Source organism: Vicugna pacos, chromosome 11 (assembly GCF_048564905.1).
Source record: "Vicugna pacos chromosome 11, VicPac4, whole genome shotgun sequence".
In the NCBI taxonomy this organism is placed as follows: Eukaryota; Metazoa; Chordata; class Mammalia; order Artiodactyla; family Camelidae; genus Vicugna; species Vicugna pacos.
In genome coordinates, this window is record NC_132997.1 from 22,922,909 (window position 1) to 23,173,065 (window position 250,157).

The 250,157-nt window shown below is 41.4% G+C and overlaps 1 protein-coding gene and 2 pseudogenes across 2 annotated transcripts; 1 reads left to right on the forward strand and 2 right to left on the reverse strand.

Moving 5' to 3' along the window:
* Positions 1-68,987: 68,987 nt before the first annotated feature.
* Positions 68,988-70,960, reverse strand: LOC140699896 (cyclin-dependent kinase 16 pseudogene; annotated as a pseudogene).
* A 5,719-nt stretch (positions 70,961-76,679) lies between these two features.
* On the reverse strand, positions 76,680-158,759 carry LOC102526939 (cyclic AMP-dependent transcription factor ATF-5 pseudogene; annotated as a pseudogene).
* A 193-nt stretch (positions 158,760-158,952) lies between these two features.
* On the forward strand, positions 158,953-238,218 carry LOC140699200 (formin-2-like). 2 transcript variants are annotated; one of them, XM_072970930.1, is made up of 5 exons: positions 158,953-158,987; positions 168,170-168,361; positions 170,275-170,395; positions 207,771-207,937; positions 238,086-238,218. In XM_072970930.1, exons 2-5 carry the CDS (start codon positions 168,299-168,301, stop codon positions 238,164-238,166), a joined length of 432 nt encoding a protein of 143 aa, XP_072827031.1. In that variant the 5' UTR covers positions 158,953-158,987; positions 168,170-168,298; the 3' UTR covers positions 238,167-238,218. The 2 variants fall into 2 exon arrangements, with proteins under 2 accessions (XP_072827031.1, XP_072827032.1); XM_072970931.1 differs by lacking the exons at positions 158,953-158,987; positions 168,170-168,361; positions 170,275-170,395 and adding an exon at positions 189,771-190,030.
* Positions 238,219-250,157: the final 11,939 nt, after the last annotated feature.

Genomic DNA, 250,157 nt, shown 5'->3' on the forward strand with positions numbered 1-250,157 from the left:
AGCAAGAAAATAAGCTACACAATTAACCAGAGCACCTGATGTCAACAAGAACAGATCTGCCAACACTTTAGCTGTTAGAAGTATCAGAGACAGCTTAGAGAGCAAGTGTCTACTATTCTTAAAGGAAAAGAGCGAGCAGGATTGATAGCAGGAAACCATAAAAATGGCAGTGTAAATTTTTCTTTAAAGAAATAATAGAACATCTAAAAAAGGAAAATCAAACAACCAAAAATTAAAAACTTAATAGAAAATTTTAATAGCAGATTAGACATGCAATAAGAGAGAATTAGATATTGGTAGCCCCATATTTGGAGAAGAGGTGCCCAATAGCCCACAAGTAGCAAGGGCCCCAAAATGGTAAGTTTATTTCTTTGGATTTGAACATCCCACTAACTTTTCAATATGTGGCCAACTTTGTGATTGTGTTTACACGGCTAAGGGAGAGAGGAAAACTTACCGTCTTTTCCTGCCCACCTTAAACTGATGATTTTTGATTCAGTTTTGGTGCTTCATTCTGCCTCCTGATGACAAACTCCCCATCAGGCCACCAGGACGTTGATCCTTCTGTCCTATCTAGGAGTTTCGGTCTTGTGGTCAAATTCACTTGATCTGCCACAATGGCATTCAAGTTCTTAACTTCAGTTTCAGTTTTTTTCTAGATAATGAAATGAAAAAATAACAGCCTGCTACTCATCAAAGACCCTTGTGTTTAATAACCAAACATAAATCGAGTTGGGATTTGAGGGGGAAAAACAATGAAAGAGTATTAATAAAAATATTTCTTCATGTAAGGATATTTTAAAGTCTACACATGAGAGTGTTGGTGGCACGGGTAGTCCCGCTGCTCAGAGAGGGCCATGTAATCCTGTTCTCCCTCAGCCCTGGACACTGCCCTTAGCCTGATGCTCCCGAGGTCACCGGCCTCTTTTGTACCTAAATTCACTGGGACTGAACTCTGCCCAGATACCTTCAGAGGGATCACAAAGCCTTGACCAATTCAATGTGATTGAGGTTTTTTGTCTTCCAATAATAAATGATAGTCTAAATGACACCCCGCCCTAATTTTGTGTTACGGTTTTCCTAAACTGTAATTCTCTGTATATTTTAAGCCCTGCAAAACTATCGATAGCATTGTGCTTACCACCTACTCTTTTTCTTGTTCTTTATTCCTTTTTGGATTTCTGGGGTAACTTTCCTCCTGTCCAAAGGATTCCCTTTAGCATGTATCTTAGTGTGGGTCTCCTGGTGATGAATTTCTCTGTTTTTTTTTTTTTTTTTTAGATTTTATTAGCTTTATTATTTCATTTTCTTTTTTTTTTGTTTGTTTGTTTTTTTTTACATTTTTATTGATTCATAATCATTTTACAGTGTTGTGTCAAATTCCAGTGTTCAGTACAATTTTTCATTCATACATGGACATATACACCCTCATTGTCACATTTTTTTCTCTGTGATTTATCATAACATTTTGTGTATATTTCCCTGTGCTATACAGTGTAATCTTGTTTATCTGTTCTACAATTTTGAAATCCCAGTCTATCCCTTCCCACCCTCTACCCCGCCACCCCCGGTAACCACAAGTCTGTATTCTCTGTCCATGAGTCCATTTCTGTGCTGTATTTATGCTTTGTTTTTGTTTGTTTTTTTGTTTTTGTTTTTTAGATTCCACATATGAGCGATCTCATATGGTATTTTTCTTTCTCTTTCTGGCTTACTTCACTTAGAATGACATTCTCTAGGAGCATCCATGTTGCTGCAAATGGCATTATGTTGTCGGTTTTTATGGCTGAGTAGTATTCCATTGTATAAATATACCACATCTTCTTTATCCAGTCACCTGTTGATGGACATTTAGGTTGTTTCCATGTTTTGGCTATTGTAAATAGTGCTGCTATGAACATTGGGGTGCAGGTGTCATCCTGAAGTAGATTTCCTTCTGGGTACAAGCCCAGGAGTGGGATTCCTGGGTCATATGGTAAGTCTATTCCTAGTCTTTTGAGGAATCTCCACACTGTTTTCCATAGTGGCTGCACCAAACTGCATTCCCACCAGCAGTGTAGGAGGGTTCCCCTTTCTCCACAGCCTCTCCAGCATTTGTCATTTTTGGATTTTTGAATGACGGCCATTCTGACTGGTGTGAGGTGATACCTCATTGTAGTTTTGATTTGCATTTCTCTGATAATTAGTGATATTGAACATTTTTTCATGTGTTTTTTGATCATTTGTATGTCTTCCTTGGTGAATTGCTTGTTTAGGTCTTCTGCCCATTTTTGGATTGGGTTGTTTATTTTTTTCTTATTGAGTCGTATGTGCTGCTTATATATTTTGGAGATCAAGCCTTTGTCAGTTTCACTTGCAAAAATTTTCTCCCATTCTGTAGGTTTTCTTCTTGTTTTATCTCTGGTTTCCTTTGCTCTGCAGAAGCTTGTAAGTTTCATTAGGTCCCATTTGTTTATTCTTGCTTTTATTTCTTCTAGGAGAAAATTTTTGAAATGTATGTCAGATAATGTTTTGCCTATGTTTTCCTCTAGGAGGTTTATTGTATCTTGTCTTATGTTTAAGTCTTTAATCCATTTTGAGTTGATTTTTGTATATGGTGTAAGGGTGTGTTCTAGCTTCATTGTTTTACATGCTGCTGTCCAGTTTTCCCAACACCATTTGCTGAAGAGACTGTCTTTATTCCATTGTATATTCTTGCCTCCTTTGTCGAAGATGAGTTGACCAAAAGTTTGTGGGTTCATTTCTGGGCTCTCTATTCTGTTCCATTGGTCTATATGTCTGTTTTGGTACCAATACCATGCTGTCTTGATGACTGTAGCTCTATAGTATTGTCTGAAGTCTGGGAGAGTTATTCCTCCAGCCTCATTCTTTCTCTTCAGTAATGCTTTAGCAATTCTAGGTCTTTGATGGTTCCATATAAATTTTATTATGATTTGTTCTAGTTCTGTGAAATATGTCCTGGGTAATTGGATAGGGATTGCATTAAATCTGTAGATTGCCTTGGGCAGTGTGACCATTTTAACAATATTGATTCTTCCAATTCAAGAGCATGGAATATCTTTCCATTTTTTAAAGTCTTCTTTAATTTCCTTCATCAATGATTTATAGTTTTCTGTGTATAATTCTTTCACCTCCTTGGTTAGATTTATTCCCAGATATTTTATTACTTTGGGTGCTATTTTAAAGGGGATTGTTTCTTTACTTTCTTTTTCTGTTGATTTATCGTTAGTGTAAAGAAAGGCAACTGATTTTTGAACATTAATTTTGTAACCTGCTACCTTGCTGAATTCTTCGATCAGCTCTAGTAGCTTTTTTGTGGACCTTTTAGGGTTTTCTATATATAGTAACATGTCATCAGCATATAATGACACTTTTACCTCTTCTTTTCCAATTTGGATCCCTTTTATTTCTTTCTCTTGCCTGATTGCTGTGGCTAGGACTTCCAGGACTATATTGAATAGGAGTGGTGATAGTGGGCATCCTTGTCTTGTCCCAGATTTTAGTGGGAAGCTTTCGAGTTTTTCACCGTTGAGAACTATGGTGGCTATAGGTTTGTCATATATAGCTTTTATTATGTTGAGATATGTTCCCTCTATACCCACTTTGGCGAGAGTTTTTATCATAAATGGGTGTTGAATTTTATCAAATGCTTTTTCTGCATCGATTGAGATGATCATGTGGTTTTTGTCCTTTCTCTTGTTGATGTGATGTATTACATTGATTGATTTGCGTATGTTGAACCAGCCTTGTGTCCCTGGGATGAACCCCACTTGGTCATGATGTATAATCTTTTTAATGTGTTGTTGGATTCTATTTGCTAAAATTTTGGTGAGGATTTTGGCGTCTATGTTCATCAGTGATATTGGCCTATAATTCTCTTTTTTTGTAGTGTCTTTGCCTGGTTTTGGTATCAGGGTGATGGTGGCTTCATAGAAAGAGTTTGGGAGTATTCCCTCCTTTTCAATCGTCTGGAAGAGTTTGAGAAGGACTGGTATGAGTTCTTCTTTGTATGTTGGTAGAATTCCCCGGTGAAGCCGTCCGGTCCTGGACTTTTATTTGTAGGGAGGTTTTTAATTGCTATTTCTATTTCCTTTCTAGTGATCGGGTTGTTCAAGTGTTCAGTTTCTTCTTGATTCAGTTTTGGTGGACAGTATGTTTCCAGAAACTTGTCCATCTCCTCTAGGTTATCCAGTTTGGTTCCATATAGTTTTTCATAATATTCTTGTATGATATTCTGTATTTCTATTTTGTTTGTTGTAATTTCTCCATTTTCCTTTCTTATTTTGCTAATTTGTGCTCTCTCTTTTTTCTTTTTTGTGAGTTTGGCCAGAGGTTTGTCAATTTTATTTACTTTTTCAAAAAACCAACTTTTGGTTTGGTTGATTTTTTCTATGGTCTTGTTAATCTCTATTGTATTTAATTCCTCTCTGATCTTTATTATTTCCTTCCTTCTGCTGCTTTTTGGGGCTTTTTGTTCTTCTTTTTCTAATTGATTTAGGTGGTGGGTTAACTTGTTTATTTGAGATTGTTCTTCTTTTTTGAGAAAGGCCTGTATCGCTATAAACTTCCCTCTTAGCACTGCCTTTGCTGTGTCCCATAGGTTTTGAGTGGTTGTGCTTTCATTATCATTTGTCTCAAGGTATTTTTTAATTTCAGCTTTGATTTCCTCATTGATCCATTGTTTTTTCAATAACATATTGTTTAACCTCCATGCTTTTCTTTTTTTCTCCTTTGTTTCTCTGTTGTTGATTTCCAGTTTCATGGCATTGTGGTCAGTAAAGATGCTTGAGATAATTTCTATCTTCTTAAATTTGTTGAGGTTTCTTTTGTGTCCAAGTACATGATCAATCCTGGAAAATGTTCCATGTGCACTTGAAAAGAATGTATATTCTATTTTTGGGGGGTGTAAAGCTCTGAAAATATCCACCAAATCTAGTTTTTCTATTGTAGTATTTGATTTCTCTGTTGCCTTGTTTATTTTCTGTCTGGAAGATCTGTCTAGTGATGTTAATGCAGTGTTAAAATTTCCAACTATGATTGTATTCCCATCAATATCCCCCTTTATCTCTGTTAGTAATTCTTGTATGTACTTAGGTGCTCCTATATTGGGTGCATATATATTAACGAGTGTAATATCTTCATCTTGTATCACTCCTTTAATCATTATAAAATGTCCTTCTTTATCTTTCTTTATGGCCTTTGTTTTAAAGTCTATTTTGTCTGAAATCAGTACTGCAACACCTGCTTTTTTGGCTTTTCCATTTGCATGGAATATCCTTTTCCATCCTTTCACTCTCAATCTATATGTGTCCTTCTCCCTAAAGTGGGTCTCTTGTATGCAGCATATTGAAGGTTCTTGCTTTATTATCCACTCTGCCACTCTATGTCTTTTGACTGGAGCATTTAGTCCATTAACATTTACAGTAATTAATGATAGATGTGTGTTTATTGCTATTTTGAACTTATCTTTGCAGTTGAATTGGTATATCCTCTTTGTTCCTTTCTTCTTCCTTTTGTGGTTTGGTAATTTTCCTTTGTATTATCATGGATTTTATTTAATTTTTGTGACTCCCTTGTAAATTTTTGACTTGTGGTTACCCTTTTTTGTAAATCTATTAACCTATACCCGTTTTTAATAAACTGATAATAACATGATCTCAAACCCATCCTACTGTTAAAAAAATTTTTAAAAAGAAAGAAAAAAATTCTATATTTCCCTGCCTCCCTCTCCCACTCTCAGTGATTTGTATGTCTTCTTTTATAATTTCGTGTTTTCTTTATTTGTAATTCATGAGTTATCACCTTTCCAGTTGTACGTTTCTCATTTCTGTAGCATCCTGCTGCTTTTCTATTTAGAATAGCCCTTTCAATATTTCTTTTAGCATGGGTTTAGTGTTGCTAAACTCCTGCAGCTTTTTTTTGTCTGTGAAACTCTTTATTTCTCCTTCTATCCTAAAGGATAGCCTTGCTGGATAAAGTATCCTAGGCTGCATCTGTTTTTCATTCAGGGCTTTGAATATATCTTGCCACTCCCTTCTGGCCTGTAGTGTTTGTGTAGAGAAATCAGCTGAGAGCCTTATGGGGGTTCCCTTGTAGTTCACTCTTTGCTTTTCTCTTGCTGCCTTTAGAATCATTTCTTTATCCTTGACTCTGGCCATCTTGATTATGATATGTCTTGGTGTGGGTCTATTTGGGTTCTTCCTGTTTGGGACCCTCTGAGCTTCCTGTACTTGGATATCTGATTCCTTCTTTAAGTTTGGGAAGTTTTCAGTCATGATTTCTTCAAAAACCTTTTCAATCCCCTTTGATCCTTCTTCCCCTTCTGGGACCCCTATTATGCGAAGATTGGGACGCTTTATATTATCCCATAGGTCCCTTATGCTATTATCATTATTTTTTATTTGCTTATCTTGTAGTTCTTCTGAATGGGTGCTTTCTGTTGCCCTGTCTTCTAGATCACTAATTCGTTCCTCTGCATTAACTAGTCGGCTTTGCACAGCTGTTAGATCATTCCTCATCTCTGTCATTGAGTTTTCCCATTTTGCTTGGCTCTTCTTTATAGCTTCAATTTCATTTTTGACATATTTTATTTCTCTAAGCATTATCTCTTTTAATTCCTTCAGCAATTTGATCACTCCTTTTTTGAAATCTTGATCTAGTAGGCTATCGATGTCTATTTCATTGAGCTTTCTTTCAGGGGATTCCTCTTGTTCTTTTAATTGGGAAAGGTTTCTCTGCTTCTTCATCTTGCTCATACCTCTCTGGCACTGTGGTTTATGAAGTATCAGTTGTCTATTTTGGATCTTAAGGATTTTATCTATCTAATGCCTATTTAGGAATAGAACTTAGGAAAAAAAAGAAAAAAAAGAGAAAAAAATAAGAGAGAAAGATTTTTAAAAGAAGGGAGAAAGAGGGTTTGAAAACAATGTATAATGAATAATAGAAGAACGGGTTGTAGCAGAGTATTAATCGCGTGGAGAAGTCCTTTTAAAACCTTAAAAAAAAAAAGGGGGTGGGGAGATGAATATATGTGTTTGAAGCCTGTGTCTAATCAATAACAGGACATCAAAACCCAAGAGAAATAGAAATGAATTAAGAAGTAAAAATTAAAAGAGTAATTGAAAATAGAACAGGTAAAAACCGATTAAAACAAAACAAAACAGAAACAAAAACAGAAAACAAAAAAACAAAACAAAGCAAAACAAAAACCAAAAAAAAAAAAAAAAAGGGGGTTGTCGGTGTTCTCCTAAAGTCTGTGTGCTTTTAATGTGAAGTCCTTCTGTCTTCGTCCTGTTTTGGAAGCTCAGCTTGTTTTCATAGGCCCTCCGTTGGCGCCCTCTTCTGTGCTGCTCCCAGCACCTGTCGGCAAGCAGATCGCGCCTCCTCCTAAGACGGGGTCAGATGCAGCTCTCCTCTGCTGCGGGCGGGCGGGTCACTGCCCCTCTGGATGCCGCAGACAGATGTTGCAGACTGGCCAGGCAGGAGGGCGGGTCGTGCCCCTTCCCAGCACCTCGGTCAGGGGCTGTGTTCCTGCCCGACAGGCGGGGGGCCGCTCTCCCCCTGCCTGCGCCGCCGGTAGCTCCGCTGTTCTGTGCGGCTGCGCGCTCTGCGCCGGCGCTCCGCCCTGGCCGGCGCTCCACCCTGGTCGCGCTTCGCGTGTGGGCTCGGGGAAGACCCAGGGGCAGCCTCGTCCCTGCTCCGAGCCAAGACCCAGCTGCTTGTTTGTCTTTGTGGAGCAAGTTCTCTGGGGTACCAGAATGGAAGGGTCCTATCTGCCCAGGGCTGTAGGCCCGTCTCAGTCTGGCCCTTGAGGCTGCTAAGCCCTTCGGTGCGGACGCAGGTTTCGTCTCTGCCCCCGCCTGAGTGTTAAGCGCCGGAGAATATGGCGGCTCTGCCTGGGCCCCGCCCCTCTTCCCCTGAAAAGTTTCCGCGTGTTTTCAGAGATGGGGGTATGCACCCTTCCCCCGAGAGCACATCAACCTTGCTGTTTTATGGAGGGCCCAGGTTGTTCTGTCCTGTACACCCACAGCCCCAGCGCCCAGCCCCTTGCAGTCCCCCGGAGTTTCCTCCGTGCAGCAGCCCCCGTCCTCCGCCCAGATTATGCAGCCTGGCCCTGCCCGCTGCTGCCGGCCCGTGTCTCAGGTTGGGTGTCGGGGGGACGCTCTGTGCCCGTTTAACTTAGTTCTGTCAGACAAGGGCTGCTCTGTACAGATCCGAGCCTCGGAGGCTCCCCCTCGTCCCGCTGGCCTCTCAGTTGGAGAGGGGAGACCCAGCGAGCAAGCGCCAGTCCTCCTTTGCCGCTCCCTCCCCGCGGGACCCGTCCCGCGCTGCTTTGCCTTTTGTTCTTTCTGTTTTCCTTTTCTCCTACCAGATTTTTGGCGTCTTTATCTTTTGAAGAGGGCGATGATCTGTTGGAGTTCCGCAGGTGCTCTGGTTGGCTGAGTGGGTCTGTAGATGTGGGTCTTGGTGTATTTGTGGGAGAGGGTGGCTTACAAGCGTCCTTCTACTCCGCCATCTTGCCCGGAAGTCCTCTGTTTTAGTTTGTCTAGAAAACTGTTTATTTCACCTTCACATTTGAAAAATGTTGTCACTAGATAATCAATTTCAGGTTGATATTTTTGTTTTTTTCTCTTGCATTTTGGAGACATCATCACATTGTCTTCTGGTTCTTAGTTCTCTTTTGAGAAAACAGCTATCAGTCTGATTGATGCTCCTTTAAAGGTGTCAGTTTTCTCCGGATGCTCTTAAGATTTTGGCTTGCAGAAATGTACAACCATGAGCCTAATTGTGGCTTCTTTTGTACTTATCCAGCTTGGAGTTTGTAGTACTTCTTTGATATCTTTCATCAGTTTGGTGGTGGGTGGAGCTCAGCTATTGTTTTTTCAAACACTGTTTCTGCACTATTATCTCCCTCCATTTGTTCTCTAATTCCAACTGTGTATATGTTGGATCTTTTCTCCATGTGCATGTATCTCTTATGTGACTTTCCTGCATTCTTCAACTTTCTGCTCTCTGTCCTTCAATTTGAATATTTTAACTGACTTAATCAGTTAACAAATCCTCCTTTTTGTTATGTCCAATAGGTGAATAAACCTTCTATTTAGACCCTAATTTCAGTTGTTACATTCTTCAGTTGTAGAAATTCCACTTGATGCTTTTATAGACTTTACTTCTCTGGTGAAATTCCCTTCTTGACATCGATTTTTCTTGAATGTATTAATCAGGATTGTTAAAAATCCACGTCTCTTAATCCTAGCATCTAGCTTAACTGTGGATCTGTTTCTATTGTCAGTGTTTGTTTAGAATGCTGTTTCCTGGCATGTCTTATACTATTTTACTGAATGTGTAATGTTATTTATGAAAATTGTAGATGTTCAGGATTATGTTATCTTTCTTCCAAGGAAATATATCCCATCGTCTGACAAACAGGCACAGTAAACAAGAGACTGGGCTGATTCCAGCAACTTGTAATCTCTGAAAGGCTTTAATACCTCTGGCAGATCAACTGAGCGCCTAGGGTACTTACTAGTGAACCTGAGGACAGTCATCGGTTAGGTCCATTAAACTATAACCTGCTTAAGAAACAGTAAACTGTAACCTGCCTTCAATAATCAAGCTCACTTTGTCTTTACAGAGGCTCACATATCCTTCAAGCATCATGCAGCCTAAACAATGTTTGCCCAAGGTGTTTTTCAGAAACTTGAAGTCAGCCGTTTTCAAGTTTGAGCCCCAGCTAGTTAAGATTAATTGGGACCAGTGACCCACCAACTGGGTTATGCAGCAAGTGTCCAATCCATGATCTGTTGGCATAAGAGGGTCAAAAACTTCACCCTCAGAACATGCTAACACCACCATTTCCTGAACACACATCCCATGAAGAAGCATGTACCTTAGGTGCCCCTGCACAGAACAAGGATGACATCACCTTTTTCTTACCTCCAGTCACCTTTCCCCACCATGCCTCAGACCATCCTTCCTCTTTATCCCATAAATATCCCAAGCCCTCACCTTTGGGGAGGCAGATTTGAGATTGGTTCTCCCATCTCATCTTCTCACTTGGCTGCCTCATGAATAAACCTTTTTTAAAATATATATTTTGTTGCAGTTCAGTCAGTTTATAATGTGTCAGGTTCTGGTGTACAACATAATGCTTCAGTCATACATGAATATACATATATTCATGTTCATATTGTTTTTCACCATAAGTTACTGCAAGATACTGAATATAGCTCCCTGTGCTATGCAGTATAAACATGTTGTTTATCATTTATATATATATGTGTATGTGTATATATATATATATATATATATATATATATATATATATATATAAAATTAGTATCTGCAAATCTCAAACTCCCAATTTATGCCTTCCTCCCTTCCCACCCCCTTCCCCAAGTCATAACCGTAAGTTTGTTTTCTGTCTGTGGGTCTGTTTCTGTTTTGTAAATAAATTCATTTGCCTTTTTTTTTTTAGATTCTACATATAAGTGATATCATATGTTATCTTCTCTTTCTGGCTTACTTCACTTAGAATGACATTCTCCAGGGACATCCATGTTGCTTCTCTGCAGCAAACATCAGCATCTCAGCATTTTGCTTGCTGCCCATGAGGGAAATGAGCTTGGTTCTGAAGTCCTTCTGAGCAGACCCTGAGCTCCATTTTTTACCATGTCACCCATCTGAGACTGCCCTAAACTCCTTTTTTTTTTTTCTTTCAACCTGCCTTCTGCTTGACTTTTTAGCTTGTTGCCTGTACACCTTAAGAATTTATAAAGTGCCTTCAGGTGAAACCAAGAGTATCCTCTACACTTCTCATCTCAGAGGTCTTAGCCTCAGGTCCTGTCTTCCCAGGCAGTCCTGAACTCCAATTTTTGAGTCCCTAAATGTGTGAGATACTGAAAGCTGTGATGGATTCGTGCCTCTTAGAATCCACTTTCTGCCCAATGCCCAGCCTTTCCTCCTATGCCAAAATTTGGCAGGTACCCTGAATGTGGCACAGAGAATATTCAATTTACATGAGTTTCTCTTCTCCTGTGATCTTAACCATTCAAGTCCTGCGTATCTTGGCTGCTCTTTAATAGCTTAGCAAAATGTGTGTTTTGTGTTTTATGTGGATTCTCTAGGGGTTTCAGCAGGAGGCTTGATCTGCTGTGAGAGACTCCGTTATTGCCAGAAGTAGGATAAGCTTTCTACAGCAGAAACACGCACTTGTCTCTCTGCTTTCATCACTTGTCAGGCACAAGGAAATTAGACTCTAGATATCCTCTTGGATACATTAGAGTCTTCTTCCAATACCAGTTAGATGTCTTATAGTTTAATTACTTCAGGGCTAAGTCAACCTAGTTTGTATGTATGAATATGTCCAAACCTTCAAGTAAAAGAATGTGTCTGTCACATGCTGCCTGAAGTGTGGTCTTCTGGTCCAATGTCTGGGAAGACATATTTCCCTAATTTGAGTTTTTAGGCTTCTGGTTAATCTCTACTAATTTCTGAATGTCTCTAATTCAGTGAAATTCTTCTGTTGTTTAGAGATGGAGTTTCCTTATTTCTCTTGCAAACATTTATTCAGCCCCAATAATTTCCTGGTCTTTTGCTTTCTGAGCCTACACTTTTGTTACAAAATGCTTCAAAATAAGGAAAATAGGAGACATTCCTATGTAGATCTCTTCCTATGAACATTGCTATTCTTCTCTTTTGTGGTTCTTTTAAAAAAAATCTTTTAACTGTATTTAGACTCCATCCATTGAGGCCCATTTATTACAAACCCATTAGACATTATTAAATCAATTAAAATATATCATTTAGTAGACACTGCATTGAGCCTAATTTAAAATGCATATGTTGGGACGATAATGGATCACTGTGTTGTCAGATATGGTGGTTCTTCATCTGTTGCTGATAAAGATGAAACTGTGTTTTGAAAAGTAAAAGCCATCTGCAGCTGCTTGGAAAGTCAATTGACAATTTGTTAATTAGTATTTTTTACAGTAGTTGTATAACAATATCAAACTACAATAAGGAATGAGCAGTTAACATTTAAAAAAGCTGGTAACAATAAGTTTTATCATTTGGCATCAAGTGAAAAGCACAAATTCTTTCACAATCTAAAATGGGATTCACTGAAATCTGCTTAAATCAGAAATAAACTAGAAAAAGGAATGAGAGTTCCCAGAGAGGTGGGGTTAAGGGGTGGCCTTGGGTCTTAGAATGTCACAGATGAGAAAACCACTAGTTGAGTAGCCAGTTAAGCAAAACGGGAGGGTAAGAAGTAGGTGAAATTTCCTTTTCTAGTGGCTTTTTAACATATGCCAAATTATCACTGGAATTTTAGCAGTTAGGTAATACCAAATGAGTTGATGATCAAATTAAGATGTCACATTCAACTCAGGTCCTGAACTGTTACCATCAATCTCTGTGCATGAAGCAGTCAGGGAGCGAGGGGGAAAGAGAGGAGCTGATTTTATCAGGAACATTTTGACATATTAAAATTTGACGTCATAAAAAACATTTGAGTGTTTTGACCTCTTGCTTGCTTTCTTCCCTCCCCATGACTCCTAAGAAATAAGAAGCCAAAACTGAAAGGTACTAAGATATTTTCATAAAAAATAGGTGGTCCTGTCACCAAATTTCCAGTTGATCTTAAATGATGGTATCAATAAACAAATGAGCCACAATTTCACCATCATACATGGTGAAGCACATTTGCACCTCTGTATTCATCCTCTATAACTGGCATATGAGATCGCTCATATGTGGAATCTAAAAAAACCCAACAAAATAAAACATAAATGCTACATGTTCTTTGATGAAGAAAAAAATAAATTATTCCATGCTTTTGTCTTTTAAGAATGTTAATGCACTAACACAGGAGGTCCACTGTGTCCTAAACTTTCATAAGAAACTTTTCCTTTCTTAAAAATGCTGGCAAGCTGGCTTTGCCTTGCAATTATGATACCCTGAAGCAGCAAAGGCAAAACATATTGCCAGTAAACAGCTAATGATTTCCATGATTGTAAGTATGCAAACAGCTATGCATTTATGAAACTAGAAATCCATTCTCTCATGTCTCTGCAGGCTTGGTATGATTCTCCTACCCAGCCATAATTCGCACTCCAAGCAGTAGGATGGATAACTAGTGATCTGAGAGATGGCCTGTCAGTATTGGATGAAATCTGCAATTCCACTGATCTTAATGGCTATGGACAAATTAGGAATATGGATACAGAACATTTTAACAGGAAAAAAAATGCATCAACTTTTTCATTCTCCAGTTCACTCCAGCCAAGTGACACCAATGGACCATCTCTGACCAGGGGTTCAAAGCTAGTTTTTTAAAGCACTCTCATTTACTAAAAAGCAATGAATGAGAGACTGTAAAGACCAGTTACTCAGAGAATGTTCACTCCACTGAAGCCAATAATTGTAGCTTGAAAATGGTGGCTTTACATTTTAATGATTAATCTCACTTTCAGCAGATGTGTTCCAAATCTGCCCAGCTACCTGTTGGCTTCAGTTAAATGAAATATTTCTTTTGCTATACATGCAAGATGTTAGTAAAAGAAAAATTGGCTCTATAAAGTATTTCTTTTATGAATATGATTAGTTAAGACTCATAAATTTTCCTAAAGATTTAAGATGGGAAGTTTTTTTGTTTGTTTATTTTGTTGTGTTTTTTAACACCCAGCCTAAAGTGTGATATGACAGCAGGGCACCATGTTATTTTGTTCACTGGATCTCCACTTGGTCTTCTTTTTTTAAAAATTGAACTACAGTCAGTTACAATGTGTCAATCTCTGGTGTACAGCACAATGTCCTAGTCATGCATATACATACATATATTTGTTTTCATATTTTTTTCACTAAAGGTTATTACAAGATATTGAACAAATTTCCCTGTGCTATACAGAAGAAAAAGGTTTTTTTAAATCTATTTTTATATAAAGTGGCTAACATTTGTGAATCTCAAACTCCCAAATTTATCCTTTCCCACCCCTTTCCCTGGTAACCATAAGATTGTTTACTATGTCTGCAAGTCTGTTTCTGTTTCATAGATGTCTTTTATTCTTTTTCTTTTTTTAAGATTCCACATATGAATGATATCAAATGTATTTTTCTATCTCTTTCAGGTTTACCTCACTTAGAATGATGATCTCTTGGTGCATCCATGTTATGTTGCTGTAAATGGAATTATTTTATTTTTTTATGGCTGAGTAGTATTCCATTGTATAAATATACCAAAACTTCCTTATCCAGTCATCTGTCAATAGACATTTAGATTGTTTCCAGGTCTTGGCTATTGTATGTAGTGCTGCTATGAACACTGGGGTTCATGTATCTTTTTGAATTAGAGTTCCCTCTCATTATACATCCAGGAGTTGGATTGCTGGATCATATGGTTCCATTTGGTCTTAATATGATTCCAGTTACCTTTTCTATCAAAGCATGGAAAGGTTTAAATTTTTTTATTATTATTAAACATTTCCCTTCCTTACCAGTAAGTTTATTTGAGATCTAGATAGGTTTGAACTTACCTACCCTTGTTCTCACACAGGAGATCAGTTACTTAAAAAAAAATCTTTTTTTCATGGTGAATTAGCAACCATTTCATATTAAATCAAACTGGGTTCCAGGCACTCTAATGTATATCCAGCTGCATTAGGAATAATGTGATTCACCTGTTCAGTAACCATGTAAGTTAGGCATTATTATCCCTATATATACGTTAGGAAACTGAGGTTCATGGAGGTTGAGAGGAGTTCAAAGTGACACAGTGGAAATCAGCTAATGACGGATCGAGCCTCCTTCTATGATCCCCGTGCTGGTGCTCTTTCTACAGCAGAACATTTTACTCATTGCGTGAAGACAATCAGAAAGAAAGCTGATAGTGTTAAGATGACGCCCTTACCCCTAAGGTTTAATTCAGTTCCGAGCTATGCTGCCTTTGATTTGGATTGGTCCTCTTTTTTCTTAAAAATCAAAACTAATGCCAAACTCTCCATTACAATTAAAACATCCAGGAAAGGCTGGCTTAGTCTCCTGTTGCACCTACATGCCTATCTCTCCTTACCAGATCTTACCTGTGAATCGCTAAGCCAATTACTTTAATATTTATTGAGAGAATTTTTAAATCTTTATTGTTCCATCAGTTCAATAGCACTTGATACATAATAAGCACATAAATAATCTAGACTGGATGAATGAAGCGTTGATAAATTAGCTTTCACAGTATTGTGTAAATTTAAACCACAAGCAAAAAATGTGTGTGTTCTGTCTTTTCTACATTTGCATCAGAGTGGAGGGCTGCTGGGGAAAATGACCTAAAGCACTCTTTCTTTTCCTGGGCACCACACTCTATGAAATGTTCCTGTAAGTACTCTCCCTTTTAGTTCAGGAAATTCTCTCTGGTCTACTTACTCTCAACCATCTAGCCCTGATGCGATTTCCAGGGTTTCTGCTTCATCCTGATCCTGTGTTCTCCTTCTCCACCTGTCTCCTCACTATTGACAGCTAGTTGGATGGTTAAGTGTTGCTGTAGTTTCCACTGACAAGAGATGGAAATGGTTACCATGTTCTCTGGGTTTATACCATTATATACTTGATTGATCAACATCAGCATTTGTTTAGTTATTGGTTCTAAAAATGCTCCTCTTGTCCCTCCTTTTTCCTACCTACTTGTGATGGTTAATCTTACATGTTAACTTGACTGGGCCATGGGATATCCAGGTATCTGATGAAATGTTATTTCTGATTGTGTCTATGAGGGTGCTTCTGGGAGACATTAGCATTTGAGTTGGTGGATTGAGTAAAGCAGATGGCCCTCCCAGTGTGGGTGGCCATCATGCAACCTGTCAAGGGCCTGAACAGAACAAAAGGCAGAGGAAGGCTGGATGTGCCCTCCCTCTGCCTGACTCCTTGAGTTGAGACATTGATTTTCTCCTGCTCTCAGTGCTCCAAGTTCTCGGGACTTCAGACTATGCCACCAGCTTTCCTGGGTCTCCCACTTGCAGACATATGGGACCTCTCAGCCTCCATAATTGAGCCAGTTTCTCCCAATAAATCTCTTTCTAGAAGATATATATATATAATCTCAGAAACAGAACCAATGGGATTGTATATATAATCTGTTTCTCTGGAGAACCTCCATTAGAAGTAGAATACCTATTTTTATTTCCTCTATTGGATTCATCTAAACATATCTTCCCATCAGTACTTTTTTCTTAGTTTATACCCTTCATTTGTTGAGGAGAACATCTTCAAGTAACTTTTAAGAAGGGTGCATGGGAGGCAGATTTTCAATATAGTGGTATATTTGAGTATGTTTATTATTGGGTTGACCATTTGAATGAGCATTTCATTCTAAATTGAAAATAATTCCCCTCATATGTCAAAAACATTGATCCACTTCCTTTTAGCATCACCGTTATTGTTGAAAATTTTGATGTCGATCTGGGTCTTATCTATTTCCATGTGACCTCCCTCCTACTGCTCCAGTCCTGCTCCCACTGCTGGAAACTTCATGATCTCACATCCAGAATTGCACAGAAGAATATCATTCTGTGTACAACCTAAGTGTGTATAATGACTCACTAATCCTTTTTGGCATACAATAGGCTCTTTTCTATGGGAAATTTGTGAGTCTGTGGTGTCTCAAGTGTCACTATCTGAGTGACACTTTGCCTGACCACCCAACTGAAGTTGCAGACCTGCCCCAGTATTCGGTCTGTCTTCCTTCCCTGTCTTGATTTTGTCCAGAGCATATACCAGTCTCAAAAACACTGAATAATTACTTTACCTTTTTTCCCCCTCTTCCATCACTAGAATGTAAACTCCAAGAGTGCACAGATTTTGCCTTTTTTTATTCAATACTACATGCCAAGAACTCTGCCCAGCATTGATTGGGTATTTAATAAGCACTTGTTAAATAAATTGTTTCATATTTAAGAAAGAAGCAATAAAAGCTGCATCTGCGTGTGAAGGGCTTGTCAACTGGCTTCTTCAGTTTAGATTGGGTGTATGGGCTGCTGCCCATGAGGAGAGCCACCCATCACACTGGGAACTCTCAGGGGGGAGGTTAGAGAAGATGTTACACTGGGGAGCAAATACCCAAGTTCTTTCCAGAGGGTTCGTTCTGAAAACCAATTGAGATACCAATTTTTATTTAGAGTTATGAATAAATATCTTTAAAAATATGTGGGAGGAGGCTGCACAGCGAGAGAGAATAGAAATCAGAAGTAACACCACTTAAATATATGGTAGGATTATTGGTGATAATTTTTTCTTTGTATTTTTCAATACCTTTCAGATTTTTCTATATGTTATAGAACTTACAGAAATTAAAAAAAATACGTCGACAAGATGCCCTAGTAAGGTTTACCCCGTGATTGCTGTGTCATGTGAACTGCTTGTGTGTGTATCTATTCAGTAATTCCTCTTCATTCCAAGATTCATTCCAAGCCCATCCCTGTACCTTCCTCATTCCAAGCTGATTCTTCTCTTCAGCTCTCTTCATGTCCCTGTACCTCTTTAACCATTGGAAATACCATTTTAATTTAGACATAGGTTTATTTAAAACTCTTATATTTGATAGAGTTTTTAGCATTTCTGCTACTTAGGCAACAAAGCCTGATTTCTATCACTAACATTTTTTTCTTTTTTAGCAAAGTGAAATCTTAAACTCTTTTATTAAACTTGTAAAAATAAAAGCCAAACTTAAATATGTTCCTTTCTCTTAAAGAAAAAAAAATGGGGAGTGGGGATAAGTATAAATGACTGCATGTATGACTGTGTTTCTTGGAGAAAGGAGAACAAATTTGGAAACAGAGAGAAGCATGCATGTTTCAAAATGAAAGAAAAAACATCCTGAAATACCAATAAAATCCACTTTTAATTTCCAAAGTTTGATCAGTTTCTTTTTTTTTAAACCTTTTACTTCTCTACCTTATTTATTTTCCAACTCCCCCATTAGTATATAAGTACTATGAGGGCAGAGGTTTTTGACTGTTTTTTTAACTACTGTAACCCCAGTGCCCAGAACCGCATAGTAGATGTTCAATAAATACTTCTCAAATGTATAAAATGATAGTTTTTAAAAATTATTTTGATTGCTGGGTATGGAATAAACTGGAAGGTAACCAGAGTGGAGTGTAAAGGAGCCTAATGCAACAATCTGGGCAAGAGGTAACAGGGTTTAGACTAGAGTGATGGCAGGAGGAGGACAGTTTGGGGGATGTGTTTTGGAGGGAGAGCTGACAGGTTAGACAAATGAAGTTATTCTTACAGATTGGGAGAAGGAAGATCATCACTGTTTCTGGCTGAGGAATGGGTGTTGCCATTTACTGAGACAGAGAAGACTGGAGCAAACAGGTGGTGCACTGAAGAAGAAAGGGGAGGTTATGGAAACTGGTAGTTCTCTGTTTTCCTTGCTTTCTCTGTAGTGCTTAACATTCAGATAATACCTGTTCAGCTATGGAAATCTTAACATAGTGACAAGTCAATTCACCTATGACCAGAGCACCCAGAACACTTGGATACTGTTGGAGAGTCACTCAAGGAAACAGAAACTTCATCACAGGGTTTAAAAAATAAAAAAGATTAGTGAACTGATAATGAAAACAAATTCCAAAACACCAAATTCGGCCAGAGGCTCTACTAGCATGGTGGTTACAGTGAGACGTCAGCGTTAAGTATACACTTTGTGTCTTCAGCAGGGAAACGTGAGTTAAAATCAGGGTGTTGGGAACCAGGCAGGTATGAACTGAATCACACGCCACCACCTCTTAGCTGTGTGGTCTTTGGTTAAGTTACCTAAACCTCTGTGGGTTCCTCAGCTGTTCAAAAGGAAGCAGTCTATCTTAACTGAGGCAATTATTTTAACTCAGAGTTGTGAATGTCAAAGAGAACGTGTAAAGTGAAGGGCTAAGCATCCTCCCTGCCACACAACCCAGTAAGTGGTGGCACAACCCACGACGCCTGTGGGTAAGCGCACTCGGACGTCAGAGGCAGCTCCCACTGGGAGAGCCACGCGCTCACGCTCCAGGTGTCCACCCTGGGAAGGCTGGAGGAACCCGAACTCACCGCAAAGCCATTCCCGCCTTTCTCAGATCCAGGGCAAGGCTCTGGCCTACGGGGATACAAAACCACGGAACCCTGAGGACACCAACTACTGAAGAAGTACCAGGCCCACGGCTTGGAGGGCAGTCCCCTCGCCCTGGCCAACTTCCCCACACCTCACCCAGACTGACAGAACCAGTCTGTTCCCGGGAAGCGCAGCCCTGCCTCCCGAGCCGGCGCCCAGCTGCATCCTGAGTCCGTCGTTGTGCAAATGAAGCTCCCGGGCAGACCGGGACCCTCCAGGCGACGGCGTCGCCGAGGGGACCCGCGGGAGTGCAGGGCCTTCGATGTGGGGACCCTGGCCTGCAGGCCTCGGGGCGCTGGGCGCTTCTGGAAGCGGGGACCCCGGGCGAGGGGGCTGGAGGATGGACGCTGTCCTGGTCGAGGGGTGGGATTACCCGGCTGCCACTGTCGCCTGGATGGTCCCTGCGGCGTCCCGGGCGGAGTCGGTGCAGGATTCCCCCAGCCGCTGCCTCGGAAACCGGCGGAGCCCGGCGCGAAGGGTCGTCGGCCCCGCGTGGGGACGGGGAGCCGCGGCGACCCCGCCGCGGGGACGGCGAGGACCGGAAGCCGCGGTGCCCTGAGGGCGAGCGGGGCCGGCGGGCCCGTGTCCGCGACGAGGAGGAGCCGGAGGACGGCGGAGAGCTGCGGCGACCGGGCTGAGGGCGAGCCGGGGCTGCGGCCGGTGCGCGGGCCGCCCCGCCGCTCTCCTCAGGCCGGTGCGCGGAGCCGGAGGGGCGGGCGCCGCGGCGGCACACGGCTCCGGGGGCCGCGGCCCCGGGGGCAGCCCGGACACCCGGGGGCACCCTGGGCGCGGCCCCCGGCGCGCCGCCGCCCCCGCAGCCGGAGCGGCCGCCTCCCTCGGCCCCGCGCCGCCTCTGGGGCCGGCGGAGCGCGCCCCCGCGGCTGGCGGTCGGAGGGCGCGGGCACGCGCCTGACACCTCCCCCCTCCCTCCGGGGCTCCCCGCGCCTCCTCTCAGGCCAGGGCCTAAAGAGCCGGAAGCGGGGGGGAGCGCGGAAGGCGGCGCGAGGCCCGGCCGGGGGCGCCAGAGTTGGATCAGTTTCTTGTAGAGCAGACTGACTGACTTACACATACTGCACCTCAAATACACATAGACTCATACATATATGGTACCTCTTATAAAAAACAAAAAAGGATTAAAAATGCAAGTAATGATCCCAACTGAAATCCCCTGCCCTAAATTCTAGAGACACGTTCTCTAGGATGAATTCTATACTTTTACTGAAAAACTATATAGTGAACATTTACAAATCATTACATTTCTTTAAAATCAGACTTTTTTTCAGAATCATCAATGTACCATAATCTACCACTCCAATTTTTCTTTTAATTTTTTTCCAGTTTTTGATATTATAAATAGAAAGTAAAGAACATCTCTGTGCAAAAAGCATTGTTCACATCTCTTTTTCATTTCTAATGACGGCTTTCCAGAAGAATCCCCGGCCAATTGACCAGAGGATTTTAGTCTCCTGAAACTTACCACCAAATACCTCCCCAGGAAGCTAGTGACCAGACACTCACCCCCCCCCCCCAGTTATCTGGCAGTAGCCACCACCTGACCCTCTCTCACCCTGAGTTGGCAATTAAATAGGGTTAAAGTGATGCTGAGATTTGTGAGATTATCAGAAACGTGAACTTTCCTCCATCTTTATTGACCATTGGTAATTCCTCAGTAAGTGACTTATGCCTTTTTATCCATTTTTTTTTCTATAGAAGTGTTAGTATTTTTCTTACAAATTTATTAAAACTCTAGGAAAAATGTTACCTCTTTGCCTATCATCAGTGGAAAACATTTTCCAAACTTTTTCATTTTAATGTTTCCCATGATATTCTTTTTAATTTTAGAAATGAGTTTTGATATAGTGTTTAAAACTTTGTCATCGATTCTATCAATCTTGTCCTTTGCTCAAAGTTTCCTTCTAAACTGAAAAAGATGATATATATATGTGTGTATTTATAACTGAATCACTTTTCTTTACACTTGAAACATTGTACATCAACTATACTTCAATTAAAAAATAAAGAATTAAAAGACCCTTCTCCTGAGAGTCATTTTTGTTTGTTTCTAATATTTGCGTTGTTCTATTTGCTATATACATTGTTTTATACAGACATCACTGGAATTGCTTAGTGTGGGTGACATAGGGGATAAGCTAAGGACCTAGCCTCATGTTTTCGTATTCCATTTATTGTGTGATCCATTCCTTCCTTTGTTTTGTAACATTGCCTTTACAGTATCTCAAGCCATTGTACATTTGAGGGTGCTTTCTTTTTTGAGGGCTAGTCTCTTTTATTGATCCATACCTGTGCAAATGCCACTCTTTACAGTTGCTTTGTAATCTATCTTCTAATGAGTAGTAAAATGGTAAAATGAGTTCACCCTCACCTGTCCTCATTAGCTTTCCTATCCAAATTTTCTTTTGCTATTTTTATATATTTATTCTTTGAGCAAAACTCCCAAAGAAAAATCCCATTGAGAGTGGCCTCCCAGAGGAGGGCCTAGGAGTTGAATAGATTTTCCACCAGTCAGTCCCCTATTCCCAGAATGGGGCTTCCTCCCCACCTTCCACAGCCCCAGTGCCTCTTAACTCCCCTCTTCTTAGAGGTCTGCCAGGAAAATGAGTACATTACTCAGCGGCATTTCCTCCACTAGGACTTAGGGCACCACACCATTGTCTCCTTTATCCTCCATCAACCAACAGTTTGCTGGCTTCTTTTGCTCACATTTTTATTTTTTTTCACTTTAGTGGGATTCCTATAGTGAGATAAGATAACTTTGTACATTGAATCTACCATTTTAAACTGGAAATTGGATTTGTTTGCTTTGGGTGGGGTATAAAGCATTCTCACTTACCCTGTCTCATATATGCCTTTAAAAAATTTAAAAATTTTTTAAAGATGGCTCCTATGATTGGAATTTCACAGCTAAGCAAATGGGATTTCATGAAGGAAATTAACTTACCTACGATCACACAGCTGGTAAGTGGGGACCACAGGATTTGAAGGCAAGCCTTTAAGGAACGTTAGTAAAAATAAGAAGAATTCAAGGAAGGCTAACACCTATCTAGCTCTAACATGTGGAAGGCAGGATAATGGCCCTCAAAGATGCCCGTATTCTAATCCCTGGAACTTGTGAATGTGTTATGACGCCTGGTAAAAAAGAATTAAGACTGCAGATAGAATTATTTGCTAACCAGATAATCAGCAAGGGGGATTATTGTGGGCCATTTGGGTGGGCCTAACTCTGCTAAGCTACAAAATGCCAGCTGTCCCTAAGCTCCAATTGCTTACTACTCAACAACAGTCCATGTACAAAATAGAACTATGCCCAGACTGGCAGAGAAGCCCTGGACAATACTGCAGATTCAAGAATTGTCAGGACTATTCTAATGCCTTTCAGCCAAAAATGCTTCAATTCATTATAATTTCTGAGTATGTACTTATAGAATCAAAGCTTTTAATTTGTTTAGTTCTGTGTGCCTGTGTGTGTTCACAGCAATCCAGGCTGTTTATCTACAGTCTGAAAAAACAATATTGAATTCTAATGCCTCAGTGATCTGCCAGTATGATTTGTAAAGCCAGGCCATGTCCCTCCTGGCAAAAAAGGCCCTGATAGCCACTCACTGAAAACTGTTTACCACGGAGGGAAAATTCTGACATGATCCTCCCACCGCCAGCCTCTTTCTCCTGATGTTGACATTCCCTTCACTGTCCTCCAGTCACAGAGGCCTTGGTTAAGCACTTACTATGTGCTCTATGCCAAGCACTTTAGATGCATTATCTTATTTAATATTCATAATAGTGCTAGGAAACAGATATTATTGTCGTTTTATAGATAAATAAATTCAGATTCAGAAATTATGAACCTTGATTGAGGTGATATAAACACTGAGTGTTGGCGCCACCTGTTTAACTCTCTATGTACTGATTCAACCCCAAAATACACATCTTCCCTGAATTCAGACCATATGTCCAACTGCCTTATTGATCTCTCCACTTGAATGTCAAATAGGTATCTTAAATTTAACACACTTAATAATCCAAATCAGAAATTTTGTGTTGGTAAGGATGTGGAGAAAAGGAAATCCTTATATACTCTTGGTAGGAATGTAAATTGGTGCAGCCACTGTAGAAAACAGTATAGAGGTTCCTGAAAAAAATTAAAAATAGAACTATCAGGATCCAGCAATTCCAGAAGAAACAAAAGCACTAATTTGAAAAGATACATGCACCTCAATTTCATAGTAGCACTATTGACAATAGCCAAGACATGGAAGCTACTCAGATGCCTATCAACAGACAAACGGATAAAGAAGAAGTGGTACATATACATAACAGAATATTACTCAGCCATAAAAAGGAATGAAATTTTACCATTTGTAGCAATGTGGATGGACCTAGAGAATATTATTCTTCAATAATGAAATAAGTCAGAGAAAGACAAATATGATATGATACCATTTATATATAGAATATAAAAATTAATGCAAATGAATGTATATATAAAACCAAAACAGACTCACCGACATAGGGGGAAAAAAAAACATATGGTTACCAAAGGGGCAGAAGAGGGACAAATTAAGAGTATGGAATTAATGGATACAAACAACTATACATAAAATAGACCAACTACAAAGTTTTGCTGTGTAGCACAAAGAATGTTACCCCATATTTTGTAGTAACCTATAATGGACTATAATCTTCAAAAATCAACTAAATCACTTATCTGTGCATCTGAAACTAATGCAATATTGTAAATCAATCATACTTCAATATTTTACAAAAAGACATGGACCAAAAAATAAAAAGAAAAAAGAATTTTTTGTTTCCCCTTTTTATCCCCATCTTCCCAACATCAGTCAATGGCACCACCCAGATGCCAAAAACAAAAGCTTGGGTGTCATCTTTCATTTCTCTCCTTTCCTCAATACCAACATTCAGTTTCTCAGCACCTCCTGCCTGGCTTTTGTCCAAAACATAACCTCAATCCGCCCACTTCTCTCATCTCCATTGCTACTAGCCTAATCTGAGCCATCTTCAGCTCCCACCTGAGATAAGAGCTTCCCGATCAGACTCCCTGTATCTTCACACCTGTCCATCCCATGGTATCTGTCACCATCTCTAGGAAAAGTCACCACTCCCTCCTTAAACCCGCCCCAGGACTTCTTCCCGTTACACTTAGAGCCAAACTCCACCACAGCCTTCAAAATTATACTTGGTCTGGCATCCCTGCCAGTGTTCTACCCTCATTGTTGTTGTCCTTGTTGTTATTGTTGCTGCTGTTGCTAGGGAAGGGGAACCCAACAACAGAGGGCTGTGTCACTCACACTCCTTAACACATGGTGCCAAATCATCTTTGTCACACACAATCCACAGTTGTTTGTTAGTTGGTTGGCTTATTTCCTTTTGCCCAAATCCCCCTTTGCAATTCCTCTCCTTAAGGGAAGCAACTATTCTAATATGTTTTTTTCTGTGTTATTATAAATTGTATATTGCTGTTTTGTATACATATATTTTTAATTTATGTAAATGATACTGTGTAATAAGTCACATTCTGCTTCATACGTTTTTCACTCAGTGTCACGTTTGGAAGATCCATTTATGTTGCATGTTGCCTCTAGTCTGTGTCTTTTAACTGCTGTGTAGTAGTCTCTGGTGCATCTGTCACCTTTTGAAACATCATCCCCTGAGGAGTGGACCCCCAGGCTAGCCTGGCTTCTGCTCCCCACCACCACAAACAATAAACATCCCATTACTGGGAACTTATCTGAGAATTGCTTTGCAATAGATATCAGAGTGGAGTTGCTGGTAAACTGCACTGCCTAATTGCTATCCAGAAGGCTCTCACTCTATGTTGCCCCCAGCAATGCGTAACAGGGCCATAAATCCCCTGCCCTACGTCCCTGCCAGCCTAGGTATAATCTTGTTTTCTGAATTTCATCCCTCAAATAGAGGAAAGTTTATGATAGCTAATGACTTTGAGCATCTTTTATGTGTCATAGAACTTTAGGTTTCCTCTTCTGTAATTTGCCTGTACATAGCCTTCACCAATTTTTTTTCCACTAGGATTATATGTTTTTCTTGCTAATTTTGCAAGAGCTCCCTGTAAATTCTGCGTATAGTCTCTTGATCAATGTTAGACAATGAAAATATTTTCTCCCAAACTATCATCTGTCTGTTAACTTTATCAGTGTTATTTCCTGTTGATCAATTCTTTACTTTGATAAAATTGGAGTTATCTTTTCTGTTTTTCTTTATGCTTTGTGCTTCTGAAGTTTTTAGGAACTCCTTTCTTACAGCCAAGATGCAAGTAATCAGGGCTTTTTGTTTTTCCCTTCCAACACTTGCAGCTCTTTTTTCCTCTCTCTTATTCCTTGGAAAAGACCTCCAGCTTATGTTACACAATAGCAATGATAGTGAGTATCCTTTTCGTGTTCCCAATTTTAAAGACACTATGTCTTCAGTTTTTCCAGAAGTATAGTGTTTGTTGTGGGTTTTCAGTTAAAGTGAGTCCCTTCAGTCCTTGTTTCCTGATGGGCTTACCATAAATATGTATTGACTTCTTTATGTTTTATCAAGTGATTTTTCTTCAATTGAGATTCATAATATTTGCATAAGTAATTATAAATATTTTAACATTTTTATAGTATTCTGATGTGATGAATTAGGTTGATTAACTTTTCTCATGTTAAACCATCCCTTCATTCCAAGATAAAATGGATAATTAATCTTTCAAATACAGTTTGCATCTATCATCACAAGTGAAATAGACCTATCATTTTCTTTTGAGTATTTAACATTTTTTATTGAGTTACAGTCATTTTGCAATGTTGTGTCAAATTCCAGTGTAAAGCACAATTTTTTAGTTATATATGAACATACATATATTCATTGTCACATTTTTTTTCGCTGTGAGCTGCAAGATCTTGTATATATTTCCCTGTGCTATACAGTATAATCTTGTTTATCTATTCTGCATATGCCTGTCAGTATCTACAAGTTTTGAAATTCCATTCTGTCCTTCCTACCCCCCACCCCACTGGCAACCACAAGTTTGTATTCTATGTCTATGAGTCTGTTTCTGTTTTGTATTTATGTTCTTTTTTGTTTTTTTTTTTTAGATTCCACATATGAGCGATCTCATATGGTATTTTTCTTTCTCTTTCTGGCTTACTTCACTTAGAATGACATTCTCCAGGAACATCCATGTTGCTGCAAATGGCGTTATGGGGTCAGTTTTTATGGCTGAAGAGTATTCCGTTGTATAAATATACCACTTCTTCTTTATCCAGTCATCTGTTGATGGACATTTAGGCTGTTTCCATGTCTTGGATACTGTAAATAGTGCTGCTATGAACATTGAGGTGCAGGTATCTTTTTGAAGTAGGGTTCCTTCTGGATATACACCCAGAAGCGAGATTCCTGAGTCATGATAAGTCTATTCCTAGTCTTTTGAGGAATCTCCATACTGTTTTCCACAGTGGCTGCACCAAACTGCAGTCCCACCAGCAGTGTAGGAGGGTTCCCTTTTCTCCAAAGCCTCCCCAGCATTTGTCATTTGTGGACATTTGAATGATGGCCATTCTGGCTGGTGTGAGGTGATACCTCATCATAGTTTTGATTTGTCTTTTGAGTATTTTTTGTGTCATCCTTATCTGCCTGTGAGGTCATTGCACTGGCCTCACAGAATAATCTGGGCAACGCATTTCCTGTGTTCTATAAGTACTTTTATAAGACAGAAATTGACTACTCCTTGAAATGTTAGTAACACTAATGTGTAAAACAGTCTGTACTTGAAATTTGAGGGGATGATTTGTCTTTTAGACATCATTTCAGCTAGTAATTACTGATATTTAAGTATTAAGTATTATTGGAATTTAACTGGAATATTTAAGTTCTCCATTTCTTCTCTGCCAACTTTGACATCCTGTAATTTCTTGGCATCTGTCTATTATATATAGGTTTTCTAATGTTATTATGTAATACTCTTTATTTTTTAAAATCTTTGTTGAGGCTGACATTTTTGCTTTTTAGTTTTGATTCTTATTTATATTCTCTCTCTTTTACCTTGTATTAAGTAAACATTTTACTGAAGTAAAACATATGCGCAGAAAATTATATATCAAAAGTGTGTAGCTCTATGAATTTTTGTGGGGTACATACCTAGGAATAGAAATGGTGGATCAAGCATATATATGTACAAAAAACACTTGTACAAAAATTATTAATAGCGACATAATTTGTAACCACCAAGAGTGAAAGTAACCTAAATGTTAATCAATGATAGGATAGATAAAGACACTTTGGTATGTTTACACAATGGAATACTATGCAGCAATAAAAATGTACACTCCTCCTACTCACACAAACATGGAAAAATACAAAAACATAAGGTTCGACCAAACAAACCAAAAACAAACGGGTACATATTATACGACTTCAGTTATGTAGCATTAAAATAGACAAAACTAAATTATGGTTATGGGAATCATAATGGTTAACTTTGTGGGGTCAGGGACTTGGAGTGGGGTCAGAGACTTGGAGGGGCTTCAGGGAGGACTCTGGGGTGCTGATAGTGTTCTGTATCTTTTTTTTTCTTTTTTTCCCACCTACATCTTCCATTACTTCTAAGCACCTGGGAGGACTAACAGAGATGACTACCGTAGTCAGGAGTATCCAAAACATGCATGTCAATTTAAAGACACTGTCAAAAGGCAAATGCCCTCCGCTGCGGGACCTGGTTATGCGCAGCAGCACCCTACACGCAAGTCGTGCCCGTGACCGCAGCAGCCGCTCGCAGCCACTCCAGCCTGCAGGATGAGCGGAGAGCGGGCCTGGCCGCCTTGGCCCTGTGCCCTGCAGTCCAAGCCTCCTCCCCAGGCACGTGTCTCCCTATCAGCCCCGCCCCCTGCCCGGCCTCCCGCCCGAGTGACTGATAACCTGCCCCCATCCAGGACCCCCTTAGCCTCGGCCAGGAGCCCTAGGGGCTGCTCCTCGCTCGCAGCCCCTTCTCCACTGATCCCGTCAGCGGCGGTGGCGGCCGCCGCAACGAGGGGACCACAGGCGCCGAGGCGCTTCGCGCCGGGGGCCCCGCCGCCCCGTGCATCCGCCCGCGCTCCAGCGAAGGCAGCGGCGGTGGCGGGTCCTCCGCCTCCTCCCCCGCCGGAACCCCCCACGCGTACATCCCCCAACAACGGCCGCCGGGCAGGGCCGAGGGGGGCCCGCCTCGCCCACCGCCTCCGGCACCGCGGGGCACACTCGGGCCCCACGTTCCGGCCCCGGCAGCCGCCCCTCTGCCTCCCAGCTGAGGCGGCAGCCCCGACCCCGACCCCGGAATCCAGGCCCCTGATCTGGCCTGGCCTCGGGCGGTGGCCTCCTTCCGGCCCACCCAAGCCGGGCCGCACAAGACCTGCCGCCTCCTTCACCCTCTGCCGGTGACGAGGGACCGCAGCCTCTGCCTGAGAACTACTGATCTACACCTTGATCTGGGTAGTATTCACAGACGTGTTCACTTTGTAAAATTCCGCGAACTATGTGCACTTATGATTTATGCACTTTTCTATGTCTAAAAGTGCTGAACGGGATACAGATGAATATAATGTGATGAATAAAAAGCACAATATTTATGAAGTTATACCATAAGCTTTCTTACATCTAATAAAATAGGAGTTACATACAGCAAACTTTTTAGAACCTATTTAAAATGTAATTAGAGTGGGAGACATCAGTACGCTTCTTTTAGACTCAGAGAACTAGGTACTCAAAAATAAAGACAAGGAGAGATTGAATAATATACCAACAAATTCAAACTAATAAATCTTTAGAATAATTTTGGAAACCGCCAGTGGAAAAGACACAGTCTTCATATACCAAAAAGTAATTACAGAAATCAGTAACAGACATATCCAAAAAGTAAACAGTATAAATTAAGGTTATTAATAACCCAATAAAATTAAGAATAAATAATAAAATGTTGACCAAAAGTAGAAAACGTTAAGTACTTGGAAAGTAAGAAATATATTTCTAAATAGACATTAGGTCAAGAAGATTTCAAACTAAAATGATAAACTCTATAGAAAACAATGAAAAAGGAGGACATTGCACACATGAACTTATGGGCCAAAGATGTACTCTGAGCTAAAAAATAATCGTAATGGTCATAATGCTTTAATTTTAGTAAGAAAGGTAAAAGACAGAGGGAGGGTACAGCTCAAGTGGTAGAGTGCATACCTGGTTCAATCCCCAGTAACTCCATCAAAAAGTAATTAAGTAAATAAACCTAATTACCTCCACTCCCACCCCTAAAAAAAGAGATGAAAGATGAAGAAATCTGCTATCTATCTAGGAAATTTTAGAAAGATTAGTAAACTTTTTTTTTTTTTTTTGCAATTTAGGAAGACAGAATTTATGGAGATAAAAATTGAACCTGATGAAATGAGAAAAAAAATTCAGTACAATAATTAGTGAATCCAAATGCTTGTATTTAAAAACAATAAAATACATAACCTAGTGCAAACTTGATTAAGAAAATAGAAGAAAAACTAAAAATATGAATACTTAGGAATGAGAAAAGAGACAAATTACAATATAAGAGACTTTTTTTAATTGTAAGACAGAATTATATGAAGCTCCGTGGCAACAAATTTGCAAATCTAGAGGAAATGGATCATTTCTCAGTAAAATATAAATGACCAAAATTAACCCAGGAAGGAGATATGAAAAATTTTGAATAAACCAATTACCACAGAAGACATTGGAAAATTCAAAAAGACCTTTGACTAAAAATGTTACCTACTGGTTTTATAGCTGAGATCTATCTAATCTTTAAAGAGCAGATAGTTCCTATGTCATTTAAATGATTCTAAGCCAGAGAGAAAAATCCAGAAGCTCCTGATTCATTTGACAAAGCTCACTCAGCTTTACTGCACAAAGTTTTACACCAGAACTTTGTAAAGAAGAAATAGATAACTGTAATTTCTTTTCCAAAAAGCAAGTAGAATCTAGCAGTGTAACTAAAGAATAAAACAACATGGATAATTAGGGTTTATTCAAAGAGTGCAAAGGCTGCTGTGCATTAGGAAATCTATCAAAGTAATCTGTTAGAGCAACAAGGGGAAAATCTGATCATACCAAAGATGCTTAAAAAGACACAATGAATTCAGTAATCATTCCTATAATGATCCAGGTAGGGGGTGTAACTTCCAGAATGCCTGAGTGAGCAGTTCAGAAAATACTATCCCCAGAAAACGGTGATAAAACTTCACAAAATTGTCAAGAAAAACTATTATTTCAAACTCTACAAATTAACCAAAACACACAACAAATTAAAGAGTATGATTTACTCCTGGTCACAACATTCCATGTTGTGAAACCTCTTTTGTCTGATATTAATGCAGAATTCTTTACATCGGTGTTTTTTATCTTCTATCCTATTTGCAACTTTATATGCAAAGCGGATTGCTTGTAGAAACCTCTTGTGTCATTTACATGTAATGTTATGAGTAATATTAGATTTAAATACACTCTTTTGCTATTTGTTTTCTATCTGTCCCATCTATCCTTTGCTCCATTTTTCTCCCTTTTCTACTTAAAAATTTGTTAGTATTCCACTTTATCCACTGTTAGCTTAGTAGATACAGCCCCTTTTTCTTTTGTAGCAGTTGTTCTACAATTTATAAGATACATATTTTAGCAGTGTCTACCTTCAAATAATTTTATAACACTTCCTATATATTTTGAGAACCTTATAACAGGGTACTTCTCCCCTCAAAAACATGCATTATTGTCATATATTTTAGTTCTACATATGTTGTAAACCTCACAACATGTGCTTACTTTCTCTAAACAAATATCTTTTAAAGAGATTTTAAAAGTGATGAAAATGTATCTTACGTTTAATCACAGATTACCATTTTCAGTGATCTTTATTCTTTGGTGTAGATCCAAATTTCTTCTAGTTTCACATTCTGTCTGAAGAATTTCTTTGTACATTTGAACATTATTTGTAGCACAGGCCTGTTGGCAATAAATTTTCTCAGTTTTTATTCACCTTTAAAAAGTCTGTACTTAACTTTCATTTTTGAAGATGTTTGTAGTTTATTGAATTCGAGATTGGCACTGTTTTCTTTCAGTGCTTTAAAGATACCACCTCATTGTCCTCTGGCTCTGACCAGAAGTCTGCTGTCTGCATATTTTCATTTTCCTCTCTATTATTGTGTCCCCCCTCATTCCCACCTGCATTTATGATTTTCTTCTTGTAGCTAGCGCTTTTCAACAATTTGATCATGATGCGTCTTGGTGTGATTTTCTTTGTTCTTTGCTTGTGGTTCATTGGGCTTCTTACATTTGCAAGTTGGGAGTATTCATCAAATTTAGACTTTTTTTAGCCATTATTTCTTCAAATATTTTTTCTCTCTCCTCTCCCATTCCAGGGTTCCAGTTACACATATTTTAACTGCTTGATATGATCTCACAACACTAATGTTCCATTCAGTTTGTCCTCAGGTTTTTCCCCTTCTGCATTTTATTGGATGTTATGTCTTTGCCCTGTGGTGTCTCAGCTACTGTTAATCCCATTCAGTGTAATTTATACTTCAGGTATTGCACTGAGAAAAATAAAGTAGGGAAGGGAGATAGAATCCAGGTGAATATTTTAACTATGGTCATCAGGGAAAATCTTATTATTATGGTGAGATTCAAGCAATGTCCTGAAGGAGGTGAGGTCAAGAGAGTCAAGTCTTCAGCATCCTCCAAATCTTTTTCTATTATACCTTTAGCACTTTTTTCTATTTAACCTGTTCTTTTCCCTAATGCAGTAAGGGTAGTTTTCCTTTGTCTCCTGTATGCTCCTTTTTGTCTCAGAGTCTGCTTAATTATGTTCTTTCACATTTATCTCCCTCTTGCCTTCTTTCCCTTGTTATTGAGTCCTTGTGGCTTCTGGTTCTATAATGGTTTTATTTTACCCTTCTCATCCTTTCCAAAGCTTTTACTTCTCACTCATCATCTCCTTCCTTCATATATTTGAATACTTTCCTCTCCTTTAACTTCTTATTTCTAGAGACCACATTTTCTTTAACTTAGTTGATAATTAAGGGGAAACATATTCCATGGCATGTCTTCATCTGGTGAATATCCATCACCTGATTTTTGCATGTCATGTACTTTGCTTTTCTTTGTGGCTTTTTTTCTGATTATTACTCAATTTTGAATGGTACCAATTCCTTCTGGATCAATTAATTAGGGAAGGTTATGCAGGGAAGGTTCGTGAACTGAGTAGAGACAGAAGGCAGCTTGGACTTAGGACTTTCTCACTCTTTCATACCATATACATTTACACATTGCACGTTCTCAAAGTCTAATGTTCTAGAACCACTTTTGGGGTAAGCAGAAAGTTTGCTTGTCTCCTGTATGAAATGGTTTTTCGGTATGGTAATTTAGTGTTTATTGTTCCTGATTATTTTCTTTATCTAGTATCAGCAGCAGCTGAGCTCATTGTCACTTAGGCTCATTCACTCATTTATCCCATTAAACTGATAGCCTCTTGTAGAAATGATAGGTCCACACAGACTTTCATTTAGCCTTGCATCTCCTGCCTCTCTATGGTGCTAGGCCAGGTTTGGGATACTCCCAAAAGCCCACCTCCATCCTGCCAGACCTACTGGTACAAGAGAGTAAATATGGTCTGGCCTTCAACGTGGCCAGCTTCTTAGAAGTCCATGTGCTCCTCAAGACCTGCCAAGGCGTGTGCCCATCCTTGCCAAGTCCCTGTGTTTGGTCCACATATTACCACAGTTGACAGGTGTCCCTCATAGACTGTTGCTCCCTGGCATTGCTCCTCCTTTATCTCATGTACTTCTCTGTGGGTTGCTGTTGTTGTTTTGGAATTGCTGGTTCTTTCCCTTTCTTTTTTTTTTAAACATATTTAAAATTGCATTTTAGTCATTTTACATTGTGTCAAATTCCAGTGTAGAGCACAATTTTTCAGTTATACATGAACATACATATATTCATTGTCACATTTTTTTTTCGCTGTGAGCTACCACAAGATCTTGTATATATTTCCCTGTGCTGTACCGTATAATCTTGTTTATCTATTCTGCATATGCTGGTCAGTATCTACAAATTTTGAATTCCCAATCTGTCCCTTCCCACCATCTCGCCCTTGGCAAACACAAGTTTGTATTCTATGTCTATTAAGTCTGTTTCTGTTTTGTATTCATGTTCATTTTTTTTTTACATTCCACATATGAGTGATCTCATATGTTATTTTTCTTTCTCTTTCTGGCTTACTTCACTTAGAATGACATTCTCCAGGGACATCCATGTTGCTGCAAATGGCATTATGTTGTCATTTTTATGGCTGAATAGTATTCCATTGTATAAATATACCATTTTTTTTTTTATCCAGTCATCTGTTGATGGACATTTAGTCTGTTTCCATGTCTTGGCTATTGTAAATAGCGCTGCTATGAGCATTGGGGTGCAGGTGTCTTTTTGAAGTAGGGTTCCTTCTGGATATATGCCCAGCAGCAGAATGACTGGGTTACATGGTAAGTCTATTCCTAGTCTTTTGAGGAATCTCCATACTGTTTTCCACAATGGCTGCACCACTGTGAAGAGCAGAGTGTAACAGAAAAGCCTTGATCCCAGTCTTTAATTGGTGGTCTCCAAATTTCAACTCAATAAATATTTACTGAACACCACAAGGAATAAGGTGCTGTGTTTAATGCCAGGCAGGGTAAGAAGATGGAGGTAGAAAACCATGGCAAATGTCTGAAAACACAAGCAATCCCATTCTTTTGGACACAAGCATAAGGAAACAAATCCGCATCTGTCCTTGTAGTGGGAATAGGAGCGTTGTTTCAGCAGAAAAGTCTCTGCAACTTTTCTTTAAGTGCAACAGTCCTATTCATGTGCAGGGCACCCTCAAGACTGCCCTAATATTACAGTGCTTGGGATTATTAATAAATGATGCTGAACCATCCAAATAATTGTAACTAATATTCTGTGTGTTCTTTGGTCGGTGCTTTCATTCAGAACTATGTGGGTCACTTAACAAAATAGAATTTTATGACAAAAAATGATCACATTAGAAGAAACAGTTCTCTGAAGTGGCTCCTTGCCTAGCTAATAATGTGACTGTGCCCTGCAGACTTAAAGTAATCTTTCTGTGGTAATTAAGCCAAAAAAGGCTTGGTGTCTCTTCAGGATACCAGGTGAAAAGTAAGTGGGACCAGGGGCTTTGGGGACCCTGATGACGCTGCAGGGGAGAAGTGGATTTGAATACAACTAAGCAGGAAAGGGGGGAGGTGGCCACTTTTATTCTCCTTAAATCTGGTGATATTGAAACCAAAAGTTAAACTGCAAGATGTCATGAGGTTAAATTGTTTCTCTCGTCTTCCCCAAACCATAATAAAAACCCTTCACCTCAAAGAGTGAGTAAATGATTCCCACAGCATTTGCTCATTCATTGCCCCCTCCAACTGCCTGTCCATCCCTTTCCTCTGACTCCTCTGTATTTCCCCAGGAAGCATATTTTGCTCAATCTCTGGGTTCTGGGGAGAAGCCAATGAAACTCTGACCTGCTATTTGTAAAACAGATCTTACAAGGTGAACAGTAGGCATTTTTGTTCTTTCTGAATCTTGTGGGATGTCCTACAGATGGATTAGCTATGGGAGCCCTTGAATTGGAGAGGAACCTGGGGTGAAAAGCCTTAAGCGCTGCTGGTCTAACATCAGATATTGGCCTTCAAAAATATAAGTAAACTTGGCAAAGTTGTGATAGATGGTTCTGGACTGGAAAAAGCTACATGTAAGCAGATTTCTAGAGACTATATTTGATTACATTAGCAATAATAGTTAGATGGATCTTATGGGGAGAGATGGAAGGAAGAGAATTACAGAGCTAAAGCCTCTTCCAGGAATTATGGTTCTCTGAAATGTGGTCCCCTGGCCAGCAGCATCAGTATCACCTGGAAACTTGTTAGAAATGCAAATTGTCAGTCCTCACTTCAGACCTGGTGAATCAGAAATTTTGCAGGAAGGACCCAATAATCTGTTTTAACAAGCTATCCAGGTGATTCTGTTGTATCTGTATTCTGTAAAATTTGAGAACCAATGCACCAGGGGAAGAAAACAAACTCAAGTTGCAGATATGTAGTTTTCAAACTTCTTTATCTAGCATCCAAATCATCTGGAGAGCTTATTAAAACAGATTACCAGGTCCTACTCTAACTAGAGTTCCTGATTCAGTAGGGCTATTTGGGGTGGAAGATACTTTGCCTGCTAACATGTTCCTAGGTGATGCTGATGCTGGTGGACCAGGAACCACACTTTGAGAACCACTGGTCTACATAAAAGATTTGAGTAAAGGCAAGACTTCAGGTTAGAAAAGGATTTTCTGGAGTGAATATTTGAGGGTGGGTTGGGAATGGGAGAAGAGGTACAACTACATTCACGTGTCAATGATTTACACTGAGAATGGCTCTGTCTGCTTTGTGCTCTGGGGAGGCAGCAAAGCCTACCTAGTGAGTCAGGGATTGTATTTTGCTCATCAAGTTTCTTGCTGCCCATGCTTGAGAGTGGCAGGAAAGTAGTAGAAAGAGCCAGCAGTCCAGAAAGCACCAGGGAGACATTCTTCCAAGGGGCCTGCATGAACCAAGGCCCAGGCACCAACCATGGTGGTCACACATCAGTAGACACCTCTGGGGAGAGATGAGTTCATCAGGCAGATTCCCCTCCTCGGACCCTGACAAGTTAGCACCTCAGAAGCCTCCAGAACTGAACCAGAACTGAGGGAAAGTGCTGACATGTCCAAATGGACTTAGATTGTTCTCACCACCATATAGGAAGATTGCCAGGGTCATCCCTGAAAGGGTGAGGGATCCAGGAGTCTACAACAGAGACATGGCATTTGAAAGGGTCCATGCTGTTAGTGTCTTTCATAGGCTCTTTGAGAGACTGTTAAAGACAGAAAATTTGAAATTTAATTTCAATGATGCTTCATCAACATGGGTAAGGGGCAGCGCCTGTGACAAGCCCTCAAGCTTGGGCCTGAAATGACCGCCGCAGTTGCCTGACACAAGGGACTGACCTGGTGGAGGCATAAAACAGAACTTAAGTTGGGTTCTGAGGCATAAAATGACTAATTATGAAGAAACAGTTGATAAAACTCAAACTGAGGGACATTCTACCAAACAGCTGGCTTCTACATTCAAATGTGTACTGCACACTAGATTATGGAATTGTGACAACAGTTTCCTAAATTTGAACAAAAATGAATCTGAATTTCTCTATGGATGTAGCAGGTCCAAACCACAATCCACAGACCAGTATAGTGAAGTTAATAATTCATCACAAAGAACTTACATATCAAGAATAGAAATTGTTTCTTTTTCATTTTTAAAAATTATTTTAGAACTTTCAAGAGTCCATGGTTGAGCTCCTTCTCTGGGTGGTTGGCAGGCTGTTCTCAGAGTGGGCAGTGCTGGATCTGTCCAGGGCAGGTGTGGAATATCACACGGTCTTGATCTCAACTTTTCCCAGGGTGATAAGAGGCATAGAGTTTACTGCTGACATCTGAGACAGGAAGAGCAGCTTCATGAAATACCTTTCAAAGTAACTGCTCTTTGATTTCTCTTCTTGTGTGATCTTTCTTGCTTCTGAGACTCTACAGTGCTTGCAACCTGAACCAAGCACCCGAACACTTGATTTTATCCAGCCTGGTGTTTTCCCCAGTTGTTTCGTGTATGTATCATTCATCTCCCAACCCAGATGTAACCTCTTCAAGGCAGGAACTGTGTCTTCCATTACATTTTTATCCTGAATACCATTGCCCTGTACCGGACTCCTGTAAGCACAGAAGAAATATTGGTCAGTTTATCCACAGAAAGAATGAATGTATAAATTAACAGCAGTGCACATTTCTCCTATTATGCTAATTGAATAAATAAAGAATAAAAAAAACAGCTCCCCCTAGGAACATGTCTGTTGGATTTGAGAGAACTTGAGTAACAAATTATTTACTAAAAAATGTAAGAATTCTCCATCTATATATAAGTTGTAATTTGCATAATTAATGGTTGCCTGTATATTTCTTTCATCTCCTAGTTAGACAATTACAGCTTGCCTCATTCTTAGATCCAGTGATGATGCATCTATAAGCTTACCCACTGCTTATCTCAAGTGGGCTGTTGGACTAAGCCAGGCTAGACTGTGAAATAAGCAAAATCTAGCTCTGCCGCCCCTCCTTCCTCTGGCTGTGCACACCCTCCTAAAGTATCCCCTGTCCCCACTCTCCATCTTCTTCCTAACTAGTAGTCAACCAATTAATTAGCTGTAAAGAGCTAACGTATTACCCCTGTATAGGACTATTTGTCTTTTAGAAAAAAGTCATTAAGAGCTAGCTTTTAGAATCTAAGAAGAATTATTTCTAATTGTACACTTTCATATATTGAAAAGCCAGTGGGAGAGAGATTTAGGGATCAGGTTCCTTAAATCTCCCCTTCTAGGAAGAACCCCATTTTACCTGTGCATGAAGAAGCACCCATTTCTTTTTCTTTTTTTTTTCTTTGGTTCTCCATTGTAAAATTTCCTTTTTTTTTTAATTGAAGTATAATCAGTTACAATGTGTCAATTTTTGTTGTACAGCACAGTGTCCCAGTCATGCATATACATACATATATTTGTTTTCGTATTATTTTTCATTAAATTTTATTACATGATATTGAATATGGTTCCCTGTGCTATGCAGAAGTTTGTTCTTTATTTTTACATATAGTGGTTAATATCTGCAATTCTCAAACTCCCAAATATATCTCCTCCCACCTTCTTTACCCCAGTAAGCCATAAGATTGTTCACTATGTCTGCGACTCTGTTTTGTAGATGAGTTCATTAGTGTCTTCTTTTCTTTCTTTCTTTTTTTTTCAGATTCCACATATGAGTGATATCATATGGCATTTTTCTTTCTCTTTCTGGCTTACTTCACTTAAAATGATGATCTCCAGGTCCATGCATGTTGCTGCAAATGGCATTATTTTGTTTTATTTTACTTACTTACTTTCTAATGGAGGCACTGGGGATTGAACACAGGACCTCGTGCATGTTAAGCACACACTATCACTGAGCTTTACCCTCCCCTGAGGCTTGCTTTTTTTAGTGGCGGGTCCTGCTCTTCCTGGGCCCTTCTGTAAAGATACCTGTTTTACTGGGATGATTCCCCGGTACAGCAACCTGGACGGGGGAAGCGATGCTAGAGGGTCGGCAGTAAACAGGAGGCAGGCTCCGAGCCCCCTGCTGCCCAGGCCTGTGTCCGTGAGACAGTCGTGCTCTGCCGGCACCTGCTGGGCCGGCACTGTGTGCCCTTTGCTCTACTAGGTGTGGATGCTGCCAGGACCCCCTGCTGACTTACCCAGAGGAGCTGGGTGGGCAGGAGAGGGGGCCACAGCTAGAAGGCTTCCTGCACTCGCCTGAGGCTGTCTGTACCCATGTGAGCAAGGTCACCCCCAGGAATAACCTTGGACAGGGCTGCAAGTTAGACTTGCCTGGGAGGGACAACCCAGCAGTGCACTGCCCCTGAGGACCACCGCCCACCATGGGCCTCACCTCCATGCCAGGGATGGTCTGCCTGCCACTTCCCTGGGAGCTCCAGCTGGCGTCATTGGTGGTTGATTCGGAAATGGATGCCAGGCTTGCCTGCCCTGGGGGTATGTTTGAATCAGGCAGGAGGCAGTGGCCACCTGCCAGATTTTTGGCTTGATTCACCCATCACCCCCAGTCCTAATCCCAGAGGCCATGTCAGAAAGGGGCATGGGCACTGCTGGGCGCCCTAGACCCACACTGTGCCCCAGTCAGCCTGAGGGAAAGATCAAAGCTGGGCTTCAGTGGGTGCTTCTGTGCTGTCTCCTTTTGGAAGGAATCTTGGCAGAGATTGTGTGTTGCCTCCTCAGGCACCAGGATATAATTCACCCCTTGATATAACTGTCTCACCGTTTGCCTTTATTTTCATGGGAAAGATCAAGGGTGTCTGTGGCTCAGGAGTTGTCAGGTCAGAACATCAGGCCCAAGTGGGATGGGCTCCTTGGCACCACCTAGTGTCAGGCACAGCTGTCGGTGAGGAGAATGCTCACAAAAGGGGATTCGCCCACCTCCTACTTAAATTCTTGGGTCCTGGCACAATGGGAGTAGAGAGAGCACTTTTCTTTCTTCCTAAAGATAATAGTCAAGTGGCAGTGACTGAGCTGGCATGAGTGAAATAATGCTACATGGTAGTGAGCACAAAGAGCTCGTGCGGAACACACTGGATCACCCTGAGAGTTCAGAGCAGAGGCCATGGGTGTGAAGGGATGACCAAGACATGGACAGATGGAGGAGGAAATGCAGAGTGAGGGGGTGAGTGCAAGTGGGGCGATCAGTTTACAGCAGTGGCTGAAGGGGAAACCAAGATAAGACTGGAAAGGAAGATAAGAGCCTCCAATGCTGGAAGATATAGTTTGAAGCTCACCTTAAAGTTCTGGGGATACTTGAAAACTTTCAGCAGGGAAGTGACAGGTTGAAAAGGGCGGGTTGGAATATTGATATGGTCAGATCCCACCTGTGACAACCATGCAGGGCCAGCAGTGCTCTAAGGAATGCAGGACAAACCAGGAGCGGAGACACATGTGAAACAGGCAGACCAGGGAGCTGTTGAGCGCCTTTCCAAGGCTGGATGACTTCAACCTAAAACCCACCTCTCTGATTGTGGCAGCCAGCTCTCCTCCCTGGGGCCTGAAGGTTTCAACATCAGAGTTCTGCAGCCACACAGCCAGCCCAGCTTGGGGGTGAACTTCTTCAGATGCTGGAGTTATTAGGCTGAGAATGGAACCAGGAGGCTGACTCCTGGATTTCTGGCTTGCCCTGGGGTGCTTTTGACCCTCCATCCCCAGAGGCAGCCTTCCAGGCCACAAGAGAGGTACCCACAGCTTCCAGCCATCTCTAGTCTGGCAGGAGCTGCCCCAGGCTCTTGGCTTTACCCTTCCTCCCACAGGGCTTAGCTGGGTGCTGAGTTTGTGGAAAATGTGCTTCCTGAAGCTGGGGCTTCCCCGTGGAGCTTGACAGTAACGGGCATCCCTGGCCTCAGCCTGAGGGGTGACTGTGAGGGGGCGGCCACGTGTCTCAGGAACTCATGGCAGCTGCTCCCTCCTCAGGTGGGCAGTGAGGGGGCAGCTGTGTGGCCCCTTCCACTCCTTCAAGCATCACTCAGAGGAAGATGATTCCTCTCCAGTGGAAGGCAGGATAAAGAAGGGACTGCAGAGGGGGTCATGCACGCCTCAGTACCCTCTGGGCGCTGAAGTCCTGGCCTAGCTCTGGGCATGGGGCTGCCACAGTCAGGGCGGCAGAAGGCAAAACGGAGGGCAGCATGTGGCCCCTGCCAAGGGGGATCCCAATCCCCTCACCGTTGGTCTCTGGCATATCTGCACAGGGAGCGGGTAGTGGCCCAGAGGGGAGTGTGGGGTGGGTGTGTGTGTGTGTGTGTGTGGTTTGAGCCTACATGGAGCCTCACGCTGCAACACTGCATTTCTGCTGGCAGAGTTTCCTGCTCCAGATGACTTCCTGCCCCAGATTCACCGTGGAGACTGCTTGGAATTTGGTCCCACACTTTCCAAATTCAGGACAAGATCTGGCAAAGGTTCCCTCCCTTTACCTCCCACCCTCTCACTTTGCAGGGAGGAAGCCACCTGAGCAGCCAGCCCTCCTCCCCTTCTCTCTAGGGAGACCCAGGCTGGGATCTGCATGACTGTCAGATTTGAATTAAAGCAGTTTCCCCTCTGTACCTGGGAGAGGGGGATGGGGGGCAGCTGCTGCCCAGGAGGATAGGGTTGGGAAGGGGCAACCCAGAGGACTGGTGGCTGGCAGGGAAGGGTTTGGCCTGAAAATTAAGGTCTTAAAAATGGCTGGTAATTCAGGCACTTGGCTCATTCTTCCCATGGCTTGGCTGCAGGCCTCAGTTTCCCCAACTTAGAAAGTTAGAATCTTGCAGTTCATGACTCTCTGACTGATGAGGGCTCCTGAGTTGGCTGTTGGAGGAAGGGTAGGAGGGAGCAGGAGATGGGCAGACTGCCTCCTCCCTCCCAGTTAATAGCCACTTGCTCCTCAGGCCTCCAGCTCCAGCCCCTCCCCCAGAGGCTCAGGTGCAGGTTTGCAAGTCCACCAGCTCCCTTATCTCCTCTAGGGAATTTTGGTCCTGCTGGGATTTTTCCAGCCAGGTCACCTTAGAGGCCACCAGCCAATCTGGTCACCAGGCTGCCTCCCTTTTAGCAGCTGTCAGGGCTCCCTTTCAGGGTCAGGGGTGGTGGTATCCCAGGGACCAAAAGATGGTGGGGGTGGGGACAGGGAAGCCTCTGGGCTGCTCCCCTGACCCCCCTACCCCCGGCTCACTTCCTCAGATCCTGAAGCCCCCCCCCCCAGCTTTAGGGTACCCGAGTGAGGAAGAGATTTGGGCCGAGGTGGGATTGAGATCCGGCCCAGGACACAAGGCTATCCGCAGTTGTTGGAAAGGGTTTCCCTGTGCTGAGATTCACTTCCCGCTCCTGTCTCACCAGGTTTCTGAGAGGCTGAGTGACTTGCCTCAAGGGACACAGCTGGGAGCGCGGGGACGCCAACGCCCAGGTCACCGCTGTTCCCACCGCCAGCACGTGCGGCTGCGCTTTCTTCCGTGCTCCCATCTGGTCGCTGTCGCCCCCCCCACCCCCCGCCCGGTTTCGTTTTGGCGGCAGGAGGGCAAACCGGCTGCTGGACCGAGGGCGGGGCCTCCCCAGGCGGGGGTCCCCGCTCCTAGGCTGGGGGCGCGCAGGACAGCAGAGCGGGGCCTGTTCCTGGTCGGCACTGGGGGCCCCCCCGCCCCTCCCCGACTCCGGCTCGGGGTGTCCCGGGGCCGCGCCCAGCCGCCCGCCCGCCTGCCCGGGAGCGGGGTGGCCGAGGCGGCGTAGAGGGGCCGTCCCGGGGCCACGCGGGGCCGGCGGGGCGTCTTCGCCGTGGAGCCGCTCGGCGGCCGGGGTGAGTCGCCCGCCCCGGCGCCGACTCCCGCGCCCCGGCCCGGGTCTGCGCTCCCCGCCCTCACCCCGCAACAGCCCGCCCGAGGCCCCAGACCTCCCGGCGCCCCCCTCACCACCTCCCTTCGGAAGGGCCGGGGGATCGCGCCTTGCACGTTGGGCACTCTTGGCGTTAAACCGGCCATCGCCGCTATCCCCCTTCCTCTGGATCCACGTCCCTCTAATCCCTAGTGTGGATTCTCCCCGCCCCCCGGCCCCTGCCCCAGCCTGCAGTCCCGAAAAGTTCCCTGGCGGCGGCGGCGGACCCCTTGCCAAAGGAGCCGCGCAGGTCTGGGCTTCCTGGCCCACTTTCTTGCCCAGACGGGCCTGGTCTGGCACCCAGCCCTCCTCCCGCTGGCCGGCTGGGAGACGAAGGCAGCCCTCCATCCTCTTCAGGTTCAGTTTCTGCATGTTTACAATCAGGGCATCCAGATCTTAGCAGAGCCCGGCCAGGGGGCTTGTACTATTTTATTCTTTTTTTATCGCAGTTTAGGAACACCCCCCCCTTTTCCCCTCCATTTCACGTAAATATAATCATGCTTTGGAGAATGGATGTGGGATAATGAAACTTACAAATCACAGGTTTATAAGTCAGAAAGTCATTAATTCACTTGTTTATGCTTTCTTGTTAGAATAGCCATGTATTCCACTTAAGACATAGATGTCAAACACCTGGTAGGAGCGCCAACAAGTTCTCCTAACATGCTCATCGCAGATGTTGCCAATCGAGCATGGCACCCCTTTCCTTCTCCACACCAGGCTCCAGGCAGCCATCGCCATCGCCCGGTGCTGGCATGCAAGATCAAACCCTCCTGCCACTGCTGTTCTTCCTAATAACAAAATACCTAGGAAGCAACAATTTGTCAGAATATTATTTGAAGTCAGAGCAAATGACCCGTTACCAAAAAATACAAGGAGGAAATAAAATAACGCAAGTGAAAATAAATTAGAAGGAAGGACTTATAAAAAGAAGTGGGAAGTCAAGGGGAGAGGATGGACAGGGTTCCATGTAGTTAATGTCAGAACTTAATTACATCAACCGCATTCAGAAGTTTAAATAAAAGAAAAAAGAAAGAAAGAAAGGAGGAGGGAAGGGAGGAAGGAATGGGAGACGTTTTTGGAGGGAGTGTCACATGAGGGAGGGATGAATGATGTTAGACAGTGTCCTTATTTCTGTGACAGATGCAGCAATGAAATTCATAAGGCTGCCCCTCAGTAAATGCCGAGGGCGTAAGCCTTAGGCATAATTCAACGAAGGCAGTTTTATAGTGGGTCAAGATAATGTGTTCTAATTTGATACCAAAAAAAGAACCTAGATGACTGAGACACGTGAGTGGGTAATTCCAAAGGGAATTGAGTGGTTTTGCAGAATATTTCCTACATTTGGGATATTACTGCCAACCCATTACACAGTACGTACAACTCTGCCAACTCACTACAGAGTATAACTTTCTAATGACTATAATACCCCAAACTAGTATCATCCTTGGGTAAGCCCTGATAAAACATTACCCTTCCTCTCTCCCTTTTAAGTCACTTTTAGAGTGCACCAGAAACTTCTGTCACTGCCTCCCCTCACAGCATTGCTATGTCCTACAATAAGGCATTTCTGAACTGGTTATATTTTAGAAGAACTGCTTCTTGCAAACATGTGAAACATATTAAACTGACAATGTCTTTCTTCGCCGTGGTGTGAAACATGCTGGTGCTGTGTCCTCCGACATGGCAGCGGTAGTTCCAGTTGCTTCCCAATCAAGAACGGTTTCTGACATAACTCAATAGATGGTGCTCCATGAATATGCCTTGAATAAATAAATATCAAAGACCTTCTTATGTTTTTTTTAAATTTATTTTTATTGAGTTATAGAGAGTTTACAATGCTGTGTCAATTTCTGGCATACAGCACAATTTTTCAGTCATACATGATTATATATGTATATATTATTTTCATATTCTATTTCCCTGTGAACTACTACAAGATCTTGAATTAATTTCCCTGTGCTATACAGTATTACCTTGTTTATCTATTCTATATATACCTGTCAGTATCTACAAATCTTGAACTCATAGTCTGTCCCGTCCCACCCTTCTCCCTCCTGGCAAATGCAAGTTTGTATTCTATGCCTGTGAGTCTGTTTCTGTTTTACATTTAAGTTCATTTATCTTCTTTTGTTTTTTGTGTTTTTTTAGATGCCACAAACGAGTGATTATCATATGGCATTTTTCTTTCCCTTTCTGGCTTACGTCACTTAGAATGACATTCTCCAGGGACACCCATGTTGCTGTAAATGGCATTGTGTTTTCATTTTTATGGCTGAGTAGTATTTCATTGTATAAGCATACCACTGCTTCTTTATACAGTCATCTGTCAATGGACATTTAGGCTGTTTCCATGTCTTGGCTATTGTAAATGCTGCTGCTGTGAACATGGGGGTGCAGGTGTCATTTTGAATTAGGGTTCCCTCTGGATATATGCCCAGGAGCGGGATTCCTGGGTTACATGGTAAGTCTACTCATAGTCTTTTGAGGAATCGCCATACTGTTTTCCACAGTGGCTGCACCAAACTGCATTCCCACCAGCAGGGTAGGAGGGCTCCCCTTTCTCAACAGCCTCCCCAGCATGTCATTTGTGAACTTTTGAATGATGGCCATTCTGACTGGTGTGAGGATACCTCATTGTAGTTTTGATTTGCATTTCTCTGATAAATAGCATTGAGCATTTTTTCATATGCCTACTAGTCATTTGTATGTCTTCATTGGAGAATTGCTTGTTTAGGTCTTCTGCCCATTTTTGGATTTTTTTTTTCATATTAACTTATGTGAGCTTTTTATATATTCTGGAGATCAAGCCTTTGTCAAGTTTCATCTTTTGCAAAACGTTTCTCCCTTTCTGTAGATTGTTTTTGTTTTGCTTGTGGTTTCCTTTGCTGTGTAAAATCTTTTAAGTTCAATTAGGTCTCATTTTTTATTTTTGGTTTTATTTCTATTTCTTGAATAGACTGCCCTAGGAGATCATTGCTGACATGTATGTGAGATAATGTTTTGCCTATGTTTTCTTCTAGGAGGTTTATTGTTTCTTATGTTTATGTCTTTAATCCATTTTGAGTTTATTTTAGTGTATGGTATGAAGAAGTGATCTAGCTTCACTGATTTATATTCTGCTGTCCAGTTTTCCCAACACCATTTTTTGAAGAGACTGTCTTTATTCCATTGTGTATGTTTTTGCCTCCTTTGTCAAATACTAATTGACCAAAAGTTTGTGGGTTCATTTCTGGGCTCTCTGTCCTGTTCCATTGATCCATATGTCTGTTTTTGTACCAGTCCCATGCTGTTTTGATGACTGTAGTTCTGTAGTATAGTCTGAAGTCTGGAAGGGTTATTCCTCCAGCCTCATTCTTTTTCTTCAGTAATGCTTTGGCAATTCTAGGTCTTTTGTGATTCCATATAAATTTCATTATGATTTGTTCTAGTTCTGTGAAATATGCCCTGGGTAATTTGACAGAGATTGCATTAAATCTGTAGATTGCCTTGGGCAGTATGACCATTTTATCAATATTGATTCTTCCAATCCAGGAGCAGGGGATATCTTTCCATTTTTGAAGTCTTCCTTAACTTCCTTAATCAATGTTTTGTAGTTCTCTGTGTATAAGTCTTTCGCCTTCTTGGTTAGATTTATTCTTAGGTATTTTATTACTTTGGGTGCTATTTTAAAAGGGATTGTTTCTTTACTTTCTTTTCCCATTGATTCATCATTAACATAAAGAAATGCAACTGATTTTTGTACATTAGTCTTGTATCCTGCTGCCTTGCTGAATTCTTTTGTTAATTCTAGTAGTTTTTGTGTGGAATTTTTAGGGTTTTCTATATATAGTATCATGCCATCTGCATATAGACACTATTTTAATTCTTCTTTTCCAATTTGGATCCCCTTTATTTCTTTTTCTTCCCTGAATGCTGTGGCTAGGACCTCCAAGAGTATGTTGAATAGAAGTGGTGAGAGTGGACAACCTTGTCTTATCCCAGATTTTAGTGGGAAGGTTTTCAGTTTTTCACCATTGAGTACTGTGCTGGCTGTACTTTGTCATAAATAGCTTTTATTATGTTTAGATACGTTCCCTCTATACCCACGTTGGTGAGAGTTTTTACCATGAATCGGTGTTGAATTTTATCAAATGCTTTTTCTGCATCTATTGAGATGATCACATGGTTTTTGTCCTTTCTCTTGTTGATGTGGTGTATTACATTGATTGATTTGTGTATGTTGAGCCATCCTTGTGCTCCTAGGTTGAACCCAACTTAAATGGATAAAGCACATTTACAAAAAACCTACAATTAAAACCATTTCTTATGATCAAAGACTGAAAGCTTTCTCCCTAAGACTGGGAGCAAGGCAAGGATGTTTACTCTCATAATGCTTATTCTTTATAGTACTGGAAATTATCGATGCTGCAAAAGGCAAGGAAAAGTCACACCAGTTCTAATGGAAGAAGTAAAATAAAATTATTGCTATTACAGGTGACATGAGTATCTATGTAGATGGAGATAATCCAAAAAAAATCTACAAAAAACTTCTAGAACTGATAAGTGAGTTCAGTAACATTGCAATAATAACATTTGAAAATCAACTGCACTTGTAAATAATAAAAACAAATATTCATAACACATAGTTTAAAAATGAAACACCAGTTGTAATTACTGAACCAAATGAAGTACTTAGGTGTAAATCTAATAAAATACTTATAGAATTTGTATGCTAAAAACTATAAAGTGCTGATAAAAGAGACCAAGTGGTTCTAAAGAAATGAAAGTCACTGTTTTTATGATTTGGAAGACTCAACATAGTAAAGATGCCTGTTTTCCTTAACCTAATCATAGATTCAAAGCAATTCTTATGGAAATCTCAGCAAGCTTTCTCATTTTGTTTTGTTTTGTTTATATGTATATTACTAATAGGATTTACTTTTTTAGAGCAGTTTCAATTTCACACCAGAATTGAGCAGAAAATACAGAGAGTTCCCCCATAGCCCTCCCCACCCACATGTGTATACTCCCCTACCCTCAAGATCCCTTATCAGTGTGGCATATTCAGTGCAATCAATGAACCAACATGTGCACATTATTATCAACCAAAGTCCACAGTTTACATTAGGGCTCAGTCTTGATGGGGTACGTTTTATGGATTTTGACAGATGCATAATGACATGTAGCCACCACTGTAGTATCACACAGAATAATTCCATTGCCCTAGAAATCCCTTGTGCTCCATCTGTTCATCCCTCCCTCCCTCTCCCCAAACCCCTGGAAACCACCATCTTTTTACTGTTTCTGTATCTGTGCCTTTTCCAGAATGTCATTTGGTTGGAATCGTACAGTTGGTAGTCTTTTCAGACTGGCTTCTTTCATTTAGTAATATGTCTTTTAAGTTTCTTCCATGTCTTCCATGGCTTGATAGCTCATTTCTTTTTTTTTTTTCCCCTGCACATATATTTCTTTAATTTACATGTATGTACTGTTCATTGTTTCTAAGAATGTGTAAAGCATTAGCTTTTTTATCTTCCATAGTTATCAGAGGAATAAAGCCAATGAGAAAATAAGAATTAATTCAGAAAGATACATACACCCTACCATTAACAGCAGCATTATTTATAGTTGCCAAGATGAGGAAGCATCTTAAGTGCACACCAATATTTGAACAGATAATGAAGATGCAGCATATATATATGTAATGGAATACAGCTCACCCATAAGGAAGAAGGATATTTTGCCATTTGTGGCCCTTCATTCCCCCTTTTTTTTTTTTTTGGTTCAAAAACCAGAATTTTATGACTGGCATAAACATTTCCATTACATCACAAACAATAAAATACCTAGAAATAAACTTAACCAAGGGGGTTACCTATACTCCAAAAACTGAAATGACACAAGGAAATGTAAAGATTTCTTGTGCTCTTGGATTGGAAGAATCAACACTATCTAAATGGCCACACTGCCCAAAGCAACCCACAGATTCAACACAACCCCCATCAAAATACTCGTGACATTCCTCACAGAACTAGAACAAATAATTCCAAAATTTTTATGGAACCGCAAAGTCCCTGAATAGACAAAGCAATCTTTTGTAGGTCGGTTTTTTTTTTCTCTTTCTTTTTGTTCTCTTTTCTTATGGTTTAATGACTAGAGAAGGTCCTTTAACATTTTTTTGTAAAGTTGGTTTGGTGATGCTGAAATGTTTTAGCTTTTACTTATCTGTGAAGCTTGTGATTTCTCCATCAATGTACATTTAAACTTTAAAAAATTAAAAAAAGGAGAGAGAAAGAATGGATTTCAGATAATAATGTGTCACTATTGGTCACCAGTTGTGACAAATGGGCCATAGTAATATAAGATCTTAATATTAGGGGAAACTGGTTGAAGGGGATAGGGGACCTCTTTGCATTGTCTTTGCAACTTTTTCATAAATGTAAAATGATTCTAAAATAAAAATTTTATTTAAATAAAAATAAAGAAATAAAATGTACTGAAAATCATTGTATTGTCCCTTGTAGTAAGTGAACTTCATGGTATATAAATCATACCTCAATAAGCTGTTTAAAAAGTTAATAAAGTCAGAATGGGATCAGGGCTGGGCTCAGGCAGGGTCAAAGCCAGGGTCAGGGAAGGGTCAGGGCCCAGGCTCAGGGGCCAGACTCAGGGCTGGGTCAGGCCAGGGTAAGGCCAGTGTCAGGTGGGGGTCAGCAGCCTTGGAAATGGGCACGGAAGCGTGGATCCCCAAAGGCTGAGGCCAGCCTGGGGCCCTCCTCTGGCTGCTGCTGCTGCCACCCACGGCCACCCTGGAGCTGTGGGGGCCCACCCCCAGGGGGCCGGGGCACAGCCCTGCCCTCCCAAGTGGAGGTCCTAGAGCCAGGGCTGTCTTCATTAGCCCTCTCCCACTTTTAGAAATGGAGGGTCCTGAGTCAGAGATGGGGAGTGACTTTCCTCTGGCCACACAGAAACACAGATTTCTGCCTGTGAGCGTATTTCCTTGAGATACTGGGATGACATGGAGGAGGCATGAGCCCTTAGCAGCCATGACTTTGAGCAAGTAATACTGGCAACCTATGAGGCCTGTAGTTCATTGACCTGCAGAGCAGGCCCTGAGGTGTGCTGAGTGAGGGATGCGATGGTTGTGATGGTCCAGCCCTTGGCAGGCTCCCTCAGGGATGTCTGTCACCCTGGAGATGCTGCTGTCACCTGCTGTGGCTGCCCTTGGTCCCCCTGCCCCGCCCACCGGGCCACTGAGCCCTCATCCCCACAGGGCTTGCTCAGTTGTGCTCTGCTGTCCAGTTCTCAGTGGCACCGTGGCATTGTGGTCTGGCCTCTGGATGCTTGGCCTTGGTTTCCCATCTATGAAGCAGACAGGGCCTCCCCGGTAGTGGCACCTGGGGCACTACCAGTGTCTCTGTCATAGGAGACAGGGGCATCCCCACAGTGTGCGGGAAGCCCAAGGTGACAGGGAGGATGCACGGCGGCCGGGTCACGGTGGCGGGCCCGAGGCCGTGGCAAGCCCGCCCGCTGGGCCCGGGCTCGCGTGTCTGGGGGGCCACCCCCATCGGCTCCTGCTGGCTGGTTGCTGCCGCCCACTGCCTCCTCAAGTGCATCCTCCTGCGATGCCAGCAGAGGTACTGGCAGGGGAGGGGTGTGTGGGGGAAGGGGAGGAAGAGGGTGATGGGCACCCCATAGCAGTCCTCTGGGGCAGTCTGTGGCCTTCACATGCACGTCATCCCTGCCTTTGCCCTGTGTGCCCTCCACCTGGACTATCCTCGCCGCTCACTTGTCTGATCCTCCTCATGCTGTGCCCTCAGCCCTCGTTCCTGTCTCCCCACACAGATGTGCCCGAGGAGAGTGGCAGTGTCGGTCCTGGCTGCCATGTGGTGTGGACCAACCTCAGACCACAGCTTCTTCTCAGTGTCCCCACATTCCTGGCTGTCAGCCTCTAGGCGGTGGACTGGAACTGCGTGTATGGCCAGCAGCTGGGCCACTCTTCTTACTTGTGCAAAGTGACTTCCCAGGAGGAGCTGTGGTCACTGGTGTGAGTGGGGGGACCCCCGCTACCAGGCTGCATAGGCGGGAGATGGGGCTCCCTGGAGAGTGACAGGAGTCTAACTCACTGCCCCTCCTGGGCCTGGCTCCGTGCTCAGCTTCTGAATGGATGAGGAGCGGTCTCCAGGGAGCAGGGGCATCATAGCCTAGGGCCAGGTGCTGGAGCTTTGACAACCCAGAGTCCTGTCATGCCTAGTCTGTGCCACGCTCCATACACACCTCTCTGTGGCATCGGGGGCAGCAAGACCCCACCTCACCCTGTCCCCACCCTGTCAGAAGGGAAAGCCCCACATGGGTGAGAAGGGCAGACCGCATGGTGGGTGGGGAGGTCAGGAGAAGGCCTGCGTGCCAGTGGAGAGGGTGGGGCTTGCTGGAGGGGGGCACGGGGGAGGGTGTCCGGGTGGAGGAGCCACACATGCAAGCTCAGGGAGGTGGGAAGTTTCACCACCTGTGTTCAGGGAACAAGGCAAGGTTCCATTTCCTGTCCTCATTTGCTCATTTAACAAATCTTTTGTGAGTGCTTATAACTAGTGAACAAGCAGCCCTTGGGCAAGATGTTTAAAGAAAGGAGGGGTCGGGAAAAGTGTGGGGCCAGAAGGTGGAATGTAGGGAGCCCTGGGAAGGGTGAAGTCAGAGCTGAGAGTGAACCAGAACTCCTCCTGCATACAAGCACAAGGCCTTCATTTGATGACCCCCCCTACCCCCCATCCAGCCCTAAGATTAAATGCTCCTCCAATTCTAGGATGTGATGGAGAAGCCATAAGCTGAGGTTGTAAGTACAGTATCAATTAGCCTCAAGAAAGTAGGGCCCCTGACCATTAAAAATGGGGAGGCAAAAGCTGCCTGGCGTCATGTGGGTTAGAGGGGTCCAGAGGGATGTGGGCAGTTAGATGAGGATTCAGGGAAAGAGAACTTGCTCACACTGAGACATGACAGTGACAATGTGCCTTTCCTCCTCCAGAAAATCTCACATCCTGGAGAACTACCAGATTTTGTTAGGAAACCCCCAGCTGTACCAGCACACCAGGTGCACCCAGAAGATATCTGTGAGCCGTATTATCATATACCCAGACTCTGATAAGTGTCATCCCTCTGGGAATGACATAGCCATGTTGCAGCTGCTCTTTCCTGTGAACTTCACCTCCTACGTCATACATAGTACTGGAAGTCCTAGCCACAGCAATCAGACAAGAAAAGGAAAACACATAGAAATTGAAAGGGAAGAAGTAAAAGTGTCCTTATTTTCAAATGACATCACAATATATAGAAAAAATCCTAAAGTATCTATCAAAATATTAGAACTAATAAAGAAATTCAGTGAAGTTTTCAGGATACAAGATTAACATACAGAAATCTGTTCCTTTCCTATACAGTAATAATGAGCTCTCAGGAAGAGAAATTAAGGAAAATGCCTGATTACAGTTGCATCAAAAATAATAAAATACATAAGAATAAACTAGAAACGTGAAAGACCTATGCTCTCAAAACTATAAAATATTGATGAAGGAATTTGAAAATGATAACAGAGAAATGGAAAGATATCCTATGTTCTTGGAATGGAAGAATTAGTATTGTTAAAATATCCATTCTACCCAAAGCAGTCTACAGTTTGAATATAATCTCTATTAAAACACCCATGATATTTTTCATATAACTAGAACCAATAATTCTAAAATGTATACAGAACCATAAAAGGTCACAAATTGCCAAAGCACTTTTGAAAAACAGAAAGTGCAAAGCTGGGGCTATCATTCTCCCTGTCTTCAGACTACAATACAAAGCTACAGTAATCAAAAGAACATGGTACTGGCACAAAAACAGACACAAATCAATGAAACAGAAATAAATCCAGGCAGTGATGATCAATTAATTTACAACGAAGGAAGCAAGAATGTACAATGGAGAAAAGATAGTTTCTTCAATAAGTAGTGCTGGGCAAACGGGAAAGGGGCATATAAAGGAATGAGATTAGACCACTGCCCCCACACCATGTACAATAAATAAACTCAAAATGGATTAAAGACCTAAATATAAGAACTGAAATAATAAAATTCCTAAAAGAGAACATATGCAGCACATACTCTGAAATAAACTTAGAGCAATCATTTTTTGGATCTGTCTCCTAAGGCAAAATAAATAAAAGCAAAATAAGCAAATGGGATCTAATCAAACTTAAAAGTTTTTGCAGAGTAAAGAAAAATGTTAACAAAACAAAAGACAACCTATTGAATGAGAGAAAATATTTGCAAACAATTTGACTGATAAGGGGTTAATATCTAACATATATAAACAGCTCATAAAACCCAATAAAAAAAAACCCCACTTAAAAAAACGAGCAGAAGATCTGAATATACTTTTTCCAAAGAAGAAATGCAGATAGCCAACAGGCACATGAAAAGATTCTCAGCATCACAGAGCATCTGTCAGAATGGCTATTATCAAAAACAAAAAATGAATGCTGGTGAAGATGTGAAGAAAAGGGAACATGTACACTCTTAGAAGGAATGTAAACTGGTGCAGCAACTGTGGAAAACAGCATGGAGATTCCTCAAAAAACTGAAAGTAGAAGTAATACACGGTCCAGCAATTCCACTCCTGGGTATGTGTCCAAAGAAAACAAAACAGCTAATTCCAGAAGATATATGCACCTCCATGTTTACAGCAGCATTACTTAAGGGAGCCAAGACACAGAAGCTCTCCAAACACCCCTCTACTCGTGACTGTGCGGAGAAGCCATAACAGCAATGCGGTTCTGCCATTTGCAGCAACATGGATGGACCTAGGGAGTGTTGCGCTTAGTGAGATAAGTCAGACAGAGAAACACAGATGCCCTATGTTATCACTTATGTGTGGAATCTAAATACCAAATGAATACATATAACAAAACAGAAATGGACTCAGATACATGGAGAATACACTAGTGGTCACCAGTGGGGTGAAGGAAGGCGGGTGAGGCAAGGTTGGAATATGAGATAAAGAGATACCGATTACTATGTGTAAAAAACGTAAATAACAAGGTTATATTGATCACCACATGGAAATATATCCATTATTTTGTAATAATTTTTAATGGATATAATATGTAAAACATTGTGTCACTATGCTGTATGCTTTAATATAATATTGCAAATCAACTATATTTCAATTAAAAAATAAAACAAAGTTCACCTTAAAAGGCAGGAAAACACAGGTTCTCTAGTAGTTTCCTAGGGTTGCTGTAGTAAAGTACCATCAACTAGGTGACTTTCAACAACAGAAATTTATTTTTTCACATTTCTGGAGGCTAGAAATCTGAAATTAGGACGTGCACATGGCTGTGTTCTTGCTCTGGGGGCTCTGGGGGAGAGTTTGTTGCATCCTTTCTCTTAGGTTCTGTTGTAGCTGACAGTCCTTGGTCTTTTAGGCTTGTAGATATATCACTCCAAACTTTGCACCCATCTTGACATGGACTTCTCCCTGTGTGTCTGTGTCTCTTTTCTTTTCATAAGAACACCAGCCATAGTGGATTAAAATTCTGTTTTGCTTCAGTGTGACTTCATCTTAACTAAACCTGCAATGATCCTACTTCCAAATAAGGTCACATTCTGAGATTCTGAGGACATGAAATTTGGCAGGATATTAAGAACAAGTTGTATCTCTCAACCTGTTCCTTGACTCAAAATCATTGAGAAAAGCAGGTACCACACATTTAGTGGCTTAAAATAATACAATTCTATTGATCAGAAGTCAGCATGGGCTCAACAGGGTTTACTGCTTAGGGTCTCACAAGACCAAATTCAAGCTGTCATCCAGTCCGAGCTATTATTTGGAGGGTCTGGGAAAGAATCTGCTTTTAAGTCATTTATGTTGTTAGCAAATACTGCAGAGTATTGGAAAGGAAATCCTCTCCTGGAATTAAAAAGGAAGATTAAACTTAATTTCACTTGGGGTATTGTCAAAAGCAGAGATTGAGTAAGAACACGTATACAGGTAATTTGCTGGAAAAAATCCCAGATAGTGGAAAGGAGGCCTCTGGGAGATCTGCTATGGAATGAATCTTTGTGTCCCCCCAAAATTCATACTCTAAAGCCAAATATCCAATGTGATACTATTTGCAGTTAGGTCCCCTGGGAGATGATTATGTCATAGGGCAGAACTCTCATGAGTGGGACCAGGGCCCTCTTTAAAGAGACCCATGTTATCTCTCTGGTCCTTTCCACCATGTGAGGGCACAAGGGAAGATGATTATCTATGAAGCAGGAAGTGGGTCCTCACCAAACACAAAGTCTTTGAGTGCCTTGATTTTGGTCTTCCCAGCCTCCAGAGCTGTGAGAAATAAATGTTTGTCATTTAAGCCGCCCAGCCTATGGCTGTTTGTTATCCCGGCCGAATCAGACTTAAGACAAAATGATGGAAGGAGTAAAGACTGAGGGCAACAAAAACTTGATCCCACGGGAACCTTCAGAGGAACTTATAGAGTGTCTCTTCCAGTTGTCTGTGTGAGAGTCGTCAGGAGAGATGTTCACCCATTGGCTCTGACAGGTATGCTGCCCAGGGGAGTAAACCTCCCCACTACCGCTTCCAGATCGTGACGCCGCTTCTGTGCTTGACTGTGGGCTGCGGTCTCTGATATCAGTCTTTCTTTGCAATCTATTTTGCATCTATCTTTGTTTCTAGCAATCTATCAATGTTTCTAGAAACATACAGTTTTATTAATCTATAAAATATTTAACCTTGGCTTTGTTATATTTTCTAATTTTATTTTTAAAATTATGAATTCATGTCTTTAGGACAGTTTTAGGTCCACACAGGGAAAATGAGGAGAATGTACAGATACTGCCCATATACCCCCACAGATGCATAATATATTCTGTTATCAGTGTTCCCCACCAGGGTGGTACAGTTGTTACTGTTGATGAACCTGCACTGAAACATTAAAATCACTCAAAGTTCATAGTTCACATTACCATTTACACTTGGTGCTGTATATTCTATGGCTTTGCACAAATGAATAGTGAAATATGTCATACAGAGTATTTTCAATGCCCTAAAAATCCTCTGTTCTCCACCTAGTCATCCCTCCCCTCTGCCGAGCCCTGGAGCCCACTGGTATTTTTACTGTCTCCATAGTTTTGCCTTTTCCAAAATGTCACATAGTTGGAATTGTGGGGTAAGTAGCCTTTTTAGGTTGGCTTTTTTCACTTAGTAATATGCATTTAAGGTCCTTGCATGGCTTGGCATCCCCATTTGTTTAGTGTTGAATAATATTCCACTGTCTGGATATACCATAGTTTATTTTTTTTCACCTATGAGAATACATCTTGGTTGCTTCCAAGTTTTGGCAGTTATGAATAAAGCTGCTTTAAATGTCTGCATGTAAGTTTTTGTGTAGATATAAGTTTTCAAATTCTTTGGGTAAATACAATTTCTGGATTGGATAAGAGTGTTTAGTTTTATAAGAAATTGTCAGACTATCTTCCAAAGTGGCTACAGCATTTTACATTCCCACCAGAAATGGATGAGATTTCCTGTTATTCTACATCATCTTTGTTAGTATTTAATATTGTCAGTGTTACAGATTTTGGCCATTTTAATAGCTGTGTAGTGTCTCTAACTGATGTTTTAATTTGCATTTTCATGATGACTTATGATGTGGAGCATCTTTTCATGTGTTTATTTGTCATCTGTTCATTTTCTTTAGTGAGTTATCTGTTCAGGTCTTTGGCCCATTTTAAAAATTGGGTTGTTTGTTTTTGTATTTTAGGATTTTAAGAGTTCTTTGTATATTTTGGATAACAGTCCTTTATCAGATGTGTCTTTTCAAATATTTTCTCCCAATCTGTGGCTTGTATCCTCATTTTCTTGACCTTGTCTATTGCAAAACAGAAGTCACTCAGCAATAGAAATTTAATACAAGTAGTTATACAACTGAAACAAATATGCTTGTTGTTGAAATGAGGGATTTCTTCCCAATTCCTGAAGCTTCTTTCTATGCAGTCTCCTGTAGTTGTAACACATTTCTTTCTTTCAACCTCATTCACTGCTCTCCCACAGAGGTGTGGGCTGGGGATGACCTATGTTATTGGTGAGTTTTGAAGGAAAAGCTGAGCAGGTATGTCCCAGTTCCTCTCTTTCCGATTCCTCTTAGAAGCAATCTGCCCCACAGTTCTTCTCTATTTCTCCAGTGGAAGGTCCCCCTCCCATGGGGTCATTTTTGCCCCCAAATTCAAAGCAGTGCATTATAGGGCCCATTTTTCTGCACCCTCATCAGTACTGGATACTAGTGCACATCAGGGACTTTGCCATTGTATAGGCAACATCTGGATCTTGCTCTTTTAAATGATTTAGAATGAATTGGATTTTTCATGTGTATTTTTGATTGAAATTCTACTTTTGTCCTTATCTAGTCCTATCCTTTGACCATATTTCTTTCAGTGCTTATATTTTACTTGTTGACGTGGATGATCTATTTGACATATTAGTAATATTATTTTTTCTCTCATATACTCCCAATAGTTTTTGATATACGGAAGTTTAACATTTTACATAGTTAAATCTATTATCTCACTATTTCTTCCTCTCCTTCACTTCCTTCTTCTTCTTCTTTTTTGTATTGAAGTTATTTACCATTAAAAGATGAGCTGGCATCATACTTTTCTGGGATTTTATTGCACATATTTAACTTTTTAATTCAAGTAGAATTTATTTTATAATTTATTGTGAGCTGAGTAGGTATTTTTGTAAACACTTTAAATAACAACACTTGTTTGTAAAGCTATATTTACTACATGTTAATTTATTAAATATTTAGAGTTTATTTCAAACCTGTTTTTTCTGTTCTGTTAAATTATAATACTTTTATTTGAAAATGTTAGCCAGATGATAAATCCCAGTATATCAGCTTTTAAAATCATAGCCTTTATTTCAAAGGTAAAGGGAACAAACATGTGCTAGGCTCCTCTGTGGTTTCAAGCCACTTCACATGAGACAGACTTCAGAGGCAAAGCCAGCAAACACAGTGACACAAACGCAAAAAGTGATAGAAAGTTGTCCTCAGTTGTCCTACTCCATACCCACTGCGTCTCTCTGCCTCTCTGAATGGACACAGGGTCTCATAAAATTAACTCCAGCTCAGTTCAGTTTATCTCATCTCATCTCACTAACTTCATAGCATTTTGTCTGTCTTTCAGTTTTGCAAAGGGCCATGTCATCCTAATAGCCAGAGAAGTGGTGGAGAGAGATGGGAGATGAAGTAATACGAATAAATGTTATATGAGAGTTGAGGAAGAAGGCCCTATAAACTCAAAAGATCCCCAGTTAATCAACAGCGTGTACTCTAAGTCCGCAGACCAGCCTCTTGCCAAAGCCTGCTCACTAACCTGGAGCATCATTAGCACAAAGGCATATAGTTCCCCGAGCAGACTGTCCTCTGGGGCCTCCACTTCCCCTGGCACACCCTCACTCAGCCTGTAGATTTTCCTCTTAGTTATCATAATTCCCTTGGAACCCATCTATCTCTGACCTACTATGAGAAGTTAACAAAGGCTCCTAGAATAATCTATGGCCAGAAGTGTTTCCTGAAAACTTGTTCCTGATCCTTCAAGCTCCCTAGAAGCACTCACTGAGAGACCTGCTTCCATGAGATAAAAAGCCCGTAGAGACAGGTGGGTAATGGCCAAAGCCCAGGATCCCTGAGGATGTTTCCAGGGCTCGGTCTCCATCTCCAAGTTCCAGAACCTTCTTTTTGCTTTTACCACAGACTTTCTGGGAGTAATTAATACACAGGAGAAATATCAGAAAATTACTGAGCCAGAGTTCCAGGAGGTAGCCCTCCAGGGTGACTCCATTCTGGGCTGAGGAAGCACAGGCCCCTCCCCTTGACTATCACATCTGTCTCTGCTGTTTCCCTTGCTCCTCCTGCTGAGTGCTGGGCTGTGACAAACACCAAGTGCAGAGGATGACGTGTGAGGAATCAGAGTAGTCAATCTGAAGTCCTCTTTTGGAAATCTTAGTGTTTCCACATTGCCATGTGTTTTAATATTGATAACTAATTGGCAAAATGAATTTCTTATATATTAGCTTTCATCCCCACAATGGCCTCAGGAAATACACATCATGATCAACAATTTACTACTGTGGACGCTGTGCCTGGGACACAAATCTCTGCACATAGATTCCTATGTACTGGGCCTTACGTTCTGTAGGAAGCATCTCCGAGGTGTGATTGCTCAATCAAAGGCTATGCCTGCTTTAAATGTCACTGGGTACTGTGCCAAGGTCTACTCTACTCTTACTTAGTGCAGACAACAATAAAACAGAGAGAGGACAACATGCGTGTGATGTCTTCCCTTCAGTGAGTGATCTCAGCAACACCCCTCCTCACCTCCCAGATGCAAGAGCATTCTAAAGGTTCTGACAGTATTTTTATATAGAGTCATCCTCAGTAGATCATAGACTCCATGGCTCTGGCCTTGAGAGCCACTAGAGTCACAGAAGGAAATACTGCTGGACAATGACAGGCCCACCTGTTTGGCTGCATCCCTTACCACTTTGCCTTTACCTCTTTCCTGTAGGAGATTCACATCCCAATTCTAGATTTGCACTCAGCTGTGGCAGATCTTTCCCATACATGTTTCCCACCTCAAGCATGTGTATCTCTTTCCTTCTCTACCCAAAGTCTTTCTCTGGTATTCTAGGAACTTGCTCATCCCAGTGGAAAAGTCTGTGAATGATTTAACACACCACCACCCCACCATGCCCCATGTCCAGGGAGCAACCCTCAATCAAGGAGGAATTGGAGTCAATCGATAAATATTTTATATCCAAGATCTCTGCCTAACCCAAAGAATTTAAGAATTTCTCCTTGGTTTTCCTCTAAAAGATTTATAGCTTTGCATTTACATTTCGATCGATAATCCATTTTGACTGACTTGAATTAGGTTTAAGGTTTTTTTTTTCTTTTTCATATAGGTACCCAGTTGCCTCAGTTCCATTTGTTGAAAGTTTATCCTTTCTGCATTGAACTGTCTTTGCAGCTTTTCACAAAATCAATAGACCATATTTGAATGAGTCCATCTCTGGACTCACTATTCTGTTCCATTGATGTATGTCTATATCTTTACCAATACCATGATGTCTTTATTGCTCTGGTTTTTTAGTAATTCTTGTAATCATGTAGTATGTCCAATTTTATTTTCCTTTTTCAAAATTGTTTAAACTGTTCTAACCTTTTGCATTATAATGTTTTGCATTGTAGAATCAGTCTATATCTAGTATAAATCTTGCTGAGGTTTTTATTCAAATTGAATTAAATTTTAAGAATTGACACCTTTACAGTATTGATTCTTCCAATCCATGGACACAGTATTTATTTAGGTCTTCTTTTCTTTCATCATCAATTTGTGATTTTCAACAAACAAACCCTGCACATTTTATGTTGTATTTATTCCTGGGTATTTGATAATTTAAAATAATGTAAATAGCATTTAAAAAAATCTGCTTCCAAATACATGTTGCTAGTATGTAGAAATATGAGTGATTTTTGTGTGTTGAACTTGTACCCTGTGGCTTGTTGAACTTATCAGTTCTAGGAAGCTTTCAGTAGTGTAGGTTCCTTGGGTTTTGTATGAATACATCATGTCATCTGCTTATAGGCATAGTTTCATTTCTCCCTTTACAATCTGTGTGCCTTTCATTTATCTTTGTAATGTTATTAATACTGGTGGCTGCTTATAGTATGATATTGAATAGGATTGGTGAGAGAAGACATCCTTGATTTGTTGAACACAATGAAAATATACTCAGCCTTTCACCATTAAATATGTCAAGTGAAAGTATTTTAAAATACTCTTTTTTCAGGTTGAGGAAGATTACTAAGAAATGTTCATCATGAATGGATGTCGAGTTCTATCATACCCTTGTTCTGCAGCAATTGGTGTTACGATGTGGCTTTTCTTTTGTCTGCTAATATTGTGCATTATGTTTACTGGTTTTCAAAATTGAACTGTCTGTGAATTTCTTAGATAAACCCTGGTTTAATAGTCTTAATATAGTCTTGGATTTAACTTGCTAATATTTTATTGAAGTTTTTGTATTTATATTCATGAAAGATACACATCTGTAGTTGTTTTAACACCTTTATTGTGGCATGATTCCTGTAGAGGAAACTACACATATTTCAGATGTACAATTTGATGAATTTTGGTAGAGGCAAACATCAATGAAACCACTACCACAGTCAAGATAGCTAACATTTCCATCACTCCCCAAGAGGGGCAAATTTTGAATTCCCAATATATCCCTTCCCGAGAGCTTTATCCTCTGATAACCATAAATTTGTTCTCTATGTCAGTGAGTCTGTTTCTGTTTTGTAGATGAGTTCATTTGGGTCTTTTAATATTCCACATATAAGTGATATCATATGGCATTTTTCTTTCTGTTTCTGGCATACTTCACTTAGAGTGATGTTCTCCAGGTCCAGCCATGCTGCTACACATGGCGTTATTTTATTCTTTATTATGGCTGAGTAGTATTCCATTGTGTGTATGTATGTATGTATGTATGTATGTATGTATGTATGTATGTATGTATATATGTATAAATACATGCCACATCTTCTTTATCCAGTCATCTGTCAATGGGTATTTGGGTTGGCTACTGTAAATAGTGCTGCTGTGAACACTGGGGGTGCTTGCATCTTTTCAACATATGTTTTTCTCCAGATATATGTCTGTGAGTGGGATTGCTTCATCATATGGCAAGTCTATTTTTAGTTTTTGGATTACCCCCAATACTGTCCTCCATAATGGCTGCACCAATTTACATTCCCACCAACAGTATAAGAGGGCTCCTTTTTTCTCCACATCCTCTCCAGCATTTATCACTGGTGGAATTTTTAAAGGTGGTCATTCTGACTGATGTGAGGTGATATCTCATCGTAGTTTTGATTTGCATTTCTCTAACAATTAGTGATATTGAACATCTTTTCATGGGACTGTTGGCCATCTGGATGTCTTCTTTGGAGAAATGATTACTTAGGTCCTCTGTCCATTTTTTGATGGGATTGCTTTTTTTTTATATGAAGCTGTATGTGTTGGTTGTATGTTTTGGAAATTAGTCCCTTGTCAGTCACATAATTTGCAATTTATTTTCTTCCATTCTGTAGGTTGTCTTTTCATTTTATTTATGGTATCCTTAGCTGTACAAAAGATTTTAAGTCTAATTAGATCTCATTTATTTATTTTTTGCTTTTATTTCCATTACTCTAGGAGCTGGTCATAAAAAATATTGCTGTGATTTATGTCAAAGAGTATTCTGCCTATGTTTTCCTCTAGAAATGTTATAGTATATGGTGTTACATTCAGGTCTGTAATCCATTTTCAGTTTACTTTTGTACATGGTGAAGAGAATGTTCTAATTTCAGTCTTTTACAGGTAGCTGCCCAGTTTTCCCAGTACCACTTTTGAAGAGACTGTCTTTTCTCCATTGTATATTGTTGCCTCCTTTGTCATAGATTAATTGACCGTCGGTGCAAGGGTTTGTTTCTGGACTTTATATTCTGTTCCATTGACCTAGGTGTCTGTTTTTGTGCCAGTAACATACTGTTTTGATTTCTGTAGCTTTGTATTATAGCCTGAAGCCAAGGAGGGTGATTCTTCCAGCTCCATTCTTCTCTTTTAAGACTGTTTTGGCTATTTGAGGATTTTTGTGTTTCCATACAATTTATAACAATTTTTCTTCTTCAACTTTGTGAAAAATGTCATTCGTAATTTGATAGAGATTGCATTGAATCTGTATATTGCTTTGGGTATTATGGCCATTTTAACAATATTGATTTTTCCAATCCAAGAACATGCTATATCTTTCCATCACTTATGTGTCTTCAAATTCTTTCCTCAGTGTCTTATAGTTTTAAGAATACAAGTGCTTTGTCTACTTGGTTTGGTTTAGTCCTAGGTATTTTATATGTTTTGATGGAATGGTAAATGGTATTATTTCCTTAATTTCTTTTTTCCCATTTTTCAGTATTATTAGGTAGAATTGCTACAATTTGACTGCACATATACAATGTATTGCATGTAAATACATATACCCAACGTACTGTACATTGTTTTAAAATTTACATATATGTATTTTTCATTGTTTCTAAGAAGTTTTAGAGCTTTAGCTATTTAAACTTACATTGTTATCAAAGGAAGAAAGCCAACAACAAAATAAAAATTAATTGAAAAAGATAAATACACCTGCTATCGACAGCAACATTATTTTTATAATTGCCAGTTATAAGTACCAAGGTATGGAAGCGTTATTAATGCACATCAATAGATGAATGGATAAGGAAGATGCAGCATGTATATGTAATGGAATACAACTCACCCATAAGAAAGAAGGGTATTTCGCCATTTGCAGCCCTTCATTCACTTTTTTTCCACTTCAAAAACCAGAATTTTATAACTGGCATAAACATTTCCATTGCATCAAAAGTACCTAGAAATAAACTTAACCAAGGAGGTTGCCTATACTTTGAAAATTATAAAACATTGACAAAGGAAATTGAAGATGATACAAAGAAATGGAAAGATATCTTATGCTCCTGGATTGGAAGAATCAACATTATCAAGATGGCTGTACCACCCCAAACAATCTACAGATTCAATGCAACCCCTGTCAAAGTACTCACAATATTTTTCACAGAACTTGAGCAACAATTCCAAAATGTATATGAAACTATAAGAGACTCTAAACTGCCAAAGTAATCTTTTGAAGGTCTTTTTTCCCACTCTTTCTTCTTTTTGTTCTTTTCTTATAGTTTGATTTACTAGAGAAGTTTCTTTAACATTTGTGGTAAAGCTGGTTTGGTGGTTTGGTGGTTTGGTGGTTTGGTGGTGCTGAATTCTTTTAGCTTTTGCTTATCTGTGAAGCTTTTGAATTTGCCATCAAATCTGAATGAGAGCCTTGCTGGGCAGAGTATTCTTGGTTGTAGGTTTTTCTCTTTCATCACTTTACCTATATCTTGCCACTCTCTCCTGGCCTGTAGAGTTTCGGCCAAAAAATCAGCTGATGGCCTTATGGGAGTTTCCTTGTATGTTATTTGTTGCTTTTCTCTGGTTAATTTTAATAATTTCTCCTTATCCTTAATTTTTGTCAGCTTGCTGACTATGTGCCTTGGTGTGTTCCTCTTTGGGTTTAGTATCTCTTCAAAAAATATCTCAGGTTCTTTCTCTCTCTCTTCTCTTTCTGGTACCCCAATAATGAGAATATTAGTAAGCTTCATATTGTTCCAGAGTTCTCTTAAATAATTTCTTTTTCTGCTATTTGGTTATTAGTGGATAGAAATGCCACTGATTTCTGTATATTAATTTTGTATCCTGCAACATTACCAGATTCATTGATAAGCTCTAGTAGTTTTCTGGTTGCTTCTTTAGGGTTGTCCATGTATAGTACCATGTCATCCAAAAACAATGACACTTTTACTTCTTCTTTACTGATTTGGGTCCCCTTTTTCTGCTCTGATTGCTATGGATAGGGCTTCCAAAACTATATTGAATATAATGGTGAGAGTGGCATCCTTGTCCTGGTTCTGATGTTACAGGAAATGCTTTCAGCTTTTCATCATTAAGTATGATGTTAGCTGTGTGTTTGTCATACATGGCCTTTATTATGTTGAGGTATGTTTCATCTGCATCCCATTTCTGGATAGTTTTTTTTATCATAAATGGATTTGACTTTTATCAAAAGCTTTTCCTGCATCTATTAAGATGATCATATAGCTGTTACTCTTCAGTTTGTTAATGTGGTGTATCACATTGAAAAATCTTTGCATCCCAGGGATAAATCTCACTTGATCATGGCGTATGATCCTTTTAGTGCATTGTTGGAGTCCATTTGCTAGTTTTTTGTTGAGGATTTTTGCATCAATACTCGTCAGTTATATTGGCCTGTGATTTTCTTGTTTTTTGATATCTGTCTTGTTTTGGTATCAGGGTGAGTGTGGCCTCATAGAATGACTTTGGAATTGTTCCTTCGTCTTCAGTTGTTTGAAATGGTTTCAGAAAAATAGATGTTAACTCTTCAGTAAATGTATGGTAGAATTCACCTTGTGAAGCCAACTAGTCCTGGACCTTTGCTTGTGGATACTTTAAAATTACTGACTTAATTCAGTACTGGTAATTGGTCTACTTATATTTTCTATTTCTTTCTGATTCAGCCTTGGCAAATGGTACCTTTCTAAGAAATTGTCCATTTCTCCTAGGTTGTCCTTTTTGTTGGCATATAGTTGATCATAGCAGCCTCTTATGAGCCCTTGTATTTCTGTGATATTGATTGTGATTTCTCCTTTTTTATTTTATTAAATTGGGCCCTCTCCCTTTTTTCTTGATGAGTCTAACTAAAGGTTTATCAATTTTATTCATCTTTTCAAAGAATCCACTTTTAGTTTCACTGATTTTTTTTCTGTTTGTTTTTTGTCTTTATTTCATTCATTTCTGCTCTGAATTTTATGATTTCTTTTCTTCTACTAACTTTGGGTTTTCTTTGCTCCTTTTCTCTAGCTGCTTTACATTTAAGTTTAGGTTGTTTATTTGAGATTTTTCTTGTTTCCTGAGATAGACTTGAATTGCTATAATCTTGCCTCTTAGAGCTGCCTTTGCTGCATCTCAAAACTTGTGGACTGTTGAGTTTTCATTTTCATTGATCTCAAAGTGTTTTCCAATTTTCTCTTTGATTTCTTCAGTGAGTCATTGATTGTGTAGTGGCATTTTGTTTAGCCTCCACGTATTTGCAGTTTTTGCAGTCTTTTTTTTTCTTTTCTTGTAGTTGATTTCTGACCTTATAGCCTGTGGTAAGAAAAGATGCTTGGTATGATTTCAAGTTTCTTAAATTTACTGAGGCTGCTTTGTGATCCAATATGTGATTGATTCTGGAGTTTACTTCATGTGCATTTAAGAAGAATGTGTATTCTGTTGCTTTCAGTTAGAATGCTCTTAGATACTAATTAAGTCCATCTGGTCTAATGTGTCATTTGGGGTCTGTATTTCCTTATTGGCTTTCTGTCTGGATGTCCATTGATGTAAGTAGGTGTTAAGGTTCCTCACAATTATTGTGTTATTGTTGATTTCTACTATTATGTTTGTTAAAAATTCCCTTATATATTGAGGTGCTCATTTGTTGGGTGCATATATATTTATGGTTGTTATATCTTCTTGGATTGGTATCTTGAGTATTATGTAGAATCCTATTGTGACTCTCATAACAGTCTTTATTTTAAGGTTAATACTGTTAGATAGAAGTATTGCTACTCCAGCTTTTTTTTGGTTTCTGTTTGTATGGAGTTTTTTTCCCCATCCCCATCCCCAACTTTCAGGTTGCATGTGCCTCTAGGTCTGAAGTGGGTCTCTTGCAGACAGCATACATATGGGTCTTCTTTTTGTATCCAGTCAGTCTGTATCTTTGGTCAGAGCAGTTAATCCCTTTATATTTAATGTAATTATCAATACATATATTCTTATTACCATTTTGTTAATTGTGTTGGGTTAATCTCACAGATTCACTCATATCAAAGTTTCTTAGGTCTTTTTCCCTTCAGGGAGGTTTTGCATAACTTTGAATATAATTAGATTATTTAGTCACATTCTATATTCTATTCTGGGGCATGCTGATCTCCTAGCTATTTTTAACTTTTATACATCAATATTTATTTTTTATGCTGTGAAGTTCTGTGAGTTTTGACACACATATAACATGTACCTGTTTTTAAAATATATAGATGGTTTCACCAAGCTAAAAAATCCTCTAAGCTTCACCTAGGAAACTGATCCTTTCCTCTTGTCCCCTGAACTCCTTGCAACCACTGATCTGTTTATAATATATATAGTTTTGCTTTATTCAGAATGCTATATAACTAGAATAGTACAATGTGTAGCCTTTTCTGATAGGTTTCTTTAACTTAGTGATATTCATTTAAGATTTATTTGTATATTTTTGTGTCTTGATGGCTCATTCTCTTATTCAGTAATATTCCATTGTACGGATGTACCACTGTTTGCTTACCCATTCATGTACTCAAGGACATCCTGGTTGCTTTTAGTTTTTGGTAGTATTGAGTAAAGCAGTTGTAAACATTTATGTGTTGAATTTTATATGGATTTAGCTTCAAAATAATTAAATACCTATGAGTGTAGTTGCTGCATTTTATGGTAATACTATGAACTTTGCAAAATACTGCTAAATTGTCTTCCAAAGTGGCTCTACCATTTTCCATTCCCAGCAGCATTGCATGAGAGTTCCTGTTACTCTGCATGCTCACCAGCAACTGGTACTGTCAGTTTATGGTTTAGCCTTTTAGAAAGCTATGTAGAGATAACCCATTGCTCTGTTAATTTTCATTCTCCTAATAACAAATGGTGTTGAACATCTTTTTACATGCTTATTTACTGTCTGAAAATCTTCAGTAGTGGTCTCTTCAGATCTCTTGTTCATATTTAATCAGATTATGTTCTTATTGTTGACTGTTAAAAGTTCTTTGTATATTTTGAATACAACATATATAATGTATATTCTGCTATTGTTCAGTAAAGCATTCTGAAATTGTAAATTTTACCTTTTTAGTTAATGGTGATGTTCAATTCTTCCACATACCTGCTGACTTTCTTTTTCCTAGTTGAATCCAGTACTAATAGAGGGGAATTGAAGTCTCTAATTATATATGCAGGTTTGTTTATTTCTCCTTAACTCTGCCCTCTTTGTTCTGTGCATTTTGAAACTCTTTTGTTAGGTATATGTACATTTAGGAATCTATATTTTCTTGGTAAATTGATAAGTTTATTATGTAATGTTCTTATTCTTGGTAATTTTCATTCCTTTGAAGAATACTTCTTTGTATTAATATATTCACTTCAGTATTATTTTGATTAGTGTTTGTACGCTATATCATTTATCATTTTTTTACTTATAACCACTGATATTATATTTGACATTGGTTTCTTATAAACCACATATAGTTTGACTATGTTTTATTTATTTGTTGGATGTTTGTTTTATTCTGACAACTTCAGTATGTTTTATTGTGTTATAAATACATAAAGTTTATCCTCTTAATCATTTTAAGTGTACAGTACAAAAGTGTTAACCAAATGCACATTGTTACGTAACAGATCTCTAGAACTTTTTCATCCTACAAAATTCAAATTCTATATCCATTAGGAAGGTAACTTTCATCTGCTGACAACCACCATTCTACTTCCTTTTTCTAAGAGTTTGGCTGTTCTAGATAACTCTTATAAGTAGAATCTTACCATATTTATTGTGAGAGTCTGTCTTTTAAATGATGAGTTTAGGTCATTTAAAATTAATGTAGTTATTGATATGTTTGGATTTAGATCTACCATTCTATTATGTGTTTTTCCTTTGTTTCCCCAAATCCTGCCTTCATTTGAGTTATCTGAATACTTTTATTATTTCAACTTTATTGACTAAGTGTGTTTTTTAGTATGTCTTTGTATAAATAGGTTTTGATGGTTTCTTTGAAAATTACTGTTTACAGATTTTTTTAACAGTCACATTGAAATGAATACTTTTCTCCTTAAGTGGAATTTTGTCTTACAACCATATGAATCTCTTTAACCCCTTTATATTGTGGTTGTATTATATATTACATCTGTACACATTAAAAAACCTACAGATAGTGCTATTATTATTTTTTCTGCTTTCAACCATCAAATGTATTTTAAAGAATTTAAGAGATTAGTCTATATATGTACCATGACAATTAACCATTTCTCTTGCTTACTATCCCTAAGATACTATTATCTTCTGATATCATTTCCCTTCTATCTGAAGAACTTCCCTTTAGCAATTCCTTTACAGCAAGTCTGCTGGCAACAAATTCTCTCAGTTTTCCTTCATCTGAGAACACTTTAATTTCACCTTGTTGCCTGAGGTCTTTTTTACTAAACATAGATTTTCAAGCTCTGTTTTTTCAGCAATTGAAAAATATCATGCACTTCCTTCTGTAGTTTCTGGTTAGTCATTCGAAGTGTTCTCCTACAGGTAATGTGCCATTTTTTCTGATTGATTTCAATATTTTTCTTTGACTTTAGTTTCAACAATTTGACTATGATTTGTCTAAGCATGGAATTTCTTTGAGTTATCCTGTTTAGGGTTTGTTCAGCTTCCTGAATCTATAGGTTTATGTGGTTTGCCACACGAATGAATTTTAGAGATGTTATATGTTGAAATATATTTTTTCAGTACTGAACTTGTTCTGCTGTCCTTCTGGGACTCTGGTGGCAAGAATGTTATGCCTTTTGCTATTTTCTCACCGGTTCCTCTGGCTCTGTTAACTTGTCTTAAATATCTTTTTCCAGGTTAAATAATTTCTATTGATCTATTTTTCAGTTCCACTGACAATTTCATCTGTTATGCACTTTGTGCTTTTGAGCTCATTTAGTGAGTTTTATACTTCAGTTATTTTATTTTTCAGTTCAAATATTTCCTTTTGATTTTTTTTTAAGGAGTGATGAGACCTTTGTTAGCACCCAGCAGACAGGCCAATGGGTGGGCTGAAAGGCCAATGGTCAGGTGTTCGCACAGGCAGCAGGGGACAAGTGGGAAGGTGAGCATGCGTCAGGTAGGTAGGCAGGCAGCAAGCAGGAAGGATGCAGCTGGGGGCTGCCCTGTGAGGGGTGTGGCATCCCTCCAGCTGCTGCCTGCTGGGGCCTCAGTCTGTGGCTTAGAACTCGGTGTCCACCACCTGGAAAGATGGCCTGCCTTAGGCATTGATGAAGACTGAAGCCTGGCCTCCTTTTGTAGCTGGATCTCCTCTCGTGCAAACATGGAAGTAGTTTCAGGAGGTTTGTGGATGCGCTTCCACAGACTGAGGAAGAACAGAAGTTTCATGGCATCCTCTGCGGAGAACCAATTGCGAACTTCAAGCTGCAGCAGCTTGGTGAGGAGGTCAGCCCCGCCGCTGTCAAGTCTACAGCAAGGACAAGGGGACTGGGGATAGCAGTAAGTCTTGAACTCTTCACTGAACAGGATGCCTGGCCACGTCCCCTCAGTTGGGTTCCCAAGACGCGGAAGATGAAGTGCAGCTGTTCCTCCACCGTGGAGCCCGGGAAGAGGGGCCGGCCCGTGGCCATCTCATAGAAGTTGCAGCCCACACCCCACATGCCAATCTGAGAGGGGTAGTCCGTGGACCCAAGCAGGATGTTGGGGGCCGGTACACAGCGTTACAACCTAATTGGAGTAGGTCCTCATTGGAACTGACTCCGACTGGGCCAGGCCGAAGACGGCCAGCTTGAGCTCTCCTCTCTCGTTGATGAGCAGGTTCTGGGGCTTGACGTCTCGGTGTAGCACCTACTGCCGGTGGCAGCAGACCAGGCCGCGGAGCAGCTGGAACAGGAAGAGTTTCGCATTGTGCATGTTGATGACGTTCCCACAGCCATCCGGGTGCTGCGTCAGGTCCTTGTCCAGGTACTCAAAGACAAGGGTGAGCGACTTCTCTGAGGATAATGTCGTGTGGTGGGATGATGCTGGCATGTTTGAGGTCCTTGAGCAGGGACGCTTCCCAGATGGCGGTGCAGGGCGCCCCCTCTTCGTGTTCAGTCTGATCTCCCTGGGCGCCACAAGGTTGTCTGTGAGCTTGCTTTTGCCTTTGCAGACGGTGGCATATGTACCCTCTCCCAGCTTGTCCAACTTGACGTAGGTCTCCAGTTTCCCAAAGTCGATCTCAGGCAGGCTGACATGGCGGGGGAGGCAGCCGAGGGGCTTGTCAAAGACGGGGATATTGGGGTCAACTTCTCAAGGGAGCCATCGGACAGCCGGATGGGGGCTGGTAGTGATGGGCGCTTGTTGACGTCCTCCGTGGAGATCTTGCAGGGGGGTGCGGGTGTGAGGGGGTGAAGGGGGTGAGGGGTGGGGGGGTTGCACATGCGCACCCTTCCTGGTGCCTGCCCCTCACGCGAGGGCGCGGCGGAAGCCTGCCCCCTCTCCCCGGCCGACCCCACCTTCCAGTCCCCGTGTACAACCTCTGGTGCGGAGCTGGGCGGGCCGCGTCCAGAGCGGGGCTCCCCAGGGGCAGCACGTGTGGGGGCCCCTCCACGGTCACCGCCGCCGCTCTCACCCAGGCCTGTCTGTTCAGGGGCACCACTGGTCCTGTCTACACCTCGGCCCCCTCGGAGTGTCACTGACAGCCGCCTTTTGATCTTCTTCAGCGGATCCGCGGCGCCCGGCGGGGGCGCGCGAGCCACCTCAGCGCCGCGGGGCCGACAGGGCGGGCTGAGGCCGCGCGACCTCCTTCCCCTCCTGTTCGCCGCAGGCGCCCGTCCCAGGGGTCTTAGGCGTGGCTGCCGGGCCGGGCCGCCGCCCGCTGAGGAGGAGGAGGCGGCGGTGGCGGCGGCGTCCCGCTCAGCCGGCCCTGAGCTCGGCCGCACGAGTCCGGGAGCTCGCTGGCGGCGCGCGCTTCAGGGCCGACCGCTGGCGGAGACGCGGCGGACCCCCTTCGGATCCTTCTTTATACCTCATTTCTCAGTCCTCCAACCTATCTATTAATTTGAGGAGTGCTTGCAATTTCTCGTTAGAATATTTTAAATAACTTTCTATTTTAAAATCTTTTTCAGGTAATTCTATTAACTTTGTCATGTCAATGTTGATGTTTGTTGATCGTCTTTTCCCGTAAGAATTGAGAGTCTCCTGTTTCCTCATATGCTGAGGAATTTTGGACTGCTATATTCATGCTTTCATACACTGAGGTTTTTTTTTTTAATCCTTTGAATATGTTGGTATATTTGTTTTGGCAAGAAATTTACCTGGTTAAATTCAGGCCACAGGTTTCAGCCCGTCTTCTTTGGCTCTGGGTTGAATGTCAATTCAATTTCAACGCTTTTGCAGAACTATTCAGATCTCTCCCACAAGTGCACGTCCAGCGGCCGGCTGGGTCTGACCAGAAGTCTTTCTGATAATCAGGTTTTACAAGTCTTTATTATACTGATTAGTATCAGGTCCAGACATGCACACAAAGTTTGGGATTAAATTTTCTAAGATTATTTAAAAATTTACTGAGATTTCTTTCATGAGGACTCCCCTCATTGTAACCTCCCCAGTACACTTCATGTCCCTGGAGTACTTCTTCCAGGTTCTGTATTCAGAAACACAGGGCCGTAGTTATTCTGTGCTGCTTACTTTTGTGACCAAGAGGTGACAGGACCAGAGGATAAAAAACAGGGTAACTTTACCAGAGATTTGCTGGTACTTTAAATTCTGGTCTTCTTTCCAGTTGTCCTGCTGTTACTCAGTTTGCAGAGTCCTCTAACAGCTGCTCTGTGCATTCTGTCTCAGAGCTGCACTCAGTGGTACAGACAGGGTGGAACATGTTTTCTCCAGCTTACCTGGAACTGACTCCCACAATTATTTATTTACTTTTTATTTCTGCATATTACCTGCACCCAATCTTGGCCTTCTAGTTTCTGAATACTTCTGGTCTTGACTCATTTTCCTTCTTCCCCATTCAATGCCTAATACTCAGTCACTGTGTTATTAAATGACATTAATTCCTTTTATTTTGTAACTGCTTTGCCTAGCCTCACTCCAAGTTCAAAGGGCAGACTCACTGACATTTGGGGGAAATGCCTGGTAACTACTGTCCTGCGTTGGTTAATTAGAACATCAACAAGATTACAAAGCAATATTTTATGATTTCCCATTGGCATGTTTCACAGAAAACATTTTCAAGTTGAAGTAAATAATGGAAAGAAGTACTCGCTAACAAATTAATTACCTGTTAGTTTATCACTAGAGTGACTGGCAAGCTAGAAAATAAATTTATTACTTTTTATCTTAAGCTTAAGTAGACAGAGAATTTCTGTGTGCAGCTCCTTACATGTGGTGTTCAAGGATGACAAGTTCCCTATGAAGAAGCCCTGGGAAATTCTCTGAAAATGTTCCATCACAGTTTCCACTAGCTAGTTCTGCTCGTGGCCCTCAGAGCCAGCTACACACAAAGTAGGGAAATGTGAATAAACTTCCTCTTTCCTCTCTCTTCTGCCTCTTCAGACTTTCTATCTCCACTTCCTACAAACGTCTCAATTCTAACAAGCCCTTCTCTTGAGCCTACTTCCTGCTAGATTTATTTAATTATATTCCACTTCATTTCTGGATGTAAAACAGCCTATTATTTCCTCAGCTTCTTTTCCCTCACTGCTAATCTTCTTGAAAGACTGACATACTCTTCCCAGAAGAGAACTGGAATGATGTCAAAGGAATGAAATATTACGTTGGTTCTCGAAGTGTGGTCCCTTTACCAGTAGCAATACAGCACCTAGTAACTTGTTATAAAGGCAAATTCTTGAGTCCCACCTATAGAATCAGAAACTCTTCAGGTGCAGTCCCACAATCTGTGTTTTAACAAGCCCCCTAGGTGATACTGATGTATGCAAAATTTGGGAACCATTGTAAATAGGGAGTTAATAATGGCCTGGTACTGGTAGAATGAAGGGGAAGGGTGTGGTCCGCATGTGGGTTGCTTGTCAAATTGTGAGGACTTATTGAATTGGTTATTCCATGCTTGAAATAAGTCTTGTCACTAGCACCCTGAGTGGCTGTGCGAAGTGCAGGAAGGGAAAGCAAAGTATAAATGGTGGGTGCGAAGGGCTGACAGCACCCAAAGTGTCTTTCATCTCTGCCTTCTCCATCTGGTGGCCTGCAGAGTGTTCTCCCCAGCTACTGTGAACACTTTGGCAATTATTCCAAGGGGCATTTTTGTAATAAAAACCCACTCATTGTTCCTCCAGGGTTTTTCTCCTTCAGTGGCCCTGGTAGCACTAGGCAAACACATTTTTAATGACCAGAATTCACAGATATGGTATTATCCTCCTCTCCATGTATGATGTCAGTAATCCACTGAGACATCCTGGCTGGCTTTTTACAGTCCTTAACATCACATAAATTTTGATTCAGCCAAATAGGTTTCCTTAACATAATACAGTTATTTCAGTATTATAAGATAATCATAAATCTGAATCATTATGTCTTGTGATGGACACAGAACTATATGTTGCACCATAATTTATAATTGAACAAAGTTGGTTCTTCTTAACAAAGCATTCTTTGATATCACTGAATCATCAAGAGAAATAAGGAAATGGTGATTGGCTAAACAAAACTTCTATTGTAAGAAAAAATCTTTCTTCAGAGAAATATTGAGCAAATGAAATATATGTTCATGACAGTACTGAAATTGATCCCAGTGATCCTACATTGGCGTTTCCATCTAAACATCATGAAAATACAGGATAAAAAAGTGTAAATATATATACACACACACACACACACATACATATAAATAAATACACTACAATTCACTATCAATAGAAACACCAACCCCTGGAAAACACTCAATATTTTCTGGAAGTTTCCTCACTGTTATCAAACAAGAGATAAATTTATTTGAACATTAGTGTCAGGGAGAAATTTCTGTAGTTAGCTTGTAAGTATCTATGCACTGTGCACTCTTCTTCCCATTAGAGTAGCAGGAAGAGTTTTACAATGGGTAATTTTTTTCACAAATATATGCTCACAACTCAAAAGTTGATTATAATTGACCCTCGAATAATGCAGGAGTTAGGGGCACTAATCATCCTTGCAGCCAAAAGTCTGTGTGTAACTCAGAGTTGGCCCTCCATATACTCGGTTCCTCCACATATGTGGTCCCCCTTTGGTAGACTCAAGCAACCTCAGGTCATTTGGTAATGTACTATTTAATACTGAAAAAAAATCCCTGAATAAGTGGACTCATGCAGTTAAAATCCACAGTGTTCAAGGACTGACTGAATAATGCTTTGTTTTAGAAGATTGTCTTTATAAATAACAAACTTTGATTTCAGTTTTTGTAAGTACTTTATATTTTGAGAAAAATTATGTATTTGCTCATAATTTATATTAACATTTTCAGCTTGTTTTATCCTTTATTTTTTCCATTTCTCTTTTTTGGGGGCTGTGATTTACCTTTACTGAAAAGACACAGTTGGTAAGTTTAAAGTTTGATGGGTTTGACAAATGTATACACCTATGTAACCACCACCTTAATTAAGACACACAGCATTTCTACAACAAAAACCATTCGCTTCTCTCTTTTCCCAGTTACTGCCTTGCACCCAGAGAGAAAAACCGCTGTTCTGGTTTTCATTATCATATATTAATCTTGTCTTTCAAATTTTATATAACTGGAATTATATAATACGTACTCTTTGTGTCTGGCTTGTTTAACTCTGCACTTTTTGAGATTCCTCTATGTTATTGTATGTGTCAGTAGTTGATTTCATTTTATTACTAAGTAGCAATTAATTTCCACGACTAATGATTTTACCCACCTTTTCATACATATTTTGACAGTCATTTATTTTCAATGTTGAAGTATTGATAGAAATATATCCCCCATCTCTGTATTGGGCTGAGTGGTTTCTTACTGAATTATCAGTGTTCTTTATATTTTTCGGATATAAGTTCTATATCAGATATGTGTTTTGGAAATATTCTCACGAAATCTCTGGCTTATCTTTATTTTCTTAAGAAGTTTTTGCAACAGGCTTAAAATAACAAAGATTTACTACTTCTCTATTCTGTGGTTTTGAAATCTTGGTGATTTTCCTCCTGGTCTTGCCTAGGGTCACTTCTGTGGCTTAAATGGAAATGAAACACCCAAAAGAACCTACTTGTGAACCTAGAAGTTGATGCCATCACCGTGTGTGCCCCAAGGAGGCCTCTCCTCTTCTAGAAATCTAGTGTGAATTTCTGCAAAACTTGGAGGCCTCAAGATCCTAAGAGAGTGAAAGCAGAAGGTGTGATGCTTCTGAAGTCCCAGTATCAGAAGAAATGTAATATTAGTTGTGTTGCATTCCATATTTACTCCTTTTATGATTCCTTCTTCACTCCTGTATTTCAAGTTTCCTTCTGGTGTCACTTCCCTTCTGCCTGAAGAACTGCTTTTGGGAATTTTTATGAGCAGCTCTACTGGCAACAAAATTTCTTAGTTTTCATTCATCTGAGAATGTCTTGACTTCATCTTTATTCTGGAAGGACAGCTTTGCTAAATGCAGAAGTCTGGAGTAATATATTTTTTTTCTTTCATTGCTTTAAAAGTGTGCCACTTCCTTCTGGGTTCCGTGGTTTCAATTGAGATAGCTACTGTTCTTCCTTGTAACTAGTTCACCTTTTCTCTTTTACTACTTTTGAGAGTTTCCCTTTATCTGTAGTTCTCAGAAGTTTATTTCTGGTGTGTCTTGATATGTATTTCTGTTTGGGGTTCACACAGCTCCTTGTACCTATAAATTTATGTCTATTATTTCTTTGAAAACTATTTCAGTCCCACATTTTTCTCTTTTCCTTTTGGGACTCTGCTGATACAAATGTTAAATTTTTTGTTATTTTTCTACAGGTGATTCCCTGTGATTCTATTAACTTCTTTCAGTCTATTTTCTCTCTGTTGTTCAGTTTGGGTTATTTTCACTGTTCTGTCCTGTCTTCAAGTTCCATTATTATTTGCCCTGTGATAGTAATTCTGAATATTGATCATTGGCCTCTCTGGTGGCTTTTTTATTTTGGTTAATGTAATTTTTAGTTCTATAATTTCTATTTGATTTTTATATCCTCCATTTCTTTGCTTAGATTTTCTATCATAGATTAAAAAATCAGTATTTATATTAATTGATTCAGGAAAGATCATCAGGAGATGCTAAAATTAATGGATAAATGCTTGAGGAAACAGGGTTTATACATAGTGTCAAAGTTTTGCCCCAGAAAACAATGACTAATTACTTATTAATTGATAAAGTACTTACACATATCAGTTAATAAATAAAAATACTTATTAACTAACTTTAAAGTGGAGTAACCTCACTGACATCATCTTAGCCAAGTGACAAAAGTTAACATCATCAGTCAGAGACACATGAATATCATGGGTCTTTGTTATGTTGCACTGAAAAGACCACAGGTTGACTTCTTTAATATTCTGGCCCAAAATGCATACGCTTAATCTGATCATACAAAAATATAAAACAAATCTAAATCAAAGGAAATTATATGAGATGAATGACCAGAACTCTAAAAATGTTAAGATCATAAAAGATAATCAAATATTAGGGAAATCATTCCAAATTAAAGGTAACTAAAAATATATGACAAATAGATCAATGTATGATCCTGAATTGGATCCTGGAATGGAGACAGAAGGGTGAAAAAGAAGTCCATTTTTATCTATTTGTTTTGTTTCTTTGTTTTGTTTTTGCTATAAAGAACATGGTTGGGAAATCAGAAAACCTGAATGAGTCTGTGGATTAGATGGTGGTACTGTATGAATACTAATAATGTCCTGATGTTAATGGCTGTGCTGTAATAGGGGAGTGTGTTAGTCTCCTAGTACAGTCATAATTTACTGTCAAAATATTACAGATTGAGTTCCTTAAACAATAGATTTTTTTCCAGAGGAAATGCTTCATTTTATTTCCACTCACAATTCCCCAAAAATGATCAGTCCCTACCCCTCCCTCACCTTGATGTGGCCCTCTCCCCAACAACTTCACACAACACTGATTTTCTCCCAGAGCTAAAATGAACACCCAGTCACCAATTAGGCTGTTCTCCACCCCGCCCACCTCCCCATCTGCCTGTATATCCACCTGCTCTGCGAACTTGGCCACCTTTTGGTTCCATCCCCCAAATGTAGTTCCTCAAGGTCACCTGGCTTGTTTGCCTTACATTCTATGGGCACCATTCTTAGAACTTTTCTTGGCTTAGTCCCCAGATGGTTCCCCTGTCCTCCTATGCATCTTCATTCTGCAGAGCTTCCTGGCCTCATTTCCCTATTTGGGAGACTAAGTTTCCAAGATCTCCCCTGCTCCCCAAGTTCCCTGTGGGGCTCTGTTCCTCAGCTGTTACATATGGATGTACATGTTGACTGAGGCCAAACATGCCTTGATTCTGGGGAGAGAAGAAGGGGGCCAATTCAGAATGGACAGGAGAGGAGACAAGGATCAAAGGGGACAGAGAAAGGGGGGGGTGGGAGGAGGGATGGAGGGGTTTGACGGGAAGCTGGATGGAGGGGGATGACAGCGGGATGGACCCTCCCACCTCAACCCCAGAAAGACAAGGGAGCCAGAGCGGAAGACAAGCTCCCCCTACCGCACAAAGCCCCTGCCTGGCTAGCTGTTCCGAGTCCCCTTGCTTCAAGCCTTGTACACTTAGATGAGCAGCCCCTTGACATACTGGATTTCCCTCTCCGCCTACTCAGCCGTCTCCCTCAGCTCCTGGTTCCGCGCCTCCAGCCCCTGGCACCCGCCCTCCAGGGCCTCGCCCTCTGGGCGCTTTCTCTGCAGGTACTTCAGAGTCGCTGACGTGTTCTGGTCCCTCTCCTTTTGCTCATGGTCCCCGTGGGCGGTGGCAGGATTGGGGTAGGGGGCTGGGCGAGAGGGTGGAGGTGGATAAGGGGGTTGCTGGGATGGGGGCCGGGTTGCCAACCCAGAGTCCCCTGGCCCAGCCTCCCTGCAACAGTAGATGGCTAGCAAGTCAAGGGTATCCAGGGCAGGGGCCTGGGGGAGGTCAAAGGTGAGAAGGGGAGGGGCGGTGGCAGCAGCGTTTTCGGACTTGGGGATGATGGTGGGAGGAGGGAGCATCAAGGAAGGAGTCTTCCATCTGCTCAAGTTCCTTTATAGGAGGGAGACCATAGCTTCCAGATCTGGAAAGATGAGGGGAGGGCACCTGAGGGCAAGGGGGCTCCAAAGGGGGAAGGGTTGTGAAGTCGACCAGCTCGGTCATCCAATCAGGGAAGCCATCATCTACCAGGGGATCTCCCCAACCCGGAAGCCCGCCCACCAGGGCTCCCCCAAGGACCTCATAGGGGCCCAGGGGGGCAGGGGCCGGGGGGGGTTCCCATAGTCCATGAGCCAGCCCAGCCCGCTAGCTGGGACCAGGGTCCTGTCCAGGTCCAGCCTCAGGGTCGCCAGGAGTGACATGGCTGTGGTGCGGGTGCTGGGCACGGATGGCAATGAAGGAGGCTGCGCCAACAGCTGGGAGGAGATTCTGGAAGTTGCTCAGCTGGGCGAAAACAGGCACCAAGGCAAAAGTGGAGGACTCCATGGCTGCAGAAAGGAGAGGCAGCGGCGGTCTCAGGTGAAGAAAGAAGGCAGGATCCGCGAGCACAGGCACGCAAGCGTGGAGACTGGCCTGGGGCGCAGAGGGGCCGCAGCCGCAGAGCCATGGCCGGGGCTGTGCAGGCGGAGGTGGTGTCGTGGTAGCAGGAGGAGAGACCTTCATCTGAGGATGGGGAACGAGGCAGCCCCAGGGACTGGGAACAGATATAAACAACAGAAATTTAATTACTCACTGTTCTAGGGGCCAGAAATCCAAGATTAAGTTGCCAGCAAGGCTGATTTCTCATTAGACTTCTCTTCCTATTTTGTATCCATCTTATTGTGCCCCCAACAAGCCCTTTCCTCAGTGAGCATGGACGCTCCTGCTCTCTCTTCCTCCTCTTATAAGGTGTCAGTCCTTTTGGATTACGGTCCCACATTTATGACCTCCTTTAATCTTAATCGCCTTCTTAATGGCTGTGTTATCAAATGCAGTCACGCTGAGGGTTAGGGATTCAACATATGGACTTGGGGGAAACACAGTTGAACCCATTACAAAGCGTCCTTGGTTTTAGGAAATAAATACACACTAAAATATTTATAAGTAAGAAGACAGCATGTTTGCTATATAACTTAGGGAAAAACTGGAGAGAATATAAAAATAAAAAGTGATAATATCTTAACAATTGGGGAACTGAGATGAACTGTATATACTTCTTTGTACAATACTTTCAACTTTACTGAAAGGTTTCAATTATTTCAACATAAAAAGGTAATGGAAAATGACACATAGATTTCTCTCCATCCATTGCTTCTACCAAAAGTGATCCAATGCATTCAGATTCTCAAGCTTTTAGCTTTATTTTCATATACAAGCCATGAACTTATAGAAGACAAGCCAGTCTTACCAGTTTACCCCAGGTTGCTGAGCAGAGAGTATAAAGCCAAGAGGATGGACTTAGTCATTGAACTCCTCCCAGAGTTACTTTTCTATCACAAATCAAATGGCTTCCTGAAGCTGGATCCAACTAAAATGATATGTTTTTCCATTGGGCTATTTATCTGTTCTTGCACAAACTGCCTAATTGTTTAACTTTGTAAGTATTGACTCTTGTATATTCTCTAATTCTATTGTCTCTATTCTCTTTACGGTAATTTGTCAAGATTGTCTTGGCCATTCTTGGTACTTAAACTTCTGTACGAATTTTAGAGTCAGCTTATTAATTTCCATTAAAAAATACCTGCTGGGATTTTTATTGCAACTGCATTGAAACTGTAGATCAATTTAAGAAGAACTGACATTTTTACAATACGGAATCTTTTTAATATGTGATTATAGGATGCTCTGCCACGTTAACTGAGATAGTCTTTTATTTCAATAATGTGCTGTAGTGTTCTCTGTAGAGGCTTCACGTGTCTTTTACAGATTTATCCCAAGCTATTTGTTGTATTCTGATGAGACTATGACTACTATTATTTAAAATTGTTATTTTGTAATTTTTTTGTTGCTACATATAGAAATACAATTGGTTTCTGTATGTTATGTATCAGACAACTTTAGTAAATTCACTCTTGGATTTTCTTTATAAACAATATCATCTGTGGGGTTGAGAGTTTTATTTATTTCTGGTTTTATATATTTTTTCTTTACTTGATTTATTACAGTGAGTAAGACCTTCATTATAAATTATAGAAGTGGTACTTGTCTCAGTCCTAATCTCAGGGGGAAGAATTCAGTATCTCATCATCAGATATGATGATTCCTTGAGATTGTTTTGTTGTTGCTGTTACTATAGTTCAGATTAAGGAAATTCACTTTTGTCCATATTTTAATAAGTATTTCTTAAAAAAATTTTTTTGAGTTATAGTCAGTTTACACTGTTGTGTCGATTTCCAGTGCAGAGCACAATTTTCAGTTATACATGAACATACATATATTCACTGTCACATTCTTTTTCACTGTGAGCTACCACAAGATCTTGTATATATTTCCCTGTGCTATACAGTATAATGTGGTATCTATTCTACATATGCCTGTCAGTATCTACAAATTTCAAACTACCAGTCTCTCCCTTCCCACCCCCCACCCACCGGTAACCACAAGTTTGTATTCTATGTCTATGAGTCTGTTTCTGCTTTGTATTTTATGTTCATTTGTCTTTTTCTTTCTTTTTTCTTCATCTTTTTTTTTTAGATTCCACATACAAGCGATCTCATATGGTATTTTTCTTACTTTTTCTGGCTTACTTTACTTAGAATGACATTCTCTAGGGACATCCATGTTGCTGCAAATGGCGTTATGTTGTTGTTTTTATGGCTGAATTATATTCCATTGTAGAAATATACCACATCTTCTTTATCCAGTCATCTGCTGATAGGTATTTAGTCTGTTTCCATGTCTCGGCTATTGTAAATAGTGCTGCTGTGAACTTTGGGGTACAGATGTCTTTTTGAAGTAGGGTTCCTTCTGGATATATGCCCAGGAGTGGGATTCCTGGGCCATATGGTAAGTCTATTCCTAGTCTTTTGAGGAATCTCCATACTGTTTTCCACAGTGGCTGCATTCCCACCAGCAGCGTAGGAAGTTAGGGTTAGGGCTTTTTTATTAATGAAAAGGTGCTAAATTTTATGAGATTCTTCCCCCACATTTGCTATAATTATGTAGTTTTCTGCTCTTCTTTCTTAATATGGTAAATTATATTGATTGACTTTGAATCTTAAATCCACCTTTTTACTCCTTGGACAAAGCTAACTGTATTAATATTTAAAATATGCCTTATTTGATATGCCAATATTTTGTTTGAGGCTTTATGTTTCTATATTTATCAGGTGCATTATTCCATAGTTTTCCTTTTTCTGGTAATATTCTTGTCAAGTCTATTATTAAGACTACGATAAGACTTTTTTAAGGTTAGCATGTGATCAACTTTGGTAGATGTTCCATGTGCACTAGAGGATAAAACTACTCTATGACTTTTGGATGCAGTGTTCTATGTGTAAATGTTTAAATGTATGGTTTAAATATTCTATAGCATTACTGATATTTTTGTTCTGTCAATTACTGAGAGAGTTTTTTAAATCTCCATTTATGATTTTAGATTTAATTTTAACTTTGAGAGCTGTCACTCAGTATATTTTTAGGCAAATTTAGAATTTTATATCTTCCTGTTAAATAAATCAATAAATGTATTCACTAAGGTTGCAGGATACAAAATCAATATATGGAAATCTGCTGCATTGCATTACTATAGGCTAATGACAAACTCAGATTGAGCAAAATTAAGAAAACAATCCCATTTACAATTTTATCAAAAAGAATAAAATACCTAGACTAAAATTAGCCAAGGAGGTAAAAGACACTTTAAACTTAAAACAATAAGACACTGATGAAAGAAACTGAAGAAGACACAAGTAAATGAAAATATATTTTGTGTCCATGGATTAGAAAATTATATTATTAAAATGTCCATAGTACTGAAAGCAACCTACATATTTGATGCAAACTTGATCAAAATCCCAATGGCAGTTTTCACAGAAATAGAACAAACAATTCTAAACTTGGTGTGGAGCTATGAAAGACCTCAAATAACCAAAGCAGTCTTGACAAAGAAGAACAAAGCTGAAGGATCATGAGACTTGATTTCAAATATACTATAAAGCTCTACTAATCAAAACAGTATGGAAAAGCAGCCTACGGAATGAGAGAAAATAATTGCAAATCATGTATCTGATAAGGCGTTATATCCAAAATATATGAAGACCTCCTACAACTCAGTAACAACAACAAGCCCCCCAAATAATCGAATTTAAAGTGGGCAGAGGATCTGAACAGATATTTTGCCGAAGAATATGTACAATTAAACAACATGTACGTGAAAATATCCTCAACACCACTAATCATCAGGGAAATGCAAATCATAACCACAGTGAGATGCCACTCACACCCGTCAGAGTGGCTTTTATCAAAAAGACAGGAACTGGTATTGGCAACGATGTGGAAAAAAGGGAACACTATGCGCTGTTGGTGGGGATGTACATTGATAAAACTACTATAAAAAACAGAATGGGGGTTCCTTAAAAATTAAAACTAAAATCACCATATGACCCAGCAATCCTACTTCTGGGTATATTTTCCAAAGAATTAAAATCAGGATCTGGATGAGGTATCTGCAGCCCATGCTCACAGCAGCAGAATTCAAAACAGCCCAGATGTGGAAACCTCCTAAATGCCCATCCACAGAGGAAGGAATAAAGAATGGGAGATATGTAGGTATGTGTAAATATACATGTAAATATGTGTATGTGTGCATATATATATATATACATAATGTGTATCTAATTGTGTATGTATGTGTATGTATGTATGTGTAACATATAAAGTGTATATGTGTATGTATATATATATATATATTTGTTATATTATATATATATAATTATGTGTGTGTGTGTATATATATATATATATATAAATACAATTAAGCCATGAAAAAGAATGAAATCTTGCCATTTGCAACAACATGAATGGACCTTAAGGAAATTATCCTAAGAAAAATTATTCAGATAGAGAAAAAAAATCATATGATCACACTTAAATGTATAATCTAAAATTTTAAAAAGAAGAAAAAACAAGCTTATAAATACAGAGTGGCGGTTGCCAAAAGCAGAGGGTAGGGGTGTGAGTGAAATGGCTTAAGGGAGTCAAAAGGTACAAACTTTCAAAACCTCCTACACTGTTGATGGGAATGCAGTTTGGTGCAACCACCGTGGAAAACAGTATGGAGATTCCTCAAAAGACTCAAAATAGACTTACCATACGACCCAGCAAGGCAAGGCAATTTAAGACAAGACAAGACAAAAGACAAAACATCAACTGTAATGGCAAAGATCAGTTCTGAGAAGTTGGACTTGCTTCCTTTGTTTGAGATTTCAATGCAAAATAATAAATCATTTCTGCCTGGTTGGAACAACTTACTTCAAAGTAAGAATTTTGTTACAAAGTTCTGCTTCTCCTAAAGGAAGTAGGAGGGCTGACAAATGAAATGGAGGTAGAAGCTGCCACTCGCACCTTCACCAAACACCCCCTCCCCATGGTAAGTGTAACAAAAGCAGCAAAGTTGAATATTAAATAGTAAAGAAGAGCAGGGGCAGGGGTGGTTGATACACACAGCCTCACTCGGGGAAAGTGCCTGGTTCAACACCAGCCAAGATGCAGCAGCATGCTCTTCTTGGTCCAAATGTCTTACGTCCATCCTTGCCATACAGTGCAGCTGTCACTCACACTACAGCTCATGAATCTTGACCTAACAGCTCTGACAACCGGTCCTCAAATGCTGATCCTGCTGATGGAGAACCTTCCTGTCTTCTGGTTACAATCCTACTCCACAGAGTTCCTGCTGAACTGCTGACAATAACATGATGACAGCATTCCCAAGGTCCAGGCTCCCACTGGACTCCCAGAGTAGTCTCCATTCCTGAAGCATCTTCAGCCACTGTCTATGTGCACTCATCCTGCAGGTCTCCAAAGATTCAGTTTTCCCCTAACCACTGAGGTCTCCTGGAGTACCTCCAAAATAAACCCACGACAAGACAGCACATCTGGGCCTAGGAAAGCACCTCCAACATATCCTCCAGAATAATGGTTCCTCCTGGGCTGAGAGCTCACTGAGGAAGTACACTTGGGACATCTGGCCCCACTGACAGGATTTCCAACTTTGTAATTTTTTGAGCCTTTACTACACTTAACTTCATGTTAATATACAAAGTAAAGCAAAGCAAAACACAGCACCCTTCATTAATTCAAATGTATTTTGCTTTGTGGGTGTGATAACATGAACCCTCACGTCTCTGACACTTATTGACATACCAGACTGTGAAACCAACGTTTAGTGGCACACACTGTGGGAAATGCCGGTCTGACAGCAAGACGGTGGTCAAGAGGTCGAAGACCTAGGTCTGGCTCTATGTCTGTGTGTGTGACTTAGGGCAACTTTTATATGCTGCAAATCTCTTGTCTATAAAGTGGGGAAAATAACACTTGTCCTAACTGCCTCATAGAGGAATTGTAATGGATACAACTGCTTCAAAAAGCATAGAGTTCACATGTGAGATTCTATGATGGTGCCCAGGGTAGAAGGGCACGCTACCTGAGAGCTGCAGGCTGCCCAAGCTTCCTAGCGAAGACCACAGCTGTCCCCGGTACCTTGGGAAGCCCAGGTGCTCTGTGAACCATGAAACATGCCCTCTTCTTCTCTGAAGGACAAAGGAGATGCAGGCTCTCCAAGCCAGGCTGGGCTACTCAGGACGAAGCAGGGCCTGCACGGGCCCCTCTCCCGACATCTCACAGCAACAGCCCACATCAGTATCTTCAAAAATACACACGGCAGAGTTTCCAAGGGAGAAGGGGCCCACTCAAATTTCATTTCCAGACCTCTTCCACCTCCTAAATGCTTCTGTGAGAGGAAGGCAGGCAAGCAATGTACAGGAGGAGGGAGAGAAGGGGAGGAGAAGGTAGGAGAGTGTGGTAGGTTGATTTGCTCAGAAAACAGCAGAATGAAGAAAATGACTATGATTCCTGAGACGCTGGTCAGGAAAACACTCCAGCCCTGGCCGTGACAGCACACACTTTGTCAACTGTGCTGGAAACAGAGACTGGAGGACAGGAACCTGCACTCGGGCTCTCCACATCAGCACATTGTGCAGCAGAACTAGTGCAGAACCAGACTGGGCAAAAATAGCATCGAGGACTGGACAGTTTATTTATATACCACATGTGACAATGAATGTCAATTATGACGGCCCTGAAACCTCTGGTTCATGCTATTTGTAGCTAAAATAGTGACCTTTATTACCAGTTATGTGAGATCTTTATGGTCAATTATTTCTTTTACAAGACAGTCTCAATGAATATAATGATGTCTCTTGATGGTGAAGGCACTGGGGGTTTTTATTTTTATTTTCTAGCTATATGTGTCTTGTTTGCTGCTGCTAAAAGAAACAGCGTGTACAACTTTTAAAATCAGAATGAAGCTGCTTCCTTGGCGGGGGGAGACCTATACTTACTCCTTTTTCATGCATTCATTCAAAACATTGATTTCCTCCCAAGTGTGTGTATAACACACACACACACACACAGACACACATATAAATACTTACATAATCAAATAAGATGAAGTCACAAACTATATCCTAAGATTTTTGTTTTTCCAGGAAACAATAGTTCTTTTTCTTAAGCAGGAAATGGAAAAAAACAATCATTTGATGGTAGTTTTACACAAAAGCAGTAGAACATAGTGGCTGAGGAACATGAGCCTGTTGTCAGACAAACCTGGATTCTAACCCACTGCTGGCACCTAGTGAACATGTGACCTTGGCTGCATCACAAACTCTCCATGCTTTAATCACCTCCTCTGCAAAATGAGGATAATCATCACTTCCAAGGTGTTTTATAAGGATTAAAATGAGATAAACACACAAAGCACCTATAAATATAAAATGTGAAGCCCACATCTAGCCTCTGACTCCAGGTAAGTCAAATGCCATATGACCTCATGTCCCCACCCAGCGCCAATTTGAAAAGAACCCAGTGGTGGTATGTTTTTTAGGCAAAACACATCCAGGGCACTGGGTCTTAATGTTTATCCAACCATTATTAGCAGTAGCAACAAGAGATGCTGTCACTTGAAGGTGAAACTCATCCAGGGCACAACCAAGCAAAGTAAGTTCATCCAGAAGCTCAAGGACCAGAGCAGGACTCAGCCGTCACCTACACACACACGCACGCACACACACACACACACACACACATAGGGTGCTTTAGTTAGGCAAGACAGGGGCCTTGCTGGGTTATTGCCTGGGCACCAACAGTTTGAAGTCCATCAGGAGAGGGTGTTGGGAAAAATAAGAAAAAGATACAAAATATAATCAAATGCTTGGGCACTTCCCTGGAGAAAGCAGAAAGGGAGCTGGGCTTTCCCAGGGTGTAGTAAGTGGCTGGAGTGGACTGAGCACCACTGAAAACCTTAGCCGGGTTTTGTGACCCCCCCTTCCTTTATCTTGGGTAAACCCAGAAGACATAATGTTTGAAGGCAAAAAGGTGAACAAATATAGAGTGCAACAGCCTTCACACTTGTTGCTGAAACACATTCCTTCACCTTTCAAAACAATCAAGAGAACTTGCGGAGGGCTGTCCTCGTATAATAGGACAAATTGTGTTTAAATTGGGAAGCCAGCTGCTCCTTGATCAGTCATCCTTTTATCATCAACAGAACTTTAATTAGCCCCCCTCTGCTTCCTATTTTATGCCACAGATCGTAACTTTCACTTGTCTGGAACCAAACTGCAATAACTACACCCATAGTAAATAAAACAATGAACTTTTCAGACAACATGCAACTAATTCTCATTAAGTTGACTCTGGGCTATTCAAAATAGTGCCTAATTCACATCAACTATTTTCCCATAAATGACAATGTTCTATAGTAAAATTTCAACAGAAACTGTCTCCCACCCACATCTTCTTGCATGTTTTCCAGTAAGAAGGTTTTCAAGCTGTCTGGCTTCCATTTCCTGATTTTACTCATAAGTATGGGACCATGTCAGGTCACATGGTAACAATGGACAAATTTCAAAAACATGTTGACTTAAAAGAAAAGTTGCTGAATTATACCCATTGACAGCATTTATATAAATGTAAAGGGGATGTGACTATGTAGGATTTATGGGCCCACACAGTAAGCCAAGCAGGGGGCAGGCTCCTCTAAGAAAAGGGGCCCCCAACACCCCACCGCTGGATCAGTGACTCTGGGGAGGCAGGAAGGTTTCCAGCAAGATGGGGGATATTTGTTAAAACCATGTGGAGGCACGTGCTCACTAATTATATTCGCCTCTGTGATTTTCTAGATGTTGGGGCTATTTCATCAAGTTGTTAAGAGAAAACCAAATGGAGGGTGACAGCAGCCAACAGGGAAGGAGAGTAGGCACCCTATGCTTTCTGACCCCACCCAGGCACATGCCCACCTGAGAGCTGGGATAGCAGGGCACATGCCACCCCCAAACTCATCCTTTGAGAAAGGCTGATAACCATACATGTTCCTCAAGGGCAGGGGCCCTGCTCCCTCATCTTGAATCTCCCTATGCTAAGGACCTGAAATGTGAATATTATTTGAGTCGATCAACATCTGTCAGAAGAGGATTTCTTGTGCTGCTATTTTCTAGCCCAATAACCAAGCACGTTGGGTCAAGTTCCCTTTCCTGAAGGAATCTGAAAAGATGAGTGGGTTACCGCTCCAGACTAATGACCAGCCTGTTGAAAACTAAAGCCCTAAAGCCCCTGGCACAGAGGTTGGGATCCAGAAGGTAAGGAGTGGGGCCCAGACTCCCTGTATTAGGTCATAACAGTGAGAGTCACCAGGCTTGGAAACACCGGGACTAGCTCCACACCCAACATTTCTTTCTGTTCTCAGATTCTAAGAAAATCACTCACCTGTGTTATTACATACAGATTCTGGTTCAATAAGAGGGCAAAGTCCCAGAATATTCTTAACAAGTACCTCATCTGACAGGCAAGTTTGAGAAACTCTGTGTTAGGGTGCTTTGGGGTCATTAACACCAAATAATAAAAGGCTACTTATTGGTATGATTTTATTTAATAAGTAGCTAAGAAAGGATGTTTATAAATATAAGGTTATGGATAAGAGCCAGTTTGTTCTAAGATCAAACTTTAAATCACCACTGTTTTTCAGAAAGAAAAGCAGAAGCATCATTAGTGAATGAGGACGTGTCAACCTCATCTTTCAATTTCCTGGAAATTTCCACCCCTGCTTTCCTATTTAATATGTAGTATTTCTTTGGACACACACACAACCAACTTCACAATGCAGGCTTTACAAGATCACTGCCCCAGATACCAAAAAGCCAGCCAGGGACTCAGTGGGGGGAGCCCTGCTGCAGCCTGACTGCACCCACTTCCATGGCTCCTGCTTTGGCAGAGAAAGGGTAATCATGTCTTGTCAAACACTGATGTCACCTCAAATTCCTTTACATTTCTGACAAGCCTTCTGACACAGGGTGGAGATGGACTTCACATTTGCTTGAGGAAATTAACAGTGCAAGGTACTTTCATGGGATCCAAGGCTCTGCACACAGCGGAGCTGACAGGAGGTCAAGTGAGCCTGACTCAGGTTAACGCAGAAGGAAAGGAGCATGAAATCCCATCCGGCAATTCCCATGGGCTGAAGGCAAAATCTGTATGACAGAGGTGCCTAGGTAAGTGCGAAACTATCCTGGCTGGTCTGTCACATCAAGGTTCACACCACATCAAACATCTTTTGGAGGTGTTTAGTGCACACGTTTAATAAGTTCCATGTTTGAGATGAGGCCAATCCAAAAAGGGGCTCCTTTCAGGGTGTGCCCAAGTGATCTGTGAACCCTCCTCCCCATCCCACAGCCAAGGGCCAGTCCTCCACATATGTTGCATCTGCTTTTCCCCTAAACCCAAGGCTGCTGTGATGTGAAGTTCTTTAAAGAATAAAAGTGGGAAAGCCCTCAGGCTAAAAACTCGATTACAATCCATAAAGTAGTGAAATCAATCAATGAGGCCAGCTTTTTTTTTTTATTAATGAAATAGGAAACTTGTCTATTTTGTAAAACTGTCGCACCTTGTGTGTGCACATGTACACGGAGTCATACTGGAAAATGGGTTTCTTACTAAGTATCAGGCTGGGGGAAAAATGAGAAAGCCACAAAAACAGAAAGAAAAGTAGTACTTCCCAGAGGACACGCTTCCCTCTCTAGGAAAGTCCTAGTGATGAATCCTGAGACAACGGAGCACGGCTCCACCCCCAGGGTCTCCGGAGATCTCCCAGCCTGTCGGGGAGCCCCCACTCTGCAGGCAACAGAGGGGCCTTCTTCCCTGCTCCTCGCAAGGCGGAATGACTCACCGTCCAGACAGGGAAGACTACGGGCTGGGAAAGCGTGGTGTAGTAGCGTGTTTTTTGACCAAGTAACTTCTGGGCGAGTTACTTTCTTATCAAGAGAACAAACATGGTATGCCAAGCCTTCGCAGAAAATCACAGTATGATTTTAAAGAAATATTACTCAAGTCTCCATCTTTCCTTCGTGTGGGTGCAGAGTCAGCACAAGGAAACTCTGGCTCAGGCAAGTGAGAAAAAATGAATTTAAATTATGTTTACAAGTCAAGGAAAGGAGAAAAGAAGACATGCTGAACAAATCCTCTACTGGAAACATTGCTAAAGTGTTTTGGAACTGAAGATTATGCCACCACTTAAGATATTTTTGTTTACTCTTTTGCCCAGCAGATTACAAAACTGCATCTAGGATTTTGAAAGAGCAGATTGCCTCAAGAGCAAATGACAATATTTGTACCAGGAGTGTTGGCAGCCAGCGGCACAGCTGGGTTTCTGCACAGCAATCTTCAAATTGGGGCTCCAAGAATAACCTCACCTACTGCACCAATGCTAAAGTGCTGAATCCAAAGTCAGAAGAGCTCATTAGTCCATATTTTTTCACCACCTCCTTCCCAAATGCACGTGTACCTGCCTGACCTCCTCTGCCTGCAGAAGGCTCAGAATGAAGAAGAAAAAGAGAGTGAGAGCAGGCCAGAGTGACAAGGTCCCCAGGCATCAACAGGAGTGAATGGTCCATTATCCACAGGATGCAGGAACACAAAAAAGATGGAAAACTCCAGATGAGCCAGTTACTTACATGAATGGTTTTAATCTGCCCCTGCAAATACAAATTGAAAAATATTTATCCAAATTTCATCTCCTCTCCAAGGCTGGGTACCTTCATAAAATAACATTTTTATTAAAAGAAAGACTCGAGAATGGAGGGAGGAACTTGTACTAACCATAATAATTACTAGAATGGTCCCAAAGGCAGTCCTTCTGCACCTATAGCACAACTCACTAGACAAAAACCAAATCTCTTTTAAGTGCTTAAAGAAAACAGCCACCTTTAAATAAAGGAGCCAGCACTTCCTTGTCTGTACTCACTGACTGCCAATGACGATGCGCTGGTCTTCCCCGTGCCTCTGCAATTTCTACCAAATGGTCTGGAAAGGCAAATTAAACAGAAGTCTTTGCTTAAGGAGACATTAATTATGAAACCCATCCAACTAAAGTGCTGTAGCTGGCATTCATGGCATCCTTTCCCTGTCTTTGAAAATAGCCAGGGCTTTGGCAGTGGAAATGGGTCTCTTTTTTTTTTTAATTTTTTACTGAATTATAATAATTTTACAACGTTGTGTCAAATTCCAGTGTAGAGCACAATTTTTCAGTTATACATGAACATACATATATTCATTACCACATTTTTCTTTTGCTGTGAGCTACCACAAAATCTTGTGTATATTTCCCTGTGCTGTACAGTGAAATCTTGTTTATCTATGCTGCATACGCCTGTCAGTATCTACAGATTTTGAACTCCCAGTCTCTGTCTTTTCTACGTAGGCTGACCTCCAAGCAAATCATAGGGTCTTCCACGCCAAAGAGAACAACAAATGGACAAACTTTTTTAGATTAGGACATTGCTTTTCAAACTACATAATGCAGAGTACAGAATACTGTATCATGTTCCATATCTCCACATCTCCCACAGTGCAGAAGGTCCAGAGTCTCACAAACTAAATTCAATTAATAAAAGGCCAGGGGTTCAGGTAAACAGAAGCCTACATTTACATAAATGTTAATTTAATCCTAGAGAAACCAAAAGTGGAGGATTAAGGGAGAGCTAAAACTCCCACCCTTCCTCTCCAAACCATCAGTGTGCTCCTAAGACAGGCTCTGCTTATGACTCCCTGAACTATACTTCTCAGGAAGGTCAGGTGTGCCTGGAGAAAGGACCTCTACCTTCATTACCACGCCTTGACTCAGCTGAATCTGGGTAAGCCAAGTGACGTCAGGAGTAAAACAAAGCTCTCTGCCTTCCTTTTCATTTTTCACTGAGTTAGCTAAAATCCCAGTGAAAAATGAGCATGTTAAACCCTCCACAATCCTCACTAGCAGAAGCAAACAATGGTCACAGAATCCCAAAATCCAGGGGGTAAAATACTTTTAAGCTTTGGAATACATTTTCATCCTTATATTTGACTGAATGTACAAGATTTGGGGGGAAATTTACTCCAAGCCAGAAAGTCACACCAAGACCCTACTCAAAAACAGCTCGGATGCTCCCTGGTGGTCTAGTGGTTAGGATTTGGTGCTCTCAAAAACAGCTGGGAGGCAGTACGATTATTCCCATTAGTCATCAAATCTCCTCAACCCCCACTGGTAGAAGGCACCAGCCTAATAAGAGCAGCCTTCAGCCAAACCCTCTCTGGAGAACTCAGAATGAGCAAAGGAGCCTTCCTCAGTAAAACCCAGGGCAGGTCCCTCATAGTCAACGAGACAGTGGTTTGGAAATCCTGCTGATGCAAACAGCCCATGAGTCAGTCAGGGGAGATCATCAAGAAATGACTGCAAGAGTATCTGGCACTAAAAGGAGCCTCAGACACTCCCATCCATTCTCATACAGTTCCAGACAAATCTCATTAACTCTACACAAGAGACTGGCATGAAATTTACATTTTCTTCCCAGTCAAGGCCTTTCTCACCAACAATGACGTGGAATTTTTTTTAAAAAGTTACATAAGCACGGTTAGTATTATTTTTAGAAACAACTATCATTTCCATTTTAATTTACTTAAAATTCAAAACTTTCTGATAATAGAAAGTATTTCACTATCACTTAAACCAGAAGTTGCTGTAAAAGAAAATACTGTATTTCAGAGTCAAACTCAAGGGTCTGTGTTGTAAAATATTTGGTCTTTGTTACTCTCTCAGCGTTCAATTTGTAAAAAGAAACATGTTCCAGTCTGGTTAATTAACAAGTAACATAAGTCACATAATAACACTGTTGCCTCCTAAATAAATCAGAATGATTAACAGAATCCTTTGAGTTTATTCTGTTTCAGAACACATTTCAACCCCACCAAGGTGACTCTAACTTGAAGTTGAGAAAGAAGAAACCTGCTTCTGTGTGTCAGCAACAGAAGTTTGCAGGGCAGCCACTGTTCCCAGGCAAGGGGCCCGGCTGTATAAAGCAATGTGTATTGTAAGATTTAAAACAAACACAAAACTCAAGAATAGTTGAAGTGGAGTGGTGGTGTAAAAAGAGGTATCCTAACATTAGCAACTGTGTTTGGTTTTAATCATGTGGTTAACTCTTTAACACAATATAAACAATTTTTAATGGCGTTTAACATCCTAATAAATACAACAGGTGATGGAGAAAATTCAAGGAACAAGTTTATCATCATGTTATTTAAGAGCAAATGCCTGGAAAGAATCTAAATGTTCAACAATATGGGAGATAAAATATTAATAAAGGTATATTTATTCAATTATGCAGCAAATAAAAATTATAGGCTCAAAAAGTCTGTTAGAGCACTAAAAATTAATATGTGTAAAAATGTTCAAATAAATAACTCTTAAAAGTAAAATATATTTTTAAAATAGCATACAGAGAGTTTGGTGAGGGAGAAGCATTGCTTCTCTACAATCTGAGCTCTTTTCTAGTTTTAGTAACTGAGAGTACTGAGTACATGCCAACTTTGTATCCTGCCTTTTAATGGTGACTCACCTTCCCCCTCAAGCCCACTCTACCTGAATCTATTCCCTACTTTACCTTAACTAAGCACGGCAATAATCCTGTCATATGTGGCTAACACAAGGAATTCTGCAACTTTTGAGGCAAATCCTGCAGTCTTCAGTTTTGTGGGCAGGAGAAAAACCAATGCTTATATAGTTTAGATGTTGGAAATATATGAAAGTTGGGAATATATAAATATTTTTTTAAATGACAAGACCACTTATCTTCTACTGGCCTATTAATCTTTAGGACAAGATTTAAAGAAGCCAGAAGAAAGTAGAACTAAAATCAACCAAAAGCAACATAGTCCTCTTAATGTGGGGAGTTGCACTGAGCATAAGGGTAGCCACAGCCATGATCCCAGGGTAAGAGACATTGCTCCAGAGAATGGCAGCTGCCTAGGAATCTTCCTTCTGAGTCTTGATCTCTTGCAGTGGTTAATCAGACATCCTGAGATACTCTGGAATAACTGAATGCTCACTGAAAATGGCTTTTGAAAATCCCTTGAATCTTTATCCCTGAAACCTACAAAGAGTAAGAATTCAGATTCCTACTAGCCTCAATGTACTTACATTAAAAACAAACAAACAAACAAACAAGGGAAGAGGATTAGGCAAAATGCAATAAAAATTGTTACCGAGAAAAAAAATCTAAATACTGATGGACCAGTTTGGGAGTATCAGGCAAGGAACAGAATTACGCTGAGCAATACCTCAGAAGAGTCTGCTAATTATAAACCAAGAGGTTAAATGATTTGTCCAAAGCCACATGGCAACGGTGACTAAAAACTTCCTGAAAGTAATTTTCCTTTTATAATGGAATGAAGGAACCCATCAGTATATTTTCTAGGTCAAGGTGCTTGTTGTGTACAGTTTCACAGAGCCTTCACATTTTTTCTTTAATTTTATTCATGTCTTTTTCATTCAGCAGCTTAGCTGAAGAAGCATCTTGCTCCAGTTCTAAATGTCAGATCATTAGATCTAGGCTAGCTCTATCATGATCCATGTTCAAAAGGCACCTACTCAGTAAGTACATGAAGGCAGCTGCACAAAGGGACATATTCTTCAATGGACAAAAAAAAAGTCAGCAATTATTGGTAATTTCAGGAGATATGATCATTTTGAAATTTGTTCATATTTTAGAAACCTTGAAAATGTTTTACTCAGTAAAACCTCCCTCTTTAAATATTCTAGGGAAATGTGAATTTGATAAACGCATAAATAGAGGACCGTTGCTTAAAATTTTCCTTTCTTCAGAACTTCCCTACATAAATGCTTTAGCTTTGGGGCATTTATGTGGAATTACATGTTTTGGGGGCCATTCTGTGCTAAATGAGTTTACAAAATATTTTTTCAGCTATATATAATCCTATGTTAAAATACCCTTCACTCTGTGTTCTTTATGATAGAGTAACATCAAATTTCAGTTTTAAATCAATAACTAAATAAAATAGTAAAAATGTAAAATCTACATCAGAAACAGCTATTTTTTATGTAAAATAAACACAGCTGAGTTTGTGTCAATATATAAAACTAGGACAGCTCAAATCAGCATATTCAGACTCATTTCTTTACAATAAACCTATCAGGTCTGGCTGAAGCAAGTAATTTTTAGAAAACCATTAATATAATGTCCTCTCAAAATCTTTCAGATCAGGTAGAGTTAGGACCCTCTGCTTATAATAAAATCTACACGTATTGAAGGTGATGTAGGTAAGCATTAATATAACAAAAAGGTCTGTGTTGCGATATTCTAACATATGGGATATTCTGTACTCAACACTTCAATGCAGAGAAACAGAATTAACTATCAAAAGATTTAAGCTTTGAATCCTCAACATTCGACTAGGTAACTAAATTTACAGAGCAAAATATTTTGGGAAATTAAAATGCAGTAGGCCTTGGGAGATTTCCTTGAACAAAAATATAATAAAGCCACATCAAAATACCAATACTGACCATGATTAGTAATGATTTTTTTCTCATTTCAAAAATGTTAAACCCAACTTTTATATGTATGCTTTACTTTTAAGAGAATGTGTCAAAATCATAATGAAAATGAGGAATTGATTTTTTTCATAATGGGCTATATCCTATATTCAACATCCAGACAGATGTTAAAAAAATTTTTTAGTATCTTTTTATTTTTTTTCTATGTTATTAATACCAAAAGCTAGTAAAACATTTTTTCCAGTATTTTTTCATTAGAGAAAATCAATACTTACAGAGTTAAATTTCCAGTATGGAATGTTAGCTATGATAACTAAATAGTATTTTAATAGTATAAACTGACCAGTTAAGGGAAAAAAGGTCATGAGAACAAAACCTTACAAAATTTATTAAGAAAAAACTTCTGGAATTAAGCTCTAAATATTTAGCAAATAAGACTAACTCAACCCATAATTAGGAAACACTTCTAGATGAATGATTTTTTTTTAAATATCCAAATAAAGAAGGATTTTAAAATAATGCTTCTCAATCCCAGGAACTCCAATACCTGATGATGCTGTGACTCATCCAAGGTTTTAAAGAACACAGCTAGCATTCCATGTGCTCTTGAATACATTAGAAAACTGGGCATGGCACATTTAGTAGACAAGCTCATAACACTAGAAGAAAAGAGACTAGGTTAGGGGACTGAAAATACCTAGTGCATTAGTTTTTTGTTTGCATAGTACCAAAACAAGCAAAAGGACACGCGGTGGGGTGGGAGTGGGTGGTATCAAAGCATTGCCCATACAGATCACAATAAAAGAAAAAAAATGGGAAAACCAAAGTATTAAAAATTTATTGATGCATAGTATGTGATTAGGCACATTATATTTAAAAAAAATAAACAAAACATGATCACCTTCAGTGTATTCCTTACATTATTACTACCATTAAATTAAAAGCAAAAATAATCTTAGCTACCTTTCATAATGCTTCTGATTCATAAAGATTATAAATAATATCTAATTGGACATATTCCAAATGTCTAGATAATTCAATCAAATCAAGATATTAAATCTATTATATTATGTAAAAGATGATTCAAATCAAATCAAATACTACAATTAAATTTATCATTTGTACATGTAAAATTTGGAGTAAGAAAGAGCTGAAAAGATTCTTTACGTAACACTTCTTTTAAGCATCTGGAAGCTGAATCCTATTCCATCCTTTTAAAAGGCTGTATCATCCAACTTCCCTTCATCCATGTAGAATCAGGTCCCTTAAAAAAAATCAATCACATTTTAACTTATCACTGGCTATAACTTACACTTATGACAACAAAATCACAAATGTTTGGCTCTGCCCAGTTAGAATTTTTTACTGAGAAAGAGCATGCATACAATTACCAAATACAAAAATAAGATCTTACCTAAGGCAACATGTGTTTAGAGGCTGAGGGCTCTTTAAGACACTTAACAAGTACTCAATGTCATCAGTGAACTCTTGATTTTTACTTAATTCACCACATCACTGAAGTGCTTCACATCCTGAACAACAGTATATAACTGCCAAGAAAACATAAGTCCACTTCTTTTGTAATTTAGATCTATGGGCTTCCTGGGCTCTATTTAAAAGTGCACAGTGTATTAGATGGCAACCAAAAGAAATGTTGTAAAACATTGGTAGTAGTAGGTAAGTTCATGGTTCAAAACTGAGGACCAGGGTTCTAATATGTGTTCAAGACATTAAAAGGCTCGATAACACACAAAATTCTATCCATATGCAGTAAAGCTGTACATGGCTGCTTACTTCCTTGTCTCCTTTTCCGCATTTCAGTGCAGCAACCATATCTTGGTAGGGCTGAGTAGGTACTGTCACAATGTTTATCACTTTGGATGGTGGTGCAGGAGCCTTAAAAATTCCATTATCTTTTTGATTTGGTTCCTTCGAAGATTGCCTCATCTATTAACAAAGGTATTAAATTAGTTGTTCTAAATAAATGTATAAAAATAGCAATATCTCATCTAATTGGCAAATTTAGCTTAAGAATAATAACCCCCACTCCCCCTGCCAAAGGTAGGAGGAGGTCGCTGAAAGGTCATTAGGGATACTTTAAAAATTCCATGTACTACAAGGTAAGCCTCATGCATGTTTCATTCACAAAAGAACCACTCAGGAATTCCTTCTGGTCTTTTTAAACTTATACTTCATACAACTTGTTCTTTGTCCCCAGGACCACTAGGAGGAATAAACAACCACAATTACACACATAAATAGCACTTAGAAGCAGCTCAGGATGGACAGGGAAACTACAACAGATGGACAAAAGAATTTTTAAATAGAGGCAGGAAAACAGCCTTCATATGCACAGTGATGGTCCTATACTAGTAACAGGAGTTTAATATATCAACTTAAGAAGACAAGGAACTGTACATTGTATTTTAGAATGATTTCTACCCCTATTTTTTTGTTAAAAAGAACTCATTCTTTGACAGCTCCAGATGGCAGAGGTGTTACCATTAATGAGAAGTATTAATGTATGATCTTATCAGTCATTCTGAAGAAAATAATTTGATAAGAATCTTTTAAAATGTGTTTTGAATTGAAAGGTATTACTGGAATGCAGGGGAAAGTTCTACTTTGAAAAGTAAAATAATCACTCAAGGCCACTTTAAGTTCAATGTAATTTATAATATAGCTCTTAACGTCAACATGAAATACACAATACTGCATTTCCATAAAGTGTGGGTCAGGAGTAAATAAAGTCATTTAATATTTTTAAGGTTTTCATTTATAACATAGTAATACTAGAATTTCTGTTACTCTGTCCACAATCTTTACTTTTCTAATGAATCGAACTAAAGCCACTAAATTTTTGAGAGGAAGTCAAAAATAAACTGTTAGAAAAGCCAGAGGCTCTCAAATTATGTGTGAAGAGAGCAACTGATTAATTTATAATTCATTACACAAACATGAAAGTGTAAAGTACAGCTCACTACTGTGATACTCTGAGGTTTTATTCCCGGTGGCCCAGGTAGTTCTGAGTCTGGATGGTTCCAATGTCTGGCATTATATACAGCATTTGCAGGAGACTGGAGAAATGAGAAGATCAACTGTTTACACCTTACTTTGCTTCCATATGAAATTACCTCATTTTAAAAACTAAAAATCATTAAGAATAGTTGAAATACAGAAATATGTATCCTAGACAGAGCACAGACAGTACCTGGCCCTGCACCAGACATGGAGTCACTGGGCTTTTCTCCCACAAAATCAACATGAGCACTTGGGTAAAGGGTCCCAGGTCCCAGCCTGTCTCCTAATGGCTTTATGTTCTCAGAATGTAGAAATGGTACAAACAAAACAGGGGGAAGGGGGAGGAGAGAACTGATACATGATAAAGTTTTAACTTTTCAGAAGTCACAGCTACATCTATATTATATTTATCTTAGGATACTGTAGCTTTTTTTTTTTTGAGGTATACTTGGCACACAACATTAGGTTAGTTTCAAATGTGCACCATAATGATTCCATACTTGTACATACTGTGAAATAATCACCACAACAAGTCAGTTGAAGAGTCCAAGCTGGTACTGTTGCCACATAACAGGCCAATAATAGAGAGAGGAGTTGTTGGGACAAGGAATAGTGACTTTATCCAGAAAGCCAGCAGATGGAGATAATAGCAGACTGGTGTCCCAAAAAATCTTCTTACCGAAGTTTGAATTCAGGTTTCTTTTATACTGAAAGGGGAGGGGTTGTGGTTGGTTGGGGCAAACCTCCTGGTGCCTGAATCCTTTGCTCGTTGCTGTAGATCTGATCACAATATTCCTATACATCTCCACAAGACAAATGTTATTCTCTCTTTTGCAGTTTTTTTTCTTTACATGAGAGGGAAGTTGTTCTTTAAAGGTCAGAGCCTTCAGAATAGACTCTCCTGTATATTTCAGGCTAGAGGCAACATTCTTTCAGTGATTACTTTGTAGCAAAAGCAATAGAACACAAAGGTTAAAACCAAAGGAACAGATCAATATTGAGTCAGGTTTGTTCTTTCCTATTTCAAATCTAGATGACACCTATCACCATACTTACATAAACAATGTTTTTCTCTGATGAGAATTCTGAAGGTCAACTCTCAGCAAGTTTCAAATATGCAATCTATTATTATTAAGCATGGTCACCATGCTGCTTCTTACATTTCCATGCATCATATATATTAAAACTGGAAGTTAGCACTCCTCTTCACCTTCATCCATTTCACCACACCCATCTCCTGCCTCTGGAACCACCAATCTGTCCTCTGTATCTATAAGCTTGGATCTTTTCTTAAATTCCTCATATAAGTGAGATCCCCTAGTATTTGCCTTTCTATAAGTTTTTTTTTTGTTTAGCATAATGCTCTCGAGGTCCTTCCTGTTGTCACATGGCAAGACTTCATCCTTTTATTTAGCTGAATAATATTCCATTGCACACCTATATCACCATTTCTTTATCCACTTATCTGTCATTGTACACTTGGACAGTTTCTCTATCTTAGCTGTTGTAAATAATGCTGCAGTGAGCATAGGGGTGCATCTATCTTTTCAAGTTAGTGCTTTCCTTATATGCAGACTGGGATATTGCATGGTACACCAGCAATTGACACACTGTAACTGACTGTCATTCAGTTTAAAAAAATGTTAATGTTTTCCTTTTCTTTGGATAAACCCCAGAAGTGGATAGCTGCTTTGTATGGTAGTACTGTTTTTAATTTTTTGAGAAAACTTCATTCTGTATTCCATAGTGACTGCATCAATTTACATTCCCATCAATAGTGCACAAGGCTTTCTTAATCTCAACATCCTCTCCAATATTTGTTTATTTTTTATATATCTAATAGCCATTGTATTTGGTGTGAGGTTATGTCTCATTGCGGTTTTCATTAGCATTTCCCTGATGATTAGTGATATGGAGCTTCTTTTCACGTACCTATTGGCTACAGATATATCTTAATAATTTTTTTTATAACACAGGGAACTAGATTCAAGATCTTGTAGTAGCTCATGGTGAAAAAGAATATGAAAATGAATATATATATATATATATATATATATATATATATATATATATATACACACAAGTATGACTGATAAATTCTGTACACCAGAAATTGACACAACATTGTAAACTGACTATAACTTAATAAAAAATTATTTAGCCACTCTGCCCATTTTTCATCATAGCACTTGTTTATTTTTTGTTTCCTATTGACTTGTATGATTTCCCATATATTTTGGATATTATCTGCATGTCAGTTATGATTTTCAAGCATTTTCTCCCATTTGGAGTGAGCTTTATTTATTTATTTATTTATTTGATGATTTCCTTGACTGTGCATAAGATTTTGAGTTTTATGTAGTCCCATTTGTTTATTTTTGCTTTTGTTTCCTTTGCTCTGAAGGCAGATCCAAAAAAAAATTACCAATGCTGAGGTCAAGAAGCTGACTGCCTTTGTCTTTCCCTAGGAGCTTTATACTTTCAGATATTATATTAAAAGCTTTAATCCATTTTCAGTAATTTTTGTGGATGGTGTAAGATGGTGGCCCTGTTTCCATTTTTTTTTTTTTTTGCTTGTGGCTGTCTTGTTTTCCCATCAGCATTTACTGAAGAGATTGCCCTTTCCCTATTGTATATTCTTAGCCATTATTTTGTAAATTGACTTGGGTAACTGATAATACATGCATAGGTTTATTCCTGAGCTCTGTATTCAGTTCCATTCATCTGTGGGTTTGTGTTTATGCCAATGCCATACTGTTTTGATCACTATAGCTTTGTAATATAGCTTGACATGAGGGAATGTGATGCCTCCAGCTTTGTTCTTCTTTCTGAAGATTGCTTTGGCTATTGGGTGTCCTTTGTGGTTCCATACAAGTTTTAGGATGGTTTGTTCTATTTTTGTGAAGAATGCCATTGGATTTTATTAAAGATGGCATTAATTCTATAGGTTGCTTTGGGTATATGGGCATTTTTAAAATATTAACTCTTCCAATCCATGTAGATGGAGTATCTTCCCATTTATTCCAATTATTTTCAATTTCTCTCATTGATGACTTACAAGTATTATGGATATTGTTCATCTGAACTCAAGTGTGGATCAGTTGAGATGAAACAAATGACTACTTGGATATTTTAATTCAATGATTCCCTGTGTCCTTGAGAACCAGCTTTCCCAGTGAGGAAGAAAGGAGATAAAGCTGTAAGAAAAGAGATTCAGTAAAAATCTTAGAGTTCACCAATTGAATTGATTGTACGTCCATCAACTACTGAGTATTTTACCACATAGATAATACCTGACTTTTCCCACTGAAAATATCTACAATGATCAAGCAAAAAGCAGGGGGGATTCCAATGTTCAGTAGTAAATACTCAGTATCACTTCCCACTTTAAAAGAAACCAACATTTCTAGAGAAATGATTGATTCTAATCATGGACAGGAAATATACAAGATAAGCTGGAAACATCTTAGCAAACCAGATATCAAGGAAGCATTCTGACATCTAGGGTCACATTAAAAGGACTTAAGAGTGAACCTGAAGAGGCCCCACCTGGTTGAAGATGAGTCAGTTTGAACATCAACAGACATAATAACTCAATGTATTAAACTCCATCAAATGTACTTTAATCCTTGATTTCATCATGTTTTAAAAATTATTTCATCTCTTTGGAGAATCACAGGAATCATCATTATCTTGATGATGGATAAATAAGTGAAAATAAAGAACCACCTGACCTGCCTTTCCTCTATGAACTGTTTCAACGGGTGACCCAACAGTAGATGAAGGGAAATGTCTTTATAAAATTAAAGATGCTGACAAATGAAAAATAACTGGTGTAATCATTTTTCAGTTCCAAATGGATTAATGAATGTAAGCATAGAATATCATCCCTGCTCACACCTCAAAAAAGGCAAACAACCAGACATTATGTGGCCCTTGATGAAGATGAAAGAGCACATCATTACCTAGAGTCTCATCAAATATCTTTATTCTGAGTCTGATCAAGCCTTGAATACAGCTGAAAATCTGCAGGAAATGGAGAGAAGAGAGGGATGTGTTGACCTGTGTCATGAGTACACAGCTTGCAAAATCCATCCTAGACAAAAAAACTACAGAAGGAAGGGATTAGGATTTTCCATGGATACAGTTTAAGAAAGAGAAAGGAATGGAGAAGGCACATACAGACTAAAAGTGATTTAAAGACATCAACACAATGAGCAAGCCTCATCTATATGGTCTAGAGAGGCACATTTGGGTGGTAAGAGTAAAGAAACTCAAGGAGATTAATGACTGTAAAAATCAGGACAGTGAGTACTTTTGGAAATAGGGAGCTAGTTGAGATTGGGAAGGGGCAGAGGCACGGTATTTGGGGTTGGCTGTAAAAGGAAAATTTCTTGTCCTGGATGGAGGTTAAAAGAGTGTTCTTTTTTTGTGGCATACTTGATTTAATATATTACACTGGTTTCATGTGTACAAGATATTGTTACAAAATTTCACAGATTATACTCCATTTAATGTTATTTAAAATATGGGCCATATTCCCTGTAGTATATAATGTATCTCTGTAGTTTGCATATTTGTTAATTTATCTATCTGAAAATATTAATACTGAGTCAAAGCTGCCAGTTACAGAAATATGTCCTTCATATAAAATGCCATATTTTCTTAAGATGAACACTGTCAGGTTCCTATTAGACCATGTGTTGCAGAACAGAAATGATATGAATTCCTGGGCTAGAACCTAGGCATTGACCACATATTGTCTATCATCTTATCTGAATGCCTTTAGGCATGAAATGCATAATTTGGGGGAACTTGATTTTCTTATTTATCAAAATGAGGATATCTATCTCAGCTTATTTCAAAAAATGAGAATTTGATGAGATAACTAACATCAATGCCAGACAAAGGGTAGACAGTAAATGCTTAGGAAAAATTTTTTAGACACAATATATAGAAAAAAACTAAAAGCAACACAGAAAAATCACTAGAGCTGATAAAAGAATATGGCTAGGTTGCAGGATACAGGAGTAACATACAGATACCAGTAACATTTCTTTACACTAACAATGAATTATTGGAAAAAGAATGTAAACAAACAATGCCTTTTAAAATCACATCCCAAAACATAAAATACAAATAAATTTGACCAAGGAGGTGAAAGACTTACATGCAGAGAACTAAAAAACATTGATTAAGGAAATTAAAGATGACTTAAGAAATGGGAAAAACATCTCATGTTCTTGGATTGTAAGAAGCATTATTGTGAAAATGCCCAAAGCACCCAAAGCAATCTACAGATTTAATGCAATCCCTATCAAATTACCCGTGACATTTTTCACAGAACTAGAACCAGTCATCCTAAAACTTACATGGAATCACAAAAGACCCAGAATCACCAAAGCAATACTGAAGAAACAAAACAAAGCTCAACAAATAACTCTCCCTGACTTTAGACAATACTACAGAGCTATAGTAATCAAAAGAGCTGAGTATTGGGAGAAAACACAAATGGATCAATAAACAAAATAGAGAGCCAGAAATAAACCCACAGAACTTTGGTCAATGAATCATTGGCAAAAGAGGCAAGAATACACAATGGAGGGAAGCAATCTCTTCAGCAAGTGGTGCTGGGAAAACTGAGTAGCAGAATGTAAATCAATGAAGTTAGAACACTTCCTTACACCATACACAAAAATAAACTTAAAATGGCCTAAAGACTTCAATGTAAGACAAGACACACTAAACATCTTAGAAGAAAACATAGGCAAAACATTATCTGATGTACAGAATCTCAGTAATGTTCTGCTAGGGCAGTCTACCCAATCAATAGAAATAAACACAAAAATAAACAAATGGGACCTAATTAAACTTATAAGCTTTTGCACAGCAAAGGAAACAATAAACAAAACTAAGAGACAATCTATAGAATGGGAGAAAATATTTGCAAGAGATGAGACTGACAAGGGCTTAATTTCCAGAATATATAAACAGCTCAAAAAACTTAATAATCAAAAACCAATAACCCAAACCCCAAATGGACAGAATTCTTAAACAAGCAGTTCTCCAATGAAGACGTACAAATGGCCAATAGGCACATGAAAAAATGACAATGTTGCTAATTACCAGAGAAATGCAAATCAAAACTACAGTGAGGTATCACCACACAGCAGTCAGAATGATCATCATCCAAAAGTACACAAATGATAAATGCTGGAGAGGGTGTGTAGGAAATGGAACCTTCAAACCCTGCTGGTGTAGATGTAGTTAGGTGCAGCCATTGTGGAGAACAGTATGGAGATTCCTCAAAAACTAAAAATAGACTTACCGTACGATCCAGTAATCCCACTCCTGTGCCTATATATCTGGAGGGAATTATAATTTGCAAAGATATGTACCTCAATATTCATAACAGCACTATATACAATAGCCAAGACATGGAAGCAATGTAAATGTCCATGGACACATGATTGGATAAAGAAGTTGTGGTATTTATACAATGGAATACTACTCAACCATAAAAAATAATGAAATAACGTCATTTACAGCAACATGGATAGACCTGGACATTGTCATTCTAAGTGAAGTAAGCCACAAAGAAAGAGAAAAATACTGTAGGATATCATTTATATGTGGAATGTAAAAAAAAAGACAAATGAACTTATTTACAAAATAGAAACTGACTGACAGACATAGAAAACAACAAGGTTACCAGGGAGAGAATGGGATAGGCAGGGATAAATTAGGAGATTGAGATTTACAGATACTAACTAATATATATAAAATAGATAAATAACAAGTTCATACTGTGTAGCACAGAAAACTATATTCAATATCTTGGGAGTAACTTATGGTTGAAAAGAATATGAAAATGAATATATGTATGTCCATGCATGACTGAAGTACTATGCTGTACACCAGAAACTGACACAACTTTGTAAACTGACTATATTTCAATTATATATATATATCACACACACACATACATACATACATACACACATACAAAAAATACACAAATAGGACCTAATTAAACTTAGAAGCTTTTGCACAGCAAAGGAAACCATAAATAAAACAGAAAACAACCTATGGAATGGGAGAATATATCTGCAAATAATACAACTGACAAAGGTTTAGTTCAAGAACATATAAGCCACTCATACAACTTAATAATAATAAAAAAAAAACTCACTCCAAAAATGGGCAGAAGACCTAAAGAAGCAATTCTTCAGTGAAGACATACAAATGAACAATAGGCACATAAAAATGCTCAGTAACACTAATTATCAGAGAAATACAAATCAAGACTACAATGAGGTATCACCTCACACCAGCCAGAGTGGCCATCATTCAAAAGTCCACAAACCATTAATTCTGGAGGGGGTGGGGAGAAAAGGGAAACCTCCTACAGTGTTGGTGGGAATAGAGTTTGGGGCAGCCATTATGGAAAATAGTATGGAGATTCCTCAGAAAACTAAAAATAGACTTACCATATGGAGGGAATTCTAATTCAAAAAGATGCATGCACCCCAATTCATAACAGCACTACTTACAATAGCCAAGACATGGGAGCAACCTAAATGTCCATCCACAGATGATTGGATTAAGAAACTGTGGTATATTTATGCAATGCAATATGACTCAGCCATAGAAAGAATGCAATGCCATTTGCAGCAACACGGATGGACCTGAACACTGTCACTGTAAGTAAACTGGAAAGAGAAAGAAAAATACCATAGGATATCATGCATATGTGGAATCTAAAAAAAGAAAAAGGAAGACACCAGTGAACACAGCTGTGAAACAAAAGCAGACTCACAGATGTAGTAAACAATCCAATGGTTACCAGGTGGAAACTGGGTGGGAAGGGGTAAATGGGGAGTTGGAGATATGCAAATGTTAACTACTACATATAGAAATAGATTTAAGAAAAAATCTTCCGTATGGCACAGGGAACTATACTCAATATCTTGTAGTTAAGTTTTATTGAAATGAATATGGAAACAAATAAATATATATATAACTGAAACATTATGCTTTATAACAAAAATGGATACATTGTAACTAACTATATTTGAATGAAATACATAAATAAATGAATGAAATGCCATGTTATATACAGTGGAAGAAAGCAGATTGACTGAGGACAGGAGGAGGGAGGTATGGATTACAAATGGGCACAGAGAAACTTTGTAAGGAGATGGTCTGTATTTTTCTCTTAATCAGCGTGATGCTTTTATAGGTATATACGTATGTCAAAACTCATGGAAATGTACAGTTTAAGTTTGTGCTGTGTTTTGTATCTCATCTGTCTATCCATTAAGCTGTGAATAAAGAATCACAGACTGAATGATTTGAAGCAGTATTTCCCCAACCTTTGCTGGTGTTAAGCAGCCCCTGGTGCCGTAGAAAGTCCGTATTCCTGGTCCTACTGCTGAGGCCTCTGGAAAGCACCAGGTGAACTGTGCTTTCCACAGGGTCCCAGGAACTCTCATGCTCAGAGAAGTCAGGAAACACCGGTGGAAACTAAGTGGTAGCAGAGAAGGAGCCTTCCTTGAGCTTGACCAAACTATCATCAGGTGAAGCCAAATGAAGCTTTACCAGCAACAGCCAGGGAGAAACAGATCTTTGATTTCCTAGTGTTCCCCACAAGTACATGATCATTAACTACCATGTAACCAAGATTTGTCACCAGTCTCTCCTTGAAGGAAATTTCAAAGCCCCCAGCATCTTATATCATTGGAGTAACTGGGAGAAAGCTAAGCCAATGGGGGAAGTGGCTCCCCCTGAGAACCAGGTTATTGCAATGATCCAATCAGGACCCCGCCTCCTATAAAAGAGCATAAAGAGCTGTGCTTAACTTCTCATCTTGAAGGGTATTTGCTGGTTTCTGTTGTGAAAAAAAGGTGACTTTAATGCCAGGTAAGGCATACAAGAATTTTTTAATATTTATATAAATGTAGCAGTGTGATTGGAAGTCATTAAATATTTTTTTCTTAAAACTAGGTAAATTCAGGTATTTCTTTTGACATTCATTTGAGTATTGCAGTTCCTCAAATGTGCTATGCCCTGTGTCCATTTTTCTTTACATTTTAAATTAATTTGTGGTATTCTTTATATGACATTGAGTTTAACTCCTTGTTTTATCGATGCTGAAAATGTATTCTTCTCTGTATCACTCAGTATAACTTTGTTTCTTATGTCTGTTTGCCTTTATGGCAGCTGTGCTTCCATTTTCTAAGAAAAAATATAAACAGTTTTCTTTACTTAACAAGACAAATTACACAAAGCATACATTCAACATAGGAATTGAAGTCAAATTTATAAACTTTGGAAATGGAGGAGAAATTTAATACACAAAACTTAAAATTACCAATTGGAAACAAACCAATTTGCTTGATGGGTACAAATAGATGTTGGTTTCTGAAAAAGGAATATATTGTTTTTCTAACTGAAAATAGATGAACCCTGTAAAGGCAATTTTTAGAAGTTAGTTTATTATGACTAAGACAAGGAATACTGCAGCCAAAAAAAAAAAAATCTAAAAAAGACAATGAACAATTTCATAGCTATAATTGGCCATGTTAGGCTATGAGAATAATTTTCTGGAAAACAAAAGTTACCAAAATTAAATCTAGAAAACACAAAAGCTCTGTTAACATTTCCCTTTCTTGAAAGCACTGTAAAAGTTGTCACACATTCACCTCAGGGTGGCCTGAGGAGCTGATGCCTTTGAGTTGTTTGGAAGCTTGGCAACCATTTTACAAAGGTAGCTTCTCCCCACCCCAGCATCCACCAGCTTCCCCAGGATGAAACTGGGGCTTGTTTAAGTTTAAAACATACAAGCAGAAATTCCTATAGACACAGAGCTCATTTAATTTATATTTAGTAGTTTGTGTCCCTTAATACTTCACCCCTTCTTGTCCCACCCCCTTCCCTCTCACCACTAGTAACTAGTTGGTTCACTGTATCTGTGAGGCCATTTTGGTTTTACTATATATGTTCATTTGTTTTATATATCAGATTCCACATATAAGTGATAACATCCAGTATTTATCTTCTCTGTCTGATCTATTTCTCTAAGCACAATATCATCTAGGTCATTCCATATCATTTCAAGTGGAAAAATGTCACGCTTTTTTATGACTGAGTAGTACTCAATCATTCATATACACACACACACACACACACACACATGCACACACACAAATAAAATACATTATATATATGGTTTATTTATTCATCTATTGCTGGACACTTAGGTTGCTTCCATTTTGGGGCTATTGTAAATAATGCTGTTATAAATATTGGGTTGCAACTATCTTTCTGAATTGGTGCTTTTCTAGTCTTCAAATATATATCCAGGTGTGGAATTTCTGGATCAAATGATTGTTACATATTTTGTTTTGAGGAACCTCCATATTGTTTTGCATACGGGCTACAACAATTTACATTCCCATCAATGCTGTACCAGGGCTCCCTTTACTCCACATCCTCATGAACATGTGTTCGTTGTGATCTTTTTAATGATGGCCATTCTAGCCAGTGTGAAGTGATACCTCTTTGGGGTTTTGATGTGCATTTCTCAGATGATTAACAAAGTTGGGCATCTTTCCATGTGCCTGTGGGCCATCTGTATGGCATCTTTGAAAAAAATGTCTATTCAGACCTTGTGCCCATTTTTTAATGAGACTGATATGTTTGTTTGGAATTGAGTTCTGTGAGTTCTTTACACATTTTGGATATTACCTCCAATCAGATGTGAACTGCAGTTATGTTCTCCCATTTGATACCCTACCTTTTCTATTTGTGCATGGTTTCCTTTGCTGTGTAGAAGCATTCCAGTTTGATGTAGTCTCAGTTGTTAATTTTTACTTTAATTTCTCCTGCTTTTTGGACTCAGAGTCAACCATTAAAAACCAAATCTGATGTTAAGGAGCTCACTACCTAGTCTTTCTTGTTGTTATATGGTTTCAGGCCTTCTGTTCAAGGCTTTAACCCATTCTGACTTCTGTTCTGTGGATGATGTAAGAGAGCAGTCCAGTGGGAGTCTTGTGCCTGTAGCCGTCCAGCTTTCCCCACGCTATTTGTTGTAGAGACTGTCCTTTCAACTACTGTGCGTTTTAGGCTTCTTTATTGTAAATCTCTTGAACATACATGTGTGGGTTTACTTCTGGGCTCTGTATTCTGTTCCATTGATCTGTGCATCTGTTTCTATGCCAATATCATAACAGTTGAGTCACTACACTTTTGGTTCACTTTCTCCTTCTCTAAATTCCACCTGGAAAGCCAGCACTGGGGCAGGTCTCCTGAGCGCTTCAGGGGCCTTTTCCCATGGAGTCAACAGCAGGCTCTAGAGCCCTCTGGGCTCACCTACAAGCCAGCTGCAGGATGAGTCATGGGACTCGGGGCCTGAGGGCCTAGAGCCCCAGCTTCCTGCCACCTCCCAGGCAAGTACTGGGGCCCATGAGGCCCGATCTCCTGGGGCTATGAAAAGGACCCTGGGGGAGGAACTGAGGGCCCAGGGCTGAGCAACCTCCAGCATTTGAGGGAAACCTGAAGGAGGGGACATCCAGGTAAAGAGCTCAATTGGTTCGGAGACTATAGCTTTTGAAGGCTGGGCAGGGGGTGGTCCTTGGAAGAACAAACAGAGGCCAGTGTGGTTGACTTGAGGGGCCAGGTGGGCTGCTGCCAGGAGGCGGGGCTTCAGGTCTGGCTGAGGATCAGGGCTTTTCTCCAAAGTGTCCCTGAGAGACTTCCTCTGTGTTAGCAGAGTGAGAGGAAGGGATATGCTTTTTAAATACCCCTCCCTTGGATCAGAGGGTGTGACAAAGGGAAGTAAAGAGCATGAATCTGGGACAGTGTCAGTGGTGGTCTGAACAGGGAGAGGGAGGGACATACAGAGGGGTGATGCATGCAGTTGGTGTTGGGACCCAGGGAGGGGGGAGGAGCTGACTGCATGTGGGGTAAGGAAGACCGAGGGGGCAGACGCAGCCCTGGGTTCTGGTTTGAGCAGGTGGGGAGATGGAGCTCCTGCATGGATGGGGGAAGAGTGGGAAGAGAGTTCCAGAAGGCAGCTTGGGGCCACTTAAACCTTGGACACATGAGATTCAATCAGTTCTGAGGCACTTTATTTACTTCATGGAAGTGTATTTGATTTACAGTATTGTAGAACAGCATAATGCTTCAGTTACACACATATATGTGCTTTTTCACATTCTTTTCCACTATAGGTTATTACAAGTTACTGGATATAGTTCCCTGTGCTCTGCAGTAGGTCCTTGTTGTTGATCAGTTTTGTATGTACTACTGTTAATCTGTAATCCCACACTCCCGATTTCTCCCTCCCCACCACCACTCCCCCCACCTCAGTAACCACAGAGTGTTTTCTATGTCTGTGAGTCTGTTTCTGTTTCATAAATAAGGGCATTTGTATCACTTTTTTATATATTCCATATATAAGTTATATATTTGCCTTTCACTGTCTGACTTACTTCCCTTAGTATGATAGCATCTACCTCTATTCCATTTAGTTGGAAATAACATTCTTCCATTCCCTGTTACGGCTGAGTAGCGTTCCATGGTGTACATATACCACATCTTCCTCATCCATGCATCTGTCGGTAGACATTTACTTTGTTTCCACATCTTGGCTGTTGTAGAGCTGCTATGAACATTGAGGTCTATGTCTGGGAAACCTAGAGATTATCATACTATGTGAAGTAAGTCAGACAAAGACAAATATTATATGATATAATTAGTATGAGTAATCTAAAAAAATGACAAAAGTGATACCATTTTATAATAAAGTCACTGGGAGAAACTGCTTCCCAGGGGGTTTCAAGCAAGCGGCGGTACACGGCTGATGAAAAATACTCTGCACCTGATGACCTGGACTCTGTTTATATTGGGTTTGGACCTGGATAAAAGCTGACAGCCAGCCTAAGTCTTGGGGAGAGTCATTTAAGGACAGGAACATAAAGGAAGCAGCAAATGACACTGACAAGCCTGTCTGGCGATGGCAGCCATCATCTGCCTGTCTGTCTCTGAGCCACTGTGCATCCAGCCAGAGAAGCCCAGGCTGCCGGGCTGTGTGCCCCGTGAAGGGGACAGTCTCCCTGACCCCAGCACTGTGGTACTGAGTGTGGGCAGTGGAGCCTGTCTTTGAGTCTGTGATTCCATCTCCAGCCCCTGATACTTGGATGGCCTTGACCTCTGAGCCAAGGGACGCAACACCTCTTATGGGGTTTGCTTTGGAAATTAAAAACTCAGACCTCAGGATGCTCTTGCCCACCCCTCCCATGTGCAGGCAGTTTTATCATGGCCACATAGAGAGTGAGCACTGGCTTAAAAGGCTGCACACACACACACACACATGAACACTGACATTAAATATGGGCTATGAGGTGGAACAAGAGAAAAACATGCACAGGGGAGTTAGTAAAAGGAAGAAAAAGGGTGTTGGAGGCATCACCCACATGAGACACCACTCCCCCATTCTTCAGGCCTTAGTCCACACACGCCTGAGGATGTCCCTGGAAGTACCTGCTAGAATCACCCCCACTGTGCAGGGGGGCAGACAGACAGGCCTGGACAGACACCATGACTTATCCAGGATGGAGAACAGGTAAGAATGAAGAGCTGAGTCTGGAAGACAGGTATCTCCTCACAGCTGTACAGAGAGCCGCCCCGAGAACCATGGAGAGGGCAGGGCTGCTGTAACTGTGGAAGACGTGGGTTTGTGTGGAGAATGGGGTGAGCAGGCAGCAGCCCAGAGGGCTGTGTGTGGAAGTGTTGTCTGAGGAGGGGGGTCAAGGAAGTGGACCCCAGGAAGTGAAGTCACCTCTGTGACAAGAGACCCCCAACAGAAATGGAACCTGGTTACCAGGCACCCACATTCTAGTGATGGCCTCAGAGCCACCTCACTTGGCTGCAGACAGTTGACAGAGAAAGCTGTTCTCTGTGTTCTGATTTCCTGGGGTTTCTGTTTTAGGAAAGCCTAGAGTGAGAGGTTTTTCAGATGCTGTAGACATTGGTTCAGTCCTCAACCCAGATGCCTTTGTTTTTTAACCAGGTCACCTAAGGTAACACAATGTGGCCTGGAGCAGGCCAGTCCTGGCCTGGCCACCTCTGGGAGCCCTCCCTGGGCAGGCCCACTTGCCCTCGTATCCATGTCAGGGAAGTGGGACTTGAGGGGAGGTGACCCCTCTGGGCTGAAACTGGTTGTTAAAACCACTTGGAAACCTGGTGCTCCTGTCATGGCCACACCCAAGAACAGGGCTGGTGGGGGTGACAGACGACTCCTGAGTGGCCTCTTATCTGTGCCAATGGGAGTCCAAGGGCCTCAGTTCTCAGCTTTTTTGTCCTCGATAGAGGTCTGTGCAGAGAGTGGTGTGTGTCTGTCTGGAGTGGAGATGCCCTGTGGGTCTGAAAACCAGCCGAGAGAGCCAGACAGGGCTCTGAGGTTTCTGCCTGGCTGCTGGGCACTGTGTTTTCAGGATTCCACAGAGGAGATGGGACAGGACCTGGTGCATGGTGTCCCCTGCTCCATCTCCATGCAGGAGGGGCAGGTGCCCGAGGACACCAACAAAGCCCAGGACGGGGTCAGGGTGAGTGTGAGGGAGCAGAGCTGCCCTGCTCCTCCCCTGGGCTCCCTCTTAGATACCTTTCAGCAAAGAAATCTGATTCCCAGTCTCTCGCACCTGCCCTCCAGCCCAGGCCCTGCCTTGGCCAGATGTGATGTCAATGTCCAAACATTAGTAGCAATCTCAGGAAGACACTGTAATAGAATTTCAGTTCATGTTAAGTCAACGTTGTTGCTACATTTTTCTACAGAATTTCCTGTTTTTACTTCATCCTCTCATGCCATGTTGGGCTGACAATCCTGATCCCTCCCACCCTAGGATCTGCCTCTGTGTTCTCGTCTCTACAATGGGATGTTTTCATAGGGGTCACAGGGATGATATAGTTCATGCAGGGAGGTGCTGTCACTCCTGTGCTGACATAATGTGAGAAACTGATGAATTTAACCATCACCCAATGGCACTTGGCCTGTTGATGCTGAGAACCTTTATTCTGCTGAGGGCTCTCCTCTCCCACCTCTTGGTATAAGTTCCTGAGGCTTGGGAATTCAGTCTGAGCTGCAACCCTACCCCCTCTGAAGGTCCATGGAGCTGCCCTGACTCATGTCTCTCATCTTCTCCACATGAGAAGGAAGATACATCATCCAGGAGCAGGAATTTGCCCTGTACGGCATGGAGCAGCCACAGAGACAGGCTGGAAAAGCTTGTGGCAAACCTGGTGCCTGCTGTCCTGGGCGGTGACCTCTTCTACCTGCACACGTTCCTGGGCACCTATAGAGCTTTGGCCACAACCCAGGAGGTTCTGGACCTTCTGTTCCAAAGGTGAGCATTGGGAAAATTGGGTGAGCAATGACCATGGGACATTGGTGACTCAAGCACCTACTAGCAGTGAAATGGGGTAACGTCACTCTACCAATCTGAGCCTGTTTGCCCCTATGTACACTGGGGTCAAGAGAGGATCAGGCCCTAGGAGAGTAGGAATAGAGGGGCTCCTTAATTGAATGTGCTTTTGGGGGACCGGGCCCCTGGACAGGTCAGCTGGAGGGGCTGTGGTTGTGCTCATTGGTCATTTTCTGCTCCCCATGAGGACGCCTCTGCCTCCTGTGTCACTGGGTCTTTGGCTTAGGGTTGAAATGCTTTCCCATTTCAAAGATGACTTATGATTCCATTGCTGTCCCTGTCCTAGGGGAGTGAGAGCAGGGATCCCTGGGAGGAAGAAGTGGGTTCCCAGACCCACTCAGGTGTGTGTGATGTGGCTAGTTGGGGGTCATTAATTCCTCAAATAAATAGCAAGGTCCACTAGGGACAGGAATTTTTCTAGGAACAACCATCATTTAATGGATCAAGTACATAAGAGCCCTGCCTCCAGGGCTTCCGTTCTCCCAGGAGTCACATGTCACACTAGACATCACATTTGGGTATTGTTCTCAGTACAGTCCTTGTGGTGTCTTTCTGGCCTCATCTAGATATGGATGTGTTCTACCTTATAGTGATGAGGACGGTGGACCCCTGCACCAGCTGAAACAGTGAGTTTATCTGAATGAAGAAGGATGGTCTCCCTTCCCGAAAACAATGTGGAGCTTTGGACTGTGTGGATCGGCAGGGCAGGCAGAACCTTGGATCCCACACATTCTCTGATTCTGACTTGAGAGCAGAAGTCTTAGGGCTTCTCCTAGCAAAGAGGAAAGGAGACCCAGAGAGCTGTGGATGGGGCTGTAGTGCTGTGAGGGGCATCTGAGAGGTCAGAGGTCAGAGTCAGCCCCTAAGTGAACCCACAGCCATCCCCTCTCCATCCCAGCCCTGCCCCCACCCTCATCCTGGGACCCAGAACACAAGGGGTGGAGAGCATCCTGCCAACCATCTGGTGGAGCCTCAATGGTGAGGACTCAGCTGGTGTTCAGGGGACCCAGTGAGCCTCAGGGGACAGCTGAGCCCACCCTGTGGGAGGTGAGTGGCAGGGGCAGGAGGGGACCCAGGCAGGGTCCCTGGAAGATTAGGCAGCAGGCAGGTGCAGGAGCTAAAGTCTGGGGTGTGAGGAGGCCCATGGGAAGCCTGGGTGGCAGACACAGCCTGTCTGTTCCCTCCTGGGTCAGACACTCATGGAGCAGCTCCCGTGTTCCCGAGATGGCAGTGCCCAGAGCAGACAGCCTGCCTGTCCTCACAGAGGTGCCATCCAGTGGGTAGGGGGTGGGAGATGGACAGAGCAGTGTGATAGGCATCCTTGAAGAGGTAGAGAGATAGTCATACCACTGACCAAAGGCTGTTCCTTCAGAAGGATTGTAGAAGCCCCTCCTCTGTGTCCAAGCCCACCTCTGCCCAGACTACCAAGTAAGCTGGGACATGGGGCAGAACTGGCCTCTGGATGGGCAGGAGCTGAAGGCAAAGAGGCCCAGGTCCCCAGAGGTCTGCCCTGGGAGTGCAGCCTGGAAGTGAAGGCCAAGCCTCTGACTCTGGTGCCCTCATGACTACCCCCAGGGCCATGTCCTCCGTCCTGGGCACCTGGCTGCTTCAGTACCCAGAGGATTTCCACCAGCCTCCAGAATTTCCCTGCCTGAAAATGATACTAGCTTACCTAGAGCTCAGCATGCCTGGCTCAGATCTGGAGCACCAGGCCCACCTTCTCCTGGCACAGCTGAAGCTCCCAGAGACAGAGGGTGATGGTGAGGAGGATGCAGGGTGAGTGATGTGGTGAGTGGAGAGGGGAAGGCTTTGGACCACATAGGGCAGAGCCTCCCCAGGCTGGAACTGGCCCAGGAGTGATGTGGAGGCTCAGAGCACTTTTCCCCTGGATTTCAGTCTGGGAAGTCTTCCTGGGAGTGGGACCCTGGTCTGAGACTTCACTGATTGGCAGTGAGAACTTTCCTGACTTTTGGGATACAAGTGAGAACGCAGTCCTATTGATGAGAGTTTCCCTTCTTGGAGCTACAGCACCAGCTCAGAGCAAGCTCTGGAAACACCTGGAGCCCTAAAGCCTGCTGCACCTCTCCTGCCCAGGACAGCTCCAGAACCAGAGCAAGCTCAAGCCACAGCCCTTGCTCAAGTTCAAGGGCCAGATGAAGGGATATACCAACTCCAAAACCAGAGCCAGAGCCTGCTCCCGCCCCAGCTCTCATTTAAGTTCAAAGCCAGGAAAAGCACCCGCACAGGCTCCAATTCTAGAGGAGGTTCAGGCAACAGCTGTCCTCCATCTCAGAGCCTGAAACATCAGGAACAGCTGCTCTAGCACTTCCTCTACCACCTCAGCCAGCCGCCTGCCCTGCCTCACATCAAGAGCCTCAGCCAACCTCAGCCAGAGCTCCCCCACTGGCCCTGGGGTGCCACTGTGCTTTGGCCCAGCTGTGACCCCACTGTGCTTTGGCCCAGCTGTGACCCCACAGGGTTATCCAGTTCTAGATCAGAGACCACAACACACCCAGTTCTCCTAGTTACTCAGGTGCTAGAGCCAGGTCCTCCCCGGATACACCTAGAGCTGCTACCCGATCAGCAAAGAGCACCAGCACGTGCAGTGCCTTCAGGGCCGCGGACTGAGCTGCCCCGGGTGCCAGCAGCAGCACTGGAGACGTCCTTCCCCTTCCCTGTAATTCCTTCTTTTTTAAAAAATAAATTTGTTCTTATCTTATATACACTAAATTATTCTCTGGTATAAAGTTACCTTAAACTTTAAAACTTTTAATATTTTAAATTCTACTTGTACATGGCATTAAGCATATTCAAAATTTTATATAACCCCGTTTAATATCTATTCCAGAACATTCTTATCAAAGAAAGTGCTGTAAGTATCAGTCTCTCCTGATTTCCCTCACCTTCAGTGTTGTGACAACCAATGTTCCTGATGTGTCTATGAATTTACAATCCCTGATTATTCTTATTGGTGATAACATATTGTTGTGGCCTGTTGTGTCTGACTGAGCAATATATGAGGAACCTGATTATCATCATTTTTTGCTTTAAATACAAATTTTAAATATTAAAAATAAGGCTGGTCACCAAATGAAAGACAAGGCCTTGGATGGGTTCCCCCCAGTGGAATTTCCTAGCTGCAGCACCAGCTCCCACTTGAGCTCATATGAGCAGAAAGAGTTGTAACAAAACATATCAGGTGTTCAAGGAAACTGCAGGAAGGTCAGAGTTTCAGGCAAGGTGACTGGGAGCTGAGCACAGGCCCTCCCACCCCTCAGGCTTCTCTAGCAGTGAATCTGCCCCATCCCTGGTCCAGCCCCTTCAAGGCTGCCATTCAGATTCTGCAGGGGAAGGAACTCTGCCTTTTGTCCCAAACCACAAATGGAATGGAAGGTGGGCCAACATGTCCATCAAAGTAAGTTCAGGGGATCCCATGGTCTGAGTGAGAAGACGGTCAGCGACCTCCCTCCTCTCCGCCCAGAGACAGAGCCCCCCAAGCAGAGAACATAGGTCCTCACAAAAAGGAAATTCCAAGCTCTCCCTGGAGGAGGAAAGACAGAAGCCCCTGTAAACTGGGAGCAGATGAAGTAGAGATCCAAGGGCCCAGGGGAAGGCCTGCTTGGGCTGAGGCTCTACACTGAGGCTTAGGAGCACAGGCTCTGTGTTGGTTTGTAGGAAGTGACAATGAATCATCACATCAGAGTCTCTTTGCAAAACCAAATCTGCCTCCAGAAAACTCCTTCAGTACAGATCCCCAAACATCCCTTTTCCACTTGGAGGCTGTGGACATTTGAGATGTTGTGTACCTCATAAATAGGGAGAAGGATAGGGGATGGGGTATCCACAGAGTCAGGTCAGGGCAGCTCAGGTTGTCTGACTTCGCAGGAGGGGACCACTATAATTGGATGCCAATATTTCCGTAATAGAGCAGAAAACCGAGAACACCAGGGGCAATTGGGAGTTTTTTTCCATCCTCATGGAAAAGAACTACGAGTGTAGAGCGTTCATACTGTCAATAGCACACCACTGTAGCCAGCCATTATCTGTCTTTCTGCCCCTTTCAGCATTTTTAGCTGGTGTCCATCCTCATGGCTGTCTCTTGGTCTGAAATGCCTGCTGGAGCACGGGACTTGATCCGCAACATGCCTTCACCTCTGAGGCAGGAAGGAGGAAAGAGGAAGGGCCAAACGACCAACTCAGCTGCATCTACTCTATCTAAACAGCCTCCCCAAAATCCACACAGTCCACACGATCCTTTTGCTCACTTCTAATCTGCCTGACATTCATCTGGCCACTTTCAGTGACAAGAGACCTTAGGAAGTCAGTCACAGAATTGGGGAAATTCTGTCCTCATTTAGACCATTTTTCTCTTCTTAAGTAAAAAATGAAAGCCATGTGGTGATGACCTGGGCTGTTTGCCTACACTAAACAGCAAGAAGAAGGGGAGGAGATGGAGTGATTTTCAGATGAGTTGGGTTTTGTTTACCCACCATACAGGCCCTCTGCTTGGTGTCTCTTCATTCCCAGGGGAATTAGAGATGCAGTTTCTAACCAGGATTTTCTAGAGGCTAAGGTGCTTTCATTTCCCAGGCAGGCGGCTGGAACCACAGTGGGGCTTTCATCTGCCTGTTTCCTGGAAGCAGCTCAGAGAAGATCCTCTTCTGTTCCCTGATGAGGTGGGCAGAGATGAAGGATGGGAACTTTGGGGGAAGCAGTATGTCCAAATCGCTGGATCAAAATTGAGATCTGTCCAAAAAAATCTGTATCATCAAAAGTGGACCTATTTGACACCGACACTTTCAGCCTAGGGATATGTGGGCCATCAGGGTGATTATTAGTAAAAGTACTTCACACCCAATAAAACTCCACATGGTCAAATGTATTATTCACTGATAATTTATGGAAGGAAAATATACTACTGAGCAATTGTGATATCTGCTGTTTGACTCAGGTCAGTAGCCAGGGTCCAAATAATGATCACTAAGGAAATCTTACAAAGACAGACTCTATAGTCACTAAATTATGTTTTGATCAAGAAATCTTGTCACTTATTTCCTTTACATTTGATCCCAGGTGAAATACTTTCAGTAAATGAAAAATAAACATGGTTACCCCTGGAGGAGTCCTGAGGCTGGGAGCCGCCCCCAGCGGCCCCCCCCCAGGAGCCAGTGCGCAGGCGTGAGCAGAGGCAGGTGTGAGGGCTGCGGGGAAGGGGATCAGCCGCTGAACAGTGTGGGTTCCTGGGAGGCCCTGGGTCCTGAGAAGGGAAGATGAAGACTGAGTGGGTCACCAACTATGTGACCCTCCCTGCGAGGGAGAAGCTCTGAGACTTGTAAGTGCAGCTCTGCCTGTTGCTTCTCCCCACCTGCCTGCGCACCAGCAAGGGGCCTGACTCTCCAGCTACCAGGCTGTGATCCTACCCGGATTCTCAGTTCCGGGGCCGCTACCAGTCACAGCCCCTCCATCATCGGCAGGGTAAGGACCCCGGGCTGGGGCCACAAAGTCAGGCATTGAGTGGAGGGCGCCACGCGCGCTCACAGCCCTCCCTCCAGGGCGCCCCTGGGGCATCCTGGGCGGCGGGACTGTCCTGCAGCGCGCCTGCGGTGGACGTGCGGCGGGACCTGGCCCTGGTCTGCGACTGCCTGGGCCTGTATTCAGAGAGAACTTCTCAAAAGACTTAAGGAGTAGGATCAGCTCCAGAAGTCTCCAGGTTACCTTTGAGCATTTTCCCTCCTTATTGACTCAAGTGATAATTAACTGACTCTCAGAGCGCCCCCTGGAGGACAATTGGTGGTGACATACTAACATCTAACCATAATTAGAAAGACATTGCCAGCTTTTGATATTTTTGCATCTGGAGGGCCTCTTGAACTGTGTGTGTGTGTGTGTGTGTGTGTGTGTGTGTGTGCGCGCGCGCGCGCGTGCTTCCTGTTGGTGGTACTCTTTTCCAGCAACAGGCCGTTTTTTGGTGAAGCAGGGTTGCTCTAAGTTAAATCAACGTTTAAAAATTCATTTTGAGCAGTTATCATAGACACTCAAATATTTGAAAATTTTATTAAAATGCTCTGTGGCTTTTTGTTTTGAGGGGTCCTGTGGTAAATTATGCATGAGGAAGGGAAGCTTACGGAAGCAGGAGAAATGCTTATTTCATGACATTCTGCTGTGCACTGTTGCAATTTTGAATAACTAATTACAGGTGAATCTCAGATTGGCTCCAGAAAATGCGTATTTTCTTTTGAGAATACTTTGCTATTTGTCCTCTGGATTTGTATGTACTATTTTGTTGGTATAAATATGCCCAGTTAGCAGACTTCAAATGATAATAGCAGGTTGTTAAAACTAGGGATCTCTGTAATTTACAATGCTTTGTAAGACAGAGATTGGATGTCTTTCTCTATTAAAATTTTTTCTTGAGGTACCAAACTTTCCAAACAAAACACTCAGAAATGACTTTAAAAAAGAAAAAAATGCACTGTCCTTTGTCTCTGGTAGTGAGGAAGCCAGCACATCATCTCACTGTTGAAGACAATGACCTGCGATTGAAAGATGGGGATGGAGTACAGAAGAGTCTCCTGACCTAGAAGTGGCTGTGGCCTGTATCCACCAAGAGGTCACTCCCAGTCAATGAGTCTTTCCCAGGCAGCATGGGATTTTAATTACTGTCATCTGGGTTTAGTGAAGTTTCAACAGAGGCACTTGCCAGTGATTGTGTTTTAGAAAGAGCCCTGCCTGTGGGAACCTAAGAGAGGCAGAGACATGTTTATCAGGCATTGACCACAGCAAAGGTGAGGCAAGAACAAAACAGAGCAAGTGAGAGAAAGAGGAGAGAGAGAAGAACAGAGAGACACTGTGACAAACACAGAGACTGACAGGGAGCAAAAGAGAGACTTACAAAGACAGGTGTAAGGAGAGACTCATTGATCAAGACAAAAAGACCAGCAAGGGAACTGCCAGGGTCGACAGTGAGAGGAAGGTGGAGAGAGAGTGTTAGCCAGCTCAATCTGGCCTTGGGAAGGCTAGCATTGTCTCCCCAGTCCTGGGTACAGGGTAGATGCCTGAAGGAGAAATGATTCCTTTCTTTGACTGCAGATGGTGTGTTTTCAAGAATTCTGTGTCCTTACTGAGAGAGAGAAGTATTATTCTTCAGATAGTCTAGAACCACCACCAGGGGACAGCTGGAGACTACCCCAAACTGGAGCATGGTACCAGCACAGGTCTTTCTAACCTCACCTGCTTCTTTGTCTTTCTAGGTGCTTTGGTGAGTTCTCCTGATATCAAGATGTCATTGCTTTAAATAATATCCTGAGTTGTACTGGAACTGTTTTTGTTGGGACTTGGAGTCCTAAGAGGGTACTTGTATATTTCCTATGCAGGGACCTGGGGGAAATTTGGAAGTGGGTAGGCTGTCCTTTTTCAGTATTAGGCTTAAACTGGAAAGATTATGTACATTTGGTCTGAACAAACTGTTTGCTAGTGACATGAGTGATTGAGACTGCTCATCTCTGAAGAAAAGGGACATTTGCTTTTTCCAGCCACAAGGCGTTCTCAGCCAACTGAGAACCTAGTGGAATGTCTGAGGGTTCATCCACTTAACGGTTAGTGGTTCTGCAGAGGATTTTGCTATAGCAATTATGTCAATTCTGCCAGACATAATGTAGATCACTTCGTCCTCCAAATACCCCCAGCAGTTCCTGCCAGAGGGAGACAGATGAGAGAGTCCAACAGGCCCGAGTGAAACCTTGGGGAGCGAGACTCAGAAGCAGCACACTTTGGATCCATCACTTGACCCTCAGAAGGTTGTTCAGATCATAGCTGATTTAGGATACCAAGTTAATGACAGGAAACTGTAGCTCAAAAGCTGAACAGCTCCTGGAGAGGCAGCCACTTGCTGGATCTCTGGCTGACTGCTTGTGTGATTGGAATGAAGCCAATGCTGGCAAAAACTCAACTCTGAAATGCCAGGATGAGTTCTTTTGACATCCCAAAACTGTTGAGAAAGCTGACGTGGTAAGACATCTTTTCAAAATGCTGACCCTGAGAGAAGAAAAGTATTCCTAAGGAGAAAAATTGAAGTTATAGCTCTTATTATGTCCTTGAAATTTATACACAGCCCCCATCACCTGAGATAATGGACTTGGCTTAATTAGCAGAACTTGGAAAGGGAAAGCAAAAACAAAAAACAAAAAACAAAAGAAAGAGGCTTTTTAATTTTTTTCTTTTTATTGAGTTATAGTCAATTTACAATGTTGTGTCAATTTCTGGTGTACAGCATAATTTTTCAGTTATAAATTAATATACACATATCCATTTTCATATTCTTTTCCACCAAGAGCTACTAGAAGATCTTGAATATATTTCCCTGTGCTACACAGTATAAGGTTGTTTATCTATTTTATATATACCTCTTAGTATCTGCACACCTCAAACTCCCAGTCTATCCGTCCCACACCCCTCCCCCATGGCAACCATAAGTTTGTATCTATGTCTGTGAGTCTTTTTCTGTTTTATATTTATTTGTCTTTTTTCTTTTTTTGGATTCTATTTATGAGTGATATCATATGGTATTTTTCTTTCTCTGTCTGGCTTACTTCACTTAGAATGACATTCTCCAGAGACATCCATGTTGCCACAAATGGCATTATGTCATCATTTTTTATAACTGAATAGTATTCCATTATTCAAATATACAATGGTTTCTTTATCCAGTTATCTGTAGATGGACATTTAGGTTGTTTCCATGTCTTGGCTATTGTAAATAGTGCTTCTATGGACATTTGGTTGCAGATGTCTCTTTGAACTAGGATTCCTTCTGAATATATGCTGAGGAGTGGGATTGCTGGGTCATATGGTAACTCTATTTTTAATCTTTTCAGGAATCCCCATACTTTTTTCCCACAGTGGCTGCACCAAACTGCATTCCCAACAGTGTAGGAGGGTTCCCTTTTCTCCAGCATTTATCATTTGTGGACTATTTAAAGATGGCCATTCTGACCGGTGTGAGGTGATACCTCATGGTAGTTTTGATTTGCATTTCTCTGATAATTATTGATATTGAGCATTTTTTTCATGTGCCTATTGATCATTCATATGCCTTCATTGGAGAATTGCTTGTTTGGTTCTTCTGTCCATTTTTGAATTGGGTTGTTTGGTTTTTTTCTTATTAAATCATATGAGCTTTTTATATATTCTGGAGATCAAGCCCTTTTCATTTTCATGTTTTGCAAATATTTTCTCCCATTCTGGTTATCATTTTGTTTTGTTTATGGTTTCCTTTGCTGTGCAAAAGTTTGTAAGTTTAATTAGGTCCCATTTGTTTATTTTTGCTTTTATTTCTTTTGCTTGGGTAGAGTGCCCTAGGAGAACATTGCTGAGATAAATGTGAGATAATGTTTTGCCTAAGTTTTCTTCTAGGAAGTTTATTGTGTCTTGTCTTATGTTTAAGTCTTTAATCTCTTTTGAGTTTATTTTTGTGAATGGTGTGAGGGAGTATTCTAACTTCATTGATTTACATGACACTGTCCAGTTTTCCCAACACCTTTTGCTGAAGAGACTGTCTTAATTCCACTAAATGTTCTTGCCTCCTTTGTCAAACATTATTTGACCAAAAGTCTGTGGGTTCATTTCTGGGCTCTCTATTCTGTTCCATTGATCCATATGTTTGTTTCTCAGGAGTGCTAAAAGGACTCTTCTCCCCTGAACAGGAATTAGACTTGTGAGAAGAGGGGCAAATCATGTGAGATTTCACACCACCTGATTAGGATGAGGGGTGACCACCTATGGGAGCCTGCGCTACTGCTGGCCTGAGAAGGGAAGCCACACAGACAGTAAAGAACAGCTTTTATTCTCAGGAATGTCATAGGAATTTTTCTCCCCTGAACCAGGGACTTAGTCTTGTGAGAAAAGGTGCAAATCTTGCAAGATTTGACTCCAACTAAAGAGGATTCAGGGTGATCACCTGAGAGAAACTGGGCTACAGCTGGCCTGAGAAGTGAAGGCATACAGACAGAAAAGAAAAGCTTTAACATTCAGGAGAGCCAAAGGGATTTCTCTTGTTTGAATAGGGTACTCAGGCTCTCAAGAAAAGGGGCAACTCTCCTGAGACAGCTGGGGCTTCTGTGAGAGGATGTGTGCTCACTGAGATGAGTCAGACTGGATTCATGATCATGTAAGAAGAAAATGCATCCTTACAAAGATAGGTGTTGTCTCCAGAGCTATGAGTAACACCATCTGGGGATGGAGCCCTTTCATCCCTTCAAAAAAAGAACTGACCTGATTTCCAATAAGGGAAATGATTTTACACCAGAGGAGAGGCCTGAATTTGGCAAGTAAAGGGGAAAATCTCACGAGACATGGTTCAACCTTAAGAAGTTTCAGGACGACCACCTGAGAGAGGCTGGGCTACAGCTCGCACAAGAAGGGAAGATATACAGACAGTAAAGAAAAGCTTTTATTCTCCAGAGGGCCGAGCGATTACTGCCCCCTGAACAGGGGACTAGGTCTAGCAAGGAAAGGGGCAAACCTCGTGAAATTGCTGAGGCTTCTGTGAGGAGATATGTACTTACTGAGCCAAGGGAAGCTGGATTCATGCTCCTCTGAGTGCAAAACTCATCCTTATAGAGGATAGGACTTGGTCTTGGGAGTGAAAAAGGGCACCATCTGAAGATGGAGTCCGTTCTTCCCTTCAAATAAAGGACAGGCCTCATTTCCAATAAGGGACATGGCTTTCCCATATAGGAGCAGCAAGAATCCATGTGAAAAGTGGCAACTATCATGAGACTTGGCCCCACCTAAAGAGGATTCTTGTGATCACCTGAGAGAGGCTGGGGTACTCCTCGCCTGAGTAGGTAAGGAATACAGACAGTAAAGAAAAGCTTTCATTCTAAGAGTGCCAAAGGGAGTTACCTCCCATGGTCTGGAGACTTAGTCTCATGAGAAAACTGGGGCCTCTCAAGATTTGGCTCCACATGATCAGGATTATTGGGGATCACGTGTCACAGACTGGGCTACTGCTCACCTGAGAGGGCCAGCCACACAGAATGTAAAGAAATGCTATTATTCTCAAAAGGGCAGAAGGGATTCCTCTCCCCTGATCAGGGGACACATTCTCAGAAGAAAACGGGGCAAATCTCAGGAGGTTTAGCTCCACCTGAAGAGGATTCGGGGTCATAACCTAAGAGGCTGGGCTACTGCTCTGCTGAGACCTTCCACCGCCACTGCCACCATTGAACCCTATGTACTGCTCTCCACAAAATAGGCACATCAGTGTCACCCAGGACTCTGTGACTTTTCTTCTGTCTGCCAGATTCTGTCAACCTGCCAGGCCTTGAGAGAATGCAGTACACCACCCCTGCCCTATTTCTTAAAATGTAGAAAGCTCTTGGTTTCCTCTACATAAAACCTCTTTTTTAATGCCTTGATTTACAAAATGCCATAAAATGTGGAGAAGACAATGACGATCGCTTTTGACACCACCTCCATGTTCTCCCCTGCCCTCCTGCAGCTAAAAGCTGCCACGTGGCCCTCTCTGCACAACTACATTGGCTGAAGCTCTGATCCTGGATGATAAAAAGGTAAAGACCCCAGGAGAAAGACTTTTCCCTTCCGACTTCCCCGTTATTCCTTCAGACCTGGAATGTGGATGGCAGATCCAGAAGAGGCTGCCATGTGACCTTGCAAAGCCAAGCAGAGACTGACAGACTCACCCCAGATGGCAGTGCTGCCAGATGACAGCAGTCAGCATTTTCAGCCCTGGACACATGACACATGAGACAGTTCAACCCTCTACTGGTTCAGCTCCTGTAGTAAACTTTTCAGTTATTAGTAACACAAATGCTAACTGTTAACCACCAACATGAAATGACTGTTTATCTTATGATGTTTCTCTTCCTGTCATTTTCTCTATTCAGTTGTAATTTTGACATACAAGCAGACAACAGGATCATACATGAAATTATTTTTTTCATGTTTTTACTATCTTTCTCCCCATAGAGGGATAAGACTCATGAAAAGAAAGATAGGGTATATCTCATTTATGATTTTACTTCCTGTATCCAGAACAATGCCTGACAAATCTCAGTGTTCAATAAATGTTAGTTAAATTAATGAATTAATTAGTAAATAAATGAACATTTTAATGTGAGCACTTTCCTGGCTGTGAATTTATTTTCTGAAATCTTTTTTTTTTCCTCTGATGGCACTTCTCTCCTATACACATGTAATTATATATCTAACCAGTCACTTGCTAGTGGACTTTTTACGCTACTATAAAAGTACTTATATGTGCATTTTGGGTCTTATGCAATTATTTTTATGATAAAATGATTAGAAAGGTATGCATAATTTAAATATTTTAATACATATTTCCAAAATGATCTTTGAAAGCAGTTTTTTAGAACCAATACTTCCAAGAGAAAATCATGACTGTTTCTTTCTCTGCATCTCCACCAACATTAGGCATTATTAATTTCTAAAGTTTTTCATTTTGGTAAGTGAACAATTATGTCTCAAAGTTGTTTTAATGTGAGTTTCCTGATCACTGGAGTCACAGAGTGTTCTTTTGCCAGTCTGTGGTTATTTGGCAGGGTTTTTCAGGTCCTAAGCTTCTAAAGGGGGGGGGGGGGACCTGCATCTGCCATCGTCTATTGGACATATGTGACCACAGATGGTTAAAGTGGGGTTGGCCAGTGTTCAGGGCCCTCCAGGAATTATAGGGGAGGAAGCCAAGAGCTAGACCCCTGAAGTCCTTGAGATTCCAGGACTAGAACCACTGAGCTGGGACTCCTCTTTACTGGAAGCTGGACCATGTCCCTGGTCCCTTGCTAAGGGCCATGGTGGGACAGATACTTCTTCTGGTGTGAGGTTCAGGCCATGATGGCAGGAATTTGGGTAGCCCCAGATGGGGCTAAGACTGCTGTTGGGGGCTGAAATGGGCCAGAAAAAGTGAGCTACCTTGAAGTCTGTTAAGAACTTCTGAGAAGCCCAAGCAGGGTTAGAAGATGATGAAGGAGAAAGGGAGGGCCATTCCAGGACACAGAGGAAAAGGCACTGAGCCTCTTCAAGAATGAGGTGCACTCATGTCCAGATCAGCCCTGTCTTCAGGACCACACAGCCAGCCACAGCCTGGAGCCATCCTCATGGCCACACTCTACATCAGTTGGTCACATGTCCAGAAATACAACCCCCTACTCCCCATTTCCCCATTCCCTTAACACACTCCCCATACCCCAACCAAATGACATCACCTCCCAGTCCAGCCCACTCCCTAAAGAAGGCCATGGTGGAAGTTGTTAAAACATCTCCTACCCCCACCCTACAACCCTAAGCCAAGCCCTGCAATGCAGCACAGTTGTTCCCATTTTACAGATGAAGAGATTGTGCACCATGTCAAGACCATCTTCTAGTGCCTCCAGGCTGCACAAAGGGCAGAGAAAGAGCTACACGAGTCCCACAGGGTTGGGAGCCTCCTGAAGGAGGATGCCAGGAGCTGTACTGGCAGAGACAACAGCCACCCATGCCCAGCATGCCAGGCCAGAGGAGATCCTGCCAGGTACACAGACCCAGACTTCTCAGGCTGGACCTACTGCTCTGAGCAGTGACAGCATGGTGCAATGCTGACCTATGCTGGCAGCTTGGGATCAGGCCCTGTTATGATGGCCATGAGAACCCCAGGAGACAGGACCTGGCTGGGAGATACAGGCACCTTAACCTGGGTGGGGATTGCTGTGGGAAGCTGGGCAGTAGTTAGATCAGAAGCTGGGTAGATCCTGATCTCAGTGAAAATGACAATACTGGCCATAATTTTCTATGAACTAGGCACACCTCTTATGCTTTATGTACATTATTAATGCGTTTACTCTTAATTCTTAATAGGGGAAACATGCTAATTATTCTCATTTGACAGAGGAGAAAACTGAGGTAATAGAAGGTTATGTAAGTTGCCCACCTAGGAAGTGACCAAGTAGGATTTGAACTCAGGCAGTCTGACTCTACAACACTTTGAGCTATCTGCTTGTCAAAAACAGGAATAGAAGAGTCTGCTTTTATGTGTCCCGACATGGTGTCACTTTCTGTGATTTCTAGAGCCTACCTCACCCACCGGCCACTGCTGCAGAAGAGCAGACATCCTATAGCCCTGATTATATACCATTCTCTGCCTGGGTCACTTGGAAGGACCAAAACCCTGGATATCATATGGGCCTGGGACTACTTTGAGCCTTCCATGGAAGTTAACAAGGCGAGGATCTTGGCAGAGCCCAGACTTTAAGGGAATGGCCTAGGTCTTCCTTGTCCAAGGCCACCCAAGATCCAGAGGAAAGCCAGGTGGGCCTTTGTGTAGAACACCTGTATGTGCAGTGCACATCCTCTCTGCTGCAGACAGCTCTGCTCCTCCTCTACTCTTGCCCTGGTTACTCCAAAAGTTTCAAGCTCAGTCCTTTCCAAACCATAGGTCAAATGATAACATCCTGCTTAAAGTCTTTACTGCAACTCAACAACACAAAAAATAAGTGAATTAAAAATGGATGAAAAATATGATCCAGCAATCCCACTCCTGGGCATATATCCAGAGAAAACTCTAACACAAAAAGACACATGCACACCAATGTTCACAGTAGCACTATTTACAATAACCAAGACATGAAAGCAACTCAAATTCCCATCAAAAGATGAATGGATAAAGGTGTGGTACGTATATACAATGGATACTACTCAGCCATAGAACGAGAATGAAATGTTGACATTTGCAGCAACACGGATGGATCCAGAGGTAATCATACTAAGTGTAGTAAGTCAAGCAGAGAAAGATAAATATATGATTTCACTTACATGTGGGATCTTTAAAATTAAAACAAGGAAGAAAGAGACTCATAGACATGGAAAACCAACGTAGAGTTACCAAAGGGGAAGGGGAAGAGGGATAATTTAGGAGTTTTGGATTCACAGATAAAGACAACTATATATAAAATAAACAACAAGTTTCTACTGTAGAGCACAGGAAACTGCATTCAATATTTTGAAACAACCTATAATGAAAAAGAATATATATTTATATGTATGTATAATTGAATCACTATGCTGTACACCAGAACACAACATTGTAAATCAACTAACCTTCAACTAAAACAAATGGGTGAAGGATTTTAAAAGATATTTCTTCAAAAAAGATACTTAAATAGCCAAAAAGCATATAAATAGAAGCTCAGCATCTTTAGTTATTAGGGGATGCAAATTAAAACCATCATGTGACATACCACCTCACAACTATTAGGATCTAAAAAAATTTTTTTAAACAAATGTTGGCAAATATGTGAAAAAATTGGAAACTTTACGTACTGTTGGTAGGAATATACAATGGTGCAGTTGCTATGGAAAACAGCTTATCAATTCCTCAAGAAACTAAAAATAGTATCACCACACATGAAAAAAAAATTGTGTAACTACCTATGGTGGTGAATGTTAACTAGACTTATTATTGTGATCATCTCACAATGTATACAGATATTGAATCATGATGATGTACACCTGAAACTAATACAATGCTATTTGTGAATTCTATCACAATAAAAATAACTAGTAATATACAGACTAAAAATTACATATGATCTAGCAATTCCACCTCTGGGTATATACCCAATATAACTGAAAGCAGGATCTCAAAGAAATATTAGTACACCCATGTTCACAACATTCACAATAGCCAAAAGGCAGAAGCTACCCAAACGTCCATCAAAAAGATGAATAGACAAACAAAATGTGGTATATATGTACAATCTGACCTCATAATGGAAGGAAATTCTGACCTGCTACAACATGGATGAATCTTAAGGACGTAAGTCTTGGAGGATTAATAGGTCAAAAAAAAAAAACACTCTACGATTCCATGCATATGCGGTTCCTACAGTAGTCAGATTCATAGGGATGGAAAGTAGAATGGAGGCTGTAAAGAGCCAGGGTTGGGAGGGAAGGGAAAATGGGGTGTGGTGGTTTAATGCGTACAGAGATTCAGTTAAGGAAGTTTATAAAAGTTCTGGGTCAATGTATAATTCTGTAATGTCTATTTTACTCAAAATTTATTCAAAAATTAATTTTGTTTAACTTTGTTACATTTAATCATAAAATGCTGTTTAATGTATGTAAATATGAAACATCTAACAGAATCATCTAAATAGTATTTCAGTATCTAATATGATTAGGTAACACAGATATTTTGAATTAAAACTCATGCTGATGGCCTCCTGGAATACCAGTTAGAATATAGATAAAAGGACTGCACCTACCTTGCTTTATCTCTTCATGTGAACACACTATGTATTATTAGATTAAGTAATTGTACAACTAAGGTTGAAAGTGACAGCAACATTATTCACCAAACCAATGTGTATTTTATCACTAATTAATCAAACTATGAAAATTATACATGCCAGATAAATATCAACTATACCAGTTTTGTACCTTTCAGGGCACAGGTCGCATTCCAGATGTTTTCAATGAGTAGTTGGATCCCCTCCGTATTCATATGCAACACAGCAAGTTCTTAGTCTAGTCCATCGTTATATATTCCCTGGGAATCCCCTGAGAGATTGACAAAAATGATAAATTAGCTGTTGACCCAAGATCTGTTCTTTTTGTTTTATGTAATTTCATAAGAAATTTGAAAGACAAAATTCTGCCATATAACTTGTAATAGAAAATATCCAAATGCACAAAATGGTGCAGAGGGTGTGTAACTAAAGTGGAAGAATTGATAAACAATAAAAAAAATCATGCTGAGTAACTTATATCATTTACCACAAATAAGTCAAATAGAAACTTGCTTTTACAGCTCTGGAGATGGATGGTTGAACATCTGTGTGACTATACTTAAGGGCCGTTGAGTCGTTCACTTAAAAAATGGTTAAAATGACAAATTTTATGTTATGTGTATTTTATCACAATTAAAAATTTAATTAAAATTAATTAAATTAAATCAATCCTATACTGGCTCCTCTGACTGCCAAACAAAGGTCAGACTGCTCAAGCTGCAGTGAACACCTTCAGGACTGGCACCCAGTAACACCTCCTCCCCTGGGAACTACGCTAACACTCAGGGCTGCAGCAGTAAAGGAGGTCTTGCAAGAGCCTGCCCCAGGCTACACACGATTGGTTTAGAGATGTCCACTCATCCAAACTAAGCCAATCAGCACCCTTCCGAAAGGCTTCCCCTCTCCCATCCAAACAATTCAGTACCACTAAAGAGCCATGCTCTTTCCCACCTTTCAGCCCTGGCTCATGCTCTTCTCCTACAAATGGCTTCTCTCCTGAGTTGTCCAGTGAAAATTTACTCAACCTCTAAGATAAATTCAAGCCCAACCAACCAAAAAGTCTTTGTGACCCACACCCCGGACAGCTCATAGAACCCACCATCCTGTACTGCCTTTGGCTATAACACTCCCCTCTGCACATGTCTGTTAACAAGTCTACCGAAACTCAACTTGCTGGAAGAGTCTCACAAACAGAGGCTTAACTTTGTGTTCATACTCTCCAGGTTAGTATCTGGCACCAAGTGGACACTCCGAGTTTACAGAATAAACACATAAATTTCAAGTAAATATCACCAAACCTCTTTCACAGAACCAACATCTGAGGCTCAAAGATGTGGAAATCCCAGTTTAAATTTCTACAAATTCTATGCATCTCTGTGCCTCATCCTATCCCCCAGGCCTCTGCAACTGCAAAAACCCATCACTAAGCACTTGGAAGTTCTGGTCAATCACATAGTCAATGAAAAGCCCACATATTGATATAATGTAGAGCAACAATAGAAAACTAAGACAGAGAAAATTCTTTAAAGAAGACGGAGAAGATAACAGACTCCTTAGACTGACAGTTGACTTCAGTGTGATGCATGCGTGTGTACACACACACACACACACACACAGGGCAGGAAATAGTGGTATGAAACTCTGATGTACTAAAGAACATTCCTGACCCAGAATTCCAGACTGGGGTAAAATATCTTTTGAGAAAGACGGTGAAATATTGATTTTCAGGCAATCAAAACTCAAAGAATTTATTGAGAAGCAGGTTTGCACTAAAGGAAATGCTAAAGGAGGTATTTCATGCAAAAGGAAAGTGATCCCAGGAGGAAGGACTGAGACACAAGAAGGAATGGAAAGGAAAGGGCATTTAATAGGTTGGTAGATATAAATGAGCACTGTCCACACCAGTGATGGCTGTGAAGTAAAGTAAAAGTAAAAGAATGAAAATACAAGGCAGCTTATGTGTTGTCCAGGAACATAGTAAAAATATCGGTTAATTGTAGAATTGGTAAATTAAGAATGCATATTGTAATTTAGGTGAAAACAACCGACAGACACAAAGAGGGGCAGTGAAGAAAATTCAGGGAGGAAAATGTAGAGATAGATATAAACAAACCCAAGGAAGCAAGAAAGGAAAGGAAAGAAAAAGAAAGACAAAAGAGGATGATGATAGAAAGAAAAAAATAAGATGTTATTTATTACATGGACACATTAATAACTATATCAAATGTAAAATAATTAAATGCTTTAGTTAAATGGAAAGTAGTAGTAAATTGGACTTTTAAAACATTCAACTGTTTCTTTACAAAGGTCACATCTAAAACATAAAGATACAGAAAGACTGTAAATAAAAGGAATAAAAGTAATATGCTGTGTGAACACTAACCCAAAAAGAGCTAGTGTGGGTATGTTAATATCAGACAAAATATATTTTAAAGTAAAAAACTATTACTAGAGATTAAGAGGGTTATTACAAGATAATACAAAGTTCAACTTACCAAGGAGATGTAACAATTTAAGGTTGATATGTACTTAAGAAAGTAATCTCAAAATATATAAAACTCAAAACTACAGCTATGTAAAGACCAAAATATCAATGGAAGGATTTAACACAAGTCTCTCAGGAATAGATAGAAAAAGCAGTCAAAAGCAGTTAAAGTCAGTGAAGAAATAGACAATTTGATCAATATAGCTATTAACACATTTGACCTAATGACACACCTACAACTTGCACCCAATGAGTACAGAATACACATTCTTTTCAGGCCTATTTGAAACATTTACAAAAAGACCATGCTTAATTGAAATAGTAGTAAACATGATTTACAACAATGCAAATCAATAATGGCAAGACATGATGAAAAGATAATGAGAAAATCCCTATATATTTGAAAATGGAGAAATACATTCTTAAACAACCCAGTGGACAAAAAGGAAATACCAAATGGAACTTAGTAACTCTTTAGAACATAATAATAACAAAAATTCCATAAATAAAATTGGTGCAGCCACTATGAAGAACAGTATGGAGCTTCTTTTAAAAACTAAAAATAGTGTTACCATATGATTGAGGAATCCCTCTCCTGGGCACATATCTAGAGAAAACTCTCAAAAAGACACATATAGCAGCATTATTTGCAACAGCCAACACATGGAAGCAACCTAAATGTCCATTGACAGATGAATGTATAAAGAAGATGTGGTAAATATGTGTGGAATACTGTATGAATTAATGCCATTTGAAGCTACACGGATGGGCCTAGAGATGATTATCCTACATGAAGTAAGCCAGACAGAGAAAAAGTAATATCATGTGATATCACTTACATGTGGAATCTAAAAAAGTGACACAAGTGAATGTATTTATAAAACAGAAATAGACCCACAGACATAGAAAACAAAATTAAAGTCACCAAAGAGGAAAGCGGCGTGAGGAGGGATGAATCTGGTATTTGGGATTAACAGATACACACTACTATATATAAAATAGATAAATAATAGGAACCTACTGTATGGCACGAGGAACTACATTCAATAACTTGTAATAACCTATAATGAAAAATAATCTAAAATATATGTTTATATATGTATAACGGTGTCACTTTGCTACATACCTGAACCATTAGAAATCAACTATCTGTCAATAAAGAAAATTTCAGTGTTACATGTCAAAGTTTGTGCTTCAAAGTAGACTAATAGTCTTGAAGTAAGAAATGCAGCAAACTAATGAGAAAGCATCCATTTTAGACATTAGAAAAAGAAAAGTAAAATAACACAAAAACATAGAATAAAGAAAATAATATGAGTGGAAATTAATAACATATGAAATAATGTAATACATACAATGGAGAGATCAAAAGAAAAGAAAAAACAAGATTCTTTGAAATGACTAATAAAGTTGTAAATCCCTGGGTGGCAAGACTGATCAAAAAACTGAGAAAGAGAGAAAGAAAACAAAAAAACCCCCAAGATTTTAAAAAAGAGAAATTAATTAAGAATCCTATAGATACGGGAAATAATGAGAAAATACTATGAACAGTATTTAAAAATTCAGATGACATGGATATATTTCTCTCAAAATTACAATTACCAAAATTTGTATGAAAAGAAATGTAGAATCTAAATAGTCCTATAATCATTAAAGAAATACACATCTTCCAGGTCCAATGACTTCACTGATGAAGTTTACCAAACATTTAAGGAAGAAATAATATCAACAGTACAGGAACTCCTGCAGAGTAGAAAAAGAGGAAGCAAACCCCAGCTTGGTCACAAAGCCAGCGTAGCCTTAATACTAAAACTTCACAAAGAGAGAGAAATAAAAATTACAAGCCAATAGTCTTCAAGGAAGTAAACGCCAAAACTGTAAACGTAACAGCGGCCAACCAAATCCAATAGTATGTAAAGAGAATAATACACTATGAGCAAACCAGTCTATTCTAGGCACAAAAGCAGTTTAACACTGGAAAATCAATCAGTGATATTCATCACAATGTAATGGGTTGAAAGAGGAAAAGAAATAGCATTTACACTGGTGTCAACAACTATGAACAATGTATGGACTGTATGGATTGAAAGTGTGCAGGAAGAAAATCTTAAATTAGCCTTTATTGGCAAGTATCAAAGTACACCGAAGTAGATGGAAAGATATGTGATGAATAAACACTGGAAAAGTAAGTATAGTATAGATATCAATCCCAGTCAAAATCCAAACAGAGATTTTGGTAGAAGATGTCAAAAGATTCTAAAATTTGTAGGGAGTGTAGTGCCGAGATTGCCAAGACACTCTTAAAGAATGAGATGGGAAAACCTAATCTACTAGATAATAACACCTATTATAATGCAATAGACATTCAGACAGCATGCTACTGATCTAAGGATAGAAAGACAGAATGGAACAGAACAGAGAGATCAAAAAGGACACTGACATACACCAACATTTGTTATCTGACAGAAATGCCACAGCAGGACAGTAGGGAAACAACATTCTTCTTAATAAATAGTACTTAAATATTCACACAGGAAAAAGACTACTCTTCACACCACACACCAAAATAAATTCCAGGCAGATTAAAGACCTAAATAGGAAAGAAGCTAGAAAGCTTTCAGAATTAAAAAAAACAAAACAAAACCAGAGTTTTTTATATGTATAATTTTTATTCCAGTCATCACTATTAAGAGTAGGAAGCTCAATTCAGTTTAAATTTTAATATTGGAATCTACATTTTTCTACACAATTATCTTGGCAAAGGAAGTAGTCAAATGACACGTCAAAAGAAAGAAAACTCTTGCTTATTGACACCTGAACACTGCTAAATGTTGGGATTTTTTGTTTGGTTGGTTTTTGCCACTTTATTTTTAAAAATTGGTTTTTCCTGAAGGCTATTTGAAGTGACTATTCTAGCCTGTAGGAGAATCTCAGGCCCAGAGCCCCACAAGGCCTCTAGTTACAGGCTGCACTAAACTTCCTGGTGCAGTTTTTTATTTCCCCTTCAAGGACTTCAGACTTAAATAGTCTCAGCATTCCTTTAATCCTATAGAATTGTCTTTCCCAAGTTTTTCAAGTTACTATTATTGCAATTACTTTAGTGCCTTGTATGTGGCCTTCAGAAAAAGACAAGGTCAAAGTAATGAATACTGTGTGCAAATTAATCAAATTTTGTCAAAGAAGATTCTCAAACTTTAAAGGCACCTTTGTTTTTAATCCAGAGATTTTTGTGGGTTTAAATGTAAAAGTAAAATAAATGCAGCAGCTGCCTTAGGTCAGACCAGGAAGAAAAGCCTCCAAAGTAGAAGTTTGAAGAAGTTTGCATCACTGATTGAGCAGATAACCAAGCAGCAACATTATGTAAATAACACTTCAAGCTGTGACTAATATTTCTTAGGACGAAGACAAGTTAACATCAGTGATACTGGAAGGTACTGAACGTACACCAAATGGCAATAATGAAATGGCTTCCCAGGTTCCAGACAAACTACTTTATAACTCAGCTATCTGAAAAACATCAGCCCAGGCTTTATCAAAGGACAGCCATCACTTTAAGTTGCTGTCTAGTTTGAGCCATGGCTATTCATGACACAAAGCTCTCATTTCACCAGAACCACTCCTGGATTTCCTTTTGCAGACCTCTGCATACCAGCAGGCCCGCCTCTCTTCATTCACTGCTCACAAACTGGGGGCGGGGTGGGGGAGGCCACAGATGTCTGGAAGATACAAAGGAGGAGGCAATGCTCCCTCCCAGAAGGAACAGGAAACAAAGGAAACCACTACACCGGACAACCAAATCTTTCAAGCTTTGCGGATTCAGAAGCGGGCTGTGAGCACTTGACTTTGAAAGTCTCAGTTCCCAGTCTCCCCAGACAAAACACGGACCGAAGTTGCAACACCGGAATCTCATTTGGGCAATTTCACAGCGAAGGGGGAGGAATCACCCTGCTGAAAAATGCTCTAAAATCAAGTTTAGCCGCCACTAAACTATCTGAATAATCCCTATGAATAGCATTCTCAAAGTAGTCAGAGCCCAGGTGTCACTTGATAAGGAACACTAAGCCATTCGCCCTCGCCCTTATTTTCACTAGGATCTAACACCCACCGTCAGAAATCCAAAAGAACTCTCACAGGACTTTGCACGCCGCTTTCACTCACCTGCAAGGTGCAAAAAAATACAGGGGCAAGATATGGATTTTATATGTGCAAACCTCTCTGGCACATCGCACTGTCTGTACTAATAGTTTGGATCCCTTAAGATTTAAAGTTGCTTGGATTTAGACAAGCGCCAGCGCCTAACTCATAGGCATGACATTAAAAAAGACAGTAACAATTCTCCTAAAAATTCATCCTTAAGAAGGAAGGAGGGGAGCTGGAGGAAAAGTCCACTGGCCCCATCCCCAAGGCAGACAGGACCTAGGGTGTCGTCCCGTCCCAAGCCCAGCGCCCGTTTCCCAATGGCCCGCGGAGGCTGGGAAGGCAGAGTCCCGCATTCCCACCCGGCCCACACCCTGGCCTGGGCGCATCCCGAGGCACAGGGTCCCTCCTCCCTCAGACTCGGCCGCGCCGGAGCCCCGGATGGAAACCACAGGGCCCGGAACCCCAACATCCTGCCGGCCAGCCTGCTCCCCGACGCGCCCTCACAGTGCTCCCTCCCCAAAAGTGGAGCCCCAGGGCCCCCAAGGAGCGGAGCCGCCGGAACCCGGGCCTGGCCACCGCCCTCCGTTCCCCGGGCACGGCCAGCCCCCGCTGCCTCCTCGGAGCCCCCAGCCCGCATCCCGAGGTCCCCACCCCAGGCCTCCGGGCTGCACCAGGCAGGCTACCCGCCGCCAGGGCCAGGCGCCCGCGATGAAGTTTGGGTCCGAAGAGGGAGCGGGAGGAGCTCCGAAAGGGTAAGGAAAGGAGCGCCCCACTACGTCGGGGGATAGAGCTCCTCCCGCCGCGGGAGTCCGACCGCCCTTGGCCTGCACAGGCGGCTCGGCGGGGGCCGCAGCTGCCCCTTGGACCCTCCTAGGTCTCTGCTTCCCCTCGCTCTCCGCTCCCCGGGCGGGGCTAACGCGGCTGCCACGGACCCAGAAGCTTAAAAAACTAGAAAGTTTTTAAGAGAATATTTTCATGACCTTGAGGGAGAGAAAACCTTCTTCAACAAGACTCAAAAAGCACTAGTCACTAAGGGGGAAAAGACATAAAGGAAGCAAGAGAAAGCCACGATGGGAGATGTCATTCCAAACCATGGAACTGAGATTAGATAAACACAGATTATATAAATTCTGTAAATCAATAAGGATAAAGTGGACAAGCGCAGGAGATGAAAAATGACTACAAATTGCTTGCTAGTCCTCTCACTGGAGGGTGGACTCTAATTTCCCTTCCCTTAAATCTCGGTTGGCCTCACAGACTTGATGAATAGACAAGGCTGGAACATGCACGATTAGATCAGAAGAAGCCTTGCAGCTCCCCCGCCCCACACACAAAGATCTCTGGCAGTGTTCCCTGCGGGGGCACTGGTTGCTATGTAAGAAGTCTGACCACCCTGAGACCATCATGCTGTAGGCAGCCATGCTCCAGCTAGTTCAGATCCCAAACCTGAAGCATCCCAGCTGAGGCCAAGTCCTGCTCCAACTGAAGACTCATGAGCAAAGGACATCTTTGTTGCTGTTTAAGCCACTAAGTTTTGGGGTGGACTTTATGCAACGATAATGAATTGCAATAACAACCCATTAAAAAAAAAGTGAACAGGAGATTTGAACGGTGGGTTCCAGGGGCATAGGGAGAGATTGGTAAAAGAGTACAAGCCTTCAGTTATAAGGTGAATAAGGTCCCAGAATCTAATGAATAACATGGTGACTACAGTTGATAACACAGTAGAAGCAGATCTCAATTTATTTTAATTTCCTGTATTGTTATTTGAAGATACTGTGTTGTTTTACAAATTAAACGTTTGTGACAACCATGTCAAACAAGTCTGTGGGCACCATTTTTTCCAACAGCATTTGCTCCCTTCACGTCTGTTTCACATTTGTGTGATTCTCACAATATTTCAAACTCTTACAACATTATTGTAATTGTCATGGTGATCTGTGATCAGTGAACTTTGATGTTACTATGGTAATTGTTTTGGCATTTTTAGCAATAAAGTATTTTTTAATTAGGGTAAGTATATTGATTCTTTAAGACATAATGTTATTCTAGTTTGAGCAGGTGGGGAGACGGCGCTGTTGCATGGACAGGGGAATGGGTGGGAAAAGAGTTCCAGAAGGCAGCTTAGGGCCAATGGAACTTTGGACACTTATGAGATTAGATCAAATCTGATACACTTTCCTCATGAAATCACTGGGAGAAACTGATTACCAGGGAATTTCCACTGAGACTGAGGGTCTTCTTACTCCAGCGGATAAAAATCCTGTTGTTCCTGGGGAAGGTGACTGTTTATACTGGGGTTGGAACTTGGGGAGAGGCATGTGAGTACAGGAACACAGAGGCAGCACCAAATGAGACTCAAATCTCTTTGGTGACAGCAACCCTTCAACTGCCCGTCTGTCCCTGGACCACTGTGTGTCCAGCCAGAGATGACCCTGCCAGGCTGTGTGCCCATGAAGAGGACAGTCTCCCTGCCCCCAGCACTGTGGTGCTGAGTGTGGACAGTGGAACCAGACTGTGTGAGTCTGTGATCCCAGCTCCAGCCCCTGCTGCCTGAATGGCCTGGGGTCTTGGTGCTCTGACCTGCTGGCCAAGGCTTGAACGCCTTTCACCAGGTTTGCTTTGGAAATTAGAAACCCTCAGACCTCAGGAAGCTCTTGCTCAACCCTCCCATGTGAGGGCAGTTTCCTGCTGGCCACACAGAGAGTGAGCTATGGCTTACACGTGTGCACAAGCACACACACACAAACACACACACACAGACACACATGCACAGTGACATTAAATAAGGACTATGGGGTGGGATCAGGAGAGGAACAGATGTGCAGGTGGTAATAAGACAAAAAATCATGGGGTCAGAGGCATCACCTACAAGTGACACCACTCCCACACTTCTCAGGTCTTATCCCACATGCGCCTGAGGACGTCCCTATAAATATGAGCTAGAATCAGCCCCACTGTGCAGGTGGGGAGACCATCCTGGAGAAACAGCAGGATAAATACAAGATGGACAACAGGTAAGAATGAGGAGTTGAGTCTGGAAGCCAGGTCGTCTCCTCACAGCTGCACACAGAGCCTCCCCGGGAGCCGTGGAGAGGGCACGGCTGCTGTAACTGTGGAAGAGGTGGGTCTGTGTGGAGAAGGGGGTGAGCAGGAAGCAGCCCAGAGGGCTGTGTGTGGATGTGTTGTCTGAGGAGAGGGTTCAAGGAAGTGGACCCCAGGAAGTGATGTCACTTCCTTGACAACAGACCCCAACAGAAATGGAACCTGGTTACCAGGCACCCACATTCTAGTTATGGCCCCTGAGCCAACTCACTTCGCTGGAGACAGTTCATAGAGAAACATGTTCTCTTTCTGTTTCACAAACTCCCAGGGCTTCTCCTCCAGGAAACCCTAGAGTGAGAGGTTTCTGAGAGGCCGTAGGCATTGTTTGAACCCTCAACCCCAACACTACAGGTCTATTATGAGGAGGACACCTAAGGTAACACAGGGTGGCCTGGAGGAGGCTGGCCTCCTCTGGGAGCCCTCCCTGGGCAGACCCACATCCCCTCAACTTCATGTGGGGAAAGGAGGACTTGAGGGGAGATGTCCCGTCTGGGGAGGAATGGGTCATTGAACATGTAGTAACCTGGTGGTCCCATCATGGCCACATCTGAGGACAAGGCTGGCAGAGGGGAAAGAGGAATCCTGAGGGGCCTCTAATCTGTGCCAGTGGGAATCCAAGCCCCTCAGGTTGTCAGCTTTTTTGTCCCTGATGGAAGTCTGTGCAGAGAGTGGTGTGTGCGTGTCGAGACTGGAGCTGTCTTATGGGTCTGAGAACCAGTCAGGACAACCAGACAGGGCTCTGAGGTTTCTGCCTGGCTGCTGGGCACTGTGTTTGCAGGACTCCACACAGGAGATGGGACAGGACCTGGTCCATGAAGGCCCCCACTCCATCTCCTTGCAGGAAGGGCAGGTGCCCCACAACACCAACAGAGCCCAGAACAGGCTCAGGGTGAGTGCCAGCGAGGAGACTCCACACCCAGGAAGCCCCGGGTCCCAGAGCTGCCCTGCTCCTCCCCTGGGCTCCCTCTTAGAGACCTGCTGGCAAAGGAATCTGATTCCCCATCTCTCCTACCCGCCCTCACAGCCCAGGCCCTGCCTTGGCCAGATGCAAAGTCAATGCCCACATAGAAGTCAGAATCTCAAAAAGAAACTTGGACAGAATTTCAGTTCATGTTAAGTCAAGGGTGTTTCTGCATTTTTCTACAGACTGCCCTGTTTCTCCTCCATCCCCACATGTCCTGACGATCCTGAATCCTCCCACACCGGGATGAGCCTCTGTCCTCTCATCTCTAGAATGGGATATGTGACAGCAGTCTCAGGGGTGAGGTAGTTCATCAGGGAGGTGCTGTCACCGCTGTGCTGACACAATGATCTGAGACACTAATGTATCTAATCATCACCCTCCGCCCTTGTACTGGTGATGCCAAGAACCCTGAATCTGCTCAGGGCTCCCCTCTTCCACCTCTGGCACAAGATCTTGAGGCTTGAGCATTTGGTCTCAGCTCCAGCCCAACCCCCTTGGGGTCCTCGGTGCTGCCTCTGACTCATCTCTCTCCTTCTTCCACCCCAGAGGGGAGATGGACCAATTAGGGACCAGGAATGAGACCTACAGGGTGTAGAGCCTCCACAAACACAGGCTGGAGAAGCTGGTGATGAACCTGGTGCCTGCCATCCTGGGCAGCAACCCCTCCTACCTGCACACATTCCTGGGCAACTATAGAGCTTTCACCACTCCCAGCAGGTGCTGGGCCTTCTGTTCCAAAGGTGAGCACTCTGTCCTCATGGGACATTGGTGACTTAGCAACTTACTAGCAGTCACATGTGGGATTGTCACTCCACCTCTCTGAGCCTCAGTTTGCCCATCTGCACACTGGGGTCAAGGGAGGATTAGGCCCTAGGAGGGTAGGAACAGAGGGGGCCCTTCATGGAAAGTGCTTTCTGGGGACCTGGCCCCTGGAAAGGTCAGCTGGAGGGGATGTGGTTGTGCTAAATGGTCACTGTCCTCCTGCCCATGATGAAGCCTCTACTTCCTGTGTCACTGGGACTTTGGCCTTGGGTGGAACTGTTTTCCCATTTGAAAGGGGACTTATGATTCCATTAGCGGTCCTTGTCCTAGGAGAGTGAGAGCAGGGACCCCTGGGAGGGAGAAGTGGGGTCCCAGGCCCACTCAGATCTGTGTGCTGGGGCTTGCTGGGCTCATTCATTCCTAAAATAGGAAGGTCCTCTAGGGACAGGTGCTTTCCTAGGAACAACCATCATTTAATGCACCCAGCAGACAACAGCCCTGCCCTCCAGGGCTCCCATTTTCCCAGGAGTCACAGTCACACAAGATGTCACATCCAGGTAGTGTTCTTAGTACAATCCATGTGACTCCATCCTGGTCTCCTCTGCAGGCCTTCCATGCAGGCCCATTTGAATTCAGTGACCTGGGTGTATGCTACCAAACATCATCCAGTACTAGGAGGCAGGGGTGGCCCCACACCTGGTATCTGCCCCAGGAGCAGCTCCCTGCTGGGGAAAGTACCTCACAGGCCTTTACTGTCCCCAGCACCACCTCTTCTGATGCCTCCATCTCTGCTCCCTTGGTGGGCTTCAGAGCCCAAGCCTTTTTCACAGCATGGCCTGTGCCTCCCTCACCCATCAGTTTCATGGAGTTTGAGGTGAAGGAGGAGATGAAGGTTCAGGAGGTGCAGTGGATAAATGGGGTGAAGGCCTGCCTCCTCCAGCCCCACCAAAGTTGGAACCTCGGGGGCCCCAGCCCCAAAAGTTGGCCCTCAGCCAGGTACCCACGTGCACAATGGAGCTGAATGCAAAGGTAACAGGGGCTTAGGGACAGCCACTGTCCCCACATCAGTCCTGTTCCCTCAAGGGGGTCATTGGTCTTTCAACCTCAACAGCCATCAAGGGGTCTCAGCTGTCCTTTGTCACCCTGGGGTATTAATTTGGTCAGTTACAAAACACTGACCTCCCTGTCTAAGGACACCACATAAAGTCTGCCTTAGAAGCAGGCTGGATGGGGAGACACTTGGAAAATTGGAGGTTCCACACTTTCTCACATGTGACTCTCTTAGAAGCTCCCCTTATCTCTCTCTCCTCATTCCCCATCACTGTGGGTGAAAATGCAGGCAGTTTTGAATCCAGCCACACCCATGTCCATGTCCAAACACTGTCTGAACCAACATGTGTGCTGCATGGTCAGAAGCTGGATGCAGGAGCCCCTCACCTTTATTTCTCCTCCTGCTTTCTGCCAGTGTGTGTGCCCAGGAAGCTACACAGATCCCAGTGTCCCTGGGAGAACATGGCACCTAAGGAGATTCCCCCTGAGGCTGTGAAACAGTATGTGGACACCATGGAGGAGCTGGTGGGGCCTGCCTCCTCAGCCACTGAGGAGCTAGATGCAGAATTCCAAGAGGACAGAAATGAACTGAAGCAGGAAGAGAATGGGACTTACAGGGACCCGGATCTCCTGAGCTACACTGACAAGCTGTGCTCCCAGGAAGCCTGCGTCACCAAGGTGGGCTGGGCCTGGAGCCTGGGGGCTGCAAGATTCCAGGGACTGGCACTCTCAGCACCAGGACTGGGGTTCTGCCCGGGCCTTTGTGACTTAAGTTCTGATCCTTGTCCCTGAGTTCTCTCTCTTTCTCTGTGCGTGCGTGTGTGTGTGTACGTATGTAGCTGACTGCCTCAGTGGTTTAAAACAAGCTACCTTGTGGAGCACAATGGGGTGGGTCTCTTTTTCACTTTCCCTTCAGGTATTCATGGCTCACAATTTACTCAAGCCCAAGGATACTCACAGCCTCTTCCTTCCTTCTTAGGGAGAGGCAGTCATACACCCTCGATTCCTGGCAGACTTGCTTTCCCCAGGGCTACAGCTGGACCTCTTGGCCCTAGCTGAGGAGTTGGAACAAGAGGAAGGACTCAACCTTAAAGAGGTGAGCCAGAGGAGGCAGGGACACTCAGGGAGACAAGGGAGGGATGGACCCCAGGTAGAAGAGGGAAGGCATAAGACACCCAGGTAACCCAGGGAGGCAAGGACCCAGGACAGCCAGGGGATGGATGGGACCACAGAACAGGAGGCCCTCATGGCTCTGTTCATTCCCCCGTGCCTGGAAGGCCAGGCCTTGTGGAGGGCCTGCTAGGGACTGGGTGAGATGCAGGACCATCGGAAGGAGAGGATGGGGGCCCAGAGGGACAGGAAGGACACACAGCTGGGAATCAGGCCCAGGAGGACAGCAGGAGTGCTCTAGTGTCTGTACTTTGACTGCAGTCCTGGTGACACCCCCTCTCTTGCTCCCCAATGCCATCGTTCCCCTGCCCAGTCCTCCTTCTCCCCTCACCCATGTATGCAAGGCCAGTCACTGTCCACATCTCTTCTACCAGCTGGTGCAGAAACAATTCCTGGACCTGAAAGAGGAGTTGGGTGTGCAGGCACCCACCAGTCACAGGGCACCCACCAGTCACAGTGCACCCCATTTGGACTCAAGTCCTTGTGAGTCTGATGCTGGCCAAGATGCCCAGACGCGTGACCAAGGCCCCCAGCTAGGAGTCAGTGATAAAGACAGCCCAACAGATGTTGATTTTGAGGAACTTCTAAGGCACTACTAAGCAGACAGTAGCCTGTTCAGGACCAAACACTTTATTCTCTATCCAGGACATCAGGGTTTGCCTTCCTTCCGGGCTGGACAGCCCCTCTCCTCCCCAGGGTCAAAAGTGCACTGCACGGAGCCTGGGACCCAGTGATGCCTCAGTTCTCAGAGAGACGACTCCTATTAGGGAGGCCCCAAGGCCAGGGGATGGGTCCAGTGAGGACAAGGGGCAGCTCCCCAGCCTGGCCTTCCTCTTGGCCTCTCAGTCCAGCCTGTGGCCCTGGGGGATGTCCCAGAGCTCTGCCCCAGGGCCCTTGAGATTTGTCTGCCCTGGAGGTCAGGGGGCTCCCCAGGCCCCCTCCCCTCAGAGAGTTGGCCTCAGCCCAGCTTCTCCACCAGCTGCCAAGTCGAGGAAGCGGCTGCTAAGTGGAGGCCCAGTGTCTGCTGGGAAGCTGTCCTTGCCAGGCCTGACCTTGGGGTGTCTGGGAGGCCAGCCTTGACTCTGGGGCTGGTTTGCCCCTCACAGGTGAAAAAAAGAAGGTGTTACCTGTTTGTCTCAGGGAGGAAGAGGAGGAGGAAGAGGCACTGCACCCAGTAGGAAACAGCGGGCCAGCCCTCCACTGCCAGCCCCCAGGGGGACCCAGGGGAACTTAGGGGCTCCTCCTCATTCAGTGCTGACCCCAGGGCCAGGGTGGAGTGGGGTGGGGGACTTAGAGGCTGGGGGAGGTGGGTCTGGGTGGCTGTGGGTGGGAGCAGCACCTTGGGGTGATGTATGTAAAATGTGAAAAATGATAGTTTTGTTTGGAAATGATCTCAGACCACTGTAGTCTTATTCATGTCTGCGCTGCTCTACAGATAGGGGTCCTGAGAAGGAGGCTGAGGAGGTCCCAGGAGCTACGGATCCACAGGGGGCTGACTAGACCTTCCTCCGCATTGACACGGGGTCCTCACACTGCTCCTGGGAGCCTGTGGCTCTCTTTCCCCAGGGACCCCTGGCATCGTCCTTTTCCCTCGAGCCTGATTGGCCACGGGCCTGTGGGGCATCCCATCATCATCTGCATCCGTGAGCAAACTAGGGATGGACAGCTACTTTCATTCCTTTCAGCCCTCTGGACACGAACCAGCTCTCTAGAATGGAGCCTGGAGGCAGCCCTTGTCCTTGGAGAGTTTCAGTCTGCTTCTCTGAGATGGCCAGATGATAGGCCAGGGTGTCCTGTCTGGGTGTCCTGACAAGAGGGGAAGACTTGGCCTGAGAGACAGGGCTTTTTGCCTCTCTGCACCAATGTAGAGGGAGCCTCTTCTAGCCTCTTGGGATTACTGCAATGTGGGGAGTGGTGGAGGCAGCTCCCTCTTAATCCCAAGGACACAAGTGGAATGGGCTGAGAGGAAGTTCACAGGGTGCCTGTTAAAGGTGTGTAAAAGGGGAATGACAGTCAGCATCGCTGTGGGACTTGTGGGATTTCTGTACGGGAGCATCTTGTCCAGATGAGGGAGGACGACTCATCTTGCTGTGGCCTTAGGGGCTACTGAATTTGTTAAGGTGCCCCACAATTACGATTTGTTCCCTTCCCATCCACGGCTGAACCCGTGTGTGGACTAGTGTTGACATAGATTTGTATTTGCATATGAAACAGTTCCTCCTGTAATGGAACGCCCCTACACTGTTGGTGGGAATGTAGTTTGGTGCAGCCATTATGGAAAATAGAGTGGAGAGTCCTAAAAAGACTTACCCTATGATCCAGCAATTCCATTCTTGTGCATATATCCAGAGAAAACTCTAATTGGAAAAGTTACATGCACCCCAACATTCATAGCAGCACTATTTACAATAGCCAAGACATGGAAACAACCTAAATGTCTATCGACAGATGACTGGATAAGTAAGTTGTGGTACATTTACACAATGGAATATGTTCAAGCTATAAACAAGTATAAAATAATGCCATTTGCAACAACATGGATAGACTTGGAGATGGACACTCTAAGTGAAGTTCACCAGAAAGTGAAATATAAATACCATATGATATCACTTAAATGTGGAATCTAAAGGAAAAGACACAAATGGACTTATTTACAAAACAGAAACAGACTCACAGACAGAGCAAACAAACATATGGTTATCAGAGGGGAAGGGAGTGGGAAGGGATAAATTGGGAGTTTGAGATTTGCAGATACTAACTACTATCTATAAAATAGATAAACAACAGGTTTATACTGTATAGCACAGGAAACTATATTCAACATCTTGCAGTAACCTTTAATGAAATAGAATATGAAAGCAAATATATGTATGTTCACTTATGACTAAAGCATTACACTGTACACCAGAAACTGACACAACACTATAAACTGGCTACACTTCAAAAAAAAAAATTACACACACACACACACACAGAAAAGAAACATGAAATGGGTAAATTCCTTGAAAACCACAAACATTTATAAAGAATAATATGAATGCCACAAAATCTGTTCCAGCAAGTAGAAGCAAAGTGATTATGTTCCAATTTATTTTACGAGGCCAGCCAACGTAACACCAAAACCCGACAATGACAGCTTAAAAAAGAAAATTTCAGACAGATGTCCCCAGGAATATGGATACACACCTTCACAAATTCTAAACAAAATAGAAGTGTGTTCATTTTCTCTGGCTGTTATGACAAATTATTATAAAGTATTACAAATTACAAACTGTATCATTAAATTACAAATTACTATTTAGTAGCTAAAATATCTCAAATTTATTACAGTAATGTTTTGCAGGTCAATATTCTGATATCAGTCAAGGTGTCAGCAGGGCTGCTTCCTTTTAAGGCCTTACAGGAGAATCTGTTTCCCTTTCCCTTTCTGGCTTCCAGAGAATGCCTGCCTTCCTTGCAGTTGGTCCCTTATTTCATCTTCAAAGTGCATCACATTAGTCTCTGCCTTCTATCATCTCATGGTCTCTCTGACTCAGTTCCTGTGTCCTTCCTTTTATATTAAGCAAACCCAGAAAATTTATAATAACCGTATCTCAAGATTTTTAACTTAGTTACTTCTGCAAAATCCCTTCTGCCATACAAGTTAACATTCACACATTGTCATAGAAGTGATTAGACATGGACCCCTTCAGGGAACCATAATTTAGCCTACAGCAAGAAATCCACAAGAATACCTGCCATAAGAATCCACATGAATAGATGATCACCAAGTGGAATTTATTCAAGGAATGCAAGCCTGGTTCAATAGTCAAAAACCAACAGTGTAATCTACCCTATGAAGAATCTAAAGAAGAGAACCCATGCAGTCACATCAATTAATACAGAAAAAGTATTAAACAAAATTGAACACCCATTTATATAAAAAATGCTCAGAAACTAGGAGTAGAAGGTCACTACCTCAACCTAACAAAGAACATCTGCAAAACACCCACATCCCACATCATAATGGTGAAAGAATGAACTCTTTTCCCGAGTTCAAAAACAATGTTAGGATGTCTGCTCTCTTCTGTCAGTTTGCAACTTAGCACTACAGGTTCTAGGTAGCGCAGTGCAGCAAGAAAGGAAATAAAGCACACCGACTAGAAAAGAAGAAATATAATCATCATTATTTACAGATGACATTATTGTCTATGGAGAAAACTCCAAAGAATCTATAAGAAAACTCATAATAAATTATAATAAACGGCTTTAGCAAGATCCCAGGATAGAAGATCCATACATAAACATGAATACACAGCATTAATCATACTTCCATATACTAGCAGTGACCTGAGCAATTGAAAGCCAAATATTAAAACATATACAATAGGTTTCAGTTCAAGGTGGTGCCATGGAAACATACTGAACTCACCTCTTCCCACAACACACCAAATCTGCAGCTACATGTGGAACAATTTCCTCTGGAAAAGCCTAACAAATGGTGGATCAACCCCTTCACATCAGGCAAACAAGAGGGGAGCCACATCAAAGCAGGAGGGAAAGGCTGAGGCACGGTTTCACCAGAAACCCCACCCCTGGTGTGCACAGGCACACTCAGGAGGGAACTCAGAACATGGAACTTCTCCCTGAGGTGTGAACAGTTTGTACCCCCACAGTGGGAACTCAAACTTTGAACACTGACAACTGACAGATACCCCCAAAGCAACGAACTTAGAAGACCCTCAGGGTACATGCCTGTGAGACCCACTGGGCTGTGGTAAATTCAGGAACCACTCTTAAAGGGCCTGTGCTCTTGGTCCCAGGGCCAAGTGCAGAAGCAGCCATTTGCAAAGCACCCAGACCTCAAGTGAAAGAGAATCATTTCCTAATTTTGAAGCACTGGTCTGAGGGGCAGGGGCTGCTGGGCTCCTCCCCAGGGACTGAGGTTGATGGGTACCATCCTCCTGCTCTCCCTCTGCCTTAATAAAACCAGCAGGTCCCATCTATTTTTTCTTCCCTTCCCTTATGGTGTCAACTTTATGCTCCAGCCAGCAGATGCCATCTTCCCCGCTCTCCCTCTGTCTTGCTATATTTCATTCTTCTTTTTTTCTTCTGCTCCCCTTTATTCAGGAGGTGTCATCTTTGTACTCTCTCACTGCCTCACTCCAGCCATCTTCGCACTGTCCCTCTGAGGGGCTCGAGAGTGCCAGTATCTCCAAGCAGGGAATGTCTACACACTGGTGACCCAGCTTTCATGGCTTCCACTCAGGGGTTGCTCCTAGATCAACTGGCTCTGGCGGCCAGGACTGACCACATGTCTCACTCCCATAGGACTGTAACAGTTGGAGAGACACTTCTTGGCAGGCTACTACTTTCAAGGCACTGCACATTAGACTGAGACACACCCCCAGCCTTTATGTGAAAAAAGGCCTACTTTCTAGCCTTAGCGTTTTGGACTTGGAGGCAGGCTTCAGGTTTGGCACACATCAGGAGACTACTGAGGTGCTCTCAGGGAAGGTAGGCTGGGGGTGCCATCACTACACTCTCAGTCTGCCTTGTTACATACAGCTCACTGACATTTCCCAGAAAGGAGCTTTTACACTTATCTGAAGCCCTGTTGTTTGTGACTGTTCTTGAGGGGACACCTCCAGACTTCCTAGCTCTGGGAGCCAGCAGGGCCTGAATGAAGTCAAATTAGCAATAAAAAACCTCCTTACAAATAAAGTCCAGACCAGATGGCTTCACTGGGGAATTCTACCAAACATACAAAGAAGAACTCAGTCATTCTCAAACTCTTCCAGAAGACTGAAAAACAGAGAGTACTTTTTCTATGAGTTTCTACAAACTCATTCTATGAAGCCACCATCACCCTGATATCAAAACCAGGCAAAGAAACTATCAAAAAAGAAAATCACAGACCAATATCAATGAACATAGATGCAAAAACCCTCAACAAAATATTAGCAAACAGAATCTAACAGCCCATAAAAAAGATCATACACCATGAGCAAGTTGGACTCATTTCAGGAACTCAAGGATGGCTCAACATAAGCAAATCCATCAATATAATACACCACATCAACAAGAGACAGGACAAAAACCACATGATCATCTCAATAGGTACAGGAAAAGCATTTGATAAAATTCAACACACATTTATGATAAAAACTCTTACCAAAGTGGGTATACAGGGAACAGATATGAATATAATAAAAACTATTTATGACAAACCCACAGTCAGCTTAGTACACAATGGTAAAAAACTAAAAACTTTCCCACTAAAATCTGTGACCATCAAAGTTGTCCACTCTCACCATTCCTATTCAACATAGTCTTGGAATTCCTAGCCACAGTAATCAAGCAAGAAAAAAGAAATAAAAGGGATCCAAATTGGAAAAGAAGAGGTAAAATTGTCACTATATGCAGATGACATGATATTATATATAGAAAAACCTATAAGTTCCACACAAAACTACCAGAACTAATCAAAGAATTTAGCAAGGTAGCAGGATACAACATTAATGTACAAAAATCAGTTGCACTTATTTACACTAAGAATGAATCAACAGGAAAAGAAAGTAAAGAAACAGTGCCTTTTTAAACAGCACCCAAAGTAATAAAATACCTAGGAAGAAATCTAACCAAGGAGGCGAAAGACTTATACGTGGAGAACTAGAAAACATTGATTAAGGAAATTAAAGAATACTTTAAAAAAATAGAAAGATATCCCATGTTCCTGGATTGGAAGAATCAAAATTGTTAAAGTGGTCATACTGCCTGAGGCAACATACAGATTTAATGCAACCTCAATCAAATTACCCAGGGCATATTTTACAGAACTAGAACAAATCATAATAAAATGTATATGGAATCACAAAAGACCCAGAATTGCCACAGCAGTACTGAAGAAAAAGAATGAGGCTGGAGAATAACCCTCCCTGACTTCAGACAATAATACAGAGCTACAGTCATCAAAACAGCATGGCATTGGTACCAAAACAGACCTACCGACCAATGGAACAGAATGGAGAGCCCAGAAATGAACCCACAAACTTTTGGTGAATTAATCTTTGACAAAGGAGGCAAGAACATACAATGGAATAAAGCCAGTCTCTTCAGCAAATGCTGTTGGGAAAACTGAACAGCAGCATGTAAATCAGTGAAGTGGGAATACTCCCTCACACCATATACAAAAGTAAACTCAAAATCGATTAAAGATTTAAACATAAGACAAGACATAATAAATCTCCTAGAAGAAAACAAGGCAAAACATTATCTCACATATATCTCGGCAATGTTCTCCTAGGGCAGTCTACTCAAGAAATAGAAATAAAAGCAAAAACAAACTAATGGGACCTAATTAAACTTACAAGCTTTTGCACAGTAAAGGAAAATATAAGCAAAACCAAACAACAACCTATGGAATGGGCTCACTCTAAGCCAGGCATCCACTGTCCATGAGCTGCCTGGGGAATAGGTGTTCTATTCACTGCAGTAGCTGAACAACTAGTATGTGTCCTAGTGCATACCGACACCACTTGCTGAATTACAAACTGGGAAGCCCAGGTGGAGTTAGTGGCTCTGTCCAGAATTATCTCGTATCAGTGTTTTCACCAAGTGACACAGTAATCTATTCCCTTATCAGTCTGTCTTCTACATCACCTGCAGCATTCCTTAGGGTGGGTGGGAACATGGACCAGGGCCAGGCAGAGAAGATTCTCTAAGTGATAAATCTCACCAGGAGAGCATGTTGCCCTAGACCACACAACCGTGTGACCCAAGTCTAACACTCTCACTTGTGCGGACTCTGCTTCACACTCCAGGATGATGTCCAAGAGACTGAGGGGAGGGAGGACACTGGTCTCACCAGGCCTGCTCAATTCCAGGGAGTAACAACTAGAGCACTAACCCGAGGCCAAGGGCTCAGTGCTCACCTATGTGTTTTATTCTATCCTCCCAACCCTGAGGTGGGTATTGCTACCCCCACTCTACAGGAGAAAAAAACAATCTCAGGTCACATACAGGTGCCCAGAGCCCATGCTCTTTCCCCCTCTACTCTACAGACTCCCAGCCAGAGATCAGGACATGGGCCTCTGAATCTGGAAGTCAGTCAGTGGGTGGTGGGTTCTTGGGTGTTTACTGTTAGGCTGTATAACTCACATGTAAGATATGTATCAAATATTAAATATGTTGTAAAGAATGCCACCCAGTTTGGCTGCCACCCTCATACTGCCAGAGACAGGAAAGCAGAAGCACCCAAAAAGCAGCCCAAAGCCGCTCTCCTGCCTAAATGACATTGCCCTCCCCTCTTCTCCTCCCCACCAGCCCCCATCAGCAGGCCTCAGCCCAGCACAAGAAGAGCCAGGGAAGCAACACCAAGAGCTACCCTGGTAAGTGTCAGAGGTCAGTGGGAGACACCACAATACCATCCCCACGTCACTGTGCCACCTTAGAGAGGCTAAGCCTTATCAGATGACTCCACCTGGGCCTCACTGCACAGACCAGTGGTGGAAACTAGCCCAAGCTGGATCAGATTCTCTCCCCCAGGAGTCAGAGTGCTCTGAAGACACATAACTCTGGGAAGTGAGGGTCAGCTCTCTTCTGCAAGTGCATGGGGATGTGGTGAAAGTGAAAAGAGAAGAAACAAAAAAACAGCTGTGCAGAGATGCAGGGTGCAAGAAGATTCTGTAAATGTATAGAGGGTGGGGAATTGCTGCCTTGATCTAGTTTTTAGTTCCTATCTTCCTACCATCTTTTAGTTCCTATGATCTAGTTTTACATCCATACCTGAAGCTTTAACTGCTCCTTCTGTCTATGCAACACCATGAGAAATATTCCTGGATCTTAATCACAAACTCCCCAATTTCTACAACCTATTTGCCACAAGTAGTGCCTGAAACACTTTAGCACCCTCCCCTATCTTTCACCCAGCTAGCTCTAAGTCATTCTCCAGGTCCCAGCTTAGACAGCACTTCCTCCAGGAAACCAGCCCAGACTAGTCCTCAAAGCTTTGCTCCATTTTTAAGGGTATAAAGGGTAGCACTCTGCACCTCATCATTCAATAAATGTGATTACTTTCCTGTTAGACTGTAAACACTCAAAAGGAAAAAACCACTTCAATCCTACTGCTTAGCACACAGGTCAGGCACACGCTCAGTAACATTACTAAATGAATGAAAATCAAGCAACTGGTGGAGGTACGTAGGAAGAGCGAGAAGGATCAACACTGATAAACACACTTCTGATAAAAATGAAGCTGCTTTGACCCTACCTTCCTCACCCCTTCCAAGTTTCTGCTTCCTCCCTCTTCCAACCCCACAACAGGCACAAGTTTGCCATGACAATCATCATGTTATACTTTGGTGCCAGTACATTCAGGAACCCAGGCTGGAAAAAGCATGTTTCCAGGTAACTTGTGACAAGAGAGGAAAGTCTACAGTACTTTAGGAAAAAAAAGAATAATGACAGGTTTTGAGGTCCAGACAAATCCCAGTTCTACTATGCAGTTATTGTCTATGAACCCTGGACAAGTCACCTGATGCCTGGTTTCCTCATCTGTGCAGTGAAAAAAAAAATAATACCTCAAAGGTGAGGATGAAAATGACTCTGAAACCATAGCACCAAAGGCAAGCTTGCAACTAATGTTACCTCGTCATGGTGAAGTCCACGCAGACCTCACCTCTACACCCCAGCCCCAGCTCCTACCAGCCACAGATGGGTTCAGAGCCCAGAGCCTGCCCTAAGACCGAGCATCTGAGAGACCCTGGAGACCATCTATCCTGTTGGCTTTCTAATGTATGGGAGCCTCAAGAAGTGAAAGAGAAAAGACAAGCAAAAAGGAAGAAACAGTATCTCAGGGTCAGGCAGGTGGGTGGGCAGAGCAGGCTGGATGTGTGGGGGTAGCTTGAGATGTTTTTTGGGGAATCATGTGATTTTTACTTAACAGCTACATAACTGTGAACAAGGTGAGGAATAAACTATACATAGTTCCTGGAAACCTCAACTAGGATGCTTTTCATTAAAGCACTTTTATTAATAATTGAGAACTGAAAACATACAAATTAAATTCATCAGAATAGCATATACATTATCGCTAACCACCAGGAGCACATTATTAGGGATGTTACTAATATCAAAATGAATTTTCTTTGCATTTTACTTGCACTCAAAACTGTTCAGAAACTCTGGGTTTTCTGTTGCTCATGTAAGATGGTCTCCTCCCATCTTTGAGCTCCAAAAACCATACAAGAGAATTCTTTATTAAAAGTCCTATTAACAGCTAAACCAGCACAACTAGGAATATGGTCAGGAGCCTCTGTAGATGGTTTATACCATTGCTGGTCCTGTCTTTCAAACAGGTGGTACCAATACCCAGCACAGTCCCAGGGAGGGATGGAGGGAGGGCTAGAGCTGAAAGTAATAAGGACAAGTTGATGGAGGAGATGAATCTCAGAGGAAGGCAGGACCTGACTAGGACCCAGCCCTTCTTCATGATGGGCTGGAGGGAAACAGCACTGGCATCTAAACAGGATGCTCCTCTGGTGTAGGGACTGAATGTGCTGCTTGCAAACTGCATGCAGGTCATTTGGCATGTCCGCCTCCACCACAAACACACCAGAGGCCAATAACACCTCCAATCAATGCAACAACAAAAAGTGAAACAAAGCCCACATACATTTCAATGCCCCTGGAGACTGGATAAAAATCACACACGCTGAGTAGTAGCCCTAAATAGGTAGAAAGAAGAGACAAGTACAGCGGGTAGAAAGTCAAAGAGAGACAAAGAGGGAAACACAAAATCTGATGAGGAACCAGCAGAAAAAGGGCATCCTTCAGGGACCTTCCCCTACCATATCAAGTCCCAACTGCTTAGGAAACAAAGCCCCTCAGAACTCAGTCCCAGCCATCCCAGCTGCCTCTACTCCAGCTTTCTCCCCAAGGGACCCACCCACAGCCTCACTTCTCAGACAGCTCCTGCTTTTCCTGGCCGGCTGTGACCTGTTCAGACTTCTGTGCCTCAGCGTGCGCACTCTCCTCTACCCGGAGTGCACGTCTCATGGCCAACTCCCAGTCAGACACCAACACCCAGCGCGAAGCTTTGTGAAGCCAGACACAGACAGCCGCACGTGACTCAGGCCTTTGTCACCCACAGCACTCTACAGGGGCATTTTGTGTTCCCGCCCAACTGCATCCCATTGTCTGGAACAAGAGCTACTGAAGGGCAGGCACCATGTGAGTCCTCGCAGAGAACTGGTGCTCAAGGAATTCAAGTGAATGACCTTGCATGAAAGGTTTTCAAAAGGCTAAAAAGCAAACCATGCAAAAAGCAGACAATAGATATTTTCTGCTATTGAAAGCATGCATTTTCTCAACTCTACTCTTTGGCTGAGTATCACTTAGGAAGCAGACACAGATGCTCTACCACTTCCTAGTTGGGCATCTGTGGGCAAATTAAGCAACCTCGCTGTGTCTCAGACTCCCGCTTACCGAAAGGAACCACCCCTGCAGTGTGGTTAAGAGGCCTAATGAATATATGTTTAAAAAAACAGAAAACATTGACTAAATGGTAGTTCATACTTGCCTGCTGTAATCACAGAAACATTAACAGGACCAGATACTGCACCATCAGGAATATGAACATGACAAAATTTTTGTTAAAAGTATGTTTTTTTGAGGAGAGCTGAAAGTCAACAAATCCAACAGCTTGTCTTCCAGCTGCACCCTGCTCTCTACAGTCCTCAGGACCGATCCCTAGTGACCACTATGTCCCCGGCTCCTCCGACAATGCAGACTCCCAGGTCTCTGGTCTCTGACCACACCTCCTCCTCCTCTTCTGTAGCTTGCCCACTAAGGACACCTAAAGTCAGGCATTCCTTCGGCTCAGCTCACACATTTTTTCTCATCTTATCCCCTCTCAAGCTTTCAATTATCATCTCTATGGAGATGGCCCCACGACCTCTCAGTCACATTCAGAAAATGTTTCAAGCTGAATTTATCCAACACAGATGGTTATCTTAATTAGATGATGAAACATACAGCTTCAACTTCTCTCTTTCATATCAATTTTTTCCTTTTCCCCTGAGTCTTATACATCTCACCAGTCCTAAGCTTCCTCTTCCCTTGCCCACCTCTTAAAACTACTTGCTTGCTAAGGCTTCTTTGGTTTTTCTGTTCTGTCTCACCGGTTCCTAACTTCTCTGGGATAATGAACCCTTTGAAAATATACTGAATGATATGGATTGTTTACTAAAAAGAGAAACACAGAATGTAGGTAAGCAATTTCACCTAACCAATGACCTCAAATAACAATCTGTGTTCCTGTACACCAGACTGCCACTTACACAAACTTCCATCTCCAGATTCTACGTCCCTCTTATTTTCAGGATGCCTTGTGGATACAACCTAAAGGGCCTACTTGCATCATAAACTTAAGAAGTCCAAACCAAAACTATTTCTCCTTAACAAACCTCCTCTGCCTACAGTATTCCTCCCCTAATAACGGCACCACCATGTCCCCAAGCTAGAAGCCTTGCAAATAATAACCTTCCCCATACCACATCACCAGGTCCTGTCTCAGAATCTCTCCCAAATCCAAATCCCAACTCTTAAGCCTCTTACCCTGTAAGACCTCATCATCCTTTGCCTCCCATACCGGCCATGATGAAAAGTCCACCACTCCTCTGACAAAAGCCCATTATTGACTCTAACATCTCCATTTTCCACACCGCTACATCACTTCACCTTTAGAAGGTCACGAGCCAAGCTGATTCCCAGCCTCAGTTTTCTTCTGTCATTTCCACTAGTGTTGATCTACAGTCTCCCAAAATTTCAAAACTGATCATGTGCCTGCCTCTTTTCAAAAACTCTGATGCTTCTCCATTACACAAATATAAAATCAAACTCCATTCTGCCTACAGAGTCCTCCACAATTTGCTACCTAAGTTCTTTTCCAGGATTGGATTCCATAGCTTAGATTGTCACTCACACCTATTATCTTTCTATCAAAATCACACCACTAAGAAAGGCTCAATTCAAACTCCACTCTTTATATCCCCTATGTAATGTTTAGGAAAGGACTTTTCATGGAAAAGGCAAAATTCCTAATGAAAAGATTCAGAAAATTAAACAAAATTGTTTCCTTCCTTAAAATTTTAAGTCCTTCTGGAAACATTAACCTTTTTAAAATATCAGTTCTTCAAATATTATTAATATTTCAATCAAGAAATCCTTCAAAAACCCAGCATTGTTAACCAACATTTACTAAATAGTAATAATGCACAATGTAGATTAAACTCTCATATGAAGTATCATCAACCTGAAGATTAAAAGCTATAATCTAGACGCAGGATTCTAATTTCAATATTTATACTTGGATTTTACTTAAGAAAGGAAAAAAAAAATACAGTAAGTGGACTTGACATTTGAGACTTAAGTCACTTAAGCCCACAGCCGAGATAGAAAGTTACCATATCTAAATCATCTTCAGGCTAGGGAAAATTCTCATCAGTTAAAAAAAAAAACTTTTGACTGAGATGTCATAAAATTAGGCTTTTTCAGTACACATTAAAGCATTAAGTTTTTCTAAGCTCCCAAGGATGGACGGGCAATTCCAAGCCCATCACAATGAGACCTGGTGACTAGCACACATACCAGCAGGTGCACAGCAATCAGACTTACTCCAGGTAAGTGATATTGTGGGCAGTACTGTCTTTCTGTTACCTTCTAGGACCTTGTTTCTTTTAGGCCTGACCTAATTTAATTCCTTATATCTCCTAACCTACTGAGTTCACGAGAATCTTCACAACTGTGTACTGTGAAGCACTCTGCTCCTGAAGAGAATGCAAACAGTCAAGTATTTTTTTAAAGAATATTAGCTAGTCTTTGTACCTAGCTAGCATACGTGGTAAAATATTCCCTCTATGTATTTCTAAAATTGTGACCATTCAAATTTGAATACGTTTCTGAAATAAATTTGCTTGTAGGAGTAAAATATGCTAAAATTTCAAAATTATTAATAACACTAATTAAGGAAAATAGGGAGTAATGAAAAGAACTCTGGCAAATGAAACCGGATCTCAGGCTACAATCTCAAGTCTGACTCTTTAGTTGTGTGACCTTCAGAACTGGCTTCACCTCAAAACACTTTCTCATCTAAAATAGAGCTAGCACTGCCCTTCCCTCTCTGCTGGTGGCTGTTCAGGTAACATGAGATAAGGTACATAGCACAATACCTGACATGAAGTGATCATAGTCTGCTTCCTTCATATAACACAAAAGACACACAGGAAAGTTTAGGCATAAGGAAGCCTACACCACAAATCTGCATGAGCACAAAATATCACAGGTAGTTGGTTCTAACAACAAAAAACAAACAAAAACCACCATCAACCCCATCCCAAGAACACTTCTGAGGGATCTCGAGCCAGACAAGGGCGCCTGCATGTGGTTCTGCAATAACTCCGTCAGGGCGGCATACACACAGACCACTAAAGCTTTAACAGAGAAAGTCCACAGTCATTATGCCAAAACCTGTGAAAGCCTTTATGCCAGTATGAGAGCTCACGCCCGGTAAAAGGGGGGAAAAGTCAAATTAGGCCCAACTCCAAGAGACTCCTTAAATAAGTCACAACAGCGATGCTGACTTACCCTTCCTGAAACGCGAACAGTACCATGCCCAAACCCATTTAAACACTTCAAGATGGAGACATTCCACACCCACACTGGTGCCACTACATGCCTTTTAGAGAGCCTGCGCAGGGGAGCACCCCTGGCACCACGGAAGATGCTGAACCAAAGCCGACCGCGGAAAAGGCAGGGGAGGGGGGAAAACAAGACGATGACTTCGGGGTTGTGCACTCGCGCCGCTGAGAACCGCTGTCCAGACCGCAGTCGCCTCCTCAAGCATCTGAAGTACTTCGCGGCTTCACTATGGGGACGTCAAGGGAAGGCCGCTAGTCAAGTACCCTAGGGCTGGGGGCCGCTCCCGTCCCGGCGGTCCCGGGTCCCGGCCTCCGACCCCCGCGCCGCTCCCCTACTCCGCGCGCCATCGACGACCGCCCGGGAAGCACCGCGAGTAACGACCCGGCCCGAGCGGCCCGGCCCCGCCCGAGATCACCGGCGCGCGGACGGCGGGCAGCCCGGCTGCAGTCCGGCCAGGGTGGGGGTCGGGCACGACGCCATTGCCGCAGCCAAAGAGGCGGAGCGGGAGGCCGGGCGAGCGCGGCCGGCACGCGGGGCGCGGACACTCACCACACCACGCGGTAGGAGCCCTCGAGGATGAGACTGCTGGAGCGCGGCCCCACGTCTAAGACTTGCCGGCGGACCACCTCGAGGCCGCCGCCCGCCGCCGCCGCCGCCGCCGCCGCCGCCGCCGCCGCCGCCGCCGCGCTGGGCTTAACGCTCCGCGGCTGCCGCTTGGCCCACGCCGCTCCTCCCGGAGGGACCGCGCCGCCGCCGCCGCCGCCGCAGCCGCCGCAGCAGCTGCCGCCTCGGGGGAGCCGCGGAGCTTCTGAAGCGACGGCCGCTCACACCAACTGCCTTCTGCCAACTGGCGGACCGGTAGGCGGAAGGAGGGGCGCGGCCGAGGAGGGCTCTGGGGCGGGGCCTGTCCTGGCAGCGAGCGCGCGGATTGGCTCCTGTGTTCTGGGGGCGGGGCTGCGACTCAGGATGGAGACAGGATACCTGAACTGGTGTCCACACAATTTGTATTTTTTTTCTATTAGGAATAATTTTGCTGTGAACATTTGTAAACCAGTTTTTTGGGGATCTAGGTTTTATTTCTCACAGCTGCATACCTTAGATTGTCATGGCTGGGTTATAAGGAAACTCAATTGTTGGCCTTTTTAGAAATTCCAGACTGCTTCCAAAGTGGCTGCACCGTTTTACATATTTCCACTAGCCGACTCTGAGTGTTCCAATTTATCTCTACATTATAGCCAACACCTGTCATCGTCTGTCTTTTTGATGATAGTCAGCCTCATGGTTCTGAAGTGGCATCTCCTTGTGGTTTTGGATTGCGCTTCCCTGATATTGAGCTTCTTTCATATGCTTGTTGGCCATTTGTATATCTTCTTTTGGAGAAATATGTATTAGAAATTAAGTATTCTAGATAAAAGGCTCTTTTCAGAAATATGATTTCTAAAAATAGTCTCTCATTGTGTGGCTTGTCCCTTACTTTCTTGAGAAATTACTGCCCCAGGTCCTGACATTAGCTCTTCCCTCGCATTGAATCCTCCCTGGACACATACATGGTGGTCTCCCTCCTTCCTTCAGGTCTTGGATCAAATGCCTGCTTGTCAGTAAGATCTCCTTGGATCCCTTGTAGTGATCACCCAGTAAGAACAATGATGACAGCCCCATGCATCAGCATCTGTCCCACCTCCCTGCCTCATTTCCCTTCAAGCTTTAATCACCATGTCCATGTAAAGTAGTCTTTTGTGAATTGTTTAATTAACTGATTTGGAAATTTCATAAAGGATTTTTTTAATCAGTTTGTTACCTCTTTATCCCAAATGTAATTCACTTTACGTAATCCAGTATGAATGCAAATGGAAGAATGAATGAATTGCATGAGAAACAATAATATATTTCACTTTATTTTAATAAACCTATGACTTTTTCCAAATCTGCATGTGAATGCATATGCCAGCATAGTTCAGTCATTAGCCGTCTGATACAAAGCTAATTTCTTCATTTTTCTTGGAAAGTAACCTTTGGCTTTGGAAGATTTAATAGAAAATAATAGATGAAAAGCTAAAATAAATAAATAACTACTTCATAAAGACTAAATGTGGTTAACAGTGGTGCAAATTAAGCTGATTGAAGCTTGAGGATGGGTAGATCCTCGGAAGGGTCATCATCTGCCACTGTGTCTCCCCTCTGAGTGTGAGGGAGTTTGCATGTCCATGGATGCATGTGTGACCAGGCTGGGAGGTCACAGGTCAGGAAGGCTTTTCAGTACCAGCTTCTGCTCTTTCCTGGCCTGGCCTTGTGTCGATTGACAATCAGGTTCAGTCCCTAGGAGTTTTCTGGGAGTGTTTGTATTTCCCTGGGTTACAACTAAATAATTACAGCCTAATGTGGTAAGTGCTAGGATAGAGTTCTATGGAAAGAACAGGATAGTTGCTGAAGAGGCCACAATTTCTTGATCTTGGGGGACCTGGGGTAATCTTCATGGTGAGGCAATATTTGGGGCTGTTCTTATAAAATGTATTTGGGGTGAGGAATTCTGAGTTGGAGGAAGGTAATATATAGGGGAATTGGAATGAGATTTGGGTAGGGGTTGAGACTGACAGAGATGGATGTGGCCATAGCAGTCTGGAGTGGCAGTGAGATTGGAGAGGGAGAAATCTGCTTCTGAGACTTTTTTCGGGGCTGACCTAGATAGGAAGTGTTGCCTCACTGGATGTGGAGGGGAGAGACTGGAAGAAGACTTCTTGCTTGGGTGTTTGGACCAGATGGCCATAAACCAGCGTTGGATATTCAGAGGATGGACACTGGGGACATAAAGGAACAGATGATCAATTGGCCACATTGATCTCTTTTCTTTTAACTATTTATTTTGAAATAATTATAGCATAATTAGTACACTGAGATCCAAGGTAGCCTTCAGCCAGTTTTCCTGAATGATAACACTTACAAAAGTGTAGTACAGTGTTAAAATCTGGAAATTGACATTGGTATGATCCATAGAGCTTTTTGTGACTTTGCTGGTTCCCGTGCACCCATGTATGTGTGCGTTCATGTATGCCTGTATGTATCTGTGCAGTTTTATTACATGTTGATTTGTGTAACCATCACTACAGTCAAGATATAGAATTGTTCCTCCTCTGCAAAATCTCTCACACACTTTCCCTTTTCCTGACTCCTTGCAGTCACAAATGTGTTTTCCATCTCTGTAATTCTTGTCATTTTTGAGAGTGTTAAATAGTATGTAATATAGTAGTATGTAACCTTTTGATATTGGCCTTTTATCACTCAGTAGAATTAATTCCCTTGAGATCCATTCAATTGTTGAGTGTATCAAAACTTCACTTCTTACCATTGTTGATTAGTAGTATTCCATGGTATGAATGCACCAAAACTTGTTCCATACATTGAGGGACATTTGGGTTGTGTTGAAGTTTTAGCTATCACAAATCAAACTGTTACAAATATTCATATGTATTAACTTTTGTGTGTGGATACATTTTCATATCTTTGTGATAAGTGACCAGCATTGCATCTACTGTGTTGCATATTAAATGTATATTTAGAATGTATTTTTAAGAAGCTGCCAAACTATTTTCCATAATGGCTGTACCATTTTAACATTCTCAGAAGCACTATATGAGTATCTAATTTTGCCACATCATTGGTATTGTCACCATTTTAAAAAGTTTTCACTGTTCTAATAGATAGGTATAGAGTAATATCTCATTGTGATTTTAATTTGCAGTTTCCTAATGGCAAATGACCATCTTTTCATGTGTTTGTCTTCTGTGTATTCTCTTTGATAAAAACATCTATGTCTTTGCCCATGTCCTAGTTGTATTGCAGGGCTCCGTATCACCACTCTGAGACACCTCATTGTGCCTCGTTGCTGCTCGGAGGGTGGGGAGGAAGCACCTGCTAGCCCCCTAGACCCTGTGAGGTGGAGGTTGGGGGAGGCAGATTGCTGAGTAGCACTCCTCCCACTCACCACCTTTGCCTCAGCGCTGCCAGGTCAGGCTGCAGCTCCAGTTCTGAACGTGGCCACACTGATTCCACAAGGGGCCAGTTTTCTTTTGGTCTTGGCTGGAGTAGAGCCAGTATTAAGAACAAGGTTTTTCTGCCAGACATCCCTTTCCCTGTCCCTGGGCTAGAGGGAGGGAGAGGCTTTATTTACAACCCTTATCTTCTGGTGGTTCCAGGTCCAGGCTTCTCCAGGATCTCAGCAGGGATGATGGGGGAAAGAAAACCCGGGGAGCTTCACCACTCCTCACATTGTCAGCTTCCTGGCCAGTCAGCCTTCCCTCCATTTTTCATAGCTTTCCTGTGTTTGTTTGTGGTCTTAGTGCCAGGATTTTTAGTCACAAGAAGGACTGGCAGCAATGGAGTGACTTCATCTTGGCCCCATGTTGGTTTTTAAGGACATGGGCCACTTCAGGAGGCAGTCTAGACTCAGTAGAGCTTTGTGAAGGGACCTCAGTGTAAGGCCATTGACACCAAGAGATGATGGAAGAGGGCTTGGGGCCACTCCAACTTTGTTTGAACCTTGGCACCTGTGCTTACTGGTTGGGACTTAAGACTCAGCTTTCTTATTGTTCAAATGGGGATGATGCTGTTGCTCCTAATAATGCCTATGTCTGTGACATTATGCATGTAGAGTAAGTTGTAGGATACCTGATTGTTACTAAGGGCCCAGTAAAATTGAGCTCTTGCTTTATCTATAAATGAAATTCTTGGCTCTAAGAAGATCATTTTTGGGCTTAGTGAGAGTGATCTAAGTGAGAACAAAAGCCAGATTACAGGGATTCAAAAATCAAGCAAGAGATGAGAAAAGAAGTCAGTGTACCTTCAAGATATTTTGCTGCACAAGTAGAGAGAGGGTTGTGAAGGGATTCAGGGAAGTGACTGGGGGAGAAAGGAGTGTCAAGTTTAGATAGGAAAGAATAAAGGACTGAAGAGGGAGAAATAAAGAGGTAAATTACAGAAAGAGCCAGGTTGCTGCTGATGCTGCATTTAATACCCGGTATAAAGAAAAGAAAACTATTCCTTGAGACCAGGCACACTCTCCCGTGAAGCCCATCCAGCACAGAATCCAGTTCCTGGCTATCATCACTGATGTCACCAAGTATGTTAACCTTTACCACTTCCAAATCAGACTCCCACTGGAACTGTAACCCACCACTTCAGCTCCTGGTAGTCTGCAGCTCCTGTTGCAGAAAGGAGAGAAACAGAGGAAAGGTGAGACTGAATGAGGAGCTAGGACATCAGGAATTTTTATATAATAAGCTCCAGTCATTTATTGTTATGCCATCAGCTTTATTCCAGGCATGTGCTCTGGTTATGATGATGACAAAACAGACATTATCCTTGTGCTTATGGAGCTTTCCTTCGAATGTGGGAGTCAAGCCTTATGTATTCATGCACAGTTCTGACATGTGCTGTGAGGCAAAGGGAATTTGTACAGTGGAGTTATATTACCAGGGGAATTCTGCATGGATGTGGAGGGTAAGGAAGGCCTCCCCAAGGTAGAGAGATTGGAGGTGAAATGGGGTAGTGGGTACTGTGGAAGCTGAGAAGCGTGGGGAATGTTCTAGACACAGGGCACAGCATTTATGAATGAGGAATGTGAAATGTTTGTGGAACTGAATGAAAGCCACCAAGACCAATGTGTTCAGCAAGTAGAAGCAAGACCTGAGATGGGAGGTGGAGGAAGATGAGCCATGCGGTCATCGTAGGCACCCAAGGTCTAGGGTGTTATTCTAAGAATGCCAGTTAGTTATTACAGAGTCATAAGTAGATTGACATAGAGTACATGCTCTGGTCCACATTTTTTACAAATGACACTGTGTGCCCTGTAGGACTTATATTAGAGAGAGCCTCGGATGGCTATGAGGAGACTAACCCCAGTAACAAAGGAGACAAATTGAGAGAGGAGGTAGTTTGGACAAGGATTACGGCCGTGGAAATGGAGGGAAGTAAGTGAACTGGAGACTTAGTGATGCATCAGATGCGGAGGCAAAGTAGAGACAGGTGTTTACATGACTTTCAGCTTTGTGGCTGGGTGACTAGTTTCCAGTTTCCAGTAATCAGGATCACTGAATATTTGGGGGAAGAAAACATGAGTTTATTTTTAGACTTTTATATGGTCCAAGATGCATCTTGGAAATGATGAGAAACTGGTTGCCTTTGTGGATATGAAGGGAAAACAAAGGCTTATGATGGAAACAAGGGCTTCAGCCTGGGCAGTGAAGACTGAGGAGGTCTGCAGAGGGGTGGGAGGAATTCCAGGACAGAGGGTATTGTACTGTCACCAAAGGGGACAGTATTAGGAGGCAAGCCTAAGAGTGAGAGGCATGGCAGTGTCTGAGGAGAGAGGCAAAGATTTAAAGATTAGAGTTAGAATAAAAATAGTATGAACATTGTAGAAACTGAATTAAGGAACTGGTAAAAGGCTGGCCTGGCACAGTATTTTTACCCGTATCCCTTAGAGCACTGGGTACTTGGGAGTGTTACTGTCATGTTCTCTCTCTGTCTCTGTCTTTCTCTTTTTCTCTCTCTCACACACAATCATGTTTCATGATGGAATAAGTATGGGGATCACTGTTAAGATGAAACAGTATGTCAACAACATAACTTCTAAGAATATTTGTCTAGCACCGTGAGTGTCAAGGTGGACGGCCCATGCAGCAGTACTTACGGACTCTCAGGGATCCAAGTCCGCGTTCTCTGGAACAGCAATGGAGAGACACCTGCTGGGTGTCATTAACAGACTCAGCCACAGAACTGTGCATCCATCCCTCTCAACATCCTCCCCTCCCTCTCCACCCCTGCTCCCCAACCCCCTTCTGGGAAAGGTACAGTTTCTCTCAGGAGTTCAAATAGCAGGGTTCAGTGTCAGGGTGCTGTGGGTTTAGGGCAGTGGAGGTCAAAATACTTGGTGAAACCAGAGATGACAGCCAGGAATCTGGATCCATTCCAGCCAGTGTTTGGGTGAATAGCGTGTCTGGGTGTTGGGTGGGATGAATCTTTGGTAACCAGTGAAAGCCTCCGACTTAGCAGCAGGGCTCTAGCTCATTCACAGGCAAACAGGAAACCCTGAGAAAAGGATGTTCTGAAAGAAACCTTCTGCAGATAATTGGGGTGGGGGTGGGAAGGGGTGAACAGTAAAAGAAAGGAAGTAACCAAAAGATAAGCCCTGTCCTGGAGCCTGAAATTATTTAATCTTAGAAAGTTTGTGAGGGAGATTTGGAGATGGAAGGTTTGTTATTTAAATGTTTAGAACTTGGAAGTTCCATTATGTTGGTAATGGATGTGTTAGTGTGTAGCTACTTTCCACATAGCTTTGGCCATAAGGAAAAATGAACCTATTTCAATAAGTAACTCTCATCACCACTGGTATGGCAGTGAGATCACCAACATCCTCTTCATAGAGGGTTATATACAGTTTTAAAAAGCAGAGGAAGAAGATCACTATAGAAGGTTTGAGCAAATAAGAGTGATATTATGAGTAACTGGGTATTTTGTGAGGTGGGATTTTGCTGGAATCTGAAGCCCAGCATTTATCTTGCAATCTCCAGTGCCTAGTGTAATGCCTGGTAAACAGTCAGCTTTTGATTGAATGGGTGGATGAATAAATAATCCCTAAAATTCATTTTTTTAAAACAAGAACCAGAGGAGAACACTTGAGACTATATTAACTTTGGAGGTCAAACAAAGCCAAAAGTATCCAGATGACCTCTAAGTTCTGGCATGAATTTATAGCACTAGTTTTACATAGTTGATAGTTGCTGATAAGAATGAGAAATGGGTTTTTACCAGGTAGAAAATTACTGACTTTTGCTTGATCCCACATGTCTTGCAAGGAGAAAGCCAAGATGTCAGGGAAGAAGAAACAGTTGGTATTGCTGTAGCAATGAATATCGGGATATTGCAGATTTGATTAACATTAAGTTTTAGTTCTATTTTTGTAACTTCCTACACATACGTATTCCCGCATTAGAGATGAATGATATGTACATGAGAGCGTTTTGTTGAGTGAATGTATAGATGAGTGAATTCACATGTACCTTTGCTGGACGCAGCCTTCTTATTTCTTAATCTATTTGTATCCTAGTGTTTGACATGACCAGCTCTGTCTCAGGCATGCCTAAGTATCTATTTGGGATTCAAATTACCTCATAAGGACCCTCATTTTACTGTAGGATGATGGTAAACACTTGGCATTATCTGCATATCATTATGTCCTCGATATTTCTTATTTTGATTGTCTTGTCATTAACTTTCCTCCTTTAACCTCTCTCTTCTCCCAGGACATGGAGGCTTTCTTTTTTCCTATTCAATTAGTGATCTAATTTTTCTGTCTTTAAAAAAATTACTGACTTCTAACTACATACAGTCATTCCTTGGTATCTGCATGGAATTGCTACTCAAATCCCCAGATACTCAATCCCTTAAATAAAATTGTTTGTAATTTGCGTATAACCCACACACATCCTCCTGTATACTTGAAATCACCTCTTGATTACTTATAATTTCTAATACAACATAAATGCTATGTAAATTGTAGCTGGAGCACAACAAATTCAAGTTTGCTTTTTGGAACTTTATGAAATTTTTTGCCCTGAGTATTTTGGATCTGTGTTCGGTTGAATCCACAAATGCAGACCCCGCGGATACAGAGGGCTGACTGTACCATGAATCATACTGGTCACTAGGACCACAGAGATACACAGGACATAGCCCTTCTCTCCAATAAGCTCCAGTCAGTAGAAGAAGTAGGCATACATGTGTAGCACCAGTAAGACATTGTAGTAAGCACAGAACAGAATATAAGGTTCTCTGTTATTGTGGACAGAGACTTGTTATAATGAGGATCAAGGTGGGCAAGGCAGGCTTTTTAGGAAGTTATACTGAAGTCAAACCATCTTGTTTAATTCTATGTATCTTTTGTTGCATTACATTCCAAAAGCCAAATGGATCAAGCCCTCAGAAGATCTATTGGTCTGTCATCAAATCTTTCCCTGCTGAAAGAAGTTTCCTTTGAGGAGCTAGTCTTTGCTGGGTAATCCTATCAACAGAAAAGCCTGCATTTCAAATCAGTCAGTGAACACAAAACACAAAATAGCTTTATTAGAAATCTCTCAGGTTCTATCATTTACAGCACTTTATGGCTGAGCTGCCTTATGTTTAAACAACAGAAAATGTTGAAGGGATTTTAACTCTGAGGACTAGACTCAAACCCAAGATATGGTGGTTGACTCAGACTTCTTAACGCACTTAGAAAATGTAGGATTTTGACTGTTTTCAAACATCTTTGTGAATTATAGAGATAAGACTGAAAATAAAAATCATCTAAATTCTGTATTAAGAATAAATTTTGTGTTTTTTGAAACCTGTAAAATATTCTGCCTTATGTTAAAATGCAGAGGATCCTCTCCTATAAAGAACCAAACTTAGAGCAACAAATTTTTAGCTTGGGTTTTAAAGGGTGAAAGAGGACAGTTAGAAAGAAAAGAAGCCTGGAGCATTTTTGTGATGAAAAAATTTGGAATAATCTAAATCTTCTATTTTTGTTCCATGACTTAATAATTAAATTGTACTTTTCTTTTCCCAAAACAAAGAGGCAGAAACAATGATTGCAATAGTTAAATACATATTTATTTCTTTAAAAAAGTTATAACACCTTTAGGATCAAATTACTTTCAAATTTAACTTGATTACTTTCTGAGAGAAATACCACTTTAAAATAAAAGTCTTGCATTCCAGAGAGCATTATAAATACCTAAAAACAAGGGAGGAAAACTGTACTGTTTTAAAGCATGCTGGAATAAATAAAAATATATTTTTTTTGGTGCATGACTAATAGCGAATAGCAATTAGGAGATTTGGAGATGATCTAGTTTGCATTAAACATATTTAAACATTTTAAAATGTGTCATGAATTAAGTCAAGCTTTACCTCAAATAGATGCTGAAAATACCAAAATACACAGAGTTTTCCTGTATTTAAAATCATGATTATCTAACAACCACTTGGCTTTTGTTTTTCCTCAGAGCACAATCAGATGAACTGGAAAAAATGGAGACGCATGGCCGGTCCTCCAAAGACAAGGAAAATGACAAGTCTCTGGACGAAACTGAGCAGTGAGCACATCATAGGACCCTGTAGATGGCATCCAGGCTATGGGTGGGCTCTTTCCATTTGAAAAAATGCAGTATCTTCTGTGCGCACGTGTCATGAATAATGTGAGGATAAACGTGTTTTGTGCATTGTCTTTTACCTCTTAACTTGGCTTTCATCGGGCTTCTATGAAATGCCACACACTGTGCTTTCCCAAAATTGGGGAAGACATCATCCTTGCTTAGGACACCAAGAGCATGTAATTTTTGTGATTTTTTATGGTTATATTTGTTCAAATGCTGTTTATCTGTATGATACACATTTTCATAGGAATCTCCACATTTCAACCTGATAAACCACATTTCTTTAAAAACAAAAACTTTCTTCTAAACATATGCTAGCTCTTGAATAGTTTTTAACAACTGATTTTTGGATTGAAACAATAGTTTTTGTAAATGTTACTCATTAAAATGGATCTGAAACAGAGTCTGAGAATCATAACTGTATATGAATGAAGGATTCTTTTGTATTGGTAAATATATCTTATTCAATCCTCCAATAAGTTAAATTTCATTAATTTAAATAATTAAGAAGTAATCTGAATAAAAAGTAATGAAGCAAGAAACAAGATTTTTGTATAATTTCACAACAGCTATGCAAAGTCTTTCTGATTTCATTCTTTCTCTATAAAACACATGTAACTATATTTATATAGTTATATATGTATATAGTTAGTCCTATTTGTATACCCACGTGGATGGAGCTGTTACTCCAATCACTCGGAATTAATTTTTGCTCAGCGTGCCTATCAGCAGGCATTTAATACATGTTTTGTTAATTGATTCAGGTATTGCTAATCAGTTAACTGATTTACAAGTTAGGAAAGACAAAGGAAGTCAAGTCGCTTAAATCATTTTACCAACAATCCTGTTTCTTAAAAATATATCACTTTTATTACCATAGCTGTACATATATTGTATACAGATATGTTAGTAGTACAGAATATATTACCATATGGGTAATCTAATAGATATATTATCATGTCATGTCAAACGATTATAAAGCCATGTTGCTCTTTTTATCAATGGGGGAAATAGTCCTGGCTGATTGAATATTATAGAAAACAAAGCTTGTATTACAGAGGGTGTTTTAAAAATATGTATTAGGTTTCACACATCCAGATTTTCAGCAATAAAAAAAAAATTAATGTCTCTAAATGTGCCAGGAAGAAGGTGAACAGCTTCTTCTTTGTTAGATATGAAACAATTTTACTTTTTTCTTTAGAACTACACACATTTTGTATTATTTATAGCTACCTGGATGTTGATTTCTACATCTCAATTGCTAACATGATTTATAATATGTCTTTGCAATTTTTAAAGCTCCAGCTTACTTGAAATAATACTTAACTTTTAAATTTTCTTCATGTACATACTAACAAGCCTCAGTCAGACTCACTGTTGGAGTGGTACCTGTTGGTTCAGCTGTGCAGAAATGCTGGAGAGAGTTGGCCTTCTCAGTTTAGATGGTAGTTATACTTTTAAAAATAAAACATAAAAAATAATGAGCTAACTTCTGATCGAGGAGGGTGAAAACAGGAAAGTGTACACAGTTGAGACTCCACCCTGAAACAGCTGTGCTTCCACTTGGAGATTAGGTTGGAACAGTGGGGAACACAAGGTCTTCTGTGCTATTAAGCTAAAGTAACGTGAAACACAGAATTTCACCTTTGATTCTAAATATTCTCATCTAAATATGTGGATTTACTGGAATTAATTTTATTTGACACTGTATATGTAATAATTTGCAAAATCTATTCTTACTTATTGTGGTCGTTCTGCCTAGGACAATAGCAGAAGCCTTTTGTTGTACATTGTTTCCTATTATCTGCGCAATTTTGATGAGATCAGACGGTTTTTAGAGAGTCATGTTGTGTTGCTCTTCACTGGTTAGCGATTTGACAGTGTATGTCACTGTTTTGTCAATGTTGTTGTAGTCTTCTTAATTATTTGAACATCCTGTGCTTCTCACTGATTAGGATGCTGGAAAGGAACAGTGTGTGTTTCCACTGCCTGAACCCCAGGACCTCCTTCAGACCTCACAGATGAAGTTTGAAGATTTTCCAAAAGACCTCAGAAAACTAAAGAGAGACCTGAGAGGTAATGTACAGTCTTAAAGCAACTCATGATTGATATTTATGCTTTTTCAGTGAGAGGACAGACTTCTGTCACGTCGTTGTTAAAAGATAAGTATTCCCCCAACCCCACCCTTGGTGCACCTTCCCAGGATCTTGTGGCTTGTGAACTTGCCTGTGAAGAAAATATTTTCTTTCACATATTTGGTCAAAAAACACACACATGTGTAATGCTTTATTATTAGTTGAGAAACCTTATATCAAATCATTTTGAAGAGAGTTTGAAATTCTTTGAATTTGTAAATTCAGAGTAATATATAAAAGCAAATTGTTTATAATTTTTTTTTTTTGGTGAATAAAATCCCTTTCCTCCCCTCTCTGCTTTTGATGAAGTAGAGTTGGCTTACAGCATTATATTAGTTTCAGGTGCACAACTTAATGATTCAGTTTTTTTATATTATGTACCATACAAAGTTATTATAATATTATTTTCTCTATTCCCTATGCTGTGCCTTACACCCCTGTGACTTATTTATTTTATAACTGACAGCTTGTACCTCTTAATTCCCTTCACTTTTCTCACTCATCCCTTTTATCTTCTTTTCATGAGGGTTCTTCTTGTTATTGAGTTGAGACACCTCACCTATCTATTTAAGCCTCTTTCTAACTTTAAGTACAGACGGGGAGTGAATAAGTTTATATGAGATTTTCATTTCATGTCTCACTAGATGAGAAGAAGAGGCATGGTTACTGCTGCCCAGAAACCAAAAGGATGATAAAAAATTTAAGACATTCATTCTCACTTCTAAAGTATTTATCCAAAGATATTGATCTATAATCAAATTTATGGAGTTGTTATATTCCAGTTACAGATGATATTATATGGATTTAAATCAAAATAGTAACATTATATAGTTTACTTGTAGTTCTTAAACACTAAGCATTTATTATGGGCCTGATGCAGGATAGGCATCTGCTAGGTGTCTATCCTAGCACATGCCTGTAAACCTAGCAGATGCCTGTAACCCTAGCAGATCCTGTAACCCTAGCAAAGTTATAGTCAACTGTCCAGGGAGGGTGAAGACTTGTCTTTAAGATGCTCCACCTTAGAGCCTCTAATATGAGTGCTCATTGACTGAGTCCAGGATTGATTGCCTTGTTTTTTAGAAACAATTAAAACTGTGTTTCCTTTATGTAATGCTACATTACTATGCATTTAAGTATGATTTCTTAAAGCAATATAAAACCCAGACTATTCATGTATAGTATTTATCACACTTCAAAATTTTGCCAGTTATCATGATTTGCTTCTGAAATTCCTCTCTCTCTCTCCCTCTCTCTCTCTTCCCCCACTGTCACCTCTGAAGTAGTGCTGGACATTTCTGGGGTATCTGAAGGATATTTAACACTTTAACCAATTCAGTCTTGCAAAGAAGGATTTCATAATTTACAAAAGATCTTATAAACAAGTGTTGTGGTGAGCTCATTAACAGGCAATTTATGTTTAATTTGGTTGATGCTTCACTTTGGAATGTAACCTCAATTACTTTTCATATCTACGTGTTTTCTTACTATAGTTACAAAAAGTCATGAAAATGCTCACATATCTAACTCTCAAGACTCAGAGCAAAAAAGGGAGAACTAACAGCCACTGGGAAAAGGATTTGGAAAGGGCAGGTAGGCAGCACTGATGAGAGCTACTTCCTCCTGCACGTCTGTCTTCTCAAGCAATGATCGCTTATTGAAGGAGCATCTTAGCAATTTCTGAGTGCCTCAGAGGGTTAAGAAGGTGATGATCTTAGCCCCAAGGGTTTATACTTTATATTGGGATAAGAAGAACTTTTCTGAATGGTCTGTTCCCTGAACTAGTCCCTGTTGCATGTACCCAGCACCACATTTCTCAAGTTTGTCCATAGGCTGTTACAATTTGGTGCCCTAGAAATGGGGGATTTCATGGATAAATGAGTATGAGAATTGCTGGGCTAAGATAAGCTTGAAGGCATTTCCAGGGCCCTCTGGACAAAGGGCTGCAGCAGTTCCCAGCCCACTTGACCACAGAGCACTTTTCCCAGTGTGTCTGGTAGGTGCTGTAGTCAGAGGAACTCACTTCAAGAAATGCAGGCCTGCTGCCCTGTGAGTAACAGAGGCATGGTGTGTGCCTCAGAGGGGCTTACAGCAAAGGTGGGGAAATGAAACTAGGTCATGAAATAGTCTCATTACATGTTACCGTTCTTGTAAAATAAGATCAGCTTCAATGGCTGTTGACAAGGCTGTCAAACTCTGAGGGATCTTTTGAAAAACTGACAAAAATCAGAACAAATTATGCCTTTTATTTTTTGCTTTTCTAAAATGTTTCTGTTTTGTTTTCATAAAAATGAGATGTTTTGTGACACAAGGAAGAAATCTTGTGATCTGGAATTTAAATTCTATTTCTAGAAAGGATCTAGCATGAAGGCAGCATTCCATATCAACAAGGCGTAGAATAAAACGGCCTCATGTCCCTTTACGGGATGAGATGGTATAAATATACACTGATTTGACTAAATAGGAGTCAAATAGGAGGTTATTTTGTACACAATTACTTTAAATGAATATCTACCTTGATAAATGTACCCTAATAATGATCCCTTTTAAGTGATCAAATTAGATAATTCATTTCAGAAGATTCAAACAGTCTGTTCACTTTTTTTCAAAAGCAAAGTTTTTAAAGAAGACAGAAAATTAGATGATATATGTAGATAACCTGTCCCAATATTTTCCATATAATAACTATCTCAAAGACATTGGCTATTTATAATAAGGAAAATAGAATAAACAGTGTGATTAGGTTGATAAAGACAGATAAGCTGTCAGCCGTAAGTCACCCATCTTCTGGCTCTGTCACTATTTCTCATTCCAGACTTATTTTTGTTTCTAAGGAATGACCGAGAAATAATGTGTTATGGCTCAGGCACTTATAGTAAGACAACTGAATCTCATTTTAGCATTTTATAAGAGCATCTGCTGTGTTTGGTATGTATATTGTTCCCACGCTTTCTCCAGCTCCCCTGGGAGCTCCCTGGATTTCCAAGCCCAGTGACATGTAGTTGGTTTACCAGCTTGGTCAGTTTGTGCCTCTTCTGACTGTGAGAAGCTCTTCTTGATGCCATCGTGCCCCATGGTGGCTTCTGTTCCCATGCCTTTCTTGGGTAGAAATGGTTCCACTTGCCACCTGACTTAGCATGAACAGAGCACTGAGTAACTAAGTTCCTGGAACTCGGCACGCATGTTCTCATGCACAATCTTCCCTGAACCTCCTGCCCTCCCCCACCTTCAGCGTGTGACTTGAAAGTATTTCAAATTCATTACCTACAAGTTCAAGCTGAAATAATATCTCTGTCCAGACATATACAGGAAAAATCAGCTCACAGGCTAATTTGTATTGATTTGTATTTGTTTGGAACATTTACATTTATAATTGTAGATATCTGATTTTATTTTTGTTTGAGAAATGAAAAAATGATGTTATAAACTTAATTCAAATGCAACCAGCAGTTTTTTAAAAATTACTTCTTATTATGATTTTAGAATGAGTAACATTTTAGTATGGAACATCAGACAACATTGAAAAATGTAGAGAAAAAAATATATTTATTTTTATCAATGGAAATAATCAATAAACTATTACAGTAGGAACAGAGAACAGTTTTATTTGAGCCAATCTGAGGATTGTAGCCTGGGAGACAGAGTCAGGAAGCACCTGGATTGTGTTATGCTGAACCACAAAATGGGGAAGGCTTATAAAGGCAAAAACTGCAAAATTAAATATGTTGTTTGTCAAGAATTAGAATTGGAGCTGGCAGGATGTAAGGGTGTTTGTTACGTAAAGATTGGTCCAAAGTGGTTGCATCGTTACAAGGCCTTGAGACCATGAGGCTACAAATAGCAACTAGTAGCAGATACTGTTCTGAGAATGACTGGTGGTGTCCTTGAGTTTGCTACAGTGTAGAAAATTCAAGTTTTTGGTAATACAGGAACGTATCTATAATGACAACACAAGCAGAGTGAAAGGTGTACATGTTCTGGGTTTGGAAGAATTAGTATTGTTAAAAAGACCATATTACCCAAGGTGGTCTACAGATTCAATGCAATCACTATCAAAATAACAAGGGCATTTCTCACAGACCTAGAATAAATTATTAAAGTTTGTGTGGAAACACAGAAGAATCCAAATAGCCAAAACAATCTTAAGAAAGGGGAACAGAAGTAAGGGAATCATGCCCCTGGGCTTCAGAGTATACTACAAAGCTATAGTAACTAAAACAGTATGGTACTGATCCATTTTGATTCTTGAATGCATTCTTTTCTTTAATAGTTAAAGCAGATGTACAGTGCATGTTTGAAAGCCTCAAAACAATCTGTTGCAGCTAGCATAAACTTTAAGCCAAATCATGTGTAACCCAGAATGACTTATCCATATCTCAGCATGTGAAAATTTCCTCCATCATCTGTCATCCTGTAGTCCAATAATATAAGGTTAATATTTTGGCATGTTTTTATCTAGTGTGTGTATATGTTGCACATGCATGGATTATACCATCGACACCATGATGCATACAATTTTTGTAATTTTTATCCATTCTTACATTCTCTGCTCTAAAATTGGATAACATATTTATGTTTACATTATGTCTTTTTTCTGGCTTTCTATTGTCTTAAAATTTTGTCAACATTCTCTCCCTGACTCCTGCAATACATTTTGAAAGCTATAGAAAGTATTACTATTAATTTGTTGGCTGATCTTAATTGTGAACATATTTTCTTAAAGTATATAGTTTTAATACCTGCCAAAAATTTACTCAATATATTTACCTTCCCAAATAAGATGAAACTTTTAGAACATTGTGACTAATAATTAACTACTCTTTTCTTTCTTCTAATGTTTTTCCAGACTTTAACTACTATCATTTTTCTTTTAAAAATTGCTGATATTTTATTATCCTTAAATAATAACATTTACCAACATATGTAATCACTCTGCCATCACTTTTGCATCCCATTTTTCCCTTCTCATTTGGTTGTTTGCTCAGTGAGGCTTGGTGGGTGTTAAGTTCTGAGTCTGGTAATAACTGCAAAAATTTTTCTTTCTTATTTTTGAATGATTAGTCTGCTGGACATAGAATTGTAGATTGACACATTTTCATCAATATTTTGAAGATACTTTTTTTCTTCTGCCATCTCTTGTCACTGATAAACCTGTTTTCAATCTCTCATTCTTTTGTAGATAATGTCTTTTATTTTTGTTGACTTTTGTAATTTTCTCATCCTTATTCATATTTGGCTTTGCTTTAATATGTGTAGTATGACTTTATTTGTTTTTGTTTGTTTGTTTATTTATTTATTTATTATCTTTCCCTGTACTTAGAACTTTTATTTTAAAGACTGATGTGTACCTAAATGTTTCAAGAATTCTTGACAATTACCTTTTCATATATTGATCAGTTTCTCCTCTTTTCCTGAAATTCCTCTTAGATGGGTATTGGAGCCATTTGGTCCAACACTCTATGTCTCCTAAATTGTCTTTTATATTTTTAAAATCTACCCTACTCCTTTTGCTATAAGCTTCATGTATTTCTTGACAGTGTCTTCCAGTTCATTAACTCTATGACTCTATCCAACCTGATGTTTATATTTTCAATGCAATTATCTTAAAATCATACTAATTTTTTGTTTCTTAAGATTTATAATATTTTTTACCATATCTATGATTACTTTTGAAATAATTTCTCATTCTTATTTTGAATATTATCTTTCCTTTATCTCTGTGATGCTTATAAAAATATATTAAAATTCTGTTTGGATTTCCTATAGTTTTTGTTTCATCTTTCCTTTGTTAATAGCTGTATGCATTGTTTCTACTCATTAGTTTTCTTTAAGATATTAGAATGTTGATTTAAAATAGGTGTCAGAAGATGTCAGAAGTTTACAGCCTGTAGGCTTTTTGTAAATAAAATTCAATTGGAACATAGCCTTATACATCTAATCATTTATGAATTATCTATGATTGCTTTTGTGTTACAGCTGAAGAGTTGAGGAGTTCTGACCAAAACTGTCTGTCAATCTGTTTGTCCCTTGCTCTCTCCCATCCCCTGACCCGATACATCTGCACTCTCTTAATTTTTTCAACTATTTTGACTTAGTCTGTCTGGGAGTCCTGCCATGTGGACATGTTTAGTTATTCAAGATTTGGTCATCAAGCTAGTGAATGACTTGGCTCAGGTCACGCCTGGAAAGCTGTATCTGTCTGCTGTTGCTGCCCTAGACACACAGCTGTGTATGGACCACAGCTCTTTTCACCCTCCTTTCATGAGTCTAGAGCCCAGTCACAGCTCTGGGTTTCCAGTGGTGAGACCAGTTCCATTTCCTGCTGTGTGACCTCTCTCCCCACCAGTTTCCATGTAAGCCAAGATCTTTACTTTCTCCTCCATGTGCACACTCCGGTGACCTCTCACCTCCACATTATTTATTCCCTTAGGCTTCTCTGCTATTTCTGGTCCAAAGAGATATTAACATTTTTTGTAAAGCACATTGTGTTGGTTTGATTTTCTCTTTTATGTTCCCATTCACTGCTATGTGTTTTCAGCAGAAGGAAGGCTCATCCTATGAAGTCATCATTCCATTTGACTGGACATCTGTATTCTTTTATATATCTTTTCCCACTGAAAGTTACACCACGAGTATTTCCTATGTCATTTACTATAATTCAAGAACTGTTTAAGATGGTTTCATAATAATCCATCTTATGATTGTGCTGTAATTTAGTAAGTCATTAGATTCTGGTAAGAAATTAGACTCCAATTTTCCCTTCTCTTAAATATTTTGTTGAACATCCTTGTTGATAGCCTTTTTTCTTTCACTATATTTCTGACAATTTCCTTAATATAGATTATTACAATTACAATTACTGGATCAGATTTAATGGACATTTTGTAACATTCCTGATGCTTTTTTACCAAAATGCTTTCTAGAAGGGCAACTTATGAATTTAAAGGTTGGTTTGTCTCCTAAAATAGAATTGAATAATAAAAAATTTATGAGATTTAGATCAGTAAGGAATCTCAGAGATATTATACTCTAATACCTATCATTCAACAACTGTTTTATTAAATTAATAGAAAATAAAAAATAGAAACATAGACCCTTCCTTCATAGTTCATAGACTAGTAGAGAACTGATAGATATCTGAGTAACCACTACCCATTATAAAGGTATTTTTTTAGTTACATAAATAAGATACTATAGAAACACAGAAAAGGAATGATTGAATACACTTGTAGAATTATATTTAAATTGGATTTTGAAAAGTAACCAATAAAGTGACAAGAAATGGATGGTAAAATCTGATATAGCTAGAACATAAGGTACTGAGGGAGATGGAATCAGAAGATGGCAAGCCATCTTTGCAAAGGGTCTTAAGGGCCTGCTGAAGTGTTTGGACTCCATTGGGCAGTCACTGCTTAGCCACGGGAATGCTTCTAGGCCAGGACGCAGTGCACTCAGATAGGCTTTTCTGAAAGGCCATCATAAGGCATTTGTGAATGATGGTTTAGAGGGGAGACTTGAAGCTGGAGAACTAGCTAGTCAGATATTATCATGCAAGCTAAGGACCCTGGGTTAGGATGAAGAGGAGAAAGGGATCTGGGAGTCCTTGGAGATGCAATGGAGCAGGATTTTAACCAAACACATATACAGGGTAAGGAATTGTCTTGTTATTTCACACTATGGAAAAACAGGCTTTTTTCCATACACAGTATATCAGGGACTACTGGGCACCCAAGTCAGACACTGGGTCCCGTGATAAAAAGTCAAAGCCTGGGTAGGATGGGAAAGTTCTGGTTATACCTGACCTACATCACAGCTCTATGTCTGGTTAAAAGAAAATAGAGTATCGGGGGGGTCGAGATGGCAGAGACGTAGGACCACGAGTTCACCTCTTCTCACGACTAAAAACAAACCCACAGTGACTGCTAAACAACCATTGAGAAAAAAGACTGGAACCTAGCAAAAAGGATCTTCTTCAATTGGAAATATAGAGAGAGACCTGCAGGGGACAGTAGGAGGGCATGCTGACAATAGAATCAGGGCCAATACCGCCTGGGTGGGTGACCCACAAGCTGAAGCGTAATTAAGTCACAGAGGCCCTCCCACAGGACTGAGAGCACTGAGCCCATGTCAGGCTCCCGAGCCCGGGGTCCAGCGTTGGGAAGAGGAGAGCCCAGGACATGTGGTTTTGAAGGCCAGGGGCCTTACCTCCAGGAGCCCCACATGACTGGGGCAAACAGAGATTTCATTCTCTTGGGACACATAACAGAATTTCCCATGTGCCAGGTCCAAGGGTAGAGGCAGTGACTTCATAGGAACTTGGACCAGACCTGCCTGCTGGTTTTGAAAGGTGCCTGGGGATCTAGGGGATGCCTGTGCTTCACCCTGGAGACATAAAAGCTGATGGCAGATATTCCAGGAATGTTCATGTAAGTGAGCTTCCCTGGAGGCTGACACCTTGATTGGATCCTTAGGTACCAAGACCCAGCCCCACAAAACATCTTGTAGGCTTAAGGGCGAGTAAGCCTCAGGCCAAACAACATACAAGATGTGAACACAGAAAGAGAATTATTGATCCAAAAATTTTTATAGAAGACAAAATACCCTGAATAGATAAAGCAATTTCAAGAAAGAAGAACAAAGCTGGATGAATCATACTTCCTCACTTCAAAGTTTATACAAAGCTACAGGAGTCAAAACAATATGGTACTGACATAAAAACGGACAGATAGATCAGTGGAACAGAATAGAGAGCCCAGAAATAAACTCACAAATTAATTAATTTATGACAAAGGAGCCAGGAATATACAATGGGGAAAATGCATTCTCTTCAATAAATGGCGTCTGGAAAACAGAAGAGCCACATGCAAAAGAATGAAGCTATACCACTAGCTTACACCACCCACAAAAACTAACTCAAAGTAGATTAAAGAGTTAAATGTAGATGTAAAACTTATAGAAGGAAACATAGGTGCTAAGCTCATTGATATTGGTCTTCATACTGATTTTTAAAATTTGACAGAACAAGCAAAGGCAACAAAAGCAGAAATGAAAAAAAAAATGGGACTACATCAAACTAAAAAACTTTTGTACAGCAAAGGAAACCATCAACAAAATGGAAAGGCAACCTATGGAACGGGAGGAAATATTTGTAAACTCATGTATGATGAGTAGTTAATATCCAAAATACATAAAGATATTCTACAATTCAGTAGGGAAAAAAAAAGGAAGAAAGAAAAAGAAAAAACAATCTGATTCAAAACAGGCAGAGGATCTGAGTAGGCATTTTTTCAAAGAAGGCACACAGAGAGTTAACAGACACATGAAAGGATCTTCAAGGTGACTGACCATTGGGGAAATGCAAATCAAAGCCACAATGAGATTTCACCTCACACCTATTGGAACAGCTATTATCAAAAAGACAGGAAAATAACAAGTGCTAGCAGGAATGTGGTAAAAAGGGAACCCTCCTGCACTGTTGGTGGGAATGTAAATTGATGCAGTCACTATGGTATATAGTATGGAGGGTCCTCAAAAAATTAAAATATAAAGAACTAGTATATGATCCAGCATTCTCCCTCTAGATATTTATCCAAAGGAAGCAAAAACACTAACTGAAAAACCTATCTGCACCCCTATGTTTACTGCAGCATTATTTACTACAGCCAAAACATGGAAGTGATCTAAGTTTCCATCAATAGATGACAGATAAACAAAATGTCATATATACATATGACACAAATATTCCACATATAGGAAAATGTGATGTATATATATAATAAATATCCGATTGAATATATATGGGATATTTTTCAGACATAAAAAGAAAGATATGTTGCCATTTACAACAACACAGAAGGACTTGGAGGGTCTTCTGCTAACTGAAATGTCAGACAAAGAAAACAGATATCACATGATCTCACATTGTGGAACCAAAAAAGAAACCCTAAACAAACAAAAAACCCACCAAAACTGTTGAAACACCAAAACCTGACTCTGAGTTACAAAGAACAGATTAGTAATTGACAGAGGTGGGGGCTGGGAGCTGCCTCAGACACTATGGTTCTTCTCATTTTAAGTCATTAAGTTTTGAAACTGAAGTGGACCCGGAAGCCAAGTCTGGCAGAAAGCGCCCTCCAGCACCTAGGGCTGTGATGCCTTCTGCCATGACCGGGGGGCTGGAGCAAACCCTAGACCAGCTGTCTTACCTGTTGCTGAGTGATGGTGCAGTGCTGGTGACACCTGGGGATTGAAAGAATGACAAGTGGATGGCCAGCACCATCTCTGAGCAGGTCAGCGCCACCTGTGGTTTCCACAGCACTGCAGGGACATACCCTTCAAGCTCCTGTCAGTGGTCTTTGGAGAACACACTTTGCTGGTGACCATGTCAGGCCAGAGAGTGTTTGAACTGAGGCCAGGAGCCCACTGACATCTGCCCCTGCCTGTAGGGAAGAGGCCGAGGTGGAGGGGTCCTGAGCCTCTGTGATGAGGAAGACACAGACCTCCGCCACCTCTCTCTCAGCTTGCCTCTAGGACTGAGGCTGTGGGCTCACACACCTCCCCACCCCTACCTGGACCAGCAGAGGTATGGGTACTTTGCACTATGTTAGGGAGAGTGAGGGTGAGTGCATCTCCCTCTCCCCACCCTCCCATCTAATGAACTTGAATTCGATGGTCCCAGGACAAAAGAAAGAAAAGAAAAGAAAGGAAAAATATATGAAAAAGATAAAAGGATCTGACTGCATTGATAGTGAACTTTTCATACTCAAAGAAATGTCCTCCAAATGTTAATTCTCCCTTCTTAGTGAGATAAGTTACTTTATTTATGTAATTGAAAGTATCTCATTTTTAGAATAATTTGAATATTCTCCTTTAAACACCCAGGTATCCAATTACTGTCCCTTACTCCAGGATATATCTGATTTTCCAAGGGAGGTGAGGCTCCTGCTCCGGGTTAAGACACATGTGACACTGCTTGCATGGGCTCTAATGTTCTGGCTAAAGGATGCTCAACCCCAGCCTTGGGAAGTGGGAGGTAATGGACTCAGAGGTTAATAGGATGATAGTGTGGAATTCACCCTCAGAAGCATAAGGAAAGTAGGATGTCTTACCACCTCAAGATCATCTCATAGAGAGGGGAACAGCATACCTGGAGGTAGACCCGAGTTCAAACCCCAATCTCAGGCTGAGTCACTGTGTCAAACACAGGATGCCATCATTTTACAAGAGCCAAAGGCAACAGGAGCACTTCCTGTGCCATGACTCTTGTGTGATGTGTCACACCACGTTCCTTATTGCTCTCCAGGGCTCTGTGACTACCTGAGGTGTCACTTCCCTTGTTGTGAAAAGGGACCAGGGTGGGAATTCTGAACAACTCAAACCCCAGCACATGGGGACAGACTCAAGGAGATCACCACTGTGGCCCTTTGTTTTATTGTTGATACTGAGAAACCCAAGTTGACCTGGGAGCACAAACAGGCCCATGGAGTTTCACCTCTGAACTTGACCCAGCCTTGGTCTATGTCTCTGCTAGAGTAACATTCCTCCCTGAGTTTGTAGCTGCCCTTCTAATCCCTCCCTGACCCCAAGACATTTGTCCCCCTGAGCACTGGGTATTTGTACTCTGGTGTCATGGGACCTTGTCTAAAGTCTTCTTCAAGACAGTCTCTTTCCAATTTCTCTTCCAAATACACTCCAGTTTTTCATCCCTATTTCACTGGAAGTTATCACCTCTGATGCAGATGCTTCACTTGGATTTCTTATCTCCATCCCAACTCTTTGCTTTCCTCAACCCACAAACCCCTTTATGTCCCATGGTCTCTGCCTGCAGGACTCGAGGGGGAACCAGTTTCACTGCTCCACCTGCACTTCCATCGCTCCCCTCGTCCAGTCACCACCATCATTAGCCTCAAATCACAGTCATGGTATCCTACTCTATCTTCTTTTCCAAAGTGGTAGCTAATAACCTTTCAAATTGAAGTCAAAGTGTAGTGGTATCAGCCCCTTCCATCTTCTGACCCCTGGTAGCCTTACCCTCCCTTCTCCCATTCTTTCACTGCATTCTGGAGACTCTGGATTTGACTGGTCCTCACAAACACTGTGATCATGACAGCTCCTTCAGAGCTGTCACCTGTACTGTCCCCTCAACCTACAGAGCTTCTCTCCAGGTGACCTTCATGTTCAGGTGTCCCTTCCTAGAAGAGGTCTTTCAGGACCACTTCTGCCAAGGCTAACCCAGATTCCACTGCTTCCACTTTCCTCTTCATATTTATATGTGTATCACCTCTGAAATTCCATACCTTCTGTTTAATTTGGAATGTGTTTGGAATCATCCTTTCCTCCCTAACAGGAAGACAGGACTACGTTTTAGTTTTAATTTCTCTTCTCCAACCCAAGCACAATTTTTTTCTTTAATCAATTCAAGGAAATGCCATACACTTTATTATGATGCTCCCTCTGTCATTTATTCACGTGATTCCCTCCAGTTACAAAAGTGTTATGAGCTCCATCCCTTCTACCATGATGAAAACCACTTTGCGCCCATTCCACTGGGAGAACACATCATCTGTGAATAACGGTACTAACTGCGGACCTAAAACTTAACTATGAAAAGAAAACCCTAACACTGCCCTAGCTTTCCACTGCCGTGTGAGTGCAAGATGGCAAGCGAGACATGAGGGGCAGGGATGTGGAGGTGTCCGCAAATTGTCCAGGTGGATTTCTTCTTGGTCAGAAAACTCATACTGTAGCATTACTGCAGGAAAAAGAAACAATCTCCATGAAATTCACCAAATTTATTTTTAAATATATCTATTGTTATGACAGAATATAAGTATTCAATAAAAACTCAAATAAGCATACTCTATTATCATCTCAAAAGACATTGTCTTTTTTATAGAATACAAAACTCAGGCATAAACATTTCTTTTCCTTAAACTGATGACTTTTAAGATTTCAACTCTAGAAAAAATACTATGGCCAACTTAAACTCTATACTGATAAACTACATGTGTTATCTAATTATACTGCAATATTTGTATACAGAAACCTATATATACATTTCTACAATTGATGTACAATAGCTACTAAAACTGCCTTAAGAAATGTGGTGCAAGGAAGGTTCAAACTGAGTAAAAGATCAGTCTCTTAAACACATTCCTTTCACTGCTAATTAGAGACAATTCGAGCATTCTGTGAATATTGAGAAAGTCCCACATTTCTTGGTGTTTTCTGGGAATTCCATACATTTGAGATGGAGAAGGTGACCATGAAGAAGTTCACTGCTGTGCTCACTGGTACAGTTGGAGGGACTCTGGTCCAAAGGAGGGGATGCTCCTCCATCCACTGGCCTCCTTGCAGCGCAGGTGGAGATCTGACAGGGTGAGTGAATGCAGCCCGGCAGCTTGGGAGGCCTGGGTGGAGGGGAGGGCACAGCAAAGCTTTAATACGAGGGCCCACTCCTGGGAAAGGGATCATCAAGGTTTGGTGCCTGGTCCCCTGGCTGGTTTGTAACAGCCCCTTGTGATGTGCTGATTCTCGTGACCTCTTCTAGGAACGTGCGCAGTTTCAGCATCTCCACCACCTCTGCTTGAATAGACTGCAGGGATCTCTCTTTCCTCAGTTCTTCAATGAGAAAAGTGATTTCCTTCCTTGAACTCAGGTTGACCGTCATCAAGTGTCTGTAAGCCTTAGTGAGGCTGGGTACGTTTACTGGCTCCTTCTCTCGCCTGGCATTCTTTAAAGTTGTCTCCATGCTAGGATACTCCTGTTTAGCCACATAAAGCTGGTCGATGAGCTGGCACTTCTCTTCGATCTGGGCAGCCAGTGTTTCAGCCGCTGCTTTTCATAGCTTTGATAAAGGTTACTTCTAACACACTGAATAAGTTTGCAGGTAAATAAGACACCACCAATGAGGTGAAGACAGGGAGACCCAACACTGCCTCTCACTGGAGGCTCTGGAACATGAGCTGAGAACACAGGCCATCGGGCAGCAGCACCACCAGGACCGCACTCAGCTTACTTAGGATCAGCCTGAAGCCAAGCTCCATGGAGGACAACAGCCCCTCCATGGCACTGACCTATCCAGGGCTCTGCCTGGTTACCGTGGAGCCACCAGCCACAACAAGCCCCCAGGGACACCCGCAATGTTCCACCTGGAACCCAGCCAGCAACTGACATCCCAGATTGGTCAGTTACCAGTGTGTGGGGGAGGGGCTGTGTCAGAGGGGAGGGTTGTAACCAAAGTGTCATTCTCTCCATTACTGTCCAATGGTAATTTTTCTTACCTCTTTGTTTTTGTGTTTATATCTATATACAGTAAAAAAAAAAAAAAGAGTGAAATGTATCAACGTTAAGTTACTGATTTCACGAATTTTTCAAATTCCTAACCCTCCACAGTCTTCAAAAAGTCAATGTATGTATCATATGTTTGAATCATATCCATTAACATAGAATATACACTTCTGTCACATTTCAACTGAACCACACCCTCTGACAACATGCATCCATCAGTTTCATGGTGGCTGAACTTGATAAAAATTAAATAAATCACACTGCACACTGTGATGTCTGTCTCTTTTGCTCTAAGTAACATTTTTAAAGATACATGCTTTTAATTGAATATGCCATTCATTCTATTTGTAGCCCTAAATAATTCGTCCTTGTAAGGTTATATCACTAATTAATCCATCCTCTTTTTTTTAATAGACTTTATTCTTTTTGAGCAGTTTCAGATTCACAGCAGAATTGAGCAGACAATACAGAGTGTTCACACATATCCCTCATCATCACCACCACACACACATACTCCCCTAGCCTCAACATTCCGCATCAGTGTGGCATGTTTGGTACAACTGATGAACCAACATGGGCACATTATTATCAACCAAAGTCTATAGTTTACATTAGGGTTCACTCTTGATGTTGTACATTCTGTGGGCTTTGACAAATGCATCATGACATGTAGCCACTATAGAATCACACAGAATAATTTCATTGCCCTAAAAATCCCTTGTGCACCATCTATTCATCCCTCCCTCCCTCTCCCCAGGATCTTTTTATTGTTTCTGTAGCTGTGCCTTTTCCAGAATGTCATTTGGTTGGAATCCTACAGTTTGTAGCCTTTTCAGACTGGCTCTTTTCATTTAGTAATAGGTCTTTTAAGTTACTTCCCTGTCTCTCATGGCTTTAGCTTTTTTTTTACTGCAACTATATTTTTAAAATTTACCTATATGAACTGTTTATTGTTTGTAAGAACGTTTAGCACTTTAGCTTTTTAAACTTACATCATTATCAAAGGAATAAAGCCAACCACAAAATAAGAATTAATTGAAAAAGATACATATGCCTTGCTATTAACAGCAACATTATTTATAATTGCTGAGATAAGGAAGCATCTTAAGTGTACATCAATAGTTGAATAGATAAAGAAGATGCAGTATATATATATATCATATATATATATATATATATATGAATACAACTCACTCATAAAAAAGAAGGATATTTTGCCATTTGCTGCCCTTCATTCACTTTTCTTTTCACTTCAAAAACCAGACATTTTTAACTGGCAGAGGCAGTTCTATTACATGAAAAACAACAAAATACCTAGAAATAAACTTATCCAAGGAGGTTACCTATATCCTGAAAACTGAAATGACACAAAGAAATGGAAAGACTTCTTGTGCTCTTGGATTTTAATAATCAACACTATCAAAATGGCCACACTGCCCAAAGCAACCCACAGATCCAATGCAGCCCCATCAAAATATTCATGACATTCTTCACAGAACTAGAACAAACAATTCCAAAATTTGTAAGGAACCATAAAAGACACTGAACAGCCAAAGCAATCTTTTGTAGGTCTGTCTTTTTTATTTTTTTCTCCACTTTCTTCTTTTTGTTTTCTTTTCTTATGGTTTGATGACTAAAGAAGGTCCTTTAACATTTGTTGTAAAGCTGGTTTGGTGGTGCTGAAATCTTTTAGCTTCCATTTATCTGTGACACTTTGGATGGAAAGAGTATTCTCGGTTGTAAATTTTCCCCTTTCATTACTTTAAATATATCGTGCCACTCCCTTCTGGCCTGTAGAGTTTCTGCTGAAAAATCAGCTGATAGCCTTATGGGAGTTCCCTTGTATGTTTTTTGTTGCTTTTCTACTGCTAATTTTAATATTTTCTCCTTATCCTTTATTTTGGTCAATTTGATGACCATGTGCCTTGGTGTGTTCCTCTTTGGGTTGATCCTGTGTTGATCCTGAATATCAACAATTTTCTATGATTCAACATTATACAGTAGAGATTTAGACAATGATGAGAATATGACTCTATAACAAAAATTACAGAAAGCAGCCGTATCTACACTCATACATATGCCTATGTATCTGTATATAGATATATTTTTATTATTAATTAAAGAGAATTAAATTCTGGGCTCAACTATAAGCTTCCTGGGGACAGGGCATCTTTATCTGCTGACCACTGCATTCCCAACACGTGGCACAAAGCCTGGTGTGTGGAAGGTGTGCAATTGAATTTTCAATAAATGAAGACACTATGAGATCAGCAAGAAATCCTAAAAGAAGGTAAAAGATGGAAAAATGAAAACAGATATAAATGAATGAGAGAACTGAGAAATTAAGAAAGAAAGAAATCTAAAGGCTGGTTCCTTAAAAACAAACAAAACAAGCAGCTGCCTGATGAAACCAAGGGGAAAAGACAAGAGTCTTAGTGGATACTGAACACATGCTAAGCACAGTCTGAAACATGTTTACACGCATTTTTTTTTCATTTACACTTCACGTCTCACACCAGATACCAAGAAAAGCTCAGGATGGATTAATCACAATGTGCAAACTATACATATCATTGCAATGAACAGATCTTACTTAGGTGCTTGAACAAAACTGAATATCTGAACAAACAAAATGCCAAAAACAAACAGATAAACACACTTATTGAACATCTGGAGAAATTTGAACACTGAATATTTGATATCAAGAAATGAATTAACACTTTAGGGTGTGAGAAAGGTCTTTTTCTTAGGCCCTTTAAAATCCTTATCTTTTAGCTGTACACATTTTTAGATGAAATAAGATTTGAAGCAAGAATCCAACGAATGGAACTGATTAAATAAACTCTAAAATAGTTAATCAAGTGAATTTTTATTTTATTTATTTTTTAAATGGAGGTACTGAGATTGAACCCAGGACCTTGTGCATGCTAAGCATGTGCTCCACTACTGAGCTATTATCCCCCCAACTGAATTTTTAAATATCACATAGTGGAAAATTCTTTAGCAACATGCTGTAAAATACTTAAATATATGTAAAGATGAAAAATAAAATTCAAAACAGTATAATGTTAATTTGCTTAAAAATACAATATGTATTAAAATATCATTTAAAATAAATGTATATAGTGAGAAAGCAAGAGTGAGAATACATACATTCAAAAAATTAAGAATTAAACCAAAAAATATGGATTTGATGGTTGGCCTTATAGGCGATTTTTACTTGCTTTCCACAGTTCCAAATTTTTCAGATTCCACCTAATTAGATGTACTATGGTCAAGAAAATAAAGTGAAATTCAAACTTTTAAAGGCCCCAGGTAGCCCCTTCCTCACCCCCTCTGCCATTACCTTAACTCTACACCCTCATTATTTTGTGCCTGAATTGTGTTAACATAGTTCAATCTTATTTCTCGTTTCTCTCTGTGCCCCAAAGCCGGAGGTGCTTTCTAAGGAAATAATCACATCCCGAGTCTCAGTGGTCTCTTAGGCACTGGAGAAATGCAAAATTAAAAAAAAAAAGATTCCTGTCATCAAAAATATAGAGGACATAGGTTAGAATTAAGCCTAGTCTGTAACGGAGAAGTGCTAACATCAGTAGCTTGAACTGAGTCCCTCAGGCGGAGGAGGGGGGCTTGGAGGGAGCCCTCCTGGAGTCCAGGGTCCCGAATGCCCGCTCAGGGCCAGCCTGACAATCCATATATATTGGATATTTTATCTCTAGTTTCCTACATACCAAGGTAATAAAAACAACTTACTGGCCTTATTTTTAAGTGGTGAAAATTCAACAGTATATATTTATATAAATTCAATATATTTAAATTAGTATTTAATATATTTAAATTACTGTTTAGATTAAATTTATATAAATATATAAATACACTTATATTGGTATGTTTAAACTAGCGTATATTAGTATACATTATATATGTATTAGTTTTATATATTTTAAAATAGCTTTATATATTATATATATATTAGTATATATATGTATAAATTAGGCATATATTTAAATTAGCAATTCATAAAACAAAACAAGTTCAACTATATGAATAATAGTTCTTTTTAATTTACTTTTTTCTTATATAAAATTAAGAGCTAAAAAATGTCAATGCCAGTATTAACTAAAACCACTCACTATGGGTTAAAGCAGACGGGAAAACAAAATTTACTAATGGAAAGTGGCACTGGCTACTAAAGCTTTAACAGGAAAAGTCCACAGTCATTGTGCTAAAACCTCTGGACGCCTTTATGGTAGTACGAGAGCCGACGCGGGGTATAAGGGGGGAAAAATATAATAATAAATATATAAATATAAAAAAATATATAAAAGGGGCCAACTCCAAAAGACTCCTTAAATCACAACAGCGATGCTGACTTACCCTTCCTGAAACGCGAACAGTACCATGCCCAAACCCATTTAAACACTTGAAGATGGAGACATTCCACACCCACACTGGTGCCACTACATGCCTTTTAGAGAGCCTGCGCAGGGGAGCACCCCTGGCACCACGGAAGGTGCTGAACCAAAGCCGACCGCGGAAAAGGCAGGGAAGGGAGGAAAACAAGACGATGACTTCAGGGTTGTGCACACCCACCGCTGACAACCAGACCACAGCCGCCTCCTCAAGCATCTGAAGTAATTCGCGGCTTCACTATGGGGACGTCAAGGGAAGGCCGCTAGGCGAGCACTCTGGGGTGGGGGTCCGTTCGCGTCCTGAGGTCCCGGGTTCCCCGGGTCCCGGCCTCCGACCCCAGCTCCCCTCCCCCACTCCGCGGGCCATAGAGGGCCGCCCGGGAAGCGCTGCGAGTAACGCCCCCGCCCAAGCGACCCGACCCCGCTCGAGACCCCCGGCGCGCGGACGACGGGGCAGCCCGGCTGCGGTCCGGCCAGGGTCGGAGTCGCGGGTCAGGCCGGGGCAACGGTCGCATTCGACGAGGCGGAGCGGGAGGCCGGGCGGGCGTGGCCGGCACGCGGGGCGCGGACACTCACCACACCACGCGGTAGGAGCCCTCGAGGATGAGACTGCTGGAGCGCGGCCCCACGTCGAACACCTGCCCGCGGACCAGCTCGGGGCCCGCGCCTGCCGCCGTCTCCACTGCTGCCGCCGTGCTGGGCTCAACACTCCGCGGGCGCCGCTCGGCCCATGCCGCTCCTCCCGGAGGGACCGCGCCGCCGCCGCCACCACAGCAACAGCCTCAGGGGAGCTGCGGGGCGTCGGAACGGCCAGACGCTGAGACCAACTGCCAACCGCCGCCCGCCGCTTCCCTGCCTGACCAACTGGCGGGCCGGTAGGCGGAGGGAGGGGCGCAGCTCAGGAGAGCTCTGGGGCGGGGCCGGGAAGCGCGAGCGCGGATTGGCTCCTGTGGTCTGGGGGCGGGGCTGCGCCTCAGGGTGGAGACGGGTTATGTGAACTGGTGTCCACGCAATTTGTTTTCAATTTTTTTTTTTATGAGAAATAATTTTGCTGTGAACATTTGTAACCAGTTTTTTGGGGATCTAGGTTTTATTTCTCACAGCTGCATACCTGAGATTGTCATGGCTGGGTTATAAGGAAACTCTATGGTTGGCCTTTTTAGAAATTCCAGGCTGTTTCCAAAGTGGCTGCATCGTTTTACATATTTCCACTAGTAGATTATGAGAGTTCCAATTTATCTCTCCATTATAGCCAACACCTGTTATCGTCTATCTTTTTGATACAGTCATCCTCGTGGTTCTAAAGTGGCATCTCCTTGTGGTTTTGGATTGCGCTTCCCTGATATTGAGCTTCTTTCATATGCTTGTTGGCCATTTGTATATCTTCTTTGGAGCAATATGTATTAGCAATTATGTATTCTAGATAAAATGCTCTTTTCAGAAATATGATTTGGAAAAAAATTCTCTCATTCTGTGGGTTGTCCATTACTTTCTTGAGAATGTCCTTCCCCAGGGCCTGGCATTAGCTCTTCCCTCTGCGTTGAATCCTCCCTGGGGAGACCCTCCGTGGTCTCCCTCCTTCCTTCAGGTCTTGGCTCAAATGCCTGCTTGTCAGTAAGATCTCCCAGGATCCCTTGTAGTGATCACCCAGTGAGAACAATGATGACAGTCCCATGCATCACTATCCGTCCCACCTCCCTGCCTCATTTCCCTTCAAGCTTTTATTACCATGTGCATGTAAAGTACAGTCTTTTGTGAATTGTCTAATTCTTAACTGAATTGGAATTCCAGAAAGGACTTTTTTAATCAGTTTGTTACTGCTTTATCCCAAATGTAATTCACTTTACATAATGCAGTATGAATGCACATGAAAGAATGAGTTGCATGAGAATCAATAATATATTTCACTTTATTTTAATAAACCTATGACTTTTTCCAAATCTGCATGTGAATGTATATGCGAGCATAGTTCAGTCATTCTTTAGTTGGCTGATATAAAACTAATTTCTTCATTTTTCATGGGAAGTAACCTTTGGCTTTGGAAGATTTAATAGAAAATAATGGAGGAAAAGCTAAAATAAATAAGTAACTACTTAATAAAGACTTAAATGTGGCTACCAGCGGTGCAACTTGTACTGATTGAAGCTTGAGGATGGGTAGCTACTGGGAAGCATCATATTCTGCCACTGTGTCTCCCCTCTGAGTGTGAGGAAGTTTGCATGTCCATGGATGCATGTGTGACCAGTCTGGAGGGTCACAGTTCTGGATGGCTTGTCAGTATCAGCTTCTGCTCTTTCCTGGCCTGGCCTTGTGTAGATTGACAATCAGGTTCAGTCCTTGGGAGATTACTGGGAGTGTCTGTCTTTCCCTGGGACACAACTGGGAGAAAGCCACTGGCTCTCCCGTGGATGACAGAACTGGGATGTGGGGGTCACCAAAGGACATTTCCTGCATACTCAAAATTCAGATTATGAAGGAAGAATCATATAAGAATCTGAGCCAGTTATTCCTTATACAATGTGCCACAGATCATATTTCTGGTATTTGTGGGCAGGATCCAAGTCTAGCTTGGGTCTCAAATGTTTGTACTTCTTCCCAGGATTTGGCTCTTCCCCCCAAGCTGTACATTTGGCTCTTCCTGGCTGTGTCCTGGTGAGGGTCCTCAGTGAGGACCTTTTCTTATTTTGTATCCAGAAGCAAGAGCCAAGACATTGCAAATTATGGACTGTGTTAATATTTTTTCCAACACCTCCATAGTGTAATGGAAATAAAAGCAAAAATAAGCAAGTGGGACCTAATTAAACTTAAAAGATTATGTACAGCAAATGAATCCAAAAACAAAATGAAAAGACAATGTACAGAATGGGAGAACACATTTGCAAATGATGAGACTGACAAGGGATTAAATTTCAAAATATACAAACAGCACATATAACATGATTTAAAAGAAAACAACCAACCCAATCAAAAATGGGCAGAAAATCTAAATAGACATTTCTCTAGGAAGACAGACAGCTGGCCAACAGGTACATAAAAAGATGCTCAATATCTCTGATTATCAGAAATTCAAATCAAAACTACAATGAGATACCACTTCACATCAGTCAGAATGGCCATCCTTACAAGTCTACAAAGAATAAATGCTGGGGAGAGTATGGAGAAAAAGGGGACCCTCCTACACTGTTGTGGGTAATGTAAACTGGTGCAGCCAATATGTAGAATAATATGGAAGTTCCCCCAAAAAACTAAAAAGAGAGTTCCTGTATGATTGAGCAATGCCACTCCTGGACATATATTTGAGTAAAACCATAACATGAAAAGATGTATGCACCCCAGTGATCCTAGCCGCACTATTTACAATAACCAAGATATGGAAGCAGGATAAATGTCCATGAACAGATGACTAGATAAAGAAGATGTGGTATATAAATACACAATGGAATATGACTCAGCCTTTAAAAAATGAGATTACACCTTTTGCAACAACATGAATAGACCTAGAGATTATTATGTTAAGTGAATTACATCTGACAGAGACAGACAAATGCCATATATCATATATATGTGATATCAAAAAATAATGACAAAAATGAAATTTTTACAAACTAGAGTTGAACTCACAGACATAGCAAATAAACTATGGTTACCAAATGGAAAAGTGTTGAGGGGAGGGATAAACTGGGAGTTTTCAAAGTTTCAACATCATTAAGACTTAATTCTTGATGGACCTTGCAGTCTTCTATATAAATTTAAAATAAGTGGTTAAGTTTATTTAAAAAATCCTGATGCTGTTCAATTTATTACATTTGTAAATGATATTGAGGACTATAAGCATTATAATAATATTATCCAAGATCTCCTTTATGAAAGATCTCTATTTGTTCAGATCATCTTTTATGTCTTTTTAATAGAGTTTTAGACTTCTTTAAAGAAGCTTTGTGTTTTCTTTGCTGAGATAGTTTCTAGGTACTTCGTATGTTTCATTGCTCATGGGAATGGTATTTTATTTTTGTATTATTTCTAGTTATTTTGAGGGTAAAGAAATGTTTTCAGTGTCTTTCAGTGGTAAGAATTATATGATCTCCCTTATGAATATTTTTAAACCTAAATGTTAGTTAATAGTACCTATACGTCATAGTTAAAAGAGTCTAACACTAATTGAGATGTTAGGGATTTCTCCCCACACCAGTGAGCAATTCTCTGTGACACCAGCTGGGTGTTTACAATTCAACTCAGTTCAGACAGTGTTTATGTGGAGATAGTGTTGGAGTCCACAGATGAAGGGCTCAGTCCTGCAAGACTGCCCGCTCTCATATACCAATCAAAAGTTGTGACTGAGCAGCTTATAGGTTCCAACAGTCCCCTCCATGGGTTTCATTAATTCTCTAGAGAAGCTCATAGGACTCAGAGAAACATTTCAATCACCAGATTACCATTTTATTATACAATGATATAACTCAGGAATAGTTAAATGGAAGAAATGCACAGGGCAAGGTATGGGGAATGGGTGTGGAGCTCCTGTGTGCCACTCTCCCTGAATCTCCACGTGTTCACTGACCCAGAAGCTCTCTGAAACTCAACCTTCTGGGTTTTTATGGAGGCTTCATTACACAGGCTTGACTGACGAAATCATTGCCATTGATGATTGAACTCAGTCGCCAGCTCTTCTCTCCTCTCCCTGGAGGTCAGGGGTGGGACTGAAAGTTCCAACTCTCTAATAACTCAGTTGGTTCCCCCTGACCACCAACCCCATCCTTAGATGCTATCTGCAAGTCACCGCATTAACATAAACTCAGGTGTAGCTTGTTATGAATATCAAGACACCTTTTTTTACTTCAATCACTTATGAAATTCCAAAGGTTTAGGAGATCTGTTCCAGAAATTGGTCAAAGACCAAACACATATTTCTCATTATAAATCACAATATCACAATAGTCATATGGGATTTTAAAAGCAAAATTTTTATTTGTTTACAGCAAAATAATTGAAACAGAGAAGTTAGTATACACTTTGTAGAATCTTTTGAAATTACTGTGGCTTTCTTTTTGACCTTATGTAGGATCAGTTTTTGTGAAGCTGTGCCCTTTTGGGGGAGCTATAATCCTAAAATCCAGAAACATTATTTATATTTTAATTTAGTAGGTTGTGTTTTACACTCAACATTAATAAAAATCTCTAATTATTTAAAATTCTTCAAAAGCATCATTTAAACAAATGTATATTTAGTCCAAATAGAGAAACACTAATTTCTTGGTTTCTGTTACTTATTTCTCTCTGGCTTACCTTCTATATTTTGGGCTGGCTTTTATGTATCTTCTTTTCATCCTTTTCTTCCACCTGACCCTTGTTAACTAAATACCACTTCCCCTAAGCTTCATGCTTAGTCCGTCTTAACATCTATCCTCAGGAACCCTTTCCTTGTGTTTTTATGACTCCAGATTCAAATTTCTGGCTCAGATCTCTCTGAATTCCAGACTCAAATTTCCTGTTGCTTTTTAAAATTCTCTGTATGGGTATGGGACATGATCCAAACTGAACTTCCCTTTTCTCCAATCCCACTCTGCTCCCCTGTTCATTGCCTGCCCTGGTGGGTGATAATAGTGTCTGCACAATCCTTTACCCAGTCTCTTCTGCCAAAAACCTGGGATGTGTACAACTTAGTAAGTTCCTCACATTTCATTCTTGTATCCAGCTAGGCAATTTCACTAATTTCCTGTTAAAATTTACCTCCAAAATTAAAACAAAAACAAAAACCTCATCTCCTCCTTTCCAGGTAGATTTTTAACATTCTTCTCAGAATTATTCTATGGCTCTCCATTAACTACCAGGACAAATTTTAAACCTGAGATTTATGTTCAAGCAGAAGATTGAATGTGTTCAGGATGGAGGTGATGGATTTGCTAACAGTTTGTGATTCAATGCAGCATAAGGGAGGCATCCATCCTAGGGTGTCCAGCCTTGGAATGGCTGGTCCCAGTTGGAGTGATTGCACTATTCACTGGAGATGTTCAGAGACTGATTGGAGATGTTCAGAGACTGGCTGGAGATCTATGAGGTGACCACAACCCTGGAGAGGCTGAACTTGACCACTGACTTTCCTTCCAACTGCAAGAGTCAATCTGATGTTTGAGTTCAAAAGTTGAGTGGCAACTATGGTCAGTGTGTCTCATTCCTTTTACGAGACTGCTTTAAATTTGTGGAAAACCCTTCACTCAGAGGTATTTTAAAGCTGACATTTATTAGACTTGCTTTTATGGATTTAACATAATAGATTGACATGAAGTTTTTAAAGGCATTTTCCTTTTGACATTTTTATATTGTTTTCTTTGAACTTTGATTTATTTCATGATTTTTGAAGAAATTACTGGAGAAATCCATCATCTAACATAGGTCCTGAGAGGGGTTGTTTGTCATTGTCACATATGTTCTAGGATATTCTTTGGGCAATTTTATTAGATTCTTTAGAGTAAATTTCTCAGCTTGTTCTTGTCATGTTTTAGTCCTTGATCAATTGAAGTTTCATAGATTCTTCTTTCTTTTTTATTCGGTTATAGTCAGTTTACAATGTTGTGTCAATTTCTGGTGTACAGCATAATGCTTCAGTCATATATATATACACATATATTTGTTTTCATATTCTTTTTTATTATACATTATTACAAGATATTGAGTATAGTTCCCTGTGATGTACAGAAGAAACTTGTTGTTTCTCTATTTTATATACAGTTGAAGTTTCACAGTTTCTTTTCTTCTCCCCCCAAAAAAGCCTTCATGGATGCCAAAATTGAACTTTAAATTTATACAAATTTTAGTAGTGACTGTATAGTGACTGTAGTCAGAGCTCTCTCTATCAGGTCACTTTTTGAATGCTCTGTGGCTGTGTGATGTTTTATTGTAATTGATTTTGAACACTTTTTTTGCTACTTTTTCTCCATATTCTTAGTTCAGGTTAAAGAAAAAAATGCAACACATGTGAGTCCTGCTTCATCAGACAGAGCAGTCACCTTCTTCAAAACTATTATGAAGATACATTATGGTCACTTACTATTAAGGACTAAGGAAACCAGCACATCTGTACCCCATCTGCATTTTATAAGTTTAAAATATCTAAGGCTTCCTTCTTTCTCTGGAGTTTTGAGCCCGAGTGTGGGAGTGTTGCTGTAAGAGTGTCTGGATCAGCACCAGCCACGGGCCCAGTGGGTTCTGAGCCCTGGGAAGCAGGGAGCTTGGCCCCTTGTGCTGAGTCCCTTCCTGAGCTGTGGGTGTCATCTCTGCAGGTGGGGCCCACTTGGGTCCTTGCTCCTCCCATGACCCATCCAGCCATCTGACCACTCACTCGCCTTCTTTTCTTGAGAAATTGCCAAATGTTTATTCTCATAAGAGCCACTCTTCCACTGTAAAACTTGCAGCGCTTTGGATCTGACATTAGACATGTTAATTTCCATGTGATTGTAATTGGCCTTGTCTGTTTTTATTATTTATCCAGCATAGGCCATCAGTATATGATGATACATAATATGTGATCTCTCTCTATTCTCTACATCATGAACTTAAGGAATCATCATTAATGTCTAACTCTGGATTTGCTGGTCAACTGCATTTCCTCTTATGATTTAAATTGGTAGATAATATAGGATTTCAAGAGAAATTTATTAAATAGATATGTCTGAGCTATGATATCAGAAAAAATTAACATAATGAGACTTATTTAATTCATTTTGCATAAGAGATGTGGCCTGTAGAAATAAAAACTTATATTGATACCTTTCAAAATATAGCAATTATATTCATCCTTCAACCATTAAAAAATATCCAAAAGGAAAAAATATCCACTATATGTTTCTAGGCTGTTAAAGTATAAATTGAAAACAGACTATTACAAATTAATGATATTATGGTACATAAAATAACCCAAAACTCACACCTAACCTTCCCCCGTGTATGAGCTGGGACATGTTACCTAAGTATTTGGCTCTTGATTTCTTTGCAGGAAAAATTAGAGTATTAAGCCAAATAATCTCTAAGGTTTCTGGCTCTAAAATACTGGAAATTAAGTGGTGGATTGTCACTGAGTCATTAATCCTAATAACAACAAACAATTGTTAGTATTTGGGTCCAATGAAAACAGAAAAGTTGCATGTATCATCAAGGCTAGTGGGAAAAGAGGTCTCCTGTTGTCTCCAAGAGCTAGTATCAGTATGGAAAGTTTCTCTTCCTGTTTGGACACTTTATAGTCTCCAGTAGACAGAGAAGGAGCCAGGGACTCTCCCTGCTCTGTGTTATCACTCGTCAGGAGCCCATACTCTGTCTACATCTCTTCTACAAGAGTGTCCTGCCTGCGTTGGCCTATTATATTGTCATTAGTTAAGGACAGGGAGCATGTTTTCCTCACGATGATATCCTTTGGTGAACCCAGGAGATTATTCGGCACATGATGACCCCTAAGAGCTTGGTTATATCTTGTCTTTGCTATGTCCTGCCCCCCAGTTCCACTAGAGATGTTTAATTAAGATAGTATGTTCTGAATAGAATGCACTTAAAAGTATTCCTTCTTGAGCTTTGGTCAGTGTGATTAGTTGTTAGCCCCTGCAGGGCACAGACCTTGTGGTCTCTTTTATATCTTAGAACAGAATGTTGGTCAGAAGTTTTCCCAGAGGTGCTGGCCCACACAGAAGTGGGAGATGCTTAGAATAAAAATTAGGAGAGCAGAGTACGTGTCCAGTTTTGGTGCTGCCAAGTCTATGACATCAGGCAGATTCTAGAATCTTTTCATTCCTCATTTGGTTTCTTTGAAATCATGATGATAAATTCTTTTTTTTTTTTTTGGTTTGCTTTTTTGGGGTTTTAGAAATATTCATCTTTTTTATTTAAGTATAGTCAGTTTACAATGTTTATCAATTTCTGGTGTATAGTGTAATGTTTCAGGCATATTTATACATACATATATTCATTTTCATGTTCTTTTTCACTGTAGGTTACCTTAAGATATTGAATACAGTTCCCTGTGCTATCCAGAAGAAACTTGTTGTTTATCTATTTTACATGTAGTAGTTAGTATGTGCAAATCTCCAACTCCGAATTTATCCCTTCCCACCCCCTTTCCCCTCTGGTAACCATAGGTTTGTTTTCTATGTCTATGAGTCTGTTTCTATTTTATAAATAAGTTAATTTGTGTCTTTTTTTTTTAAGATTCCACATACGAGTAATACCATATGGTATTTTTCTTTCTCTTTCTGGCTTACTTCACTTAGAATGACGATCTCCAGGTCCATCCATGCTGCTGCAAATGGTATTATTTTATTACTTTTTATGACAGAGTAGTATTCTATTGTGTAAATATACTACAACTTCTTTATCCAGTCATCTGTTGATGAACATTTGGATTGTTTCCATGCCTTGGTTATTGTAAATAGTGCTGCTGTGAACACTCGAGTCCATATGAATTCATGATGATAAACTCTTGCTCTGCTTTACAAAGCTGACAATAGTTGTGGATATGTCTTTTTCATTGTATAGTTCTATTCATATAGAAGGTTTCTTGCTTTATATAATGTCACGGCTTCCTTACCCGACAGCACTCCATTGTAGGGACTGATGATTTTACTTCATTGTGCAAGATCACTGTGTGTGTTGTGATGGTAAATAGTCCTTTCAGATTGTCCCCTGGCTGTTGTTTCTATGTTTATCTAGCCCTGTGATGTTTGCTTACCAGTGCTAGAGGAGTATTTATAGATATGGATATAGTCGGCCCTTTGTATCTACAGGTTCTCTGTATCCACCAGTTCAACCAACGGCAGGTCAAAAATTAAAAACAAAAAATCCAGAAAGTTCCAAAAAGCAAAACTTAAATTTGCTGGGTCCAGCAACTATTTACAGAGCATTTGCATTGTATTGGGTATTATAAGTAATCCAGAGATGATTTAAAGTATAAGGGAGGATGCGTATAGGTAATATGCAAATACTAAGCCATTTGATATAAGGGACTTAGCATCTGCAGATTTTGATATCTGAGTGGGTCCTGGAACAAATCCGCCACAGATGCTGTGGGACAACTGTAGCTTAAGCCTGCAAAGTGATTCCACGTGCTAAAGTTATTAGTGTGTAAGTGTATGTGGGAGGAGGGAGAGGGAATTAGTGCAGAAATAATTGGAGAGCATTAATGATTAGTAAGTTCCCTGACTGTCATTGGGTGAATATGATTTTATCATTAATTTAATAAAATAGTAAAACAGACAATGAAAGCATCTTTTTTTAAACTGAAGTTAAGAATTGTAGCTAGGCTGGAGAGGCTGTGGAGAAAGGGGAACCCTCCTACACTGCTGGTGGGAATGCAGTTTGGTGCAGCCACTATGGAAAACAGTGTGGAGATTCCTCAAAAGACTAGGAATAGACTTACCATATGACCCAGGAATCCCACTTCTGGGCTTGTATCCAGAAGGAAATCTACTTCAGGATGACACCTGCACTCCAATGTTCATAGCAGCACTATTTACAATAGCCAAAACATGGAAACAGCCTAAATGTCCATCAACAGGTGACTGGATAAAGAAGATGTGGTATATTTATACAATGGAATACTACTCAGCCATAAAAACCGACAACATAACGCCATTTGCAGCAACATGGATGCTCCTAGAGAATGTCATTCTAAGTGAAGTAAGCCAGAAAGAGAAAGAAAAATACCATATGAGATCGCTCATATGTGGAATCTAAAGACTCATGGACAGAGAATACAGACTTGTGGTTACCAGGGGGGTAGAGGGTGGGAAGGGATAGACTGGGATTTCAAAACTGTAGAATAGATAAACAAGATTACACTGTATAGCACAGGGAAATATACACAAAATGTTATGATAAATCACAGAGAAAAAAATGTGACAATGAGTGTGTATATGTCCATGAATGACTGAAAAATTGTGCTGAACACTGGAATTTGACACAACATTGTAAAATGATTATAAATCAATAAAAAATGTTAAAAAAAAAGAATTGTAGCTAGGAAAATCATAAATATTTACCTTGTTGATATAATTAACATACGCTAAATGTAAAAAAAAACACTTGATGGTTGAAGATATTTTAATCTGTGTTAACCTTGCTTATATTTTTTCTTTTAGATTCTGGGTACATTCTTATGATTCCATTATTTACTTATGACTTCCATTAAATTGAGACAAATTTTTATTTATCCAAGTACAGAGCCTTTGAGGAAAAAAAAAGGTAATAGGTAACATTTACTGGGCACTATGTTAAGCCCATTACAAAAATTATTTAATTTAATTTTAAAAACTGTCATAGGAGGCAGTGAGGATAATTATTCCAGGTATAGGCAAGGAAACTGAGGCTTAAGAGGGGTCAAGTCAGTTGCCTGAGGCCACAGCTGGGGCGGTGGCAGCATCAGGAGGCCCCAAGCAGGGGCTCCACAGCCTAAGCTCCTGGTTGCCTAGGCTGCGCTGCTTTGCCTGGATGGCCTCATGGAGTCTAGTGACAGATGTTTACAGTGGAAAGGGATGGGCAGAAAGGACACCATTCTATAAAAAAAGAGAAAGAATTTCCCTAGATATCTTCAGCCATCCATTAGGTATGTGATGTATGTGATTAGTGAGATGAGCTTTCCTAGGTAAAGACAGTGTGACCTAGCATTCCTGGGCCTGCATTTCCTAATTTATAAAATGACACTTGGAGGCTGGGTTTGAAGAATAGAAAGACTGCCCCTCCCACTGGGTCTTCTGTTATTGGGAGGAAGGGAGAGCCTGAGAAGCTGCACCTCTCTCCTGCCCACATACTTGGAGTCATAGATTCACCAGAAGGTGCTTCCTGGGTGCCTATGGAGTTTATACCAACCTGTTAATGCTGCTTTGTATGTAGTAAGAGCTCTGTAAATGTTGAGTACGTAATGAATGAAAATATGAAGTAAAATGGTTTAAATAGCAGAGCACTTAGAAAAGTTATGCTTATTCATATTCTAGGGCCAATTATTTTCATTTGTTAGTGTGATCGACACATCCAGTCTAGAAACAGGTGCTTTGACCAAGGAGCAGAGTAGAAGGCCCAGGATTTGGGGGGCCCCCTGAACTGCTTGTCAGTGTGGGGTGGGTGGTGGGGTGGGGAAGGGGGTGCCAGAGGGAACCTGGGGGCCTCTGTTTCCTGGTCACAGCCAGCTAGTTTGTTCAGTTAAGAAGTAAGCTTTGGTTCAGAAGCCTTAGGTCAGCCCATTGTCCCCAGTTGAGATGCAGGACATCTGATGTCTGATAGGGCCTGTGTGCCCCAATTAAATCCCTGGCCATCAACTGTAGGAAGCAGAACAGAAGGTCATGTCTCTGTCCACTCCCCCTGCTCTAGTCAAACTACATTCACTGGTCAGAAAGGGAGATCGGTGCAGTCCAGCTAGTGTGCAGGTCCTAGAAACAAGGAAAACTTTCCATGTTCTCACCACAGTGGTGTGACTCTTTAATAAGCGAAGTCACATCTGCTATTTTTGCAGAATCAGGAGCATGCCTTGCTGAGCTTTGTAATCTTGATTATTTCACATAACACTTGTGACACATTTTCCATGTCCTTAAATCATTTTAGTAGCATGATTTAAGATATTTATTGTGAAAATTTGATCATACATAAAAGTAGAAGTATGATGACGTCCCATGTACCCAGCTTCAGGAATTATCAGTGTTATCATTGCCATAATAGCTTCGTCTCCCTCTGTCCCCCAACCTGCCACCCTTCTTTTATGAACTAATTTGAGACAAGTTCCAGGCATCATGTTATTTTAATCTCAAATACTTAAATTTGCATCTCAAAAATGTACTTTGAATATGCCATAACTTCATTATTGTATTGAATGCGTATAGAATTCGTTTAGTGTTACCTGTTGATCAGCGCATTCACACAGCTCTCTGATACCTGAGATGAGAGGTTAGGTCCAATCTGACATGGTTTGACCCGTGCTTTTCCCAGAGGGACAGCACATGTGCTTGATGGGCAGCCCTGTGGACTTTATAACCCCGCCCATCTAGAGGCTCACTGTGTTTGCCTGTCTCAGTTGTGTTGACTCTGTGAAGGACTTGTGGGTTTGGAGATGACAGTTTGATCACTTCTTTGCAAATTTTTCAATTGATCTTTTTTCTAATGGGTTTCCCATCTATTCATTAAGCGAGTCATTACAGATTGCAATTTTCTAATATTGTCATTTCTTCGTATTTTTTGGCTGGAATTTTTCTGTACTGTGAACTTCTTTAATCACTAGGTATGTTTTAATACCCTAAAATACAGTTCATTCCAGGAAAGGTAGATTAAATGCTTCATTTATTTCCCATTTATTCTGTTATCAGTGATGACTGGTGGGTGCACTGGTGTTCTCCAGTGATATCTGTTGAGTGTTACTTTTCTTATTCCTTTCCATACATTCAATGTGTTTACATTAATTAAGTTGTTGTTCTTTCTATAACAACATGACTTGATGGCTGTATAGTAGGCCATCATTAATATATATTCTTTTTTTTTTAATTGAACTATGGTCAGTTACAATATCTCAGTTTCTGGTGTACAGCCTAATGTCCCAGTCATACACATACATACATATATTCATTTTCATTTAAGGTATTATATAAAATACTGAATTGTGCTATACAGAACAAAATTTTTTTTATTGATTTTTATATATGGTAGTTAATATTTATAAATTTCAAACTCCTAATTTATCCTTCCATCATATATATATACAGCTATCTTTAAAAAAATCTATGTCATTATTGTTGGACATTTCAGTTTCTTTCATTTTTTTTTCCCTAATAACTGTCCACTTATTACAGTACCAGGAACTGTGCTAAGCACTTTACATGCATTATCTCATTTAATCTTCACAATAATCCTGTGATGCATCACTTTTTGAATATACCTCTGAATATTTACCTAGGATAGATTTTCCAAAGTTGAATTTTTGGGTCAAGGGGTGAAATTTTTAAGATTATTGACACACATTGCCAGATTGCCCCCTAAAGCTTTCTTTCCCAGTCAGTGCTGATACCCACTTCTGGGTTTTGGGTCCTTGAGTCCAGGTTGAGGGATACTGGGGGAAGAAATCTCCCGCTGGTTTGGTGGGTTTTTGAACTCTCATCTTCTTCCCCAGGCCTCCTGCCACTATGCTACAGCCTTGAGGATCTTCACAGAGCTGCCTCATGCCTTCTAAGCACCATGTTGCTTCTGCTGCATGTAGTTGATGCAGTTACAAAAGCTTTCCCAGTTTTAGGGAGAGGAGTATAGACTGAGAGAGACCACAGGAGAGGATATGGGAAGAGTGGGGAGAATGCCATAGGATGAGCTCAGACGCACTCAAATGTTAACATTTAATAGAGAAGCCAGTACACGGGCCTTGAGAGATAGTGGCCAGGGAGGTAGAGAAAACAGAGGGCAGCATCAGGAAGATGCCTGGAAAGTGTTCTTGGAGAGATTAAGAAATTGAGTAAGATAAAGGCGTAAGTATTTTTGGTACAATGCTGGCTACCAGTTTCTGTTGCTTTGGTGGGGGTGGAAGTCAAATTAGACTTGTCAGATGAGAGTGGGCTGGGTCCGGAGTGAGGGGCTCGAGGTAGCAGGTATAGGTAATTCCAGCCAGTCGTCTTCTCTAACTGAGATATAGCTGATTTACAATATTGTGTTAGTTTCAGGTGTACAGCACAGCGATTTGGTATTTTTGCAGGTTGTACTCCATTATAGGTTATGACAAGAAATTGGGTATAACTCCCTGTGCTCTACAGTAAATCCCTGTTGCTTATCTATTTTATTTACAGTATCTTGTATCTGTTACCCCCATGCCCCTAATTTGTCCCCCCCCCACTATGTGGTAAGCACACATTTGTTTTCTATGTCTGTGAGTCTGTTTCTGTTTTATATACACTCATTTGTATTATTTTTTAGATTCCTCATCTGACTGATATCATACAGTATTTGTGTTTCTCTTTTCTCAATGTCCGACTTATTTCACTATGCATAAATTATTCTCTAGGCTTATCCACATTGCTGCAAGTGCAATATTTCATTCTTTCTTATGGCTGAGTAATATTCTATTGTGTGTGTGTGTGTGTGTGTGTGTGTGTGTGTGTGTATACACCACATCTTCTTTATCCAGTCATCTGACAATGGACATTTAGGCTGTTTCCATGTCTTGGCTGTTGTAAATAGTGTGGCTGTGAACATTGGGATGCATGTTACCTTTTAGAATTAGAGTTTCTGTTTTTTTCTGGTTATAAACTCAGGAGTGGAATTTCTGGATCATATAGTGAGTGGTTCTATTTTTACTTTTTTAAGGAATCTCCATGCTGTTTTTCATTGTGGCTGCACCAGTTTACATTCCCACCTACAGTGTATGAGGGTTCCCTTTTCTCCACATTTTCATCAATATTTATTTGTAGACTTTTTGATGATCTAGCTGGTAGTTTTGATGTAAAGGAAACTAGGAAATGGGACAATAGCTGGGAGTAGGGAGGGATGTGGGCTCCGGGAGATTTTTCATAAAATTAAGTGCATCTGCTAAAACAGGGTCTCCCTCCATGGGAAGGAGTCGGCCCCAGATGGACCTAAACTCAAGGGACGAGCTCTTTGCAGGGTGAAGGCAAGTAAGGGGGAAAGGGTGACAGAGTGGTCAGGACGTCCTCTCGGGCAGTGACGACTGAGCAGATGCATGAATGAAGTGACAATGGGTGAGTGGGTCATTCAGGTATTTGGGGAAGAGTGTTCTGATGCAGAAGCTCCGAGGTGGGGGAGTCAGGGTGCTGGAGGAGGAGGAGGCTGGCAGGGGAGCCTGGAGTGGGCGGGGCAGGAGGTGCAGGGCAGCAGGGGTGCTCCTCAGTCAGGGCTTTACTCTGAGGGGGTTGGCGAGCCCTGGAGGGTGGGAGTGGCCTTGGACGTTGGTGTGGGTACTGGTAGTGGCACTGGGGCGGGTCCCTGTGGGGGGTGGAGGAAGCTCAGGAGGCAGGATTCAAGGTCACAGGTGAGTTATCTCCCTGAGTGTCCGTGACAAGGATGAGAGGAATCGAGGTGGAAACGAGGGCAGTGAGTCGGGGGTGAAGGGCTAGTGAAGGGGAGGGGAGGACAAGAAGGCTGTGGGTGGCAGGGGGTCTCGCCAGTGGCAAGAGTTTCAAGGGAGCAGATCAGTTTGAAGGAGTCAAACTATTTGAAAGTGCGGGTGGGGATCAGAGATCACCACTGACTTCTGATCGCTGAGATAGGTGGGGTTTGACATAAAACGTCTCCACTGAGAGGTCTGTAAGAGGAAGGCCCCGGGGCAGCTGGGCTGTTGTTAATGCGAGGAGGTGGACTTCCCTTCAGAGAGGCTAAGGCAGGAGTTCTCAATCCAAGGCCATTTTGCCACACAGGAGACGTTTGGCATTGTCTGGAGACACATCAGGCTGTTAGAACCAGAGGAGTTGTGGCGGGGCTGCGGGCATCCCGGGAGTCTGGGTCGGGGTGCAGCACACTGGACCGCCCCCAGCACAGGTGGCCCGGCCCAGGGGAGCTGTGGCTGAGGAGCTCCTGATGTAGGGGTGTTTGCTCCTCAGGGAACTGAAGCTCTGGGGGTTGCACGCCCCCTCTTCCACTCTGTTCCCTAGCCACTTTTGTTAATTTTTGACTCGATATACAAATACACACTTTTTTGCTCCCAAATACGAACACACACACACACACATACACACACACACACACATACACACACACACACACACACACCAGGCAAGATCCTGTCTCCCCTATTTTCTGTCATATACAATGTTGAGTTTCAGAAAAGAACTCACTAGTTCTCTGGCTGTTTTCCGGCCTGCTGTAAGATGTATGACGTGGGTGCACTGTCATTATAATTAATCACTTGAGGATTGAGGGATGTGATTTCCTAGGTGTTGGGTCCAGTCAGGTTTGCAGGCAAACTTCAGTTCTGTAGGGAAAAAAATCTTTTATTTCTCCTTAGAAAAGTCCTGGGAGACCAACAAGTGTTCTCTAGTGACCTGCAGGAGTGGAGAGAACAGCTCCTTTGCCCTGCTCTGACGTTTTACATGTCCCAGGTAGATTTGGAGTTTAGTTTCGTTTTACAAACAAAAATAGGAGGAGGCATGAAAATTGCATGGCTCCTAGACTGCGCAGGACTGAGCACTTTACATGTTTGAAATTTCAACGTTGTGACTGATGCACAGACCTGGGCCTGGCTCTGTGCAGCCCCCAGCTAAGAGGGCTTTTCAGATTTTTTAAGTTGTTAAAAAGAAAACAAAGCAAAACAAAGCCAAAGAAGAATGTGCAACAGAGACCTTACATGGCCTGTAAAACCTAAAATATTTACGATTTGACCCTGTACAGAGAAAGATTGCAGATCATTTCCACTTCCGACCATGGTGCGAATGAATCTTCATCAGAGAATCGTAACATTGTATTCATTTAGAAATCCTAAAAATATGTTTTGATATTTCTTATGTGCAAGTGGCCAAATTTGCAGGATGTGTGCTGGCTGTCAGAGAGGTTGTTTTAGTAAGGGAGGCAGACATTAAATTAATAATTGCACAAATAATTAACTAAAATAATTACACAAAGAAGCTTTGAAGGATGCCATGAGAGTGTGGAAGGGGTCACTGGAAGCTTTTCTGGATGAGTGACTTTAAGTCTGAGGACTGACTCTGTTGGTGGGAGGGTGGGCAGGAGCAGGGCCGGGGCTGAGTGACCCGCGGGCGGCCCTGGATGGGACCGGGGAGACGTTGTAGTTCTCCTACGGTTTGTGCAGACACCTGCTGACTAACTTCCCAAAGGATGATAAGTCAGAATGAGTAGCTTCAGAAATGGATGAGGGACTAGACTTGCAGCTCTCAGCTCTGGCTGAGGTTGGAATCAGTTGGTGCCCAGTCAGGTACTGATGCCTGAGTCCCCGTCCCCTTCATTCTGCTCTCAGGTGATCTGAGGGACAGCCAGGACCGGGACCGAGAACCGTGGGACAGGTGGGCCCCGGTCCTCAGCCAGTGTCCTCCTCTCCTTGTGCCTCTCTTTTCTTATCTCTTTTAGGGAAATAATAAAATCCTGCTGTGTAGACCTACCCTAGAGTTATGTTTCTGAGGTGCATAGAAGAAAATTTTGCGTTTCTAACATTTTCCTCTTCTGAGTGAATTTTCCTTCTGGCCAGCCCTCTCCCCTACTCAGAGGCTGGTGCCTACCTCCCTGTTTCCTTATTCCTCCCCCTCCCCATTGCCACATCCCAGACTGAATGTTAGCCACTGACATTTCTTAGCCCAAATGGTGGCTACTGACTTCTTCCTCAGAGAGCCAGGGGCAGGGATAACACAGAGCAGAAGGGGGGTTTCCAAAGAAATCCAGAAGGTCGGGTGCTTCTGCAGGTACAAGAAGAGGTAGGACTCATAACGGGACCCATCCTTTTCGGGAGTAGGAGTTGTTTTGGAGGATGTGGGTGTGAACCAGAGCTCCCCTGTCCAGTGTGGTGTCCCAGGCCTGACTGCAGAGCTCTCTCTGCGCAAGTCCGTAGCCTTGGCAACAGTGTTCCACAGGCTGTGTTGCTGGCCTCTCCTCGGGGGAGTTCTGAGCCAGGGGACCTGCCAGTGCTCCCGCCTAATGACCGTGTCTCACCCGCAGGGCGAACTCTGTTGGAGAAGCTGTTCAGCCAGCAGGAGAACGGGCCTCCAGAAGAAGCAGAGCAGCTTTGCTCGCGGATCATTGCCGTGGGTCTCCTCCTTCCTTTCAGTGGCTGCTTCGGGGAACCGTGGGGGCAGAGTGCCCAGTCCAGCTCAGCTCCATTTGATGTAAGTAGGAGACTCCACAGAACTCACTGGCTCGGAGGCAGACTGCAGTCAGAATAGCAGCTGTGCTGTGTGTCGGCCCCAATCAGCCTAAAATTTAAAAACCCGTATGTGACGCAGGCCCTCCTCCTCTCTGCCACTCAGCTTGTTTGTTTCCTTTTTCACTAGGGTATTCGTCAGTATATTTGCCAAACGTCCTTTTCTTAACAGATGGCCACTCTTGACACTTTGCTAGCCCGATGGCTTTGAAGTGGTTCTGAGCCAGTATTTCTGACTTTGCTGGTCATAGACGTGCCCTCAGAAGCATCTCGACAGGGCAAGAGCTGTGTTCCCCGTAGACGGTGGGTTTCCCAGGGCCCGGAATGCGATCTCAGTGTGTTCATAGCTCGTCTGTGTACTGACTGGTGACATGAAGCAGCGCTGTCTGCTTTCTCCCCCGGCTCCCATTCACCAGGAGCGTTAATACTGCCAAACAACAGTCCCAAAGCCATTTCATAATTCATAATGAACAGCTGGATTATCATTCTCAGGCCAGAGTATTGCTAACCTTTCTCAGGTGTGTGGTATGTGTGTGACCTTGGGGGTTGTGATGAGTGTGCATCTAAACCCACGTGGGTAAGAATTCTCACCTAGGGCGTTCTCGCGAGGAAACTGGAGGCCTGCGTGGCTCACTCGCTGGCGCCCGGTGTCTGGGCGGCGGAGCGGTGGCTCTCACCCGCGCGGGTTAGTTCCGGTTACTCAGGGCTTCTGACCCGCGGCTCCTCTCCGTGGACCCGCTGTTGAACGAGACGGGCGATGATGTGCGCTTTGGAAGACAATGGGAATGAGCCCTGGCTGGGATCAGGAAGTGACAGGAAATAATAAAATGTGTGTGTGTGCCTGCTTTTCTAATTCCTCTGCTTTACCCGTCGTAACTGTCGTCTCCTTTTGGTATTAGGGACGTAAGTCACATAAGATATTGTGAGATCTTTTTGATACTTCCCGTGTGAAAGAAGGGTCCTCGGGACGTGCTGTGGCTTGTGAAGCTTTCTTCTTAAGACTGATCGAGTGGCCTGTCTGTTCATTTATGACGTGGCAGCTAATCACTGCTCGGTAGATCTTTTTCTTCTATGAGAAGAATTAACAATGAATTTTTTTTCTCCCTTTTCCTTTTTGAGAGGTGTGTGTTATTAGAGAGACAGAACCCGTGGAATGTGGTGGGCTGAAAGCTTTATGGAGCTGTATTCTAGGAGATGTATCAGTTTGCATTTAGGAAGTAAAATAAATATGGTACAAAGGCAAACACTAGGCGTGTCTAACAGTTGCTTTTTGGGGGCGGGGGTTTAGATAATTTGGTTTATTTATTTATTTATTTACTTTTGGAGGAGGTACTGGGGATTGAACCCAGGACCCTGTGCATGCTAAGCATGTGCTCTACCATTTGAACTATGCCCTCCCCATAACAACTGCTTTTTGATTAAAACTGTTCCCAAGTTGACTGCATTTTCCTCCCTTAGAGCTCAAACAGTCTTGGGGGAGAGTATAGTTCAAGTGGTGGAGCACATGCTTAGCATGCATGAGGTCCTGGGTTCGATCCCCAGTACCTCCTTTAAAAATAAATAAATAAACCTAATTCCTGCCCCCCCCCCTTAAAAAAAGAACAGAAATAGTCTTATCAGTCAGTAAATGTGGACTTGGAATAAGCTGCAAAGAATAGAATAATCCTATTCCTCCATTTTAAAAATCGCTGAATCAATAAACAGTCTGTTTCTTGCCCTCCACCTCACTCCATTCTTGTGTTAGACTAGTGACCCCTCCCACTTGTCATTTTGGAAGGCGGCTGGGTGTGGCATAGACAGTGAAAAGCAAAATACATACAGTCCCTTATGCTGGTGTGAAGAGATTTCCTCAGAACGGGGAGTTTCTTTCCCCAGCTTTGTGACTGCATTTTCTCCTTACTGTATTTGTTGGCTCTGTTCTTCCTCTCTAGCAAATCCAAACCTAGTCCAACCTAATCCAAAACAAATATGAAATTAAAGGTGCTCTAGTAACAGATGTTATTCCACACACTTAAATAGCGTTTCAGCACAGAAGTGTGTATTTACGGTTCGCATCATCAAGAATTTTCTCCAAAGCCAAGCAGAGGTAACAGCACAGGGAGTTATGTGAACTGAGGTGTTAGTGGGGCTGTGGGGAGGACGGCTCTTTTCTGTAGGGAGAGAAGTTTCTGGTAATTAGCCCCTCTGCTGGTTTCCAGAAAATTGCTGCTGGGAGGACTTCTAACCAACAGTTCTCTCGAAGACAGTGGCCCTTTGAGACAGAACACCCTGTGGGAAGAAGCTCACAACCGGCTCTCTCCCCGCCCCAGCTTTGCTCCCTTCCCTGAGAACAAACCTCCCCCTCCCCTCCCCGCTTCATCTCTGTCTACACTCCTAATAAAAGCACTAGAGTTTTGATCTGGAGACCTTACTCATGCGGTTTAGCCAACTTCAGTCAACCCTTTTGATTTAGGTCCATGGAATTGTATACATTTTTAGGGCCTAAGATTGTGCTTTAGAAATGCTATAGAAAAGATGAAAGGATTTCACATTTTCTCTCACATTTTGACTTGGTTAAAATCTCAAGAATACTGAAAGGCAAAGAGCTTTGAGTGATAATGTTAATTCACTCACAGATGTTTACTGAATTCATTCAACATGCCAGGCAGTGTTGCAGGCTCCAGAGATATTATGAGCATATATCATATTAATGAGCAAGAGAAATATGATTTCCGTTCTTCTGAAATTTATATCCTCTTCCCAGTGGGGTGAGACAGATCAAAAACAAAAACAAATGAAACATACGTAATGAATTTCCATCAGATTCTAATAAGCACTATGAAGGAAATAAATTCAAGTACTGTGATCAGTGAATGGGGGGGCAGTGAATGTGGAGTGAAGCAAGTCTCACATGTAATGTGAGGAGCCATGAGTTCAGGTTAGAGGGAAGGTCATTCCAGGAAGCCCCGGGCAGGTGCACAGGGCCCAGGGAGCGCAGGCAGGCCTGACCTAAGCAGAGCACAGCCTGCAGGCCTGTGTAGCTGCTGTTTTGGGAGATGAGGACAGAAAGAAAGGCCTCAGGAGCCAGAACACTTGGGGTCTTGAAAGCTATGGAAGGAAAATGGATTTTTTTTTCAAGTGGGAGCTTTTGGAATGTTTTGTGCAGGGTAAGAACATATTTGTTCCATACTGCACATGGATCTCGTGGCCTGGTCTCTGGGCAGCACTGTGTAGGAGCAGAAGCAGAAGCCGGAACACCAGAGGGACCGATGGCAGGAGTGGAGCGAGATACGGTGGTGGTGGAGGTGACAGAGGGTCAGTGGGTGTGGGATGGATTCTGGAGGCAGAGCTGCTGGTTCTTCTGGTGGGTCTCGAATGGGGGCAACGGAAAAAGGAAATCAAAGACGGCTCCTTGGTTCTGATTTTAAGTGGCTGGGTGGATGGTAGTGCCATTTACTGAGGTAGAGAAGACAAGTCAGTTTTAGGAGGAAAATATTATAAGGGCAGAAGTACATGGTGCTCTATATTTTCTTGAATAAAATTCTGTTTATTGAGAAAACTAATACCTAGCATATGACCTGACACACATTAGCTTTTGCTTTTTGCTGAGTGGAATGTTCACTTTATTAGCTGATCAAAATTAGGGCCATGACACTTAAAATTATTTCAGCCATCAAAAGGGCTGATAGCCCTTTTTGTAGCCCTGCTTTCAGAGATGAGAAAGATTGTGTTCCTCTAATGGCCGAGTAGCATTGCCCATTATCCTCACACTTGCCTTTTGCTTTGTTGGTTTGTTTTTGTTTTATGTTTCAAACAAAATTCTAAGCTAGAGCAGTTCTGAAGATAGCCGGGGAAAACATATGAATAGTGCTTGTGCTTGCAGCCTGGTAGGTCATACTGCTGGGTTGTGGATCATGGTATTTTTTGTGGTCTGGGGAAAGATTTTTTTCCTTTTGGAACCTGGTCTAGTCATCTCTCTCAAGTGTAGGGAAAAATCTCTCCTGAAATATTTACTGTGATTTCTAAATCTTTAGAAATAGCAAAACATTCACTATTATGACACACCACATAATTTGAAGTTTCAGGCCATTGGCTTGCAACCTGTGGACGAGGTATTAACAGTCCTCAGCCTACTGTGGACCTCGGACCCCGGCTCATTGCCTGTTAGGTGTGGATGGAGGTCATTTTGCAAGAATTAGTGTGTGGTCCCTTAAGATACTTTTTCTTAGAATGCCTTTATTCATTTTGAGATCCCTTTTTCTGGGTCATATTCATCAGCAGCTGTTTTCAGCAAACCACTAAATTATCTTATATAATTGTTGATTATCCATTAGTGAGCTCTTCTAGGATTTCTTCAATCGTTAACTATGTCAGATTTCACTTCAACTCTTTACATCACAAAAAATAAAGCAAGTTTACTTGTAGTAACTTAAGGGGAAAAAGAATATGAAAACGAATATATGCATGTTCATATATGACTGAAGCATTATGCTGTATAACAGAAATTGACATATTGTAAACTGACTATACTTCAATAAAAATATATTTAAAAAATTTAAAACAGCAAGTTTATTTGGCCCAAGCATTTTGGCAGGACTATATGGTTATATCCACTTAATCCTATAGAACCTACCTTAAATGTCTTTTTAGTAGAGTATTTCTGGATGCTGGGCTATTTTGGGTTTGGCAGATGCGCCGATTTTGCTGTATATGTAGTGGTCCGCATGCTGCCCACATGGGCAGGAGCTCCTTGGTGTGTATGTAAATGAGCGTAGGTTTGGATGAGTGTTTGGATTAGTGAGGCTAAAATTAAAGAGGAGGAAGACATAAAAACTCAGGCCAAAAAGAATAAAAGAAACATGATCTCGAACCTGTTGAAAGATGTCATTAATCAATAACAAGAGCAGGAAATGAATGGAATGCACTCTACTCACTGTCCTCGAGAGTGAGAGTGGAGATTTGATTGACCAATGGAAATGATCATTTGTATTTGTATTCATTTTTTTTTTCAGAGCAGGAAGAATACTCAGATGCTATTTAGTCAAACCTACACAATTATTTTCCTGAGAAGCAATAAAAGCTATGATGTGTCTTTCAGCTGTAAGAGCATGTGTGTGTGCAGGGCTCTATTTTTACTTTTGAAACATTATGTACAGTATTAACTCTCAGAAGTTGTTTTATTTGCGGTGTTAAAATTATACTTAATTTTCAGATCAGCTTTTAAAATCATTTTAGCTGAAATACTTCTTTTTTCTGCAGACTTACCTCTAATGTCAACTTAGAGTTCAGTAGCAAAATAGATTTCATTTTCTGAAATTCATTTAGTAGCCATGTTTTCTATCCATTCCTTTACCTAGGTAATCACTGCATAAATCCATTATAAGCCGGGTAACAAAAGAAGATTGAAGCTGTAATCCTTTCTCAGTTTTACTTATATAGGTTTTTTTTTTTTTAATTTGAGAGACTTAAAAGATCTAAAGTACCCCATTGACCTGGGTGAAGGGCAGGGAGGCTGGAAGTCATGCAGCAGCCCTGCTCCTCGCCCCGCCCCCCACTGTCAGTGTCCCCCCCATGTGCTGTCCTGGCTCTTGTTTAGCTGGTTTTGACTTCTGGTATTTTAAGTTTATAGATGCAGTCATCAACATTACTGCCACCTTCTGGCTGTCATGGTGAGGATTTAGGTACCACCTTCCCTGCCCCTCCCCATTCCTCCCAGCATAGTTAATATTGTTTTTCTGGTTTCCCTTTAGTAATTTGCTTTGAAACTTAAATAGTAAGCTTTCTGATTTGCCGCTGTTGTTCCATCAACTTCACATCCTATCTCCTGCCACCTCGCCTGTTGTTAGTGCCTCTACCGTCCCCTCCATCTAGTCCAAGCCTGGACTGTTCCGGCTCCCAGTAGGTTCACTTTTATCCTTAGGGTATTTTTTTAGGGTTAATGTTTTATTGATACATTTATAGCAAAAGTTGAAGAAGATATGGATACTGTAAATATTGCCCTGCAGAAGCAGGACTGTGTTCTGATTTCATTTCCTTCTCAACATCACAGTGCCCAGACCACTCAAACTAGGATGTTCATGGGGTCAAGTTCAAATGGATCCTGTTATCTGAATACACAATCACTCAAAAGTATCCTATATTTAATTTAATTTTCATTTGGTTTATCCCTTTCTGACACAGGGAGCCCACATCCAGCACAACAAAGTTTTTGATTGCCCTCCCTTCCCTTCTGTTCCCTTTCTTTCTTTTCTTTCCTTTTAGGAGAAAAAACATATAATTTTCCTTTCTTTTTTTCTCTCTGTATTCTAAATATCTTACTGATTGACACTGACTTACATAAGACATATAAACAAATTATTGGAATTTAGTAGTTGAAGTCGGCTCTGTAGTCAGACTGTTCTGGATTTGAGCCCTGGATTTTCCACTTATTGTGCAAACTTAGGTAAATGGCTTAATTTCTCAAAGTTTGTTTCTTCTGTAGAATGAGGAGTAATATAGTGGTTTCTGAGTAAGAAGAGCATGAATACAAGTAAAACACTTTGCACAGTATGGGGTATATGATAAGCGTTCAGTGTATGTAAACTGTCACTCCACCCAGGTCATAACCATGTTATGGGTCCCAGTGGAGATATGCACAGTAGGGGGACAAACGGGAAGGGAAAGGGTAACTGAGTCTTCTTGGTAGCTCAGGGGATAACACTTGGGCAAGACCTTGAGAGACACCTAGGAGTTCTTTGCAGGAATCGGCTATAAAAAGAGAAGTATGTATACCAGGCATGGAGATGCAGGTGACCATAGTTTATAAGAATTTCTAGATTGTAAATTGGGAGACTGACAAGTGGAAAGGAGGCCAGACATGTAAACAAGGACATTGATGTCATACTATGTGCTTTAAATAATTTTGAGTAGTTAAGCCATAAATAGATTGGCATTTATTTAAAAAAATTATTCTGGTGGCAGAATGGTGAGTGGATTGAAGAAATTCAAAATGAGTGTCTGGGTGGTCAGTAAAAGTGCCTACACTGAAATGGAGGCAGTGGAGATGGGCAGAGAGATTTGAGGAATATTTAGGATTTAGAATTGCCAGCACTTGACATCTGATTAGATGTGGAGAAGCAAAGGAGTCGATGATTTCCTTGGTTTCGGATTCACATGTCTGGATGGATGGTGATACTCTAGTAAGCATCAGAATACGGAAGCAAGAGCAGGTTTCACGCAAGATGATCACTTTCTTCTGGACTTCTGGAATTTGTGATCCTTTGGGACATCATGGTAGCAGTTGATCGAGGGCAAAGGAACAGGGACTACCAGTATAGGCCATGGGTTATAAGCTAAAAAGACAAGCATATAAATCTACTAAATTAGGGTAAAGTGGCGAGTAGTAAATTGGGATTAAAGTTCTTAAGGACAGTGAAGAGTGGGTGGAGTGAGCATGGAGAGAGAATGGATTCATGGGTGGCTGTGGCCAGAGGATATTGTGTTTAAGATCTGAGAGGCGGAGCTGGGCTCCTGATTCCAAAGTCCAGTCTACAGAGTGATTAGAACTGAGGAGCTCAGGGTGTTGGCTGAGATTGGTGTCCCCCAGGATTGTGGGGGTGGTGCTGGGAAGCAGGCACTGGACCATGTGATGGAGTGAGAGGAAGGCTGTGCTGATGAGGCCGTCAGGGTCCGCACGGGGGAGGGGAGACGATGGCACCGCTGGGGGAGATGAGCTTCAGAGGTGGAGAGGATTCTGCACAGGGTGGGCTTGGACTGTCCTCTAGGTGATTCTTGGGGGCCAGATTGTGAGGCCACGTTATATGAGAGGAATCAGGAAAATCTCCTGTCCGATCAGCCATCAGTTGCTTGGCTTATCACATCAGCCTTTCCAGTTATCATCTTGGGTCTGTCGATTACCAGTCTCCAGTCCAGTCTCCTTACTCTAGCCCTGTGGTCCTCAGTTCAGGGCCGTGTTGCCATCCAGGGTATATCTGGCAATGCCTGAAGACAATTTTGGTTGCCACAATGGGGGGAGGGTACAGCTGGCATCTAATGGGCGGAGGCCAGGGATGCTGCCAAGCATTTTACAGGACCTCTGCTCCAAAAAAGACTTAGTGAGTGCCAAGTGTCAGCAGTTGACAAATCCTGCACATTCGATGTATCATTTTCCTACATAAAGCCTTTTAGTGTTTTTTTCTGTCCTACGGAAGTCCAAATTCCTTGAACTTCCATCATCTGCCTCCTGCCTTCAACACTTTCATTCTTTTTGAGCTCATGACCCACTTTTCTTTCTGTTCCTCCAAACCCCATCCTTCACCCCTGCTGAAGACCTCAGTTCCCCCAGCTGTCCGTGCTCTGTCCCACCCCGGAGCTCTGTGCACACTGCTGCTGCTGCTCCTGAACTGTGATTTCCCAGCTAAGCTCTACTCTCTCCTAGAGTGCTGTTCAGAGTTAGATGTCATTCCTCTCAGACACCTTCCTTCCTTGACCATCAGTTCTGCATTTTCTCTCTCAGAGGACCTAACACATGTATCATAATAGGCAGCACGCCCTATATGTCCCCATGCAAATTAAATGTTATGTGGAGGTGTGCTGTGTCCCTGTGTTTACCATGGAAACACGGGTCTGTGATGAACACAGGCGTCCGAGTCTCCCCAGAGCGTTTTGGAGCACTCTTGTCCTAAACTGTGGATTCCAATCCCATCTTTTAGGAGGTTAGGACATTTATTCAAGGTCACACAGGTTAAAATTTTTCATGTATAATAACAGTACCTACCTCTGGGGGTTATCTTGAAGATTAAATGGGATGAATTGATAAAGCATTTAGCACAACACCTGGCATGTAATAAGTGCCCAGTGAATACTAGTGATGACTGTTTAGATCTTTCCCGTTTCTATCATAGAACCCAGCACAGCCATTCAGTAAATACGCCTTGGTTTCATGAGGAGGAGGGCTGGAAGGAAAGCCAGGGTGACTGAGGAAAGGAAGACCTGGAGACTCTATTAAGTGAATTGTTTTGAACGGTCAGGAGTTACCTGTATTTAATAATCTTATGAACACTTGGAGGGAAAGAAGGTGGAGGATGGGATGGAAAGTGGATTAGCTCGGGAATTACCTGGCTGGGGCACCGACTCTGTGGGATGTGTCCTTCCGGGCTTACTGCCATTCTTTCTTGATCTATTTGCTACTCTTGGTTTTATTGGTGTAATAAGCACATTCTTTCCCCAGCCCTCCCTCCCCACATCTTTTTGGATGGAGTGGAATGGACACAGAGACAGTAGGAAAAGCTGTGGGTCAGAAAACTGCCAATTCTTGGAGGTGACTGCATCATGCCCACTTGGTGGTGTGTCCATGACCACGTCACAGCTCCGTGCTTTCCCTGGGAAAGGATTCCATGCAAATGTTGGCACATAACTTATTTTATCTGTAGTGTAGACCTAAACAAAGGAGGTAAGCTGAGGCAAGCTCAAATGACCAGAAATTGCATTTATTCAGGAATAGCAGAGGAATTGTAATTCAGGAATTCTATTGAGGGTTTGAGGTGGCCCTTTTTATGCTCAGGGAGTGAAAAGAGCAGGAGGTCCAGCCAGAGCCCAGGCAGTAGGTTCATTGGCTCAGGGATGGGGAGGGATTCTCGACGGACGTTCATTGGTCAGGAGAGAGGTTTCTGTCTTCTGTAATTAAGGCAAATCAGCCTCTCAGTTCTTAGTTCTGTTTTTCTAGGGGCGTGTGACTGAGGTTCTCCCTTCCCTGTCCTCCAGTCCCATTTTAGACTGAAATCCTTTCACAGTCCCTTTTGCTCTGTCATGTATGAGTGTCTGGCATACTTTGCAGATAATGTGGCATGAACGAATGAAAGCACCATTTTCTATAAGGACCTCTGTTTTACACAGAATTCCAAAGGCAGAGGAACCGAAAGGGCCAGAGCTTGGTTTGCTGCACAGCATTGCTCTTCTCCCTCCAAGAATTCACCCCATGGAATATGTTTGATTTTCTTGGTTGGATAATTCCTATAGGATAAAATTATTGAAGGGAACAGTCAGTAAATATAAACAGGAAGAAATCTGCTTACTGTTCTTAGTTTTCTCCAAGGGGCATCTTTTTCATCCAATTTTATTTTTAGTTAAAAAATAGATTACTTCCTAAAGAATATAATAAGTGGATGTGTATCAAGAAGTTCGAACTTGGTTTCTTTCTTTGCTGGCTGTGCACGTGCATGGTTTTTAAATGGTTGTATTAGTAACCTTGCTTCACCACAGGGTTGATTGTACGGTGGGTCAGATTGCATCCCCCGTGTTTGTCGTCATACAGTTCAATGTGGAATAGAAGGATTTTAGTATACATTTTGAAAATTATTATTTCTTTGGGCTCCATCATTTTAAAGAGGACTCTGTCACATTCATTTCTAATCTTGCAATTGAATGGTTTATGGCTGGATCCTGTGGTAATTAGTATCCAAGCTTTTACAGGTATGGATTGAAGCACATATATTTTGAGATTATTTTATTTTTTCCACCTGGTATGCCATTTAGTAAATTTCTAACATGTGCTGCTTTTTGTGTATTTTATTTTAGAAGGCAAAACAGGTGATCCCTGCCCCCACATTATGCGCAATTCAAGTGTTTTGTTGCAAAAGTAGCAACAGTACTGATTGTTATCCCCGCACCACAGTGTGCTGAGCGGAGCGGGAATGCTGCCAGTGCTTTTATAGATTTCAGGATAATCCCCAACCATAAAGTTCACTGAAGTTTAAAAAATAAATTTTTAAAAACTCATTTGTAGCAGTCACACTTTTTAAGTTAATGACACACTTTCTTACTTGTGACTTGTCTTTCCTCATTGAAGAAGAGCATGATGTTTCAGACACCTGTTCTGGCTCTCACAGCTGGTGCTTTTTATCATCCACTTGGCTAACAGTGGGTCATACAGAATTCATTTTGAATTGCTATGATGGACTTTTATCAAAATGGGTGACCCAGCCCAACTTTTCCATCCTGATTTTCTTTTCTTCTCTTTCTCCTGAATATGCGCTGCATATTAATTAGCTCTGCTGATGTGACCTGCGTTTCTCAGGGCCTTCCTTCTCTCATGTCAAGAGCCAGGAGAAGTGTAGACCCATGGTGGTACCTTGGACTGAGAAGAGACCACCCAGCCAGGAGCTTCAGGATTTTTCCCCCAGATTTTTACTAGAGTTTGGAAATCTGAAACAAGATTCATTTCCTTTATATTATCTTTTTTGTTTAGATGAGGAGTTGGCAAAGTTTTTTAAAGTTGGCCGGATAGGAGATACTTTAGGCCTTAGTAAACGATTCACTGACTCTGTCACAAGTACTCAGCTCTGTGGTTGTAGTGTGAAATAAGCCATGGATGGTGTGTCATGAACGAGCATGGCTGTTATTTCCTAACAAAACTTCATTTACAGAAACAGGCAGCTGCCAGGATCTGGCCTGCAGGCTGCAGTTTGCTGGCCTGTGGTCTATACATAGGTAATACATGAGTTAAATTAATTAATTTATTTAATTTTACAATTTTATTTATTTATTATTGATACAGTCAATTACAATGTGTCAATCTCTGGTATACAGCACAATGTCCCAGTCTTGCATATACACATATATATTATATATTCATTTTCATATTTTTTCCATTAAAGGTCATTATAAGATATTCAGCATAGTTCCCTGTGCTATACCAAAGAAATATTTTTTAAATCTATTTTTATATATAGTGGCTAATATTTGTAAATCTCAAATTCCCAAATTTATCCCCTCCCATCCCCTTTTCTTGGTAACCAAAGAATTGTTTACTAAGTCTGAGAGTCTGTTTCTGTTTTGCAGATGAGTTCATAGTGTCCTTTTTTTAAAATTCCACACATGAATGATATGCAGTATTTTTCTTTTTCTTTCTGGCTTACTTCACTTAGAATGATGATCTCTAGGTCTATACATGTTGCTGCAAGTGGCATTATTTTATTCTTTTTTATGGCAGAGTAGTATTCCATTGTATCAATATACCACAACTTCTTTATATAGTCATCTGTTGATGGACATTTAGGTTGCTTCCTTGTCTTAGCTATTGTATACAGTGTGGCTATGAACATTGGGGTGCATGTATCTTTTTGCGTTAGAGTTCCCTCTGGATATATACCCAGAAGAGGGTTTGCTAGATCATATGGTAAGTCTATTTTTAGTTTTTTGAGGAATCTCCATACTGTTTTCCACAATGGTTGTGCCAGACTATGCTCCCACCAGCAGTGTTGGAGCACGAGGTAACCTTATTGGGTCAGTTTATATGACTTTTCTTCCTGTCTCTACCCATGCCTGGTCACCAGCCGGTCACATAATAGTTATTGAATTTTCCCATAAAAAATGCAGGTGCTCTTCCTGTGCTGTGTCACTGTCAAAGGGGCTCCTGGATGAGCAGAGGCAGTGGCACAGTATTTCACGGGGGTACAGGAGCTGCATTTTGAGTGGTCAGTGTGGCAGGAGCAGAGTGTCACAGTGGGAGGGGCGAGGCAGAGTCGGCATCCAAGGCAAAGGTTCTGGACGGCACATAACCATTTATGGAGGCTTCTGAAACCTGGGTCTAGGAATCGGAACTCAATCCTCAGAGCAGCAGGGAACCGCTGGAGGGCTGTAGGCAGAGGAGTGTGATGTGATCAGATCTGTGTTTTAGAGGCAGCATTCTGGGTGTTTGTGGAGTGTGGGCCGAGGGGTGTTCTGTGGGTATGACTTGGAGGCTGGAAGATTCTGAGATATTGTGGTAATCCAGGAGAAGGGGAGGAACTGCCCTTAACAATGTAAGTGGTGGTGGGGCTGAAAAAAGGGCAGTTCTGATGATATTGATAGATTAGTGGTTCTCCAACACAAGCGGGCATTGCAGTCACCTGGAGGGCCTGTTAACACACATTGCCGGGCCCCACCCCCAGAGTTTCTGAGTCAGGAGGTCTGAGGTGGGGCTGAAAAATTTGTGGTTCTAACAAGTTCCCAGGTGATGCCGATGCTGCTGGTCCAGGGACCACATTTTGAGAAACACTACCTTAGGAGGTCAAAATGACAAGCCCTGGGGATTTGACTGATCGTGTAAAGGTGAGTGAGACGGCAGAAACAAGGATATATGCCCAGATTTCTGGCTTGAACGATAGGGTAGAGGGGGATGCTGTTTACTGTGTAAAGTTGGGAGAAGTGTTAGTTCACACTTTAGGTCTTACTGAAACTGAGGATAATCTACTGAAAGAAATGTAAAAGTAATTGGTTATTTGTGTCTAGGGGTCAGGAGACAGCCTGGGGGAGAGAGATTGAGGAATCTTCATCGTGTAGCTGATATTTTAAGCTGTTACACACTGAAAAGTGCCTGTGGTGAGAATCAATAAGGGCCTGACATAAAGATGAACATTTACGCAGTGGGCAGGGAGGAGGTCATGAGGAGACAGATAAAGAGCAGTTAGAGAGGTAGGTCAGAGACGGTGATTTTAAAAAAGTCAGGTGGAATATTAAGTGATGTAAAATGTTGCCAAGAGGTCAGGTAAGAGTAAGACTGCAAAGTAGTCATTGCATTTGCCAAAAATTATTGTTAATAACCTTGCAGATACAGAGAGGAGTTGGAGTGTGTTGCAGTGGGCACTGTCCAGGTGTCCCAGGCCGAGGAGGTGGGAGGTGGGTCAGCGTGGGTGTGGGATGAGCTCCGGAGGTTTTGTGTCAGAGAGAAGAACTGAGTGGTTTATGAGTGGGGAAGGAGAACTATTTTTTTAAAAATCTTGGGAGTGTTTTGAGCCCGTGTAGATGCTGATGGCAAGGCTCTAATAGAGCAGGAAATGTTGCAGATTTAGGGGAGAAAGGAGAATGGGTAGTGTATGGTCCAGAGAAAGCCAAAAGGGGCAGGATGCACAGCAACCCCCATGGGGGTTTGCCAGGGATATAAATAGGAGCACCTGTGTTAAAAACAAACATGGAAAGGAGGATGCAGTGCTTTCTAGGTGGCTCGTGGAAGTGAGGGTGTGCTGATGGATTCAGTGTTCTCTACAAACTGGGAGATGCTGACTTCTGCATTGGGTGAGAAGAGGTCTGTGAGGCCGGGTGGTGTGGAAAATGTTTCATTTGGATACCACAGAACCAGGACTGCGGGCTGACTAGAGGAATGGAGGGGTGCCTGTGGAGGCAGAGGTGGGACGTGATGGGTTAATGCTGCCTCTGCCCCAGCACTAGGTGTGGTAGCAGCAAAACAGTGCGCTGATCTCAAGCTGATGTTTTACCCATGGGGATGGATACATCTGAAGGTTAGTGAGGGGGGAGTTGAGGATATTGGCTTGGGAGCGGAGTTGACACAAAAGTGACTTACCTGTACACTCATGTCAATTTGTTTGTCCCCAAGCCATACTGCCTCCATTAGAGAAGGAAACACTTCTTCCACTTTCCCCATGTTCTTTTGGTTAATGGTCCAGAGCATTCAATGTAATTGGGTAATGAGTATTTCTTTAACAAATTAATCTTATTAATTCCGGGTCAGGTGAATGTGCTGTAAAGAATCTTGGGCTAATTTTAAAGATGTTTGAAAAGGATGTTGGGGATTCTTATCAGTAGATATTAGGGATTCAAAGATGGAAGACAGCCTAGGAAATGTGGAGCTTAGCCTGAGAAATCTGTATGAAAAATAAGGACCTGAAGATGTACTTTAAATACTGCCCTGAAATGAGAACTTTAAAAATGAGAATTTTTGCCACGATGCTCCATGTGAAGGCCCTGGCGTGACTGGCTCCCTCGGGGGCAGCTGCCTGGGAGGAGGGCAGTTCTGATTAGTGCTGAAGGGATGCACCTTGGGTGCAGATCAGAAATGCTTTGGAGCTTCCTGCTGTCTGTGAGTCTGGAGAGAGCCCACATTTAAGCCTGCAGGTAGGAGTGAGGTGCCTGCTTGTCGTCACCATCATGTTCTAAGGTCAGGCTTCTCAAGGTAGTTAGGCTGTATTGAAGGCCCTAGTGACTCCTTCAGGGGCACAAAAATAGGATATCCTTGAAAAAGAAACATCTCATGCAAAGCCAAAATATAACTGAGGTTGGGAATTGGCATTAGGGGAACTTTTTGGAGTCTGAAAATCACCCCAGTTTGTAGTAAATATTGGTTGTATGTTGTCTGTATATGTACTGAAGGTGGTTGGAGAAGAGGACTTCTGACAAGAGGAGATGGAGTTCTCAGGTCACAGGACGCAGAGGAGAAAGCCTTTATTTCTAGCATTCTGCTGCAAATGCAAATACAGCTGTAATAAGAGGTGATTTTCAGATTCAGAATAGATGGCAGCAGAAGCCAAGGCAAGGTTTGAGGAGAAATCGGGTGTTATGTACCTTAGAATGCTGATCTTGGCATAATACTCTGCAAACAGGGTATGCAGGACACGGGTTCTGAGATCTGTGCACGATGTAGCAGAAGGTCTTTGCAGGGCCACGATTGGTCCATAAATCCCTCCCCTTCCCAGCTGTAAGTTACAAAACTCAAAGAGAGTTGTCTATGTATGCTGACTTTCAAAGTATGTGGGAAAGCATATACTGAGAAGATTAACATCTGGTTTGCTGTCTAATAAGAAAAAATTTACTGTCTCTATAGGATATATTGCCTTGATATTTAAGAACCCGTCCCAGATTTATCAGGCACCAATCTGTGTCAGTATTGTGCCAGTGCCGTTGACAAATACTATAGGCACACCCTTTAAAGTGATATCTTGACAAAGCAGGAGCTTCAGACTCACTTTGGACATAGCAGTGAAGACCTGTGGGTGGGTGATGCTCTCCCCAGTGTAAGCAGGAGAATGGGAGAGGGAGTGACTAGTCCCACGGCAAATGTAGCTTATGTGAATCCACATGGGTCTAATTTGGTTATGCCAGTCCAGTCAGTAGGAATGGAGGAGAGAGTCAAAAAACTGGAATTTATTTCTTGTTTCTTTATGCCAGGATATTCATACTGCAATGATCTGTGTCATTGAGGATCATGGTAATGTTACTGAGTCCAAACTCGTTCTGCTTGTCACATGATAGGCCAATAAATCAGGAGATGAGGTGTTGGAGCAAGGAACTGTGACTTTATTCAGAAACCCGGCAGACCAAGAGAATGGCAGACTAATGTCTTGGAGAACCATCCTAAAGTCAGAATTCAGGCTCCTTTTACTAAAAAGGGGAGAAGGTGTGGTTGGTTGTTGCAAACTTCTTGGTGTAGGAATTCTTTTTTTTTTTTTTTGTAGCTGCCCTCCTGGGTCAGGTCATGGTGCCCCTTTAAAACCTCTAACAAAACAAATGTTAGTTTCTATTGTGCAACTTGTCATCTTTATAGAAGTGCAAAAGTGTCAATATCCTTAAAGATCAGAGCCTTGACAATAGACTCTCCTGTATATTTCAGGCTAAAGGCAACATATTTTACAAAATGTGCAGAGCTAGCAAAACTAAGCCTAGAAAACAGGGCACAGAGTTAAAGCCAAAGAAACAGATCTAATATGGAGTCAGATTTGTTCTTTTCTGTTACAGCAACAAAACTAAATTGTTTCCACACTTAAGCACTTCTCTCTTTTGCAAAAATAAGTAAGTAAATACCTCAGCAGCTGTCATGGGGGAACGGAAATTGGTCTTGGGTCTCCATACTTGTCATCAGGGAAGCTTGTTTTCCCCTTTCAAAAAAATTTTTTTTTATTTTTGCAGTGCCTTGCCCAGAGTAGGTCTCAGTGATTATCTTTTCACAACAACATCATTAATGACAAAACCCATGAATACCAGCCAACGTCTTGTCAGTGCTTACTAAGGGCCAAGCACAGTGCTGAGTGTTTCACATGGATCACTTAACTTGATTCATTTTAATTTAAACAATTTATTTAATCCTACTTCCATTTTCTGATGTGAAAACTGAGACTCGGTGTAACTTGCTAAGTCATAAGTGGCAGAGATGGAATTCAAACCCAAGAAAGCTGACTCCACGTCTCGTGCCTTTTCTTCACCTTCCATTGCCCGTCTACTGCTGAAGCCTGTTGATTCAAAGATGTTGTTGACTCTTGAACAATGCAGGGGGGCGCAGTGGAGAATCCTCCTATAGGTTATAGGCGTCCGTCCACCTGCACCCACAGTTCAATCTGTGGATTCTGTGCTACTGAAGTATTTATTATTGAAAAAAATTTGTGTATAAGTGGACCTGTGCAGTTCAAACCTGGGTTGTTCAAGGATCAAGGGTCTAGAAACTCTGGCCTTATTTTTTTTCCATTGTCATCACTCTGGTGCAAGTAAACTTTGTGCCTCTAGACAAATGTAATGTCTCCTTATTAGCCTCCATGGTTTCACTCTGGTCCCCTGACCCCAGCTCCTCTCACTTAGAGGAGTGATCACATCACACTTGCTGGAGATGCTTCACCTTCAGCTGAGGGCAACCCCAAAGCTCTTGTTCATGGTTCACAGGGCCCTTCCTTAGCCACCTCCTGGCTAGGTCTGTAGCTTCAGCCACTGCTCCTCTCTGCCACAGTGTTGTGCTATCCAGAGAGCTTCTAAAATTCTCATTTTGGGGCTCCACTTTTGGAATGTCTGGTGGGCTAGGTCTGAGGTTGGACTCTGGATTATAGGAATTTTTTATCAGCTAGGTTTGGGAAAGCCTCACTCTAGAAAATCTGTTCTGTGAATATTAGTTGCTGCCTAGATGTGCAAACTGCATTTTGCCTTTCTTCCTTTGACTCCAAGGGGGTCCTACCTTTGAATTCTCAAAGAGTTTTAGCTCAGCTAATGAAAGCTGCTGTGCTAGAACTCAGCGTAATGACAGAACATTTTCCCCAGACTGCTCATTAAGGCTTTGGTCCACTGTTTGTGTGTGATTGAGAAACTGCTCAGCTGAGAGAGAGAAAGAGAGAGAGGCAGTTGGTCTTCAGGCAGTTGATAGAATCTTCAGTAGAGCTAAGGCCACCTTTAATTTCTTACAGGGACTTTCTCTGTTTAATACTTTCATTATTCTTACTTGAAAAAAGTTGAGGTGTAAAATGCAGATATTCAAACCTAGAAATGTACTGAATAAATTCCTATCTTTAATAAAAAGTGTATCAAATATAATCTTACCCAGTATTCACTGTGGCCCCAGGCCTAATCCCTGGGATATTTCTTCCTTTTGCTTCTTTCTTTATATATTTATAAGCGTGTTCTTCTGAATTTCACTTTTGAAGCTAAGGGGTTATGGAATATTGAAGTTACAGAGTATTTAAGACTGAGAATAAAATAATTATGAGTTTATCAAACTTTCAAACAATCCGAGAGAAAAAATTTTCAACCTCTTTAATAATCTTGTCTACAGGGTATGTATTCTAGATTAAGCAGTTGTTATGGAATGCATATACAGACAGAGATAAAGTTATTTTTATAGGTTGATTTTTACAAATTTTTTATCTTTACCCTTATCACACATACCAAGTATTTCTGATTTGATTTGTAAGCGATTTAGTTGTACCACATAATTGTTGGTACAAACATTTTATGTGTATGCATAAAATAAGCAAGGTACTATTAATGTCAGATTATTCCATTTCTTTTTCTGCTAATGCCAAGCATTTCTGCTACATTTATTCTACTGCATTGTTCATTTTTGTTCCCCTATTTGTGCTGAAGAGAAATTAGGTAGCCATTTCTTCTTGGCATGTCTCTACGCTCAGCAAATATGGCCATTGAAGTACTAAATTTCAGTCAAAAATAGAACTCAGCTTCATTTTGAAAGTTTCTTTTTGTTCATGCACAGGGATCCAAGTATCGGATGTGTAGCTCTGCCCTTTTCTGGTCATTTCAAATTATGGAAAGAGAATTCCCAGAATGGGATTGCAATGATCTTTAACAATGTGGGGGTGAGGGCCTACCCTCCGATAGTCTAAAAGCTGCATATAATTTATAGTGAGCTCTTCGTATCTGCAGTTCAACCAACTGGTAGTACTGCAGTATTTACTGTTGAGAAAGTTTGCATGTACGTGGACCCATGCAGTTCAAACACATGTAGTTTAAGGGTCAGGTATAATTTCCAAGTTTACACAGTGACTGGAAGACATGTTAAAATTCAGCACCACAAGATATACTCACTGGAAAATTAATTGTAATAGTTTTGATTTTAAAAATTTAAAAATTTTGTTCATTTAGCAATTTTTTTTAAAATTGGAGAGAAATGGAAGCTGCTTTCTACATTGCCAGGAAAATAGTAACTGTAGTTTTCTTTCTCCAAGTACAGATGAAAACAAATATGGATACAGTTAAGGATATAATCATATTGGAGAAAATAATCCAATAATTTGACTGGTGATGTTGATGAAATTAAAGGTTTCTTGTACTCTTATGACCCAGTGCTTTCTCAGTTAAAGCTCTGGATAACTCCCTTCAGCTGAGTTTTAGGTTAAGCAAACACACCTTCGTTTTTAGATAAAACAATTTTCACTAAGTTGAATTTACTAAACGACTATGTCCTTTAGCTAAAGGATTAACTTTTATTGAAATATTATTTCACTTTTAAGGAGCTTATGTCAAGATGTAAAGGTCATGGACTCTTACAGATGTGATGGGCTACAAATGCAGATTTAAGGTCAGCCATCCATCAGACGTGGTCCGTGCGGTACTGACGGAAACTGGTTAATCTTTTCTGCACCCAGCATAATATGACCACTGATTAAACAAGACATCAGTTCATCCCATGTTCTCCTTAGTTACAAACAAGAAGCAGTGTCTTTAGGCATGAGGAAAGTTTTCACAAGTTAAGACCAAGCAAAACACAATTAAGGCACATCCTTCTCAGAACCTTGTTGGATTATGACTTTAATTAATATTATTGTGATGTTTAATAATAATTTGAAATTAAAGTCCATCTAAAGAGTACTGAGCTAGGTGATGAAAATTGATTTTGTTTCTAAACTCTTACTGTGTTACCTCACTGGTAAATGATGTCCAACTCCATGACCTCTAATGACCTCAAATAACAATAACATTTTTGAAGTCCTTACTTTGCTAAGGATTTTACATATGTCATTTGATCATTATAACACCTTATAACACCCCTGGGAGGTATTAATTATTAATATCTGTTTTAGAGGGAGACTGGATATTGTAACTAGTAGGAAATGGTTCCCATCTCAGTCTGTTGAACTCTGAAATGTCTGCTCTTAACCACCATCACTGTTATGCAGAGGTCTTTGAATGTGTTTTAGAATCGTTAGTCTATGAATACAAACATAATAGCGATTGACAAGTATGGTCAAAGGCAAATGCACAAGTTCTAACAGGAACCTTCCTTTGTTAATAACTTCAGAAAATAAGTAATATGTTGTAGAAACAAGACTGAGCTAATGAACTGTCTTCCCAGGGGACTGTACATGGATCATATGGATAAACTGGTACATTAGTATGAGTGCTTGGTCTTTAGAAATGGCTTGTCGAAGCCTCTGTGTTGTGCAGTGATGTTTGAGCTCTGGAGAGTGACGTGTGAGCACAGGCCTTGTCTTTGAACGATGGTGATAACAGCTGTGGCCGTGATGGCAGTACAGTCTGCTCGCTGTCCCATCAGTTTCCCTGGAAGCACCATCCACACCCTCGTGTGTAAGCAGTAGAGCTCATTATGGATTTTTACCTTACTTCCAGGCTGCTACTCATGGTGGATGATAAATTTTAAGTCTGACCCTTTATTTAAACTTCTTTTTCTGAGAAAGAGACTCAGCAGGCAGCTTTAACACATGTGCTGCTTCTGCTTGGTCTCCGTTTTCCTGAAGCAAATTGTCAAACTTCACCTTCAGCTAAAACCTTTGAGAAAATCTAGGCTCTGGTGTGTGAAGCCTGGATTGTGAGGGAGGAGAGTTCTGCCTTGAAAAACCACAAATGCAGTTTCCTGCACTACTTCCTTCTAGTGAAGCAAGTGTCATTACAGGTATTTGGATATTCTCCCCCTCAGCTTGAGGTTTGTGAGTATCTGATTATGAGACTGAATGCTAATGAGCAGAGATCTGTCTCTCACCGCACAGGGCTGTGCGGTACCTGCAGAGGGACCAGCGGACTTTTGAATAAATGGCACTGGTCCAAGTTAGCCCTTGCTCTCAGTGCTCTTTACTTATTTCTTCTCATGGGTGGTCACCACCGTGAGCCCTGACATTTACTCACACATCACACTCCCCCCAATCTAATTCAGTCCTGATCTCTCTCCTCCAGGCCCCATCTGAACCTACGTGCCCTTTTGATAAACTGAGCTACTTTTTTCCTTCAAAAAATTCCTTTTACTTCTTCCTTTAACTTAGAGTTGGTTTCTTTTTAATCAGATCACATGTTTTTGCAATCCATACCTTTGCTGGATCTCTTTGGATCTCCTAATCTCACGGTGCCAGGAATTAGGGGTGTGTGTGTGTGTGTGTGTTTGTGTGTGTGTGTGTTCATCAGTCATGTCATACGGTGCCTTCCTACCAGGATCACCTCTTCCTGGGCCTGCTCCCATATCTCGGGAACCTCAACACTACAGCCCTGTTGCCTGTCCCTACTTCCAGTGTGAGCTGGACTGTTAGGCACAAAAGTCATGCTAAATTTCCGATTTAGGAAATTCTGTTTCTGGAACCATTGCTGCTGTACTAAGCAGATCTGTGCAGAGATAAGCTTGCTACTATCTTAGCATTTCTCAGGCTTTTCCTGGAGTTTCTCCCTCACTGCCATCACCTTCTGCTCTCCTACCCAGGGCTGTGGGCAGTTACTGGAGAAAGTCCACGAACGTCCGAGAGGCCTGCTCTGAGCTGCCTGCGTACCCTGCACTGAGCAGCACATGTTTTATTTCCCACTGCCTCTTGCTGGCCCTTCCCTGTTTCAAATGCCTTTCCTTGTCCTTAGCAACCATCCAGCCTATTCATTCTGAGCTGGGACTCTCTCATTTTATTGGGAGTTTGGAGTTTTATGTGATCTTACTCAGTTTCCTCTTACATGGACTAACTCTTCTTGCAAAAGTTCTGGAAAATATGCTTCTATTTTTCTACCACTATTTTGTCCTCTATTATTCAATTTCTAGTCACATCACCATTTAAGATCTTTCTGAAAAGATGTCTGTTTCCTTAGTTTTTTAAAATAATTTTTTAAGATTTATCTTTTATTTCCTTATTTTATGTATTTATTGGGGGGAGTTAATTAAGTTTGTTTATTTTTAGTGGAGGTGCTGGGGGTTGAACCCAAGACCTCATGCATGCTAAGCACACACTCTAGCACTGAGCTCTACCCTCCTGCCTGTTCTCTTAGTTTTTGAGAGTTCACTTTACTTCTGGTAGGATTTGAGGCAGTTTTAAACAAGGCTTCCTAAAAATGCCTATTCACTTGGCTTGCTGCAAAACACTACTTTTTCTCCTTATTCCTTCTTGCTGCTAAAATATAGATGTTTCTTAAGGTAAAGTCCTTACGTTTGTCTTCCCTCCCCTCTCCCCTCCTCTTTGTCTTTACACATACATCCTGACTTGCATGCAGATCCCAACTCTAGTCACATATGCATCTGTCTGCCTGCTGAGAGCCTTGACCTCAGGTTTCCACTGGCATCTTAGAGTCAGCAATTTTGAAATCAGACTCCTTTGCCAAATGCCACCAATTTGTCCTCCTTCCTTGAAGTGAAAGGGCCACCACCATCCCTCTGCTTTAGGCCTCTTGTCTGGATTAGTCCCTTCACTTCCCCTTCCCTGCTCATTGTGACTCACTTTTACGAGGACCAGGTGTGATTTATCTCATGGAGGGCTCCTTGTCCTGTGAAGTTAGTGCACAGCATGACTGTATCCAGGGCCTCCACTCTCCCCCTCCGTCCCCCTCTTCTCCACCTTTACTCTCCCTGGTCCCCACCCTACCCCACCTCCCACATACCCCATAATTGTGACCCCTGCAGCCAACCAAGGGGGCTTGACTACCCCGCGTAGCCTCCCAGGACTGGGGCCACCAATCTGTGGCTTATACTGCTCATTCCGCACGGAGGCGCTCCACCCATATGATCTCCCTTGCACTCAGTTCCCTCCCAGGAACACAGGTCCCAACCTCATCACTTCTCTTCCCTTCCTACACAATTGTGTATCTTTCTGACAGCCTTGGTTGTACGCCAGTCCTTCTGCCATTTTCCAGTTAGCTTTTCAGTGAGGTTTGTTCCACATGTAGACGTATGTTTGATGTGTTCACCAGGAGAGGTGAGCTCCACATCTTCTTATTCCACAACCTTGACTGAGCCCATTTCAGCATTTCAGTAAGACCATTCCAATATCTCATAGCTTCCGATGACACTGACTCCTTAAGAAAAATATCCTATTTATTGCTTTCTGTTGTTAATCTGTTTTTTGTGGCTGCTTTTAAAATTTTATTTTTACCTTTTTTCCCTAAAAGTTTTACCAAGTGTACCTAAGTGTGGTTGTCTCTATATTTATTCTTCTAGTTTTCATAGGGCTTCATAAATCAGTGACTCGAATGTATTCTGTCATTTTATAATGGCATCAGCCATGGCCTCTTTTCAGATGATGCTTCAGTGTTACTCTGTCTGTTTTCCTTTCCTTCTGTCAGGCCAGTTGCACATGCATTATAGTTTCTCACTGTTTCCTGTATGTCTCTTACTCTCTCTGTGGTCAGCGAGCCTTCTCACTCTGTTTCATCCTAGGTGGTTTCTGTTCATCTCTCTTCAAGTGCACTAACTCTATAGTCAGCTTCTTCTCATCTACCCTTAAACACATCTGTTGCCTAGTTTAATTTTGGTTATTTTATCAATTCTAGAATTTCTCATTTCTTTAATTGTTTACAGTTTTGTATTGGAATTCTACATTTTGTCTTTTATTTTCTTGAAATGATTCTATATAATTATTTAAAAATATGTGTCTGATAATATCTGATGCACTTGTGTGTCTTCTGTTATTTTTCTATTCATTTTTAGAAATTTTTTATTTGTGTCAGCATGCTTCCAGTTATGTTTTATTTTATGCTGTGTAGATATCTGAATTGATATAACCTGTTTACAGATAGGATTTGTATTTGGTTTTGTGTGGGATCTGGGACACTAAAATTCCAGGATCAGCTTGAATTATATTCAGGGATTTAGGTGATTTGAAGTTGAGTTTTGGTCTACTTCTAGTTTGCCTTTATTCCTAGTATGATGGCCTCTTGAATTCTAACATACAGTGAAGGTGTCAGAATCACCATCCTCCAATCCTTTCCCTCATAACTTGCAGTCAGATTCTCACAGAAACCCTCAGGGAAAAAAAGTGAACATGAGTGTCCACTTCCTAGGTGTGTGTTCTCCCCTGGATTCTTGCTTTTCAGTTTGTCAATGTAATACTCCCTTCCCCTTTGCCTCTCAGCAGAAAAATATACATGTAAATGTATATATTCATATATATACACACATACCACACACATATATACACATATATGTCATTTTTTCTAGTCTCCAGCAAAAGAGTGGTTCTAATGACCTCTTCTGTCATTACCTCAGGTTATTAATTTTACAATGCACATGCAGTTTGTAGCCTGTTATTTTCACCTATGAACGTATATCATGAAGAAAATGTTACAGGGCATTTGATGTGATATGATTTTAATGACTCTTGCTTATTTGTACCTACCACAATTGTTTGTTTGTATTGCTGTTGTTGGAAATTTTGCTTTTTTCTCTTTTTAAAACATAAATAACTGATATAAATATATTCTAATATGTGAATATTTTTACATATCATTAATTTACTTTTTCCTCAGAGAAAACTCTAAGTAGAATTGCTGGTTCCAAAGGGATCAGTATTTAAATTCATTGGATGCTCAATTCCCTTCCACAAAATTTGCACAAATTTGCAGTCTCAGTAGTAATGTCAGTGCTTGTTTTGAGCACAGATTTAGGAAAACACCCCTTTATATTATCCTGAAACAGTTTCAAAGACCTCCGCTCAACTTTAGATTTAGTTTTCTTGATATTACTCTTGGTATTCATTTGCATTTCTCATTTTTATATACTCAGTTGACCCTTGAACAGTGTGGGGGCAATGCACCTGTATGGTATAGTTGGGCCCCGTATCTGTGGTTCCTCCACATCTGCAGATTCAATGATGCATAGACTGAGCAGTACTATAGTATTTACTGCTGAAAAAATCTGAGTATAAGTGGACCCTCACAGTTCCAACCTGCATCATTCAAAGGTCCCGAGTACCCTTCCAGGTTTATAACTTATTTAAATATGAACCAGGGGTGCTTTGGTCACTTTTTCCTGTTCTGTCTGGAGCTGATTAAATGGCTACAGTGTAATGTTAATTGTGTCAAGATTGTGGGAGCGATATAAGTTATCAGTGTGAAAATGATCCAATAATTAAACAAATGTACATATTATGTTATTATAAAAGGTTGAGCGCTATGATTACACCCACATAAAATAGTCAGAGAAAGGAGAACAGACCCAGTGGGTGCTGCTGTGTGTGGTACTGATTACTTATTTTTATCTCCCCTGTTTCAAAGCAGTTCTGTACAGTTGTGCTATGGTTTTTTAATAATTAAATGATCAATGCAAACCAAAATGTTGTGAGCACAGTTTAGTCTGTTATCCAGTGAGGCTACCTTTTATTCAGCCAGTCATCCTAGAAAAAGTTCAAATGAGTTTAAGTAGAAGTGGCTCTTCCATCATTTCCCTAATACTAATGTATTTATCATCACCTTATTCCAAAAAGTATTTACAGTAATTAGCAAGAAAGTAAGACAGCATAACATAAGATAATAAAAATCAGGTATGAGTGAAAAGGGAAAAAAGGCAACACTGTGGGAGGAACATGAGCTGGAGCTGGGGTCATGGCTAACCAGAAACACACGTTCCGGAGCCCAGGCCTGAGGCGGGCGGGCCGTGTACTTACTTCAAATGTTCTATTGGCCAGAATGGAAAGCATGTCTCATCCGTAAGATGAAAACAGCACAAATAAACTCAAAATGCCATCCAAGTAGTTCCTCAAATGAAGCTGTGAAGTTCTAATACAAGAACTTTCACCTGCAGACAGCGCTGTGTGAGGGATGGGCATGCCCCACAGGCTACTCCCAGGGGACCTCACCGTCTCCTTCCTCAGGGCTTACAGCCAAGCCAGGTGTTGAGGCCAGTTGAGCAGGTGCAGGCGAAGAGCCCTCTGCTGGCCTGAGACGCACTCTTCTGTGCCCTCCAGGGTAGATGGAGTACATGGAAAGAAACGGGTGTGCAGCACACTGTGGGGCAATGTTTTACATTTTTTCCCTCAGTCACACTTTGGATATCTGGTGGGAGACTGTACTTCATGGAATGTCTAGGGTGCACTGACTGTGTGTCACCACTCAAATATAGATCCTTGGGCCTTGATGGACACTTGAGCTGGGGCGGTGCTGAGAACATCTTAGGAAGTGAGGAACCCAGACTGTTCCCACATGTGTGGACCGCCCATCTCCACCCACTGACAAGTCATAGGAGTGTCAGTGGGATGATGGGAAGGGTACCATGCCTCTCTGAGAGTCATTAGGATTCTGCTTTAATATATAGACTGAGGGCAATGAGATTTTCTTGTATGCAGTTAGCACCATCAAAAAAGTGTTAACCTGAAATATTTTACGGTGACAACCAAACCCTGATCTTCACTAGAAGGATCTCAGTGCAGCACTCTTAGAGTCCCTGACTTTGATCATCATAGTTTTCTTGTGGGCCCTCTCAAATAGACTACTTGTGGATTATAGCTGAGTTATTTGGGGGGCTGTTGTTTATAGGCCAGTTAAAAGATGGGGAAATATCTGCTAAAAGAAACCATTTTTTCTTTTTTGAAATAGCAGGCTTGTGAACTATTTATGCCACTTTTAGATTGTGATTTTCAATCTTCTAATCTGCCTATGGTAGAAAGCTTGTATCTGTTTTCTTTACAGTAAGAAATGACCCAGTTCAACAAAAGTCAAACAGATTTAAGAGTTTAAGAAAGTGCAGTAGTGCCAGGGAAAAATTTCCCTGTTTTAACTCAGATATAAAACTGTGGTTTAATTTGTTAAAAGACAATGTTTATTGATCTTGCCCCGTGTAGTTCCTTAATACTCATTGTGTATCTGTTATGTGTACAGAATAACATCCAGGGGAGAATAAGGGGACATAGGATATGGTTGGTAACTGGTGGCAAGGAGCTTATATACTGTACTTGGGAAAATAGCAAATACATTTCCAAAATGTTGGGAAAACAACAGAGAAAAAGACAAACATGGATGATTGAGGAAACACCACCGGGAATTACTCACTGAATTCAAAACTTAGTGACAGTCAGCACAAACGCCAAGGAGACTCTGCAGACTAAAGTTTGGTCAAGTAGCTTCTCATCATAAAGCAGAGACTTGGTGCTGGTTCTGTGAAGATGTTTTATATGTATGATGACAATTTTGAATTCCTCTAAAAAGGAGTTTTTAAAGTATAAGGGATATGTGACTATTCTAATCAAACAGAGATGAAAGAAAATCAAAACAAGTAGTAATCATGGTGGTTATACTTGCATAAGACCGTGTGGTTTTCCTAGCTCTTTCCACATGGCACTTGCTCCCACCTCACACCAATCTTGTAAAAAAGACCAGAACAGGCATTTTTCTTGAATTACTGGTGAGAACACTGAGGCCTCATAAAGTTATGAGATTTGTCTAGTGTGCAGCACTGACTATATACCAGGAGTTTTGTCTACTCCGTATTTCTCTTTGTATTGTAAAATCGCCAATAGGTTTAGAGATAATGGATTGCTTGATAATGTTGCTTTCCATTTGATACACAAAGTACCCCTTGGTAGTTTGTTAAGTAAATGAGGAAAATGAGATTACCAGCTACAGCCACTGCTCAGATTGACAAGCCATCTCTTTTGTCAAAAAACAAAACAAAACAATTATCTGACAATTGTGTTAATTCAATAAACGTGAGGTGGCTTTTATGAAGTCATGTTAACATTGCCAAATATTAGACCTGTGTACATACCTCATGTGATGAAGGAGTTTTCAGTCAATTGGAGGGAAGCTGAGATGCATTCAGGAAAGTGTTAAGCCACCGTTCTGGACAGCACGCTGTGAACTGTCAGAATGAGGGGCGGCAGGCGTGCGGGGTCAGCCTCGTGATTCAGGAGCGGTGAGGTGAGGCGTCAACCCAACTTCATAACTGACCGGTTTCCATGAGTGGGGAGGACTAGGGAGGGCGTGCTGGTGGAGTGGGACTTCACTTAGGAAACGGATGAATTTGGGAGGATGAATGGAAGGAACATAGAAACATTTAAAGGACAAGTTGAAGAGTGGACATTGGATTCTGTAGATGTTGGAGAGAGACATGAGAGAAGTTTGTGTTTTGCTTATTTTCTGCTAGTGGAGCCGTAGGATGAGGGGGAGGATTTGAGGTTTCCATCACAGCACTGAAATGTACCCTGGTCCTGGGCTGTGACTGCAGGCCTGGAGCATGGGCTGACGTTACTTTTGGTTTATGTCAGGTTGTAGAGAGTGCTTTGAGCAAACCTTGTGTTTTGGTGAATGATGAAATCCTGAATCAAACCATTTATCCCCTTGGCTGCTGGTGCTGCCTCTTTTATGTGGAGCAAATGAAGTCAGAGGCTGAGTGGCTTTATTATTGGGGTGCTGAAGCTCTCTCAGTGAGAGTCCCCTTTTCAGGGTAGGTACAGCTTGCTACCTTGGCACTTGACGACTCCTTCCATGAAAGGTTCACGTGATGCGGACATGCAGAAGGGGGGATTCTGTGCCTAATGGCTCTCAGCAGCCTAAGAGACATCGCCAAACCAGTGGCTCAGTGCAGCACCATCCAGGCATCAAGCCTTAACATCGCCCCTCGCCCAAGTCTTACCTAGTTCTTGTAAGAATGAGGATATTCTCTGATTTGTTTTTGCTGGTCCACTTCATTAAATTCCTTTAGTTTTACCAATGAGAGTTCATTTCTAATATCATGTTAATTAAACCACCTATTTTGACAATGAAAAGCTTTTCCTGATACTTAGTATGCCAAATAGCAAAACTTCTGGTGTCAATCAAGATATGAATTCTTGAAAGAGACCCTGAAATGTTCATCCATGTTTCAAATGTGACCTTTCTGGCTCAATACTAGCTGACTGGGGAATCTGGGTTCTCAGTTTGGGCCTTAACTGCCCTGAAAGTAAAGCTTCAATTACCTGATCTACACATTGTATTTTACTGTGGAGGCTGAGGAATATTTTTTGAATTTCTTAAATCAATTTGTTAAACAAACTACAGAGATAGCAATGCCTTTCCACTGGTTAACTCAGTTTATTTTACAGCCTCAGTGCGGTGGTTACAGTAAACTTTTTTATTTTTGTTTCTACCACTCTGTTATTCTATCTGCTCTAATTTATGCTGATCAGAAGATTTAAGGAGGTGGATCTGTAAGTAAGGAGAATGTCATGAAGAGAACCAAGGGTGTGTATAACTGGGTGCATGGATCCTAAAGCTGTAAAATCCTAATGAGCACTTTCCCGAGGTATTTATAGGCCTCGGAGTGGCCTCCTCTGTGGGATTTCCACTCTGCTTCCTGGCACGAGGTGTAGTTATGAACCTGCTTCTCATTCTGTCCAGATTCTGCTGGTCTGCAGCCGGGAAGAGCTTTCTTTGCCAGATTCTTGCCCGGTTCTTTTCTTCTTGGCAGGGTCATTTACTTTTTCAGTTTTTCTCCCACACAGTTCCCAACTGGGACTCAGGATGAATCAGTTTCCTGGGCTTTTTGTTGTTGAAGGCAAGGAAGCCATTATTGTCCTGTGATGCCCAGCACAGCCTGTCCTCTGAATTTGCCTCAAATTTTTAACAGATTTCCAAGGGACATCAAAGTCCAGGGTATTGAAGATGCCTGGTCAGGGAGCTCTGAGATTGAGTGGATTTTCTGACCTTGTAATTCCTTACAGGCCTACATGGCCTCTTACTCTCAAAGAAAGAGACTTACATTTTACCATAAAAAAGAAGTTGAGACACATGGTTATGAAAATGAAATGGCTGTGTGAAAGAATGTTTATGTTATGAATCTACACTGAATAGTATAAAATGCTGTTTAATGTTGTATGTATGTAGATGCCCACCACACATGTACGTTTATGATGGAAATGATGTTGCAATATATCAGTCAGGAAGATTCCACTTTCATGATTGAATTAAAATAGCTTAAACTTTTTGTTTTGTTTTGTTTTGAAATATAGCAAGATCAACTTCACACCTGGGCTGCAGTTAGTCAACCCACACACTCACTGGATTATATAGACGGGGAGTTTCCCAGGTGAGTCCCGTCTGCTTGGCCACCATCTAAACTTCCTGATGAAGAACACAGGCCCAGGGATGCTGATGCAGGTAGGCCCCCAGGAAGAGTGAATGCTTTGAACGTCACAGCAAGTATCTGTGTGGTGCTTACTGGGTTGCAAGTCTCGGTTTCTCTTCTAAGCATTTCTTAGATTAACTCAAGCAAAATCACTGGGAAGCTTGTTAAATTGAGAATCCTTATGCTGCATCTTCAAGGATGCTGAGTTAGATTTTTGGGGAATGGGGCACTGGAATTGTCCAGTTACTACCTTGTGTACTTAGTTTGAGAACCACCACTTCAGGGTCCAGCTGTGGCCGCCCCCCAAGGAGAAGCTGCACATCCCGTGTGGGCTGAGAGAGCTTGGAAGGGAAATTTTTGCCTACTGGCTTCAAAGGTGGTGGCCACCTCTTCCCACTGTCTCTTCCCTTATTGCTTTCTTCGTGCTTTTCTTCATTTTTCCTTTGCCTTCAGGGATAACTGGGAGAGGCAAGATAGATGTACACATTTTATTAAATCTAAATTTTAAGGAATCTTAAAAATTATACATTCAGATGTAATATTTATTTTTCTAAAAAAATTTGTTTTTTTTCTCTTTGAACCTTGTGTTGTCTTAAAGTATTTTGTGTAATTTTTTAAGTATTTTGAAGATTGCATGAGGTTAACATCAGCTACATGTGGAGCTCAAAACTAGGAAAGCACTTGATTGTATTAAATTAAGAATCATGTTTTTGTAATAATGTTTTTATGGAGTTTGAATGTTTTATTATTTCTTTCTTTTTTCATTTTGGCATAATGAATTTCCAGCTGCTTTTTGGTGGATTGTTCAGGAATATTGACATATGACCCATAAGTGATGAGTAAATAGCAGAGCATTATCGCTATTCAGAAATCTCTCCCTCACCAAGTTTTCCTAAATGGTAGCATCGGTGTTGGAGTTAAGAATTTTGATTCCTCCACCTCATTGGCTTACTGAGAGAAACATGGTGGGCAGAAGCTTGATTTGGACTTGTAAAAAAGGGTGCAGCATAAGAGTATGGAGCTGGGCTCTGCTGCTTATCAGCTCTGAAACCTTGGGCAAGTTTCCAAACCACGGTACTTGGTTTCTCCACCTATAAAATGATGATAAGAATAACATCTCCTGCACTGGGATATTGTGAGAATTGTATGTTAAAGCATAGAATTAGCCTTTAGAATGAAGTCATTATCTTCCTCATGAGTTCCCTTTAAAACCAACAGTGCCCCACATCATCAGTGACTTTATTCTAGGCTCCTGCCTAAAGGTCTGCAGAGGGAGCCTGGTGCTCATAACCTCCTGTTTTTATCCCAGTCCTGGAGTGATGCGTTTGCCTGTTTTTCCTTTGCACTGAGACACTAAAAGGGGGCCCACACCCAACCCTACATGTCCCCCTTTTAACATTTAGTTCTCTTGAAACACTGCTTAGTGTTTTCTTGGTGGACTTTACCCCTGAAATGAACAAAAAATGAGAGATGCAATGTAGGAAACATCGTCGCATGTAGATCTCTGAGTCTCTTGTGGTGCAGAGTACAATTGATCAAAGGCTGAGGTAGGGTTCCTTAATGCAGAGATCTTCAGGGCTGAGGGGGTTCTGACCATAATGACACCTGAAAAAAATTAAGGACATAAAACCATATTTAGTTTTAAAAGGAAAAGCATGTAACTAAAAGTCTTGATCACATTAAATACATTATTTTATTTCTTTATGTTAAAAATTACTTACTGGTTTGGAAATAGCCAGGTGCAGATATAGTAATACTGATCAATTTCACTGAGCGTTCTTTTAACAGTCATTTATATCTTACGTTTTACATCATTGATTAGGGAGGTGTTTTCATTTTTTTTTCTTCCCTAGTGTGTCTTCCTTTCTTAACTTTTCTAATCAAAACATTTATAATAACCTTTAAAATTTTAGGGAAGTTTTAAAATTATGAAACATTTTGTTATTGATTTAGTTGTATACTGGAGGAACACTATATGGAAAGTTAATTTGTGATAATCTGGATTTTAGTTTGGTAAAAGACAACAGTTGAAATTGATGCCAGAAAATTTGTAACCTAGTTTTTCCTTCATTATTTGACATAGCTCGCAAAATGCCAGAGCAGCAATTTTTAATATAACTTGTCTCCTTTTAAAATGTGCATTCTTGAAGAGGATGATGGAGGTAAGTAGAAAATAGTTTAATATAGTGACTTGTTTTTCTCCAGTTGATCTCGTATAAACCCAACAGCCCAACAGCTATTTTGTCCAAATGTCCAGTGTCCCTTTCTAAATATTTCCTGCTGTGATTCTGTGGGACATTATCATGTGGGGGCCACAATGCCTACCCTCCCTGTCCTAGGAAAGCAGTCAGTGGTAAGAGTGAGAATGTTGATAACATAGTGAAAACCTTGCATAAATTCTACTGCTTTTAAAAATACATATGAATTGCAAACTTTGATAACAAGGTTATGAATAGTGATAAACTTGACAATATTGGTGCATAATATTGTGCAGTGACATCCTGGCTAAAATCACTTCACAACATGCGGTCCTTTTCAATTTTAATTTAAAGTAGAACTCAATGATTTTTTTTTTTTTGAAAAAGAAAGACTTATGCTTTCATCTTAGAAGATTGGTTTCTTTGCCTTTTTTTTTTTTTGTCCTCCAACTCTTCTTAATATTGGTTTCTAATTTATATGTCCAGCTAATTCAGATCCATGGTCTGCATTTTCTGCCTTTCTCATGGACCTGTCTTTCATTTTCTCATGATCCATTTTTAGAAATGAGTTTTTCTCTACTTTCAAATATTGAAGAAGAAACTGACCCTCTGTTAAATGACTCTGAGTGCGCAGGCTGAGGTGAAGCCTCCGTGTCCTTCCCACCAGTGAGCTGCACAAGGGCTGCAGACTCCTGGGCATCTTCTGCTGCCACCCTGCTCCCTACAGCATGTTTGTGTTGTCTCCACAGAGGAGTATAAGGTATCAATAGTGACCCTCTGTGGTCTGTAGAATGCTTCCTGGAAGGACAAGACAAGTTAGGAAGAACTAATAAGGAAGTTAGGAAGCAACGTGCTCCAAAAGTTCACGGCAGAAACATTAATAAGAAGAAAACCTTTTCAATTATCATTTTTCTTCATTTTCTCTCTCTTCATTTTCCTTTATGTATTTAATTCAACCCACCTCCCTGCTATGGTGGTTTTTTTCTTCTGAAGTCCCATGCCATTTTATTTATATTTCTATCATTTGAATTATTTAGGTATGTAATTTATCTCTTTCTACATATCTGTCTCTTATGTAGACTCCCAACATTTTAAGACCTTTGGACACATATACTTAAATATTTTGGACACATATACTTTGGACACATATACTTAAATATTTGAGTGAATAATTGAGGATATAGTGTTGAAAAAGATGTAAATAAATAAAATATCTACTCAGCACATAAATGCAATAATTTGAGTTTTGTGTGTGTACTGAAACATCCCATGGACCATTTTAGAGGCTCAGTACCAAGTTTCAAAGATTACACAACAGATTTATACAAACAGACAACTTTAGTTGATGAATTCATGGAGATCAGGATCAAGATGTCTGGGTGTGAACAGAGACTGGATCATTCTGGGTGCATCTTTGGAAAATCAAGGCCCTTATCTTTAGTAATATGAGTAATCAAGAGAGTGAACAGAGGGCTGATTTTAGAAAAGCTGTTTGGGCACATAAAATCCCGGAGGAAAATATGGAAGGAGAGTTGGTAGAAACATGACAAACTTTTTGTGTAGAAATCCTAAAAATTGTATTTACATGCTGGCTGAAAGAATTGTTACCTACTTTGGCTCCAAAAAAGAAAAAAGGGAGGGGTGGTTTGAGCAGTTTATGAATATACAAAGTGTCCAAAAGAATTATAAAGGAAAATAGATTAAAATGAAAGGAATTTAGGATGGAACAATAAAATGAAGCAGAATGTATTTCAGAAGGGCTAGCAGTTTTTAAAGGTAGTTGCAAATTTATCCCTCAGGTTGAAAGTAGAAAGGGAGAAGGGAACAATTATATATCATGCCATGTGTCCATGAGATTAAAAGCAACAGTCTCAGAAGAACAACTTTTCTGGTCTCCTGTATCCAAAAGAAGTGTTTCTACTGGTTCTTAATAAAAGAGACTCTGTGGGATGAAATGCAAATACAGCATCATCACCCCATTTCCAAGCTTAGTCCCAGTGCTCTAACACATGTTTAATGGAGGTTAATGCAGAAATTCTGCAAGGGGCCAAGGGCATGTTTGATGGCAGTCATCTCAACTTACTGCATGGTCAAGGGGAAAAATGCTGTAGAACAGATCAGCCATGTCTCCTATAAATGGTTCTCCATGTTCAATTTTTTAAAAAATCAGCCCAAATTTCCCCCTTATACGTGCAAGCTAAACCTCATGTGTGGCTATCCTTTGTTGGCAATGAGCAGCAGCTCAATACTATTAAATAATCAAATAGCAGAATACAAGTTTGGCCCCCTTTAGGGAAATTACATGTTTAACCCCATCTTCCTTTGTAGAAGGATGTGGTATACCAGAATTACAGACCCGTACCATTTGTTAGGCAGCTAGTCATAAGTCATGCTGTTTAAATGAAATTTAATGAAGTCTCTTTCAATTAAATTGACTAGATTTGAATTAAATTAACATGTACCATTAAAGAAGCTGTAGTTTAATAATTTTACGTAAGTGCATATTTCCTTAAAATGTAAAACTTGTTCCCACATCAGCTCAGCTCTTCAGTCATGGCCTCCTCAGTGGTGGCCCATGTCCCCACTCATACACTTTTTGTCAGTGGCCCCAGTGACATGGATTTTGGGGAGGGGGCTGCTGTGAGTAGCAGCAGTGCTGACCTTGGTGTGCCCAGGGGGGCCTGGGGAGCCACGCTGGCCTGGATGGAACTGGCTCCTGGAGAGGCTCCTCTGCCAGAGCCCTTGTCTCCTATTATTCCATAGTTGTCATGTACTTTTCTATCCCTGGGGGTTGGGACTCTGGGACGGGAGTGGAGAATGGAGGAGGGACTGCCCCAGCAGCTCCCAAAGCCACTTTTACTTCAGGAACACTCCCTTTTCCTCTCAGTTGCACCCCCTTGGAATCCCTGCTGCATGGAAGCTATTTGGAGAAGAAAGGTAGCATCAGAGATCTCATGACCCCTCGGCCAGAATTAGGATATAAGGGCCCTTCCTCTTAAGCTAATTATGGCTTACAGTGATTTGGTAAATTACACCTGTATAAACAGAACTGAAGCCTTTATCTTTTCTTCCTACCTGAGACCTTCAGAATTTGGAAACTCTTAGGTTCCTAGGAGCCTTTCCAAGTGAATAAAGAAGGCCATTTCATGGCAGATGCAGGAACCTCAGGATATTTTGGAACTTGAGAAAAGTCCACCTGGGTCTGCAGGCATTGCGGGTGGGGACTGGCGGTGGGGCTTTCCTGGCCTTGGGAGGCCTTTCAAAAGTTCAGCCTGAGATCCCATATAAGAAGTTCCAGCAAGGCCAAACTTAAAAAAGTGCCTTAAAACAAATCATGTTTTACAAAGCGGTGGATCTTCATGTAGATACTCTTTGCACTGAGCAAGGTGTGAGAAGCCTGGAAAGTATGTGTTGAGTTTTACTGTGACTGTGTGTTATACAGGGGGTCTAAAGGGACATCAGTGTCTTGCAGTGAAGGCTTCCATGGGGCAGGATATGGTCTGAAAATGTGCTGACTGGTCCTCATTCTTCTGGACGTGTAACATATTTGTGTGATGTTTTGTGACTGTGCTGTGTAGTGGGGCACAACTTGGTTTTCTCAGACACACGTGGTGTGTATACAGAGATATGATGCATCGTCTCTGGAAAAAACATTGGGAACTTTGCAGCAAATTGTGTGAATTTTTACAGCATCGCAGACATGTTCACTGGGTCATAGCATCCCTGGCACAATTTGGGGCAACCTTTGCTGAAAGTTGACACCATGGACAGGACAAGGAGAGGGAGATGACACTGTGGCAGACGAGCGTGCGCAGGGGTGAGACTGGCTGTAGGAACTCAGGTTGTCCTCATCGTCATTGGAACAACACACACACACAGGTCCCTCAGTCAGTCGTGATATGCTCCAGGTGCAGGCACCACTTGTCCAAATCCAGGCTGACGGCAGAGGCCTTGGGCGGGTGCACCCCTCACACTTGCACTTGCTGCAGTCCTCCCTCCTGCAGGTGTGCAGCCCTGAATCTCCCTTGCTCAGCGGCTTAAGCTCACCTGGCTTGTGCTCTGATTTGGGCTGTGCCCTGATTATCCCAAGGAGGATGATGATCTAAACCACCTCTGTGCAGAGGGATTGCTGCTGGTGCTTGTCTTCATGCTGCTCTGAGACCCTGAGCTGACCACGCTGATGGGCCTGGACAGAGAAGCCCGCACAGAAGCCTGGGCCTATGAGTCCTGGAGCCCCAGGACTGGTGGTGCTCAGGCAGTCCATGGAATCTCTTGTGTTTCTCCTGAGTGGAGGGCAAGGAGCAGGCTTGAGCTCCATCTGGGGAGCACTGTAGGGCCCTCTGTGTACTCACTGGTATTTTGGATGTCTCTGATCAGATCCAGAGACAGCATGCATAACTGCTGGGTGAGGGTGTCTCTGGGGTCAGGCTCCCCACGCTGCCTGCCACCATCAAGGGTGCCTACAGCAGGGCTGGGACCCGCTGCCACTCTGAGCTCTGGCGTCCATCAGGCCGTGTAAGTGTGGCCCCTCCAGCAGACTTACAGCATCTGAATTTGTGATTGTGGCTTTGCACCCTCTCTCCACTAGAGCCTCTTCTTTCTCCAATGTGCAAGTAAACTCAGCCCTGATGCAGACTCCCTCCCCCACCATCCAAACTCTACCTCAGTCTGTCTTCTGAGCAATTGGCAGGATGAAATGAGAAAAGGAGAGGAAAGTCAGGAGCAAGTCCCCAGATGATGAACACCCTCCAGGGTTTGGGACTAAAGGCAGCACCTCTCCTAGGAGTGCACTAGGAGTATTTCCTCTTTTTTTCTCAGTGAGCTGGAGGCTGAAGAACCAATAGTGAGTCTCTTTTCCTGACAGATGAGCAAATGAAAAAAGAAAACCTTACAAAGTCCCTAAAACCAGGTGGCCAAGTTATGTGACCATGTCAGAGTGGGGGGGTGTGGGGTGGCTGGCTGGGCCAGGTTGGAGGTGGGGGGCCTGGGCGCTGTGTGCTCTGTCAGCCCATCTCCTCACTTGTGCTGCAGTGCACAGCTCTTGGCAGTGCAGACTGGGTGTAAGGTGGATTTGTTCAGATTCTGTGCCGCACATTAGAAGGCTTAATCAGGTATGGGATGGGGTCTTTTGGTTGACTCCTGACTATGGCAGGCCACGTGGTTTGGCCTCTTTATGTTGGGAACAAAGGAATCACTCCTTCCAACATTGGCCAAATTCCACCCAATATATGGGCTTCAGTAAGGACTGAACAGTGCCATCATCTTGTAATATGACACAGCAGTGACTGGTTTGCCACTGATTGGACTCACTGATCAGGAATTTACTGGAGAGCCCCAGATGGAGCCCACTGGATCTGCAGGTTAGCCTTTGGCCTGGCTACCACCAAGATTGGTAGATGTGCCTTGGGTTTTCCTTGGGCACAAGTTCACTGACATGTGACATTACCACAGTAAAGTTTGCTAGCCTACCTTATATCCATATCAGATGGAGGACATCTGTTCTTAAGTGGTATGATTATCTACTCAACTTCTTTGTCCCAAATATAAGATTGGAGAGTGTGACCCTGACTTAGAGGCCTTGGCTAACTTCACACGGAAAGCCCTGAATGATAACCAGCAGTTTTACACTACTGAGCATGGAGTTCCCCCTAATGTGGGAGGCAGATTTACAGAACCAAGTGGCATCAGACACACTGATGGCTTCTCAGGGAGAAACTGGTGTGGCTATTCCCGCCACATGCTGTGTTCACATCCCTGATGAATCTGGAAATGTCTCTACCCTTTATGATGATGTGAAAACCCAGAATGTTGATGGTGCTGACACACAAGGCCCTGAAGTTCTCTTTGATGTCGATCCCTGGTTTTCAAGTTTGTTTTTGATTCCTAAAGGCTGTGCTCCATGTTTTCAGGACTATTTCAACTATTGCTTATGCTCGTCGATACTATTCCAGGGTTTTATATGGTTTTTAGCTTACAGTGCACTGTGCACCCTGCCTTTGTAAAACTATGGTGACGTCTCTAACATGCACCCCTGCTAAACAGCATGAACACGTGCATTTTTCCATCAGAAAAACCCCAGAGGAAAGCCCAGTTCAGCAGAAAGCAGCTAGGAGAGGATGATGCCGGTTCCTACTTTCCATAGATGTAGAAGGAATTGAGAGTGGGAAATACTGCCATCACTGACCATCTGGTATTCATAAGTGCTTAAGTGTTCAAGGGTTTAGACGGCTTTCCTCATGCTCTGGCCCACAAGGGTTGGGCTGGAGAGGAGGGGCTGGTTGGGTGGTCTGCCCAGTCCCCTGGTGGTGCTGTGTGCTTTTGCCCCTGACACCTCAGAAAAGGCAACTGAGTTTCTATTTTCTGTATGTTATTGTTCATAACCCACCCCAGCTGCACACGCAGGCAACTGTTTGTAGTCTCCTGTGGTTTCTTTGTATTTCGTTACTTGAGGTGCAGGGACTGCAGCAAGAGGTCCCAGGTCTCAGCCTACTTCAGTCCTAGAAACATATACCAATCTGCATCTAAACTTCACAAGTTTTTCTCTAGAGCACTTTTCCATAGCCTCCCTTCCTAAATACCCTTTGTTGTAGGCACAACAATATTAGGAGATTCCCAAAGCCAGAGGTAAACATGCCCATAAGGACATGCCTGGTGGAAGTAAGAGCTGCTTCTGCAAAAACAAGGACAACATTGCAACAATTTGTTACCTTGTATGCGACCTCTATGGAAATTAGGGCCGCCCCTTGAACTCTTGAACTTTTACTGTAAAACCCCCTTCCTTCTATCCCTGGCAGGTTCACTGTCTTGGAGGCACTAGCCCGCTGTGAGCTCCTTTGCCTGGCAAAGAAATAAAACTCTTTTCTGCTTCATCCAAAAAAAAAAAAAAGTAAAACTTGTTAGAGACTGCTCATTCATTTTCATAAGGTATAATTTGTATATGTTAAAGGGGTGACTTGATTTATTCTCCATTCATAGCAGAGCAGCCCATCCTCTTCATTTTTCTTGCTGTCCTCTCTACAAATGTGAAACTCATCCAGGTGCGTTTTGTTTTGTAAGTCATAGGCTTATTTGTGGTGATGAAGAAATCATTTCTGAAACGTATTTGGAGTTGTGGGGGGCCCAGGCATTTTTGTGAGGGAACTTAAAAAGAAAGAAATGGAACATTTAACATTCTGTCAGGGCTGCTCGTTCTCCTACTTTGTGTCACAGTAATGTTTGTTCAAACCAGGCTCATTTCCTGATTCTTAAGAAGGCAGAGTGGAGTTGGCAGATGTCCCCTTGTAAGCTCACCAGTTACTCTTTAAAAGCCACCATCCTAGTTAATGAATGGGGCCCGGCTGCCGGCTCCAGAGTAAAAGGCAGTTCCCAAAAGTGCTCCCGGGCCCTGGGAGAGGAGAACAGGGGAGTCTGCATGAGGGGCAAGCATCCTGAGGATGCTGTAGAGCTGAGAGGGTTCCTCATGCACTCTTGCCCACCGACTCCAGACCTGAGCCATTACTCAAGCCAGCGTCCTGGTCATCGGCCCCCAGCATGCTCGCTTCTCTCTGCTTGTTCCACGTTTTGCAATTTCTCAATCTTATCTTTACTGTTTCTCTTTCCCTTCCTTTTCTTCCCTCTTTCTTACTTTTACTCTCTACTGTCTTCTTTCTCCTCAACATTTATTTTTCTTTCTTCTCTAACTATTCTCATTAATTCCCCCCTTACTTTGTAGTACAGTTATTCTGTATGTTTCTTTCACCTTAAAATCTTGACCCTCTAGAACTCCTATAGTTCAGTTTCTGATTTTAAGAGAATATTTTAATATATAAGATTCTCCCAGATGTTGTAACACACTGATTCAAGGAAATAAGAAGTATAGTGAAAGGGATGGGGATGGGAAAATCAATTCAATTCAGGTCACATTGATTCAGAGGGAAATCCACAGTTTAGATGTCAGTGTTCAAAATATCGACTGATAAATCTTTCTAGTTTGTTGTTCTGGTCAGCTGTACACATTCTTGTTCACCATCAGAGCCCAGGAGTTCACTTTTGGGGGCAGGTCACCAGGTCTAGGGCTGTTAGTGTTCAACCAGGGGACCCTGGGGACTCCTCCTGCACTAGCCACACAGAGGAGGAAGGGACACTTTCTCATCAGTGCAAAGCCCCAGGGCCTTTTCTCAAGTCTATTGTACTTGGGAGGATTTGGAGGTGACTAAAAACAGCAGAAAATAAAAATGTTCCAGTCTGGACAGGATTTAATATTAACTGTTCCTAGCCTTGCTGTTAACGATCTTCCTTCCAAATTGGCTAACTCAGGTGTTAAGTTCAGAGTAGAGATTTGTCAGTATAAGAGAAAAGAAGCCCTTTTACTTAACTCAGTGGAACAGCGCTTGTCTGGGGAAGGGCTTGTATTTTAAGGCTACTTGCTAATTCTGTGCCACAGTGACGCCTGTCCGTGAGTGACTGCTTCCTGGTCTTCTCGGTGATTTTTGTTCTGAAAGAGACACTCGGAGCTCAGGTGGTGCCTGTGCCTTCTGTTTGATCCCTGCCCCCCTTCCCTGCTCAGCTTGCTCTCTTCCTGGTGGCTCCCACTTCTGTGGTTGGAATCACTGGATCATTCTTTTGATCTCTCATTCCCTCCTACAAGTACGCAACAGATATTTTAAACATCTGCTGTTTACCAGGCACTATTCTTGATGCTAGGGGTTCAATAAGGGGAAAAAAATCTACAAAATCTCTGTCTTCATAGGATTTGATAAATAAGTCAGCAAACAAGTGAATTGTGTTGTATTTCATTTGAGGAGCCACACTGTGAAGGAATCACCAGGGAATGGGGAGAGCTGGGGAGCCGGCAGGGCTGCTGCTGAATAGAGGGCCCAGGAGGACTGCACAGAGCCCGGAAGGAAGGGGGCAGGGAGCAGGGGTGTGCAGATGCCCCTGCTGCGGAGATCTGGTGCAGGGCATGTGACTGGTGCATCCAAAGGCAGCAGGAAGGCCGTGTGGCTGGAGCAGAGGTGGTTAGAGAGGTCGGGGTGCGGGTGGACAGAAGAAGGCCCTTGGGCCCGTGTGGAGACAGTGCTTTAATCTACGTGAAGTGAAAACTTTCAACACAGTTTAACAATATACTGTATGATTTAAATAAGTGCCTTTTATTTTTCCTATACATTGTCACATACATCAACTAAAATTCTACTAAAGTAGAAATATCTAAAGTGTCCCCAAGAGAGACTGCTGTGTCTTATCAGGTGTCTGGTCTGCATGCCAGTTTGGGGTGGGGATCAATGTGACAGGAGACAGACTCTAGTCTTCATCTGGCCCAGATGCTTGTGTTCTGGGCCTCTGGTCTCTCAATGCAAATGCCCAGGATGGACATGATGAGTCATTTTCAGACTGATCCATGCAGCCCTGGGGATTCCTGGAGGCTCTGTTATGTTTTTGTTTTCAAACTACCATGCAAGCTTCACTTAGAAGAAAGTATCCTGAGTTTAAAAAAACCAAACCAAAATGTGGACTTGGGTGTCCCTTAGGTTTTCCAATATGAAGAATTTGCAGTCTTGTAGATTCTCAAATGACAAACTTAAAGGAGCAAAATCTCTTATTACTCAGTGCCTCTTGGTGAGTGTTCATTATCTCTTATTAAAGTGGAAGGTAGATTGTCAAATAGTCAGATAAGACGTTCAACATTCCATCCTTCAGGACTGGTGTGTTGGCTTCTATCATTGTACAGACTTAAGTGGCTAATATAAAAAGTGAATGTCTTTGCAGGTACTTCCTGGTCC

Coding starts and splice junctions, on each gene's coding strand:
- LOC140699200 (XM_072970930.1), top strand. CDS start 168,299: ATGGGTGGGCTCTTTCCATTTGAAAAAATGCAGTATCTTCTGTGCGCA. Junction 168,362..170,274: donor GCGCACGTGTCATGAATAAT/GTGAGGATAAAC, acceptor CTCACTGATTAG/GATGCTGGAAAGGAACAGTG. Junction 170,396..207,770: donor ACTAAAGAGAGACCTGAGAG/GTAATGTACAGT, acceptor TCTCACCCGCAG/GGCGAACTCTGTTGGAGAAG.